This window comes from Erithacus rubecula (assembly GCF_903797595.1).
Source record: "Erithacus rubecula genome assembly, chromosome: 2".
NCBI lineage: Eukaryota > Metazoa > Chordata > Aves > Passeriformes > Muscicapidae > Erithacus > Erithacus rubecula.
Window position 1 is genome coordinate 49,233,819 of NC_136685.1, and position 273,477 is coordinate 49,507,295.

The 273,477-nt window shown below is 36.3% G+C and overlaps 1 protein-coding gene and 1 long non-coding RNA gene across 2 annotated transcripts; one reads left to right on the forward strand and one right to left on the reverse strand.

The window, feature by feature from the left end:
* Nucleotides 1-24,971: 24,971 nt before the first annotated feature.
* Nucleotides 24,972-238,039, reverse strand: TRDN (triadin). Its single transcript, XM_079298923.1, has 38 exons — nt 237,522-238,039; nt 208,629-208,838; nt 202,497-202,544; nt 196,462-196,599; nt 194,533-194,559; nt 181,864-181,914; nt 175,477-175,536; nt 172,718-172,777; nt 171,308-171,367; nt 168,744-168,803; nt 167,269-167,463; nt 163,014-163,073; nt 146,566-146,637; nt 136,653-136,688; nt 135,565-135,627; nt 134,682-134,744; nt 114,576-114,611; nt 111,151-111,204; nt 99,137-99,169; nt 98,999-99,031; nt 97,787-97,813; nt 92,556-92,603; nt 89,831-89,854; nt 87,783-87,833; nt 87,192-87,242; nt 82,437-82,487; nt 80,588-80,638; nt 79,932-79,982; nt 68,256-68,285; nt 66,467-66,648; nt 65,773-65,848; nt 55,856-55,882; nt 54,977-55,024; nt 51,211-51,255; nt 50,502-50,519; nt 48,782-48,829; nt 48,196-48,367; nt 24,972-25,911 (listed from the first exon to the last, which is right to left on the reverse strand). The coding sequence occupies exons 1-38, from the start codon at nt 237,541-237,543 to the stop codon at nt 25,725-25,727; spliced, it is 2,568 nt and encodes an 855-aa protein (XP_079155049.1). The 5' UTR covers nt 237,544-238,039; the 3' UTR covers nt 24,972-25,724.
* Nucleotides 158,094-162,566, forward strand: LOC306811790. The gene is made up of 2 exons (XR_013776734.1): nt 158,094-158,209; nt 162,514-162,566. It is a non-coding gene; the product is annotated as an uncharacterized lncRNA (long non-coding RNA).
* Nucleotides 238,040-273,477: the final 35,438 nt, after the last annotated feature.

Consider the following 273,477-nt stretch of genomic DNA (forward strand, 5'->3'; position numbering starts at 1 on the left):
CTGTTTGCACCAAAAAGACCTCCTTCATGGTTTTGTCCAGAGCCCTTTTCACAGCTTTGTTCAAGGCGTGCCGAGTGCATGGGATGATGCATGGCAAAGCAATGAGAATAGTAACAAGCTCCACTAATATATAAAAACCTACTTTCAAAATTTCTTTTTACAAAGGTAAAAGATCAAAAAGGTCAAACAGACCATCCAGGCACAATAATTGTGCTAGAACTCGGAAGGATGGTTTGTTTGAGACTACAATATAATTGCTATATACATTCTAATTTGGAGTAACATCCATTGTTTGGTTCTTTTTCACCCCTAAAACATCACATACAATTCCAAAGTCCATTGTTGAACCAAAAATTTCTAATTCTTTTGGTTTGAAAACAGCCACAGGGACAAATTGAACCCACACATGCCATCTATTCACAGGAGTTGTCACAACTCACATCACCCATGAAGGGATGCCCTCCAGAATGGGCCATTCTTTCACTGCCAATCCCACCAGACATGTTGAAAATGGCTTTTTTTTGCCTGGAATGCCTCAAACAAATTGTTTCCAACCCCACTGTCCATGCTAAATTTTCCCAAACACTCTCCCTTGGCTACATCACTGGTAAATCCTCTTTTTCACCTAATACAGTTGACAAAAAATAAGATACAACAGCATATAAACAATCATTTTTCACTGTCAGTCCTTAAGTCTTTTAAATCTTGTTTGAAGAGAAGTTCACATCCTTTTTCCTTGATGTCTGCCAACACTCCCCTTGGAATCTTGGCGGCTTGTTGTACTGGATCATTGTGAGGAGGGTCTCCTGCTAATTCTGCCATGGTGAGGTTAGCATGAGCACCACCTTGGTATTTCTTTCGCAGCTCCTTCAAAGCTCTTCTCCATCTGCGCTCCCATATAAGTCCTTGTGTGTCAGTAAGTATCAATGACACAAGAGATTTCATGTCACATGAAGTCAAGTCATATTCATTGAGAATACCTTTTAAAAACGGTTTAAAATATGAAGATCCCAGTCCATAATCTCTAATTGCCTTAATAAAATTTTTAACTAAATCATGATTTAATTTTTGCCATCTTTGGTTTTGTCCTTGTGGGTCATAATTCACTGGCATGGCTATTTCACCAGTCCCAATTGCAGGACATTTTCTGCTTCTTGTCAAGTCCATTCGAATATTTGTCCAATCAACTAAAGTATCTTGAGCTGCTGTTGCAGGTCTGTGTGTCTGTAGGAATTTGTCTGTTCAAAGGTATTACTTGTTGAGATTGAGGCCAAGCTGCTGCCTCATCCATTTTTTGATTCATTGGTATTGTAGAAATCTGTGGTCCTTGCCGCATTGTTCATTGAAAAGTCCTTGCCCATTATTGTCATCAACCTTGTTCTTCCCTTTATTATCACTTGTACTGTCATTTCTGAATCTGTAAGAATTGTCCTTGGAGATCTATAAGATAGGAAAACCCATTCTATAATTAAAAGAGTGTCTTTTTTGTGTTCGTCCCAATGAAAAATCAAACCATATAGCTGTGTTTCTTCTCCCAACACTACTAAATGGAATGGTAAAGAGTCCACGTATCTGTGTGGAGTGGCGAGTGCCACAGTAAGTCCTACTAAAAATCCATTGTCAGGTACATGTTCCACTGTGAAAGGAGATCTCTTCCCCATACAGTGAATGGCTTTTACACGAGTAATAGCTGTCTTCTGTCCGGGTCCTGTGAATGTTATTGAATTTTCACTTTGGAGGCATACAAAACTTCCTCCAATGCCTGTGATTTGATCTAAAGGTACAATCAAGTTCCATTCTCGAGGTCAGAAAATATATGAAATCACTGTCATGTCCGGTGTTCACCATCCCTGTGATGGTTGTTTTCCTGTTATGGTCTATCAAGTCCCAAGTAATAGTTGGCTGTTCACGGGTTATGTACTTCAACCATAACGCGTGTACTTCGACACGGTCATTATAGTGTGGATGCCCTTCGCCCATCACCAGCATTGCTTGATGCTCCAATGGATGCGATGGCAGAGCTATCGCTTTTGCCAGTTGAGTATTTTGTGGAATTGTCAATGGGGGTCGAAGAGCCCTTGCTAAAATTGTCATCTCTTTGAAGCAGTCTACTGAAACAACAGTAGGATACATTGTCAGTCCAAAATTGCTGCACCGGTCTCTGCCTATTATCAAAAAATCTTGTCTCTTTCGGCACGGTGCTTTCAGTCCTGTACGTATAGATGCAGATTCTTCATTCAAAAAAACAAGTCACTTTTGAAGCTGACAGGATGTACTGCGTTCCTGGGCAGCAAATCCCTGTCACAGGGGATGTCCCCTAACGCCCTGCTGAGGGAGTCAGATTGACGCTCCCCGACAACTGTATTGTCTGTGCTGGTGTTGTTGCTGTTCCTTGTTGCACTGCCATCATTTCTGTCGTAGCACAAGATGGTCCTGCACTTTTCTTCGTGTTTTTGGCAGTGGCAATGGTTTTCTGTCCACATCCGTCAGAGAATAACATTCACTTGCCAGATGTCTTCCTCTGCGACATCTAGGGTAAAGTTCTGGTAGCTTGGAAGTCTTTGTGGATTGAGGACAATTTTTCCTAAAATGTCCAAAAACCCCACAGTCGTAGCATTGTCCTTTAGATGGATTTTTTTTTCTTCTTGAAATTTGCAAAAACCTTTTCATGTTGTTCTTGAAGAACTTCCATCATTTGCTCCTTGACAACTGAAGCTATATGTTGTGGTGTTCCAATCTTGCTGCAGGCTTCAACCATCTCCGTCCTCTCTCTGTGGAGACACAAACAGAACCCTTCCCCCAAATGCTTACTTTGTAAGCTTTTCAACTTTCTCTGTCTCTATATTTTTGATCAAAACTTGAAAATTTTCCCTTGTGCTATTATTTCAAGTATTATCTAACAAAGAAAACAAACCCAAAGTTTACAATCTTCTACAAGTAAACATAATACAATAATTAACAATACTTTAAATAACAGGCATACATTTACAAGATTAGATAATTATCAATTTAAAAAAAAACTGTGTCATCACCTCAGGGTCTGCAGACAGCTGACAAACCTTGATTCAGTGAGGAATTAGATGGTCATCTCCGGAAAATGAACACCAAATTCACTTCAAAGTCAGCTTCAGCTGTTATATTGATAAGTCAAATTGTCAATCCAAACGATTGGAATATTATTTTGATGCAGAAAACACCTGGGTTTACACAATTTCTCTTTCAGTCAGAATTAAGGCTTGGCCAGAGCCTAAACTCTAATTGGAAGAGAACTCCCTGACATCTTCTTATTAAAGAAATAAACCACAACTCTTAACAACAAAGTTACAATTAAACATTTCAAAAAGAAATCAAACTCCTCTAGCAACTCATTTTCTCTAAAATTCATCTTTAGAGTAAGATACTTTGAACATGGCAAGACACTGCAGTGCTTCTATAATAACAACTCAGGAAAACCATAACATTAAATTTTTTTTTCTGAGAATGAAGCTCAAATAATTTTCTGGAATTCTGCAAAATATTCAAAACCATAAGATATCAAAGTGTCAGGTCACAAAAGACCTGCCAAAATAAAAGAGAGAATTAATAAAAGGAAAATAAAGAAACATTAAGTTCACAATTTAGCTGATTATCTTCATACATTTGATTCAAGGACATATCTGGAGGCTTTCCAAAACTTACTTAAAGTATTGAAAGATTTCAAATTAAACAATGAAACAGAAAACAAAATCATTCTGTAATATAGAATTCATACAATCTTATTACAGTGTTTTTAAAATTAAATACAGAAACTAAATTTAAATTTTAAAATCCAACTCAAAATCTATTGATTTATATTGACAATATTGCAAATACTTATAAACTGGCTTCTCTAAAACCATTAACTATAGGAAAATTAAAACTCAATGTTGACATTTAAATAAATGTCCACTCATATCTGACCAATAACAAATCACTAAATATAGATGATATATATTCAAATAAAATACAAAATACCTTATTATACCTTCAATTATTAAAATACCTAATACTATTAAAATACCTTTACCATTCTTAAAGTTTCAGCTATTTTTTTAACAAAAATGCAAAAACAAACACCTTTAGTTTAACATACAAGAACTGAAAATAAAACTGACTCTCTTGTCCTGTTCCCTTGTTCTGTTTGTTCTCCACAGTATAGATAAAAAGCAGCTCTTGGCCTCTCTCCACCCCCCATTCCCCTCCCGTCTGCAGCACTGGGTCTGTGCAGGCACAGGGGGAGCAGTGGGGGTGCTGCTGGAGCCTCTGGAGCAGGGTGGCTGTGCCCCCTCCCTCTCTCGGTGAGCCTGGGCTGTGACCTCACGCTGCTGTGCCCGGGTTTGCTCTGTCCGGCTGTGTCTGGGCAGCTGCCTGCAATTGCTTCAAAGTTGTTAATTTTTTCACCTTTGACTTAAAAAGCATAAATTTCTCTCCCCATTAGAATCTGCCAGTTCTAATGTGGACAACTCAGGTTTCCCTGAAACAGGGCATTCATCTCCTCCCCCAGCATTTCTAACAGCTGGAGACAGGTCTCTCTGTGTCTTTTCACAATTCTCGCTTTCCTGCATCCCGGCCATTGCCGCAGGTTGTCCCTCCCTGGACATCCCTTGCAGCTAAATGCACCGAATCCGCGCTTTTTTCCTGTTTTTGTCCCGGTCAGTGTGAAGGCTGCCGCTCCCTTCCCCCTTTGGGCTGAGAGCCGCCCGCATGGTCCTGTCCTTCTGCGTCCCAGTCCCCGCAGGTTGCCTCTCCCTGGACATCCCTGCGGCACCGAGCCCGCATTTTTTCGTGGTCCCGTCCCCCTCCCCTCTGTCCCCCATGCCCGGGGAGTCGCCTGTAGCGCCCTCCCGCCTTCTGGGGTCAGGGTTTCTGAAGGGGTGAAATAGCAAAAATGTATGTCCTGCAACTCACTTGGAAATATTTCTAACTTAATTTTTTCCCTGGCCTTGCTGATGGCAAGGCCCTTGCTGAACCACCTGCTGCTGGCAAGGCAGTCATAAACTTCCCTCCCCCAGCTCGTCGCTAGGTGAGAATCCTTCCCCAGTCTCTGAGGAACTTTAATTGCTTTCTCCGCCTGCTAATAGCAAGGCAGCCGTAAACCTCCCACCCCCTGCTCATGGCTAGGTGGGAATCCTATGATGTGTCTGATTCTGAACCATCTTACCCAAAAGCAATCCGTCCAAAATCGATTCGGAGGTTCCTGAAACCGACCAGCAGTGCACAGGAGCGAGGCTTCCCGGGACACCTCCTCTCTGACTCGCGTCTGGAACTCGGCTTTTCTTGGCAGAGGGCCATAAATCTCCTCCAAAGTCCTTTTCAACAGCGTGCCTCTTCTGAAGTTCTGTCTTTTGGGGGTCTGTACCTGCCTTTGCAGGCTACAAGGATCCACCAGGGTCCGTGCCAAATGTCTCTGCCTGGGAGGGTCTCCTCCGTCTCTGTGTGTCTTCTTGAGCTTGCCCTTCTGGGGGTCCGCACCCACCTTTGTGGACTGTGGTGCATCCAGAGACGTCAGATGTCACTGCCCAGCCAGGGGGATGCCAGATGTCAATGCCCACCCAGGGACGCCAGGTGTCCCAGTCTGGGGTTCCTCCTCTGCCCCGAGACCACCCCAGAGGGACACGAAGGTGGTTCAAAACCTGGTTTTCCCCGAAGCTGCCGAAGAGAGACTGCCAGAGACAGTTTTCTCTTTTTCCAAGGACAGTTTATTGTTTCTCATCTCTGGGACACTTTGCCTGGCCAGCAGCGGTCTGCTCAGCCTGGCATCCATGGTGGAATCTGCCTGGTCCAGGCAGGGCTTATCTTATATAGTTAGTACTACGTATTACATGTTTACAAAATTTTACCAATACAATACAATTTTATTAAATGGTCCAGCCCTGACCCCAACCAATCCAAGAGTGCCAACGTGTCACCCAACATGGATGACATGGAGAAGAAGGAGGAAAAGGTGTCCACCCCCCAAATTCTCCATCTTGGCCACATGTCCCTTATCATAAACATTCAAGAAAACCTATTTATCTACGTTCTAACATTCTAATTTACACTCTACTCATCATTATTTTCTGTGTCTCTTCTCTCAATGTGGGCAGGTTCTCCCAAGGAGCCAAATCCAGCCCCTGCAGCTCCTGGGCAGCACTCAGGGGTCTCTGAGAGGTCTGCCAGGGGGGTTTTTGCACCCCCAAAGGAGCCAGGAAAAAACCCTGGACTCCCACAGATCACAGCTGAGCATTGAGAGGCTGTTAAACATTTGGGATCTTTGTGACAGGTTTTCCCAACAGAAGGGTCAAATGCAGGTGGACTTAGCTCTGCCTTCACAGGGCTAAACCTGAAGACATTTCACTCTATCTGGGAGCATTAAGATGAATCAGAATCCAAATCATTTCACCTTGGAGCCTTCTAAAAAGGTGCTTTCCTGATGCAGATGAACATACTTTTCCTGGTAGCATATCAATGTTATCTGTCTTACAGAGGATACTGGATTTTGGCTTAGTTTCTTTCTGACATGTTGTACGAGGAATTAAAATATTACTGTTAGCTTTTCTTTGGTATTAGTGTGGTCATTGGATTTATCACTTGCAAAAACCTAATTCAGACAAATAAACCCTGCCAAGGATCACCAAACTTGCTTTGTTCATGATTGCTTGCAATATAATGGAGAAGAGACCACAAAACTTCAGCAAAGGTCAGTGCACAGAATGGCCAATGGGGAATACAACTGTATTAATCCAAATTTCCCCCCTAGCTGGAAGTATTTTGCTGATAAATAACCCTGGGAGAAATTAGTCAGAAATTGTCCTTGCCAAGTTCAAAGATCCAATTGACTTTAAACATTAGAGAGAGGTGAACAGAGTCAGCATGCACAGGAGAACCTTTTCTTAATAGTACACGATAAATTAATCACTTAACATTAGCAGATGTCTGCTAGTGCAAATGAGTGGCTTTTGGCTTAAATCAGCCTCTACTGTGACACTTTCCATGCCAAACCGAGAGGTCTGCCCCATAAAACATGGATGAAGAAATGCGAACCCCTTGTGTTCAACAGTGGAGCAGTTATAAATATTCGTAGGTTTTCCACTAGAAGCTGACAATTTGGCTATGCATAAAAGATCTGTTCATCACAGAAGTGCCCGTGAAGGTCTTACTCAGCTATCCCATCTCTGGAATGTGCTAGTTATGTGAGGATTCAGACAGTCCTCCTGCAATCCCCACCTGGAGTTCTAAGGACAGACCGCACTGCCCATCAGAGTTGATGCAAAGGGAGATGGTGTGTATATGGATGTGTGTGTGTGTCTGTGTAGGATGCATATGGAGACCTGAATATCTGTCACTGCCATACTCAGCAAGGCAAGTGTGACAAGCCAATCCTTATTTATTCACTGAAAGAACAGAGATGGACTTCATGCACAAAAAACCCTTGAAACTAAAACGTGCTGATGATCAAATCAGGAATGGCCAGCAGTGATACTGGCTTATGTAATTTGGGCTTCTTTTCTTCTGGACGTGAATTGAGAAAACAATTCCTTTCTCAGCTGGCTGAGCTGTCATGTGGAAGTAATGCTCAGTCTGGCTTGAAATCAACTTTTAGTACTGAGTTCTGCTATCCCATTGCTATTCCCTTAACCTCTACAGTTGCTTTTATTATAAAAGTTAGTCATGTGCCGATAACAAGTTCTCTAAACACCACGCTGTAGAAAATGGGTAGTTCAGTTTACAGCAGAGGTCGGATGATGGATTATTTTTGTCAGGAGATTAATTGTTTTATTGGGTTCTGCTGTTCTGCTGTGCCCTTAGGCCATGTCTCATCACTTCATCCTATACTGTTTATTTTCACAGCCATAAATTTGGTGAGTTGAAATACAAGGCATCAACCACAGTATGGCATTTTACACATAAATAATTTTTGTGACTGATTTTACCTAATCTGCTACATAGATACAAGTATCTATCTAGATCTACTGTGGTTCTCTATTTTGGTAGAGGGTTGTGCTTCTCCATCCAGCAGAATAGCTGGATGTTGGCTACCTGTATATTGGCAATCTGTGTGTTGGAAGTACTCAGGAATTTACTGAGGCTTCCAGGCCTGACATATGCAAAAGACTGCTATATTTCAGTTTAATGGGCATATTAAAATTAAGCCACTTGGGCACAGCCAGATTTTTGCAAGGAAGCTGTCTCTATGGAAAGAACTTCTAAAAGGGAGGCAGATGTTTAATTCTGAGTTATTTCAGCACAGAACTTATTCTTAGTGTATATTAATAAACACTGGTAACAAAGTACATGCTTTTTAAGAGTCAAGCAGCATTGCACCTGTTCACTGTAAAGAAGTCAACAGTCTGCAGCACATTAACCTTGCATTCTAAACCTCTAATATAAAGTGCCCCAGAGGTTTACTGAAAAGCCACTACAAAAGAGATCTTCCTGTTTCTTCAGAACTGCAGACCTTCAGAGCTGACACTTTTTCTCAAATAAACACCTAAGCAAGAGCACCCTCAAAGGAAATCTGTGTTTTAGATAGTTTGTGCGAGTACTAGTGGAAATTAATACGTGTTTCTTGACAAATTTTGAAGGTAAAAAAAATATACCAGCAAAAGATGTGAATGTTTAGCTCACTTTTGCTTTATTTCATTGCTCTGTAAAGCAGCACAAATAAAGACATCCCAGCTTCAAATTTTCTTCTCTGATGAATGACAGTATAGATTTGGGCTCTTCAGGTTGAAAAAATGGGTATGATTTGGAAATCAAGAGAATACCATGAAATCAGGACTATCATAAAGAACAAAAGTAGGAAATGTCTGTAGCAAGTGGCAGGTGAAGACAAAATAATGGCTATGTCTCCTCACACATCCTGCTACTAAACAGTGGAGCCCATTCACCCCTAAATGTTTTGGATGCTAGTATTTCACAGAGTTTAAAAACTGGTTAAACTCATGAAAGAAGGATTTATTTAAGATTACTAATTGGAAAGAGAGACTCAGCTCAGGAATCTTATTTCTGACATTTTTGGTTTTCCAGGGAAAATACCCTTATACATCTACTCTATTCTTATTATTTCCAAGGCATCTTCTGCCATTAATCTAAGGAGAGCAAAAATATTTTTCTGTTCTGGTGGAAAAAGATTTCTAGTCTGGTTAAGTGGTGTGCTGTTTTTTTGCCCAAGGAGAGACTCTGCTTACTTTACCCAATTATTGGTGTATGCTGATTGACTTTTTAATTTAAGTTGTTAATTGTTCGTGGAGTAGACAAGGAGAATTTAAATCCTTCTGACTTCCCATTCCAGGTTGTTTCTCTCAATCCAGTTGAGCAGGACCTTTCTGGTGTAGCTAATGCAATGCAGTGCACTGCAGACTTACCCAAGCTATTCCTAAGTATACTTCCAGGATCCTAATCCACTCACTCACCTAGTTTGCTCATAGACTCCAAAACAGCTATAACCTAACAAGTATGCAAAAGGAGCTCTGCCAAGCACCTCCTTTGCTTTCAGTAGTTCCATGACATTAGGTGATGCTCCTTTCCCCTTTTTCATGTTTCATCTTTTGTGTGGGTTCATCCTAGCTTCATATTTGGAGAACACTTGCAATTGTCAGGAAAGTAACCACACTTAAAGCATTACAATACTTGATTCTAATTGCAAACATCAATAATTGTAATGGATAAGTGCTCTAATCTGAGAGTAATTTACTGTTTATACCATTTGCATGTATGTGGCATTCAGGACTATCAGAAATTACACAATAGGTGTTAATTAACTACTGAGAACAACTTTTATAAACTAATGCTCCTTATTCATGTATTTGTACAAAAGAAAGAGACATGAGAGGGTTATGTACAGGAAATAAATTATTCAGAACTTGGCATGAAATATGATCAATTTAGTGCAGACAATTTGCTAGAGACATCTAAAGAGCATTCAGTGTGATCATGGTGGCATGGAAAGTGAATGATGTTTACCTCAATCTGTTGAATAGCAAAGATGCTGAAGAAGAAGTTGTAATGTAGGAGTTAGTCCAGTTGGTATGGGCTGGAGAACCCACAATTTCAAATAATGTAGAAATAAAGACACATCACATCCTAAGTGTCATATTGGAAGGAGAATGTATTCTGGCTAAAATGCTACTGTTGGCTAGATAGGACTTTATTTCCCCATCACAGAAAAAGGAAAAAAGTGTCTTCAACGTAATTATTTATATTGCTCCTTCTTTCTCTGTTGCACTGTAATTATGAATTTGGACATGCTCTTTGGCTCACTGACTAGCTTTCTTAAAACATACATAAGGAGAAGAAACAAGAGAAAGCCTAGTTTTAGGGACAAAATGATGATAAATTTAAGCCCTGAACTTCACCCAGTGATAGAAGCACTTGGGTGTGATGTCACCCATTTCAGTGGTGCTGTAATTCAGTAAATTGCAACACAGTTCACTAATAACCCCTCATGTACATGGTCCTCTCAATGCACTCCATATATGAAGTACTTATGAAGAACCTTAGCATGGATATGTGCTACCACAAAAATGAATATTAGTGCCTGCATGCTAAAATTTTGCAGAATAAACTCTTCTATCATATGGTAAATTAAACAGAGCAATCAGAAATTATATGTCACTTGTCTGCTTTTTATTAAAAAATCACTGTTTCATCAGAACTCTTCCTTATCTAGAGCACAAAAAATGCCAAATGAAGTTTATTTTGATTTATTAAAGAAGTCTTATTAATTTGAGTTATAATTTTTCATTTAAGTGAACTTTTAATTGCTTTTATTAACAAATTCAGCCAGTAAAAATAATTAGTAATAGAAATCCTTTAACAGTATTGCACTATATCTTTATTATACCTTAATCACTTGAAACAGGTACCTGCAAAAAATATTAAAATCACAAATGCATTTATGATGTTAACTAAATCACATTGTTTGGACTGAGTTTTTATTATAATTTTTTTGTAAGGCAAAAATTGCCAACACATGGGATCTTAGTACAAATCCAAGTTTATCTACAAAGTGTGAAAAATGTTGAAAAGGATGAGGAAGAACCTGTAAATTAAGACAAACATAAAACTTTTCAATTTTATTTTTCTGTTTTTTCTTCATTGATGAATATAAAACTTTTTTTTTTTTTTTTTTTTAAATTTTTTTAGGTCTTTCTTTTGAAATGCTTAGAAGACTGTCTTAGAAGATGTTCTATCTTTTATAATGGAAAGGTCATTTTATCTGATAAAATAGCATATTTGAATAACTTGCTAAAAAAGAATTCAAGAATGTATTTAGTTACAGGCAAAACTGAATGGATATGAATTCATGCTGTCACACTGCAATATCTTGGGTTGGGGTGATTATTCAATTCCTAGACCCATTTAGAGTTTGTGTATAAATATTATGTGACCTGACATCCAAATCTGTTTCTTTGAGGAAGCTGATTCCTTCAGATGTATTCCAAGCATGCTTAAGAATCATTGTCAACAGTTCAACAGTATAGTGAAACTGAGATGTGTAATGGCCTATTCAGTACAATAATAGAAAATCCAGGGGGTATTTTTGTGTTATTTATTACAAGTTAAGCATGCTGTGAGTGTATGTGCTGGTTTTGCCTAGGGTAGAATTAATTTTTTTTCACAGTGGCTGGTATGGGGCTGTGTTTTGTATTTATGCTGGACACAGGGCTGATAATGTAGAAATGTTTTTGATTTTGTTGACCAGGGCTAATGCAGGGCCAAGGCTTTTTCTGCTATTCATACTGACACACTGAAGAGGGAAGTTAGGGCTGTATGGAAGGCTGGGAGGAAACACAGCCAGGATAAATGTCTCCAACTGATCAAAGGAATATTTCAGACTGTATGACATCTGGTATTTGGGGATGTGTGAGAGACTGGAAAGTCCTTACACAGGTGACTCAGCTCCGAACACTCCCCTCCAGGGAAGTACCAGGACATGTGCAGACCTGAAGCCATTCTCTTTTTTGATGGGCCATAATTGACCCAGTCATGCTGATGTAAGAGGCAGCTGGAATGTACTAGAGGGTGTCATAAAATATCAAAGACTCTTCACTTGGTGACAAGTAAAAATACAATTAGAAACTCTAGTGGAATCTCAGTTCACTAGGGTACATGGAATTAAAAGGATAAAGGGAGTGAGAAGACAAATTACACTAATGAACCAAATCTGATATTAATACTTTTGTTTTGGCATCTAAAGCCTGACATAAATACACTGCATTGCACCTTTTTCGTACGTCAATGTTATTGCCATATACTGAAACCAAGTCCATTTCTAGCTTTACTTCCAGTCACACAGCATCACACAATCATAGGTGAGTCTCACATGGCTTTAGTTTTGTGAAAGCTACTGAGATATACTCTTAACAGCAAGTGAAGGAAGACTTGTTCCTCTCATAGGTAATTCATCCCAACCCTCAGATTTTTATTTTAGATTAGGTGAACTCATCAGCAGTTACCAGTCTCTTTCATTGACTACAGACTTATCATTAAATGCCTTAGACTGGACACCTGATAAAACAGAGATAAAGTGAGACAAATCACATTCAGTGCCTTTTGACTAATACAGTTCCATATTCACTCAGGGCTTTACCTTTTCTTCTATATAGTCACATCTTCACTGTGACGCATTGGGAAATCAGAAATTCAGCCTCAGAGCCTGCTCACAGTTTGTTTTATAGATAGTCATATAGACTAAGGTAACAGAAATATATAATTCAGATGGATTTTTTTTTTTCCATTCCTCTACATATTAAGGCAGCTCCAGATGCAGAGGTTAGTCCAGCTGCAGGAAAAAAACCAGAGTTTGATTTCTTTATGTTGGTGCTACTCAACATTTGTGAAAGAGCAATTGTGGGATTCACAAAGCTTTCACTACTGAGGTGAGGTCTGACATCAGACAGAAGCTTAATGAATCTCGTTTCCAAAAATATCTAAAAATATGCTATAGTATTGACTGTCAGAATGCAATAGTTTCAATGGAACACCTCAAATGCTGTTTTAGAAGCTGGTTGAATTTAAAGGTGCATATAATCTCTTGACACTTCAGAAATCCTTGCTACAGCAAAGAAAAGAGTAAGAATATATACTAATTCAACCATAACATCTAGAGCTAGAATGGGGGCTGTGAAGTGATTACCCTTGCTCCTAGGCAAGACTAGATATTACAGTGTCTCTCTTGACACATTTATCAAACCTTTCCTTTAAAAGTTATGAAAATTCTGTGGAGTCTTAAAGTTGCCCACTTATTAACTATTTTTACAACTAGACACTGGTATGTAGCATTTAACCAAAACCCTGAAGTATTTCTATTTTTTTCTTTGATAGTTGGAGCTAGGCAGAGAATCTAATGCTATTTTTATTTCTGCAGTGAGAGGAGTGTATGCATTTTCTTCTTTTTGTTCTCACACATCAGGATTTTAGTCAGCAACCAGAATCACATTTCTGGAAGATCACGCAGATTAAAAGAGCTGGAGCCTACTCTGCAGGAAAAAAAAAAATAGATCTGAATATTTGTTACATACAGAGAATTCCTAGTATTGTTACATGAGGTTATATTTTTTTTGCAACACAAAGGCAGAATTATTAAGCCCAGGGCTGCTGTTTGCAAGAGCATATAGTGATTAAAAAGAATGAGTTGGTTTCTGTTCTGTCATGAGTGACTGGGAGATGCAGGCAATGGAACAAATATTTCATAGAAACTTGTGGAGGGCTGAGCCAGGACCTGTGGGAAGGGAAAAGGTTTTACTGGTGTAATATCAGGCTCTGCACTTCTCTTCCTGAGCTTACACAGAAGACAGTCATCTCATGAAATAGTAGTGATTATTTTTTTCTTTGACAAAGAAAGAACAGTTGCATTATCTAATATTTGTTCCAATATAAAAGAACTTAAGCATATGAAGAAACCTTTGGCCACATTAAAAGCACAGAAAAGAGCAAAATTAATTAATTTTGGTGGTAAGGGTTCGTTTTCTGTCAGACACAATGATGAGTTCTGGGCCTTTTGCTTTCCTTTCTTGTACCAGTGAGAATATAACAGAAATTATTTCCCATCGAAATTCAGATAGAGAATAGAATTCATTGCAATTTTGTGTAATCCCACATTTTTCTAAATGTTTAAATGAGAGGAGTTCAGGTTTTACGGTTTTGTTTCTGTCAGTTTGTAGATTAAAACAAATATTAACACACAACATTATACACTGGACTCCTGATAGTTAGAAAAAAGATGATTTTTTAGCTTAATTATCATTATCATAGTATATAATTACTAATATATATTAATATTTGTATTGTTACTATATGTTATTGAGATGTATGCCAAACCCCATGTAAATATGTTACAAATGGTGGCTGGTGATAACAATTAACAGAGGAGCCTGACCAGAGGACTTCAGGAGCACCTTGTTTGGGTGCCTTGTTTGGCATGAGCTGGGCTCTGACAGATTCATAAAGCAAATAATTCCCAGTCCTCCCACACATGATGAAGCTCATCTCCATAAGTACTTTTGAGACCATATCTGGTGGGTGAGCTGATTACTTGCCTGTGAGGTGACAGCAGTTCAGTCCCTAGGAAGAGCCAAACTTTCCAGCACATCACAGTTGCAAGCTCCAGTGCCTGGTCATCAGTTTTCCAAAGTGCACTGGGATCACACTACACAGAGACTTCTTTTTTCCCCCCAGAGGGCCTAACAGTCAAAATTTAGGGTGATGTTTGTCCATCAGTACGGTATGGTACAGACATCTCAGTGAATTTGAGTGCTTGCCAGAAAACTGAGAAGGAAGGAAGATAATGCCAATTTTTTAGAGGGTCGGCAAATTCAACTGCAGAGCTTGCAGATTTATGCTGGCTAGGCCAGTTGATTTGATCAGGGATTGATATCCATCAAAGCTATTGCAAAAAAAAAAAATTAACAAAACCAGACAAAGCCTGCTTGTGATTTTGCAAGGGAAATGGCTTGCATTCCTGTTTTGAACATTAGCACTGTACATCCAAAGACAGCCCCTCAGAAATACTTACAAAATTGAACACTACTGCCCCAGAGAAGAACAGAAAATGCTTGAGAGTAGTAAAATCTAACTTTGCAGCAGTGACTTTATGGTGTCTTGGTTTCCATTACCTCGGAATCACCAGAGCCTCGTGTCCCTTGTGCCTTGACTTTGCTCTCATCTGCTTTTGCTGTTCTCCTGCTTCTCATTTCTTCCTGGGATGAGCAGCTACTTGCAGATCTGATCTCTCCTCTCAGACAGAGGGAGAGGGAAGGAGTGGAAGAAGGTTTTTCTCAGGGAGGAGAGATTCCACTAGCATGGTTGCACTCGTATTTGTGTCCTTAATCTCTCACTATTATATATGTGATTTTTCCACTCAATAGTTTTTCTCTGGGCATTTTTTTCGTAGGTTTAAAATTGGTCTCATAAACCAGTGCCTAGTTTAGCTATTTTGGAAGGCTTTCCATTAAGCCAAAGTCAGTTTTCAAACTCTTAAATAATTTAAGTTAGTTAATTTTAATATGCAAACCTTAATTTTTAATGTACAAATATGTGCACATTTAATATGATCTAAGATGCTGTCCTAGCTAAACATCTCAGTACTCAAAGATTAAAAATATTTATAGCCTTTCCACTTTTTCATCTCCTGGAGAATAACAGTGATGGGGTTTATTTGAATCTGCATCTCTTGAAGGTTTTCACAGTAGGAAAAATCTGATTTTCAAAATCAAATTCAATAGTGATTAGCACAGATTCATCAATGCACTACACTGAAGTGATTTATTCAGATCTCTGCCTCATATGAGCCTTCGCAGTTGGCCAAATCCAATTTCAAGAGCCACAAATTGTCATAGATTCATCAAGGTTGATGGGAGAACAGTAACAAACCATTACTAATGTGGCTGTAGTTGTGTTTGTGGATAGAGGAAACAGGTCTTCATCACTGGAGACTGAAACCTCATAGTTACAGACAGCGTAGGAAAAAGAGGGTGCTTAATGTACAAAATTTTTTAGTTTGGATGAAATAGATTTCAAAGAATTTCACTATATTCCATCATGAGTTATCATGCTCCATATAAAAGACCACGGGTTAAAATATAAGGGCCTATTTCAGCTTTAGATTCCAGGAATTTGCAATTGTGTGCTAAGCACTTGGTTAGGTCTCTGCAAGTGCATGTCCATAAGAGTCCAGGTCCTTGTTGCATCCAAACACAGACATTTCTCCTCATCAGTCTCTGTATGTTTTTTTTTACAATGACTGTCAAAGTGCTGGTAGCTAGCTAGGGTGTAGCCCCACTAAATGTATTTTTCAAGTGATACCTCTGAGCCATCAACATGTGACAGTGTGAAAAGTATTTATTGCTGGCATCTTGGAAGGTAACACCTCTGTTGTGTATTTTGGGATTTAATTATTGTTTGCTATTTTTAAAATCAACCTTTAAGGTGTGGGAAATTATTGGAAAAGGCCTTCGTTTGGTCTTTTTAAAAGTATTGAACAATTTAATTTGAATAATTTTCTGTCACTTAAAAGTTTTGATTATGACATTTATATGACCAAAATAAAAGAAGGCTCTGATCTAAAAATGGATACCAGAATTTTATTGTACTAATACTTCCATTATAATTCTAAAGTCCTCAGCTCCATCCTACAACTGAGTTCTCTGCATCTTTGCTGGTGATATTATTTATATTAATCAGTATTAGAGAAAGTGTTAGAGAATTATTTTAACACTCTAACATATGCATTTATCCAAATAAAAGTAGATAATTATATATATTTTGGAAGAAAAAGAATGACAATGATTGCATGTGATAAAAGACCCCTTCATAGCAGAGGTCTCAATATGAAGGGTGATAGCTGTCAAATGGGATCATACCCAAACTTGTTAACTGTTCTATTTCTGCAATTTTTTAAGGGGATTTGTCAATTAAATTGCAGAAATCCTTTTCACTGTAGTTTGCCAGTCACTCCTGTCCATTACACAGCTGCCCACAAACAGATACATCTGTAAAATATCCCCATGAATCAGTGAATTGGTGTCCCATATCTGGATTAATTTTGAAGTATTCTTGCCCTTGATTATGTTGATTTGTAATTTTCGTTAATTGTAATGCACTGAAACTAAGACATCAGCAACATTCCTATCAGCTGAAAATGCTAAATTATTTTTTCCTTTAAATCATTAACTTTTGGGCAAATTAGAGTCATGCTGCTAGCTATATTTTCTGTAAGCTGAAGCACCCAGATGTTTCATTTTCATGACATTTAGCATTTAATAACCTCACTGTTGCTGGTACTAATTTTCTAAATGCCTTTTCTGCTTTTGTTTGGAAAATAAATACATGACAAAATGCTTTGGTGCTTCAATTTTCTCTTGTAGTCTTTGGGGAAGGTTCCAAAATAATTAGCTAAAAGATCAATCAGTTTAAAAAAAAAGCTAATTCGGAGCTGATTCACAATGTCCCTATAAGCTATAGGATTCTATTATCTTCTATTACATCTGCCCAGAGATAATAAAACAGTTGGCAAGGCATTAATGGGAAAAACACTCTTGACAATAAACTAAAAAGGAGGATGATTTGTATGATTTAAACAGCAAGAGTCTTAAAATCTTAGAAAATGGGTATTTTTGTTTTTATCTTTAGACTTATTTTTGTGAATTTAAAAGAACTCTTAACATTATTTGACTCATCACTCCAGGTCTTTGCTCTAGCTACTAATTTGATTTATCAGAGAACATGTTGTCATTCCAGTTGAAATGTAGGTATGTTGGTATACCTATGTAATCACTTATATGTGCAAGACAGTAGAATGCTGTATTGACTTCCACACTCAAAAAAACCCATCAAGCAGCAGTGATTTATTCAGATTTTCTCAAGGCAGACTCATACACACTCATATCAAAGCAAAGGAGACTCAGCTGTTTTGGGAAAGTCTGGCTGTGTGACTTTGGCAGGAAGATGCAGTTTGGAGAGGCACGTGGAAGGTTCTCATCAAGTTGTCTTCATGTTGCCTTTTCTTCACTGAAATGCTACTTTTAAGCCCAAATTTAACATGGTATTCAAGACATCCCCTTTGCATCTTTTCTGAAGGAAAAGAAACCCCACAGGAGCTGGGTTGCATGATAAATGTGTGTTTATATCTTTGTCATTCAGTTGGAAATTATGCCTGGAGTATTAATATTAGCAGCTTTATTTTAACATTTCTTTGATATTTTCTGTTTGGTGATTCACTTTCAAAAAAAGATTGCTTTTTTCTTCTAGCTGGAGCTTAGCATGGGATTAATGGGGGAACAAATTAATTCCCGAGAAACATTTAGCACAAAAAATGAACTTTAGAATTATGAAAGCAAATAGCACACTTAACAGAAAGAAACTTCTTATTGCCTCTGTTACTACCCAAATTCAGTGGTTTGCTGTTTCAGCCACCAGCCATACTATCTAATGCAATTTTATTGGTGACTGAGACAAACCCTGAAGGTTTAAGACATGGTCATGCTTATTACCATTAGGTATTCTGAAAGAAAATTAATAGAACATTTTAGATAAAATCAAATCTGGGAAGAAGTTTGCCTGTTGGCAGAGTATCCTTCAGAATTACAGAATGATAGAGTGGTAGGATTGGAAGGGACCTTAAAGATAATCTAGTTCCAACCCTCCTGCCATGGGCAGGGACATCTTCCACTAGAGCAGGTACCTCAAAACCCTGTCCAACCTGGCCTTGAACACCTCCAGTGATGGAGAGTCCACAACCTCTCTGGGCAACCTGTTCCAGAGCCTCACCACCCTCACAGTAAAAACCTTCTCTCTAATGTCTAAACTAAACCCAACCTCCTTCAGCTTGAAGCCATTCTCTCTTGTCCTGTCGCCACATGCTGTTGTGAGAAGTCCTTCTTTATCTCTCTTGCAGGCCCCCTTTACGTACTGGAAGGCTGTTATTAAGTACCCCCGAAGCCTTCTGTTCTCCAGGCTGAACTGCCCCATCTCTCTCAACCTATTTTCATAGGAGATGTGCTCTAGCCCTGGGGTCAACTTAATAACTCCCTTCTGGACTTGCTCCAACATTTCAACATCTTTCTTGTGCTGGGGTTCCCAGTCCTGAACACAGTAGTCCAGGTGGGGTCTCACCAGGGCAGAGTAGAGGGAGACAATCATTTCCTTTGATGTGCTGACGACACTGCTTTTGACACAGCCCAGGATACAGATGTCTTTCTTCACTGCCAGCACACACTGCTGAGTCATGTCCAGCTTTTCATCTACCAGCAGCCCTAAGGCCCTCTCCCCAGGGCTAGTCTCTTTCCATTCTCTGCCCAGCCTAAAATTGGTTTTGGCACTGCGCCAAACCAGGTGCAGGACCTCGCACTTGGCATTGTTGAACTTCATCAGGATGACCTGGGCCCACCTCTCAAACCTGACAAGGTCCCTCTGGGTGTTATTCCCTCCCTCCAGCGTGTTGACTGCATCACACATCTGGGTGTCGTCACTGAACTCACTGAGGGTGCACTGAAACCCACTGTCCATGTCACCAATGAAGATGTTGAAAAGCACCAATCCCAACACCGTTCCCTGGGGAACACCACTTGGCACTGCCTTCCATTTGGACATTGCACCACTGACTCCAGCACTTTGAGCATGATCATCCAGCCAATTCTTTATCCAGCCAGTGGCCCACCCGTCAGATCCACGTCTCTCCATTTTAGAGACATAGATGTCATGTGGGACAGTGTCTTTGTTCAAGTCCAGGGAGATGATCCCTGTTGCTCTTCCCTCATCCACCACTTCCGTAACACTTTGGTAGACAGCCAAGAAATTTGTCAGGCATGATTTGGCTTTAGTGATACCATGTTGGCTGCTACCAATCATCTCATTGTTTTCTGTGTGCCTTAGTAGAGTTTCCAGGAGGAGCTGCTCCATGATCTTCCCAGACACTGAGGGGAGACTGACTGACCTGTCATTCCCTAGTTCTTCCTTATCTGCCTTTTTAAAAATGGGTGCTATGTTTCCCCTTTTCCAGTCAGTGGGAACTTGACCAGATTGCCATGACTTCCCAAATATATTGGGTAGTGGCATAGCCACTTCCTCAGCCAGTTCTTTCAGTACCCATGGTTGTATCTTGTCAGGTCTCATGGACTTGTGCACCTCCAGGCTCTTTAAACGGTTTTGAACTCGGTCTTTTCCTGCAATGAGTGGAGAAGAAAAATAGAACTTAGGGTTTTCTTAATACAGAACAAGAATCAAGCCAAAGGGGACACAGGGGTCAATATTTGAGCAAGAACATATTTTTCCCTTTGAGAATAAGCAACTCATCCAAAGAAAAAGGCTCAAAATTGTAAACAAATTTTATCTATTGAGTATTGGTAAAAGAGCTATGTAATAAAAGTGGTATCTGGAAAGTGCGATTTTTATTATACTTTCCCCAAAGGAAGCTGTACTGAATGAATTGTTAGACTATAGGACCAGGCAAAATAAAACGTATTCTAGAAATTTTACTAATCTCTATCATAATAAATGACAAAACTTAAAACTGAAGAAAACTCTTCTTCAGTATGTACAACAAAACCAAACCAGTCCTTGAGATGTGAGGACTTCAGAAAAAATGATTGTGTGGAATATGTATCACAAACAACCTGCATACACAAAAATCCATAAACCAAGAGAAAACCCAAAAATTGTTGTGCTATTTCATTGTTTAATCAAATGACTAAGAATTCAGCATTGGGAGGTGAACTTGTTTTGACCGCAGGTGAATAATATGACTCCTTAAGCATTTGCTAGTTGGGAATTTCTGGAGAACTTAATTCAGGATAAATGAATGCTGTGCAAGCTAGAGCTCTAGTGACCTTTTTGGGTGTATAAATAATACATGTTTCATATTTTCAATTGCTTTTGTATATCTTCCTTCTGAAGACCTAAAAGGTGGCAGAAATATCACCTCCTTTAAGATGATTCAATAGCAAATTCTATTTTTATGAATGGTTCCTCCCCAGGAACCTTCATAAAACATTTTGTATTTCCTTTTATTTTGTCAATTACCAGCCTCTCACATCTTCACTTTCATCACTACTACTCATGTAACACTTTTAGTTTTTTTCTTGGCTTCCAAAATCTTCAATCCCTGGAAAGAAGTGATGCCAGTGGCATGTAACTGAGGGCAGTCAGATGCTGACTATCTTAAATTCAAAGCAGCTTAAATGGTCAGAGCTCTCCCTAAGGGGATAAGTCTCTCATTTCTTACTATACTAAGTGGTGGAAGAAAAATTTTAAGATAGGAAAGGAAAAACTATTTCAGCTGATCTCCTGAGTGCCTGTACCCTACCAGATAAAGACATCTCTCTGAAACTGTGCTTACTGCACTTCTATCATGTTGTCTTAGAGATTTTAACATGGAGAATTTGGCATCTAAACATGCCAAAGAGTACATGAAGTAGTTAATTGCTGTGTATAAAAAAATCTAGCTGTGAAGTTCTAGAGCTGGGAATTGGTGGGATAAATTTTTGTGGCAATGCACAATTTACATATGTTCTGTCTTGTGTTCTAAGTGGTGACCCCAGGAGTGGGACAAATGGCATTTTGTTGATTTTTAGTACGACATGTACAGGATCTGTGTAACAACCAGCTGTGAAGGGTCAGCCTTGGTTAACAGCTGAACCTCCACCCAGCTGCTCACTCCTGCCTTCAGGGACAGAAAATGGGAAGAACAAGAATGAGAAAGCTCATGGGTCAAGCCAAAGACTGGCAGATTATTTACTAATTACTGTTATGAGCAAAGAAGACTCGGGGAAAATAAGCTCACAAAAAATTATGAATTCATTATCTGGATTGTGGGAAACAGAAAGGCAAATATTAAATTAACATCTTTCCTCTCCCTTTCTCAAGTTTAAAGTCACTCCTTCATACCAGTCTCTGTCAGTAATGGTTGGCCCACGGTGGGTGCTCTTCAATTCTTTGTCTTTGTCCTTCACTGTTTTGTCCTTCTCAGACTTTTAGCCTGTTCTGGCATAGGTGTCTCACAGCCTGTAGAGAAATCTCTGCCCTAGTGCCCAGAAGCTCCTCTTCCTCATCATCATCTGACCTTGGTGCTCCATCTTCTGCTTCTCACTCTTTTTGTTCTCTGTCCCTGTGGCATTTTCAAACCTTCCTTACAAATGCTTTCCCTGAGACGCTGCCACCATGGCAGCAGGGCTCAGCTGTGCCCTGTGCCTTGGAGCTGCCTGGAACTGGCCGTGTGCAGCCCAGGGCTGCTCCTCACAGAGATCACTCTGCAGTCCACACCAGCACCTGGGCACCTGCAGTGCTGGGCACCAGCACAGTTAATCACTAAAGACTGAATCTTCTAACCCAGATTATCTGTGCACCCCCTCACCAACTGTGCAATAGAAATGAGCCATTGGGAAAAGCTCTGTTTTGGTGGATGTTTTAAAATGGATGAAACTGGACTCCATGGGTAGAAGTGTGATACTGAACAGGGACTGAGGGCTGGGGATGGGGTCTGAGGACTGCACCAGCAAGAGCAAACAGCTCTGGGTCAGGCAGCAGTGTAAAACTTATCTCACTGGTCTTGCTGGAAATTAATTGCTCCTGTTGACTTCATCAGGATTTTAGCACCTTAGAGAAAATTGTGTAGAAAAACTTCGGAGTGACACACCTCACCTGTGGGATGGCTCACCAAGCTCTGCAGGGCAAAAAACTCTTGGACACCAGTGCAGAGCTGAGCAGCTGCAGTTGTATCACCTCCAGGCTATAGGCTGCTTCCCACACCTGCTCATCTGCCTCAACCATTGCTGATACAGGCAAGCATAGCTCCTGTGGGGTGTGGGAGTCAGGAATATCACAAATTTTGCACTCTCAGTTTCTTGGTGTCTATTTTCCTTATTGTCTGAACTACAAACTTGTCATTGGAGATCACAGCTTTGTCTGTGCTGGTTGTGCAGTTGTATTATAAATTAGCACTTTGATGAACATAAATGGTTTGGTGTAGATGAAGTCGTACCTTGAATGATTGCAGCAACAATTTAGCTTTCCATATGTCAGAGTGTGATCAATAAAATGTGTAAAAAAGCTGGCTAAGTATTGCTGAAAGCCCATTAGGAGTAAATACAATGCTGGATGGGTAATTTTTCCAGCCTAATTGCATCTTTATAATCAGAAGATTTCTAAAGCTTGCATACATAAACCCTTGTCCTGCACTTTTGTTTTCACAGAACAACATATCACAGCCACTGAAACACGGTTTGTATTTTTTATTTTCCAAAATATATAACAATCAGCATAAGTTTTTGCAATATTTCAGGCTAATTTGAATAAAACCATGCAAACCAGGAACTTTTTTAAAGTTTCCAGATGAATTTAAAGAGAAAAACGCTTGCCTCTCTAAGTGAACCAGGTTTTTTCTGTTTTTCCAGGCAGTAACTAAGATTAGGGAACAAAACTAAATGCTTGATTTTATATCAGTTATGAAATTATTTTGTTTATATTTCCAAAGTTTTCAGACATCTAACATTGAAACATATGTAATTGAGCACTATGGAAATGAGATCCAGAACAAATTCTTGTCATCTCCCATCTGAGACAGGAAGGAAGAATTAAGGGTAATTATAATGAAAAAAAAAAAAAAAATCCAAAAAGAAGACAAAAAAAAAAAAAGCTTAGAGTATATTATTTTTTTGTCCTGATTATTTGCATTAGATAAAATCTTGAATTAACTGATTTTGCAGGAAGTTAAAATCTCATTTTTAAGACAGCTTTCACAGTAAAACCTAGTGCAATAGCATCCATCATAATATATACAAAACCACAATTTGGAAAGGAAAAAGTTGCTGAAAAAATAAAAAGAGACACCAAAATAAAATTGAAGATCACCATTCTACCATTAAAAATTCTCTGTTGGCAGTGCTATCTCCAGAGAAGATTTCACAGGGGTCTGTGGGGGCATTCACCATGAACACTCATATCTACACTGTGATTCTAAATGGGAATAGCTACTTCTAGAGCAGGACCTGTTCCTACCTCTTTCTGGTCACCACTGCCTAAACTGCTTGTTGCAATGACAGCTTTTGCAGAGCACATTAAGACCAAGGATCCAGCTCATGTGAGGCCATGACCACTGACAGAGAATACCAACTGGACCCAGCAGTGTGTCAGCAAAGCTTTCTGAAATGCACTAAGCTGTCAAAGAATCAGCTGTCCAAAACTCATGTGTCAATTATTTTATTAAAGTAAAATGATGGGCAGGGAGAGTGTAAGGGGGAGGAGACCAATGCTATCTTGATCTATACTAAAAATAAAAAAGTGATATATAGTTTTTGGCTTGTTCAGACTCTACAAGTAGTGGCTTTACACAAAGAGGGTCATGCTGCTTCAGCAGGCAACTACATAAATAAGGTCACTGCTGTATATTACCCAGATTAAATGCAAAAATATAGTAAGGAAATGCAAACAAATAGCAGCTGGCAAAAATGCATTATTTACATTGCCAGACAGACTGGTAAGATGCCAGTTTTCATTCATGTATCTTTCAATTGATCAAAAGTCATCTTGTTTCTTTTTTTAGGGCAACAAATCCTTTATTTCTACATAAATGCACAAAAGAAGGTTGAGGACAAGCACATCTACTTTCAGTTCTACTGCAAGCCATTTGCAGTAGTGTGCTGTGAGAAGTCCTTTCATTTCATCTAGTAAAATGAGATACTTGGATTATTTAATGCATCTATGTTTTTTTTTTTCTGATTTTTTTTGGCGGGAGGGCTTTGATTTTTGTTGTTGTTCAGTGATCTGAGATAGCATCAAATTCACATAATTACTGGAAATTTGTGTTGCTTTACTTTTGTGAATGGCATCTCACATCCTAGCTTTTCATCTGGCTTAAGCTAATAGCAAATATTTGGCTGGTATATTGTCCATTGACATGGTTTTCGCTGCAAAACAATCTGATTTAGTTGCAGAAGAAAAGTGGAAGCACTATAATTATTTAATTGGTTTCCTCAGACCTTCATGTCACTAAAACAGTGGTTTTCCTAAATTTTGCCACGTGGTTTCACTTTCTCTTCTCACTTTTGGCCTTAAGAAGAGAAGAGCTTGTATTTTATCAACAGGCAGGTCAAACAGTCCATGCTTTTACAGTTTCAGATTAAATAGAAATATTCATCATTAGCATGACTGGTGGAGTCAACTTGCTGATAGTGTGTTGGGCTGCTCTGTGTAAGTGTGAGCTTCAGGCTACACTGGTCAATGAGACATAAAAATAGCACCAGTCACAGAGCACATTTTCATGACTTAGTGAGGCCTTTTCCTGTCAGCAATTTGATTGAACGTTAAGAAGAAATGGTTTAGGATTGCAGCTAGTCTTGCAATCTTGCTGATATAAGAGCTACATCCAACTTCTCACTCCTTAGATAAGATTAAATGGAAAACAGACTCACTTCAATGCTGAGCATGTAGGTAAAGAAAAACAAGAGCAAAAGAGGCATGAAAACACACACACATGCTCACACACACAGTCACATCAATGCTTTGTTAGCATTGCAGCCTTTCCATAAGAAACTGGGCACTTGTACATTTCTATCTTTGTTAAACACGGTTCATTGTTCTGCTTGTTCTGCCGCTGCCCCATGGAAACATTTTCCAGGTACATGAGTGCAAGTGGATCACATTCTTGCAATGACAAGTACCACTGTAGCTACTGTGGACCTCAGCAGGAAAGATAAAGTGCAAATTGTCAGTGATCACAGGACTCAGTCTCTCTACTGCCCCGGTTTCCTTGTCTTTCTCTTGGAAGTCTTTGAGTGAGTCTTTTCTTCCTTGTTTGAAGGGGGATTAATAGGAAATTGCAGCCCAAATCCATTAGGTCCATTTAGGAAGACACATTGAAAGTAGCGGACAGGAGCTAGGAAAACAAGGAAGAGATGATTAATGTTTATGGTTTCCAAACTGGGGCCATGTGCCTATTCCTGTTCCTTCAGAAAATATCTGCATGAATTTATTCCCATTAAGTCAGCTATAACATCACAAATTTCTAGTGTGATCACAAGCCAGGTCTCACATCTCAGCAAGATTTTAGCTAAAAAGCTCAATGAGAGATCTTGTAGCACAATATGAGAAATTATTGACAATTTCACATTTAAATACATAATTTTTCTCAGTGTTATAGTCCACTACTCCCAGAATACTTGCATTTTGGGATAACTGAATATAAGCCCCCAAAATTCACACATATTTTCTTTGGTTTTTATATTTCACAGTGACTTTCAGATATATTGAAGACCTCCAGAAAAACTCATACTTAATTCATATCTAACTCATATATATTTTATTAGGCTTCAGGTGAATTATCTTTTATTGTAAATAAAAGGATCATAAAAGAGTGTTCCTATTTTCTGTCCTTTCACAGTCATGGATATTTTCTTCCTTTTAATTTTTGACCACTATATATGCAGTCATATTTTCCATCATGTTTTAAAAGCCTTCAAGAACGCATACTTCAGCACAAATGAAATTGATCTAATTGGCTTCAAAAGCTGAGTTTTGCACTGTGAGATTAACATTGACAAGATTTTAACAGGCAACTATTAATCAGTTATGTATTTGGGAAAATGACTGGAGGAGTGTTGGCATCTGAAACAAGTCAGTTTTCAAGCAATTGATTTTCTGATGACTTTTTTTCGTCCTGCTGTTCACATCATATTAAAAAAAGAAAATTTAAAACTAATTAGCTGTTCCCTATGACAATTCTAAACTGAGATGGACTTGAGGGCTCCCTACATTATAAACTAGGGTGCAGGCTTTATTTATTGACTTCCAGGTCCCACTAAATGGTGGAAAACAGAGCAGGATGTCAGAAGTGTTGGTGTATTCAATCCAGTTGTATTATCCTCTGTGGTTTTCTTGCCTGACTTGTGCAAAGGTTAAGTCCTTTTTGGCTAAAAGCACACTTTAAAATAAAATTGAAAATTAGATACTTCTGGATTTAATGAGTTACTGCTTTTTCACTAAATCTACGAATGGAAATTAGTTTTTTTCTCTCAAATGCTCAGTGTTTCTGTTTCTCTGTGAGATGAATCTCAGATTTTGTTTGAAAACAGATAAAGCAACTTCCCTTTTATGAGTTTACAACCCAAATGTGCCTGACTAAGGTTTTCCTGTGAGGCTTGAAAAGCCATGGAATGCATGAATGTGCTGAGTCCTTCACCACTGACCTTTTTATGTCCACACATGGGCAGAAACAGAAAGTTTCTGAGAAATAATTTCAGCAAAAAGACTTATTCTTGAACTAAGATAACTTTTATGAGTAAAAGTAACTGGAAACAATGTATTGCCATGTGATCCACTGTGATTAAAACCAGTATTATCTTACCAAAATACTTAGTCAGAGATTTTTCAATCAGATCTTTTAAAAAAATCCCACAAACACAAAATCCCCTAAAATTTAATCACAGTGGATGCGAGATTGACAAAGAGAAATTCCTTAAGGGAAGAAAAATGCCAATTACAAATTAATCTTTTACAGTTAAAAGAAAACAATTTATGTGTGTTTCTTTCATGTATGCAAAAATGAAAAGAAAAAAAGTCAATTACACTCTTCATGAAGAAGGCAATTAGGGCACCACACACTTTCTAGCCTCAATAAATCCAAATACATATTTTACTTATGGATAAAAAAATATTACCACCCTGTGTTTTACATGCTATTGGAATATGAAAATATACCTCTTTTTTCTTCACATGTATTTGCAAAGTTCTGTAATAGACTGACTTATACACTACTTGCAAGTATTTTAAACATGGTGATGTTATTTATGTATTGCAATTATAGCATGCCTGACACCACAGTGTTTTTCAGGGGTGTTACCTGATTATTATTCTAAAACCATTTGTAGAATTAGCTGCTGCAATCATTTCATTTGAAAATCTCATGTATAATCTACTGTTAAAAGCCATTAAATTAATGAAGGGGAAACTTCAAGATTTTTGCAACTCAACCAGCAGCTACAAATTAATTATGTGGGCCATAATTCTAAATTGGAAAAAAAGAGATAGAAATTAATTATTTTGAAAAAAAATTATGTAGGGATCATGTTTGCTTGGAATGTGTAATGCTAAATATCGCTTTATAATTATTTACTTGGAATGTTAATGCTTTTTTGTGTTATTTCTATCTGCAGTGTTTGTGAAGTAAGCCCTGTTTTTTGGCTAGTATGTACTCATGTTGACTGCAATATGTTGAAGTGATATTCAAATGTTTATACAGCCTATTACTTATCATCTATCTCTAGAAAACATCAGAAAAATGTTGCATTAAGAGGAACCTCAGGAGAAATAGGGATGGTGCAAATCAATTTTGTTAAATTTTCCTGCTAATTGTTTTCATAAAACTAATGTAATTTGTTCCCAATCTGCGAAACTTTCAGTGCTGAAATTAGCTGCAGGCTATATATATATATATATATCTATATATATCTGTATATATGTATGGGTTTTTTGTTGTTGTTTTTGGTTTTTTAGGTTTTTTTTTTTTTTTTTTTTTTTTTTGTTTTTTTTGTTTTTTGGTTTTTTTTTTTTTTTGTTTTTTTTTTTTTTTTGCATAGATCACCAAATACACACAAAGGTATATTAAAAAAATACAAAATAAAAACTCCCCAAAACCCTCACCCAACAACAGGGTGTTTTGTTTATTTGTCTGCCTGAAGAGTAGCAGGATAGGATAAACATATGTGCAAATGGGGCAGGAATAAGAACAGGGAACTACAAAAGGCAGGATATGTAAAACAGGTTTTAAGGTAAGGAGGAAAAACCAATCATGCTTCTTCCAGGATGTGCTGGAAGATACAGTTTTGGCTGAGGTAGGTTTTGTTTTCTCTGTAGTAGGTGATATAGGACATTGTTTTAGATTTCTTCTGGAATCAGTATTGATAATTCAGGAATGGTTTAGTTCCTGCTGAGCAGGACTAACACAATCAAGGCCTTTCTGCCTTTCACTCTACCTCACCAGCGAGGTAAAGTTCAGGGAAGAAGGAAGGGAGGGCATTTGGGGTGATGGCATTTGTTTTCCCAAGCAATGGTTATGTGTGATGGAGCCCTGTTCTTTTGCAGATGGTTGAATGCCTCCTGCCTGTCCATGGAAAGGAGTGAATTAATTCTTTGCTTTGCTTTGCTTGAGCATATGGTTGTTTGTTTTATCTATTAAATTATCTTTTTTTTCAACCCACAAGCTTTGAAAAATCTTTTACGCCATTTTTCATATTTGGATATTTTTCAACAGTCTACAAATATAAAAAAGGTTTGTATTCATAATTTTAAATTGGATTTTCCTTGAAATGAATCTGAAATGTTTTGTTTTGAAAAGTCCCCATTTTCTTCAAGTGTTCTTTTGAGAGTTACACAAACTAAGGCACAATGCTTAATGAGTTATCCTAATATCCTAAACTAAGGCTATGCTTATACCTAATTTAAAACTTAAGCAGATTCACTTGTAAAAGGTTGAACAATTTTGATATGTTGCAGAGTATGTGTGATCTAGTGGTTATCATTATAAGAATACAAGATTTGATAAGCAAAGTGTTATGTTTCCAAATGTAGGTAGAGAAAGATGCAATTTTCAGGTTTTGGAAATAGTCAAACTATTAAAAAAGTCTTTTTCCCATACTATCTTTGTAGATGGTGTTTTAATAATTCTCCCAGTGCAAAACTACTAACTCATAAAGGCAAATTTCATCCTCATTCCATGGTGGAATAGATTTTTTGTATTTTATCTAATTAAAAAATTACCACTTTGAAATTGACATACTGCACATCTCTATATTTTCTGGTAAGGATCTCGTATTTCTTTTTTTCAAGGCAGATGAATTTCATACTTTTTGTAAATTGAATTGTCTGTCTCTAGCATATTCTAACTTGTTAGGTAAAACAAAGTCAGCTGTCCATATAGTAAGTCTATGCAAGATGAAATTGTTTCAGTATTACACTTTTTATTATGGCTTCTTTACAATTTCTGTTTCACATTACCCATATTAGGCTGCTTTATCTAGGAAACCTCAGCTGCAAAACATGCAGATAAGAAATTCATTCAGAAAATACTGACATCTGTGGAACTGTGTCTGCAACAGTGTTATGATACAAACAATAGTCAAGAGAACAATTTGAATTTTGGCATGCAAATAAGAATACAAATACATCCCACACTGCCTTTACAATTCTTACATTCAATATGAATGCAGAATGTGTCTTTTAAAATGAAGAGGGTTCTCACTTTGAGAGTATTGTCTCATATCTTCAGAGCAAATATTAACAAAAGAAAAAGGAAGGAACAGTAGGAGAAAAATGTGGTTTTACAGTAGACATATTGAATAGACATTGTTATCAGCTTAAGCAGAAAAAAAAGCCTTATAATTGGGCTATACTTTTGATTAGGATTTAGTTTATGAGAATTCATGTAATTACTTAAATGCCCTTATGATACTGAGGAAACAAAAAGTCAATGCTGGAAAAGTGTCATAACACTTTTAAAAAATATTAGAACTGGTATTCTTATATGAGAACATTTGGTACCTAGGTTGAATTAATTTCTAAAAGGCTGAAGGAAGAGATATTTGCTTCTTTCTTTTTTGTTTTGGGAAAGGAACAGGAACTTCTTTAAGTAATCATTGCCAGGACAGAAATCAGTCAGAGAGGGAGCAGCCAAGATGAGTTCCAGAAAGAAAAGAAACAAACAAAACCCCCCCAGATTCAGAGATGAGATTGTGTGAGGTAGTTTAGGGCTTATACAGTGGAAATGCTAAGTATCTTCCACAGTTACTCAATAAAGCATACAAATATTCCATGGAGCTTATTTGTGCTCTTGATTTCTAATTGATATGCATGTCACACAGAGCTGGTTTCAAGAAATAACACGAATATTTCAAGATCATTGTCCTGGTGTTTTCAATTTTTTAGCAGAAAGGAGAAAAGCATCCTATAATAAAATTTAATAATCCTAAAGAGCATAAAGTTGTTCCTGTTTATGTATTAAAACGATTAAAGTCTCATTTTTTTAAGGTTCAGATAGCTGTTTTTAATGCAATTCGCCAAATTAAATATTCATTAAAAAGAAAACTCTTTTAGCAGTTCTGTTACTATAAAAACAGTTCGGTTATTAAGGGAAAATTACAGAGAATGTGTGACAATTATTTTCTAGTTTGAATCGAATTTCTTCACTTAAAGACTGTCCTAATAGAAATAAGCAATTTAAAAACCACAAAAATTCAGACAATCATAGCACTAGCAACTACTATTTGGTAAGCAATTACAAATAAAAGAAAAACTTTAACAACTGCATTAATTTCCTTGTGACTGCTTCTCAGGAATGCACATGAAGTGCCAACAAAGTTCAGGAATCAAAACTGAACCACACAACAGCAAAAAAAATTTGTTCCAACTACTTGGTAGCCAAAGATTCTTTTCACTTATTGAAGGGTCAGGAATAGAAACAAGTACTTCCCCAGTACATTCCCAGTATGACAAAGTGACCAGACAAAGCACAGGGCAGATGGGGAAGGGAAAGCACGTTGAATCTTCCATAAGGATCACAAATGTTTGCCTTCACACTTGCTAAAAAGCAGAATGTAAGTCTTTGTGCTTAGTGGCTCTGTGCAACTGATATTTAATTATATCTTATTTCTTCAAAAGAAAAGTTGAATGCTAAGGGCCTCTGCAGGAGATCAGATACTGTTTTCTTAATATGCCCTATAGATACCTGCTATTCAAAACAACATTTGGGTCAAAAATTAAATTATTTATTTTTCAATAAATTATTTTCAACTCCTTCCTTATTCATCATACTATACAGTCATTCTACTGCCACTCTCAGAAATTACAATGCTTAATGAGAAGAAAAAAAAAAAGAGAGGAGAAAACATTTATATGTCCATTACAAGTAAAAAAGAAATACCTCTACCACTTTAAGTCAATTTTGTACATCTAAAAAATGCTCTTCAAATGACATTTTTCTAGCATTGTATAGACAATGGATAAACAGGGAAAATAAAGCAATTAAGCCATGAGGATACTTCTTTTGCATCTTATTTTGTGTCTTGAATAACAAAAAAAAAAAAAAAAAAAAAAAAAAAATTGGAAAGTAGCTTTTAAAACTACTTTCAAAGTGTCTGTGGTGCAATGCAATTAATTGCATATCTTTGGAAAGACCATCCAAATTTTCATATCTGTTTTATCAAGGGGTCTGTCAAATAATAAGTTATTTAATGAAAAAGGGCTAAAGATGTTTGAGGAACTGAATTAAATACGAACAATAACATTGTTATTACAGACATGAGAATTCAGATTCTTCTGAACAGCTTTTTTTCAGGCATTGTGGGACTTCTCCAGTAAGGTCTGGAAAAGGTAAAATAGATTTATTTTATAAGAGTTAATATACCTTTTCTCACAAATAATGCTCAACAGAGAAAAAAAACCACCCAGCAGATTGCTCCATATGAGTGTCTGTGTTCCCAATCTGACCCCAAATTTTGCTAAATATGCAAAAGAAATGAGCCTTTGTCAGTGTTTCAATGTGGAAAAAAGTAGAATCAGTACAGTCAGTAGAACATGTCTCTAATAATACTTTCTTAGTATAAAATATGATGGAATTGTACCAAATCAATAGCACTAGAAGGGCACTCTCATTATAGTTAATGTCATTAGAGGGGAAAATATCACCATAGTAAAAAAAAAATATATAAGACTAAAGGAACAAAACTGGTTAGGAGTTATGATCTATCACTTGTCAAAGTCAATGCTCTTTTTGAAACATAACACAAAGCTCAATGAATGTGATATTTATTCTAAGAAAACCAATTCTGCCATAGAGGGAGAAATTTATTATTTCTTTCTTTTAGCTTGAGTGTGGTATATTACACCTAGCAACCATTTAGGGAAAAAAATCTGTATTTTGTTAGCTGTCTCTTGCTTTGTCTAGTGAGGAGCCTAAATGGATAAATAAGCTGTGTATTTATGGAATATTGTTACATTCCATGTTATGGTCACTGCACACAAACCACGTAATTCTCCCATAAATGTGTGAATATCCCCAAAGTGACATTCCCCCGAAAGTCATTAAAAATATTATTTTTGTTAGACAGTAAAACCATGCAAGATGTCACAGTGCAACACATAGTGGTAATGCAGACATTTTCAACAAAGCATAGCAATAATCAGAGAACACAGGCTTTACAATTTTGCTAGCATTGAGTTTTCAAAGGAGTCCAGTACTGTCATAATTTGTTTTATTACTGAAACATAGGAGCAAATGGATGAATCATTCAAAAAATTGTATGTATATAAGAGGGACCAGAAGTTACTGAATTTTTTCACAGTGCAATAGTAATTATAGGAGACTACAGTGATTTTGATGGGCACCAAAATCGAATTGGATTCTCTTGCTATTACTCAATAAACATTGATGGTGTCATGGTAGGACACAACATGTGCTGGTCATGAAATTTAGGCATATTGAATGACATTCTCTATGTCAACTTATTCCTATGTCCAGTACATTCAACTAATGCAATCTCAACATATCACAACAAAATAATTGTTTCTATATAACTATCATTCACTTAAAGATTGGTTTAAATTTTGCATAAAAGCACATTTATGTACACAAAAAAGGATAAAACCAAAGAAGAAGAAATAAACAATCAGGGGCCTTTTTATGTTAATAAGAATGGGTACCAAGTAACTGGAAGTTAATATTTATTTTATATTTATTTTGCTGTAAGGCATGGGATAGAGAAAGGAGGGGAGGAGAGGAGAAGGGAGAGGAAAGAAACAGTGTATGATAAGACAGTTAGGCAGCAAATGAAAAGGAAGCTGGTGTTTGGTGGTGTAAGTGATTTCTTCATTTCAGTTATGATTCTAACTGAAATCTGTATTAAGTAAAGGTTTGGGGGATTTTTGGATTTTGTGTAGCATGATGTCCACACGCTTGTCTTCCTCAGTGAGAACTCTTCTGCTGGTAACAGACTGTTATGACAATAAAAACTCCGTAAAGAGACAGTGTTGAAACTGTCAGTGTTGTCAAATAAAGTTGAACTACTGGGAAAGCCTGATAGAACCAAATTCACCCTACTTAGCAGGCACTGGAGGCACTACCTTCTGGATTTAGCTCTAGCCATGTCACATAAAGCTGGGAGGCAATTCAGATTCTGAAGGGATGAGTAACCCATTGGAGAAGTTCCTCTCTGATTTACCATGGAGCAAATATGCTCTTTTCTAAGTGCTTAAGATTGGAAAATATCAGATTTATGCCTGTTTGCTACTTACAATGACAAATGGAGCTAAATTACAATGTCTTCTTCACCCTGAATTTGCACAGTTCTGGGAATAAGGGAAGACAGAAAGAAGCTGTAGGAACTCAATAGGCTGTCTTAAAATATTTACAACATCTGCTGCCACTGATTAAAAAATTGCATCACATAATTAGGATTTTTTCACTGGACTTCACTATACTGATGATAGTCTGGAAACATGAATTTACTCCAATATCAGGATGCCTGCTTTTAGCTGATAATTTTTTAAAACAAAACCTATGCTGATGAAAAAACATGACAGCAATTACTTTCCTAAAGCTGAAGAGGGATTTGAAGAAATGGCCATTTATCTGAAAGATAAATAATGTCTGACTCAGAAAACTGCTGAAGAATTACATTTTGTATATAACTTTACTCCCACAAAGTATGTCATGGGAATACATAATATGTATTTTTTTTCTCTTCTCTTGCAATGTGATTTAAGAAGATATGCCAGTCAAACTAAAGGGCAAAATTAACATAAAAATATTCACTAAGACACTAGACATGTATATTTTATTTGTGGCGAAGTTGGTCAGAGACTTATACAGGTATATTTTTGCTTCATTTATCTTGAAATAAATTTCATATAAATTTACAAGTGTTTGGAGCCATTTAGTTTAGTTTTAGAAAAATGTTTTGACACAGTTAAGGGGAAAAGAATGAACTCGTTGTTCAACAGCATAAATAACATTATTAATTGGATTAATTTTTCAAATTTAGGCAAAACAGATTCTTTCTACTGGACATAAACCAGTGTACTAAATAATACACTTTTTATAGTCTTTTTTTCTTTTCCCATAAACTATAACCCTATATTTAGTTACACCACTCTGTCCAGCATTTATAGAAAACGTAGATGTTTCTTTTAATAATTTTCTAGTAAAATAAATTTTGAGACTAACATAAGAAGGAATCAATTAATGAGTTAACTGTAAAAAATCTCAGCTTTTGATCACCTTTTGCATTTTTAACTTTTGCTTATCCTCCAATTAATTTTTTTCCCAAATGTCCTTTATTTCTGGGATCACTCTCTCCGAGTTTTCCCTTAGTGTATTCTCTGGTAGAACTTTTTTTCATCCTCTTTTGGTATAGAAAGCAACTCCAAGGTCATGTGGCACATTATTAAGTGTAGTTGGAGAGGTCGAATAATCAAGATTTAGGGTGGACTTCAGACACTTTGAGCAAGATTTAGGTTGAGTACCACTTGAAATCATGTTCACAAAGCAGATCTTCAATGACAATGGGAAACATCTCTGTGCTGCAAGCTGCAGAACTCTCCAGATACTAAACTTGTGCTGTGCATGAGCCACATGAGCTATCTTCATGCATTACTAGGTGTGACTGGGAGCGTAAAAATGAATCAGCAATTATTTTACCCAGTAACCATTTTGAAGTATTTTACATAAAGAGGTTTCTGAAAAAGAAACAGACCTACCAAAGAGATGTCTTTTCTATTAACCTCTGGTACCAATGACTCTTGTACTGATGAATTTGGAATTGTGCAAAGTTGAGAGGGACAAGCAGCTTGAACTCCACCTACATTATTTTGTAACTCAGAAGCCCTGGTGTCCTTCTGGAAAATAGAGGCTATAAAGCTTAGGCTTTCCAATTGAAAAGGGCTTCAAAAGACTACCCTCTTAACTCTTTGGAGACTACACAATGACTACAAAGGTGTAAAGGATCTGTCATTGTCTCTCTCATTTTAAAAACAAAGTACCTACAGCTGCATTTTGTCAAGGGCCTGATGAAGGTGGTTTGGTTGTAACCAAAACCCATCTGGCAGACAGGAATTGTTAATCATGTTTCTGGAACCTAATGAATGTTTTGTGGGAGAAGAACACTACTCCAGAACTTTTCCCTGTTTCAAAAGCAGGGATGTAGGATACGGAAAACTCTCTGCTTGCACAGTAATGGATGTATAAACCTTAGGCTTTATGGAATCTCTTTAACACACTCTTTTGGACATCAGAATCTTCTAAAACAATGTTTTGTCTCTGACCTTGTATTTTAGACAGGGATTTGTTTGGCAAGGACTCATTCTGCCCATTGATCTTCAGGATTTATGTCTTATAGATTTTAAATAAGAGTCTATTGATGAAATCTGTAAAGCATGGTTGTGGAGCAGCTCAATAATTATTTGCTTAAAAATCAAAGGTTCTCAAGAGCTAATAATGTTCAAGTGTTATTAACATGTAGCTAATATTTAGTTGTTACAATTAACTGAATTTATTTTTTAAACTAAATGGAATCATCCCTTCTTTTTTCACTGTGTTGATAGCTGTGAAAACTTATGATTGCTTTCTGGGTAGGTTGTCTCTAAACAGATTCCAAATAACTCTTGTCATAAGGCAAACATGATTGAGATTCAACCTCAGTAATTTCCAATTGAAAACAAATCTAGACAATAAATAAACTCAAGGTAAGGTAATTACCAAATATAGCAAAAAATAAAAAATTAGATCTAGGATAGATGTTAAGAATCTCCTGTAGAAGAAATTACATCAACCCAAAGTGCTTGTAGATTCTCACAATGAAGTCTTTTTTGTTTTGAAAGATAGGACTTAAACCTTTGGGCATTTAAATAAAATCTCTGGAATTCATAATTTAAAGTATAATGTCACTATGATGAGAGGCTATTTATGAACTCACCATTAACATAAAACCTGATATTTTGTTTTCCTTTCGGTGTGTCTACACATTTTGAATTTCAAAACTTATCACAATCTATTAGAAATTTTCCAGTGACATTTAGTCAGTTTCAGGACAGAACCTAAAGTTTTCATTTTACCTAGATACCAAAATATGGCTGAAATTTCCCCCTATGTCTTTTCTACATAGAAACAACCAGCAAGATTAATTCAAGGTAAATTAAAAAGAGGTTAATTAGTCCACGTAAAATGTTGTGTAGATGCTCATTTGGAATTAAAGCAGCCTCAGTGAAAATTTCACAGTAGGTTAAACTGACTGAAATCGAGGTCACCTTAATTCTTAACAAATGCCCACTCCAGCATTAAGCATAGTTTGACTGTGCTCTTTAAACATATGTATCTTCTGAAGAGGCAGTATTCTTCCATGTCTTCATTTAGACAAGCCTGATGCGATTTAGTCTCCAAGTATTTGCTTAAGAGTCAACTTCAGAATAATGCAATGACAAACAGCAACTTGTTGGAAGACCTGCATAATGCAGGCTTGGTGCTCACAATTCTGACCAACATGAAATGTTGGGACATTCCTGTATATCCACAGAATGGAGGATGTTCTACATGGACTCTCCTGCAAGCAGCCTTAGTGCACAGTTCATCCTTCTCTAATGCCGAGTTCTTGTACTGGAGTGTGATGAACACCCCAGAAAATCTTAATGAGAATAATCTACAGAAACAAGTCTTGTAAATAAATGAAAATAGATCTTTTACAAGAAATTTTGAAACTTCTCAGAGTGTCAGTTTCTTCTAATTATATTCTAGCAACAACAGACTTTTTTATGTCCAGAAAACAACAACATAAATGTTAGTGATTTATTGCTGAATTCTGGTAAGAAAATTCTAGACAGTATAAACTTATGCAACTGAATTTCTGGAAGAAAGTGCTGAGAGTATGTCAGAACCATCATACATTTGAGACACAGAACTGGTTGGCAAGGAGAGTAGAGAATATAGTATCTGCAGTTCATCACCTGTCTGTAAGTGAGAGCTACCTTCACTGCAGAGATGAAGTTCTTGCCTTCTCTTTTGACTATTGCACAATATTTTAAAAAGTTGTTCAATGCATCTATATAATAGAATATTAACAATGTTTCTGTTTAATGAAATTGAAAAACTTGCTACTTCAGAACAATGAAAAAGATAATATTTTACTCCAAAGATTTCAGATGCTCTAGAACCAAGGAAAAAATGAAGTGGTCTTATTCTCTTTCAAAATAGTTATATATGGGAAAAATCTCACATAGTGCACTGCTGGCAAGTCTACATTCCCTTAGCACTGATGAAATCCCCTTCGTCGTCTCCCAGATGGCTGTGATATCAAACCTCACATCAAATAAAACTTTCTTTGCTTTTGAAACTGTATTATTGACAGAAAGTGCAATTTACTAAAACAACCTCTATAATAAACAAATCCCCACACACTTACAATACACATGCAGTTGTTGAGGTTTCCATGTGGTGATGAATATGTGGCATTGAATATGTATTGATAGTATGATGAAATGATTGCCCTTTATGCTAGAAAATGTTTGAGAATTGCTATTGCATATGAGAATCTCTATCACTGCAGTAGATGAAAAATCTAACTTTTCATTCCATAAGTGTTCTTGCATAGTATGTTCATATAAGCAGTGTTCCAACTCTGCTTAATGTTAATTTCAGTTTTCACAGAAGTACAAGTTCTTTGACTAAACATTAAGTATAACAGTTTCCACATCAAAGAAAGTTTCACTCATGTCAAAGAAAGCTTCAAATGTCTAATAATATATGAGTATTACATAATAATATATGTAAGTCTATTTATGACACATCTATTTACAAGGAAGTTGTAATGAGTGGTTTGGTTTCACTCAACCTTTAGAATAATATACACTTTTCTCTAATTAAAAGAAAATACATATGAGAACAGTATCAGTTTCATTAATTCTCGCTTTTCATACTCTTGCAATACAGCCTCTCTTTATTTCTGTCACTTTTGCACATCTGTGGGCAGTAAAAATGCCAACCCCTTCAGCTAACTGTATTATAAATGCAATATGCATTGGTTCCAGAGTTTTCATCCAAGAGGGCTGTTGGAAAGCAATTAGAATAAATATAATAAACTTTTGATCCATTTAGATTTTCTTTGATATTAGCCTTGAAACAAACTAGAATGTGTATAAGGGTACAGATGTTCATATAAAGAATATAGTAGATAATCCTCACTAGAGAATTGAATTTCTACACTCTGAATTTCATTCCAAGAGTCAAAAAACCTGATTCTGTGTGCTTCCAAATACATTTGTTATAAGATAGAGACAAAAATTAATTTCCCAGAATTCCTGTGGGGTTTTTTTTTTGGTTTTTTTTTTTGCAGCTGGTAAATTTTAGTCTGAGTACAAGTGTCAACTTTGACATTTAGGAGAGGAAAAAGGAGAGAAAAGCATTCTAATTAATTGCCTGCAGATCTACAGGAGGGTGAAATTTAATGTCTACTGCACATAGCACCATTATTTATGAAAGGTAAAGTAGTGCTTAAAATTCTGTTCAAATGTGGAACATTCTAAAATTGCAGCTATGTACAGCTTTTAAAATTGCTTATTCTTCTCTATATGATTGCTTTTTAATATCAGGGAAAGGTTGAAGGGTTCTGAGAAAAATCCAAGAACACAGGAATCTACTTTATTCAGCTTTTGAAGGCTGAATGAAGATTTAGTATTTAAAGTTTTAGATTAGTTCAGAATGTGTAAATCATTTTCTACTTCCATTTATCAGAAAAAGAAATAGTATTCAGTGCACTGGGAAAAAAACCCACTGGCTTAATCTACATACAGAACAGAAAAATGTTATCAAGTTGCAATTCAAGTACACATGGCCTGAGACTTGGTCTAAACTTTTCAATTCCCAATTTGAGCAAATACCTAAAAACAGCATCCATAAAAGAGTAACTCATACTTAAAAACAACATCCATAAAGAGTAACTTTGATGTTTTTCTGGAAACCTTTCCTCCATTTTCTGAAAGCTAATTATTCTTTTCAGCGGACAAAGAATATTTTGAAAACACTTAATATGTAAAGCCAGTTATGAAGAACTGATTTTCCACAGAGCTACGTATGATCTGAGAAACATCCAGTTGAGAAAAATTGCCCAGTGATAATGTACAACTAAATTAAACAATCATAACAATTAATGTAAATTACAGTCACAGAAACACAGTTTTTGAATTACGTAAACTTTGTAGGAGGGTGATGGACAGGAGAAAGTCCAGTGAGAAAATTTCTAGTTTTACACTACATTTGGGATTTTGATGCCTAGGATAATTATTTTCTCTCATGACAAAATCTTTGGTTTAAAGTACTGGTTATGTATATTATGACTAGCACTTCCTGACCTATAAAAGTTCTGTGTTAATTAAATAGCATTAAATTTTTGATAGCATGGATTCTGCTTTCTGTATCTGTCAGTGGATAACATAATAATCAGAAGGAATTAAAGTCTACATCTGACTCCATACCTCTGTGTTCCTGATTAAAGAAAATAAAATGAAGAATAAGAAAAGTTGTTCTTTTACGTAAATGTAGTTGCCCTTATAAAACAAAGTGAGCCATGTGTGCAAATATTTTCATATAGTACACATGGTGACAAATCCAAGTTTTATTTTAGCACTTAACTTCCATTTTCTCTTCCTTGAAAACAGATTGTCCTACACTTCTTTTATACTTCGGTATCTTTTTTATTATTCTGTGATTTAATGTTTCTAAATATGGATAAATAGATAGTTCTAAATAAACAGATGCATATAATTGCACATATATTGCAAATTTATACCATGGTTGTAGGAATCTAAATAATTCTATTTACAGTAAAGAGGTCAAAAAAGCATGTACAGCAAAGCAGTCTGGATGATTAAAAGTGAAATATTTTCCTCAGTAGTTTAAGACTACAAAGTTGCATTAGGAGGAATCATTTTTACATGTAGCAGAAATTTTCTGTGTAAACCTGATACTTTTCAGTTAAACCTCAGGTGAGATTAAAGACTTTGACTCTTGTCTGTCATGAAATAATGCAGTTGTCCTGAAGTCATAGCTATTAATATAATTTATAGTAGTCAAGAATCTGGAACATATATTTCATTTTGCTGTAAACCAATAAAGACATGATTACACAATGGAAGGAGATTTTCTCCTGAGATGCCCATCTTTATTCACCCTTTTTGCTGGAGTGGAATTGGGGCAGACTGTGATGGGACATAATTAATGTGAGAGAAAACAAACTGAACATGTTTCTCCCTATGTGACTTTGTTACAGAGAAGATTTTCTGTGAGGAGAATATATTTGTTTTAAATACTGCACTGCCAGATTAATTACTGACCTTTTGTTTTATAAGGTAATCAGATTAATATATGTTTAAAAATTAGGAAGGTGATAAAGCAATACCATTTCAGCAATTCATTCTTCACAGGAGCAAGATTTATGGATTTGATTTCCCTGGCTTGTCTCACATCTTTTCTCATAGACTTGAATTAGAAATATGAAAATGCTGTAAGTGTGATCTCCCCTAAAAAAGCAAAAGTAAAACCAAAACCAAACAAAAAAACCCCACCCAAAACAAACAAAACAAACCCAAACAACAAATCATAACTTTCCTGAATCCTTTACAATAAAGGAAAATAATGTACCTGATGTCACATTTTGATGTCTTGGATCTTCTTTTGCTGGTGGGACACAAAAAAATCCCACAGATAATTAATTAATCTACAGTTTCAGGTCAAAATATGGAAATAAATTTCAGTAAGGAACATGTTTGCTTCTTGGAATCAGGTCCCAAATAGGAATTTCTGTAAACCAGATTTTTTTTAAAGCCTGACTCTCCTAGTCCATAATTTAAATAATTTTCTGTCCAGTATAACCATAAAAGCAAATTGCTTCTAGGCAGTAATTTAGTGAACTTGCTCTGGTTCCACTGCTATCCTTTGAGGTTCAGGATTTCAATATGCAAAGTTTATATGCAAGTCATTGCATTTAACCAATGTAGAGGAGATGTTTATGTCTTCAATCACTTAACTAATAAAATACTGTAATTTATTGCTATTGATTATCTTTAGAAGCATAACAAAAACCATGTCTCCGTTTGCATATTACTGTGAGAAAACAATCAAGGCAGTGCTGTGTCCAAGAGGTTAGCCAGAATATGGGTGATCATAAATTCTGTCTCATGTATAAAAAAGGGCTCCTTGTTATCAGTGTAGTTATTTTCCAGCATGAAGCTGGTGACCTGAGCCATCAGACAAGCTATGGAGATGGACTTTGCCCTGCCCCAGTAGGGAGCATGGAAGCAGACTGGGTGGGGACTGCTAATCCTCAACCCCAGTGCTGGGGCTGGAGAGGTCACAGCTGTGCCAGCCTGGGAGGGTCACAGGCAGGGCACTGCTGCAGCCAGATTGGGTGTGCTGATGTAATCCTTGATGCTTATATGCAAGGGAGGCACCAGACATTCAATTACTGGGGATTTATGTACAATTTCATCATTTTGGCTTACTTGCATGTGTGTAGCAAGACTAAAAAGGCGCCTCTTTCCAATCCCATAAAAGCACCCACACCTGAATGTTTGCATTTTTATTGATGTTTGCAGAGATTTTAATCCCTTTATTACCTTTAGTTTTTTCATCTTTCAGCTGTTTCTTCTCAGTTGTTTTTTCTACAAAGAAAAAGTAGCACAGTTAAAGTTTGGCAAACTGATTTTTGAATAGAATTTATCTAGTGTTTTCAAATAAAATTCTTTGAGAGTTCATGCAGATATTTTAGGGGTTGCCTTAAACAACAATACATGCAAATTTGCAATCTCATACTATTTTTATTGTGATCTTCTACATCTGTATGAACACATGGAGTAAATTCCTACCTTCTTTTTTCTTAGTTGTCTTTGGTTTTTTGGTGGCTAGAAAGATTTGCAAAGAAATAACATTAAGTGACAGACATCAGAAATGCAGGGCTTTTACAATAAGTACATTGCACAAAGATTCTCTCCCCAGTAATATCCCTGGAAGAATTACTGTGGCAAATGTGTCTCATGGCATGTTTACAATGACTGTACTATTGCAACAGTGCCTGCTACACTTAGTGGCACTTCCAGTTCTGGGCTTTGTGGAGAGTTGTTAGAAATTGTTTGAATATTGTTGGTTGCAGAGTAGTTTAGAAAATTGTGATAAAAGCTTTAGCATTTGAATTCTGTAATTTCCTAACTACTGCCAGATTTGCTTATTTGCTTGTGGCCAAAATACACTAGGGAAGGCCTCTGCCTATTGCTTGCTTCTTAATCTCTTTCCCAGAGTGATCTCAAACATCTGAAGGAAATAAACAAAAATTCCCAGGATATGGAGCTAGATCGAAATTTAGAACTATCATATGAGACCATTCAGAAGTCCTGCAGCAATAGATTGTGGTTTATTTTATTGAGGGGTGTTTTTCCTAGTCTATATTCATTTAGAGCACATGCTGTTTCCTTTTCCACATACTTTTTCCCCAGCTGCAAATGCATTTGGTCTGTGACTCCATTTAACAGGGCAGGTTAAAATTAAGCAATGGATATCACCTTATGGCACCTGAGCCCATTTCAGTATTCCCTGCTGACTACAGCAGAAAAATAGCTGTCTGCCTTCAAAAGGTTCATTTGCACTTTGCATCGTCCAACCAGCTGTAGTAACACTTCCTTCAGTGTCCTCTGGTGCACGTCACCTGATGCACACCAGCTCTTCCAAAACCTGCTGCAGGTGAACAGTGAAAATCACATAATCAGATGAAAAGAAGAGCCCATGGCAGAGACCTGTGTGGCTGCAATGCTGTCCCTTCACCCATTCTGCTTTATGTTATCCCTGCTCCTTGCTGATGAGCAGCATGCATTCATCAACACTGCAATGTTCATTAGTTCTTTCCATGAGGAATACTGGAAAAATGTAATATTTACCTGATGCTGGGATTTCAGCTGTTGGCTCTGGAAAATAACCAGTAATGAAGAGAAAGTGGGCAGGGAAGGAAAGGAAAAGAACAAGAATTTGAGTACTATGTTTTTTTAGGGTATTTAAATAGATCTTCTCTTTCATCTGCAACTTTTCTGCAGGGTATTAATTTACAAACAAATGTGCTTTAACAATGGGCATGTATGTAGAATTTCACACTGAAAGCTAAGAGTCTCACTCTTTGAAGTACTATAATCCAGCATGCAATAAGTCCTGCAAATGCAAACACTGTGCCAATCCAAGATTTCTAGCAAGGAAATATTTAAACATACTTATTTTTTAGTGTGCCTTCAAGGTTATAGCTGACTATGCTTTTTTTCAAAAAATGTATTCAGTTAGTTACCTCTCTTTTCTTACTGTCTACATTTCCCAACCAAAGACTGACACTGACCTTGAATAGCTGACCCCTATCTAAATTTCTTCCATACTAGGAGTTTGCCTTGCCTTTTAAGATTAAAATTTCTTGAAAGATTTTCCACACCAACAAGCACAAGAGAAGCATATATTCTGGTGCTATTATAATATCCAAAATAATTGATAAAAATTGGTCAGTCCAAAGGATAGAAATTCTCTGGTGTAAATCATCATCACTCTTCTAAAATCAAAGAAATTAGCATTGTCATTTTGAATCCAAGAATTTTTTACCCACCACTACTTCATTAGTTTCAGTTTTATGTAAGAACAAAATTTGAAAGAAAAAGAATGACCTTGCTACCCAAGCAAAGCTCCTTTTCCTAGAACTTAGAGCAGGACAAAAAAGGAATAAGATCACAAAACATTTCGGGGTATTCCTTTGATTGAGTTACCTCTGTACTTTCCTCCTGCTGAGTTTTGGCTTCAGATTAACATGAGCTCACACCAAGGTGAAAATGTCTCAGTCAATGTTTTTTCAACAGGAAGACTGAGAAATTAAGCATCATTTTCACTAAGTCATCTCAGGAAACTTTCACTGGAGTCTTGGCCCATAAGGAGACCTGTAAATGTCAGTGCTCAATGCTTAGGCACCATGGGCATTCTGCAAAGGCCACTTTTGCTGCTATTAAATGCTAACTTGCCAAAGTCCTTTAATATTTACCTCTTTGCTTTTGATCTTGCTCATAGCTTCTGGAAGCTGACACATTACTGCACTGTGTGTGACCCATGGAATAGTTAATATGTTTTTTTCATTTTCAGAAGAAGGAACTAAGATCTTTTGTGTGGTATTAAATCTAGGAAAGAGGTTCATGCTATCACTTCTTAATTGAGGAAATGTCTCTCTGAGGGATCTGGATGGACCCAGTTATGTGCATGTACCCTAATTTAGGATTAATGGATTTCCTTAGACAGTCAGGTATGGGGAGACTGTTAACCAGAAGGGCAGCTGGTTTGACCCTCTGTTGTATGAAATGTAAGGGCCATTCCCTCTTCTCTATGCAGCAACAAAGTTTCACTTACTCTGAGGATGCTGAAAAACATATTACCCCTTTCATTATAGACTTAAGTGGGAATATAATTTGCCAATTCTTAGGGTCTTTTTTAAATATCAGCCTACATGTTCTTCCTCTTGACTACAAACTACAGTTTGGTATTCCTGCATGTGTAAGATCTACCACCAGCTTTGTTTTCTGTTCAAGATAATGTCTCACAATTTGTGAGTCTTTAGTCAGTGACGCTGGGAGTAAATTCTGTTTCATTACACATTCAATGGTCAATGGCTGTCAAAGACCCCCTGTACTAAAACAGAAATAGAGAAAAATAAGATTTACTAATTGCTTTTAAAATTGAGTGAGTGACTGTGTCGTCTATACCTGCCTGCCAGGTTAGATCATGGCAACAAGTTACTACTATGAAATTGTATGTGTAATTAATTTGGGCGGTTTTCAAAGTTAGCCTTCTCTTTCTGTTTGTACCTGCATTGCTAATGATCCAATTTCTTTACTAAAACCACATGTGCTTTTACAGTAAGACTGAACACGGTAAAATGTGTGAATAGATTCAGCTCAGGATAAATATATTAATTTATTTTACATACCTACTGGACCTGAACTCCAAAATCAGTGGGTATTTTGTGTCCATTACCACATCTCGTACTGAATTACATGATAGCTACATTCTTGTTATGGTAAGTACACTATACATCTGGCTAAGAAATACATTAAGCAAAGCCGTATAGACCTCCATAAATAAAGAGGGCAGTGATCCAACTAAGTGTTGGCCTATAGGTGGAGAAAGCTAATTTAAAATAGATAGCTCTGGTGTTTAAAATCTTAAGCTAGATCTATTCTAGGATGGTTTGTTCAAAAAGAGACAGTGTATAGAGAATCACTTTTGTAAATGACCATAGGTCTGCTTGTTACTAGTTTTTCTTCCTTTTTCTTTTTCTTTTTTCTTTTTCTTTTTTTCTAAAGGCACTGTTAACCTTTATAATCATTTCAAGCAGCAGAATATAAGCTCAAGAATGTAGTACAAACATCCCTCTGCAAAGGTCAAGGGAAAATATCGTGCTATTCCTTATATTCACAATATACCAGGACAATATAGCTCTTGATAAAAAAAAAACATTGTAGACAGTGATTTTTGTGATGAAAGCATAAGGAATTAGTAATTTAAATCTGTGATGAGCCTCCAACAATAGTGAGGGACATCACTGGGTCTCAGATAAATCACTGCAGAAGACATTACATGCCAGTATACAGATGCAGTGAAAACAAGACTGAACAAAAATGAATAATAGAATTAAATAGAGCAAAACTTCCTTAAAATACTGTCAAAAATGGAAATAAGTCCATGGATAGCTTCACAGGAAGCAATAACTTTGCAATAATAACTCAAAATGGAACATTGCAGCTCATGGACGATGGAGATCCTTCAGCACAGTCACATTTCAGATGCCTTGTGTTCACACTTCCACTTTACATCTGAGGTTCAGAGTGACATTGTTTTCCTGTAGGTTTTTAAGAGCAGGTATTCATCCTCTCTAACTTTAAGCACCTAGCACAGGTGACTGGTCTGGGAAGTTTAAGCAAATCCTTTTGCTTTTCCTTGTCACCAGCTTACTTTCCATCAGAATAACACATGGTTTGGTCTTGATGTGCCAGGCACAGCACCAAAAAAACAACCAGATTCTGTGCTAAAGAGGCACAAACTAATTCATCTGTGAAAGTCCATACTTCAGCATTTTCACCATTCAAACACACAGTACAAACACAGTCCTTCTGATCCTTGTCTGACCGTGCTGTGCGGAATGTAATGTGCAATGACTTGCCACAATAAACACAGATTCTAGTACTCATCTGTTCAGAAGCCTGCCTTAAAAATGACATTATCCCATGACTTCAGTGGAAGTTTTTTTGCAATGTGACAAATTCCCTTTGAATTCTCCTTAAAACTAATCTAAATTGGAAATATTCATTTCTCTTCTTTAATTTAATTTAGTTTTTTTATTTAAAAAAGCTTTTATTGGAACAAGGCCAACAATATGCTTATTGAATTAATGATGTAAGTAATTTCCAAATGGTAAAAGAAGTAAGGAAAAGGTTGTCTGATTCAGTCATACTAAATGCTATTTTCTTATTTTCAATAAACAATATATTTACATAAATAGAAATTATACATCTACACTCATCTGAAACCACCAGAATATCAGTTTTGTTACCAATGTAATTCACATAATTTTCTAGGGAGTAAAAATTGGAAACAGTGTTTGAACCTTGCAGCTTCACAGTATTGCATTATAAATGTGCTTGATTTTGTTGTATTTGGCTGTTAGTAAGCAGACAGAATACAAAAGTATCTGTAATATAAGCAAGAAAATAGCATTATCTAACATGGAAAATCACAAAAATGCAAATTAATAGAACATGCATCTAAAAAGAAGGTTTCTATTCAATAAGAAATAAATCATTACACGTACTTGCAGTGTTTTTTGGTTTGACTGAAAAGTAAAAAGAGGGAAGAAAAATTATCAAAACAGTCAGGTTGAGCATAATATTGTTATGGCAGAGAATGGCTTTATTTGTCCTATATGTTTCCACATATAAAAACATATTTTTACTAATTTTACACTAATTAATAATAAATAATGAATGATAGTAGTAGGAGTGTTCTGATTTACAGACTGTAATTGTTTAGCTAGAGTTAAGAATGACTAATATTAAGGAAAAAATCTAACTCTTCACTTATTTCCTTTCATGAAGAAGCATGGAGCAGACATTTTTTAAACCCATGATGATAGTCCACAGTGAAACTGAACAATGATCCTTCCAATACCAGCATCAATTTTACTCTGTCTTGTACAAGTGAGGCTGTGAGTGAGTATGATATCAGAGACACTGACCACAGATAATGGATAGTGCCAGAGGAAGATCTGAATACAATATGATATAATACCTGCAAAGGATGAAAATTAAAGTATTGCTCATCCTGGGGGGTGAACTCTGTTGTGAAGTCCAAATAAAAGGCAGATCCCCACAAATAATTAGCAAAATGGAGCCATTTAAAGTAAGCATTTTCAGAAAGCAGTTCAAGTTCTTTGCTGGCATATGCCTTTGACATCAGTGGAATTACAGAAGCAGAAATCTGACCTTTGATATATACCTATATCTAAATCTTAAAATGACAACCAGCATTACAAGTATGTACAGTGCTATTTAGTTTGTGGTGAGTCATGTCAGGGCCATTCTATACATCAAAATAGGTCACAGGGCCATGGTCTTGACATTTGTCACATGCAATTGTATTTCATTATTTCTTTAAATAACATTTTCAAAATAAATATGCAAAATAAAAGGCAGGATTGCTTACCTGGTTTTGTAAGGGGAACATCTTTTTCATGTCTGACTGCTTCATGCTCTAGGCAAAAAACAAGAGCATAACAAAATTGCCGTAATGTTTCTAAGTTACATTTTGGACTGGTGGTTTCTGTTTTGTTTTGTTCTGGGGGTTTTTTTGGGGGGTATTTTTTGGGTTTGTTTTTTTTTTTTTTTTGTAAGAAGGATTGCATGCATGCATTTTGGGATTAAACATTTCCTTTCTCTTGTTTCATGCTGTTATTTTGAAAAAGAAACCCACAAATGTATGGTTATTAAAAAATTATCCACTGAGGGATCTGCCACAAAATAGCAAAGTTCATTAGTACTGCACATAGCTTCAAAAATAAAACTACTATTAATGCTACTAAGAGTCATGCATGTGTCTTAAGGAAGAAATAAGTTGGTAGGGCTCTTATAATTTCTTAAATTTTTATCTATTTTCAATTTTTATTATTGGAGAGTGCAGAGTAAACTCAGCAACCATTCACTCATCCTTTGTTCTTGATTCAGATATAATTGAGCTGAATTCCTAAAATCTTGGACACATATACTGTTGCATATGAATAAATTATATTTAGGTTTGCAAAATGCATCTCATCTCCACATGCCTGCTTCCCTAGCGCTCCCCACATCCTTCTACTTCATAATTATTGGTGAAAAAATTATAATATATGTTATGCTGCTGGAAACAGAAAAGTTGAAGAAGCTTTTTTTTTTTTTTTTCAAATAGGTCTAGCAAACAAAAGTCAGAAAAAACCCACCCCACAGACTTTATCGCACAGTAGCAGCTATGCAGTGGAAAGTGGGGCCAAAATACATTTTAGGGCTGTGGAATCAATGGACAGCTGTGCTGGCCTTGTTTCCAGGTGAGGTTTCCCACAGCTCAAGGACTGTGCATGACTTTCCTTTTGAGAAATGAGGACCCCAAAGTATGATGGAAAGTGGAAAGTGCTGAAAATGTGAATGGCATCTGGAAAAAGGACAATATGCCTCAGCCTTTCTGCTACTCAGGTGTATAATTGAGCTACTAGTAACTGTGATTTCATGTGGGGAGACAAGTTGAGAAATGCTGAGATGAAGACATCATATGGAATTTCAAATGGGAAACATTTTAATGAAGCATGAATAAAAAATTGGTTCAATGAAGAGTAATTAATTTCCCATATCTGGACTGTTTGTGATCATTAAATTATTTGGGGAATTAATTAACAGTTAAAATTATTATTATTGTAGTTTAATTTGCATTTGGAAGGTGTGAAAGATATAGAAAATCAACAAGTAGGTGTGAGGTAAGTTAGGGTATAGACCTTTCCTTGAGTTCTTTTTGACTGAGAAGAATTCAGGATGCAGTTATATTAAATTATTATTATTTTTTTTTTAACTTAGAAGAAGTCTTTATTCAACCCAGATAATTTTTAATAGTGATTTTTAAAAGATTTGTAACTCCTATAAGAATATTTTTTGTTGTGACTTTTGATATGGGAAGTGTAGAATGAATTCAGTCCTGCACTGAAGCAATTGGTTATGCCAAATAGCAATGACAAGACAGTATGAATGAAAGGAATGGAAGACATAAAGAAGACTATAGAAGACTACAAATTTAAGCAAAACTAGAAATTGCCTAGGGCAAGTTTCTTTATGTAAAAGTAAGAAAAAAACACATATACAACAATTTTACAGGAGTTTTTCTGATTAAGGTAAGAATCACATACTTGCTGTCTTTGCCTGGGCTACAAAAGACAAAAGAAGTTAAATTGTAATAGTTAGATACAGAAAATATACTCCTTTTTTCCCTTTTCTTTTTAGCATTGATGCATTTTATTGGAGTCAGTTCTCACTTGTTCTTAGCTTCCTCTACTTGTACAAGCATGCATAGCATTCAAATCCCTAAAGTTTAGACAGCTTTATGATGACTGCCAGTGATGATGAGGGTGCTCTGATTCCTTGACTGACTCTTCACAGCTTCTAGAACACTTATTAGTACTTGGTTTTTGATTTTTTTTGTTTTTTTCCTTTCAACATCACATTAAAAAACTATCACAGATAAGACCCAAAGATTTAGAGTTTAGTCCCAAAAAAATTTTCTACATAAAACTGATCCAAAGTGCTAATCCACCTGATAAGTTATCCTCATATTTAGGATCTTTTCACTAGCCCACCTCTGGCTAATGGGAGGCTGGAACAAGCAGCTAAAGAGCTGAAAGGCCTTGACCTCCCTTCATCATTGGAAAGACAATCCTTTCAAGACAATAGAACAGAAGCTGCAATTGCCACTCCACCAGTTTTGCTTTATCAGTTACATATTTCAAAATACTATAAAAAATATTGCAATGCAAATATACTACACTAGATGAAGTCCTGAATAGTGTTTAATATCCCACATGCCCCTCCATAAATCAGGAGAGAATCACTTATTCTTACCTGACTTCTCAGTGGGAGTTGCCTTTTGTTGTTTCATTTTCTCCTCTGTATTGTGAAAGCAGCATTAAAATCACAATGTGTTAGCATATAATGGGAAAAACATTTCTATAGGTGATATTATGCATATGGTTCACAATGACAAAATAAGTGCATGTCTTCAGCATCACTATCCCATTACAGCACTGTAAAACAGCATGCAGGCATTATGAGTCCTGACTGCATGGTGAGATCATACTCATGGAAGAAGTAAATTACTGGGCCTAATGTCTCAGCTGGTGGAAAACAGCCACATATCCTTCAGCATCTTTCAGGCAGGCACTCAGGAGGAAACCACCCTATTCCTGCATCCATCACACCTTTGCCATGTTCATCAGTGTCTAAGTCCAACAGTTTGGCATCAAATAACACTAAAAACTGTTTAGATACTGCCTAACCACAAACATGGGTAGAGGCATCCATACACTCTGAAGATGAAGAAGATATGGAGACACCCAAACATGTGTTAGATCACAGAGGGACACAGGAGAGTCTGAATGCCAGTCCATACCACCTGCTACTGGACAAGCCTACCTAGACCTATCTGGACATGTCACAAGACCTTGGAGCAGCCTTCAACTTCTCTGATCTCATGGACAAAGCTGCCCAAGCCACATGCTCTTGAGCTGCCTGTGGATTGGCTAAGCACAATTCTCAGAAAATGTGGATTAATGTCAACATCAGCCACCAGAGCTGAACTTCCTCTTCTCCAAGTAAATAGGTGGGACTGCACTTTCTAACAAAGTAGGCTTGCTTTACCTTCCCAATGTCCCAGTCAGATGGAAATTGGGATGTTTATGTTCAGATTTCACAGAATGACTACATTGGAAGGGACCTTAAAGACCATCTAGTTCAACCCATGCCCTAACAACTCAACTAAACTAGGGCACTCAGTGCCCTATCCAGTCTTTTTTTAAAACAAATTTCTACTCAGCCCAGTTTGGTTAATTTTAAATTCACTCTACATCATCCTTTTATAGCTCTACTCCCTTTTATGTCATTTTCCATAATCGAATTCAAGCCCCTCTCCTAACCTCTACCTTTCAATAATCACATAGGTTGCTAAGCTCTCCTTAAATATGCTTAAGGCACATTCAGACTGTGTTTGCCATTCCTCTGGCTGAAATCAGTTTGCAGCCACCTGCCTCTGGCCCCTTCTTTCCACTGTGGAAGGCATCAGATTGAAGATTGCAATGACTGGGTGGAGATCAGGTTGGGCAGATATCTCTTGTTCCCCTTCTCTTGCTTGTTTGGTTTGTTTCTGGAAGAAAATCATTACACCCTGATGCATTCCCTGACAGAATGGCTGCTTGGCTTTTTCCCTGAATTTCTAGCCACTGGTTGTAGCCAGAGGGGAAACTGAAGGAGTAGAATACCCAGATTTAAGAGGAACAGTCTCTATAAGGGAATACACTTCAAGGCATCAGGAAGCTTCATAAAATTGTTCTGCTTAACACATTCAATATGAATAAAAGCAGAGAAAAACATATGATAATGATAATACGTATTTTGCCAAGAACAGAAGTAATATTTCTAATTTTTCATGTATTTTTTTGTTTTCCATATCATGAGGAGTCTTGCAAATAAAAAAATAAACCATTTTGAAGACTTCATACAGCTACAAAGAGTAAAAAACAAATTTTATGAATATTTAAAAGAAAATCCTGATCTTAAGTAAGCCCAAAGTTTAAAGTTCTGAAATCTTTCATTGAAGAGAATTTATTTGCTCTGCAGGGCTCCAGTTATGCAGCACTACAAGCATTAATATTAATTTTTTTTTCCCTGATGTACCTAATTTAAATGGAAAAAGTAAGGCTGTAAACATTTCTCTGTGTATTGCAGGCAGTTTCAGCAGAATTACATCAGGAATGAATTCCCTTGCTTTACTTGCTTTCAGTGACACACAGAAAATTCTCTTTAATTTAAGCTTTTCCCTACGGGATCAATATATTTTCTGAAGTTCCATAGTATTTCAGTCATGTGATACTTCTGAGTCTGATGACAGGAAGCACAGGAAAAATGGCTTGAAGCTGCACTGGATCAAGGTGAAAAGGAGGCCACTGTTTTGTACAGAAAGAAGCTTTTATAATTCAAGCTGCTAACTCAAGAGCACTCATTGGCACACAGCAGGCAGAAGCACTATTACCACCAGTGCCTGCAGATTAATACTGCTAGTCATCAAGTGAAACTCAAAACAGCCTCTGTTCTCCAATGCAACCATTAATCACCTGAGAATTGAGATTTTATGCTAAAGGAAATTTAGTAAGCGTTTTCCTATTTTTTTCCCCTTCAAGCACTTATATTCCAAGGGCTTGTGGTCTGGAATGTACTGTATTATGCTTAAGTAAAATCCTTATCAGTCCAATATACTGATTTGGGACACAGTGCTCTGATGTTTGAGAATGCCTTAGCAAGGAAATTTATTTTCCTGCTGCTATGTGGATGAGATTTGGCTGACTGTGCAGGGCTGGTGTGATTTAGCAGGAAAGGTGAGTGGTCATATCACCCATCCAGGCAGCCCAATTTCTGCCCACCACTGTGGCCACCAAGCTCAGCTTCCTTCCTTTCTGCCTTGGCTGAACCCATCTAATGCCTGAAGCATTCTGCTCACTGTTAGTACACAAAAAGTGATCACTGAGTTAATAAAAAACTTGGCCTATGTGTCTTAGAAAGAAGAAGAGAGAAATATTTTTTTCCCTATTGACTCCAAACCAATATATCTTCACTAAATCAGATCATCAAGGCTTTCAGGAAACCTCAAAATGAAAATGCATGCAAATACTTAACTTACAAGGTAGAATATTGTAGATTATAGAAATGAATGAGAAAAATACTGAATACATAGGAGAAATTGATTTCTTAACAAAATAGGGAAAAAAGTAAGTAAATAAAGCCTGCTTGCTTACCATTGAACACACAAGGCTTAAATGGTTTATTTAATCACTTATTCATAAGCACTTCATTTTGATGTGAAGTTCAAGCAGCAGCACTGCCAGCAAAGGTCAATGGAATGTGGATACTTTCTTCCTAAGAGGATACTGCCTCTTGAGAGGGGACTGGAAAACCACTCAGGAGTGATGCAAGCTGAGCATAAATAGCTGAGTTCTCTGTGAGGTTACCCTCTTAGTCCCACAGCTGTGGATCCTTGAGTTCCTTCCTCCTCAAAAAACATGATTAGGCCAGATCCCTGGTTTGAAAGGGGGGCCCAATGTCCTGTTCACTGCAGCCAGTTATTATTTACAGTTTACTCAAGTGCACAATCAGTCCAGGAATAGTATTGCTATTCTTAGTTCAGCTCCTGCAGCTTTTGAGTTTCAGGAACTGGAGGCTGACTCTACTGCCGAGTGTGCACTCCATGAGATTGTAGCTGCTCCTTTTTTGGGGACCACACTCACTGAAAAGGTTGAGAAGGGTTAATTCCCAGCACACCTATTTGATGTAGTGCAGGACATTAAAGCACTCCTTCCTCAGACACTGGAAAATGGGTTTTGTTAATGTTTTTTTACTACACTGGTGAGAAAAGTCACAAGAACAGTCAAAAACTATGACAACTGAATCCTTTTACTTAAATTTCACTCTCATTTTTGTTCCTCTCCAAGACACTGAAAACAACTAATGGCACAAAACAAAACACCTGTGCCTATCTCAAAGAAGTCTCCAAGATTTGCAGACCACACATATCCTTATTGAGTGGAGCTGGTGTAAGTGGAGGTTACTTTGCCAAACCTACCTGGCTTAGTCTGAGACACAGCTTTTTCACGTTTAACACGTTCATGCTCTGAAAATGAGAACCCCTATATTAGAAGGCTTTTTAAATTTTGGAAGATTTAAGAAAATAAAAGATTCTTATTATATTTTTAAAAGATGACTTTGCATTACATATTCCCTCTAGATCAGAGAAGAATTTCTCAATTTCTCTATATTTTTCAATAAATTATGTTTAACTATTTTTTCCTATAAAATTAAAATAATGAAAAGTCTTTTTAAACTTTTAAATGTGGCTCAATTATTTTCTCTGTATTTTTAGAAATATCATAGAATTTCTAAAATTGTTAATTGTTTCTAATATTAATTGTGATTGTTATCACTGATCTGTACAGAAAATTTTGTGCTATTTAAAAGCAGCCTGCTATTCAAACTCCAACATTGTGAGGCAAAAAATAACTCAGGGGAATTTTAGATATATATTTAATTTGGATTTGTAGCTCTGTCTAATCTAAGCTTAGTCTAAGCTGTGCAGCAGGTCAGCATTGCAGCATACCAAGAAATAAATCTCTAAAACTCGAACCAGAGGACTGGCCAAAGAAGTGCACAGACTCTCTCCTCTCTGTGGCCCCCTCAATTGTTTCCCAGTTCAAAGCTGCCATGGAGACAAAAGACATAGGTGGGTCTCAGCTGAACTGGCAAATGGTCTCCATGTAAATTGGAACCTGTGAAACACACTGGTCCTGCATTACAGAGTCATTGAAAAACAGTTGCATAAGTCAAAATGTTGTGTGAGTTTGTGTTGATGAATTCCACTTTAAGCCGCTAAAGCTTTGTAAAAATAAGAAAATACCTTCCTTCTGAAAGTCAAAATAACAATATTCTATATTGCCTTGGTACTTACTGTGTTCATGAGGGTTTTCTGAGGTAGCTAGAAGCAAACAAAAAAAAGTCATATTTCAATATTTTTGTAGCTGTGATTCAGAATTTAGTTCATTCCTTAATGACATTTTGGACACATAAAATTCCAGTGAAATCTGTGCTGTAGTGTGCAACAGTTACATTTTCTTACTTACACTGTCCACCCCAGATGCATAAATGGAACATTTAGCTGAGGAACACAGGCAACCCTGAATTTCTCATTTAGCCAAAATTTTGGTACAAACACCCTTGGAACGTTCTGCAGCTCTTTTGAGAGCTGAGTCACCCTCACTAAATGCTGACTATAGGAACCTATGGAAACTGCCTGGCTAAGTAAGGTGCTTACCTTACTTAGTGCCCACTAAGAGACAGGGAAAATTCACACCATAAGGTCTCTACTACATAAAACCAGAAAATTAATTTTAGCTTGAGTGAGGAAACAACACATAGGGCAATCTGAAGATGAGAGTCCCTGATAGTTACACCTGCTCTAGGAGGCCAGTGAATTTCAGATGGATTCAGTGATACTCCAAGAAGCAGAAAGACATTTGAAAATGTTCATTAACTTCAGTAGGCCACTTCTAAACAAAAGGATTTCAGCGCTGCAACTTCTAATCTTTGTGCCATTTCATTTTCTGCATTTTTCCAGGAAAAAAAAAAATCCCAGATGAGATAAAACTGAAAACCTAGTGAATACTTTCCATGGATGTTAAGACACCATTCCTGAGGCAAAGAGAGCTTGGCAGCTGTAGCCAATATCATTATTGGTTCTACAGAAGGAAGCAAAATGTCAAGACCTAGCCCTCCAGCTGGATTTTTCTTCTTGACTTTTGCTATGCAGCTGTTGTTTTCAAGAGAAAAAAGTCTCTACCACCTGCATGTCTTCTGTGCTGTAAGAGAGTAATCCCACAGAGAGATGTGGCAGGGCAGGGGATGAGCTGCCTTTGCAGCCCCAGCAGCACAAGCAATAAAACTGCTGCGGTGAGTTCCCAGGCTGTGACTCACTGAGCTCCTGAGCTCCCCAGCTCCCACTTGGCACAAAAACTCCTGTGCATGTGGGTTTCTGTTTCACTTGTTTTCCTTGCAGTATAAAATCCACTTCCATTTAGTATCCAGTCTCTAATCCAAGCTGTTGCTGTGCATTTAAGGAGGCAGCAACTGGATATGGTATGCAGAACAAAGTAAAAAAAACAAAACAAAACAACAAAACAGAAAAACCAGAACATTTTTGTGGGCAATAAAGAGTAAAGGTACAAAGTAAGTGTATATGCTTGCTCTAAACTGAGGAATTAGAAATAAGAAATCAAAGGAAGAAAGTGCCCTATGACAAAATCACATTTGTTATTTTTATGTGTGTAAGTAAAGCTTTTTGTAAATTTAGGCTCATTAAATGCCCCAAAATCAACAAAAAAGTAGTTCCCTAACCACTATAAACTGAAGCAAATTCTGTTGCAACTGAGTTTCCATGAAATATGTCAGAAATTTATAGAGGAAATAAATATGTCATTGTGTCAAAATACATAGTGATATATGCTCAGGTAATATGAATTTCAATTGACATAAAGGAATTTCAAAACAAAGATTAAAATCAAATCTGAACATTACACCAGGACGTAGTATAATGACTTACATAACTAATACAGGATATTGTGTCATGTAACTCTTTCAGTAATCACCCAAAATAATCAGAGCTAGCTACATATGAACAGTGTTAATTTAAAGACTCTCTACTGACACTGTTTAACACATCTTACAAGCAAGCTTTTGTAATAACAGCCTTATCTAAAAATCAAAACAAAACCATTACTTCTTAATTTTCCAGTGAAGCCAGTACAGTAATTTCCCTTTTCATGCTGGTAAATATCAGTCACAGAGAATGTTTAAAGCAACAGGAACTCAGCTAAAGTCTGATCCCTGAAATTTGTGAAAGTATCTCTGTTGTCCTTTTCCATCTTTTCTGTGGAGGCATTAATTAGACAAAGTTATATAATGTCAGCATCCAGACAGATTGAACACTGAGATTACTGCTATCTGTGCTTTGCCTAAAAGGCCAACTTTCTTGTTTCTGGCATAACACTTACAGATATTTTGATGAAATAATGAAGATATTCTAAAGTTAAAAGTCTCTAGAGTGCTGGCTATTCTTAAACATATCTATATTTTTTCTATTAAAAAAGCCAAAACAAAACTCCAAGGTGAAATTCTGCAATGATATTTAGTAAAAATAAACCTTTATGTTTTGCAAACTGTGATTTCAGTCCATTCAATATTAATGTATCCTTCTTGTGTGTCATTATCACATGAAAAAATGCAACTCAAATGACTTACAGACTAAGCAGAAAATTAAAAAATGAAATCCCAAGACCATTAGATTCATTTTTACAATATCACAATTATCCATGACATGAGTACCTTGATATTTATTCTATTTAGTGAAAACAGCAAGATCATAGTCCAGGTCAGACTTTCCTAAATATTTAATGATATATGCCATTTAGCCTAAAGGTTGAGAAATTAAAGGCTGTGTTTTGCAGCTCTGGCAATCTCACATAGTTCATGCTGTATCTTGCACTGACAGTACAAACAAGCATTTTATGTTTTGGCCAATGATGGTGAGAGGGTGTTGGGGTAAATCAACTCTTGGTCCCATTTCAAGAAGTTCTGATGTCATTAGCTAACAGGACTACCTACTGGGTAAAAAAGTATTTATTGTTCAGTGTTTATTTTCTAACCTAATGTTAGAAAATTCAGTCCTAAGTAAGTATTTTATCTTCATGGTTTAACACTTAAACTACTAGAGAAGAAACAAGGCCTGATTTGAATTGAATATAGCTAGATTTTTGATGAAGTATTTGAAGCTATATAAGAACTGGACCAATGAAATGATCTGGTTCTACTCTCAGCAAAAATTTGAAATGTCTTTTCTGCCATTCTAAATTAAACTTGGAAAACAGGCTTCATAGATATCTTGCTAGTTTTCACTTTTTTCTTTTTTTTTTATTTGTCTACTATTCTGCAGGCTGCAAGGGTATTAATTATATATGGCATATTTTTGCAAATTAGATTCTGATATGGGTTCAGAAATTAAATCATACATTTTATTGAACCATAAATTGGTAAGGCTAAAAGCAGAATGTGCTTTTTGATTATAACATGTCTATTTTCCATCTGGGTAACAGTTATTTGCTATTCAGACAGCAAATACATTTGTGAGTGTGTACATTCTGTAAGAAAAGAAAATGTTGTGCAGGAAATAAAAGCAATGCATTCTGTTTTAGTTAAGAAAAACAGAATAATAACACATGTTGTAGCTGGGAAAAATTATTTCAAATTAGATAGTTACAGGTGTATTATAAATAAGAAATCTACTTTCCATTAGCCATAGTAAGAGCCTGGTTTATTTCCCATTAAACAGAGCACAAACATTCTTTATCGTGTTTTGGAAATTGCATGAAAACAAAACACACACATAATGTTAATCTGTAACAACACTGAAGGCTGAGAGAGATCAAGATCAACAGGAATCTTCTAATGGAATTATCAAAATTTGAAATGTATGCATTCCAGTTTATGCATCATGACAAAGGTACAATTTGATTTCCCTATATAATATGAGTTCCATCTCCCTGAACTACAGACAAACTATTTGTCCTTTAGAAAAATTAGTGGACATTACTCCTCCCAAATTTAAGTTTCAAGAATTTAAGAGATCGCATAATTTGCATAATTAAAAAAAAAACCAAAACAGTTTTTGTTCTAGTTAGGTCAAGGTTTTTCAAACTTTAGAGCAACTGTATTATAAATTCAAACATAATAAAATATATTCCTTATATGTCTCAGATAGTAAATTCAGAAAAAAGGGGATTATGAGGATTTACCACTCTGTCAAGGGTCAGTTCCCTTACATTTGTGAAGTTACTGTCTTTACTCTTCGTCATTCAAAGGAGAATTCAAATGTACTCATATGTTTTTTAGATTGGCAGACCTGATCTTTCATATCTGCCTGTGTCTTACTGAAGTTCTTCTGGCTAGATGAGCAGCTGGCAGACTGTGTTGCAAAGCCAGTCTACTGAGCATATGTCTAAAAAATTGACTCAAAAACCAGATTAGCTGCAGCAGGATTCCTAAAAAGAGAATGGCTTGTGCTCATCCTGACCTCAGCTCTACATTAAAAAATTACCTTGACAGTGTATGACCAAGAGTTATCCCGTGGCTGAGGCAAAGTAAAGGAAGCAAGAAGTGTGTGGCGGTGGCATAATTGGGGAAGTTGGTATACAATTAAAATACAGTGCACTCACAGCATCTCTTAACTCCTTACAACATCAGTTTTAAATTTCTGGCTTGTTTTAGACCTAGTATTTTCCAGGATATTTGTCCAGGTTTCTAAACCTTAAGGAAGTATTACACCATATTAACATGGTAAGTATGAAATTAAGAATACTTAGAAATATTAAGAAAACTAAGAATAAGGGATTAAGGTTGTCTGGAATATTTGTAGGAAGACAGACAGCTTGATCTTCTTACTCCTACTCTTGGTCTAGGAATGCTCCTCTGAGTCTGTGCATCTCCACAGACTTTCTTGGATCTATCAGCAGCGGCTAAAGGATGATAATAGGATAAATGGTTAAGGCAAACCCTCCTAAAATGCCATGGTTTTCCATTGTCATTAATAATTAACCACTGATATTAGAGCCTGTAGGGTATTCACTTGCAACAGACTGGTTTTCCTATTGCCACTTTCCACCAAAAAAAGCTGTCAGGCACAGTCCTTTCTGCCTTATTTTTATTACCAGAGCAGCCTGGTCCAAGATATCTGTCTGCTTTCCTAGAGTAGTTGTGTTTGTGCCCTTGCTGTTTGGTTTGTTTTATACCTCGGGGCTGCTATTGAAAAATGAGCTGACTCTTGGTTTTGGAGGATTTTGTTGATGTTGTCTAGAACAACTTATTTTAACTGTCAGTTCAGGAGTACTTTATATATCAGAGAAAACCAAAAAGTAATAGAAAGAGAGGAGGGAAGGGAGAAACTTTATAATGGTGTAAATATAATAGAAGTAGCAAAGAAGTACAGACATTTCCAATATTTTAAAATTACTTTTAATAAGAGGAATTGCTTCAACTTCAATCTGAGATGCATGCCTTTAGGAATCATCAGTAATGATCCCAATTTTTCTCTGTTTCCCAGTTTGTCACTTAAGCTCTGGGAAATTTAAGTTGTTGAAACAGCAATCTTGCATGAGGCACTAAAAACTAATATCTTTAAAGTACTATGAGTCCTAAAATCCCAGGAGAACAAATCTTCCATCGACAGAGTTGGAAAGAATAAAATTTCAGTCAAATGTAGATGAGGTACATCTGCTGCATTAATGCATTTCATCTTTAGGCACGTGTAGTGAAAGACCTGAAGAGCTTCCTCTCAAAATCATCCTCAGCTTCTGACGTTTTCATGTGCTGTTCCCTGAAATTGTGGGATGGGAACATACAGATGAGGGAGAGTATGCTAACAAGCTTTCACTTTTAGAAATATCAGCTTTACATTTACATATAGCTAAGGCAAAACACAGTGGAGCTTGGGCTGTCTTTATTGCAACATAAATTATTGACTCACAAAGAGCAATTGAGTGAAATCAGGCAGACTGAAGTTTATAGGATGTTAGAATGATTTTTCAGAATATAGATATTAGTTTATGCAAAAAATGTTCACCACTATATAAAAAATAGGAGCCAAAAGAAGCACCTCTTGCTGATGTTAATATTTGTTATAATTGAATCTTCAGTCATAATGCCTGTTATTGGTGAGAGCTGGCAAACTAACCCCCTGGGTCCAGATTCCATGCAAATACTTTGAAAAGGAACTTCTTAGTTGAGGTCCTTCTTATCTATGACTAGATTTGTAAAAGTAGAATAATACTGGCTGAAAATATATTTACATATGTTATTAAATAAATGTGAAATAATAAATCAGAAAAGAATAAGATGACTATGAAAATCTAGGGAAGAAGAATTTTGGAGGAGATATTAGCTGATTTAAGGGGTGGAGAACAATAAAAATTAATTGGCTTTTGAAAGAATGGACTTTTCACAGCGTGCTACTCATTAACATGTTGATTAAAGCAAAGGGCTAATGACTAACTTCTAGAGACATAACAGTACTGAACCATCTTTGTTCCTCATGAAATGCTGCTGATCACTGCTTTTACTTTAATTGCAACTTTGTAAAAGCACATTTCTGCAAATGATGTCTGCATAGATAAGGAAAAGAAAGGTAGATTGACACTAGAAGAACTATTCATTCTGGAATTGCATAGAATAGAACTGAATAGAACACCTCTGAGCATTCATTTGCACACATCTTTGTGCAGCACAATAAAGTAATAGTTTATCCCATGGGGAAATTTTCAGCCAATTAAACATGTGTTATGTGGATATGCAGGTGTTCAAGTACATTATGCTGATTGACAGGTGTGAGTGTTTCTGACATGATGCCAATATATATGTGTTACACCTAACTTACACTAACAACACAGGCCACCAATTACACAGAGCACTCTTTATTCAGAAATCACAGCTGTTTCATAATCATTAAAACAGTAGTTTGACTGACTCCAGTTTTTGGTAGCAGGGCCTGAATAAATTACTGTTGTACTGTAACGCAAATAAGAACGATTAACACAAGTTGTAATCATAACTGCAATTAAAATGCTATGCCAGATCTATCTATATGAATAATTTTGCAGGTTTGTTGTAATATAAGACTTAAAATAGTGTTATCTCAATTTCACCTTGAATAGATTACAAAATTGTAACCAATGCCAAGGTTTTGGTTAAATCCTAAGAATAAAAGTGTCAGCATTTGTTGAAAAATCATAGATGCAAGGTATCATCATTAGTTCTATGTACTTTAACTATGAGTACATCAAGGTGTTAGGTAGATAAACATGGAGATTTCACCTTACTGGTAGAATGTCTACATTAAATATTTGCATTAGATCCTCCATCCAAGTACAGTGAGTGTGGATATTCAATCAGTTCTAAGGACCTACAAATGACTTACTCCTTCTCACTTCTCTTTCAATGTCAGATTCTTAAAAGAGAGGGAAAGTTGTTCATTAGCAGCAAGCAATCCCAATATTCATTGACCTTTGTTTTCTGTTCCTGTTACTAAACCTAAACTATGCCCCCTGTTATAATTGAGAAAAAAAAGTATTTCCAGAGTAATTGCACTCTGACATGAATACAAGACAGATGAAACACTGTGCAGATCTATCCATCAGCACTAAACTGAGCTTAGGGTGAACACTTTCTTTGTAGGTGCCTAACTTTAGACTTCTAAATTTGCGTGAGGAAAAGTTTCTTAATGTTTACATTAATCTGAGTATCTAAGAAAAATTCTTAAAATTTATGAATTCAGTGAAAAGTCATGGGCTTGAGATATTCATTCCTCTACCTACTGATATTGAATGGGTCATGTCTTATCCCACTGAAATACCTGCAATGTGGAAAGGGCACTAAACAGGGGTTGTACAGATCATTAAGTGTCACATAAACCTATAAAATGGATGTAAATTATTTATACCCTCAGGATAGTTCAAGTGGTCACACAAATTTCAGTCAACTGATGTAGCCTTTTCAGATATTTTTCTTTATTTAATATAAATTAACTGTTCATCAATATTCCTTGAAAATGCTGGGGATTTGTTATTTTAGCATGGGAAATCAAAGCTCACCAGTGCATGGGTAACCATCTATTAAATTGAAGACATCTTTAGTCAGGAGTGGATTTACATTGAAAAACATCTTATTGGTAATTCAAGATTCCTGTAAAGTGCTCTTCAGTAAAAACACTTTATTTAATTCTTAATCCAATACAGCATGACAATATTAACTACAGTTTGGAAGATCCTTTGGGCTCCATCTTGTGGCTATTTCAGTGATTTTACCTTGGAGAGAGCTGTCTGCCTTCAGCTGGTCAAAATATCACTTCTAGTTCAGCAGCATACTAGCATATGGCTATATTTACTGTTTTCTTGTATATAATAGAGGTATTTTGACTCTATATTAAAAAAATGGTTTTAAAAGTGCTTGTAATGATTTGAGTTTTTTTAATCCCTTTGTTTAGGACTAAAAGTTCTATTAAGAGGCTATGTACTACAATTTGCAGTTATAGAATTAGATAATCTACTTTCTTATCCTTTGATGCTTGTAAGAAAATGGCATAATGGAGCTGTGGTTCATCTTGAACCAGTGGCATCTGCAGTTAAGCAGAAATCCCATGCTACCATTTTCTTTATGAATAAGATGGCTGACTTCTAATTTTTCTGGTCAATTACAAAACTAAACAGTTCTGAAAGTTCCCCCTCCTCCATTTTTTTGTCTGTTTTTCTTTTTCTTTCTCTTTTTTTTTTTTTTTTTTTTCTTTTCTTTTCAGTTTGGAAACCATCTTGATTATTATATGTATTGAAAAGGGATGTTTCTGTGCCGTGGGCAGTTTATTCCACACTCTGTATGCAGAACAGCAGTTTCCAAGCCATACAATACCATTACAAGGAGTACTAGAGGAATTAATCTTTACTAAATTGACAAAAAATATGTAGTTTGGAGCTTGAATATACGTGTCTTGCCCACTTTTTCCTTTTGTTTGATTTTAACTGCACTCAGAATATATACATTTTTTTCATCATTATGCATTTATTGAGAAAAAGTCTAAATGTGATTCTACTTGTTCTCCTGTCAATCTATTTTGATGAAACTTGTCACATGCATGTGATTTTCATTTTGCTTTCTAAAAACTAGTAAATGAATTTAAGAGCAAGGTGTCAGAGTGCTAATGCATGCTGAGTCAGAATGGGAGTATTGCTATTGACAAGCAACCAGCACCTGCATCTCACTGACTTACAAATCCCCAGAATATCTGTCTGTAGGCTGTCTACAGAGCAGATGAGAGTCACAGAGGTCTTGGATTAGATGTGTTCTCGGAAACAAGGCAGAGTTTGCTCTCTGTCTCTTTGTCATTAGCTCCAAGGAGCCTGGAGAAACCAACTCTGGCAGCTCAGGTTCCTGAATCACTTTCAACAAGGAGAGTGTTCTTACACATACTTGTGAGAAGGAGCAACCACAGGGCTCATGACATGGCTGAATCCTGTTTGGTCCACTAGAAACACAGATGTAAAGAATCTTTACAAAACAAGATTTCCTGACACTGACTGGAGAGAGAACTCAGCTTACTTGCTTTAGATCTCCAACTCAATCCATGTCCTCTATAGTCAGAAATAAACAGGGCATGTGAGATATCAACTGAAATAAGAAATTCCACTTTATGCAGAACTAGGAAAATGGGAAGTTTTCTTTGATGCTAAAATATTTCAGCATGTTGCATGTCTGCTTACTGTTTTCTGGACATGTCCTGGAAATTATGGGATTTATATCACTTCACCAACACCTGGGTCTATTTTGATTCATTTGATTCCTTGCTCACAGTGCTCTGAATTATTAGCTAGAGTTAAAAATTTTTGTGTATTGGAAGCCAGATTTGCTATTGGGAAATTTAAGAAGTGCCTTTCTCATGAAATGTTTGCTGCCTCTTGCTCTTTTGAAATTGACATTTACACATTTCTGTGACAGCTTCTCTATCCCACACATGTTGAAAGAAGGCATAACATGATGCTGGAAGGTAAAGCTGACCATTTTCTGGGACTTTGGTCACAAATTCCTGGAGACCTAACCTTTTAAAGAGAAATAGTGAATGCCTAAATTTCATGCATTAATTGTGCCTCAAGGTTCCTTTTATTATCATCCATATTTGGAGAAATCAGCACAATATGTAATTTTCTCCATCTCAGTTTTGTTCTTTTCTGTCTCTTGCCAGCTCCTTCAAATCTGATTTATGCCATGCACAGAATGTACCATCGACTGAACACGTCATTCCATCTTCTCTTTTATGATGGCTTGTCACTCTGTACGGCTCATTATTCTTGTTTCTCTAGATGAGGGATGTGTATTTGAATAAGACAAAATAATTGGAGAAAGCTTCATGTAGAGTACAGTGTCTGTGTGCTGCATGACTCACATGAGAAGTGGTAAAGTGCTGTTTGAACTGTGTATGCTACTACCACAATATATTTTGGATAATGAGCCAGTCAATTTAGAGCACTGCCTGGCTACTTCTATTATTTTTGCAGCTGTGCAAAAATACTGTATCCTTAAGCAAAACCAGTGAACATTACCCTTTTTTATTGCCATTCAGAGGAATGCACATGCACTCTAGAGCAATTTCGTGTGACAACAGAATAAGCAGAAATAAATAAAACCTTATCATAGGAGTTAGATAGTAACATGCAATATTTTCCATGTGGGGCCTGCAGAGAGGGGGAAGCTAGATGACAAAGCATGATAACTAAAGCATAGCATGTTCATTTGTTGGAAGAGGCCTTATTACTTCTCTCCAATTTTTCAGATTAGTGCATATCTACTAAAGGCAGGAACATCACTGAACCAGTTTTCCTTAGTCACTGGAAGATTCAATTTTTCTGGCTTTTTTTTTCCCCCTCTAGAATCACTACCTTCCTCGCTGACAATGTTGGTTATGATCTCAGAAAACCAGGGGAGGTTTAATCCAAAAAGTAAATAAAGGGGTAATATCATAAGAATGACTAAAGATGAATTTCAGTTCATACTTCCATGTTTCTGTGAAATAGGTTGGTGGCAACCAGCAGGGTGAGATACAGCCTGAGCCAGGTGCTTGAAGGTAGCCTACATGTACTTGCTGCAAAATCCTTTCAACTAAGAAATCAAAGAAAACTTTTTAAGCAGAGGAAATATAGAAAAGAAAATGCAATGAAAAAAAAAAATCTATCTAACTTCAAAGAATTTTCATGAAAAATGCATTTTTCAATCAGTTTTGTTGGGGAAGATTATGGTTGAGGGAGAAGAAAATCCTAACTGGTGAAAAATGAGCACCAGGTATTTAAAACAAATACCCTTGGTGTACTTCTGTAAATGAATGGGCCCATAATTTGTGAGAAGGTTGAGAGAAGTAGCACCTTTAACAATTACCTCATTCTTTTCTTTCCATTAAGAATGTAGCAGTTCATGTTTTTGAACACAGCAGACATTTTGATATCTGAAAAACATTGGCTGTAAGTGTAGCTGCCAGTTTTCTGATTCTCCCTGCTTTATGTGCTACCTTTCACGCCTCAGTTGTTGCAAATTAATTTTTGGACGAAATATCCTGCTTGATACCTATTAGGCATGGTTGTTTTTGATAACTGAAATGAATTTTATTGTTCTGTTAAAGACATGAAAGGAAATTTTGGCTTCAGTGGAGTGAGTGGGAATTTTGCCACTAACATCAACACAGCCAAGATTTCTCTCATGATCTGATAAAACAGTTGAGACTGTAATTTTTTCTTTTCCAGTTCAGTTAACAGCTCTGTACAGGGATAACAGAAAAAAATAATAAATTAGTAGGATTGAAAATGTATTCATGTATAGAGAGCAAAGGCTGGCTCCATTGTTCAATTATGTGAATCACAGAATTTCCAAATGACAGAAGACATACCCTAGGCCCCCTCCCCCCCAAAATCTCCCATCAATGATAGAGGGTTTTTTTCTCATTGAATAAAATAAGAATCTCAAATAATCCTAAGAAATATATGGATATGTTCTCAAAATGTTCCCATTGCTCTGTTTAGTGAGAAAGATAAGATTTATAAACTTTTTATAAAATAAAGTTGAATAGGTTAAAAAAATACCATCTCAGTGCGGATTTTTTTTTTTTTTTTAAATAAAATCAGAAAATTGGGGAAAAATTTTAACTCAGCAAATCTTATTCCAAAAGACAATACTACAAATAGATATTTGGGGTCTGATAAATATATTATATTTATCTCTAAATAAAAGGAATATTTTAGGTTGTGATTTAGGGCAAGTTTTTCTACTAATCTGTTAAAATATCAGAGAATGAGTTCAGCAAAGGTTATGTGCAAGCTCCATATATATCTGAAAAGAGGAAATTAAACGTGCCTAGAAAAGCAGCTTCTGCAAAGAGCAAGCACACAGGTCAGCATGCATGGTGCACTGCAAGTTTTGTTCTCTTTGGCAAATCCTAACGTGGTAACAAAGGCCTTTCATTTTCCTCCCAGCCAGAATGATGAAGTGTCTGATACTGGTCTGTACTGGCCTGTTCTAAAAAGGAGCTACCAATAGTGGAAATGACAACAGTGTTATCACAGTAGGAGCAGATAAAGTTGCCTGATGGTAGCACACGAGGTGCTGTGTGTCATCACAATGCTGTATATCATCCCAGCTGTATCACTGAATGAAAGAAACATTTCTCACAGCAGTCACAGCCTCAAAGATGTTTCAGTCAAGGGAAAAGATTTATTTACCTTTCTTCTCCCCCTCCTTTTTCACTGCAGCTGAAATAGAAACAAAAATACTGTGTTATCAAAATTGAAGTTAATAGCAGCATCAGTAAAAATAATTCAAACACCTATATGAGCCTTTGTGTGCATATCTCTAACCACACATTTATTATGTCATAAAGGAATAAATTTCTTTGCCAGATGAAGACACTGAAGCATTTCCTCACAGACACCCAGCTCTGCTAGTGATGAGAGCAAATTCCAGCTTTCTACACCCTCACATGTAACTCGAGTCAGGGTCATCCTTCCTCCCAGATATTGATAACAGGAGAGAGCCATAAGTGAATATTTCAAAATCAACAATGAAGGAGAAGGATAGACTGCAATGACAAGGCATAAAGGGCAAGAGGAGTACAGAGAAAGGTTATGAGACATCATCAGTTTAAGAGAAATGTGTGCTTTTTTACTATTAGAAATAGTAGTATTAAAAATATGCATAAAATAAGAAGTAAAAAACTGCCTGAAGTTATATTTCTACACCTCTGCTGAATATCAAGATTTTCAAGATTTGATTATCCAGCAAACCCACCTCTAAATCCCATAGCATGAATTTTATGGGAAGGAAAATGGGAAAGAGACTGGAAGAAAACTGATACTTTAAAATTTAAACCAAATATAAAATACCTGGAATTTAGTTCCTCAATGTAAGCTGGGATGTGTGACCAATATTCAAACTCGGGACATGGGATAAAAGTCCTCTAAAACTCAGCCCAATATTCCAATAAAACCTTATGTCATCTACACGAGTGCTGTGAAATCAACAAAATTTTACTAAAAGGGATGAGGTGGCTAAAATGAGAGTTACCTGCATTTACAGATGACTGCTGCAACTCTGATGGAGATGAGCCAAGCTTATTCTTAAATCTGTTCAAAATCCATGCACTATCTGTTGCCCAACCTACACTTACAGGACTGAAACTTCTAAAAATGTTGTTACAGATGTCACTTTATTTTTAAATGCCTGTTAGAATTGGTCTTAGTAAATCTATGCCTTAGGCTTGCATTTGCAGGCAAAAGAAGAGAGAGGAATTGAGACTCAGAGCCCATGCTTCCCAAAAAAGGGTGTTCAGCACCCAGCTGCCAGCATGAATGGATCTGATGTGGCACTGGAAATGGAAATGGAACAAGCAGAAGTATAACTCTGCCCTTCACTCGATAATGTGCCCTGGTACAGGACAGAAATCAAGGATCATGAGGTCAGAAGTGGATAGACCCTCCCTAGTAGTTTCAAATGTTTGCATTTTGCCTGCTGATCTCTGTCTCCTCAGTGTTTTTGAAATGAGAAATCATTTTACTTCAAACTGATTGTACATTTGGATACAACAGATCGAGAAGGAATCAGTTAAACCTTGAATTACTAAAATGCTTTTTATCAATGGCCTCTGGCAAAAATATACTGATTTCAAAGATTTTTCATGTTTTCTAACACTTACTCTCCTTTGAGAATTAGATAAATTTTAAGCATCTCAAGAATGTGCTCAAATGAAATGGTTTCATGTCTAGAATTGATGAAAAACTGGCACAAGGTTACCAAGATCTGGTACTCTTTGCAAACACTTCGCTTTTTTAGGTAATGTGTGTAAAGCTGTGCTGTGCACCTCTCACAAGCAGTTGTTACAGCAGATTGAGCAGTTTTTATCCCCACAGACTGCTATAGGAGCCTCAATGACTTTTTGAAAGATGTACTTACACAGCCATTTGTGGTGTGTTGGAGTGACTCCCAAATCAACAGAAATCCCAAATATCGAGGCTCTGGGAAGGGCTTATAGGTGAAGGTGCAGTACACTTCTGGGCTCCTCCTGACTCCTGTTTATGGGATGTGGCTGCTCCTGGCCCCTGTGCTGCCAGTTTATGGGATGTGGCTCACTGTGCTTCTGCTCCTGAGGCAGAGCCGAGCCCATCCATGCCTGCTGCTGCACCTAAGGCTGGCTAGTTTCTGTTATTATGCTATTATATCCTGTTGTGACATCTGTTGGAATTTTCACCTTGACAGTATTTCTGATGGAATGTACTGTAAATGCTCAGCAAATCTCATGAGACAGAAGAGGCCTTATTCTGACCATTGTAGCTGGTAGCATTGCTCTGGTCAAATCCTGCTACTCAAACGTAAAATGACAAGGAATAAATAAAAAGGAGCAGAACACTGTCCTTTACATTGCTCTTTCAGAAGCTGAGCAATGTGTCTGAATCTGAAAAGCAGCAAAAAGATGGATGGTTTACCCAAGGAACTTGGTTTGCTGGTCATAAAATGCCAGATTACCTGCTGAATAATGTATGGTAGCTAGGGAGGGAAGGACATGAAATAGAGTGATGAACTAGAAAATGTGATGCTCCAATATAAGAGATGCTCCTGCCATACACTTTTTACTCTGATTATTTGGAGAAAGAACAAATTTTTGAGCCAACTGTTTTGCTCTGTATTGATGATACTTGTCTTGTAGTTCTGGAATTAGGAATTTGTACACACAAAGGTATTCTATTAGCAGCTGTAGATCACAATCTATCTTTTCTAGGCTTATCCAAATCCAATCATATTTTTCATTTAATATAAATAGTATACAAAGCAAAACACATTTATCAAGAATATACATACCATATTCTGGATTTATAAATCTAGATTGACAACTTTTCCAGAAACCAGAAAGGAACATTGTCATATTTTAGGTTTGTGAATAGGTTAAAAATGTTATTACAAGCCATGGAGAATTCTATTCAATTTTACTTTTTTCTAATGCAGGGTGGGAAAATGAAGGTAAATTCCAGCGGTGAAAAGGTCAGAAAACTGTGATAATGTAGTAAGCATTTTCAAGAAAGAGAAAAAAAAAATCAAGTTTAAGATTGTTCTATTGTTTTAGACTTTTGTCAGAGATTTGAACCTTGATCACAAGCAGTCCTTCAATCTGATGCATAGTGGTGTTTTCAAAGGACTTTTTTTTGAGGTGTTAGCAAACTCAAACCTTTCCAAAATTGTGAAGATACCTTGAAAGCAGTAAAAATTTGGAAACACTGGCTCCTACTCAAAAACAGTCCTTTCTATGTAGCTTTATGACCCAGCAACAGCCAGAAACACGTATTTAGTCTAAATACTGTCATAGAAGTGACTTCTATGAATTCTCCCTTTATTTCCTTATAAGAAACAATTGTTTTTCATCCTGAAACAGGAAGTTTTACTTTATTTCTAAATTTGCAAAACTTAATTATAAAAACTACATTTCCATAAAGATTTCCAGCTCCTCTTTGTAATTTCTAAAGAGCCCTTGACTTAGATTTTGATTTTCAGTCTCATGATCATGCTAATTATCTCAAAGGGAATCTTGAATCTTTCCTATTTTATTTTGTATGTTATTTTTGTTGGTTTTGGTAGCCCACTCCAGTGTCACATTATCATGTAAGGGTTTTGTACACGATGCTCTAGACAAGATGCAATTTTGATTTATGCAATTTGGAACAGTATATGCAGTTTTCCTAATGCATTTGCCTATGGAAGAAAATTTTTCACAGACTTGTCTGCAGCAATACTTAGGTACTTTCCTGAAATTACATAGTGAATTTAGAGACAAATATTTCTTTAATATTCTCCCTCCATTACATATTTCATTCTATTTATTGACACTAAATTTTCTTTGACATTGTGCTGTCCATCTTGTAAATTCAATGTATCACAGCCCTTTCTGATCCTGAATTCTTTAACTGATTTTGTCATCTGAAAATTTCATTACATTGCTATTTCTAATTTATCCTGTTGATTAGGGACTATAACATGAGCCCAGACATGGAATCATAAGCAATTATTCTGTAAACAAGCTACAAGATGAAAATAATCAATTGATCTCTGTTTCTTAACCAGCTATTCATTTGCTTTAATACTGTAGATCTGAGGCAGCTCTTTGGCTTCTGCAGTAATTCTTATACTGAAACTTTATAAAGGCCTATTTAAACTATTAAATACATGCTGTGCTTAGTACTTTATTAATATATTGAAAACAATTATTACTATGACATAATTTCCATTTCTAGATAAAACTCAGGGTGGAACTCAGTGTTTTTCCAGATATTTGGTTTTATTCCGAATTTAACTATAAATTCACCAAATATCTGTCAGATTTTTAATTTCTGAATAACCCTGGAGTAATTTAAGAATATTTGCCATGACGCAGTAACTGTTTTTTCTGGAAGTGATTGACTAGGTCTGAAAGCTTTAAGTTCTTATATTTATTTTGCTTTTAAACATGAAAACTATGGTGAAAAGATCAAATTCAAACTTATCCCATGTGTCAGGTACTCTGTGATAACTGCTCATATACATGCTGTTATGCTGAAGTGAACACCACCTCATGTAGACAGCTATAGCAAAGCATCTGGCATTCTCTGATTCTTGATACTGTCTTTGCCCATCTCACCATAAATTGTCCATCTGTTCATAGCTTGAGAAGAAGATACTCTTAAAATATTTAAGAATGCTATGAAGTGGTATTTCTCTCTCAGACCTTCCTAGAAGATATTTTTTCTCTCTTTTAAAGTTTTTTTTGAGTTCAAAATTTCTCTTATCCATGTCAAGTGAAATCTTACTCATGCTAAGAAACCCCATTTAAAAGAACCAGTATAGTGAGCATCATAGATTAGAATTTAGCCTTTAAATTGGTTGGAACATCTGTTATTTAGAATTATTCTCATTCAGTAGCAAGAAAAACCTTTTGTGCCCTTTTCCTCCTCTGGTCCAGCTTTTAATGAACAGATTTGGAGAAATAACCTCTTATTCAATTATATTCATGCATTTTATCACTAATGGGCAAGAATGATGTTACAGCTGAACTCCCTCAGAACCTGCCTATCCCTTTTGCCTTAATTTGTAAGACATAGCTGCTGACCTACTAAGAAAAAATGCATTCACTAGATAACCCCCAAAAAGTTTACAGTGTTTTTCTCTTTATTGCCAGCAGTGCCTTAATAAGAATATACAAGGATATTGTCTAGAAGGAAAGTGTGCAAAGTCTGAGTTGAATTATGAGTATTCACACTGTATGGATCATTAGCCCCATGTGCTGGATCCAGCTACTAAAGGGTTAATTTTTATAGTAGTCAAAAGGGTGCACAGCCAGGGCCCAGAGGTAATTCTCCACCACCTCACATCATTTTCTGGGGACGGAGGCAGAGATGGATTGCAGATTGGGTAGGTGGCAGACAGAGAGGTCAGTTGTTGCCTGGGGTTTCCACAGGGATTGTTCAAATGTGAATCACTTGCTTTTCTGCTTGTACACTCTGCCATTAATATAATTGCTGCTATTGTTCATTGTCTTATTTCATTGCTGTTTCCAGCAAATTGTTCTTATTTCAACCCAGAGGCTGTACCTTTTCGGCCTCCAATTCTCCTCTCCAGCCTGCCACGATGGGGGAGTGAGGGGAAAGTGAGTGAGCAGTGCATGGTTTGGAGTGCTCCAGTGAGAACACTAAACTGGGGAATACCATTCCTAAACCACAATAGTCCTCTCTCTGTAAAGTCACTCAGCAGTGGTGGCAAGAGTGCAGTAATGCTCCTGAGCAAATTCCCTTTGACTGTGTGTGCCTGGAGCCTGTTCCAGTGCAACCAGGACATAAATCCAGAGGGACTGTGATACACTTGAGAGGTGAGCTTGTGTGAAGCTCAAGAAGTTCAACAAGGCCAAGAGCAAGATCCTGCACACAGACTGGGACAATCCCAAGCACAAATACAGACCGAGAATGGATTGAGAAAGCTCAAAGGCAAAATATTTGGAGATGTTGGTGGACAAGAAGTTCAACATGACCCAGCAATGTGCATTTGCAGCCCAGAAAGCTGACCATGCTCTGGGCTGCATCAAAAGCAGCTGGGCTAGCAGGGAGAGGGAGGATATTCTGTACTCTACTCTGGTGAGATCCCAGCTGCAGTACTACGTTCAGTTAGGGGCCACAACTTGAGAAGGACATCTAAACCTAAAGGAGGCCATGAATATGATCAGAGGGCTAGGGCACCTGCACTATGTAGACAAGCTGAGAGAGTTGGGTTTGTTCAGCCTGGAGAAGTTTTTGGGAACATCTTACAGCAGCCTCCAACAGCTGAAAGGAGCCTATGAGAAAGACATAATAATTCTTTACAAGAACATGTAGTGACTGCACAAGGGAAAAGGGCTTCAAACTGAAAGGGAGTGGGTTTGGATTAGATACTAGGAAGAATTTTTTTACTGTGGGGGGCAGATGAGGTTCTGGAATAAACTGACCTGAAAAATTGTGGATGACCCATCCCTGAAAGTGTTCAAAATCAGTTTGGATAGGGTTTTAAGAATTTTTGTCTTGTTTGATATGTCCCTGCCCATACCAGGGGTAGGGGTAGAACTAGATGATCCCTTCTAATTTAAGATATTCTACACATCTATGAGAAAATGGCAATAAAACAGAATAAACCTGATTCTGTCAGCTCTTGAGAAACACATTGTCCCAGTCAGGACTTTCTGATCTAAAATAACATGCGAAACAATAATATTATGCATTGAGAGTTTTGATTTACTGCATAAACATGCAGAAAAAAAATAATTTATTTCTGGGCCCTTCACTGTAAGGAGGACACTGAAGTGCTGGAGCGTGTCCAGAGTGGAGCAATGAAGCTGCTGAAGGGTCTGGAGAACAGGTGAGGAGCAGGTGAGGAGCAGGTGAGGAGGCTGGGGGTGTTTAGCCTGGATAAAAGTAGGCTAAGAAGAGATTTTACTGCTTTCTACAACTGCCAGAAAGGAAGATGTAGCCAGTTAAGGGTCAGTCACTTCTCCCAGGCAAGCAGTGACAGGACAAGAGGACATAGTCTCAAACTGCACCAGGGGAGGTTCAGGTTGGGCATCAGGAGGAATTCTTCACAGGAGGGGTAACTAAACACTGGAATGGGCTTCCCAGGGTGTTGGAGTCACCACTCCTGGAGGTGTTAAAAAACAACTGTAAATGGCACTTAGTGCCATGATCTAGTTGAAGTATTCTGTCTAACGTTGCATTCAACAATATTGGGTGTCTTTTCCAGCATAAATGAGTCTGTGATTTTGTGATTCAGAGGACTCTTCAGGACTATTATGGAGTTCTGCTTGTACCAGCATGTAGCAGTCTGCAACTCCAGGAAATACATAAAGTATCTGTAGACATACTTTCATTTGCAAACCTGTTTTTACTACCGAGAGTATATTTCTACATAAATATGTAGGTGCTTATTCAGCTTGAATATTTTCCTTAAGGAACAGTAATAAAAACATCAAGTATCAAGCCACGGGGACAATTCCACACTTTGTAGTTTGCCATGAAACATACCTCATCTTTATATAACCTACTTTTTGGAATTAGAATTTTAACTCCTTCCTTTTCTAAATTGGTGCTTATTCACATTATGTATGTTACTTCTGTTCTTTTTTTCTTATTTTCTAATGTCTGTTGAAGAATATTTACAGAGTAATGCTGACTTAAAATGGGAATTTTATACCTGCCATTATGACTCAGTCTTGGTTATATATGTGTCATTATCTTAGTCTGACTTTTAAAGCTCTGGTATTTTTTTGAAGCATTTCTTACTGACAGTGTGAAGCAATGGTGTTCTGTAATGAATGGGTCATTTGAACAGGCTGATATTGAGATATTTTTGTATACCAACTACATCTACCTTACATTTTTTTTTCTCTATTAGTCAGGATTTTGTGTTATAATTCTGCATTGAATGTGTGTGAATTTGATTTTCAAATTTCAGAAATATATTTATTGTAACAAAGGGGTTACACTGAGGCCACTTCTGTTACTGCAATTTACTCTGGATTTGACAGGTTTCTGTATAGTAGCAAGTGCTAAAGCAAACATTGCTATTTCTTAAGGCATTTTTGGTTTGCTAGTTTAACCTGAGATGTCCTCTGAGGAAGCAGCCCATGTACTCTCAGTTGGCTAAAAAAGAAAAGTGCTCATAAAGGTGACCTCTTGCTCACACTTGGTTACAGGGCAATGGCCACAAAATCTCTGCAATACTATTCCCCAGAGAGGCTTTTCTCAAACTGTCTGCCTGATGTATGTGACATGTCACTTATCATTGCTAAGAAAGAGAGGGTTAGTGATGCTCAGCATCCCACGAGTGCTTAAAGCCACTTTACACATTGGGGTTACACTCTTCTGACAAAATGTCAATGTCTTGTCACCCATACTCATGTCACTGAGTTAGTTGTATTTGCTTTTGGAAATGTTGTATTTGTTTGAATCCTAGAAGCTAAGAAACAGAGTTATCTGTCACATGAAACAGAAAAGACAGAAACAACTTCTAAAAACTTGTAGCTACTGAGCTGAAGTGCCTCTAAAGGAAGATTGTATAAGATTTGCTGTATCACGAACTTTGATGACTAGCAAATAACTGAATCCTATTGTTGACACAAAACTGGTGTCCCTATGGATGAGTGTGCAACCTGAGATATTCCCAGTCAAGCTCAACTTTCCTAATCATCTTTTCTGTTGCAGTCCTGCTTCAGGGGCCTTGAAGGATCTGTAGTCCTGCTCACTGGGCAGGCCTAAGTTACACAAGACTTATGAGGCAGTTGGCTTAATTGTGTGTCTGACAGAACCTAATTCAAATATTTTAAGTTATTTTAGAGTCAGCTAGAGTAAAATAGAAATGCTACCTCAGGTGTGAGATATCATTTGTTCTCAGTGAGCTATGCAAGGCATCAAGTACATCCACAGATGACATACAAGGTTGTATGCAATAACTAAAGTGGATAGTGCTCATCTTGCTTGGGAAGCTGGTAAAGGCTGTGCAAACCCAGTGCTACCAAACTCCACTAGATTATGGCATTGCTAAACCAAATATCCTGCTGTAAGTATAAAACCAATCAACTCTACTTCAGACTTCACTCACACTTCTTTAACAGAACAACCATAAGTGTCTCTAATGTGACCTCAAAGTACAGTAGAGTTAAACCCAGCATACTTCACACTAAACAGTCAAATCTTCATTCTTGTGTTTTGACAAGCAGGAAACTACAAGACTGTAAGACAACACAACAACAGAGATTTTTTTTTTTCTTACAGCGTTTTAATATGTAGGTTAAAAAGTTAGGCCATGTAGAAAAAATCTGCATGAAATTAAAGTTCATATCTGAACATACCTTGTACTTTCTACTGCTGTACCATAAGAAAAATCTTGCATATGTTCTATCACCTACTACAGGAAGAAGACTTAATTTTACCATAAAGAAAAGAGAGATAGTATAGTCAATCAGCTCTGGGTAGTAACTTTCCTTTTCAAACATACCAAGCATAAACCACTTCATGTGCAGCTAGTGGAATTCTACAGTGTTTAATTAAACACATCCTTTCTTGAAATAATTCAGTTTTGAAATTTGACAGGAGTTGTTATTTACCAGCTGTTTCACAGTCTGATCAAACTGAGTCAATGAAGTCCTTTTTAAATACTTGTTCTTTGTATAGTTGGGTGGGTATTTGACACTTCACTGAAGCTAATTCATTGTCACTGCAATTAAAATACTTTTTCAGACATGTATTTCTTCTTTAAAATTCTTGATTTTTTGAAGTAAATAGGATTTTATTTTCATTATTATTTACATTAAGCAATCTTCCAACTGGAAATATTTATGAGAAGAATTAGAGAAGAAACTCACTGATAAGGTCAAGAGCCAAATACTTAAGGGTCTAATTAATGTTTATTAACATTATTTTCACAGACATTTTTGCAAGAACCTAACAGGAATATCAAGGCCTTGCTTGCCTCAAGCTTAAAATACAAAACCAAGTTCTATTAAACCAATAATCAAGTACAAAAAGCTGTCCACACTTAGAATCATAAAGTTGAAAAAGACTTTTAAGATCAAGTCCAAGTGTCAGCCTAGTACTGCCACCATTTTTTGCAGCTTAACCTTGTCCTCATATGCCATATCTATAATGTTTTTCAATACATCCAGGAAAGATTCCTCCACCACTTCTCTGGATGGCCTCTTTCAACACTTGACAACTCTTTCTATGAACAGTTGACTCTCTGTTGACTAAAGTAAACTAAATGGAATGGTACAATAATGTGTCCCCACTTTTCTAATGCCCTGGACCTTGAACTGACAACTCAGGTTCATCTACTTTGACTGCTACAAGGAGTTTCAGACTATTTAAGACCTTGTCCATTTTGATAGAAATATAAAATGGTTTGGGTTGGAAGGAATCTCAAAGCTAATCTAGTTCCAATCCCCCTCCCATGGCAGGAGGGATGCCTTTACCTAGGCCACATTACACAGGTCAGAGCCCCATCTGACCTGGCCTTGAACACTTTCAGGGGTATATCCACAACTTCTATGGGCAACTTATTTACCACCTTCAGAGTAAAAAAAATTTCTCCCCACATCTAAACCTGGAAGGCTTCAATCAGGTCACACCAAAGTCTTCTCCAGGCTGAACATTACTTTCCTCACAGGAGAGGTGCTCCATCCCTCTAATTATCTTGGTGGCTTTCTCTGGGTTTATTCCAGCAGGTCCATGTCCTTTTTTTGCTGGGGACCCCAGCGCTGGATGCAGCACTTCAGGTGGGATCTCACCAGAGCAGAGCAGAGCAGAGCAGAGGGAAAGAATTACCTCCTGTGACCTTCTGGGCACACTGCCTTTAGATGCAGCCCAGGATACAACTGGCTCGCTTGTCTGCAAGAGCATATTGATACCCAGACTCTCATTCACTGGCACCTCCAAGTCCTTCTTGACAGGGCTACTCTCAATATTGCTTTTTTCTGGTAGCACTTAAGCCTTTGATTCAGAATGATATGCAAAGTAGTATCTGATTTTTGCTATTCTGCTATATACTAGGTGAAATAGCTGCACTTGAAAACTTGTAAATGTTGTCTTTCATAACTTTGTCAGAGAAAATATTGCATCAATATTTCTACTATTCCTTTGGGAAACTTTAAAGATGGGAAGCAGCATTATTCAATTATCTGAAACAGTTTCCAAAACCAACTGGAAGATTTTAAGATTTACTACTACATTCCCATAATTTAAAGAACTGCCATTAGCTAACAAGTTATTACATGTTTTTATCCATGTTAAATTATTTACACATTTAACCTGAGTGTTTTATAACAAAAAAGTGATTTTTTGTCCATATGCAAATAGGATAAAAGTAACATAAAGTTTTGTTTGAATTTATTTGATATAAATAAGAAAACCTGAACATAGTTGGTTAATTATAATTACAGTGCCTAAAAATGCTAATATTTTGAGGCATACTATGAATTGTAATTGATTTTTATTTGATGGTTAGTGCTGATATTTCAATATGAGAAGAGAGAGAAAAGTGTAATCAAATAATATGTAGAAGTAAAATGCAGTCTGAAATTACTAATTTAAATAGAATGAATGAGACAAAATAAAGAAATAAGAAAATAAGTCATTTTGCCTTTAGAGACTATAACATACCACACCTACAACTTGCTGGTATAGCCTCATATGCACCTGTCACTTATTCAGACAGGTAAAAAGAATGTTTAGCAGTAAAAGATGCTATTCAAGGATATTTAGGAATAGCTAACCAAGGAAACTAGGATTTAATTTGTGATTCCTTGCACAACAGATTTATTTTTTCAACTGAAACTTATGTCAAGGCTCTGTTCAACTTGGGATTGTTACCTTTTTCCTTAGGATTAGTTGAAGCCTTAATTTCTTTTCGTTTTGAAGAGTCTGAAAAATAAATCAAACACAAAAATGAAAGGAGAAAACTAGCAATGTTTATATTATGTGCTTATATTATGTTTATATATATGTGCTCATTAGTACTGTAAAAAATTTGCAGAACACCAGATCAACCCAAAGCATAAAAGAGTTAGAATTAAGAATTAAGAATTAGAACTTCCATTTAATTCAATACAAGGCACAAACTAAAGTTGAAAGCAAACCAAAATAATTCCCACTAAATTTGCTGGCAAAGTTTCTGCAGGTCAAACCATGCACTCATTCCTGTGCAGCCTATTATTTCAACCTGTCATGTGCATTCAGTAGCAGCTCTGTTACTAATTCACTCAGAACAGACTATAGCACTCCCGGCGCAATATTGGCTGTGCAGTCAGACAGCAGTTAAGGAACAGCACAATAAGAAGGGTTACGACTTTATTATTTCTGAATCATGTCAGGCACTGCTCCTTTCAATATATCAGATCTATTAAATGAGAAGAATCTAGGTTTAATCCCTTTTTGCCAACAGCCTGTAATTCAAAATATATCAAACATGCATTGAGATACCAGAAGAAGACTTGTTATTTGCCAGCCACATAATGATAAGACATTACCTTTCTCCTTTAAGGCTGCTGGAGGCTTCACATCTTTTCTTTTACCAGTCTCTAGAAAGAAACATTTAACATTTATCACAAGTCAGGTTAGGGAAATAAAATGACACTTGAATAGAAAGCAAGTCAAACAATTTGATATGTGGAGAGCAAAAGACATGTGATAATTAAATGGATTTAACAGCATGGAAATAAAGAACAGGACAAAAAAAACAAGGTCATCCATTCATCTTTCTAGTATTGGATATACAAAATAATAAGCCTTCAATATGTCATTAGTTTCTTCACATTTTGAGGGAACTGTGGAGCCCTCTTTCAAGCAGACAATGAAGAATTACTTACAAAGAAGAAAGAAATTCTACAGAGCATTTGACATCAATGACTTTTTCTTTTGCTGAACCCAAATAAAAAATTAATCCACATCGATACAATTGAAATTTTAGGAATACTGGTCTTGAAAGCCAGAGGCTGCAGATAAAGGAAAGTGGGAGGTGTTTTTTTTATTCAGGACTGACAAAAGGACTAGCTACTCATTCAGGACTCCAATATTCTTCTAATATTGAAGAGGCCATATAGGTATTGCCTGTGAACAGGATTTCTCTTCCTGCATATATATGGCCTTTTATAATGACAGGCACACTGGCTATAAAAGAAGAGCAGTGCTCATCCTTCAAATGTACATTCACATATTTTATGTGAAAATGAATAGTCTAGAGATTTAATCGTATCTTTAGTTGTTTTTCTTCAGTATATGACAAATATTAAAGGCGATGAGGAAAAAAAACCCCTGATATTCTAGTTTTCTCTTTCTAGTAACTGACAAGGCAGAGCCCATGGACAAAAAAACCAACCCAACCAACCAAACAAATCCCCCAAAAGCCCCCCAAAAATTCAGGAGTTAGCTCCTGTTAACTAGTAAGCACAAATAAAGGAAACCTATGATTTTCTTTTGATGCCCAGGTGAGACACAGGGACAGACAGCAGTGGCATAGATGAGGATTCTCAGCCACAAGGGATGTCCTGGCTTCATTTCCTGAGGGTTTTAAAAGGAATAATACATTCCTTGCAAAAGTGTGTCATTTTGTTCTATATCTATTCAGCAGACATCGAATGTCTCCAGCTTCTAAAAAAATGGGACTTTGTTACAATTTGGATTTCAGGTGTGCTGTTCCAGCTCAGGAGCCAGGCACATTTCTGATAGCCTTTGCTGTTCAGTTTAATTTTTTCAGCTGATCCAGTACTCTGAGAGTGTTTGATACACATTGCATTGCAACAAATAGGGTTTTCTCCAAATTGATGCTATCAAGCAAACCCTGGCCCCTGTGTGAACAGTTAGCAGTGGTCTTGCAGCTGAAAGGCTTAGAGACAGATATGTATGTGCCCATGTTGCCAACAAATTAATAAAATATCTTGACACATCAGTCACGCTCAAACACCTGGATCTGTCAGTAGCCTCTACCAATTTCATTCTCAGACACCCACATTCCTGAGCTGCAGCCACATGGACCAGATTTAGTCTAGTTCTCTTCAGTAATGTTCCCACTATGGGATTTAGACAACTTATTTTTGACAAATTAACATCAAAAAGTGGTATAAAAATAAATTTTACTATTTCCCCCAAGATACAAATTCAAATACTCATATTTAAAAGAAACACAGATGATTTCTAGAGATCCTACTGGGATCTGTACAGCACAAATATTATTAAAAACAACATAGTGACTAAAACAATCTAAACAGGAACCAGGATTGGTTTGGTTTTCCACACTTCTATATTCCCACCCAAGAGCTCTTTCTAGACTAAATAACTTTTCTGATATTCAGGTTTGGATTTCTTAACTTCTTCACTTACCTTTTTCTCTTAAGATTTCTGGATTCCTCGGATTTTTTCCTTTCAGGGAATCTGTAGGGAAATAATTATGTTTCTGAGACTTAGAAGACAGGAGTACCTTCCTACATTTGAAAGAAAACTCCATAAATATTTAAAACCAAGACAAAAATGGTGAACATAAACAGATGCAAGCTTGACCTCTCTTTACATCCTTCCCAGAGACCATCTCGTATTTTTAAAGTAATAATGTTTGTAGCAAAAGTAAGAAGAAATTGCTTTAGGTGACTGTCTGTAGAGACCACATAGAAGAGAGAAATTCAAAAGGAAAAGAGGAAAATGCAAGCAATGACATTTTTAAGAATCCTTTGGATCTTATCCAAAACTTCATGAAGACAGTTTCTGCTTTCTCTGTCTGAAGGATGTATCTTTTGCTTCAGTCCTTCAGGGAATATGAATTCAGGGTCAGCAAGCACAGGAAAAGCATACACTATGTTGTGTAAACAACTAATGCTTAAATCTTTTTCAACCAACAGTCTCTTGACATCTTAAATGTATTTATCAGGGAAATTGGGAGAAAATAGTTTTATTCAAAGTGAAGAAATAATTTGATAGGCTTATGAATGCATGTGATTTCAGTGAGAGAATGTCACAGCCTGCAGAATGCTAAATAGACCCAGCATCCATCTGACAGGATATAGCACCTAAGCTTCTAGAAAAAAAAGTAAACCAAATCTTCAGTAAAATAGGAAAAGCTAAAAGAGGATTCTTTACAAAATTTTAACTTCTGGCTGCCATGGTACCAGGAAGTGATCCCACTTGTCCATCTGGATTTAAGTGTGAGTTGAAACAGAAAAAATTCCCTTCCAGGGACACTGAAGCTGTTGGAGAAACCACACTTCACAGGTATAGGTTATGAAATTAGGAGCCTGATCTTCACAGCAGCAGTGGACTGAGAGAAAATTCCAGTGTGGAGCCTGACACCCTCTGAAGTAGCCTCTATGTTGACTATAGATAGAGGCAACAGCTGCCCCATTTGGCCACTTCACTCTGGGCACACTGGTGATCTCAGTGACCAGCAGCCACCCGGCAGCCACAGCCACAATCCTTTGGCCTTGCAGGTTTTGTGCCATATGCCCATGCTGGCTTTTTGTCATCTATGTAACAGATCTCCTTCAGATTTCCTGCAATCTAAAGAAGGTTCAATACTTTTGACTCTTACAACTTTTGGATGCAACTCTTGGTGAAGGACACTTTACTTGGTGCACCACATTTCCCACCCTCTGAGCCAAGGATACTGAGATCACCAGTTCTGCTTTTCTTCCAGAGAGCAGGTTTTCATTTTCAGAAGTTGAAACAGGTGCTCACTGAGGATTTTTCAAACTTTTGCTCTTGACTGACCACTTTATTGCTGGTCCCAGAAGGGGACAACATAAACATAAGGGGAAAAACATTTCATCATAGTGCTTTTCTCCCACGTTCTACTCCAGGGAGGAAGCTTGGTCAGGTTAGGAAGATGGTATAGAATGATGAAGCAGCAGCAGTGTGTGATATACTCAGGATAAAGGCATGCAAATGACAATGACAAATAAATAAATGGACATAGAAATGTGAACTGCTACTGCTCGTAATATAACTCCATTTTTAAGAGGGGAAAAATGCATGTTACAAGATAAAAAATGCCATAGGAAAGATATTATTTCATGTTACTTTTGCTTTAAAGTAAATGCAAGTATTGCATAGCAAATCAGCTCATTTATTTCTTTAATGACAGTATACTATAAAGTATGTGGCAAGAAAGAAATATACACTACTGACTTATTTCCCCTATCAATCTGTGCATAAAAATAAATAGGTTTATTATCCACACATATCTGACACATGAAAATATTCAAAAGAAATCCCAAAACATGTCAAAAGCAAAGAAGAAAAAAAAAGGAGCATTTGTTTGGAAAATAAATCATGGAACACAGAGTGAGAATGAGTTTATGTTATCTATATGGAAAATGTTGTCCATTTAATAACTCAGCATAATGAAAATATCTTAGGAAAAAAAATCAATAAGGAGGCATATATGAAATATTACAAACTTTTAATACCACTGTTACACCCTCTGGATGAATGAACTTCTACTCTTGTTAGCTGAGTAAGATACCTAACCAAAAACCATATGGCAAACTATACCTTAGAGTTTCACTGGCCTCAAGTTATTTGAATATACTTATGTCAACAGAAAAATCAGTTTTTATATTTGTGGGTATAAATGGGCTTCTTTACTCTTCTTTACTGCAGGGAAGAGCTGAAAAGCCAGTCATAAATTCAGACAGAGTCTTGAGATGTCCTGTATCACTAAAAAATGGAAAAGTTATTATTCCAGTGTTCTCTTTAACTACTCGCAATAAAATTAGGCTTCAAGACTGAAGACATTTTATTAACCTCATAAAATAGATAAAGTAACTCTGTAGGGTTATGATCTATAGAATGTCCCAGCAACAACTCCAGATTCAGGGATTTATTTTTCCTCTTTCTGCTTTAAATAAAACCACCGTGCTTCAGTTTATGAAAAACAGCTTGCTTTGAGATAAGGTTTTTGGTCTGGACATCCTCCTTATTCATTCAAACTTAGCCCATCCTTCAAAGGGAATGAGGTGTCAAGGTGTGATGATATTTCTTTTATTGCATAAGGTACCAGACACACATTAATCACCACAGGTATTAAAACTTCACCTAGAAGAGTTCCTTTATTTAGTTTGCATGAATAGTAACAAACTCCCAAGATACATAATTAGGAAGCATATGCAGTCATAAAAATCCTTACTTTCCTGTGTCCTTTGATATAATTGCATTTTCCAGAAAGATCCACTTTCACAAAAAAATTGCAAAACACCTATTTGCAAAGAGTAAAAAGAAGTCCCAGTGACCTGGTCAATAACCTTCACAGAGGCTCACTCATGAGACTTGGAGAGGTGATGGAGAGGGGAAGGAATGGCATGTAAATAGGCTTTGATTAATTTATGAACTACAATTTGGGCAGATGTGATGTCTGAAACAGGGGACAAACAATATTAAATACATATTTATGCACAGAGTAATCCATAATGAAATAAGAAAATACACAGCTAAGAAAGGCATCAAGATTTCTAAAAGTTTCTCTCCACAGCTTTTAAATTGTTCCTATAGTCTTTGATGCTGATGTATTTTCAACTGAGCTCACTAATCAGCACCCTCATTTTTAGGCACAGGCTCAGAGCTATGCCAGTTTGATGCCTATTATGGGAAACAGTGGTGGCTGCATCAGCAAGAGCACTCAGGATCTGAGGGACAGGCTCAACTGGGCTGGACACCAGGGCTGCTGCAGGGGCTCAGGAGCCCGTGATGTCTTTACAGATACATTCAGCAGCAACTTTTCAGCTGTATTGACATTTAAAAGAAATTCCTGCCTGCTCTTTTTTGAAGGTTAGGTGGAGAAAGTTTAACCTCCTTAATATTAGAAGGACCTGTAATTACTAATAACTTGGTAGTTGTAGTTGTTGATATGTTAAACGTGAGCACAGGAGACAAAAAATAGTGGGTTTTTTTGTTTTTTTTTTTTCAGGACATCACTATCAGGCACACACAGATTATAGGCACTATGTGTAGAGGGCCACAGGACTCCGTAGGGCTTGGGATGCAGTTTTGGTCCAGATAACCAAGCCTGTGTAAATGGGACATGTGTGCATTAGGAGTAGAACACACACAGAACAATATATGCAGCATAGAATTTGCAGATTGCCATCATGTAATTTAAATTTTTGAATAAAAAATTGAGTGAATGAACATAATTTCTAGGACTTTGAAAATATGTCTAGCAATAAATTATTCCTCCTTTGCTTTTTATGTTTTTGTCATCTCTCAATATTGCTTGAATTGACCTCTTTCTTCAGTATTTTTTTTTAAATTGCATAGAATGACTATAACTTGAAATAGTTATAGACTAAAATCTATATATTGCAGACCATATCTATCTATATATAGCTATAAATTTATAATAGTTATAGACTATAACTTAGAATTAATATTAATTTGACTATATATATGGTAGATCTTTTTATTCTGAAGATGTCAAATAAGACTTATCCATAAGTAACTTCTCCCAAATAAAGTTATTTCCAGGAAGGAGGGAAGAAATAGGTTGTGCAAAAAGTACCCAATAAAACAATTGATGAAAAGAAATTTATCTGAGTTAACCATCTACTCTGATCAAATTGATGAAAGAGAAAAGGATAAGGAATACAGGAAAGATTCAGATTACCTCTCATGTTGCAGATGGTTGACTGGATAGCTAAAAGCCCAGACTGAAGATCTGGAGTTTTAGACATAACTTCTATGGAGTGTAGAAAGCATTTTTCCCACTCGTGCTCATTAAACTCTATTTTCTTCCTGTTATGTTCACACATTAATGAAATGATTCCATTCAGAATTTCTTAACTGGGCCCTATTAAAGACTTGGCATTGTTCAGACCTTCTTTGCAAGGTTCTTGACTATTGCACAGAGTGGTTTATGATATTGATTTAGTTAATTTTGAAAACTTTATTTAATTGTCTTGATGTATTCTATTTATATTCCCCCCCTCTCCACCTTTTTAAAGCTATAGATCCTGTATAATATTTTGACTAATTAAATTTTGATTGGTTAAAATTTATAATGGGAAATATGGATAATGATTGCTTAAAAAATCAGCATCTTCATTCTATTTTGTGTGGTTTCAGCAAGTCCTATATTTTATTATGTATTCTTACCTTTTTCTTTTAAAGATGTAGGATTCTTTCCTTCCTTTTCTTTATCATGTTCTGTAAGAAATATTTATTAATCTTCAGCTACTGTGTTAAATGGTTAACATCTAATGCCTCTAGCATAATGATTGAATAATTGCTGGTTTCTAACTGACACAAGATACCAATTAAATGTGTAGCACAAAATTAATTTTCATCAGCTTTAGCGTGCTCATAAAGTGAAATCACAAGTTTCCTTAAATTTGATGAAAGAACAAAGATCACTCAAAACTTATTTCATTTTTAAGCTTGTAATAAATGTTAACAAGTGTTCCTAAATTCTGAGTTTAGCCTTCTAAATTGTTATAACTAGTGCAACCAGTGTTCTCTTTCAACTTCTTATTCAGGTAGTGCCAATTAAGTTTCATAGTAAATTTACTGAAATAGTATTATGGTTACAAATTCCAACTAAATTATACTTTAAAAACTGAAATGGCAATGTATTCCAAGTTTGCTTTTTTTTAAATGTACAGTTAGATACAAATTACATATATATATATATATACACACTTACATATGTATATAAGAGTAATATACAAATTTGTCTTGCCATGTTACCTTTATCTTTTGTGGCAGCTGGAGATTTTGATTCTTTCTCTTTTCCAGGATCTGTAAAAGAATGAGTCACACCAATTAAGTGACAGTCAGAAATCACAACTGAGCGGAACAATGAGATTTAACCAGAGGAGAGAATGATGCATATAGGTTTTGCAAGATATGTACTGGAAGACATGGTTAAAAATGCAGTTATTGGAAGATTCACAGGTATCATTCAGAACGTTCAGTCCACAAAATGTGTTTTGTATCTTAACTTTTGTAGATTTAATTATAATCAACTTAGTATGAGATAAGGAGAGTTTTTCAGTGTTCTCAACCAGAAAGGTCAAACCTGATGCTTTGTCAAAGCAAAAGTGAGTTTTTGATTTATTGGAGCTGTCTGTGGCCTATTCCCCTCATCTGGGATTGCCCATTTTTGCTGAGCAATGGCAAGAATCTTCTTATTGGATCTATTATTTTCTAAAAAACAGATGCTGATCAAAGTGAGTGAGCAACACAGCAGTGACAAATAGGTGGATGCAGAGTTGCTTTCATTCTGCCTACAGACAGGCAAAGATGGCTAGGCCACACCAGCATTCTCAAGGCAGGGAAGTTCCTGGAAAAAGTAAGAAATTTGCAGCAGATGGAAAAGAAGAATTCAGTTTCAGACAAAATATGAGACCATTATTCTGGACTGATAAACTGTCTCCAAAGCTTTCCACAACAAAATTAAAAAGGCAGATAAGGCTGTCCCAAAGCAGTCTATTCAAAAAGATCAGAGACTTAGATTTTGACATCCTACATTTTGAGTAATTTAACAATCAGACTGTTGATTAAACTGTTTTGTACATGTCATATGAGAAATGCTAACAGGTGTTTTCTGGAAAAAAAAAAAATATTAGATTCTCCATCACATATAAAGCAAAAATTCCTTCTATTGAAAAACAGCAGCAATTCACTGCTGGAAGATATTAAACAAACTTGTTAGAAGACCCTCATGGTTTCTACACATAGGATAAGAAGTCAAGACTCCTGGTGAGGAGTTTGTGTCAAGGAGACAGAGGTTGTGTTTAGTAGATAGATATGAAATTTGTATAATCTACAGTAGGTAGTTTTAGTAGTAGTTGTTTGCTGCCTTAATGACACACAGTTCACAAATTGTCTCTTTTATTATATCTGCATAGATTGTGTCCAATGGTAATCTATCATGATATCAATAAAGCTTCTTGGTCATGGTTTAGTATATGTGTCTGACTAAGACAAACTGAGGTCCAGGAGAATCTGAATTGAAGGAATCCATAAATAATAACTTTTTATTTATGGTAGAAATAGCCATCAAGTGGAAAAATCTAATTTGCTGTTGACATTGAAAGTCCTCTTCTGTTGCAACTGATGTCAAGAGAAATTTTTCATTATTTTCTCCTTCTACATTGTGTTTCTAAAAAGGCAATTCTAGATACTTCCATACAATGTAATTTTTAAAGAAGAAGACTTGGGAAAGAAATCTGTTGAGCAAGGTCAGAAATGCAATTTTATTGAAATAAAGCTGTTTCTTCTTCACACACCTCAGATATTTGCTTCAGAAACTATTCCTGCTCTCTTGCTTTGACCTTCATTTTTTGTACTCACCAATTTATTATTCAGTCCCTTCTTTTGAAAATGAGAAAATACGCAATTTACTGGAGATATCTGTAGGTATTTGGTGGACATATTCAGACATAGTCCTTACAAAAAAAATTTCTAATTTTAAATATTAAATTAGTCACAGAAAACTGCAAAGAGAAATAAAATCCAGTGGGAAGACTGAAAAACTTTTTTCTTCTGTGCTCATACATAATGAAAAATTCCCAAGAGGATTCATGTTCAGTGCAATAGTGTCTACAAAAAAAGGAAGACAGCTGAAGACAGAGCTCCAGCCAAAATAAGTAATTCAAAGCATGACATAAAGCATTTACTTTCAGAAGCCTGCCTGTAAGAAATTAAAGCTGTTGTACACCTCCATTATTAAGAGTATAGTTATCCAAACTCTTGTGGAACATGTTATTTTAATGAGTAAAACTATAACTTACTTCCTTGCTTCATCTTTGGTTTATCTGGAGAAAGAGAAGGGAAGGGAAACAAAAGTGAAAGGAGAAAAGAAAATGGAAATGTTAGAATACATATTTATTCATATAGGAAATTTAAAAAAATATAATCAACTAATGAAAATATATTTAAATGTCAGTTGATTTTAAATTATTATTTTATATATACAGTAATATCAATTATAATTATATATAATAATTATAATATATATTAATATATATTATTGAATATATTTTGAATCTTCATTGTTTCTTGACAGTGTGTGAATAAAGTTCATGGCTCCCACCTATTGCCTTTCATATACACACAAAGAACAAACACAAACCCCATAGCCTGATATGATCATCTTTAACTGATGGCAAGTATCTTTTCTTTGTATTATTGGATACCAAGAGGAAAAAGAAATCTTTTTATCATCTCTTTTAAATATTATTTCTCAGTAACAGGCATTAACTTTCATCTGAAGAAACCGTCTCATATTTGCTCATGACATTTTTCTAACAAATAGGCCAAATAGTTAAAGTCAAGTTCCTTCTTAATCATCTTTCAACAGTTAAAAATATTACCTGTAGTTTGGCTTTAAAACTAATAAAAGACCATTGAACTGAGATGTTGCTCTGATCTTTCAGCCCATTTCCAGATGGAGGGATTTGAATTCAAAGCTGCAACAATCACTAAAATCTCTGTTTGAAACAATGGAGTTATGTCTTGATTGCTAAGCAAATGCAGCCTCCAACATCCAGATTTTCCTGCAAGTCTCCTTATACAGTTTTTCTTAGATAGCAAGTCTCAGTTTTGACCTGGACTGAATCCCTCTACTTCTTGCAATGCATCCTGATGCAAAATGCTCTTCTTCACTCTTCAAAGTGAGTAATATAAGTATATGGCAATATTAAAAAGTATCCTGAAAGGTTTTTTGGCTTGTTTGTCTTTGGGTGATCAATGTGTTGGCACCAACCAGCTGCATACATACAGGGTGCAGGAATGAGAAGCAGAAGGAATTGATGTGTGAAAGCGTTTGTGCTCACTTCTGTGCATCAGAGGAACTGAGCTGCTGCCAGCACTGAGAAGTAGCTGCAGAAATAGTTGTGACAGACATTACATGTTGCTCTTATTCCTTTGACTTGGAGAGAGTAGATCGTGCTGGCATGGGGAGACAGTGCTGCTGCTGCAGCCGACTGCTGTCACGGGAAACAGTTTGTCCTCCTTTTGAGTTCCTTGGATATCACAACTTGTGGTTTAGAAAACACTGCTCCATGCCAGCCATGTGAAACTATAGTTTGTACTGCTCAGTCTGTGCTCTTAATGACACAGTTAGAATGTCTGGCAGATGAAATCCCAACCAACTGGAATGGTGGTACTTTGTAGAAAGGACAAATCTTACACAACCACACACCTCACTGCTGCATGAGACAGACAAAAAGAAGGGAAACAGTGCAGATGTCTGGAGAAGCACTTGTGTGGCAATGGAAAATGATGTGGAGATACCCAGCCTAACAATGACTGCAATCTAGGCCAAGGCCCACCTAATTATAACATTTTCCATGACAACTACCAAGCAGCTGACACCTGCTGCAGGGTGTCTGTACTGGCTTGAGTAAAGCTGAAGCAGAGAAACTGGAGAAAAGAAAGGGATAATAGCTTGATTGACCAAAGCTACACCAGTAAACATATTCTACACCTTATACTAAAGGTTCCTGGCAAGTTCATTATCAGGGCTCTAGCTGCCAATTGGAGAATGAGTAAATACAAAAATCACCTCAGTAGGCAGGTAGGAAGTGCATCACATAAAGGAAGCCTGAGCTAATAAGCTTTGGGGATTTAGATCCCTTTTTTATTACTTTGCTTCTTACTAACCTAAGAAAACAGATTGTTTTTAACAAGAGTACAAGAAGCAAGTATGCAGTATATAATGTTGAAGGTAATAATAAAAATTAAAAAAATATAAATGTATATAATAGGAAAAGACACATCTTTAGATGGTTTAAGGCATCAATCCTTCTCTTTTTGTGTTCACCCAGTGGCTTGAGTTTTGTTTTGGCCTTGGCATAGACCATTGCTTGGTATTCCTGCTGTTGTTGGCTTGGGACACTGGATACAGCCTTTGTGTCCCTCTGAGCTATGTGCCATCAACGCATGGTTTTTGCAGTCTTTCTTCTGGTGGTCCCACTCAGACATTCCCACTCATGCCTTATCCATACCAATCCTAAGATTTTTGCAAAAAAATCCTACAAGGTCTGGTCTCAAAAATTTTGGAGATTCTCTTATGTGACTCTTCATGGGACTGATGTTTCATCTGGGACAGAAAGGGCAGCTCAACTGACTTCAGAGACTCTGCCCCTGTACTTCATTGGAAGTTACTCCATCAGACTGAGAAGCAGAAGCTGATCCCTGTCCAGGCTACAGGGGCAGGAGCCTCTTGCAAAATCAGTGGGGCACTAAGTCCCAGCACAGAATTTTTTAACTGAAGCGGGCAGCTGTCTACCTGAAGCTTTTTGTTGGGGTAGCAGTTTTGTGGAAGTGGGACAAAGCCAGTTTTATAATGTAAATTGCCTATTGCTCTGACAAACACAGCAGAACTCTGAAAAATACTGGTGAACCAGTGGATTTAAAGGTTGCTGTCATCCAGCTCTCTGAATCTGAAGTTATTGTTTCTGTGCCATTGTGTTTTAAGAGAGATAACACCAGTATGTTTTGTTTCCTTTTTACCTTGCACTGCAGCCTTTGTTGCTTTTCCTTCGTTTTTTTCAAGTTCTGCTGCAAATAAAAGATACAGTTTAAGTAAGATTTCTAGTCAGAAGTGTTTCTACATCAGACAAAGCTCTTCTTAAAGACATTATTTGGAGTCAAAAGATTTCAAAGATTTGCAACCATGAGATTCCCTACCAAGATACGAATACATAATAGATATTTTTTGTCTGAATGAAAGAAGGGTGATTTACTTCCTTATTTTCTTTCAGAAAATAAACACTAGGTATGATCAAGCAGAAGGTGGGGCTGCCCAGTGCAGGGGGCTTGAAACTACATGATCTTTAAGGTCCTTTCCAGCCCAAACCATTCAATGATTCTGTAATGTCAGGTGAAAGAGGAGATTAACTGCAGCACATATTTTGTAAAGGAGAAAAGAACAGAGCAAGCAGGTCTTTACCTTGCACAGCCATTCCAGTGCTCCCCAAGGAAGCACAGTTTTCTGCTTGCCCCAGCAGAAACCTCCACTCTACACCCCTGACACAGCAAAACATTGCCCCATATTCTCAGTTTGAAGCAGGTGGTTAGTCTCAGTGAAGGTAGCTGTATGTTATAACATCTAACTTGATCCTTCTGAGTGCTGAGACTTCTGTGAGCAAGCAAGAGGTGTGAACCAGACCACCTGTGCAGCAGGTCTGCTTAACCTTGTCTGAGACAAGGGGAAGCACCTGTAACAGCCCAGGTCAGGATGGTTATATGGCCATGGTCAGGCGTGGATGTCTCCAATTGCTGAGTCACAAGCTTTGAAGCACAGTTTGTAAATTCATTTACACATCTTGGGAGACAAGGGATATTAAGGATGAAGCTATCTAATAAGTGGTGCAGGAAGGGGCATCATTAGGTTTGCTCACATTAATATGACTATCTTTTATAACTTCTGAAAATTTACATTGCAGGTTTGGTGATGTACAAGATTATATATTTAGGATAACTTATATATTTCTTATCTCATTGAATTATTTGGAGAAAATATAATAAATCTATAATTTTATATATTTAGCTGTAAATGGCACTTCCAACACTTCCATAAAATTCCATAAAACCAAGCTTTTATAGCCATTATTTATAACTCTTATGCTAAATAAAAGCCTTGCTTTAATTTAAAAGGCTATCCTCTTACAATGTTTGAAACAAAAAATGTGGCATTAAGAAAATAAGCTTCACTGTCATTGTTTGAAAGTAGTGTAAAGAACAAACAATCAGCATAAGTGGCAGGATGTAAAGTGGACAGTGAAAATTAATTAACATTTGATGGTATAAAAAATGTCTTTACAGCTTTGGGGTCATTAGCACATAAAACCACTTCTCAGCTTGTTATTTCATCCTGTCATTTTATTAGAAAAAAATCACAGTTGAAAATTAGGAGTTTATCTTTTAGAGACAAAGTAAATTCTGAGGGTCATATTCTGTTATCATTATTCATTCTGAGAAAGTCAGGGAATTCAAAAGATCTTTGAAGTGCCTCCTTGTGTGCTCACTGCTTCCCTGCTGCCTTGGCTGCAAGTCTGGCCCCAGGGGCACCACCAGGACACCCTTTCAAGAGCATTTTCAAACTGCTGGGCATGATGGCTCAAGCAGATCAGCTCAGTTAATAAGCTATGGCCTATCTGCAATGTCTACTGGTGGGCTGGGGGTCAAAGGAATGTTCTTCAGGGAACTTGGGATTCAGTGAAAGGTCAGGTACCGATGGATGAATTGTGTCATGTTGAGTGGGATGAACCCATTCACAGGCATTGATTACTCCCCTGTGATGTGAGCAAGAGTTTGTGGGCAAGCTCCATGTAAATAGAGAAACGTTGCACTTATGCACCTTGGTTACCTCAGGGAGCAATTTTCCTGAAAATAAAATCTAGGTTGAAAATATGTCTGACTTTATCCTCAAAGAAAGAAAGGGATTCCATTCCATTTCTATCCAAGTTCCTTATTTTTTATTGGTGTTCATGGACACAGAGAAAGATGAAGAGAACCAAAGACTCTTAATATTTATTGTAGACCTCTGCTATTATCATCCATGCTACCTGGGCACAGATCAGCAGTACTACTTACACTGACCATGAACTGGACACTGACAAGCCAAGATGAATCTGAGCACTGAGCCCTGTCATAAGCAAAACAACACCACAGTGCTTCTAAAATGCTTACTGAAGTGGTCAATATCTTGAAGAATAACCCTACTTGAGTATGGAAAAAAACATATGAAAAGGCACACCAGTAACCTGTCCCATTCGCATTCAAAATATATTTTGAATATAGAAGAGCTATAAAGCTTTCTGAGAAGATCAGGTGTTTAGACATCAAATGTATGTGGAGGTGGTGGTAGACCATGAGTGTGGTTATCATGAAGGAACCATCCATCCTTGAGAAACATTGAGGCTGCCATAATAAGCATTTCTATTAACAATATTCTGGCTATCAGTGCATTCAGTAATGCAACACCACTCCCATGAGTGAGTGAGTGCTTGTAAAGAAGAACTTGCTGACACAACACAGCTTCAGCAACTTTTGGGAACTGCCAAGTAACATCATCTAGACATGGCAGAGTAGTATCTGGAAGGGCAAACAGGACATTCTGTTATTCCCTTTGCTTTTTCAGAAGAGAGGCATGAGCTGCTTTGGTGAGAGGTCTTTTATCATCAAGGTAATAGTTGTCATTTTGAAAGTCTGTATAAATAGGAAGCCTGGCCATGTTGAGTCAGTGTTTGAAATAAGATTCAGGAGGCTTGGTTGTCTCTGTTTCTATCAGAACAGAGACAAATTTTCTCAGTAGGTCAAGATGTCATCCCTTTCACTGGGCATTTTCAAAGTTCCTGCCACTTCTGAATGGCAGCCTGAAAGATGATCTCTTTGTGAAAAATGCTCCTGTTCCAGATATTCCCTATTTAAAAAGCTGCTCTTTTAGTCATATGACTTAAGTAACATGAATGTCCCAATGTATTATAATTTTTTCCTCTGCAGAATGTTAGGCATTAAAAAAAAAAAAAAGAAGAAATACAACCTTCTGTCCAAAACCAAACTCATGAAAATCTCTACATGAAACAATACAAAATAAAATAAATGCACATGAAGGTAAAATTAGAAATTTGTCAGGAGTCCATATTTTCAGTAAAATATAATTTTAAAAAATAGATTAAATAAATGAAGCAACACTCCCACATATATTTTGTCATTTCTCAGCAGAATTCTTGACAACTTGTCATAATGTAGATCAAATGGGCAATTTAATTTATAATTGTTTCTCTGATTCCATCATAAGCTCTTAGGAAAGAAATAAGAGACAATTCAGCAGATATTGTTTAATGCTGAAAGCGGTCAGGAGAGCAATTCATCAGTCAAATATTTCTGCAGTCTCAATAGTTTTAGGCTACAATCAAATTTGTCAGAATATTTTTATCCTAAAAGAGTCAGGTTGCATAACTAGCATGTACATCAAAAATATTCATTCCAAAATGTCACTGATTTTAAAGCTATTTTGAGATATTTGCTCAGTGTGATGGAAGACTGAAAGAAATCATTCTCACTGGAAACAGAAAACATTTCACTCACTGAACCCTGAGGTCAGAGGTTCCTCATTGTGACATCACAAACATCAATTAATCATTAACTTATGAGGTGTATGTTGTGCTTTAAAAACTGTTCAGTTATGTGAAAAAATGTAATTCTGTAGTGGCTTGTGAGAAAATGCAAGAAAGCTCTATATGACTTTGATAGTTCATAAGAGGTACAGGCTATTGGGAATGGCCCAGACCTCCTTCTATGCCAGCTGAATATTTTTTTTTAATTACTAAAGAAGGGAATTTCATCGAAAGCCTTTCTTTTTTATTCAGAACAGAATTGTTTGCCTTCCATATATATGCTTTAAAAATTTTACATTTTCCAACATCTACTGAATATTGAAAATCAAATCGTGCTCACAGAGCTGCTAAGTCTCTAAGGATGAACAGTAGCAAAATGAGAAACAAACAAATAAATAGAAACAATGTAGAACAAAGAAATATGGATTGAAAAAGCAATGATTTTCTTCAGACTTGGAGAAAGGTTAAGCACTACTACACAACTACTATTAAACACTTCTAGAATTTGTCTGCATCCCCAAAAAACATAGAAGAAAATAACAGAATTCCTTTGTGATTCTAACTAAAAGGCAAAAGTAACAGCTGTAACATTTTAGCAAAAGTATGATTTTCCCCCTGGAGTACAGGCTATGTTTGAGTTTCAAATTTAGCAAATGAAGTTAAATTTAGATGACTTGCAAACAAGAAATTTTTGGGAAATCAACAATTACCCTAGAGCTAAAATCAGCTCATTTTTATTTAATGAAGAATAAAACAAAGTTGTCATTACTTACACACTGGAAAACAATTTCAGGTTCAATATTAGGTTTATCCTATGGTAAAACTAAAATGGCTGAGGCCAACACTTTCAATTGTGAGACTACTCTTTTGACAACAGAAATAACAGAATTATTCCTATACTATATAATGGAAACACACTTTTTCTACTTATCCTTAGTTAAGTGAACTTCCTGAAACTTTTTTTTCCCCCATTTGTATGAAAGAGAATGCTTATAAAAAGTATGATTCAATGTACGTGTGTAAAAACCAGACACTGATGTGAAACAAGTAAATATTTACTATATTTGTTTAGCTAGAATTTATGCCCTTGTTTCTTACCAGTCCCAGCTCCCTGTGCATTGTGGAAAGGAGCAAACTTTGGAGCAAGCATTGATGTTCTCACACCTCCTACCTTTGGCCATCAACAGTTCATGTAAGAAAGGTGGGAAAAAACTGCTACACCAAACCTTCCTGAAAAGCTCCATAGACTCCATAGAGAAAACAGCTGTTCAGTCACTGGGTTTGTCTTGTTAGACTGGTAAAAAGTGAAATATTGCTTTGTGTCATGTCTCTGTAGAATGTTGGTTACTTCTCCTTTCTTCCAGTCACAAAGGCCTTATGGCTTGAGTTAGGATTAGAAACTGAATTTCATATTGTTGGCAAATTAATTAGTCTATGAAAAATTTGAGGAAATTATGCCTGCTTTGAGATGCTGCAAGAAAGACACCATTCTAATTTAAAAGGCTGTTTTAAATAAGTCATACTGTTAAAAGTTTTTTGCACAAGAAGCTTTTTTTCATTACAGTAAAAACACAGTGGCATTCTTCCATTTCAATTTTCAAAACAAATCAAATTGCTCACCTTTTGACTTTGGAGTTTCCACAGATGCTGTAAAATAAGACAAAATATTCACAGAAACAAACTGCATAAATGAATTAAAAAATTAAAATTGATCCTAAAACCTCTTCCCTTTATCAATATGCTACCTATCTATGCAGAGCAGGAGTTCATTTATGTAAAGAAAATCTGACACACACATATGTTGCTTGTTTAGATAGTCTCATGCAGATGACTAATTAACCTGCAGAATAAAAGAAGTGGGAAACAAGGCCAATAGATAAGTTATACATGGAACTTCAATAGCTCTGCTATTTTCAAGTATAAGGATGAGACAAGGAGGAAATTAGGCTCCAGAATGGACATATATTAAACATAGGTGGAAAGTATGCAATAGAAATATTCTTTTAACAATTTCAGTGACTTGCAGAAACTAGGAATTTTTTATCTTTTTTAATTTTTTTATAGTTTATTGAAACTTCTAAAATTGATGCAGAGGAGGATACAGCTTCGAAAGTCTTCCTTTATATAAATTTCTCAGTTTATTTTCTTTACTATTCTTCATAGCTGTATTAAATAAATGCAAATTAATTGAATTACCACATTTCCCTTTTTTATCATTATTCACACCTTCATTCTGAAGCACTGTGACAGGTTTTTATGTTATAGAAAAGGACGGATTCATTTTTCTACAAATTGACTGTGTACTCTAGATATTTCTTGCTCTGAATTTCTGTCTGAGAAAATAGAGTCATCTGATGAATGAGTCATCAAGTTTGGCTGCAAAAAGAGAAAATCCTTATGCTCTCCCAAATTTGGATAAACTGGAGAATTCTGCTTGGGAATAAGAGCACCTTGCTGCAGCAATAAAATGCATGGGCACTTGGCATTAAAAAAATTAAACAGCCTACTTTTTTCCTATCCTCCACATTCTGAATTTTGTATTTGCTGCTTGTTTCTCTATCCATTTACTGTAACTTTCTTTGAAAAGACAAACCTTTTAAAAGCTGAAATAAAGAATTCTTGCCCTCTTGTTACTGTCAACATTTAATTAGATCTCAGTTCCAGAATACCGAATGGTTGTTCCATATCCATTCAATTGCTTAAGTTAATTAACTTTAATTAAACCCACAAAATTATATTCATTATTTTTTTATTCCTCTACCTAATCCTTTCTCAATTTAAAATTAAACCAGATAAATGAGACTCTAAAACTTAGTCTTTTACAAGACTTACCATGTACTTTTGCTTCTTTCTTTGTTGTTTTGCCTGTAAAAACAAATTTTTAAAAGTATCAAGTATTGACTTCTGACAAAAATTAATTTAAAATATTAGGATAGTTTAAATATAAAATAAAGATGAGAAAATATTCACCAGATTCCATTACTTTTTCTTTTTTATGTGGTTCTGAAAAAGAAAAAGAAAAGTAAAATGTGCATTTCTCTAATTGCAATACTTTGTTTTATTGCCTTGGACAATCACTTTTCATGTCACTATTGGCCATTGGATGTGACACATTCCTATGGACTTTCAGATCAATGAGTCCTTCCCTGCTTTCCAGTATGCCAAAATAAAGCCTTTGTGTTTGTAATCATTGTCTGCAGTGGTTTTCACACTGGATAAACAGGGTCAGATTAGCTGTTAATTAGGGAGAGCAAAGGATTAATCTTTTATAATAAGGTGTTAAAAGGAAACCATAGAAACGGTGGAGGTTGAAACATCCACGGTTTTGCTTTAGGGTGGTTTAATGGAGGTCTGCAACCCAACTATCAGGACACAACTGTCAGGTAATTCAGGACACCTACTTTTTATGGTAGCTTTTGCAATACCTCTTCCCATGCTGCAAGAATGTGCTTTAACACCCCCTCACAGAAGGAGCAGGGCAGCCTGCCACAGATATAGACTGAACAACATCTACCAGCCAGTGCTGACATTCACAGTAGCAAAAAAAAAGTTAAACTTCTTCTGTCTGCAAATGCTTTTAAACAGCATATGGGAAGGCTGAGCAGTGCAAGTTTGAGTCCACACAGGAGCATTTCCTAAATTCAAGGATATCTGAGCTGACTAATCACAAGATACATCAAAGAATCATCAAATAATAGAATATCCTGAGTTGGAAGGGATTTATTGAGTTCTGACTCAGGATAGTCTATGATTTTATGATTCACAAGGATCACTGGGTCCTGCTCTTGGCTCTCTCTGTGTCTGAGAGCATTGTCCAAACACTTCTCGAACTCTGACACTCCTGGTGCTGTGACCACTTCCCTGGGGAGCCTGTTCCAGTGCCCAAACACCCTCTGGGAGAAGAAACTTTTCCTGATATCCAACCTGAACCTCCCCTGACACAGCCTCAGGCCATTCCTGGTCCTGCCACTGGTCAGCACAGAGATCAGTCTCCCCTCAGTGTCCTCCAGGCTGAACAAACCAAGTAATTTCATCCAGTCCTTAAATGACTTCTCTACTAGACAGTTCAGTATCCTCACATTCCTCCTCTGGATGCTCCCAATAACTATATCCTCATACTATGGTGCTCAAAACTGCCCACAGGGCTCAAGGTGAATGCTTTTAAATACAAGCTCATCGCTTACCAGTACCTGATGACCATATTTTCTCCAGGTTTATTACAGGTTAAATTTGCATTAAAGTTGAGATATAGAGTTGAGCAACATTAATGTTTAAATAAATGGTTTCCACTCTAGAATCAAGATATAAAGTTTCATATTCAAAGTGATTCTGAATGTGGTACCTTCACCAAAAGCAATCTTATTCATAAATATGACCTATCATTCAATTGAATAAGAAAAAAGAAAACAAGAACTGCCAACATAAAATTAAATATGTTTATCAACATTAATATGAATAATATTTACATTAAATATTAATTAGTAATCATTGTTGATACTGACTGCACAGTGGGCAAATAAAAGACATATAATTCATGCAGAGCTATGAAAATAATTAATATTTGAAAGGACAGACTGATTTTAATTTTTTTTTTTAAATTGTTAAGTTTTAAACAAAATATGTCATTACTTCATATTCCCACCCCAAAAAAGCTTATATTGAACAACACAATTCCATTCTATCTGAAATAAAATACTATTTTGTCTGAGTTTTTAAATCTCTCTGAAGAGTCATCTTATATATAATTGAAAGAAAAATGTAGTTTCTAAAATGAAGGTTTGAGCCAAGTTGTTAAAAAAAGTTATTTTTCTTTTTTCCCCCAAACCACTTATGGAATTACATTACAACTTCAAAAACAATATCTTTGAGCCAAAATGTACATTTCAAAGCATCAAAATTAATTGACTTGAAATAATGGAGTATTAATATACTTATATTAAGCACGTTTTGGTATATTACACAACAAATATTAAAAACATTTTATATGAGAAATGAAATTTTAGTGGAAATTATCATGGAGCAGGTTGGTGTCATCAAAAAACCAAGAGTCGTGGTTGTGATTTTCTCAGTAATATGAAAAAGGGATGGAAATAGAGAGCAAGTTGACATTTATTGCCTGAATATATGTACTTTCTTAATGGCATCCTACCTACCCTGGATTGCAATTCTAGCACAGGCCAAGGAGGGAAAATATAGCAAAAACTGAGAGGACAAAAGTTTGTGACTCAGTGGTTTGGCCTCCTCAATGTTCTTATTCATCAACATCTGCAGCTTTGATTTTGTGTAGCCTGGGTGCTCTTCAGACTCTCCACTTTCATGCAGGTATTTTAGGACTCATTCTGGAAATCACAATTTTCACTGGTATTGTGGAGGTTTCTACTTTGCTATTGCTCAGGACAGATTCCTGGAAACTAAAGGAAAGGCAATTCTGTCATTAGTGGTTCTGAGGCAATTTTTTTTTTCTTTCATTCTCTCAGCTCTCAGGAGATCTGGGAACAGAATGATCCTAGCAATGCTCAGCAAGTGTTTGGGCAAAGTATAAAATAATCAATTTATTTAGCTTTATTTCACAATTTTTTTTTTCCCCTAAACTGCAAACTTTAGGGAAGGTCTATAGAACTTCTTTGATAATAATTTTATTTCCAAAAGCATATGAAATAAAATCCTTTTCCATGAAAAAATGAATAAAATAGAATTTTACAGCAATCATTTCTGGGAAATTTTACATGATATGAGAGTTCAGGTGATTCATGTCTTGATATTTGAATGGAATGAACTGAAAACTTTGATTGCATGACCCATAAACTGCAGGAAATTTCAGACCTAGCTATTTCGTGTTTGCTACAAGCTGTATTTGCTTGGTTACAATGTCTCATTCTTTACTGGTTTTGTACTTTCAAGTAGCTAGTATGACACATGAAAGGATATTTCCAGCTGTAAACATATTAGACATTTGCCACGGCATTAGTCATTATTTTTATATTTAACAATTTTTGCATGTATATGATACTGTACAACATATTTTCATTCAGGGAAGTTTTGCTGGTAATGTAGCATTTTTCTACCATGCATGGAATTGAGATTTGATTTAGTTGGACATTTTACCATCTTTATTTGCTCTGATGCTTTAATCAAATGGCTTTTTTCTTTTTATGAAAAATGGCAAAGTTATGTATAACATGCCCACAAAACCATACAAATGTGTTTTTTGCTTCATTACTACTGACATACTCCTAGGCAATCCAGAGTAGGTGGGAGACAGAAGAGAACCTGAACCTGCCTCTATAGCTCCTCCCAAGCCACATTTTCCCTAAAGCAAAAACAGTACTGAAAAGCATCTAGGCTTGCAAATTGGCTAAGTTGTATTTTAATGTTTAGTACCAGAACAGACAGTCACAAAGTGTGATCCTCTGCAACCCAACAGGAAAAAACAATTGATTTCCTGTCATAATTGATATAGGTATGTGCACACATGCATGAATGTGTCTCTGTACACCTGTTATTTTCTAATTCAGATAAAGCATTCATATCCAAGAATGGTTCAGGAAAATAAAAAATTGTATTGGGAATGAAACAGATTGGAAAAGTTGAAATAAATGGCTTTCAAATGAATATGCTGTTGTGTGGGATGCACCACATGTTAATTAACTAACACCATTTTGTTTGCACTCACTAGCTGCATAAAAATGGTGCTTTCTGTACTGTTGTTTATCTTTTACCACAAATACTTCAGTGAAGCCTACTGTTGTTATATTTTATGCAGTGTCTTACTTAAATCCTTAGCAGAAAGTTAGCTTGATCTTATAGTTTTGTAATCTTGGTTTTATAAGCTATATATAAAACTTCTCAGACTTTCATATCATGTTGGTTAATTAAAACCAAATGAGACAGAAAAGTAAAGCTCTTCAAGATATCCTTTAATTAAGAATATTGTGAATATAAGCATTTAGATAAAGAGGAGATCCCTTTAGTCCCTTCTGCTGAAGGGAAATGTTGCAATATGAATTCAGTCACATTGTTAGACTGAGATAATCCACATGACAGTCTTGCATCAAACTAGATTTTTCCTGTTCTTCCACTCCCAAGGAGTATGTGTTCTGCTATATTTCACTGCTATTCTTACTTTCTTGATCATTGTAGAAAACTTCACCATTGTTTTACACTTTGATTTATAAAGATCATGAACTGTATGAATACATTCTTCCTGGAATAAGAATACACCAAAGAAACCTCTTACATTCTGAAATCATGTACATATACTCACTCCTCTCTATATTATCATCTTTTGAGGAGAGCAACAAACAGTTTTCCTAGTGGGTTTTTGTGAAGAAAAGGAAAGCAGGTGACAGTTCTCTGTATCAGTGTCTTAGAAATCTGCTACCTTGTTGGGAAATATCTGAGAAATCTTTATGCAAAGAAAAGAAAGAAAAGCCTGGATGAAATGCAACTGTATTCAGTTCTTTCTATTTAGTCTGAGGCTTTTCTTTACAGGTAGAAATCAATGGTATAAAAATTGTCCATTATAAATTGTAGATGTAATATAAGCATACATGTTATGGAAAAGTCTAATCCACACTACTGCTCCCCTGCAAATAAAGTGGCATTTTCATAATGATTGAAATGAACTGGATTTATTTCCATCCTTGCAAAGTGAAGTGGTACCACCTCCAAAACTTTAATGCTTGGGAAGATAATTGTATCTGTAGTGTAGTCAGGACTCAACAAAGCTGAAGCATGCCCTTGAATGCTTTGCTAGAAGGCTGTGGGTGTTGTGTACCTGGACTTCAGCAAGGTCTTTGACACTGTCTCCCGCAGCACACTCCTGGAAAAGCTGGCAGCCCATGGCTTGGACAGGAGCACTCTGTGCTGGGTTAGGAACTGGCTGGATGGCTGAGCCCAGAGTGTGGTGGTGAGTGGGACTGCATCCAGCTGGGGATCTGTCACCAGTGGTGACCCTCAGGGCTCTGTGCTGGGGGCAGCTCTGTTCAATATTTTCATTGATGACATGGATGAGAGTATTGAGTCTTTCATCAGTAAATTTGCAGGTGACACTAAGTGGGAGTGTGTGTCCATCTGTTGAGAGGCAGGAGGGCTCTTCAGAGAGACCTGGAATGGTTGGATGGATGGGCAGAGTCCAATAAGACGAACTTTAACAAGTCCAAGTTCTGAGTCCTGCATTTTGGCCGCAATAACCCCCTGCAATGGGGCTGGGGATGGTGTGACTGGACAGTGCCCAGGCAGAAAGGGACCTGGGGGTGCTGGTACAGCTGACTGAACATGAGCCAGCAGTGTGCCCAGGTGGCCAAGAAGGCCAATGGTTCCTGGTCTGGATCAGGAATGGTGTGGCCAGAAGGAGCAGGGAGCTCATTCTTCCCCTCTACTCAGCACTGGTGAGGCCACACCTTGAGTACTGTGCCCAGTTCTGGGCCCCTCAGTTTAGGAAGGACATTGAGGCACTTGAGCACATCCAGAGGAGGCAACAAGGCTGGTGAGGGGCTGGAACACAAACCCTGTGAGGAACAGCTGAGAGAACTGGGGGTGTTCAGCCTGGAGAAAAGGAGACTCAGAGGTGACCTCATCACTCTCTACAACTCCCTGAAAGGTGACTGTGGTCAGGTCGGTCTCTTTCACCAGGCAGCAAATGACAGATCAAGAGGACACAGTCTCAAGTTGTGCCAAGGGAAATATAGGCTGGATCTTAGGAAAAAGTTTTTTACAGAAAGAGTGATCAAGTACTGGAATCATCTGCCTGGGCTGGTGGTGGAGTCACCATCCGCGGATGTGTTTAAAGAAAGACTGGCTGTGGCACTTGGTGCCATGTTTTAGCTGAGGTGTTAGGGCATGGGTTGGACTCCAGGATCTTGGAGCTCTCTTCTAACCTAGTGATTCTGTGAACTAAAGATGGAGTTAAAGATATGTTAAATCCTTGTTGAAATTGGTCCCAATTCTAGCCAAAAGTGCACTTAAATCTTTAAACAAGTTCAGGGTGATGAAAGTTTCCCAGCCTCAGAACGAAGCACCTAAAAATGCCTTTTCTGTAAAGAGTGGACACTTCTATAATCCTTTTAGCTCTGATTTTTTAAATTGCACTTAATTTGATCCTCTTTTATTGACATTATTGTTACTTTCATGTATGAATAAAAATCATTTTTGTAGTTAACTTGCTCCCCCTGCCTTGCTTTTAAAGTAGTGCTGGTTTTGTGTTAGCAATACAAAAGTACTTTGATGCACAGCAAATATCTGATGACAAAAAAAAGAAACAAAGCTTCATTTACAGTACAAGTGTCTTCACACACACTGTGATCTGAAAGGAAGTATTGGAAATTATTTTAACCCTATATTATCCAGAAACAGAGAAAATTCTAAGTATAAATGCAAAATAATGTGCCAAGCTATGAGACAGCTAATTTCAACATCCTAGCAAAAATAGTAAAATATAATGGATTTTAGACCATTTACTCAAAGACATCTTAAAAAAATTGGTGAATAAAAACTGGATTTCAGATTAGAAAGCTTAATGTAAAATAAGCTATTTCATGCTCTATTTAAATAAATCCTATATGTACAGAATTAATGGCTGTAAAGTAAAATCTAAAATCAGAAAATTCTTTCCCTTTCAGGGCATCATCTATTGTGACATAACTAAAGAATTCATCTTTGCTTTCCCATTCTGAGTCAGATAATGGCTCAGCTTACATAATCCTGTGGACATTTAAGACATCATGTTCTGTAATATTTTCTCAGACTTCAACTGGGATGAAAATGTCAGTGGCTTGAGATGATTTGTGGAATACATATCCATCCACACAATAGATTCCTGCAGATATTAAGTGGCTGAGTGATGGACTGCTGCACCAGCACAACAAGATTTTAGCTGCTGAGGGTACAGTGCCTTCCTGGCAGACCAGGAGCAGAACCAGCTCTGAGGCTTCAATAAAGCCTAGTGGAAGCACCCTGGGACAAACAATTGAGGACCAAGACCCAGTTTCTCCTGTCCTTCAGCATACTGCTGGAGATTGAGATCAGATAATTTCCAGCTACTCTGCAAAAAGAGGCAAGCCTGGAACCATCCCAGTGAAAACAGAAAAAATTACTAACTCAGAGAAGATATTATATTTAACTTCCCAAAGAACTAAGGTGGGACAGAAGAAGAATTGTGCTAAAATGGACTGAAAAGAAAGCTTTGGTGATTCAGAAGGACTACAGAATGATCCTGGATCTAAATGCAAAGACCTTGAGCAGCAACAGTTTTAATACAGGTAGGGCCTATTTTGTTTAGTGCTGCACAAACACCTGCTGTGTGAAGCTTTATTTATTTATTTTGCACAGAAATAAATTGCAAAGCTTGTCCTTCTGCATTCAGTAAATTACCTCTAACATTTGTTCCCAAAGACTGTAAACCTGGAATATAAACCCTGAGAATGGCTGAGCTTATGTTCTTCAAAAGTCTGAAAGGGTTAACTTCAGGGAACAGAAAATTGAACTGTCTACGCCAGCTACCAGAATAATTTTCGTGGCAACATCAGTATGACAGAAATACATGCAGAGATACTTTCACCAGGTGCTTATAAAGAGAAATTTCAGGGCACACAGAGGCACTCAGATATAAGATCTTGAGGAGAATGCAGGATGGAAGACTTTACTATGTCCCTATAGAGTGAGAGAGACAGGTTCTTTTTCCTTTCTCTAAAAGTACTTACAGGAGGTGTGTAATATAAACTTGACCCTGATTTTTGAAGTCTCTCCTCTTGGACTGACTACACATATCTACATAAGATGAGAATACATAGTTTGGTAGATGGATGATGCAGAGGGTGTGGTACTGTGAGTAAAATATATCCCTGGTGTGTGACTTAAGACCTGAGTCTGAGAAACCTGACAAATAATTCATGTAAGTTTGCCTGTTCCAATGTGTTGCTAAATTATTCAATAGAAATACTGAATTTTATTAATCTTCTGTAACATATGATTTTAACTTTCTATATACTTGTGTCCTACAGATGATAACTAAAAGAATCAATAATCCAACTCCTTGATAAATCTTTTCTGCATTTCAAACATATCTTCTGTGCCATAAACTTCTGGGTTTTTTTCCTTTTCATGTAGACTAAAAATGGTTATACTTTATGGCAATAGCTTTCTTGTTGATATTTTTCTTGTTGATATTTTAATTACAATAATTTATCTGGAACCAAGAATTAAAATAACTTCCCTAAGTAAATAGTGCCCGTTACCAGTAAAACCAGTAGTTCTTCCTGTTGTAGGCAGAGTGTCCTGCACCTGCACAACCCATCTTCTAATGAAGTTTTTCAGCATAACCTGTATTCTAATATTCTGTACTTACCCCAAGGACCCATTTCCTATACAATTTCATACAAAATATCCTCTTTCTGCTTCTTACAAAGAATGGAACGATTGTTGGCATAATAAAGTAATAATAGTTCTAGTACAATTGGCAGTCAGTTTGGGACATTGCATACAGCTGACATGTGAACACTTAAAATTAGCTATTGTTTGTCACACTTATTTTATTCTTTCTGGATCTAAATTTTATTGATTTTTCAAGGGGGAAATTGTGCTCAAAAAGAGTTTCTGTTATGAACCCAAAGCAAGTGATAAATAAGATTTGTTTTTGCATATGTGTGGAGAGGAAGATGGGGAAAATTAGGCATTAAAACCCAGTAATTAGGCAGTTAAGTGACAGTACAAAATCTGTTAAACATACTGTAAAATTAAATTAAAAATTTCAAGGCCATTCCATGGAAATTCTAAGCAGCAATTAGGATTTAATTTTTGCAATGTTGAAAAGAGTTAGAACTGTTTTTTAAATCAGGCAATTTATTTTGGGAAAGGGCTGTCACTGGTGCTTAGAAAAGGTGCAGGAGCCTTGCCTATGAAATGGGGGCATCTCCTGAGAAGGCTCACAGGTGAGCTGTTCCCATCCCTGTCCCTAACTATGGGAGTGCATGAGGATCATGGCACTGAGGTTCTTGCTGCCTGCCAGAGAATAAAGCCACCCTCCTGCTAGTTTAGCTGGAAATGCTCTCTGCATGGTTTGAGCCTGTGCTCCCTGCCCTGTCCTGCACCTCCATAAACTGCTTTTCCCACACTAAACAGACCCAGCAAACTTATTACACCAGAGTGTGATGACTCTGCCCACCAACATCTGCAACATTCACCCAGCAGAATTAGCTACAGCTGTAGGGCATGATAAGGATTGAGGTGTGAGGCTGCAGAGGGATGGGAAAGAGGGAGATTCCCCTCCTAGCCTCCTCTCCTGACAAAGGATGAGGCAGCTACTCACCTCCTACACCCCTGGCTCTGTGAAACCTTTCAGAGAGAGCCTGCTGGGCCCAGCACACAAGGGGTGTCTGAGAAAATCCTATGAAAGAAACCTGTGCCACTCCTCAGGGCAAAAGGACAGACTGATATTTTGTGAGGGTAGGTCACTCTCAGACCTGTTCTGCTAGCACAGCTGGGGAGACAATGCACCATGCAGAAAAAAAAAAAAAAATAGAGGGAATAGCTGCAAGACTTAGAATGGGAATGACATAAAACAGGGTAATTGAGGAACATGTGCAACAAAACATCTTCAATTCTGATTTCTCCTTTTAGAACAGCATCACTTGTATATATCTAAGAAACTATTCTGCTTTACAGTCAAATGCTGTGATCTCAAGCCCAGTTTCTGATGATTGTCAGAGATGTGATTTTTTCCAGTAAGAGACATCTGGAAATATTTGAAAATATCCACTTTCAAAGTTAAGTGATGGAAATTTATTGAGGCTATTATTCCTAGAGCAGCTGTCAGCTTGAAAATCCAGAAGTCCTCATAGACTTTCAAACTCTATATTCACTTTCTTTGCTTTCTGTGTAGACATATACATATAGGGAGATAAAAATAGTGCATGTTGAATTAGGCAGGGATTTCTCAACCAATGACATTAAGATCAGGAGCATATGTGATGTAGATGCACTGTGAGATGACCAGCTGTGCTCTCAGTCTGTTCAGCCTGTTAAGAGGAGTAAACCTTGAGCTTTAGGCATTCTTGGTACAGGTTTTGATGCAATAAGATATGTGGAAAAAAATGAAATATGAAATTGGATAATGTATTTAATTTAGTGTGCTAATAGGCAACAGTCTACTTACAATGTTGCCAAACAAGCATATTTAATATTTTGCTATGGTGAATTATTCTGGCGGTAAATTAGTTTCCAGAGAACTGAAGGGGAAGCTAAAATGTAGATCTCAAAGCCTACTGCTCTTTATCATTTTTAAGGCAAACTAGATATTTAGAAATGTGTGAGAACAGACAAACTTATTTTATTTTTCCATAAGAAGCCATGCCAATTTTCCCCCTTTCTTTATCTTAAGCAGATTACAGTCATCACCATTCTTGCCAACAAGCAGACTCATTGGAATATTTTTCAAATATGAACACAAATATTGGATGCAAGCAGGTGGAGTGAATTAATTATAAGCATATGGTTCTAACATAACGATTTCTACAGAGTACTGTTGAGACTTCTAGGGGTCTAGCTATACAACAAACTTTGGCAACAAAGCTGCTTTAAGAAATTATCAGTGACATGAATATAAATATTTGTGGAGCCAGTCTTACTGAAACGATCCAGGCTGAAAGCCCTGCCACACACACATTCCTAGGACAGCTTTCAGCTGTGAGCCATGGCAATGGTGTGGTTTGCACTGTTCCCCCTATTGTGTTGGCAGAGGTGAGCATGGTGTCAAAAAAACACAGCAGGCAGGGATGGGGAGCACTGGTGGGAAATGATTCCCAGGCCAGCTTCACACACTGCATTGTGCAGCCCCACAACATGTGCTGCAGTAGCCCAGGCACTCTGTGATTCCAGCCTGTGAGTCCTTCCTTGGTAGAGAACTACAGGTGTTCCTGGCTTGCCCTGATCCTTGACCAATTCCCAACCATCCTTATTGATGCAATTATTCCTTTTTCCAGTGGAGGAGAGCTCTGAGCTAGACTACTGAATTAGAGAGAAATAGCCAGAAAACAATCTTAAAGGAAAAAAAAAATCAAAACAGAACCAAAAAGAAATCAAAATATCTCAGAGCCATAGAGGGGGGATCATCTGGATGCAATAAACAGGAGAGGAAGTGTGGGGCTGGCTGCTGCTGGGATGCCAGCACCTGGCACAGCTCAATAACACAGAGTCTGGTGCAGCACCAGCTATCCTGCTTTAGACTAGAATAATATTATCGTTTTATACCCTCCACAATTTTATATGGGAATTCCTGAGGGGTTTTTTGATAGTTAATATAAAATGTAGTCAAATACTAATATGATCACTATTCAGGTTGTTATTCATTATATTGGGTTTTACTTAATTAAGCAGAAATGAGATGTCACATTTTTGAAGATGGCTGTGAAGGAGATGAGATAATAAATAAAAGTTATTAGATTTTTACAATCCAATCTAAATTCAGATAGGAATTTATGCCATTATTTGTTTTAAAAAAGTTTGCTTGTCTTTTCAGTGCATATTTATAATTATCTAAGAACTCAATTTTGACAACCTACTCTGAGATCAGCATTTTGAAATCAGATACTCTTCTCAAAGGGCTCAAACACAGCTTTGCAGGGAAATTGGTTTCTGTAAATATTGCTTTTAAAATTGGACTTCACATTCAGATTTTTTTTTGGGGTTGTTTTTTTTTTTTTGTTTGTTTTTTTTTTTTATCTCAAGCCCTGCAGAATGGCCCAGTATGGCACCCTCATAGCTGCCATGGGAGGAAAAGAAGCAAAAATAATTTTAGAAATCAGTGTTAAATACTTCTTTTCTTAACAAGCATTTCACATATGATTATGATGATTTAGAACAAAACAAGCACAAAACCACCCCGACAACGAACAAAAACTTATGTACAATCCAGCAGATGGTGCTATGATGCAATAAACTGGTTCAAGACTACAAGAAAAACATTGCATGCAAACATTTTTCTCCTTTACCTGGCGTTGCTGCTTTTTTGATGGCAGGGTTGGCTGCAGGAGCTTTTGCTGGCTCTTAAAAAGAAATAAAATTAAACCATTTATTACAAAGCATTATATTTTAAAAACCCCACAGAAATCTGAGAAATGCCTTCCAGCCAGAAGCCTGTACAATCCCTTTAACTGAAGAGTTAAACAAAGAGATTACACAAAGGGAGAAGAGCTGAATTATCTTCAATAAACTCAGAAGCAAGAACAGAATAACCAGCTGAAGGGCTAGTAAGCTCTGGTTTTTATGCACTGAATCCCTTCTTTCAGCTTTTTACCAGTTCAATATCTATTGGCAAAGCAGAGGAAGGAAGGCATGTAGGGGTTTCAGCATGGCCTTGTCCCTCAGGCAGCAGCTGTGTGCTGGGAGCCTCTGCATCTTGAGCTGTGAGAGCACAAAGTCCTGAATCAGCCTCTGGCAGCTGCTGAAGATTCACTCTTGTGGATTCTGCAGTGGTACCTCAGGGGAACCCATGGGTCTTCACAGTGGCATCCTTTCCCCTAGTCTAAAACTGGCTCTGGTTAGAAGAGGTAAAATGGGGCTGCTTTTGCAAAGTGAATCCAGACTTGGCTATACCAGAAATATCCCTTCATCCTGAAGAATGTAGGAGCATTAGGAGAACATCTTCACATTTGATCCTGCTATTGAAAGAGCAATTGCTGTATTCTCCTAGCAGAGAAATGTGCTCTCTTTGGCCATTTAACTGTTCTTGGTCCTTTTATGAAGCACTTGCATTTTACTGTCTTTGTTTGTAGAGCATGTCCTTGCAGAATGAAGGTCCTAGTGATGAATGGTATGTGCATCCCCAAGTGGATTTGGGAATCTCAGCCCCATATAGAAGAACCTAAGTACCTTACTAGATTTATTCACTCTTTATTAGTATTTAGTTAATTGCTTTTATCCTCAGGAACTACCAAAACAAACTGTACTTAAATCCAAATAGTTTAACACATATCCATAAGCTAAACTCCACCAATGGTCATAAAGGATTTTTTGTATCAACTAGAAGGTTCTTTAAATTAAAATTCACTATTTCATATCTTGAGAGGAAATAACTAATCATTTTAATCACGAGTTGAATTAAAGAATTCCAAAAAATGTTAGTTAATCCTTGACATCTGTCACTGTACTATTACATTGAAAAAGAACATGGCTAAATCAGAATGTAATTTTGAGTCCTTCCCCTCCATTATTTTGAGAAGTTCATAAAAGACGCATCAGATTGTCTTGTGAAAGAGAATGAAAACAAAATATAGTTTGCATGTGTGGGTTTGTTCTATTTCCATCCATTTAAAAACATACAGCTGATAATTACATCCTAACTTAGTTATTATCACAGAATTGTAACTATTTGGGGTGCTCACCCCTCCTTCAGGGAAATTTGTGGAAGACCTTGAAGAATAATTTACTTTGTATCGCTTTTCTGAGTGCCTCTTTTTGCAGAATTAAAAGGTCCAACACACATGTTCTACAAGTTTCAGATGGACCTAATACAAAATAGCAGGACCCTCTCATTTATCCCCTTCTGAGCTCTCAGCTAGAACATGCTTAACAGTGAATTTTTAAAAACTTTTTTTCATGTCACCTGTGAAAACAAAATAGCCATGGTACGCTGCTCTCCAGCAGAGTACTGGCTGTAGTGTCCTGTTCCTGCACCTGATTGTTGGAGCAACGATGTCTGCACAAAATAGTCCAAAAAATTTCCCACCTTTTGGCCAGAGGCCACTTGGTATGGAAAAGGACTCTAAAAAGTGGCTTTCTCAAAGAGACTCTGAGATCTCTTTCTCCCCAATGGATTGAGGACCTGTCTATCATCAGACGACCATGAAGATGTGTCCCATCTGTTGGTAGCTATATCCCATCCTCTCTCTTTCTCTCCCCTTTTACTTTGTTTCCTTTACCTCTTTCTCTCTCTCTCTCTCTCTTCTATCACAAAACTGCATTGTTGGCACACAATAAAGTGCATTGCTGCTTGCTGCTGAATAAAACCTGAGTCTCTTGCTTTTTGTACTTTGCACCCTGGGGTCGAACGACTCCTGCTCAGGTTGAGCAGATCGTGACACAGCTGCTGTGGAACTCTCCCATTAAAGGAGTGGCAGAAAGGTTTAGGTTGGAAGGGAGCTTGAAGATCTTGTTCCAGCAACACCACCCCCCCAACCATGGGCAGGGACACCTTCCACTAGACCAGGTTGCTTAAAGCTCCACTGGCCTGGCCTTGAGCCCTTCCAGGGAAGGGACATCCACAATGTCTCTGAGCATCCTGTTCCTTCTCCTCACCACCATCATAGTGAAGAATTTCTTCCTACTATCCAATTTAAATCTGCTCTCAGTTTAAAGCCATTACCTGTAGTCCTGCCATCACATACCCTTGTGAGAAGACCCTCTCCAGACCCCCTGTAGGCTCCTTTTAGGCACTCAAAGGCTGCTCTGAGGAATTATGTGTCCAAATTAATAGTTCCTTTAAGACCTGCTTGAAAACAGTACTTGTTTCACTAACAGAACATTATTTGTAGAGTAAATCTATGAAATGTTTTGTTAGATATTTCTGCAATATTTGCATTAGAACCCAGTGTATAAGCTTTTTTTTTCACTGCCAAAAGAAATCTTTCGGCAAATTGCTGCAAAACTAAGGATGGCAGGAGATTGTTCTGCCATAGAAGTCACAAAAGTTCATACATGGAAATGAGAGTCAGTGCACCCTTTAACTGTGAATTTGAATCAGATTTTGAAACCCCATATTTTTCCTAATTTTTCTTTTATACTGTACTTTCAGAACAGAATGGTGAGTAGATGAAGTCTTACCAAAGAGACTGTCTTACTGTCCCTGCTATGTTGAGGCATTAATGCCTGCAAATTTGCAGTAAAGAAAGATGTAGCTTTTCCCTTTTAAACAATATTGTGTTCTCAGAGTTTTGGCTATTTTTTCAGAAGAGCACAATTCCCTTCTCTCTTCAGCCACAGAAGTTTCTCTGTTGGAACCAGAGATACCTAGACAGAGCCCTTGTTTTGCATTTGTGAAGATAAATTTGGTGTTCCTCAGCATGTTGAACTCTGAGACTTCCCAGCCTATTTATGAAAATTGCTGCCACTGAGATCACATTCAGCTGAGACCTCAATTTGACATTTCCTCCCCTAGCAAACCTTTGTTTTTGAAGACAGTGATAGGAAAGAGAGGAAGGCAAAACTGTCAGTCACAAAGAAGAGTGTGCAGTTAGAAGTAGGAAAAGAATGGATTAAGAAAGTAGGAGGCAACTGAAGTCTACGCATGTCATTTTTCAATTATAAATGGCGTAGCTATCTCTTTGTTTTTTCAACAACTGAATAACTATTATTTTTGGATTAATGAAATGCACTTTTTGAAACTGCATGACATAGAAAAGAGATAGTAGTTTCTTACTTTTGAGTTCTTTGGATACAGCAGCTTCTTTTTTATCTGCAAGAGAAAAAAAAATCCAAACATATAAATAAAAACATAGTAAGGACGAAGGTGGACAAAAAACTGCAGTGTGTGCTTTAGAGGTAAGTCATTCAATTTCTGTTTGTTTCATAGTACAGTGGCACTAATTTAACCTTAAGGGTAAATATGGGAAAGCCTGTGTGACTCTGAAAACTCTTGTTTAATTTTGTTATGGTAATACGTGGGGTTTGACACATGATGGAGTTACCATGGCTCACGTGAGCTATGGTGGCTCACCATGTGCACATTGTCAGGCTGCAGAAACACAAGGGAGGATGTGTCAGCAGCCTAAGAACAGAGGCACAATGAATGGCACTCTCTTCATGCAGTTGTTGGCAATCACACATCTGAGGCCCAGTTTAGATGTTCCCAACACCTTTTGAACCTGGAGAAACTCTGTCCTACATATGGTCCATGTAAGAGCAGGCAAAGCTCATTCTTGGTTGACTTGAATAAAATCGAAATTACTTAGCCGAATCAAAATGCAGTGTGGACAGAAAACCTACCAGAAAGAGTTAAGTAGGCTGCTCAGTCTCACTTTCACTTAAGATAGGATTTTTATTCAACTTTTTTGCAGAACTCTTCCTTCTGATGGCTGACGGGTTTGGAATCTTACTGAGGTGATATAAGTGTGCAGAAATACACAGAGATAGCTCCTCTTTCCATTATCATTCTCAGTGCTATTCTACCCCAGGGCTTTTAACAAAATCACCCATTTCTAGAAGCATTCTTGATGCTTCACATACCTTTTTCACTATCTCACCCATACAACCAAGAAATTACTCGTGGGGATCCTGTGGGACAGGAGCAAAGGCATGCATAGAGCAGTGGTGAAGGTACTCCCCTGAACTGTAACAAGGAAATTAACATCCTCTCTAATAAGCTCTAACGTGCCTGGAATACAGGCAGGATAATGCTTATGTCCACCACATATATGAATGATAAATGAATTGTACTTTTAAACACTAAAGTAAGAAATACTTCAGGGCAGAAACTGTCAAATTAAATTGCTTGAGAGGCTATCCCATTACTGCTAATAATACAAAGTTGCTTCCTTTTCTGTTGCTTTTTAAATTGCTGGGGAGAAGTTGATATGAGATAAGGTAATGCAAATGACTGTCAAGTAGTCTAATAATCTTGAAAAATTTGGAGGAAAAATATATTTCTATTCGGATGATATGCTGCTCTGAACTGAAATATTTCTGGGTTAATCCTCTGCTTCCACTAACTCTCTGTGAAAGCATGTTCTGCAGGCATTACTTCAAAGTATGATAATTACCACATTTAGATGAAATTAATCATGAAGCAGCTTCCAGCCATGTTATCTGGCTAAGGAGCCTATTGAAGCCTTCAAGAAATGCCTATTAGTTGCCAGATATGGATATTTTGAAAAGTATATATTGCAATGATATGAATCATTTATCACAATAAACTTCCATTGCCAGAGGTTATAAAAAATAAATAAATTGACAGCATCATTTACAATAACAGACTGGATATAAATAAAGCCCTCTTTATTTCCTATTATCATATAAGTTGCCATTTATTAAGGTAACATACTTTCATATATTTGCAACCCATATTTTTTTTTAAAAGAATCAATGTGTTTTCCCAACATCTGAAATATATAACATATAATAAATATATTAAATAGCAGGACAATTTCTTCAGCAAGAAATCTTATAATTCCAGGGGGGTTGTGTTTTTTTTTTTTTAATTTATTTTTAAAGTGCAGAAAAATTGCCAATAATTGATTTTGATAACATATATTAATATGAAAATGTAAATAGTGTTAGGATATTCTTCTCAAACCAAGGTATCTCACATTTGCTTTGTAAAACCATTTTATCTAACTAAGCTGGAGTGATTTACAGAAAATTGTCCAGAGGAGGTTGTGTAGGACCTAGAACAATGGAAGTGGCTTTGAAGCTATATAGCATTTACATCTACAGACTTCAATGAAATAAATGACCTAGTTGCAGAGAAATGAAGAACTGTTAGATCTTACAGGGGGGAAAACTGATCAGGACTTCTGAAGTCCCTAAATATGGTTACCTGCTATAAGGCACAATTAACAAATAATTTATCAACTCAATGGAAAACAACACCAAAAATGAATTGATCAATGAGATATACTGGTGCAATTTGAGACAATGAGAAATTTGCCCCATTCATTTTTACTTTGCACAGGTCTAGGGTTTAACTTTTAAACTATGGGAGTGTGGTTGGGAACATAGCTTTTATTAAATCAGGTTTTATTCATTAAGTCTTTTTCTTAAAAACAACAGCAATATGTTCTCTTGCTTCTTGAGGGGTATTTTTTTCATGTTAGTTAAGAAAAGAAATCTCCATAAAACCAATTTCTTTATAAAATTTTGAAGACACATTTGATATTTAGGTCTTCTTAAAGGGCTCCTATAAACCACCCAAACACTTTCTCATTCAAAGATTTGGGTACCTCTGACAACCCTATCCATTTCCTTCTCTTGAAGAAACCTGCATCAGACTTTAAAAGGCAAAGCTGATGAAATAATTCTTCATCTGTGGAACACTGTGAAGCACCCTTTTTTTACAGTTGTTTTCTGGAGGTATTTGAAGACAATTGTATTCTGGTGTCTATTCTCAAAAACTAAGCATACTTTTACAAGCTCTCCTCAGGTAACTGAACAGGTTTTTCTTTTATTGACTCTGGTGAAAGACTGAACTACAGTAAAACTTAAAAATTATTTTCTTTTAAAAAATATTTAAACAAATATGATCTTTCTTTGTTCTTATCTCTACAGGCTAAAACAATCAATTTTGAAATCAAGCTAGGAATAAGCATTTGGCAGCCAGCACAGATGTATCTCAGTAGAAAAGCAAAGCAGCATCTTATTTTTTTGCCTCCTTTTAGCATATAGCTCAGTCTTTTCCTCAGGCCTCGATCAGCATTCTTTTGAAGTGAACTACCAGCACACAGTAACTACAAATGACATCTAAACTACATATGGGGCAAGAAAAATAATAATTAAAAAATCCCTGTTAGCTTATATAGTGCCTTTCATGGCAGTGAGGCCCTAGGAGGTTGGTAATAAGCTATTAGACAAGGATGCCCCAGTGCTCTCATACAGAGTTTGGTTTTTTGAGTTTAAATAAACTTTCAAAACAGAATGTTTCAAACAGTTCTCTGAAGTGAATTCCAGATCCAGGGTTCACAAAACTTTTACACTTTTTGACAAATGGACTCTTAATACAGTGTACATTGTACATTTCAGAACAGGAGATCTTCAGCATCTCCATGCAACCTATAATTTTGATAACTAAAAGAAAGTTCTGGGAAATAAATGGATCTTGAATTGTACTCTCTTGAAAGGCTTCTCTATGCCGTTTTTCCAAGAAATCTTGTACTCAAACATATCTAAGGCTATTAAAAAAATCTTAGAGTATTATTCAGGTAAATGAGTATTTTAGAGACAGTGTATTGATAGCTCAGATGCATCATGTTAAAGTAGCAGCTGAAACCCTTCTTATTTTTAGAAACATTACTGTGTATGTTGTATATAAAAAAACCTTTTTATTTGGAAGCATACAAAAGAATATGTTGGTAATATCAAATTTGCAAACAGAAACTAATTTCAACATCAGCAGGCAGCCATAGTGTCCAAGTTGAATGGTACTTAAAGTCCTAATCAAACATGGTTTAACCTAATAGATTCCCCTGCTGCTGATCTGGACTAAGTAGTAAGACCCTGGGGAATTACTAGATGCCTCTGGAAGATATGATTCACTAAATCAAAAACTACACAAGAAAATTAAAATATTAAACAGGTACTGAAGGAGGAATTCTCACCCAAAACCTCAGCTAAAACTTTCAACAACTTCTGTTTTTTACCTGATACTCACACACTAGAATGGACTTAATCAAACCCCACTGACTGGTCTACACATATCCACAGAAAATAGGTTCTGAGATGACAATGCCTCTCACAATATAACCATAGTTCTCCAAGCAGAATATTCCTAATGAGACTCACACAAATCTTCCCTCATTTCTCAGTTCTGTTGTTTATTTTGACATATTTAATTAATCTTGTGATTAAAAGTGGGATAATAAAATGGCAGAAAATTAAAGTGGCAGAGAAATGAACAGAAACTTCAAGATTCAGAAAGAATTGTGTTGAAAATAAAAATAGTATTTTCCCAGTGCTTTGAAGTCAAAACTGTGTTGTTTTTTCAGAAATAAGAATAAAACCTCCTGGCTGTTATTACTGACCAAGGCACTGTCAATTGAGTGCATGCTTTGGGAGCTTGGTTCTGGCTTTGCAACAGCAGGGTCTTCCTGACACTGCACCTTACAAGTATGACAGCTAAGGTTCCCTTTGCTGCTCTGAGCAAACATTCACATGACTGGAAATAAAAATGATAACAGGTGGCATCGGATGGCTGAGAACTTCCATCATGTGGATGGAAAACATAATTAAAGTCACCTAGACACCAGTCTCTCTACTGTCTGCTCCCAAGCTAGCAGATGTCCCAGAATTTAGAACCAATTTATTAAGTGGCACAATTTGCAGTTGTTAATGTGATTTACAGTGGTGAAAGAGGAACACACCCCAGATAGCTGAGCATTTTTCAAAATGAACTGCTGTTGAGCATATATTAATTAAACAAGGACTGTCAAAACCTCTATTAAAATATACTGTGATTTGACTTTTTTTTTTCCATTTACTTGGAGTCTTGGAGTTCTTAGAATTATTTTTGAAACTTTTTTCCACAATACAGTATTGATTTCAACTAACACTCCAACAATTCTGGGAAGTGTTAATTCCTGAAGTGTTATTAAGGCTTTCTTACTAAGTTGCTTTTTATTCTATATTATTTTTGATAATTTTTCACTAATTACATGGCATTACTGAAGCAATTTTTACCTTATCACATCTAAAAGCTTTTTGGATATTTTAAATTTTTATTGCAGTCACTTCTGAAACCACAGATGCCCACATATTGGGTTGTTACATCAGAGTATCTACCCTTTCCAGTGTAATGTCTCCATTTTATGATAAAGATAAAAAATTTCCATACAACATAGAAATAAATAGTATTTCTTCTTAGTAGACCTAAAATCCATGAAGGCTCTATCAAAACTGCTCATATTAATTTACAATTAAAATTTTAACATGCCCGAACCCCTAAAATTTGACAGCATAAAACAGCTATTTAGAAATATCAACATTTCTCCCACATTCAGAGTTCTGTGTTTGGACCAACATTTGATTTTGTTCCCTTTCTTAATCACTGAGCATGGTATTGCCATATGCTCTGTGACAATTTCTGGCAAAAAACTCTTCTTGCCTTTCCAAAATAACATTTCTTGGTGGGCATGAGAAAGGCATCTCATTTTACCAAGGAGGCTGAAGTTGTGCACAAGGGAAAGCAAGGTACAGTGCCACTACTGCTTCAGAGCTGTTCCTGACACATTACATGACAACAATAAACTCTCTGATCAGAGTTTAGCTATCTTGCTTTGAGAATAACAGGGAAATTCTTTGGCAGAGACCAGTAAGCCTTGAATCCCAGACTGCAGGTTTTGCATTTCTATCTTTTGCCTGCAGAGATTTCCCCATTAAAAAAAAAAAAAAAAAAAAAAAAAAAAAAAAAAAAAAAAAAAAAAAAAGAGAAAAAAAAACCTGACGATAATGTTATTAGAGCTGGGTAAAATGAGCAGATGCAGAGCTTCTAGGTGTTAAAATCAAATCAAATTTCCTCAAGGAACATGAGACTGGACTATAAGAAAGAAATTTTAAAATTAACTGATAACCAATGTGGCATGTAAAGGTGCTTGAATAGAGTAGAAAAATGAAAAAGGAGTTAGCTAACAAAAATTTCTCTCTTGTTGATTAAAATAGAATATTGGTGATCTGTCTTAAATGTAGACAGATCATTTTCCACTGGAGCAGGAAAAACATGCAAAACTTTCCATCCACTCTTTGAGAAGGGTACCTTCTCGCCTCAGTGTTGTCTCTAATTCCTCTCCACTCAGTAGCAGGCTCTTTGACGGTTTCTAAATTTCTTTGATGTCTCCAAGTCCCCTCTGATCACCAGCCCTTAGAGGTGTTGTTTCCTCCCTGCAGTGTCTCCTCACACCATCCTGTCTATTACCATTTGCAAAGCATCTCTGTATTCTGTGCAACCAGTGACTGCCTGCAAGCCCTGGGCACCAGAGCATCAGAAGCAGATAGCAGCCTAAAGCCCCAGAGCTTTTCAGAAAATGTTTTGGCAATGTACATGGATGAAATACAAAATGTTATCTCAAACAGATTTCCCAAGATCATTAAAAGGGTTTGCTCAATAGAGCAAAAAATAAAGCAAGTAGAGGAGGGATGTGAGCAGACAAGTGATTCAGTTACAGTAAGAAAAAGCTTGCACTTGGGGAATGGCCAATTTCAAGTATAACAGCGGTTCATGATTCCACTAATTGGTGATTTCTCCTTTCTACTTTGTAATTGCTGGAATGGATTCAGTTTCTCCAACTGCAGAGCAGGTAGAAACTTCTTCATGTTAAATACATGCTTTGTGCATGAACAGTATCCTAATTTATATCAGAAGTCCTGTGGCCAGACAGCCTAGGGCAGGGATCAACCTGTACTTGATACAAGTGAGGCTGCACCTCGAATTCTCTCTCCAGTTTTGGGCCCCTCACTTCTTAAGAATCACTGAGTGACTGGGATGAGTTCAAAGAAGGGCAATGGAGCTGGTGGAAGGTCTGAACCACAAGCTCTGGGAGGAACAATTGAGGGAGTTGGGGTTGTTTCCTTCAGAAAAGAAGGCTCTGTGGGGACCTTATCACTCTCTCTACAACTGCCTGAAGGAGGTGGTAGCAAGATGCAGATTGGCCTCTTCTCCCAGGTAACAAGCAGTAGGACAAGAGGAAATGGCTTCAAGTTGTGCCAGAGGATGTTTAGATTGGATATCAGGGAAAACTTCTTTGCAAAAAGGATGCCATTGGAAGAGGCTGCCCAGAGAAATGGTTGAATCATTATCCCTGGGGGTAAAGTGTATGTGTGGTCACTTGGAGAAATGTTTTACTGGTGAACTTGCTAGTGATGGGTTTAAGATTGGACTCAATAAGCTTAAAGGTCTTTTACAGACCAAAAATCTCTATGCTTCCACACTATCTTCTGTGTTCTTCAGGTATGGTTTAACAAAGCAAAACTCGGGAGTGTGGTATGGGGTTCCAGTCATCCAACACAGGAAGCTGTTAAGTGTTGAAACTGCAGTCCTTTTGAGAAAAAGGTAATGGTAATTTTATGTAGCAAATGTGAGTAATAACATTACTTCCTAGAACTTAGGGATCAGATATTCCACTGGAATAACCTGTCATTTGAACTAGTGTAAATATTAAAAGAGATGAGAATTTTCTTCAGCATTTTTTATCTTTGAAAGAGCTGGGGGATGCACTCAAAAATTTTCTTAATAAAGCTCAGCACCAATACTGTTTGAATGATTCAGAAGAGAATTTTGGGTTAGAATCGGCATTGTTAAGTGCATGTATGTTATGCATCCTTGTGATTTTTCTTTCTGTACTTCTCAACATATTTGCATTTCTTTCTGTCTGTTGGATAGATAGATGTACAGATGGCATCCATAGACAGTATCACTAGGAAGAAGATATTTTCTTATCTCTGAACACAGATGCTGTCAACATTCTCACTCTGTGAGAAGGGAAATCTTAAAGAAATGTCCATCCATTCATCTTTATAGATGACACACCACTCTAATTACACTCTCATAAATGAAGCAGAATCTATGAGAAATCAACTTCATAAAGAACATACTGCAGTCAAACTAAAAATCAATGCTTTTATAACCACAGTTATGTATGGCTCTTCCATTAAGGAACATTTGCCTATTGTATTTTCCTAATCATTCAATAATACTTTATCTGACTTAGTCTCTCAGAGTAACATATAGCAAACCACAAAATTGGCTCTGCTTCTTGAAAAACAGATCAGGTGAACAAGCACAGCCATTGGAAACATTTATTGAAAGGTTAAACAATCATAACTAAAGTGAAGTGTAAAGGCTTATATTTTAAGTCAGAAATACCTCTGATCTATGAACCTTTACAGGGGAAAGGCACACAAGAGACTGAAGTATACTTTCAATTCAGTGACATTAATGTCTTTATCTAATATGTACTAATCAAAACTTAGTAAAAGCTTTTAAAGCTTTATTTCAAGGTTGAGAAAAAAAATCTTTTTAAATGTTAAGGAAAAGAAAAGAAGGAAAATCATCCTGATCTCAGACTCTGAAGATTCCTCCTGATTGACTTTAACTGTGAGTCAAGTCATGAACTTGTCTATTTAGTAACAGCAGAAAATAACACTGAGTAGTTATGTCATTTCTACCTGGTGGAAGTATCTGTGCACGGACACTTAACATAGAATAATTATCCCAAATATCAGGCCTGCTGACTCAGATGTGCATCTTATTTTGTAGGCATAGAACAGTTTTCCTTCATTAAAGAGATTAACTTTGCATTGTTTGAGGCATAGGCATATTCTAATCCTGTTATTTCTGGATGTGACTGGAAAAATAAACATTACATTAATCCCCAGACCAGTGTAAAGAGGGCTGAGGAAATAAATTAGATGCTTTAATTAAAGCTATGCCACCCAGCTGCTTGCACAGCACAGGTAGTTCTTTTTACATATCTGTAAGTCCAAAGGCAAACTGTTTCTTAGGCTGCCTGTGTGGACTTTAGATTATTTATCAGCTTCAAGCTTGATTATTTCTAGTATCTTATCTTCCCTAAAAGTTCTTTATGAGATTGACAATACAGTGTAAGAAGAGGTTGCCTGTCAGATACTAAATACTCCTCTGCCCTGCTCATGGAAGGTTCTCTTGACAGCTCAGCAAAAAGTGAGTGGTGGTGCAGACCCAAGCCTCTTCCCTTTTATCTGCATTTATTCAAGGGTTGATATTTATAATTTTTTGTCAACCAGATCTTACCAACATCATTCACCATTTGCCTCTCTCACATCTCTCCCTGCTTTGTGTAGTCGAAGATGGAAAAGGACAAACACAAAACATCAGATCTGGATGGAGCAATACTTAGCATTGACTTGAAATCATTCAATTCCTGATAGTTGGAAAAGGGACTGCTGAAAAGTGGGTTGGATTTTATTTTTCTGCTACTACCATTTCATGGACAGGGCATCTGCCACAGACAGTGAATACTCAGCTTATTTCTGTGCTGGAGATTTCTTTGTAGCACATATTGGGGGGCAGGGGGGAGGAACAATGTTGCTACTCACTGTATGGAAAGTGGTCAATATACCCAAACTCCCCCACACGATACAATCTGAGGGGGACTGAACAGTGGGTGGAGTGGAGTGGAGTGGAGACTGTAGCCAGATTCTGTCAAAACCCTTGAACTGGAGGGAACTCGGTGGTACTTTCTAGTTGATAAGCCACCTGAAGGCTGAAAACCAAGTGAGATAAAGGAAGAAGACTTGCTGTTGAGTCAACAGCTCTGGTAAAACTGCTTTCCTTGGACGGATGCATGTCCCAGTCCCAAGATTATCTCAGATACTATACTGAGATACCCACCACCAAGGCGCCACCACCCCTCACTGAGTAAAGGTATCAATATATGATTAAACTCACTCATACATAAATAATACAAAATAAATTAAGAATCAGCAGAAGTTAGGGAATAGTCCATCATAACTTCTGGGCTCAGTTGATGGCCTGAACCTCTCTTCTCCCCCACAGGGATGCATATTTGGTAACAGGCATTAAATGCTTGCTGAATGATCTTGAAGTCAGACTCTATCACTGGCAATCCTCCAACCTAAACCTGTCACAATTTTATTAATACAGTGCTATTCTGTGGACAGTTAATGTGAGTCCCTAATGGGTGCTAGCAGTCACTGGCAGAAGCAATAATTTGAATGATCCAGGAGGGGGTCTCTGTTTGGCAGGTGAACAAGTCAGTCCAAGCATCCTCTGATCCGGTGAAATGCTCAGTGTAGAGTCCCTAATGGGACACTGACAGGCTGGTTGGGCACAAAAGTCTCAGTTTTCCTGGGACACGGACAGACTAATCAAGCATTAAGGATTTAAGAAAATCTCTCTTTTTCACATGATGGTGCGCAAGGATGGGAAAGAATCGGTTTCTGCTAAAGCAGATTCCCAGTAAGGGAAAGAGGAGATGAGTCTTCCACCTGAGAGTCTCCACATCAGCTGGAATGGAGAGTCAGTTCTTATTGTGATGTGAAGAAGAGACAAGGAGAAGGCACGAAAACCTTTTTTTTGACACTTTTTGTCTTTGCATTTCATCTAATTTCTATCTCTTGAACAATGAAAGCTAACCACGTCCTGGAATGAAACAAGTGTTTGGTTTTGTTCTGGAACAGATAATGTTACTATACTCAATTGAAAAACTCTTTTAATAGGTAATATGGCACAGAAACACCATGGTGACTTTGCAGCCTCTGTACATTTTTACAAAGGCAGAGGAGGTGTTTAGGAGCTCAGTTCTCTCAGAAAATCAATGGAAGTTATGTGTCTGGCCTTCAGGTGACAAGCTGCATCTTTAGACATGCTTTTAAATCATGTTGTCAATCACTGATGATGATGGACCACGGAATTCAAAGTCCACTGAGTGCTTTGAAGTTTCAGTGTATGATATGTTTGAACTGCCTTTTGTCTTCTTTCAGGAGCAGACTCCCTTAATAAAAAGTCACATGGAGACCATGGGAATTGCCTTTCTGCTGTGTTTGCATTTCTATTCTGCAAGATTTTTTCCCTTCTCTCTCACTGTGAACTTTTTATCTGTTTGGGGAGATACAATTTGATTTTTATACTAAATAGCTGCATCTGTCTTGAGGATTTCTGGAAATGTCAATTAGGAAAGCAAGCTTTTCTATTTTCCATGGTAGACTAAATACTTAGAAGATGACTACCAGTCATGTGTTCAGCTTGAAAGGGCTTATAAAAATAATGCAGAAAGGAATTTCTGTTTTTCCAATGAACCTACAGGCAGTTGTCTCCAGCTGCATTCCTGCAGACTCCTCACTACAATCTCTTTTAGCTGATTATGTATATCTCTGAGCGTGTACCTCTGCAATGCTCAAGGCTAGAACACACCATCAGGCTATCTAGTCTGACATTTTGTTGTCAGAGACTCACATATTTCAGCTAGGCACCTTTTCAGCTGCTGTGTATTTTTCATTAGGTAAACAATCATCTTCTGCAGACACCAGGGAAAGCAATATCCACCCTGTGCTGTGGTAGTTTATCACTCTTAGTGTTAAGAACATGTACCTCATTTTCAGTTTGGATTCAGTTAGCTTCAGATCCTAGTCATTCATTCTTTTTAAGCTGTCCCTACTATGTTAAAGGGAGCTGTTGTAGCCAGAATCTTTTTTTTTCCTACTTTCCACAATAATCAAGTAATCTCTTTCTGAAGAGATGAATTGAATACTTTATTCTTCTATGTGAAAAAAAAAAAATCCTTACATTGAAATAACTCAAATGACTTTGTTTTGTAGTTCTTTCTCTCCTTTGGGCATGCAACTTCCATTCTCTTCAGTTTCTTATAGACAGGGGATGTGTTACCATGGTCAGTGTCCCCTGTTACAAGGTTTATGATTTCATGTCTGTATGAAAAAGTATCAACCTCAATTTTCCATTCACCTTGTCAGCTTTAAAGCCACCGTCCAGATGTAAATGTAAGTGCCAATACAACATGAGACAGTAGGGAATTGGGCCCTGAGGTTAGAAAGACTATATTTGGGTGTCACAAGAGAACATAACTCTGAGTAATGGGATAAAATTAAGCAAGGGAAAATTTAGGCAGACTGAAATGAAATACTTCTTAACTGTGAGATCTATGAGGTTGTAGAATAATCTTCTGTGGGAATTGATAGAGGCCTAGTTACTTCAGACATTTAGAACTAAACTGGTTAAAGCACTTGAAGATATTCTGTAAGGAATTACCCTGCATTGCCAGAAGGGAGGATTAGATGACCTAGTAGGTCATTTCCATCTCCTCTTTCTGTGATTTTGTTGTACAAAGCCCCACAAACAGAAAATTGTTATCAAAGTCAAGAGATGCCCCTAAACTCTGCTTGTGTAAGAGAAAAAAAAAAATAAATTACATCACTTGCTGGTAACTGTGCAGGAATCCTAATCCAGTTTTTCTGTGGGTTAGTAAATGCTACCAGTGCTAATGGTTGCATGCATAATTAGTGAAAGCAGAAGCATGTACTAATGAAAAAATGCCAGGAAACTGCAAGTGAATGGGATCCAGAAGAAGAGCAGTAGGAAAGAAAAAATCAGAATGGGCTTGACATGCATAATAGGGTCATGAGCAAGTTATTAGTCAGGAATGGATTGGCCTGTAGTAGAGGAGATGAAACCTGAAGCTGCAGTCATCCATCTGGAAATACTAGGTGGTTATAGGTTTTGGTGTATGGGCATTGATTCATATAATGATATAACCAATTGGAATAACAATTAGGATTAAATCAGAGCCAGAGTCTTTGCTAAGGGTTGTATAAACCCACAAGCCAAACTGCAGAACACTCTGCAGAAATGTATAAGTGGATGAACAGTCTAGCAGAGAAAACTATCAAAAGAATATTTATAGGAAGCACCCTAGAGAAGGATCACACAGTTTTAAGGTCTTTAAGTTCCTCCTTTTGTGTGTGCTTTAATGTGGTTTGTTCCTAAAACTATTCTCAATTTGTAACACACCATATTTCCTTAATTATTGCTCTTATATATTCATCTGCATGAGGAATCACAAAGTAACTCATTGCTTATTATTTCTGTTGCTTAATTTTTACATTTTTGTCTTCTAATCTTTCTAAATCTAGCTACAAATAAATGCAAACTGTAGGTTCCTGTTCTGGTTTCAGCTGGGAGGGAGAAGTTAATTTTCCTCACAGCAGCGTGTATGATGCTGTGGTTTGGATTTGTTACTCAGACATTTTTATCAAACCTGAGTTTTGGCTATTGTCAAGCAGTGCTTGCACAGCATCAGAGTTTATTTTTCCCACTCTGTCTGCACCTACTGGGAGCTGGGAAAAGGTTAGGACAGGACACATCTGATACATCTGAACCAAATTAGCCAGAGGTGTATTCACTACCATATAATGCCACGCTCAGCAATAAAAATTGAGATTAGAGGAAGAATAGGGGAAGAGTGTCCTCTGCTCCAACTGGCTGGGCATTGGTCTGCTTGGCAATGATGAGCGATTACACAATTTGTTTTTCTCCTCTTTGTTTTATTTATTAATCTGTCTTTGTCTCAACCAATGAGTTTTCTTACTTTTGCTCTTCCTGTTCTCCTCCCTGTCATGTTGATAAGGGGGGAGTGAATGAGTGGCAGTGTGGGTGTTTAGCAGCTGGCCAGGGTCAACTCAATACAGTGTCTTTTCATCATGAAAAAAAAAGGTAAAAAACCAGTCAGACAGGGTTCTACCACTCAAAATTTCTACCTCTTGCTTATTGTAGCAGCCATTCTGAAAACAGATCTGGTGAATAAAAAATGCATCATAGAGCTTAAACGTGCACTTCAGTTCCTAAGAGACCCAGTTTTTACCTTTTTCTCATACTTTGTTTAATAAGCTACAAGAAAATTTGTGAATAAACATGTTTAGTTTTCTGAATGTGACCAACCACTTTCAAAATATCATAGGCTCTTTGGTTCTGATTTCACAATTCCATGTTTTCCTTGTAAGCAGCCTAAATTGTGACAGCCTCTACATCTTACTGGCTGTTACATATCTTACACTGTGGCCTCCTCCAAAAACACACATCATCCTCCCATCTGCTGACATCTGTCGTGTGTCACCTCACACAGGGGAACATGAGACACATCACAGTGTCCAAGCTGGGCTGCTTAAAGTTGTCAGACACTCAGCTGGAAATGCACTCCTGTCAGGGGACAGGGTAGAGGGAGGAGTTTCAAGCCCTGCTCTTGAGAAGCAACAGAGGTGTCTTCCTACAAGTGTGTGCAAGTACAGCCCATTTGCTCATCAGGAAAAAACTGGGATCAACATTTGTATCCCCCATAAAACATTCAATCTCTTGCAGTTAGATCAGCCCAAAGCTTTTCAGGACATGTGGTGTGCATCTACTTCTCTAGATCAGTGGATTAGTCAAGCATTATTTTTCCCTAATTATAACTTTTGTCATAACGTATATTTTAATTAATTTTTCCTTCACTGTCAGTACTGAAAGTATTTACATTCCAAAATTATTCTTCTGAGAATAGTGTCACATTTAGATGACATTCTAAATATATAGTGGCATATTTCCAGCCATGAAAGCAGTAGGATAAGCAGCATGGGGATCTAAGTAGTAGGTTCATCATTACTTCAGCAAACTCTTAAAATAGCCAGATTTGAAAGCAAACAACAAAAAACCCTCAGGCATATGGATTGAAAGAAAAAGATAATTTGCCACCAGGTGTCAGTAGTGGTTCTTTTATTGTCATGGAAGGCTTAATATCAAGGCTGAAAAGGTAGAAGCTGAGCCAAGGTGGTACAAAATTTAATGCATTTTTAAATTGTCGTTCAGACCAGGAATTTAAAAATATTGAAGGAATTTCTCTTCCTGCCTGTATAGAGGACAATAACAAAGAAGATACTATTGGTGTATTAAATGGTCTTTTCCCTCCATTTCCTGCTAAGCCATTGTGGTTTTGTTTTCAAATTATAAAGACTGTCCTTTAAAGAAAATGCGTCTGTGGTCAACCTGTGCAAAAAGTTGCTGGGACCTGGTCAGTTGTGTTTGCACTTGTCTGGTTACCTCCACTCTGCTTTACCTACTATTAAATCTTCCTCTAAGAATACTTAAAGACAGACATTCTTGCTGTCTCGATCTCACTGGGTAACAGAGTAGCAAGAAAAATCTGGTTATCCCAGTTTTGTAGCAATCACAATGGGTTTTTTTCAACTTTTATGTCCAAGAGTAGCTTTTAGTTTGCTTCTTTCATGACTGCAGAGAGACTTTGCTTGGTTGTTATAGTGACATAATTAAAATGCACCTCAGTGTCTGCAACTTTAAACCCTCAGAGACTTTTCCTATTTAGGAGGCAAAGATTTACTGTGGCATATAAAGAGAGACATCACCCCTCCCCTCCTCTGCTAACACTGCCTGGTGTGAAACATCTGACACGGTATCATGCATCATAGATGTATCTTTACCCTATTAATACCTTTATCAATGACCTGCATGAAAGGATCAAGTACCCCACAGTCAATTTGTGGACAATACCAATTTGTGGGCAGGACTGTTAATTCTTCTGGAGGGCAGGAAAGTTCTGCAGAGGGATTTGGGCAGACTGAATTGATGGGCCAAGGCCAGTGGGATGAGGTTCAACAAGGCCAAGTGGCCTGGGTCACAACAACCCCGTGCAGTGCTACAGGCTGGGGACAGAGTGACTGGGAAATTGACTGGCAGTAAAGTCCACGGGGATGTTGGCTGACAGCCAGCTGAACACAAGCCCAGCTGGCCAAAAAGGCTGATGGCATCCTGACCTGCATCAGCAATAGTGGCCAGCAAGGCTAGAGAAGAGATTGTCCCTCTGTACTTGGCATTTCTGAGCCATACCTTGAAACCTCTGCTCAGTTTTGGGCCCCTCCCTTCAAGAAAGCCATTGAGGTACTGGAATGTGCCCAGAGCAGGGAGACAGAGCTGGTGAGGGGTCTGGTCGACAAACCAAATGAGGAGTAGCTGATGGAGCTGGGGTTGCTTAACTTGTAGAAGAGCAGGCTCAAGGTAGAATCTTACTGCTCTCTACAACTGCATGAAAGGAGGTTGCAGCGAGGCAAGTGTTGGTGTCTTCTCCCAGTTTAGTGTGACTTGGCAGTGCTATATTAACAGTCAAACTCAATAATCTTAAAGGTCTTTCCCAACCTAAATGATTCTGTGATTGTGTAGGAGATGCATCCAAAAAATGGGTGTGCAAGCTAGTTCTTTTATTAATAGAGCAGCTCCAATGCTCCTTTGTAGGGGTTTGTATGCTCTGTTGAGAGCATGCATATACCAACACAACAAAATGGAAGTCAGATTATGCTCTCTGATCTGGGACATGTAGATCTGCACACTGGAACTGCTCAGGGAGGTACTTAAGTGTGGTGGGCTTAAAATATTTGTCACTGAGGTGAGAACTGAGAGATTCTTGCACACTGGTCCTGCTAATAAAGCTTTATGGTTTTAGCAAAACCATTTTCTTCCTAGACATCAGCTGCATTGTCTGATGTCTCTGGTTTATCATGAGGGAAATAGTGAAAGTGTACCAAACTTTGGGATCTTTAATCCAGCTAGTGTTGGTCTAGCTTTCAGAAGACATATATAAACAGAAGATAGATATGAGGACAACTGGCCCGGACTGCATGACTGTACTTAAATTTCCCCATATGGAAAGTGGAGAAAAAGACACTGATTATCTTTCTAAGGAAGTTAGCTAAGATTTGTTATAAAAATAATGCAAGAAGAACAGGAAGATCATTAATGACAGTTGAAACAGAAGTTTAGGTAGGAAATGATGTGATGATCCAGGCTGATATTTTTATTGCTTTATGAACTCATTTTACCTATGTGATTTGTTTTGAGAACCAAAATCAAGTGGGAACGGGGTTTGCAACAATTGAAGACAAAAGCTGGTGTGAGAATCATTTCTAGGAAAGCTGATTCAAGGAAGAGCAGGAAAGCTCCAGACTCTGGGAAAGAGACCATCAGGAAAAAAAATCTACAAGCAAATAATGTGCCTGGAAGCACCAGTCTCTGTATAATCATTTTCATGTAGGGTTGGACACCAAAGCTTTAAGATAAAAGGTCCTTTTCTCAGATTGCAGACTGGAGCCCCCTGGGCTGATATGCCCCAAGCACCAGGACAAACTTTGGGTAGCAAGCCCCTTAAAGGGGATTTGGAGATTCAGCTCCTTCTTTATCCAGAGTAGTACTAGACAGAATTCTGTAAAAGGTTTTGCAGTCTGACTGTACCAGACCCTTGTGTCTGATGATTATGTTTGTTTGTTAGGCCTCTGAGTTTGTAACAATGGAATTATCTGTTTTTCAGGACAATTAACACAATGCTTTTGTATGAGCTGAAGGTCAGAGGATTAATGTAGTTTTATCTACAGTGCATTTTTAAAAGCTAATTAAGAATCATTCACTTTGCTCTGTACTAAAGACTGAGAACATTTCATATTAGATGACTCTTGATCCTCTGCAGCAGCAGAGAGGGGGGAAGAGAGAGAGAGAGAGAAATGGGGGAAGAGAGAACTGGAGGAAGAGTGAGCTGGCATATAAATAAACAAATATATCACAGGGACACTGTTAATGAAGACCAATAAAAAACCCTCCATTCTGGTAGCAGTAGAGAGAAAATTGCCTCTTGGACCAAAGGACCAATCTAAAATATTAATCTGCAAATATATTCAGTATTTGCAATTACAAGTGTTCCTTGTTAGAGCAAGAGAGATGGAGAGGAATATAGAGAAGTGCTTCTTTCAGAACATTATTTTGGGGATGTTTTTATCACTTAGTGCTGTCTCTCTCTCTTGAGCCTGACAGCCTGTACATGCCACCATTCCTCTGTGGGGAATTCCTGGTTAGCAAGCCTCCAGCCAGACACGAGTCTTCTGGGAGAAAGCACACAGGGGTGTGGAGCAGCAGTGGGACTTGGGTGCCAGGAGGACCTTGGAGCAGAAGGAGCTGCCCACTGCCATGGGCATGAGTGTGGGTGGCAGTGACAAGGCAGCCTGGCCTGAAAACACCTCAGCTTCATGGATTGCAAAGGTCAAGGGAAGCAAAATGAGACACAAATCAGAGACACATTCAGAGGAATGCAAGAGTTTGGAATCCAGGGTGAGGAGTCTATTCTCAATGCAACGGCCTCTGCCTAGCCTTTTGAAGGGCAAAGGTAAGAAAACTGGAAGCTGTTCTTTGCTTTTGGATGCTTATCTATTCTGCTGATCCAAGTGCTCAGAGGTTGATTTCTGTGTCTGTCCAAATTATGTAAAGACTATCAGACATCGAGGTGCCTCATTTCAAAACTGGGCTATGCACTACTGTTCTATTGATCAAATATGGCAATAATTTCAGGCTTAACACATTTTAGGAATAAAAATGGTGCTGCCTATCGAAGGCATAAAGTGCACATGCTTTCAAAGAACAAGCTGAAAGAGAAATAACAGCAATATGTGTAGCTAGAATACATTATGGATTACCATCCTCTTACACAATGACTATAAACTCCAAAAATGCAGCAACCTACCGAGCTAATAAAAATCACAGAAATGTGCAGATATCTTGGTTTGTCTAATTTGTGTCTTTCTAGCATTGGTAGGATGACTCACTGGATTTAGCAACTGCTTGTGAAGATGAGCATATTAATAACTTTATGCTGCTGCTCTGCCATAAAATGTAATCTTTACAATTCTGTATTCTCAAGTGAAATACAAGCTTAGAACCAGAATAAAATTACAAAAGATATTTGAATTGTTAGCTTATGTTCTTTTTAAACCTGTGTTTATACATTAAAATATGCAACTTATCTAGGAAAATAATATTCTCTTTCATCTTTATCACTTTCTCAATGCATACAACTCCCTATTATAAAAGACATATTTAAATATGGTGTTACCAGGATAGTTGTCCCAGGTAATCTGTGCATTTTTATATTTTCCCAAACATAAATTGCTATTTTTCTTTCCATCCATAAGTGCTTGAATAGGTAAACTTATGCAGACCATATATGATTAAGTGGCAAAGAAACCAGTTGCTTATGGAAAATTGCATATGTAACCCACAATATTAGTAAACAACAGAATATAGATCCTTTCAGGTTTTGATAACATTAAACAGATTTAAGTAATTAGAAAACAGAGAATAAGGCTTGCCTTGAGGACATAGTCAATATATTCCTGAATATTTACATCCTATTTTGAACTTTTCTATGTGGCTTTAGGTATTACACTAATCTACAGAAAGGTTAATCTGAGTACTTTGAGCCCTTTTAGAATGATATATATATGAAGTCACAGATAAAGCACCAATTGGAATCAGTGTTCCTAGGTATTCAGATGGTGATCAACCACTAGACTGAGCATTTTGTTTCTTCTTGATTTAAATGAGACTGTTTTGCAGGCTGTGTCACTTAGTGGAGATACTTTCGCATTTCTTCATTAAATGTATTTGCAGATTTACTGAAATGGGGGAGAAAATTACAGCATTTTTAGTGTACACAAGATCCAAATTGGCAATTTCTGATCTTGAAATGAAATATTTATATTTTATGCATGAAACAATCAATTAGGTTTAGGATATTCGCTAGCTGTATTTTTTCAAATAATTATTTTCTGGGCATGAGTAAAAATTCAGAAAATAACCATATATTTTCTGCCACATTTAGTGGTTTGATATGGGAATATTTCCATTTATTACTTAAAATTATCTCTATTTGTAAAATAATTCATGGAAAAATATATGCTCTCCATTCAGTCTTTGCCATGTAGCCTTTGAAATTAGTTATGCTCTTGATAGATTTAGTATATGAGTAAAAGTAGTGTTTGTAATTTATTTGTAAATATATTAATATTCACAAATTAATTATATTTGCAAAAGCCCCAAGATCATGGAACAGAAAATTACATGTATTATATATACAGATATAGTATAATATTTAATATAATATATTATATTATACTATACTATACTATACTATACTATACTATACTATACTATACTATATTATACTATAATATAATTAATATAATATAATATAATGTCATATATATAGACACAATGCATATATATATATGTGTGTGTTTATATATACATATATATATTTTTGTATATACATATATATATATATAAAAATATAAATATACTGTGATACATCTGCATCTATCTGTATCTCCACTTGAATTCTTGAGTGATAATGAACTATATACACCCTCATCTCAATTGCTTAAAAATTGAATGTGCTTGCACTAAATCCTCAGATATCACTGCAGAGAAAGTCAGAGTTCAATTTCTTACCTGCTTTTTTAATTTCAGGGACAGCTGTCTTCTCATGAGCTTTCTCCTTTTTTCCTGTTTTTTCTAAGATTTAATTAAAGAGAGTAATTTAATGTGCTGGAACTCTGAATCATACACTCAAATATGCAGTCAACCAAGACCTGGTGAGCACATACTGAAAAAAAATGTGACTTATTTGGGAGTTCAGATTATTCCCTTATAGCACTTGCACCCAACTAGCCACAGAGCAACCAGCTGAAAATGAAAATTAATCAGTATGCATCAACTATGGATGATTTTGACCCTTAATAATTCATCAAAAGTTAGGCAAAAATCATCAGTGCATGAATGTGGCACCTTTTAGCTTAAGTTCCAGCAGCAATGAGATCATTAAAAATTAATGAATGACTTAAATATTTCGCATGAAGCAACACCTTAGTGAATTTTAGATGTTTTCTGACAAAGCATGATTGAAATATTATTTAGATGGATACCATGACTTTGCACCTTGGTCACTTTAAGATTCAATTGTGATTCTAGAAAATAAATAGATTTACCCCACCTTCAGAAACTGATGTACCATGAATTGAGTGATATCTTCCACGAGTTTTGTGTTTTGCAGGATCACTGTATGCTGTTATATATGGACTCCATTAAATTGTTTAAAAAGCCCATAGATGGCCACCAAAGAGGACATTTAATATGTCCAAAAATTAGTTTAGTAAATATTGGATGCTGAACACATTAGACATTAGATACTGATGAAGTGGAAACATGTAAATAGTGACTGAACAACTAAGAGAAGGACAGAAGCATAGGATTAACCTAAGAAAACCATGTGAAATGAGCCAGAAGTGTGAATACAGCTGAATGAGGCCACATAAGAAGTGTTTCCAAACCATACCTTTCATCTTAGTTTCAGTCGTAGTCTTCTTTTCATCACTCTTTTTCTTTTCCTCTTTTCTCTCTAAAAATAGAAATTGAAGTTCAGCTGGCTACTTTTACACAGAAACACACAAACAAACATGTATGTATGTATGTATGTATGTATATATACTTGGGGAATCCACTAACTGCATGCATTATGTTTAAGATTTGATAATCTGGTCACTTATTACCAGCAGCTCAGAGAGGGAATGTAGTGCTAGGGATAAAACTGGAACAAACATGCATACCAGATTATTAATTAAATGCTAATTCAAGAAACTATGCTCATTAACCTGGTGTTACTAAGAGTTTATTGTGGTGATTCAATAGCCATACACCTGTTCTACCTCTTTTCAAAGACCTGACTGAATGATAGCAAAAGTTGCAAGTGAATGCCACAAAAAGCTTGCATATGCAATATACTTTTATAGAACTTTTTATTAATGAATCTTTAAAATTGTCTGTACAGGACTTCAGTTATTCATGGAGAGTTATTAAAGCATTATCGACAAAACATGATATTATTTCAAAAGTATGTGCCTCTATTTTAGCAGTTATTTGGGCAACTGTAGAAATAAGAAGCATATTTTTTCCTTTTTAAAAACACGCTACAAAAATTTAATTACTTATTTTATCAATGTTTTGAATTAGAAAACCGAGAGTTCAGTAAAGGATACAAGAAAGTTATAATTCTTATGTTTCCTTTGGGAAAGGAATCCCCTTTTTGGTGGGAAAGAATGCAAGAGTAAAAGAATAGCAATCTAAGTGCTTTTTTAATTGTTCATCTATGAAAAGCCAAATTTATTACCAGCAGTTTGTGCTGCATGGCTTTGGGTATTGATACAGCCAGTAAAACTATAATTTTCTTTTGGTGAGCTTTTACTGTTACAAATGTGGATAAGAAACCAAGATTTACTGTCTTACAAAAGATATTATGACTTCAGCAAGAGTCTTTTCTTTAATTGAAAAATATTGAAGGTATAGGAATATTTGCAAATCCAAGATACCAATATACTCCTGTCCCTTGCATAAAACTAATATGAAGATAAACAAAAACAAACTTACTTTTCACTTCTCTATGTTCCACAATAGACTTTTCTTCTGCATGGAAGAAAAAAATACAAATGGGGAAAAAAGTAAAATTTATATAACATTTTATCTAAACCAAAAGAAATATGTGTGTTTGATTTTTGAAAAATTGAAAAATTGTTGGGTTTATAAACTACTTGATTTCCATGGTCTGTCCATGTTGATTTAATTAATAAAGTTATTTTGCCTATTGTGGAGTCAATGTATTTATTGATATTCAGGGTCTCCTCTGCTGATTTTATGACAATTGGTTTCAATATTAAGCATAATATAGATGTGTTCCACTTCTTTCTTGTTTTAAACAGATTTGTTCAATGCATTTCCCTTGTTATATACATATATATACAGATTGTTTCACAGTTTTATGTGCTTAATTCTTCCTGCTGAAACTGAGCACACTACACTTCATGCTAGGAATTCCTCTGTTTTGTGAGGTTCCTTAGGTATGTGTAAAGTATCAGTGGAGTGCTTATCCTGCACTAACTTGTTTGGAGCTTCATATTCTTGTATACTTTATTATTCTTGTTATTGTCTCTCTCTCCCTCCCTGAAACACTTCTCCAGAGACTTGCACTAAGGACTGTGCCTGTCTGGTCGAAATGGAAGTCCCTTCAGCTTCAGATTTCACAAAAGCTCTTCCACAGCTCCACTTTCCTATGCCACCTATGACTCTTCAATGAATTATTCCCACAGGTAATGTAGATCTCCTCCAATTTCTAAAATGTGATTTAATTATTTGCTTATTCTGGCTGAATTAACCAAAACTGTTAAACATACTAAGTGTGTCATCTACTGACAGAAAAGAGCTTCCTTCTGTCTTTCTTCCATGAGACAACTCATAGTAACTAGAGGCAGAAGTGCTTCTGGGACTTCCATACTGTCGATTTTTTTCCAAGAGCCTCAGTTCTGCTGAGTTAGATCGATTTTTTTGGTGTCTTAAATTTCTGATGCTAGGTGATGCACAAGAATAATTTGTAAGCCCAGGGTCAGTACAATAAGATTCTCTTTAATCCCAGACCATTTTGTGTCTTTGAACTTGTAGCATTTTGCATGCCTCTGGGGCCCAGAAAAACCCACATTAAATCTGCCTTAAGTTGCATAGCAAAGTCCAGAGCCATATGCATCTTGAAAAACACAAGCTAAGGTATGGAGCTTTGAGAAGTGAAGCTTTTTATGGAAGATGTGGCAGGAGGAAGTGTCAGGAATTTTTGCCAATAACCCAAACAAAGATGGTGACATCCCTGGCTGCAGAATCTTAATTGCAAAGTCATTCCACCAATTAACCCCACTGACAAAATTTTCTTCCATCAAACTCTCAAGTTGCATTATTCAGAGTGTTCAGGCATCTTTGAGATGTCTACATTTGTTATGAAATTTCTGGGGGATGATTACGTAAAAGTAAAGGACTGTGGCCCCTATTTTCCAATTACACTGCCTAAATGTAGGATAAGCAGTCTTGCTCAAGTCTGAGAAAAACAATCACTGAGCTTCCATTCATATCTAGCCCCACTGATGCCCCTCACTGAGAGAAATTTCCATAAACGAGAACGATGGACTTGGTAAATGGGTATTATGGAAAGAGCTATTTCTGGCTTAAGGAAGTAATCCCATTTCTTGAACAAATTTATTTCCTCTCAATTTAAGCAGCTGACATTTAGAATGTTGCACCTTAAGTGTATATTTAACACTAGCAAGGCTTGTAATTTCTGAAGCAGTAAATGTAGTGGCCTCTATGCAGATATGTACACAGCTAAATTAAGAGGCAGAGCCAGTAATTAAATAGGAACTTAGGCAGGTCTTTTGCACTGTATAATATGAACCCCATCTGTTAATCGAAAGCACTTACATTTTTAGGTAGGAACACTTACAGTACTGCAAAGGGCCAGCTGCATAAAATGGGATCACAATATGCACAAGTTGTGGGTTACACAAGCAAACAAAAGGTGCTTTTGAGGATTTGCCATAGACCACAATATGAAATTCAAGTGCAATTAACTATTGAAAAATCTATTGTTATTGCTACTGTTTCTTGATAATCTAATTAACAGGATTTTTTCACCAGTAGCATTAATTCTGAGCCACATTTCATGGACAGTGTAAGACATATGAGTACAAAAAGACTTCACCTTTAAAAGCCTGCAATACATTTACAAGAATGAAATAGAGATATGTGCAGCTGGAAGAGGACATGACAGAATCAGTCAGCAAGGTCAGAAAAGGACTTTTCATTTAGTCAAGTTTTTTATCAGTAGAGTCTATGCAGAAGTAGAGCTTTATGTAGTATAAGAGGGATTCCAGTGAACACGAGTATTGTGAATTAAAGAACTGATGTACTACTGAATGGGATGTTCAGGTAAAAAAATTATTCCTGAGTGAAAGATAAAAAGAAGCAGCATAGAATAATTGTCTTGCAAAGTGGCTGGATTTGGACAAGAACAGACCTTGAAGCAAAGAAACCTCTGAGATGGAACTACTTATTTTTTTTAAGGGATGAAGGGCTGAAGCCAGTAGAAATCCAAGTAAGATTCAATGAAGACCAAGAAGGAGGTGTTTCAATCTGAATTTCATCCACCCATCTTGACAATATCTTTGTGTTATTCTCATTGGAGATCAGCTAATTCTTGGACAATGGTGGGAGGGGAGATAACAGAAGCATGCTAACAATGTGGCACTTGAAATCAGGCCTGGTAAGACCAGTGTGCTACTCTGCCAGTGTTGAGTGGAATCTAAATTTAGGGATGAACATGAGTTACAGGGCATAGTGTCATGGGAATGCTGCACAGGAACTGGAAGAAGAAGGTGCTCTTAGAGCTTCTTTACCATATTGCTCCAGATGGTCCATGCCCTTATGGAAAGTCTGATTCTGGAAGGAATTGTCAGCTCATCCTATTTTGTCTGAGAAACTGAGGTAAGCAGGGAAGCAAAATATAGCCACAGATTCCTTCTGGTGGAGAGGCATGCATATAGCAAACACTGGCTATTGGGACTGAATGCCAGAAGTTTGGAGATGCTTTGGTTCACATTAGCTTTCTAAAGTTCAAATCCTTGTACAGGGCTTATCTGCATTTATCTAAAACTTTGTTGTCAGGAAATCTCAGGAGGAAAGCTCATGTGAGAGACTGGATATTTATTGCCTGACTTTGTGAAATGCTACAACAGCTTTTCTTGCTTACAGATTCTAGTCCTGGCAGAACTCAGGAACAGCAGAGACACATGTATACTCACTGACATACAAAACAGAACAAAACAAACATTAATTCAGCTTTTCCTGAGAAACCATAATTCAGACTGATTATAGTGACTTTGTTCCAGATAAGACTTCATTTCTTTTTCTCCAAACAGCTCTGTACATTTTAAGCTGTCATTGGCACAATTTTAAAAGATCATTTAAACAAAACACAATCTGCATTTGAAAAAAATTATTTCCTTATTAATTTTGAAGGGATTACAGTTGCTCTTTGTTTTACTTGGTGACTGAAATCCTTTCTCTCTTGGACTCAATAAAAGTTTTGCTCTTGATTTCAGTGGGAGTTGGATATCCTTCTAATTATTAAAATAATTCATTGTATCTCCATTTTTGATGATACTTATTTTCTTTCCCCTTGGCCTGTTGCTTAGAGTAGAGACTGACAATGACTGGTCAGTAGCAGTTGTGATTCTAAACTATTTAACAGCCATTCACAAAATAGGATCCTCTAATGGTTACAAAGTTTTTGAGATATGAATAAATAATGCAAGAAGGTATTTCTGATTAGTTTAGAATGTCATGAAAACTCGTACTTTTAGGATTAAAACTAAATTTCAAGTAAAAATTTACCTTAGCTGTCTCTTTGCAAAAAAAAAATCTCTTTCTGGGGTTTGTACTTGTTGATCTGGTTACTATCTCTATGAAAAATAGCTCTGTCTTGATTCAGCCACTGAAAGACCAAGAAAGATCAAAGAAACCTAAATAGCATTTATCTAAAGCTCCTAAATTTCTTAGAATTTCTTCTGTTCCCACACAAACACACACATGCACGCACACATGCACACAGATGCTCTCTCCAGCTTACAGGTGAATGCTTAGGCCAAAATGAAGTGTATTTATTTGCAAAACCACCATTTTGTTCTGCAGAGTAGCGAAATACAATTTCTTTTCATACTGGGCAAGTGAAAGGCTCTTGGGGCACACAGATCACTGGAGATTCAGCACACCCTGAAGGCCTAGACAATCTCTCCAGCTTGACTTTGTTTTCTTGAAACTGCTTCACTGTTTTCAAATCCCAGTCTGAAACACTATTTGGCAGCTGTGAAGATTGCTTAAGGAAATATTTTTGAGGTCTGCAGAATCTATGCAATAGAAATATCATGCTTGAAATTCCTAATGCTTTCATGTGACCTACATAAATGTTTCTTATTTCTTCCTGTAGTGATTATAGACTTCTTTTTCATGGCTCTGTTGCATTAAGCACCAGAACTCTTTGTTAATTGCATGGGCCATATGTTGCCCTCACTAAAGAGCACAGTGTGGAGCTAAGTCATAAAAATACAAGTGAGATGAAGCCAGAGTACACACAGCAAGTCAAAAAAGAGGATGGGCAACTTCCATAGCAGGGCCAGCAACAGAAACTCCACTGGACAGTGCTCAATGGTAAATATGATGCAAATATGATTATGATGAATACTTAAATTCCTGGGGAAACACTGATTTTTTTATGGTACAACTTTTGCTAGTAACAGCCAAAACAATACATCTAAGGTAGCTGGGCCAGCCCTCTCCATCCTTGGGACTGATGTTCCCACTGGACAACAGGAATCAATGTCAAGACCAATTCTGTTGCCAGTGCTGGGAAGCTTTTTATGGGGCATGCTTTTGAGCAACAATGTCTGAGCTTTAGTAATGGGATGAGGAGATTATGAAAGGACCTCTTTTGTAGAGTTTCCTTTTTCTTTCCAAAGAAACATGGAAGTTCTGCCTTTGAAAGCCTGGATTAAATTAATCTCAGTAAGTATTTTCCATATGCAGGTGACGCATATGCAAAAGATTATTGTTTTTCTATAACATTAAAAAAGCACTATGAAAGGCTAAAATAATCTTCAGAATTATTTGTTTGTTTTTTATTGGGTAGACTGGAGAATATTTATTGTCAAAAGAATACTCTAACATTTCAAATTATAAATTATGAGAAAATATAATAATATGCGTAATCAAAATATCCATATCTTTATAAATATATTTTCTTGCTCTAGTAAACTTTTCTCTCATGTCTGTTTCACTTTTTTGTATTTTATGATAGAATAAAAGTAGTACAGAAGAGCCTCATGTCATTAAGGAAAATGTCAAGGGCTTTCTGAAACAGTGAAGATTTAGGGGTTTTTTCATCATTGCTAAATCATTAAAATTTACTGCTTAAATGTCTAATTTAAATAATCAAATAGCTCACTTTGAAACCTTGATCATATTATTTCAAAGGTTTTACTGTCTTCAGACTCATGGAGATATAAGGTCCATCTATCTAAAAAAAACTTGTTATGCTGTATATACAGCAATGCATTACAATCAACTAAACTGTTCATCTATTAACCTAGATTAAACCTAACCCATTGCATTACAATATTTCTAATAAGAATATTTTCCTTTTTTCTTTCTTTATTCTCCCTTAGATTACAATTTATCAGAAAAATGGATTTTCATCCACAGCTCATGTCAGTGTTATTAAGAATATTCTAAATGGAGAGAAAATTTTCAAAATTGTGCCTTTTATAAAGGGCTGTGTCTTGAATCACAATCTCTCACTGAAAGGATTTTTTAAGGGTAATTGATTCTACAGTATAGAAGAAAAACAGAGGTTTTTTATAGAACAATCCATGTACAGAAGAGAAGGCAGACATTGACAGATTGTACAGAAGCAGATTGATTCGTACAAGATTTATACACTGCAATACATCAAGGGAGCTTTGTCAAAATTTGTATTGACTTTAGTAATTTAGATATTCTTGGTTATATCCCCTAATGTTATATTCATGAACAGAGATATAGACTAGAAATTCTTCTTCAGACAGTCAAATAATGTACATTCTATATAACAACATAGGTGTAGTTGCAAATTAAGCCTCCCCAAGAGTTTTGGGAGAAGTTAAACACATTTCACAGCAATTTGCTTTATTGCATTCTGCAAAATTTGTAATTAAAGGATTCAATGACCTAAAGAAAATACTTTTTTCCCCCTCATAGATCCTCTGAACATGTTACAGAGATTTATTTTTTTTTCTCAGATGCCATCAGGATGGCAAGGAATGACCAGTATGCTTCAATCAAGGAAGGGGGATATTTCAGAGCTTGTCATGATTCATTAACATACAAGAATGGTTATGTTGATGGCTCTTCCATGGTAAATGCTCTCCCACTCAAAGATACAGGAACACATTTTTAGGACAATATAACTTGGGAAATCATACTCAGATACAATGCTGTTCAAATGTTTTTTGTGATACACTGCTCTTTGAAGCAGTAAAAGGTCTCCCTGAGATCATATACCACACACATCTTTCCACCAGGAGAAGGATTTTGATACATACTTCTTACAAAGGTGCTGTGATCTTGTGAGAAGGCAAAGACATGCTATTCTGAGCAATCAACATGAAGATTCCCTCATAACTAGCTAAGCCTCTGATCTTAGTTTTTACACTTGTCTAACTGCAGTGTCTTCCTGAGTGATTACCCTGCCATGTTAGAGAGGGAAACATGGGAGGACTACCAGAAAGGAAAATCCTTTTCATGTGAATGTGAAAATGGAGGAAGGTAAAATTGTGTGAGCTGAGCAAAAATTCAAGACCTAGGAGAGAGAATTGCAGAGAATCAGAGTACACTGCAGAGAAGTTTTAGCACGTCAGTGAATAACAAAACAAAAGAAATCTAGAGTTAGAAGACGTGTGGAAGACTACAGCCAAGGAATAAGCAGCATATTAATTTAAAGTTCAGATAGCCATAGAGAACTGATCTGTTCAAATTACTGGTGACACCAGTGTCCTGACATGGCAGCATCAGTGTCAGCCAAGCTGAGAACACTGCTTCCAAATACTTGTGAAAGCTCCAGAAAAAGATAAGATAAAGAATTTAAAATTAGTTATTCACTTTCTAGTTTACCAAACAAGGTTTCCAAGCTTGAAATACAAGTAGATGCTATATATCAATGCCTTTATCTTCACAAATTCCTTTACCTTCTTTCTCTTGTTCACCATTACAGGATCCTATATTTGTTTTATTATTCTCTGCTGTTGGTGATCTGAAAATTCAAACTCTCCATTGAAGTTTTAAAGTAAGATCTTTGAAAAGGCCAACCAACCATGAAATAGGAGAGTAATGATCTGTTCTTTTCTTTCTGACCAGATTAGTACAAAGCAATTTGCTTTTTGACCGGGAGATATCTGAAAGTTTCAACTCATACACACACTTCAATGAAAATTATTGCTTACTACTAGAACCTAGTGTAAAAACTGAGATTGTCTTAAATAATTATCTCCTTTCAAAAAGATTTTCCATGGAACTGAAGGAAGAGAAAAAGGCAATGGCAACTTGAGAAAGTTTGAGATTTTACATATAATAACAATATACTCTTTTTCTAAGGCCTCAAGAATTTGGCATAGAATAATTTCTACAAGACATTGGATGCTATCCAAGAAAAGCATTCTATTTGAAGGTATCAAATAATCTAAAAATTTTATATATATGTGGTACACACACACCACTATTTCCACCTTATCAGAAAACAAGAATGGTTCAAGATTAAGGCAGTAATGGCAAAATAGAATACTGAAAACATGTCAATCTAGAAAAAGAGTAAGATCCTTTCAGCCTTCACCAGCTGCATGATTATGTATATAATCAGAGTTAGTTTCTTCTGTCAAAGGCTAATCCAGTCCTCGATGTCACATAAAGTATATTTTTCAGTTAAAAAATCCTTCTATTTGTTTTTGATTCTGAAAAATTATTATACCATTTTCAACTATATCTAGAAGAAGAATCTTTTCTTTCAATCTGTCCCTTCTCCTGATCAGTGATATTTAGTGATGTACCAGTCATAAAGGTATCTAAGTACTAAGAAGTCACATGCAGATATCTCCAGCTATTTTAAATTTGTCTGCCTACTCCTCTTTTTCCCTTCTGACATTTTGCCAAATATTCCCATAAATTACTTTTTTTTTTCCCCCAGGGTTGAAATAAAGCTTCAGGGTTTATAGTTCCTTAAGGCACTGTGGCATATTTTCTCATATATGGAAAACACAGAACAGCACAACATAGCAGCTTTTCATGGTAATGTTTTACAAGTATTTCTGCCTTCTTCATTTCCTCCAAATCTCTTGCATGAAAAAGTATTGTATCCCAGTGATTGGCCTTGAGCCTTAAAGAGAATTTAGTTATATGGTTCTGAGCAGATAATCTCCCCAAAATTTGTTTGCCAAATGGGTGTCTAATTTGCATTCCCAATTACCTGAGTTGCATGCATAAATGAGCTAATGAAACACACAAATGTGTAACTGGTCATAAATAGTCATTTCTATGTGCAATTGCACTAATTGCATGCTCCTCATGATTTTGAAAATCAAGAATCTAATGTTAATTTGATGCTAGTCATCTTGTGTAATAGTTATATTTAAAGATTAAGTTTATCACTCAGCAAATGTGTCAGCCTTGTCCTATTATGTCTTTTTTCCATTATGGTTAATTGATGTATAACAGAGTTTAACACTGCAGGGACTTCTTTCTGTTGATAAGCAGGGTTCAAACATTTTCCTAAAATAAGCAGGACTGTTAATCTATTTCTATACTGTCTCAAAATAACCACAGTTTTTTACTCCTTTAAACAGCATGTTTAAAAAGAAATAATCATTTGTGGTTACAAGATTTTTGGGGAAAGACATAATAAGTCACATGACTATTTTTATCCAAATGTTCTGATTCATAATTATCACATGACAGAAATATGTAATTAATGCAACACTTTGTTTCAGTCATGGGTCCTGGCAAAACCTAAGTCTTGGTTTTTTTTTTTTTTTTGTATGAAGGAAATCTTGTAGCTGTTGTCACTTATTCTGCTGATACCTCATCTGTTTTTCTCTTAGACTGCAACTGCTTTCTGGGTAGCATAGAATTTAGACCTCTGTGAGAGAAATTAGTGAGTGCTGTGACTGAAGGACTTGACTATCACATGAAAACTGCACATAATTACACAAAAACACTCAAATGTTTTGTACTATTAAATTATATTATGTAAAGGCCAATAACATATATTGCAGTTGTAGTTCTAAGTCATTGGACATAGTTAATTTTAAAATTAAAATGAGTGTTTCAACCACTTTACAGTAATGATCAGACTACAAACAATATAATTCAATTTCAGGGATTATGTTTTAATCTTCTCAATGTAAGACCTGACTTTATATTTCTCTTTTAGTGGTTTTAACAATAGCAATATGATTGATAAACTCAGAGCCAAAAATATTGCATTCATTATTACAAATAATGCACAAAAGAATTACTGAATAACAATAGCTGAAAGAATAATCTATAGTATATTAAGAAGATAATGTTGATTATGTTTATAGTTGGATAGCAAGTTATGGCTGAACGCCATTCAAAGCATTTTACAGATTAGGCCTCAGTCCTGTAATCTGTTTCACTCAGGAAATCCCCCAGCCATCTGTGAGACTACACAGGAATATAAGGAATATTTACATCATGTCATGCATTTGTCAGTGTGTCATTCTTGTCCCAGGCCTAGTAATGTGATCACTTTTGTAATATAGGGTATATTTACAAAAAATTTAACAAAACCCCATTAGAACAAACAGTCAAGTTAATAAGTAGATTATAAGTAGTTAATAATAAAGGTGGGAAAACTCAAACTTACCTTCAATAGCTGCTGGTTTCTTTCTTGGACTGTGTTCTAGAAGCAGACGAGGTGGTACGAATTCCTTATGTCCTGCACCTAAGAATACAGGTTAAGAAGCATAGAAAATGTATTCACCAACATGCTGAGCAGTTTCACTGGGAGGCTGAGCTCCCTTCAAAACAATTCATGTTAAAAATATTACAGTGTGCACAAAAGATAATCTTTTTCAGACACTATAATAAGGAAACGTATTTTTCAACAAATAGATTAATTTATTTTTAAGAGTCACATTTGAAACTAATGAAGTCCAAGTGACTCAAACATATGCTGAAATGCTACAGTTGTTTTTCTTCCTTAACTCAAAAGAGAATAATAATACTATGATAATAAGGTTACATATTCATGATGCCTCTTCTACAACAGTCTTATTTTCATCTGTCAGACAAATGATCTTCAGTTGCTCCCTTATGTCCACTTGTTATGAGCTCCTGGAAATGCCAGTAAAAATTATGATGTTTCTCATCCTTAAGGATTATTCTTAATTAGCCAATACCAACCAGGTCATGCATTGTAAACACTGATGAGGTTCTGATTCCAGCTGCTGGCTGAAACACCTGTACTCTCTCTGAGTGTTCAGCTGAGACTTTCTGCACTGTCTTAGCCTATGTACAGATATAATATTTTGTACAAAATACTTTTCACTTCATTTCTCCACAGATTCATGAGCAAATTTAATGTATTCTTATATTACTTATGCTTATTTTCTAGTTTATGACATATTTTCAGTCTCCTTATTTCCTTTTAAGTTATTTCACTGGTATTTAGTCTGAGTAGCTATCCTATCATTGTCATTTGGCAAGTGCAATTTTTTTGTGACCTGAGAAATAAAATTAAGTAGTTAAATATAATATTGATTCAGTCATATGTGCCAGCATACATTCACTGCACCAGAGTCCACATGCAGACAGACTAAATCTGTTAAATCTCGGCTCCAGCTTCACATCAGAAACTCAAAGCCATGCCTCATGCTTGATGATAGACTCAGAAAATAAATTAAGATTTTAATGGGCCTTGGAAACTGCGGCATCTTACTTCCCCCTCTCATTTTGCAAAGGTGTGTATACTCATGGGGAATGCATGAGAAAAACATCATCTTAAAGACAGCAATGGGATTTGGACTTAATGTTATTGCATCTCATCAACATATGTACAATTGCAGGCACATAATTTGCAAGCATGTGGTTCAGTTCATCCAGCAACTTGTATAAAATATCAAACACAAACTTGACATGTGCCTGAGCCACTGACAAAATGTTACCACCTTGATAAAACCAGTGTATTGAAGGTGCTTTGCAACAAATTGTAATAATCCCACATTTTCCATGTATATTTCCAAGTGGATATTTACCAGTCTCATCTCAGAATAACTATAGTCTTAAAATGAATGTTAGGCAAACTTCAGGAATCCAGATGTTTAGCCATGATTTTCCAACTGCTTTATGTCTGAAAAAAAATAATATTGAAGTTGCAAACTGAACTAATGAGCTTCTGATTACCTTTGTCACCAACCAGAACAGAAAAGTGATATTTATAACCAGGTCAACACACAGAAACTTGAACGATTGAATTTCCAGTTCAGAATGAGAACAGAAAACAACATAGCAATGAATGAAGCATGGGTAATCTTCTTTTTCCTTCTATATTTGATCAGTCAGAGAATAAATATTTATTCTTTTTTTTTCTTTTTGTTTTTTCTATATCCTTTTTTTTCCCCTTTCCAAATCAAGACCACCTATTCCCCCAGTTAGAAAAAATGATAGTTTTTATTATTTGGATGAATATTTTGTGTGAAAAAGGATAAAGGGTGGTGGCTCAGAATGTTGAGTAGATGAGTAATGATGAAGGACAGTCAATAATTTGGACTGCTGTGTGGTATCTACAATGTAGAGCAAGGATCTAACTCCTCTAGGTCAAATTGTAGGCTGGCCCCATTATCTTCCTGTGCTTTGTTGTGGCAGCAGTCTTCTAATGATTGCAGCAGCGTGCACATAATGCCAGTATGATACCACTTATTGCTAATGACTTGTCAAGTTCTATTTTATAGCTTTACAAGTTTTAAGCAAATCATTTATTTCATGCAAATTGACCACACGGTCTAATATGAGAATGTTTTAAGTTTAAGCTTCATAGATCAAAAACTTTCCCTTAGGCCAAAATGTTTGTTCTGAGCAGGTTCCCATCCACTCTGATAAAAGGCTTCTTTAATGTTACCATGTCTTATTAAATGTCTCTCTATTCCCTTTGATGGGAATGTAAAGGACAGTAAATGAATAAATATTTTATCCATTCTTTTGATTAAATATATTAAAGGGGATAACCTAAGTCAAATTTCTTTTCTTTTTCTTCTTCTCTCTTCTTTAACTTTTAAAGCACAAGTGTTTTTCTGTAGTACAGATGACTGATAAATAGAAATTAGGAATTGGCCTCAACAGATCAGACCATTAGTATTACTGATGTCCACTATCTTGACTCTAGCAGTGGGCAGTTGGACACACATCCATGATGTAAATTAGAGAAAGTCAGGATGCTTTTAATGGTCTCAGTGGACAATCAGATTAGTTCATGAATTGCAAGAAGTTGTTATCCAGATTACCACTACTATTACTGGACATACACTTATCTCACAGTTTTAAAAATGGACCCACAAAAAACATTGCATAGTTATTTGCTTCTCATTTCAAACGTAGCCTTCATTTTACTGCTACAAGATAAACCACTAAAGTTCATTTAAACTGCTTTAAGAAAAAATAAAAAAATAGGTTTTGATTCCTCCAAAAAACATAATTGCAAGCACAAAAATTTCTACGCCAATTTGTCCCTACAGTTGATCCACATTTCCATGTATCTGTCCATGCAGTTGTGCTACAAGCATCTCCTTCATATATGATATTGTAAACAACTGATAACAAATTACTTCTGATGAAAACTAAAAGAGGGAAACATTTTGGATTTAGGCACATGGGAATGATCTCACCAAGAGAAAAAGTGTCACATTAAGACATGAGTACCCTCCTCCACAGCCTGAAAGGAAAGAAACAGGCTACAAGGATGAGTAGAAGGTTTAGGACTCTAACTAGGTAACATGAATAATTCATTGAAAATCAGCTAAAGTCCTCAAGCTCTGGGAAACTTCTGCCATCAGTGTTTATCAAATTGCTTGAGATATCTGGAAAAAATTAATCCTGACTTGGTTTATTAATATTTTAGATTTTTTATTGCATGATAAGGAATACAAGACAAACTTTAATTACCTCACTTTTCTCAATCTAGGAAATGGCTTTCTACGTACGTCAAAAATGTCATGTTTGAATATTGTGTATAAATTGATTTCCTATGATAATATCAAATTATGTGAATTTTCTTTCTTTCCTGATCTTCTGAGTTCAACTTTTCTGCAGCAACCTTAATAAAGTGTCTAAATATATCTTTCTAGATAAAAAACTAAAATGCTTGTAAAATTTATTATTATTAATAATAATAATAGCATTATACAGGCATTTCAGACCAGTGAATAATTGGATAGAGAGAAAAATAAAGCCATCACAGAGTGCAATATGTGGAAATACCATTCCTATGACTGTTCTTTTCCTCATATCCATATACCAGTTACTTAAACAGCAGGAATCCTATGGTCCAATAGCACCAGCACTTTGTTACAGTTTCTCAGTGCAGCAAAATGTCTTTAGATAAATGTCATTCTGCTCAGATATGACATCATTCTTTAGTGATCGTAAAAATCATTCAAATCAAGTAATTGTCTTTGCAGAGTCATTTGTTATGAAAAGTAAATTCCTGTCAAATATTTAATGAATGTTGGAACAAGGCATGGATCAGCAGAATGAGGCAAGACTGCCAAATATGATTTTAGAGAACTGAAAATATAATGGAGTCCAACCATTTTGCCCAGGCTTCCAGTTTTGAGCTGTCAGTTGCTGCAAGTTAAAGGTGAGTCTCTTCCCAGCTTTCTGTCATTACTCTCCACATTGCTGTACCAGATTAGGCTGTGACTGTTCTGGGGAAGGATTTCTCTGCTTAGTAAATGTGCATGAATAAACCAGGAGCAAACTGTTTTCATTAGGAAAGAACAGCTGAGGATCAAGAGGTGAGATTGTATAACTGTACTGAACAATGCAAATACTCCTTTTATGGAATGCATTTCTTTAAATAAAAGACTGATGCCCAATATAGGCATTATTTCCCAAGGAACACACTGTGACACAAGGATTTTGTGCACACTGGCAATTAAATGCTGCCTGGGAACATTACTGGGCTCTGGAATTCAGACAGACATATCCTGCAACATATTTTTTTTGGTAGACTGACAACTTTGACTTGTGCCAAGCAGCAGTGTCTCAAAAATTTCATTGGCTCGGTTCAGAAATTGGCAGGGTCCAGGAACCACTCCCAATAGATAGCTGAGATACATCCAGCCCATTTTGACCTTGAGGAAGTGCTCTGGATGTGGATCTCTCTGTGAGGGATAAACTCATCTTCAGAGAGAAAACAGTTGAGCTGAGTTTGATTTAGTAATCTAGATGTGGCCAAATAACAAAATTATGTCAAATGGAAAAAAGCCAGTCTAAACAGGATTTTAATGACCTATTTGGAACTGAATTTTTGTCAGGGGAAGATAGAATTAATGGATAAGAAAGTGAGACTTTTGAGAAAGCATATTTTAGTAGTAAACATATATTTCATTTTTTAAATTGCATTCAGGATGTGGCTCTTTATTAAATGGTTAATTGCCTAACATAAACTCTGATTTTGAATAAGGTTGATGATATTACTTCAGAAAAACCTATGCTAGAGTAAATGCAGTGATTACCAGTAGCAATGCAATCTTTTAAATTTTAGTGTTGTCATGCTGACTATCAACCAGTTTCTTTAATGATGCATGAGAAAAGAAGAAAAGGAGAGATTACACAGGTAATGACAAATATATCTATCTAGCTATGTTCCACTACATCTGTGTATTTAAAATCCACTAACAATATGACAAATAATTTTGGAGCTCTACATAGAGTCCAACCTACCAGTAAAGCACATAATTGTTAGATATTCCCTGAACACACAGACCATGAGACCAGGCCTACACAAATAACCTAACAGCCTTGGGAGTCCATCCATCTATTAAGCTGAAAGCAAGGGCCAGGAGGTTAAAACTGAGGGTGTAGGAAGGAAGGATGTAGACTGATATTCTAAATTCTCTTTTGTAAGGGAGTAAGGGAAAGGATTAAATTTCTCTTCTCAAGGCACCTAACAATAAGTAACAGCAATTTGATAGCCTTCTATTTTTAATACATAAATATTTGAGTTCATCCTTTGCTGTTCATGATGGATTCCTATATATGTTTCTATGTAGTAACAATATATGCTATATGCATGTGCATGCATGAATGTATAAATACATATCAATATTTGTTTAGAATTAATGATAGAAAGCTTAGGGTTGGAAGGGACCTTGAAGATCATCTATTTCCCTATTCCTACCATGATTTAGTGATGTTTCTGAGTAGAAAATACTTGATTTGGTAATTAAACAGGTGTGATAATCATTGTTTCAGACTCCTGGAGATTGTGTGAACATCAGTTGCTGTGTTTTCACTCAGACACCAAATCCAATTAAAGTCACAGCTGGGAATTTGTTTGATATATTTTTTTTTCTTTTCCTGTGTATTTGTATCTCACACAATCTAAGTGTGCATAACAAGTGTACATATGAGGCAGACAAGAGAGGTATGGGTAGAGCTATTGGCATTTTGGGTTTTTTTTCTGTTTTAACTTAAAGTGAATACTGTGGATCTAGAAATGCATGCAACATATTTTAGCTGCATGGCAGAGCTTGCAGTTTAATCTATTTACAAAACCATATCTCTTGACAACTCCCTTTACACAGATTTTTACCAAAAATCTCTCTATAGCTCAGTCCATATTTGTGAAAACTGTTTTAATTATTATGTTCAGAAGACTGAAGTCATGAAGGAGTTAAAAGCAAAGCTTTAGCAGTTTTGTCATTATATGTTTAGTAAGAAGTCACACAGCCTTTCCTGACATTAAAATAAAATTGAATTGAAAAAAATTAAAAATTGAATTTGCTGCTTCCACTTCCTCCCATCATTTATCATGGGCAGTTAGCAGGTAAAAATAAACCTACATATTATGTTTAGAAATATCGAAAGATGGATCTCAAAGAAGTACAAGGACAGTGAAAATTGTGGGTTATTGTGTGGTAATGATGGGTTATTATATGCATAGTGGAGTACAAAAAGACTGTAAAGGCAGATTATAAAATGAAAAGACATATCCAGACTTTCTCTCTCTCCCCAAATAACCTTTAATAAATTGGTATCATATACAGTGACCTCTAGCATAATTAACATGAAATCAGGAGTTGGCATAGAAGCTTTTTTTTTCACAATATGAAGTATCCAATTAAAACAGAAAAGAAACCACTGCAACCAAATACTTGCAGATGACAATTAAACAGAACAGAGGAACCCTATAAGCTGTTATGAAGAAAAGTAATAGACAATGACTGTGCCATGTGATCTCTGCTTAGTAATTTATGTTCTTTGTATTTGGCTTATCTGTACATATCATTGTTTCAACCGTCCTTCGTCCAACTACATCTAAGAACATTCAATGCTCTAGTCAGAAAAGCTAAAAGTGATTGCAGCAAGAATGCTGATACTTTATGTCATCTTCAAGTGATAGTGCATATGCCAGTTTTGCAAAAGAAAAGCCTAACATGGATAGAATCAAATTACAGATGAAACTACAGATTGTGATAATCTCTCACAATATTTGTGGATAATGAATATATTTAATATAGAAATCACTGGAAGTCAAACTAAATCCAAGTACCTCTGTCCCCAAGCCACAAAGTTTTTCATATCTCTGAGTCTTTTTGCTAGAATGAGACAAACAGGAAGTTAATGCTTATGCTACCTGTCTTGTCTATACTTGACAATCAGCTAAGACAATGAATCCATAACCATTTTTCAGAAGTTAGAATTTCAATAATGCAGTCTGAACCTAGAGGGAAAAGAACTGAGAGGTTTTATTAGATCAAATATCAGAGAAGGGCCCAAAGGTGCAGAGGTGTTGGCTCCTAACTCCTGTTTATTCAGTCCCACTGAATTTGCTGGGAGCTAAATGCCGTGGCTGTAGTTATGAGAAATACTGGAAGAAAAACCTGCAATACTGGAGGTATTCATTATTTTAAGCCAATAATGCTTTGGTAATTATTGATTCTTCTTTCCCTTTAGTTTTGCCAGGGAAGATGCTTTGTCCTTTAAAGAAGTTATTTTTAGGACAAAGGATCCTGGAATTCACTGTCATGAGTTTTAACCCTTGTGCTCGAGGCATCCTCCATGATTTTTGGCTAAATGACTTAACTTACCATGTCTTTCCATTGAAATTATAAATGGATCTAACAGAAATAATTTAAAAAAAAACCCAAAAACCAAAAAAACTTGTCAGTTCAAGTCTTCATTTGAACAAAATTCTTGCTTGCACATTTGCAACATATTTCTTGAATGTATGTAGGCTCCTCACTACCAGACATTTAAAAGTTAACTTTCAGACAGTTATATCTAGATAAGTCACCCGAGGGATCCATTTATAGTCAATGGAGAGAAATTGGTATCTTCAAAGGGTGATTCATCTTTTCTATCTTAGGCATCTTTCTTAGGATGAAATTGTCCTCTGGAGGCCTCCATTTCATACCACTGGCTATAAAGACAGCTAAAGGTTAAAGCTGAGCAATTAAGTTTTGGGTATCTAAGTGAGGTGCAATGAATTGCAAACATTTTACTTTGAAGTTGTCCATAAAGATAATGCTTCATGCCACCAAAATATTCCAGGACTAGAAGAGCCATGCATAATTTTTTCACACTGTATATACTGTCTGGTAACACATTGCTCTAAAAAACTCCAACAATTATATGTGTGGGCATTGAACATCTTTTGAAATCTATGTTATTTACTTTGTCAGATAATACTGTGTGTGTTGAAGGACAAAGTGAAACAATAGGAAGGATGAAGGAAGGTGAATTGTCAGAGGGGGGAATAGAAGTTCCTAATGAAGAAAAAAAAAGGTAGTTTTGACTCATTATGGATACATGTCATAAGTTACACATCCTTTTGACAAAGCAGATACATGCAGGAAGAAAACTGAAATCAAAAGAAAGATGCACCTGAAGAGAGAATGGTGAAAGGAATGGATCTGCCACAGATTACAGTCCCAGTGGCTGCAGATGAGATGAATAAGTAGGTGGGCATAAAACAAGGCAGGGAGAGCATGTGTTGTTTAGGCCAAAGCTGAACACTCTTCTGTCTACTGCATTTCATGTTCTCGGAGCAGAGGAGGTGAGGAATTCTTGCTAAGCTGAAATGCTTCATGATGGAATGTATCTTGTCAAAGTACTTGTAGATCTTTTCCATGCTCTTTTTATCTATGTGATCTGGTGAACTGGTGCCATTGCTGTTGTTGAAAGTGAGCCTCCTCATTTTCCAGCAAAGACAGTGTAGAATTCTATATTGGGATGAGAAGAGTAGCTTCTAGTTTCACAATAGAGATAAAGGTTTCTCCTTTTTAACAAAAAAGGCAGGAGAAAACTGGAAGACCTTCTTGATGATGTTTCAGTGTATTCAGCATCAGGAAGTGTTTAAAGGCACATTGGATAGATGCCAACTATTTTCCTTGTCGTTAAAGATCAGAGATTCAATATATGATGATTAACTTCCCTAGGAATTTTCAGAATTCTATTCTACTGTTAGCAGATTCATTAGCTCACTTATAATTTTAGACTTAAATAACCTGGACTTATTAAAGTGACTGAAGCAGAAGATTGTGGGCTGTCATGTCTCATCAGAGGCAAATGTTTGCTTGAAACCCATGTAGGATTGCAAGGATTAGCTTTATTGAAATGGTTGCCATTTAGGATGCTGTTTAATTTAAGCAACTTTATGATGGAGCCTTGACTCCAACTTACTCTAGTAACCTCCCTGTATTCATTCCAAGTGATTCAACCCTGCTTCCATCTCTTGTGTATTTCCTGCTTACACTTGAGTAATGACAGGAGTTCCTTGTAGATCCATGCAAGTCTCTTGCCCTCCTTGGTTTCTTGCTCATTGAGGTGCATCATTCTTGAGCTTGGAGGGAATGATCCTTGAATATAAACCAGATCTCTTGGGCTCCTCTTCCCACAGGATCTGTTCCTGTGGGATTCTTCCAAGAAGATCCCTAAAACGGCTAAAGTCAGCTGTCCTGAAATCCATGGCTTCAATCTTACTCACTGCTCTGCTTCCTCCTTGCCCATGCTGAACTCCAAAATCTCATGGTCCCTGCAGCCAAGGCAGCCCCCAACCCTCACATCTCTGACAAGGCCTTCCCTGTTTGTCACTCTGAGGCAACCAGCACACCATTCCTGGTGGGATCCTCCACCACCCATACCAAGAATTTATCAATTTACAAGAGCTTCCTGGCTTCCTGGACTGTTGGTGATTTGCTGTGTTACATCTCCTGCAGATATCAGGGTAGTTGCATTCCCTCACAAGAACCTGTGACTGGGACTTTGAGGCTGCTTCAAGCTGCCTGAAAAATGCTTCAGTTTTTTAATTTATATGATGTAACATCAGTATCTGTTGTAATAATTTTAACTGGAAATCAATTATGTCAGTGAGTCATTAAATGCAATTACTATTTTACAAAGTTACTTGCTAAACTTATTTTTACTTTTTAAATAGGAAACAATTTGTTTATTATTAGCTGTTTAGGAGAGGTTTTTTTGGCATTTAACTTTTGCCTTTATTTTCTAAATAGCTTACTTTGCAAAACTAAAGTAGTTGAGTATTCTGATGATCCTCCACTGAAATCACCCTTCACTTTGAAACTTGTTTACTGAACTATGTGAAATGTTTATAATACTAAATAGCAGTAATAAAACATAATGCAAATGTGAGAATAATTTCTTTAGTCTAATCTCTCTGCCTTCACAGCTTAAATTGTTTTTTTTCCATTAAAATCAATGATTCAGACTCACTTAAACCAGCAAAGGTTTCTGGCTTTCTCTTGTATCACATAATTTTGACCCTCAGAATGCCTTGCAGTGAACTATCAAGGAAAGACATCCATTTCTTTCTGCAGAAGCAGAATACCACCCATTCCCTTTGTAGCTGTTTCCAAGAGAGGGAGGAGTATGAAATTTTTTGGCCAAGTTACAATGAAGTGCCATATGAGTGTTGACAGATGCAACTTCATGTGCCAGCTTCTGGCTCTGATTCACAGGGGGATGATATAAACTGGGAATAATGGATTGTTGTTTTGTCTCTGTGGGATGGTGTCAGGATTGTAAGTTGATAACATCCCCTTTGAGACATCAATGTCATTTCAGAGTTTGACAAAATGGACAGGTTTTGGGGTGGAGGGGCAGTCATAGACAAGAATCTTGTTAAAATTAGATCAGTGGATATCCTCTCATAGTTTCTCACAGCTGAATAGAACTTTAAAAAAGTAATATTTAACTCCAATTGACAGATAGTGTTTATTGTAAGAATTGCACATTAATAAATAGTTGGATTTTTTTTTTAATAACTCAAACTTAATTTTCAGTTTGTCATAGATGCATTTAAAATTACTGTTCATTAATTCTTTCCTTTCAGACTCCTTGAAAAGTATTCAAAAATCTCCCAAAATATTGATGGACAATTACCTGTCGTCTCTGAAGAAGAATCCAGATGAGTCTTTTCAAATTTTGGGGTACAATATTTCCCTCAGCAGGCAGTAAAAAAGTAAAAAGTTTAAAAAGTAGAACTGGAAAAGTCTCTCTGCCTGCCATGTTTTTCTTTTGTATTCTGCTTAAACAAATATCTGGTTTGTTTGTTTTCTACCACTGGATGCAGGGCTATTGAGTAGTTTGCACCAGAAAGCATCTCTCCATAGGAAAAAAATAATATTCTTTAGCATCTACTCTCAAATGTGAAGACCCATAACTCAGCTGAAAGTTTTTCATGCTGAATTTCTCCCAACAGCAAGCTAATAATATGCTACTTTCTATTTATTATGACTGATTTCTGAATCTTTTTCTAATTGCACTTCATTAAATATATCCCTAGAGAATCAATATCAAAGTTATATATGTAAATGTATATGTAACAAGTTGAAATGTTACTCCTTGTCATTGAGATATCCACAACACATCCTAGTCTAATCAAGTAGGAGTGACACTTAAAAATAGTTCAAGAGCCTAAAGCGTTTTGCTATCTGAACAGTGGAGGGCAAGTATTTAGTTCCAGTGCTACAGCCCACCCACAGCAAATACAGCCATTTTCACTTTCAAAATTAGTCTTTATTTTTCTGAGAAACAGAACTATGATTTTGTTTTGGTTTGGTTTTCTTTTTTTTTCAGTAATATAGTCCATGGTCTTTCAGTACTGATGTACCTTTATACCAGTCTTCAAATTCTCTTGCTGTATTGATAATAACAGTAGTCCCTTCTCTTTGACAGAATATTTTTGACAATAGAGGAGAGGTAAGCCTTGGAAAAAAATTGTAGACCTGGAGGATTTTCAGTCTACGCTTTCCAGGACCAAGCAGTCTGTAAGATTCCCCATGGATACTCATCACAATTTGCCTTAATTTCTTGACTCTTCATGTTTGTTGGGGTGTGTGTGGGGGTGTGTTTCATGAGCATATGTGCAAAAGGTAAGGCTTTTAATGACAAGTTTGGATGACTGTTTTACCCTGTAGGATACTGTCTTGCAACGTACACATGCCATAAATCCTAGTGAATTTCTCCAAGTCATATATGTTTTCAACAGTATAAGACAGGTAAAAATTGTCTACATCACATTGGCTTTCATATTGGCTTTGAGACCCTGGCATGGAAATACATCATAAACATATAAGGGTTCACTGGTGAAAGGAACTGATATGGCCACACTCCTTTGCAGTCTAGCTGTTATTGGAAACAGCTATGTAGTGGTACAAGCTCCACAGGGCAGTGCTTCAGTGGTAAGGTTTTGGAAAGTGTAAATTGTGAATAATACCATATCTGTGCTCCCACTGTCTTTGTTGCCAATCAGGCAACTGTAAAGATCATCCAGCAGTGAGTCGTGTGTACTGTGAAATGCAAGTGGTTCAACCAAAACCAGAGCAGAGTAAAACTATGCATGCAAAATAAACTTCTAAGTGATTAAAAAGAAAACCAATTCACATCATGAATAGACAACATGACTGTGAGACAAAAAAAAAAAAAAAAAAAAAGGTGCATTTTAAGACTAAATACCCAAGAAATGCTTATCACTCTTAATTCATCATGCACAACACCATGCTGAGGCCCCATGCAGAAAGAAAAGCATGCAAGGATCCAATTTCAGTAGCTGCAAAACAAAAAAGGCATTTCATCCGAACAGCTCCTTGATCTGCCAGAGTAGCGGCTGACAAGCATTGCAGGGAAAGCAGAGGAAGAGTGGGAAAACAGGTGTATGGCACAGGGGGAAAAAAATAGGGTAGATCTAGTTAACTAGAGAATCATGGGCTCCATGCTGAAAGAGTGACCAATCAGTGCCCCTGAAATCTCTCCACATGGGTGAGGATTTAAAACTCTTTAATATCAAAAAAGAGTTATGAAAACAAGTTTTAAAATTTCTACTAAAATAGAAGCCTTTCTCTTGCCAACAAAAAATAAACTACGAATAAGAACATTAAAAATATTACTGAGAATAAAATACAGGACTATCAAACAATCAAACACATGGAATAGACTATATCCATGACACTATATAAATCAGTGACCTTCTGCATCAAAAATGCTCTCTTGGACTTGAGAAATGCCAGCAGAAAAATAAAGGTACCAGTCAGAGCTAATGTTGTTAATAAACAAGCTTTCCACCTAATGTTTTAATATTTTTAAAGAAAATTTGGAAAATTAATCCTAAAAAATGCATATTAATTCTTTCTTTACAGGCAGACAAAATGAGTATAAAGTTTGAGCAGAGCAATTTGTTAATGCTGAGACACTACTGCCTCTGCTGAGCAACTGAAGTCCAGGGACAAATAAGATCAGAAAATCTATGAGAGGTGGTTCAGCAGTTCCTCTGAGAAATTGTCACTTAGCACAAGCATGTTAGACCCAAGGTAAAAAATATTTTTAAGGCCCATTTCTCAAGAGATAAAATCAGAAAGCAGTTTTTTGTACTGTATGCAGTAGGCCTCAAGTGGTCGACCTATAAATGTGTCAGTGGAACCCAATTGGTCACTGTTGCAGTAGTGATATTTATGGGAAGGACTTCTGGATTAGAAAAAACGAGTTTATGGCTAAAACTCCACTATTTTCTATAGTAAACGGCTGAGAACCTCAAATACTTCTCTTTCAAAAAATTAAAATGTAAATCTTAGAAGTTATTTTATATTGATACAATTATTGTGGTTTAAAGGAGGGCATCCATTAATTTGCCAGTATCAAGGACAAATACTAACCAGAGCAACAAGAAAACCAGCTAGTGCTGCATGAAGCAGCTTAGCAAACATTCTTCCTTATATGGCTTCCTCAAATTCCCTGTGTACATTTCATTCATTTTTTATAGCTAAGACTGCAGTGTCACGTTGAAACTTTGAGCAAGTGAAGAATATTTCAGCTTCATTTGTTAAAATCAACACAAGAGCATTAAATGACCTCCCATAGATTGATGTGACTGACAAAATGCATTAATTGATATATTTCAAAAAGTGTATCTATTAATGAAACCTAAGGAACTGAGCTTTACTTTTAATGTTAATTGTTTAAGGACTATGAAATGCCATATTAGGCGAACTACTTTTATATAAATTCTTGCTTAAAATTTATATTAAAACAAAAAACCTATTCTTAGAAGTAATGTATATGAATTTTTTATAATAGAAATATTTCAAAAGTACTTCGAAAAAAAATTGCTGAATGATATTGCTATTAATGGTATTATAATTATATATTTTTTTGCCTAAGGAATTAGGAAATGCATGTTTGATGCAATCAATCACAGAAAATCCCAATATGTCTATGCAATGGAATTTTCTACAATATTTTTTTTGTCTTTCACAAATGGTAATATTGAGATTAATAGAAATTATTCCTTGTTTAAAAGAATTGCAGTGTCAAGGTGACTGTAATTTAATTCCTCAGCTGATATGCACTCAGAACTGTGTTTGGACCAAGTTCTTTACCATAAAATATATAGACAGATAGAAAGATAAAATACACCAAATTGTAAAGCTAATTGGATATTAGAGTTATTAAAGGGTGATTCCCCCATGTTTATCTATTCAGTAAAATGAATTACAGCAATGTTTTTGTTCATAAAAGTACAGAGTAAAATGAGCACTTTGCCTGAGAAAGACACTAACAACTAACTGAGTATTGTTTGTTGGCACTCTTCTCAATGATTTCCATAAATCAAGGCTGATCATACCTCTACTGTGTTTATCAGAAACACTGAAAAGAGTTTCTGGAGTCTGGATATTTCAGCATTGCCTTTCACAGTCAGTGGGTTGACTAAAGCTTGTTTTGAAGGCAATGGTTTTTTTCTTCCCTCCCACAAAAGTGTATCTGGCTTCAGCAAAACTATCTGCAGCATTTAACTTCAGGGGTCAACAAGTGACTTGAGAGCTCAAAAAGCAGTCACTTTACAGGTGGAGCCCCAGGTGGACTTTGGGAAGTGTTAAGGGACAGTCCTTTTCCATTTCACCTAAAAAATTGATTTTTTCAGAAACTTTATGACTTATTTCCATTTTTTGTAGCTTAATCCTGTCACCTTAGTTTTTCTTTCACCTGTAAGACCATTTGATCACCCTATGTTCATTTAATGTCTTTCAGCTCTTTACCCTGTGGTTTCTTACCACAAGTCTGTCATAGCACATTGGTATGATACAAGACAAACACTGGAATGGAAGACTCATGTTTCTTATCTTCTGAAATTCGAGTTGCTACAGTTTTCCCTCTATATCACTGCTCCCCTTCATGGTTTTCCCAGTTTCCTCGTAGCAGGAAAGGTCAAAATCGAAAAAACTCACACTCTCCCTTCCTACAGCACATCTGCTCTGCCTCAGGAGAGTGTCAAATGGGCCAGGGAGCCTTCTGGGGAAAAAAGGGATTTTTTCACTGCTGCTTGTAAATGTCATGAGAACTGTAAAAAAGATCCTGAAGATCTCCATGATAGCATTTTTCATAGGATTTGTTAATGGTACAGCTGTGTAAATCCAGAAATTAGGTTATTCACATTGGTACAGGGTGTTATTTTTTAAATCGAGGCATGACTGGCAGGCTCTGGAAGGTTTGGCAAATCGTTCTCCCCCTCTGAGCCTAAAAGCAGTACCTCTGTTTATAGCTGGCTGTCTTTAGAAGTCCTAGAAGAGATGCAGAATTTTGTTCTCTTTCAATGGAACCTGCTACCTCTCCATGCCACTCTTTGAGAACAGGACACACAAACCCTCTCCCTACAGAACCTCAAGCTTGTTCATTTTCTCTCACAAAATCTGTGTCCTCCCTCTCCCTTTGGTGAGTCTTTCTTTCTCAGCTACACTTTTAGGACTTCCCATCTCTGTCTGAACCTGGGCACATCAAGAGAGGATGTAAGCTACAAGGTTGGCATAAGAAAAAAACCAGCCGATTCAGAGGCGTACCAGTGGAGACGTTGTTAAGCAAATAACTGAATAAACAAAGCTGGTCAGGTTTAGTGTGTCCTTAAATATTCTCTCCTTTACTCTTTTAATGGTTATGATTGCTTTTCATTCCAAGGGTTATGTCTCTTTGCAGTATGATTACACTTCAGCAGGAAGAATATTTATTAAATAACTTAAGGCTCAACTGACTTAATGTTATTAGATGGTGCTCAGTCATCATCAGTAGCTCTATCTTCTTTTTTCAGTGAGGAATTAAGTGTCTGTGTTGAGACAGATTAGCATGGAGATGTGGTAAGAGCATAAAGCACAGAAGTGGTAGATCAGCTAAGGTATTTTATACACTAACAACAATAGAAGTTCTATTTTTGAAGCATTTTGGAGTTAAGGTTTGCTATTTGTGGAGAAAAATAAACAATAAAACAAATAATAAGGTATTAACAATAAGCTCTTTCCTCTCGCATCTCAGCCAAAAGAAGCATGGAGAATTTTAGCAATTTCTACAGCTTTCCATTGACTCTACTTTTAACATAACCTTGATTTTAATTCATGCATTGTAGACAGAAAATTAGAAGCTTTAATAAAACAGCCATTAGCTCTTTTGCTTTATTAGAACTATTTGCACACTCTTTGTTGCTCTTGTGAGATCTTTGAATAATAAAAACCACACTTTCAATACATAAAGGAGCAAAAACTCTCAAGGAAACAGAAGACTATTAGAACAGAGTTCAATGATATAGGAAAGTACCTGGATAAAAATCCCCTTGCGCAAACATGTCAATCACATAGCGACAGAATGCATATTGATCTAACAGAGCAAAAAGGAAAAGAAGAGCAATGAAGAAAGTATATTCAGAACATCATTTGTATTTAAGAGTGAAGATAAAATTTGGCAGCACAAAGACATCTCAGTAGCCTTTTCATAGGCAGTCTTGCTTATTATATATTTGTGATTTTTCCTGACTTTCAAGTGGTTTGTATGTTCAAGTGGTTATTGTCCAGATCTGACTCAAAATCTCCAGCCAAGAAATGCAGAGCTTCCACTTCCCTGAGCTACCATCTCGTTTTCTGGACTGGCTTTGCTTGGCATATATCATAACTCCATGCACAAGTACAGTGGGACCTGCTGGCCAGAGATCTCATACACTTTTCATCATCTGTGAAGATTAATTTCACAGAGAGCTGATAGAAAATTAAAAAAAAAAAAAGGTTTTGTACCACAGTACTTTTTAAATATGTTTTAACCTTATATTAAATATATATATTTAGTGAATGAGAATATAAAGAGAACCCTGTGTAATTGCACTCCTATAGCAACAAGATTTTCCACAGAATTCTGATGTTTCACAACAGAATAATTTTTCCAATTTTAATATTTACAAATATATATGCATATATATATGCAAATATATATTATATTTGTATATATATATATATTCTCCTTTTTTAAACTATACAATTCAGAAATTAAGGTTTCTGAATATAAATAGACTACTGATTCTGGAAGTGTTGATTTTCTATTGACTTCTCCTATACATAAGAAGAGCTGGAGAGCTTAATAAAAACTTCTAAAATTAAGAATGGTGGGGAAAAGTTATCAGCTTTAACCAAGCACAAAATAATTTCCATATTGCTGGATTCTTCAGCGAGTCAGAAAAAAGAGCTTGTTGCCCCAGTGCCCATTATTTCCTATGCAGATGTAGAAATTAGGAAAAGCTTTACCAAATCAGGAAATATCCAAACACTTTTTCTAGTTGATAGAAGCCCTAGGCAGCTGTTTTCTGTTAGGAGATGGCAAGGGTAACACTAGTCAGGACTGTAGAGCCTGGGGCAAAACTTTCTGCATTTACACAGGGCTGTGGCTGTAAACATTGCCTTTAAACCCTCTGATGAATATTCATAATAATTTTTACTTTCATATTTGGGAATTCAAATTTATCATTCTGGCTGACTCCAACTTTGCATTCCTTAAGGCTAAAGTATCTGCCCTAAGTCTATATGATAATTCTGAAAAATAAAGAAATAACAGTGTGCGTGTGATAAAACATGTACAGATCTATTTTCTAAGCTCACCTAAAGCTACTGAAGCCAGCAAAGTGTTTGCACTGACTTTCACATAGTTGCAATAGGCCTCAGTGAGTATTTATAAATAAAATGGAACAATGCCAACACTTTACCCAGAAAGCAAATGGCAGGGCACAGTTCTTGCACAAAAAGCTGCTTTTCTTAGTTCTCTTTTGCCAAAACAAGTTGCCTCTATCCTTGCTACCTGTTGGGAAGATTTACTGGACCATTTGGGGCATTGTACAAAAGAGGATTCAGAACAAAACTGTGGCAGGTGACTGCTCACTATATGGACAATTCCAGCCTATGCTGGTTCTGTTTGAGTTGTGATACAGACATAGCCTGAGGCCCTAGAATCACACCATTTCATTGATATTAAAATAATCTATTCTTTAAACATAGCATTGTAGACCAGAAAAAAAAACCCAGACTGTGTTGTTGATTTTAGGTGGTTTTTTTTTGTTGCTGTTGTGTTTGTTGCTTGTTTCTGTGGGTTTATCTTATTTTATTTTGTGGAAATGTAATTTGAATAAACTTATAAAAATGTCTTAAACTTGATTGTACTTCAGAAAAAAGATTTTGTATTCATTTTGTCCTCATATTATTTCTTTAGCAACTCAACCCAAAAAGTGGAATTTATAAAAGAAATAGAAGACAGAATGTGAAACTCTCAATAACAAAAATATAATTTTTATATGGCATAGCAAGATGTACTATAACATCCTGTTTAAGTTCATAGGAATGCTATCAATCAGTAAAGATTAAAATCTAAGGAATTTTAAATTAATTTGATTTTTCAAGTGCCTCTTCATGGCTAAAAATCCATTTTAATCTCAACTCCTTATTAAAAGGAGAATTTCACACTTTAGTTTTCACCTACAAATCTGTAATGTTAGCACAAATATTCATATAAGTATTGAAAAACCATGTCAAAATATTTTACTAGGTTCTTAATGATAAAAATACTCATAGATGTTTCTGTCTTTAGACTTAATGTGATTTACTCAGGAAGATGATCTATCTTTTTTAATTTTAATTTCAGTACTGAATGGTGCAACAACTCTTTTGTGATCACTTCTGTTTCAGATAAGCTGGCAGAGCTACTCCCTTGAGCAAGTAAAAGTAAAGATTGCAGGATCAGGAAATCTCTGCAAAACTGCATCGACTTTAAAATTATGTTCACCTTGGGTCACAGTGGGACTGAAATATAAAAATATATATATTTTTAGAGTGTCCAGCTGTGCAGCACTGGCTTATGGTGGAAAAAGGAAGCACGACAGTAGGAAATGCAGCTTTCACTTGATGTACATAGCCCTGTCTAGAGTAACAAAGGGAGCTGAAGAGGCTCCTTCCTTCCTCCACTCCAGCTGCTTATTCTCATTTTCACCTGCTGATATTCCGTGCACACTCACTGGGGTCACACTCTAAAGCAAACTTGCAAAGTGACCTGTTAATGTTTCGTGTCAAGATGTCATTTTGCTACTATTTATCAGCTAAAGTTGTTGGGAATCCCACAAAAAACCCAACAAACAAAAAACCACCCCTATTCTATTGGTCTCTGTAATTTTTGATCCCTACTTAAAATATTTTACACAGCGTTTCTTTTTGAGAGCTTTATCCTGAACAGTATGAAGTGGATCCCACTGTGTACTGAAACTCTGCCAGAGCAGACAAAAAAATTGGAGAAGATTTTCACCTCCCAAGTGCACTGAACACTTGCTGAACTTTGTCCTTGGTCAAAGCAAACACTGTGATAGATGCTGCTTTGATTCCATGCTTCAGAGGTACCAATATTTTAAGTAAAAGACAAAATTAACTGGAATAAAAATAAATGCTAAAAACTACTAGTTCAGCACACTGTGCATGTCAGAAAGTGGGCTATGTCTCAAACTCTCTCAGTTTTCTAGAAAAGTGTAATTTAGGCAACTCCTAAGGGGTCCAGAGAGTTGGTTAAGAAAGTCTGAGGGAATCTGATCAGCAGACTCAGATATCCAGGCAGGGATGGCTTCTTTGATATTCAGGCACAAGGATTTATCTGTGCTTAGCAGCTGAAAGGATCAGATAGGTGCACTGTGCAACACTGAGCTGCCTCTTTCAATGGCAGAATAATCCCGTGGCTGCAGTGTGAGAGTGCAGACAGAAAGCCAGGTTCTGCTGCCTACATTCATACAAAATTGTACTTAGTGCCATGGAAGTGCCACAGGAAAATCAGGGAACCAGTCTGTGCAACCTGGGAGTACAAGAACCCAGGCTGACTGACAAACTGGAGCATAACATGTTAGTTAACATAGTTAACTACACGTTGTCGATGCAAGTTGATTCTTTGTTTTATCACTTAATTTCTTCCTTTCAAATGAGTAATAGCATTTCTTTCCTTTTGGGAGAAATTTGGAAGCTGTTCACATTAAATTACATCAGGCAGATATGTCACTATGTTGTATAGCACCTGACAACCTGATAGTGCTTCTTACAATATGATGTTAGTTAAATAATTATATTCCCTTTACACTGTTGCTTCTTTCATTATGGTTACAGAAGACATATACAGGTGTAAAAACAAATCAAAATTCCCAATGAGTCATTGGACAGTCTGAATTTTTGAAAATAACTCTGCTTGCACTCTGCTACATTAGATGCTACTGAACAAATCCATGAAGTCTCCGACCTATCTGAAGGGAAATTGGTCCTTGGTAAAGAAGGATTTAAATTAAAATGAAACTTTAGCCATGACAAACTCCTAGAACTTTCTGATTATATACATTAAACTTATTTTATTTTCTATAATCACGTCCTAGCAGTGTGAGGTTCGTGTGGAATTTATTTCTAGTTTTGTTTTTCATGGGTGCACTTTGGTCCTTCACAGATTTAACTCCATTCTTTCTCTTTCTTTCCTACTACCTCTTTAGGATCTTCATCTGTTTCCTCCTCATTTTGTTTACCTTTCTTGTCCGATTTAGTTACAGTCTGAAGAGCTTTCTCCTCCTTAGCTTTCGTTTTGGCCTTTATTAGCCCAGTTTCTGTTGCTTTTGTCTCTGCCTTCTTGACCTTCTCTGCTGTCTTTGCTTCTCCTTTTCCATCCTTCACTTCCTTTTTAACTTTTGCTTCCACTTTAGTGCTCTTTACTTTCTTCTCCTCTGCAGGTAATAAAGAAAAAGCTTTCAGTGTCATTCTCTGCCCCCAAGATAATACTCAGTGCCATTTACTTTATATTGTGCTATTAATAAGGAGCATTTCTTCATTATAAAGAGCTTGGTAAGATCTGATGAAAACTATAATCCCCTCGAACCAGGCAGAATTAAACAGAAATATGAGATCCAAAGAAGTTTCATCTTCAGTGTTATACCATGAACTTGGCTGATGCTAAATATAATAGAATCTGACAAATAATATTCAGTGTTTGTAACATGATAGTTTTCATGGTATAGATGTTGGTTATTAAACAAACAAATATGGTACTATCTGAATAAGTTTAGACTTCACAGAGGTAAATTCTGTTGTAAACTGGAAAAATAGTGCGTGGTTATTTTTAAGGTTTGCTTTCGTGCAACGATTCTAGGTCTCAGTCCAGGAAGTTTTGAGTTCTTGAGTCTGATCTACATCAGGTCTCAGGGCTAAAAGTGTTTGACACCAATTCATGAGATGCCTTTCAGCAGAGTGAGGAGGCTTCCAAGGAGAATTACCAAGTTGTAAGCATGAGTGGCTGAAGATACACAGAGCTTGGTGAGACCCAAAGCAAGGTCTTTTTCTCACTGGAGCCTTGCATGCTCCCAGCACGTGTGTTACTATTTACTCCAGAGGAAAATCCAACAATAGTATAAACTATCACTGGATATGGTTCAAATTAATCTTTTTAGTGCAAATTTCATACTCCTGTTTTCTTCATAGATCTTAATGTCTCCATCTTTAAGGCAAAACTAGTATGCTACCAAATTTATGTTTTCTGTAAGGCTCTAGACTCCTATTTCTGTTAATTCACTGAGAGGAATAAACTGATTTTACCAAGATACAAACTGGAATATATAACTATTGCAAACCAGAATTCAGATATTTATATAAGAGCATTGTTACTTCCAGACAAAGACAGGTATTGCCAACTAGTGGAGAATTAACTTCCTTAACTAGTTATAGTGAAAATGTCAGATCCCTTGCAGGTAGGCTTTTTTTCTTTTTCAGTGAATTGGTGGTACACACTTCTATTCTCAATTTGAAATTTCAACAGATTTTGAAAGGGATCAAGCATAGAATTAAGTCCTGGATTTTCTACAGATATTTAATTCTGATTATATATTAATTTCATTTTAGTTTCATGTAGCTTATTTTTCAAGAACATTTACAATCTCTGCTTAAGCAAAATGAAGTTTATGCATTTCAGTGTCAATTCAGTTTTTAAAACTGTAGTTTTTTCAATAAATACCTTTGGGAGGAGGTTTCTTTTCAGCTTTTTCATGTCTTTCAGGTGCATCTTTTTGAGTTACTAGAAATGAGAACAATTGCATATTAGTGGAAAAAACACAAAGAACAAGACAATATTGCCAAACACAACATTATCAATGGAACTTTCAGACTTCCTTATGATTCCTGTTTCTCAGTTTTCAATACTCTTGTTTTCAGATTCACACACTATGGTAAAAACCTTCAAAATATCTGTTGAGGCTCCCTTACCAGAGGACAAGTGAGTCAGGCAGATCTGAAGCTTCCTTGGGAATGTTTTTACTGCATATTCCAGATGAAACAAACTGGCTCATGTCAAGTACTGAGCTGACATGGAGTTGGCCTTGTGCTCCAGCCTTCAGAAAGCCATGTGGCTTCATTTGTCTTACAGAAAGGTGTTTTTCTTAGCTTGGGCTCAGTGTCTGCAAACACAGCCATAAGTCTGGTGCTCACTTCAGAGCCCAGCTTGAGTGAGTTCATGTCTGCATTAGATACACTGTGTAAACACACACACAACTGTGTTCCAGAAAGGCTGTTAACATTTTATGCAGTTCTCTATCTTTGCACTCCTGGTCACCAACCAGACAGAACAGCAGAACAAACTAGTGTTGAGAGCTAAATACACTTCTTTCAACTGAAAACTATGTAATAGCAACATCCTCTCTAACTGAACTCCATCTTGGAATTCCAGCCTGTACAAAACATGATTGATATGTAGACTTGGGGTTTTTTTTTAATAAATGTTTGTCCATGTCATGTCTAAAAAACACTCATATCACTGAGGCTTTCTAGAGCCTTTATGAGAGTCTGAAGAATTACCCTGAGTCTTTGCAATGAGCATAAAGAAAACCTGCTGACTGTGTAAGTAGCCACACAATTTTCAGTATGTCCATTCCCCAGAGATAGCCAGGACCTGAATATTTTCATTTCCTAGGGACTGCAAGTGGTTGGAACAGCCCCTCAGCACTGCTGGTAGCTGATCCAGTTTAGAGCAGACCCCTGAGAAAAGGGAGGCAGGCCTGGCAATGGAAGGCTCAGCAGCACTCTGCTGGCAGAAATGCACTTTTGGGCATGCTGAGGATGACTGCCCTGATGCCCTGATGCCACAGGGGCTCATAGCAGGGAAGCCACCCAAGAGAGGGCAGCATGGCCATGTCACATTGCAGCCACAAATCTCCACAGCTACAGTGTCCAAATTCTTCATAAAATTTTCCAGCCAGTGACTGGAGTCATGGCTGCTATTAAATGCATTAAGGCTCTAAGTGATTATTTGGTTAGCTAGCAAAAGATAAATGGGTAAAGAGGCTGGCTGCTTATTAGGACTATCTTAGTGATTCTTGGAAGGTATTTGCTTTTCAAATCAACACAGACACTGTGGGCATTTATTTTCCCTGGCTTACTTCAGCATGATTTCATTTTATGGAAAAAGTCCCACACTTTCAAGCTATATGCTGAAAGTAGAAAAAAATGAACTGTAAAAGAGAGACTGGACAGTGGCTGCCCTTCAAAGCTTTTTAAGGCTTAAAGTCTTCATTCTGTTTTCTTTCTTTCTTCACTTTTACTTTCTGTTTTGCATTTCTCCTTAGACTACAGTCAAGTAAAAAATAAAAGATGATTTGCATATTTGTATCTGTATTGCCTGAAAATAGTCAAATTAAGCACAGTTAATTCACACATCTCAACATTATAAGATTAATCTTAATGCCATAGCAAACTGATGCAAATATACATTGCATAATATTTCTTCAAGAGTTAGTTGAGTAAAACAAAAAGAAACAAAGACTGAAACTGAACTTAATTATAGAAATATCTTCCATGGAGAAATATGTAACCTCAGAGAAGAACATTCAAATGCCAGGCAATAATAAATGTTAGTCTTTAAAAAATGGCATAATAGGGCAAGGTGATTGGATTTTTAAATTTCTCTGTCCAAACCATAGCCAAAGATGGAATTATCAGTCATGAGAATAGTGAAAATCACCCCTCACACACCGATGATATTGCTATGTTAATTATTAGATATGTAAATATTGACCAAAGCCACTGCTGCCACAGAAGGCACTGAAAATAATATACTGAAATTAAAATGTTATTGAAAAAAAAAAGGTGAGAAAATGAAATTCTATTTTTGGATATGATGGAAAACCCATACTGAGAGACAGTAAATACTCTTGCATTAGGTCTGCATCAGGTTGAAAACTAATACTCAAGAGAAAACATTTGTAGGCAAATTACTGAAACCCTTTGTGGAAAAAAAAGACATCAGGGAATAAAAATAAAATAGTCATAGGTTTCATCCTTCAGTTATGTAAGAATGGTTTGTAATAAACTCTGCGTCAAAACAGAAGAGTAAAGCAAAAAAAAAAATAGCTAAACAAGAATTCACTCAGGGGCTGATCAAGACCTGCTCAAGCAAAAATTACAACACCCCAAAAATGTACATGAACTAGAAGAGCTTTGTACTTTAAATACTTATCTCCACACTCTCCCAAGATTTCGAGCACTTAAACTGTACAACTTTTAATGATGATGAATAATGATGAATACCTTTAGATGGTGCTTTCTTTTCTTGTTTCTCTGGCTTTTCGGGTTTCTCTTTGTGAACAGCTAGAAATAAAACAAATAATCTTAATGGCCATTAAAAAAAATTGCATTAAAATGAGAAAAAGGATCCAGAAACACAAGTAGGCACCATGGTTATGCATGTAAAGAATGAAAAAATATTGATTCAGCTGCTGCTGTTTGTCGTTGATGTCTGGGATCATGGGATTGGAACTTTCAAAGACACCTCTGCCATCACTGAGGTCTTTGCTGTTGGCTGGAGGAGCAGCAGCTTTTCTAGCTCCACTGTAATCCCATGAAAGAAGATAGCAAAGAAGAGCCATACTTATTTATGCTGTTTACTGTTTTTCTTTCTTTAATACATCTATATAGTGTAATTTATTGGTTTATTTTGGTTTATTGTTATTTTTAACTTCTTGTTTATTACTTTGGCTAATTTCTGAAGGGTTTTATGAACTCCACAGAACAACTAACAGTTTTTCCAGCTATGAATGATTAAGCACTATAATTAATTACAAATCTAATTGCAGTGACATTATAACTAATGTTCTTTGGGGCTTTTTGTTTGCTTTTAATTTCCACCTTGCAAATTGAAATTAACTGCTCTGTAGTTACCAGATTTCCGGCTCGGGTTTCAGAATACACCTGAGTCATGCAGTCATCACTGAGTGGTGGGTAATCTGAAATGTTCTCCTGTGTGGGGTCTGTTTTGGGATTAATGTTTGCAGAGTAACTTGTCCATGGATGTGCAGAGCTGATATTTGCATGGTCTGATGTGCCCTGAGGTGGCCTATGGGGATGGTGTGTGTGAAAATATGCAGTTCCCTATTTGAGTATGGTGTATGAGATTATCCTAGGAACAAAAATGTTTGCATGCATTGAGCTGGCATTTAAAAAGAAAGAATTGGGGAAGATAAAACAGTGCTACACACCTATTTGTTATTGCAAGTAACTACTGGAAGAATTAATCCTGGCCTACTCAGTGGCTATGCAATGAGTATACAGTATTCTATTTAAAATGCTTTTTTTTTATTCCACATGCCCTTCCTGATTACCTCTGTGAATGGGCTGTCAAGTGCCTTTTTCTTGGATGACCATAGTCTCTTAACAACCATTCTTATTGCAATTGTTGGAAATACTCAGTGATCATCATAAGATTACACTAATACAAACTACAAAAATCTCCTTTCCCCAAGAAAAAATAACCAACAAAAAGCATTCAGAAGGAATATAAAATGCTGCTTAATGTGTAAAACTTCAAGGCTTTTTATTATTTCATTGTTCATATTCATAATATTTTATACCTCTTTTCTTCAATCAAAGGGATACATAAATGGAAAAATTAACTTTGGGGTGCCTCCCAAAGTAAAATAAATTCTGGCATTAAATAATTACCTGTAGGCCTTTCCTTTTTTTCAGGTTTTTCTTGTCTTTCCAGTTTGTCTTTACTTGTCACTAGGAAAGAAAGAAAGAAAGTATTATATAGATCCAAAAAATAAAAATAAAATAAAATAAAAAGATTTTAAAAAGTGGAAAAAATGAAGAATCCAAAAGAATTTCACCAAGATAAACCTTAGGATACTGAGTGGCAGTGTGTTTCTGCTGAGCTGCCCTGTGCATGTTTTCACAGTGTGCATCATACTGGAGGGCTGTGAGCAGCCAGCTCTGGCTAACAAGTTACTGCCATGGTAACATGCCTCAGCTGTTTGCTGCATAGCATCATCTGCTGCAACTGTGCCAGTTCCTGGAGAATTTCACAAAACTGTCGATTACTAAGGCACTGCTCACAGTCAATGCTGCTGCCTGTGACAGAAAGAGAGCTTCACCTTGGCCACCCCATACTCTGTCAGACACAGGTTGTAAAAACCCTGGAATCAATCTGGGAGCATCAGAGAATCACATGTGCAAATGATACATCTGTGACTTACCAGCTGGCATGAAATGGATGACCAGTAATGGATATGAATAGCTAGTAATGGACAGAGATAGCTAGTAATGGACACTAGCTGAGATCAGTCCCTGGCAATGATGATCTCAGAACCATAATTAGATACTCAGTATGTGCAAAGTAAAACTAACATTATGAGAGTGGAATCTGCATTATGCTATCCACTTGTTCACAAAACATTTTCCACTTGCTTTTCTTAGGATTTCACACCATGATTTTCCAAAAAATGAAAAAATAAGCATGTGGGCTTTAGAGCACTTCTGAAAGAACAGCTGTGAAAATGCAAGCCTAGCTTAAGTTTAACTCCTGTGGAGCTTTCATCCAATTTTAGTAAAACTGCTTTTGTCTAACATGAGGAAATATGGACCTTCTTTTACAGTGCCATGAATTCCATATGTAACTGGGTGCAAAAGAAGAGTGGTAGGCAGTATTCAGGCTTCTATATTTTTAAGCAGTAGAGAAACAAAATACATGAGGACATGGCTGACATCTCTGACTGAGACACTGCTAAGTGACTGAGACACTTCTAATTACTCTCTGTGTCATTAAATAACTTTCTTAAACTTCATCCCAGAAGTTTATTATAGATTAGATTAGGATGCTATTTATATTCTCCATTATCTTGATCTTGAAAAGGCAATGCATTTAATGTAGAAACTGAGCAGCAAAAATACAGGGATGCAGTCTTTGGAGTCTCCCACTTACACTGCAATGAAATGGACCTTAGAAAGACACACATTCATAGTCTTAGCTTTGAAATTTAATGTACAGTCTGAAAGTAATGCTTATTAGTATTGTGCATACAGAAAATCTCTATACACAGTAGTGTTTCCATAGCAGATTTGGCAATAGTTCACTAAATAAAATTAATAGTTCACTTCAAGAAAAAATATAATTAGAATATTAATACAATTTATTAGGCAAGGGAAGGCAATATAATTGTCTGGGTTTTTTTGGTTTTTTGTTATTTTTTTTTAACTAGCTATCTGAGTTTGGCTGGGATATTTTTTTTATTGTTCTAAGAAACTTAATAAAACATTAAATAATAATAAATTCTCCTGTGAACAAGTTGAAGAGTTCCCCAAGTTTTCAACATTATGACATAATTCTTAAAGAAAAATTCATTATTTAATATGGGATGTTACTGCCTTTGCTTTGTCATTTTTTCCAAATCCCAGAAAAAAATCCGCATGTTATCATCGTTTTATTTTCTACTAATAAATATTTATTCTAACAAGCACCTCAGTTTATATGTCTGCCATTAACTTCTAAAATCAGTCTTGTTAGCTCAAGGCACTTTGAATTACTTATATGAAATGGAAAAGCTCCAATCAGAGACCAATAGAAAGGCCTGGTCAAGCACATTTCAGGAGGTGCATGTTCACTTGTGTTCCTGGCCTTAATAGTTTTGCTGTGGCTGGATATTCAGTCTTCCCTTTTCTGGTTTTTGGTAATTTATTATGACCTGTTTGCTCTTCAAGAATGTGTTTCTTCCTCCAGCCCAAGACTTCATTAGCCATAAGTTAGTGCAAAGGACATGTTCTCAGAAGAATTAAAAGTGTTCTGACAAGTAGGTGCACTTCACCAAAATTCCATTGTGCTAAAATATCCTCACAAACGGCAAACTAGATGGCAGCTCTTGTAACCCAGAGCTAACTCGTGAGTTGTGGGTAGAGAATAAACAGTATCCCGATTCTGACTCCTTCAACAGATCTGCAATTTGTTGCTGGCATACACCACCAGGAAATTTCTCTCTAAAACATCTCCCCAATGTCTCTGAAACTAATCCAAATTTTTTTTTTTTTTAAGCAGTTTTCCAAAGCGGAATGTCTACAGGGACCATTTCTAGTATGTTATAATTTACTCATTATATTTTGGTGCAATGTATTCTCAAGGACAAATAATATACTTGCATTTATTTACGAAGGGTAAAAAGGACACCTATTTGTGCTCTGGACATTTTTTACAGAACTTACTAGTACAGTAAAGACTTATTAATTAATATGTGAATATAATTTCAGCTTTTCTGTACAGTGATAAGTTAATATTGTTTTTAAAAACCTCCTTCTCCTTCCAGCTGGCTTTCACAACACCTCCTCCATCCTTAAACATTATTGGGATCTGCAGGAACAGTCTAAGAGTAATAGATTAGACTATTTTGAGTCATTGATAATAGCACAAAGAATATCAAAAGCTGAATACATACCCTTTGGGGGTTCCTTCTTCTCAATTTTTTCTTGTTTTTCAGGTTTGTCTCGGTGTGTTGCTACAAATAATAAACAAATAAATAAACCCCAACTCACAATAAATCTGTAATATAGATGTATTACACACACTTATGGTCTCATGAAAGTGATCAAGGAAAAGCCTTTGTAAATCCAAATAATGGATTTTAGCTCTGAGTCACAGGTACTTGATGATATATAGACCTTCTTAATGTCAATATTTAATTCCAGACCCAAGAGAAATATTTTCCTTGAATAAGTCTTCTCATATTAGACTATATTTTCTGAAAGAAGTGATTATTCAGCAACCTCAGTCTAATCAGTCCTTTCTCTTTTGGTCCCATTACACAACCACCCTGACTCTAAGATTTCTGACAGAGGAAATTATTTTCAGCCCTTGACAACATTGCTTTCTATTCTTAACAAAAAACCGGCCAGCATATTGCTTTCTATGCTATTTTTTTCTTTATTTTTAGCTGTCACTTCCGTCACAGGATGGATTAACAAGAAAACATCTCTTTTAATCAGAGTGTAACCTCAGGAAGAGCAGCTGTTCAAAACACAACTGACTCCATGTCCTGCAAGGGACAGGCAAATATGAGTCCTCATAGACTCTATTGCCCACCTGGGTCTCAGACCATGTTTTGAAGTGGTTCAATTCCATGTACTAACGATTTTATTCTTAAAAAACACATACCACTAAAAGAACAGCATTTTGTAATTTCAGGGAAAAATTATTTTCTTTTCTGTACCCAGGTTTCTGGGAACAAGTAAAACAAATTCTGATTAGATGATGGTGAGCTTTATAAACAAGCTCATTATGCTTTTGTATCCATTCATTTCATCAGCTTTGCAGAGAATGCCATTCCACAAAAGTGCAAGCACTTTTTTGTTGACTGTGTGTTTCCACATTAAAAAGCAGGTTGTCTTCATTAAGAGAAATCATTCAGAACATTCAGTAAATTCATTATGTCTTATATGTGTTTGGATTATTCAAAATTCATTTTCAGTCATAACAAGTAAATTATTGCTGATAACAAACAGCAGTACAGTTGAAATAGATTGAAGAGAGATATTTCAAAGCCTTTAAAGAATGTGGATAACAAATTTGCAATAAAAAAGCAGGCTGTGAAGAAAGCATCAGCACCAGCAATGTATTATTGGATGAATTACAGACTGCATCTCATTCAAAAGCTTTAGCAAATCTAGGAGCATACCAAGAAAAAAACATTCTCCAAACTGAGTATTTTTTTCAGGAATTGTATCATGCTTTTACATCTTGCATTTGTATTAGCAGATGCTAGCTCTATCTAAGCACTTTTGTCAGTTTTGGCTGGACCAAGAGCACAGTTTTGCAAACAAGGGTTCTGTGATGGTCAGTGTGAGTGAAACATAAGCTTCTGCACATTCAGACAAAAGCTCTTGTAGTCTCTATGCCAAAAAATACAGCTGAACTATGCAGAACAGACTGATAACCAGAAAGCTTGTTTTTGTCCACAGGATGTCTTACTTGTCTAAGAGACCATATTGTGGGTTTTAAAAAAATTATTGTAGTTGTTTTATGTTTTGTATTGTATACAAATTTTATATTGTAGTTATTTTATGATTTGAGACAAAATCCACACAACAACAGGCAAACAAACAAAAAAACCCCAAAAGAAAACAAAAGAAACAAAACCCATACCCACACAGCAAACTCATAAAATGAGCCTTGAACAACACTAACTGAATTGAATGCCAGTAGACCTGGAAGTGGACAAAACAGCTAATTGAAATTTGTTTCACATCCTCAAAATAATGCAAATAGGAAAAATGCAAGGAAATACTAATATTTGTGTGAACTACAGCATTAGACATGAAGAAGGGATTGGTTGGCCCCTTCTTGAGAAAGAAAAGTAACTTGATGTATCTGGGCAGGGAGCCTGGAATGTGGATAAGCAGAGACCAGGCTGGCATAAGCATAAGCTATTTTTCTCTTCCCAATTATAGGCTGAAGGTGATCTCTGGTTAGTTTGAGAGCCTTGTCCTGTGTGTTGATATCCCCATAGCCTCAGAGGTTGCTAATCTCAGATTGTAATGTTTATCATTACCCCTTATGGGCACTGTCAGAGCTATGGCTTCCCTTATTTGGGGAGGGCAGGTGCTGCCAAAAATTAAAGTGTTCATGTTTCAGGGCTGGGATCATTGGACATTTTTGACTCTTCAATCACAAGACCAACAAAATCCATGTGAGCTTTTGATCTGACACATTTAAATCTGATATTTCTTAGCATATTAACTCTCCCCTGCAATGTCTTCATGTTCAATGTCATATGTAGTCATAAAAGCTCTGTCATAGAAAATGCATCACTGTCTACAGATTTTTTCCATATTTTTCACTTGGAGATCTTTTTCTTTGTCAAGGGCTTAATATATTCCCTTTCTCAAGCACACAATTCAAGCATTCAATTTGGGAATTAGCTATATATATATATTTGAAATTAGCCATACTGCCATGTTTCTGTGAAACTAATTGGAATTGATTGGATTTTCTTTTCTACATTGAATTAAAAAAAAAAAAAAAAAAGGAGAAAAGAAAGAAAAAAAAAGTACAAGCATATAAAAATGTTTTTAAGGCTACTTATACACTCAGCAGCTGAAAAATGCTGAAGCTAAAACTGTTAATTCAGCTTGAATTCAACAATTTTATTAGACTTATAACACATTTTGTAATTAAAAGATCACCTATTTTGTTACTTTTGATACTAGGATGCTGGTGACATCCACAAGAAAAAATAGTAACTAGACTTAAAAATCAAGTAGATTTATGGCAATTGTGGAAGCTAAAATTTTTCCATAAATTAAAAGAGATTTTCTTGGACTTTCTTGCAAATACCAAAAAGTCACAAGCTCAAAATGAAGTGTTATAAGCATTGGAAAAAAAATATAACACCCCAACCTAATTTTCACTAACCTAGATTTTGGAAATTGCTGAAACATTTTTGCATGTCTTTGAATGAAAATTCAGCCTGAGGCAAAAAGATGAACATGGGAAATCTCATCCTAAGTGACTGGAGTGTGATAAATTTATAACTAATCTAAAATAGAAGCTTATAAAGAAAAACTTTAAGGTAATTTAACAATGTATTCCAAACCTAATATTGCTATCTACTTCACAGAAAAATAAAAAGAAGAACCATTTCATATATGTGGGAGGATTTTCCTAATTTCAATCATCACCACAGATTTTATTTGAATCAAATTGAAGACATAGTGAAGGAGGATGTGATTTAGTCAATCTTCGATAAAGTTCTCCAACAAAGACATTCCACACTCCAAAACTAAATGTGGAAAAGAAGAGTAGGACACTACTTCTGTACCTAAGAGAAGCAAAAATAGTTTCCAGCAGAGTAAGTCTTAAGTCTGCTGCTTAGTACCAAGCCAGGTGATGAGTGCAGTGAGCATGAAGCAGAGATTGCTCGCCCCAGCTAAGGGACTAAGTGCTTGTCTGCAGAGCAGCACTCCCAGGAAAGTTAAGATAAATGAACTAATACAGTGAAGTTAGAGTGCATTAGTCAGAGAGCATTAAATCTGTGTAGATGCTTTCATTTGGAAGTAAAGCAACTTAAGATGTTTACAACTGAATTCTTCTTGAAGGACCACTGAAAAAGAAAAGGGTTGGTCTGGAGAGGGGCATAGACTCCCAGACCCAAACCAATAATTAAGGAATCTATGGCTGTGTTTCCATCTGTACCATGTTTCCCAGCATAAAGTGAATGCAGGCATAGTTGTAGCTGTTCCTTGAGGAATCAGGCTAGACAGACTTGTGTGGGTATGATATATGCATTTTAATTTATTAACTTGGTGAAATTATGTGGGTTTCTAGCATACTAGGATTTTTATGGTCTACCTCCATTTATCTGTTTAGCTGTCTCAAATACTTTGTATTCCAGCTGCAGCAAATGAACCATCATTATATGTTTTCTTCCATGCCTCACTCCAACAGCAATGTATTAGTGAAGTGACTCTGGGAAAACTCACACAGTAAATCAACCTTTTCCCATTCCTTCTCAATATTTGTTTTAATTAGAGCTATTTCCCAGAAATGCAGGACAATTAATTTCACTGACAAGATCAGTTTTCCATAAAATCAGAAATTGTCATGGACTTCCATTAGACAGAACTTCTGTACTTACTTTTATCTCACTATTTTTTATTATCATTCTTACTTTTTGCCAAAACAAGGTGTAACTAACTCTTATGTTATAGGGATAACAATTATATCACCTATTTCTTAAACAGCTTCAACAGCAACTCAGAGTCCTGCAAAATCTATCTAGAACAAAATAGCTAGGAGAGTGGTGTGCACAAAAATAATCAATCTCTTGTGCTTCTGCTGGCTGATCAAGCCCCTGGTCATGCAGTCCAGGTGTCACTGCACTTCTGAAATTACTAATGCCTCAAATATCAAATTGGAAAGACCTTACTTTGTAGTGAATTTGTGTTTATGTGTACATGTTATCATGAAGTAATTTAATTTAAGGGCTCTTAAGCATGACCAATGGCCTTGTGAAATGATTTCTCAGATTATTTCTTTTTGCAAGGTTTAAATTTGCTATAATAATTGAAATAGACATTATTGCTTATAACAGTACATAATAGTTTATCAAAATATTTAATTAAAAGCAAATTTTAGGGCACCAGTTTACCTGGCTCTCAGTACTGTTTGAATCTTTTAATTTCAGTCACTTCCATCTGGGATTTTTATTCATTATAACTGTTCCTCATATTTCAGTTCAATCTTTCAAAAATGAGGCTTAGAGATTGAACTCCCTTGTAAACTGTGGGACTTGTACTCAGAGGATTTTACTGTACAAAAAAATATCATTAAATTACTTTTAAAACTCCAGTGTTCCCACATGTTGGGCAGAAGACAGAAATGATTTTTCTATCTCCTGCTATTACAAATATTAATTTTACTTCTGGATTTTTCATATTAATAAAAGACTGTTTGTACATATTTCCTGAAGGTACTTTAGAAGGTAGCAGTAAAATTCTCTACGGATTCATGCCTTTACCACACTGTAGACAGAGGCCAGATAGAATGTTTCCTGGTAATTGTTCCTCCTATGTACAAGTCACATTGTTGAGATTAAACTTAAAAAATAGAAGAAGACATTGTTTAGTGTTTTAGTGCTTCAGCTACTAATTGTGTAACTAGAGACTGCATTATCAGGCACATGAATAATGGGGCTTAACTAATAACACCTGAACACCTTTTTTCTAGCATCTTATAATTTCTTTGTAATAATTTCTGCAGTGCTAATATTGTTCTGTGTAAAGAAATGCACTTTTGTATAGATGAAATGGTACACAAGAGGCTGTTTTGGTGAAGATTGCAACATCATTTGTGTTTTTGGATTACTTTGCTTGAAAAGACCTTAGCTGGGATCCTTGCTAATGGATCTGAGTTCATTACTGCCTGGCTTGCCCACTAGTACCCTAAAAAATTCATTTTGATAAAACATGATTTATTAAGTAATTGGGAAACAGTTCTAGGCAGTCCAGATAACCCTGATTAGCACAGAAGTAGAGGTGAAAAATACTATAAAAACATTTTACAGAGGTGTAAAATGCTGTAAAACCACACTAAGAATACATATAGAAATGAATATAATTGCATGAGGAAGGGTGCATGTGTATACACAATATTTTAATAAGCCTCCTTGCTTCCTCCTGCCACTATCAAGCTGAGCACTGGTGTGTTAGAGGGATGCTCATCAAGTTTTATGTGGCCTGGACTTTACAGAGGAGCTCTGTTAGGCAAAAACCCCTTCAGATATCCCAGGAAACATCTTTGTTTATGTGATCTCTGGAAACCAGTCCAAACCAGTTCCTCTGTGGATTTTTGGAAAGTGCCAGTTATAGGAGATTAAACAGTCTGAAAAAGAGCAGGTTCTTTAAATGGAAGTTTTTCTTATCTCTGATGCACACCTGGCTCACTCTTAACCATGACTTCCTAACTTGGATGGCACCCACTGGCCTATAAATTTGCTTTTTTGCTTGCCCAACATACTTCATGCATTTTGAACCAGAGGAAGTTCATCAGCACTCAACTTCCTTGCACCTTTGCTAGAAGAAAAGATTTCTGGAAAAGTTTGGGCAGGAGAATCTTATTATGAATGTGCATTTTCAATCCAGCTAACACAAGCATAAAATTACAATTTTTTTGTTAATGCTAAGGTATACATGAATTTTTGATCATTTGCAGTCTGTGCCAACTGATCTTTGAAAGCTTCTATGATACAACAGCAGCAGTTAACCAAGTTAGCAATGGCACTGTATGTTACACAAATATATGTGGGGAAACAGACAAAAAACCCAATTACCCTTTGCTGGTGTTCGTTTTTCAGGTCTCTCTGTTTTCTCTTTATGAATTTCTGAAAAAAAAAGCAACACATATTTATTAATATTAAAATAATTTTTACACTCAAAAATTAGATGAATTCTCATACTATAAAAAATTTAAATTACAAAGTGCTTAAAACATTATGGCTGCACCATGCTTAGTCACCTACATAGTCAGAATTATATAAAATATAGTTCAATTTTATATATATACACAGACAATGTATATCGAGAAAAATTGCAATATTAACTGTCTTGAATAACTATTCTGTTTTTAATTGTGCCATGCAGCTACTTTTAAAGGCAAGAATAGGTTTTACTTATCTGTAATAGATATACAGTAACATTTGTTGGTCATGATTCAGAAAAACATTATTTACTAAGCATTTTTTGTATTTATCTTGAGTTGTTTACTAAGATTAGTATTTTATGTTTTCCAAATTTTAGAAGGAAAAAAGTTGTTATTTTTGCTATATTTTCTAAAATTGTTAAAACTCACATACTGAATTGGTATCTCCAACACACAATAAAAGGTAGACTCAATGCTCTGTACAAACTACAGAGATAAAAAGTTCCCCAGTTAGGGACTGTTGTCTTGGATAATTACTCATTTTGATCATGCTGTACACCAAAAACTGAGAACTGGTTTCTTAGAGGAGGAAGGGATACAGTATTTATCTGCCCTTGTTATTCCATTCCATTTGAACAAAAATTTTCAGCTGTAATATTCATATTAAATTACTGCTATATACTTCTGTATAAATCTTTTTTTCTACTGTCCTGTCTGCTGTGTTAAAAACAGGATGATATTAAAAAAAAAAAAAAAAAGGTAAAATTTTGAATTTTTGAAAAGGAAAACAGGAATTAAATCGAATGTGCATAGCCTTGTTTGCACACCTGTGGAAATTTAAAGGGCATTTATTATAGCTGTGAAATAAAGTGATTAAGACTATACAGAGTGCCTGGTTTATCATATTGTGCACATATTTCCTGCAGTAGGAAATCACTCTAAAATACTGTATGAAATTATTTTTGACAAAAGCAAATGCAAATCTCACTAGACTCTGTGGGAGATGCCTTCTTGCATTTCAGTGTTACCTGTGGTCTGCAGGATCTAAATAACAAGGACACTGACCTCAAAATTAATCCAACAGAGAAAAAGTTATGCATTTTGCATGTCAAGTCTAAGAAACTGCACTAATGCCTATTGAAGACAACCTTAGTTATTTTCTCAGAATACACATTGCCAAAGAAATCCAGCAGGAAATGGAAATTTCCCTGCCCAGATATTTTACATAGGTCCTTGAAAATAATCCAGAATGGTTTTATTGTACAGTATTTAGTACCTGAAATAATTATTGTGTGTGGTTTGCAAAAATAGCAAGTCTATGGCATCAGGCTATGTTGTCTTCAGATAGAGAGAATATTATTTCACTGAGATGAAGAGTAACAGAGGGTAAAATGCATCACTGTTAGCCCCTAATGTACGGAAACATTACTAAGCTAATTATATGATGTCATTAGACTAAAAAGTGTTTTTATACAGTTTTCATCTTGCTCTTTTCAGCCTGGGTGCACAGTTTATTTATTGTTCTATAAACCTCAAAGGGTGAGAATAGGAAGAAATATACTTCACTAATATATTGTATTTCAGCTGAGTCTGGATTATTTTTCTTTCAAATATATGAGGATATTTTATTTCTGCTGACTGAGAGAATTCTGTTGCTGGATTTTCAAACTTTTCCCACTTGTTTTGTTTAAATGACTACATGGTCTAGTTTAGGTAGCAAAAGTGGTAGGAACGGTGCAAGACAGGAACAGATGGAAGATTGCTCCCTAATTCTGGGCACATTTGAGCAGCTTTCCCTGCCAGTGCTCCAGACTGCCTCCAAACACTGACTCAGGGGACTTAAAGAAAGGTGAGTCACTTCCTCTGCATTGCAACATACAGTGGAGACATATCTCACCCAATTCAAGAGGTCACCCTACATACAGAGATGAATATGAATAAATCATATTCTTCAGGCAGAGTCACACAGACACACATTCCTTGCTTGCTTTAAAATGCCTCAGCTCTGCTGCATTTCTACCATATATTATGTGTCTCACTATAGAAAACAGGCCTATCTCTCTTGAAAAAAAATAAGCATAAAATAAGTATAAATATTTGTTATTAAAAAAAACCCCGAAAAATGTTTTAAAATTACTTTTGATTTAGGGAATTTACTGCTAGTTTGACTGCAAAATATGTATGGAGCAATGACTCTAGAGCTGGTTATTTAAATCAGGCTCACACTGTATCAGCAGTGAAGCTTGCTCCAAACAAATATTTCAGTAAGGTGCACCAAAAGATACCTTTTTAGACAGCCACACTGAGAATCTCATCTAATTTTCTGCTCCAATTTGGATACCACAAATCAGAAAGAAACCTACACAAATTCCTAGAAGTGAAGTACATCTTCTTAACACACAAATGTGCCCATATTTGCTTTTATATACTGTAAATTGTCCTACTTTTAAGGTCTCCACAAAATTCCCATTACATTCTGAACCATCATAAAAAATTTCAGCCTGGATCATATCAATTCTGATGCATTACTCCCCAAATTTTCCCAGTACAAATAAATCTAAGTCTCAACATATGCTAAACTGGATCAATTTACAAAACAGAAAAGAGTAACTATTTGCTAACTTTAAAGTATAAAATCAAGAAGCATATTAGATTATTAAAGATTTCTTGTTGTTGTTTTATAAGCGTTCTGATACTCTCTGCTTCATCTTTTATGACAAATAGCTTTAATTTTCTAGTAATCACATCATATCTTATTGCTGAGTTGACAAAGTGGTTGTAATATCATAGAAGACTTACATGGCCAGTTTAAAGCATGCAATTTATCTCTATCAATGTGACACATTGTTAATAAATCCTAAATATTACGAATGCATGTTTAGAAAAATGACAGAATCAAGCAGCCGCAAGGATAATCTTTGTCACCACAGCAACCATCCAGATTCTTTATGAGAGGACAGAAAAGTTTATTAAATTATTGTAAGGGATATATATTTTAAAAGCTGTATTTCATTGTTTGTTTTCTTAAATTATTAGGCAGACATGAAAAATTATCTTTCCCCTTTTGTTGCTTGGGTTTTGAATAGATAAATATTTCTTTAAATATGGGTACTGCTTGATGCTAATTTCGTTAGACTTCAGGTCTTTGCAGATATATAGAACATGCAGGGTGATTATTTTAAATAACTCCAAGAAGGAAAGCTAGGAGTCTTCTAACTGACCATGTCAAGATGCTGAAAGGAGACAAACTCAACTGTATTGCTGTCAGGCTGATTTATCTGTGTCATGTTGACCCAAAACAGACCTTAACCGTGAGCTGAGGATCAGTATTGCAGGCAGCTTTACTGGAAATCCCTGCTGAACAAGAGAGTCTGGGCAGCAGCTTCCCCACCCCACACCCAGCTAATTTTCATTAACAGCAGTTGAGAGTGTCTAATGAAAGCACAGCACTGGCTCTGCACTCCAGCTCCAGGAAGATCAGGATGGGAGAAAAATAATTTCAGTTCTTTGAATCTGTGTAAATTAATGGGTCAGCACTGTGCAGGTTTACATCTGTGTGAATGAAGAGCACAGCCCTTCATGCTAGGACATGAGGAGATTCTCCTGGTTCCTGATTCCTTTATTTGTCTGCCTTTGTGTTTCTGATTTTGTTATATCCTTTTTTACAACATAGTAAAATGGATAGCATTATTCGCAGCTATTTTAATTTTATTGTGTTAAAATAGCATCAATGTCCCCTAGCCTACATGAATTACTTTAGGTATCACATGGAGCTATAACACAATATAAATATCTCATCTCTGTAACACAGGAGTTCAAATTTTGAGAGACACATTTCTTTTCTTACTGGGAAAGCACAGCCTTGCATCTTGTTTCATTAGAGGATAAAATGGTGAGTAGTGTTCTGACATTTTCAAAACAGCACCTACACCTCACCCTCCACTGAGTTTCCATCTTACAAAAATATACTTTTAAAAAAATCCCAAAAACCATAACAGAAATGGCAATGATACAAGAGACAAAGTGAGAAAAAAATTGAAAAAGGTTCTCCATTACCTAAGATGACCCAGAAAGTCAGCAAAAGAACTGGAGTTTTACCTCTGAACCATGCTTAAAGCCATCCTGTTACCACTTAAATACTGCAACGAATAAAGAATTTATTTCAATATATCTAGTGTTTTAAAGGTATAATTAAGCAGATGGAATTTTCTATGAAATGACAATAGATTTTTTTTCCTAATAAATTTTACCATCTGGTTATCTTTTTCATAATCTGTTACAGGTAATAATACTGTGATATACACCTTCAGTGCTTTGACATTCTCTCTCATGAATATCTAAGTGTGAAAAGGAAAATGAGTCCAACTCAGAGTCTGGTGAGCCAGAGGTTAATAATTTTTGAGCAGTTAAAATCCTTACACCTATTGCCAGCAATTTAGTGGGGCTATGTCCTTGCTAGTTTATCAGGACTAATTGGTAACAGGCAGCTGATTATCCTGAAGAGTTGGTGGAAACATATTGAGGGCAAGGCCAGAATGAGTGGTGTTAAGAGCTTTAGAAGATGAGAGAGATGTCATTTCAAATGTGTTTTTAGATGATGTCTGTGTGAAGAGTTGTAGTCAACTCTCTTGCTGTTGGTATCCTCAGGAGAAATTTGCAATTGTGCAGCTGAGGTCTATTTTTAATCTAGATAGCACCAGCTGGTGAGGTGACAGCTATCCTTGCGGGGCTAGGAGGAGAAGAAAGGAAGCTGTGCATTAGAGCAACTTCTATCTCACTGCTAATACATCAAGTAGCTGTACTTTACAGGCAAAAAAACAACACAGCAAGACCAAAAAAACCACCTTGCAACAGGAAAAAAAGCTCAGGGACAAATAATGAAAGGGAAGAAATTATTTAATTGGGGAATTAAATTAGTGTATTGTGCCCATATCCAGGAACCAAAGACAGTGGAATAGGCAGCCTTAAATACCAGCATTCAGTGTTGGAAAGACTCAGTGACATGTATGACTTATTCAGGTGACTTCCCTATCAGCTTGCCAGCAGCACAGTCTTATCCCCAGTGTTTTCTTAGATCTCACCCTGTTCTGGGGATTCAGAGCAACTTCAGCTTCCTGGAATCTTGTATCGCAAAAGCTTCCTTGAAAATGCAACAGGGAACAAATTGCTCCTATCAATGAAAATGCTGAACAGTTTGTGTGCTCATCCACGACATGAGGAACCAGAAAATAGTTCCTGTTAAATATGATTTCAGAAATTTTTATCTACCTCTTTGGAAATAACAGCCACAAGTTAGAGTGAGAATAAAAGAGAAAGGAAAGGAAAGGAAAGGAAAGGAAAGGAAAGGAAAGGAAAGGAAAGGAAAGGAAAGGAAAGGAAAGGAAAGGAAAGGAAAGGAAAGGAAAGGAAAGGAAAGGAAAGGAAAGGAAAGGAAAGGAAAGGAAAGGAAAGGAAAGGAAAGGAAAGGAAAGGAAAGGAAAGGAAAGGAAAGGAAAGGAAAGGAAAGGAAAGGAAAGGAAAGGAAAGGAAAGGAAAGGAAAGGAAAGGAAAGGAAAGGAAAGGAAAGGAAAGGAAAGGAAAGGAAAGGAAAGGAAAGGTTATGCACCATGTCAAGTTCCATTTGCTATTATTATTATTATTATTATTATTATTATTATTATTATTATTATTATTATTTTGAGTTTTGTTTTTTCCCTGGTAAGGTTTTCATTTGAAACAGAAAAGCAATATCTTATCTAAAAGGGTTTTACAGGGAGGGAGGTACTTGCAATTATCTTTGACTAATTGTCCTGTAAGCAGCACTGGCACCCTTAAGGGAGACCACATGCAGATTTTTATGTTGGAATTTTAATGGCTAGGCTTTTAGAAGAAGTGAAAGGGGAAGATATTAAATTTTTTCAATCCTTAACATTCTACCATAAAGTTTTATTCTTAATATATATAAAGATGCTAACACTGTATTTTTAATTACTAGACAGCAGTTCTGTGCCTTGGTTCTAAAATCTAAAATGAAAGCTACTTGCACTTTGTTTAAAATCAAAAACCAAAAGACAGACAACCTCTTTAATCAAACAAAGCAGAGATAGAGCCACATGATCAAAACCAGATATTTATTTCCTTCAGTGGAACATGAAATTGTCTTGACAATCTTCTCCTTAAGGATGCCAGTCTTCAAGGGTGTTACTGGCGCAGTGTTAAATATTTTTCTTTGCCAATTTTATCAGTCTGCATTAAATTGAGTGTCATTTTTTAAAGAAAAAAATGCAGGCAAGGCTTGTAGACCTCTTAGAACGAAATTACATACACAACTATTCCTAAAATCTCTAATCTTGATTAGCATCAAAGAAATATTTTTCCGTACTTACCTATTTAATTTTTTTTTTTTTGCTTTTGTTGTTTGTTTTTGAGAGATGTTAAAAATACAATAAAAAGAAATCATAGACTCAGTTACCCTACCAAGATTTCAAAAACATGAACTCTGCAGATTCTACCGTACTGTATTAATCCATAAATAATTCTTCCTTCACAAATTTAATGACTTTCGGATCCAATCAATATGATTTTGGGGGTTTGGCCTGCAGAAAATAGAAGCTTCTGTGGGTCAGGAGCGTGGGCTCCATTTGCTACATCCTCTCCTTGGCACAGCAGTAGCTGTGAAGGGATCTGAGTTCACTCAGAAATATGCAAGAACCCCAGTTTTGATGGTGTGGGTGTAATCGAGTTTTGGAAAAGTTGTTCATTTTCCAGATGAGGCAAGGCAGACTCCAGCCTGTGGGGATCTGCTTAATGCTCTCTCCTCTGAGTGAGAACCTCCCCAGAGCTCCATTACAGGGGCACAAATTAAGATTTCTACAAAGAATAGAAATGTTTGAGCTTAAGGTTTTCCCCAGTTTAAGAGGATAACTTCAACAGCTGCAAAGCTCTCTTCTACACTCCTGTCCAGGGTCCCTGCTAGCCTTGTGGCCCAAAGTTCTCACTTTCTCTTTTAAAATATACTTGGTAAAATTGGATTGAAAAGTTACAGCTTAAGTTGAAAACAAATCACTATTCTGCAAAAGGTAAAAGAATTGTAATTGAACATCCATGTGGTATATTGGCATTTTTTATCTGCATAATACGAAAAATATTTTCTTTCTTATATGAAATCCTATTTTATAGTGTATATGCTATTGATGTATCGATCAATGTAAGTAAAACCAGATGAAATTGTTAAAAGAACATTAATAACAGAAATTGATGCCACAAAAATGAAAAATGAAAAAAAATACGTATCTGGAAAAGCAGTTTAAAATCAGAGAATTGAAGCAATCAATGATTTCCATCTTTTAACACAGGGTGTACTTTACACAAAGATATGCAAAATGCTTTAGAGTAAAATGTAGCCTAGGGAGAAAGCAAAAGCCTTTCAGTGAGATCTTTAATAGCAAGTCATATCCAGAGAAGTGAACATTACCATACAGCAACATAAAAGAAACTGAATTCAGGAGGCATTATTGGAACAAATGGGTATATACTTTAGGGATGAATGAAGCTGCATAATTATTTTTTTAAGACACATATATGTCAACTGCACTGTAAGACAGTTTTCAGGTTTCATTTATGGTATTCTGAATTTATTTTCTCTAATTCATTTCCAGACTGTAGCCTTAGGTTCACAAGAAGTTGTAGATGGATTACAGCCGTGCAAACACCATGTCCTTTCACTGGGGAAAATGCTTGGTGTATGGAGAGCTCCCTTGGGAAATTATAACTATAGTTTTAACAATTCTGATATATTTCCTGAGGCATTTGCACTGGTCACTCTAGGGCAGCAACAAGGACTTCTGTCACATCCACTGTGTCAGCTGGACTTCTGGGCTAATCATATACTCTTTGGTATTTTAATAGTTTAAAACAGTCTGGCACACATGATAAATTGTTCGTCTAATAACTTAAATATTTTTCAGTATGTTTACCCTACCCTGCTTGGACACTGAGAATTTAGACTTGTACTGGTTATCATATGAAAGCTACTTTTAAATCCAAATTAGAAAATCCCTGCCTTCTCTAAGCAGATTCTCCCCTGTCCCAGGCAAATTTGTTGTATATGTTCACTTGATCAGTACACCAAAAGACAATGAAGGAAATGGTCTGGTATGAGAATCTTTCTTTTTGGGAGCACTTTTTTTGTTATCACAGATCAATACCCAGGTCTAAACAAGCCAATAGATTGTGCTGAATAAATTGTGACTGGCCTAACCTTGGGGAGGAGAAGGGGTTAATAGGAGTGGGTGCTGGCATCAGGTCAGGGGGAGCTGCACCTTGGCCAGAGCTGCCCAGGGTGAGTCAGTGTAACTGACCATTCCCTCAGAGGCTGACACGTCTTTTAAGAGCATGATGTGTCTTCAGCATATTAATAACCAGCCTAACACTCTGACAATGATACTCTCTCTCATTTGAACTGCAGACAGATGGATAAGGTGCTTTGCCAAAAAAGTTATTTGTCTTTTACAAAATTTCTTGTGACCTTTTAACAGAAATTTCTAGTCTGTGCTGGCTTTTTGTTGTAATCTATGAATTTTTAAGTTATGTTTTCCTATGAAAAAAATCAAAAACCCATTTTTCTATCTCATATATAGACTAACTCAAAGAAAAATTAGAGAACTATCTCTAGCTGAATTAAATGTTTTTTTTGATGTTTGGCAAAAATAATCTGAGGCAATAATAAAATTTTCCAGTAACACAGAAATGGATAACTGTTGTAATTGTGCTTCATTTACTTCTTTGCTTTTAAATTGAATAGTATTTATTGAAATTAAAATTATTTTCATTTTAATAAAGACCTTTTTAGGCATGGTTGTTAATGTTGAAGTGTTTGCACTTCTTTACTATTTACTGATCTTTGTTTCCAATTTTGTGTTTTCTCAGCTCTTTTCAAACTTGCAACTGAGGCCAGTAGTGTCTACAAAAGAAAAACAAAACAAGAAAAAAACAAAAAAAACCCCACCCCACACTTTCTTTTTTATAGCAATAATTTCTAGTAAAAACATACAGGCATACAGCTGTCAAATAATATATTGTGTCTCTAAAGGTGAAACTAACCCTGAAAAAATGAACAAGATTATCATTTGTAACTATTATAGAAAAAAATGAAACTAAAAGCAAATTAAGCCTGAAAGAAAGAACTAAACTTCTCTGTCTTTTGTGAAAATGTCCTATAGTTTTTCTATGTTGAGAATATGCATTGTTAAAGACTGCAAAGCCCCTCCAGAATAATCTTTCACTATGTCCACTGAAGAATATACTGCTTTACCAGACAATATTAAATGTTCATTCTTTTCCAATTATCGAAGATAAATATTAGTGATAAGACTTGGACTGGCAAAAATAATTGCAATAAAAAAAAAAGGTGTGTGAGAGATATTTTCATATCTTCTAAAGGATTCTGAAACTGATATTAATCCCATTTCCCATGGAAGCCCATTGTCATTACCTGTACTTCTATTATCTTTGCTTTTAATTTACATCTCTAGGAAAGTGATCTTTGCTTTCAAAGTCTATGATTAGGCTTTTCTTCTTTCATGGCTAGACAATGTCCTTGCCACTCCCCTTGAATTTTTTTTCCGATATGCTATTGTATTGTGATACCAGCAATCTTATCTTTTTGTACATTCCATTATAGAGTAAGTTTTGTGCAAACATTTTAGCATTCATAAAAGCTACTGGTCAGCAAAGCAAAAGAGTGAAGGCTTGCCGATTCACTAAAAATAGACATGGAGATTTTTCAAATATTATTTTATTTTCAAATATTCATTTTATTCATGAATACTACAGTAATGGTAAGTTGGATCTAATGCAAATACTTAAATATAAGGCACAGCAACCATGGTGCACATTTCCAGAATGAAATTTGAGAGAAGTTTACAGTAAAAATGTGAAAAATGCCAATCTGTTCATATTCTGGAGACAGCAGTAGTGTACTTCACAATCTCACTGGGTTTTTTCTTGTTTGGAATGTTCAAATGCCAGTGTCATCTAAAGAAGGATGCTTCATAAAGCTATAGATAAAATTGCTGCTCAGAGCTGAAGGGATTTTGATAAAGAAATGGTAGGGAAAACTCCATAGCCCAAAAAATTGGTTCTAATATAATGGATCAAATTAACATTTTGACACCCAAAAATCTCTAGATCTATTTGTATAGATGGCCCTCTTTTCGGGTCCAGCCCTAACAGCAGCAACACGGAAAAAATCACCAATTTAGTGTCTTGTCTTCTTTTGTTTTGTTTTAGAAAGCTTTTGTTCTGGAAATCTTATTTATGGACAATGTAAATGACAGCACCAATTAGTTAGGAGACGCTGCTTGGAGAGATCTGCACCTTGTGCTCAGGGGAGGAGATTGTGATGCCTGTGAGTGCTGCCTGCAGGAGCTCACCTGAGCCCGCAGCTCCCCTCCAGGGCTCTGCCTCCTGCTCTCACCAGCTTTAGAGCTGGGAGAGAATTGCTAGTGCTGCTCTCCAGACCACACCACACCACAGAGCTCTCAGAAAACTTCTGCCTGTATCCCCTGTTTATTACATGATGTTTATGAAGTTTTAAGGGGAGTCTGCAGAGAGGCAGGAGCACCTCTGAGGCACACTGCTTCGCACTGGCACTTCCAAGGCACTCGTGGCTTCAGGCCACAGATGTTGTATTTCTGTGGCCCTGTAAAAGAGGTGACAAAATAAAGTATAAACGAGGCCAGATCCTGTCTGCCAGGATGAAATGGAGACCTCCAGTCCCCTGGGGATGGTAAGTTACTTGAGGATGTTGCTATGTGAAAGCTCATGGCATTACTTGTGACAGAAAGGGGTGCTATCTTCAGCAGGCCCAGCCAGGAGAAAGCTTTTTGCAGGGAGACAAGGATAAGAATGCTTATAGTCTAAAAGACAGAGGGAGAATCTTGAGCACACATCCAGCAAATGGCAAAGCCACTCAAAGTTCATTTAACTGTTCAGGCAGGTGAAGTATATTTGAATTTGGGCCTTTTCACATCTATGTGGCTGCATTATCCTCTAAGATACCAGATCTAGAGAAATCACCTGCCCCTTGTCCATTTCCTTTATACCAAAGATAGAAGACCCTCTCAGGATTCATGTCCAGAGCCAGGCAGTGAGCTTTGAATAGTGAGGAAAACATTCCCAGCCAGCAGTTAGATACTCAGCTCCTTGGACGGGGCAGTTTTAGGTTCAAACAACCATATTATCACTTCCAACTGCTTACAATTTAAGCAGCCTTCAGCTTGTTTAGACAACTTCTCCAAATTCTGTTTCTACAGCTTTGCATGCCAATGCAATGGGTAAGGCCTGTGTCACTGATTTGCAGAGAAGAAAGGATTGCAATGCTGATTGCATTGGTGGTGCTGTCCATGGTGTTTTTATGGATTATGCCTCCCTAGCCATGAAGTAGCAGCACTTTCAGCCTGGGCCCTACACTGGCCCATGATTCCACCCATGTACATCCTTGCCAGCAATGTGCTACAGCTTCAGACTCTGTGCACCTTCTGCAAAATTAAAAATGCACCTATCTCTGTGGGAAAAGAGGCAGGGTGATGCTGAAGGTTTTACGGTTCTTACAGATGAAGTAAAGAGATGGAATCTTTTCCTTCACTATCTGCAAGTTTTTCTAACAAATCATCAATAGAAAGATAACTGATTCTGGTCATCAAGCCTATTAATTCCTTGGATTGCAGATTGAGACTGAAAAAATGTTTCATTAAATAGAAGTCTGATCCAGTTCCAATTAACTTCAGAAAAAAACTGGATTGTAATCTCAGAAGCAACTGGGGAGATTGATTCTTCAGTATGGGCATTTTCCTCTTGAGAATTTGATGGATACCAAATTCAGTTCACATGGGGTTGGTTACACATCCTACTGTTCTTGAGCTTTGCTCAATATGGAGAAAAAACACACCCTAGTTTTGAAAAGCTTTACATTCTATCATTAGTAATTCTAGCCTTCTAATATATTTGCATTTTGATTTAGTAGAAGTTGAATATAAGTTTTATGATTTAGCAAAACAATTTCAATATCCATAAAGATTATAATATAAATTCCATTTCCTTCACTTCTCTGCTTTAAAAATTCAATGATAACTAAGTAATTTTTTCAGAAGATTAGGATGGAGTCCTTTCTTTAGGGGTCTGTGTTGGCTTCAGGTAAAATGCTTGACAGTACCTCATCATTATTTCTCACTAAATATACTTTCCATATTATTATTCCTGAACTATATTTCCATCCAGACATACATATAACTTCTTGGCATTAACAGGAGCTTCTCAAGCATGATAAGGATGTAAATAATATTCCTGTAATTCTATTTTTAGATGAAATTTTTTTAGATTTTCTCAGTAACAATGAAATAGTAAAGATTTCTCGCGGAGCAACAAACAGCTCAGTAAATATTATTATTTGTGTTTTGCATTTAATGAGTTTGTTAGATCAAAACTGAAAAAGTTAGTAGACTGCCATGTAACCATTAACAGAATTTACATCACAGATATACAGTTAATTTTTAAAATTATTACAAAATATTTTCCCTCTAATGTTAAGCAATTCACCAACCTTTTTTCAGGGAAGGTTCCACTTCACCTAAACCAAGAGAAAAAAAATAGGTATCAGAGAAAATATTTTTTAAAAAAAACAAAACAAACAAAAAAACTTCTTCATTTTTTTAATGTCAGGTAATTTTTTTCAAAAAACAATTTTCTTCTTTATATGCTAAATGACAAGCATCTATTCTGAGATTTTGGATTTTTCATAAAAAAACTATCTTGCCATAGAGTTTGGGTAGATAAATTCAAGGTGCAGTAGTAACCAAGGAAATATCCAAATCTCTATTAGTGCCTCTGAATATTAACTTGTGGATACAATAAAGAATTTGCTTATCTTTATCCATGTTTCCACATTTTAAGGAAAGGCTCACTGATTATTTTAAAATTCCAAATAAAATATGTATGAAGTTTAGCAAGATTGTAAATCTAGCAATGCTGCCAGTGAAACCCAAGGCAAAAATGGTTTCAGTGTAACTATAAGCACTTGATTGCTGCAATATGTTATTGCACCTTCATGTAGGACACAGAATTTGAAGGAGTGATCCTGAATGACTGACTAGGGTGCAGCCTCAGCTGCACTGACTACAGCACAGGGTGGGCAGGGTGCTCAAAGTACTTAATTTTTATGTTACAGTGCAGTAAGATGCCTCACTGCCTATTCATGCTCCCGGTTGATAATGAAATTCCACTTGTACAAAACACTGCCAGAGTTAAGATTTCCAAATCTAGTGAACATCAGATCTCAAATTTTTGTCTGTCAGGTATTTTATGGCTTTTCCTACTGCCATTAGCACTTAGACTCTTGAGTGTTTGAAAGTTTGTTTGTGCTTTGGGAGCTATGAAAAGAAAAAAATGCACACTTATCACATTTTGTCTAGCTCTCTATTTTTCATTTTTTCTGTTTGTCATCCTTGGAAGAGACTGGCTTTCTGCTAGTTATAAATCATATCTCAGAATAGGATGCCCAATTCACAGACTCACATGAAGCAGCCTGTCTATTAGCATTTGTATGTGGCGCTAATATAAAAAGCTCATGCACATATTTAAAAGGCAAACACTTGGTAAGATCTCAGGTTTCTGAACAAACAGGTAGAAGTCAGTTTCAGGACATGTCGCTTTTTAATTATATTCTGGTGTAGCCAAATGGAATATAAAATAAACTACCATGAAATGAAGATGTCACTCCTACACATATCACTTGTCAGAATGACCAATATGATATGACACAATGATCCACTACTGACTGTGAGCAGTCTCTGCTCATACTGGGAAACTGGGTTTTATTTTTTCATTTTGCTCTGGCTTTTTGTTCTTATTAACAGAAGGAAAATTATTTCCAAAATCAAAATATTAGTAATTTATTTTCATTTATCTGATTATGTCAGATGAATTTGGTGTTGTAATGGTAAAAGTATAATTTCTAGTAAACTGAATTATTTGCAATATGCTGCACAAAATCCTGTCAGTTCAGTTGAAATGTCATATGTTTTTTAGTTTCAATATATTGCCCCGTCATCAACATGTGAAATTTTAAAAAGTTCTAAATTTCTTGAAGTATCTTGTATATTTTCCAGGGTTCTTTAGATTCTTGCTGATTAAAATAAAATTGTTATTTCCATTCTCTGAAGCAATATCCTGATGCATATTTTGGATGTGGCTTTGAAGTCGTATACAAATTAGTGCTCTTTTCTTCAAGATGTACTGATGGTAATATTTAATTCTGACAGCTTTTCTGTAATAGTACATAAAACACGAGATGAAAGCTAACAAAGAGACCAATTTACGGATTGGAATAGCCAGTGGATGCTTTATTAGCAACAATGTTCATTTTTCCTTTTGTTTGACCTTCTTGTCTGAGATGTTAAAAGCTGAGTAAGCCATTTTAATGCATGTAAAACAGCAGTTAGAGCAGTTACAGAAGTCTTTACATTACAAATACCTTCATCACTGTCATCATCATCACTCCATACGATGTCAGACAGTAAAGAAAAAAAGCCATAAATCCAATCAGAAGACTCTTCCAGTGTCTCATGAATGATTCTCAGTGGTTCTGTGCTGAGCTTGTGAACAGATCTTCCTGAGTGCAGAGTTTAAAACAAAAGTGATTTGAAAAAAAGAACCCAAACCAAAATCTCCTTCAGTAATAAAAAGTAATCTTCATTTTATATAGGACTAATTATACTACCTCTTTTAGCAGAAACAATGATTGTGAATGTTAATTTTTATTATTCAATCATTTGAGGACAGCTCTCCTTCCTGTGGAAGACTGGTATAAACTGTATTTTATTGCACCTGCTGTTCACAGAGTAAGTTGTATAATTTAGTCTGATGTACTCCAAGTTCTGGCTCTCCTTCTGAGGCATGGTTGGGCAAAATATAAGTATAGATTTCATTCCAATATTCTTCATTTTAGATAATCTCTTCATTTCAACCTAATTGTTAATCTGACTCAGATCCCCTACCTCTTGATGCCCATCTGGAATTCAGTCCCACTCATCTCATATCTCCCTGCTGAGCTCCTTCCTTCACACAAGTCCTGGCTGAAGAAATTGCTGAGCCTCGGATTAGCTACACACACAGGTCATGTCATTGTCATGGACCACATGTACAGGATGGAAAGAAGAGCACTGTCCATACTCAAGCCAAAATTCTCCTGAGCTCCAAATAAGCAGGGATGCAAATCCAGACAGTGGCACAGAGACACTATGTGCTTTCACACACATACTCCTGTGATTCTGGTCCTTCTCTAACAACTTTCCTATGATTTCTTACATGTACACTTGTGCACATGTGCATATTTAACTTGTTCTGGTCTTACTGCCCCCATAGGCAAGCAAATTGAGAAACAAGGAAGCTCTGGAGTTTCTTGTTCTTCATCTTTCTGGAACCTCTGATGGAAGTGAGACTTCTGCTCCCTGCTATATCCACCCCCAGGCTGCAGAGCCATCAGTGGGTAATACCAGTAATACCTTAAAGGTTTTTCCAATTGGAATTTCACCAGATTTCTCTGTACCTGACACACCACTTCAGAGGGACTTTCCAGCCTCTGACAGACTTTTTCTTCTAACCATTCTGTGCAGCAGTTTTCTATTTTCTTGAACTTTGTACCAAACATTGCTTAGGAAGAGGGACAACTCTCATTCAGTCTATGTTATTGCCCACTGTACTTGAAACTGCAGACTGAGTCCTCGCCTGGTCTGTGCTAAGATTTCCACAAATATAAACAACTAACTGAAGGTAGACTACAAATGTGATTTAAACTCTTGGACTAGTCTTGCTCCTAGGAGTTTTGATAGAAATACATACACTGAATTTAACAGAATCAAGGTGGGAACCATACTCTGTTTCACATTGCCTTTTTGTAGGTAAATATTTTAGTAGGAAGCTAAAGACAAATCAGAATTACTTCTGATTGCAGTGTTCTGACTCACAAGCCAAATATTAGCATTAATCAGAAGCAGTCTCACATGGACTTGCAGGCTAAAAATCATGCATGGTGCAGGCTTAAAAGAACTTTTTCAGTGACAGCAACTGTGTGAACAGTTATTTTCTATTAAGTGTTGTAATGAAACTTAGATGTAGCTTTATTTGAAATATAAATGCATCACTAAATTGTGCATTTTATTTCTAATTAATTATTCTGAAACACAAGAGACCAGGCTGACTTTCTACTGGTTTGCACCTGCTTGTGCAATGCAGACCAAAGAAATATTAATTAGTAATTAGTATTTCGTGAATATTTTATTATATATGTATATGTTGCTGAGCAATCAGACACATCAAATAAATTAAAGGTGTGACATGATGCAATGACATAATTGCAAAAAAATTTAATTTAGAGTACTACTGTGCACACTATTTTATTCAGAAGGATTGAGTACCAAACCAGCTAATATTTACTTTGTTTAGCATGACAATTATTTGTTTGCATTGTCTTCATGCATTGAGATATAGAGATTTAATTTTTTCAAGCGATTTGTCACAAATTTTCTTCTCAAGCATTAATCAAGAAAAGGAGTACCTACATTTGGGCTCTTCAAAATCAAATCTGTGACCTGATCCCTGATGCCATTTGTACTTTATGCTAATCTAGAGGTGCTAAGGAGTCAAAGTGAAATAACAGAATGGACATGGCCAGAGGTGACTTAGCATAATCAAGATTTTGATTCACAAGCAGGGATGGTTTAACTTTGGACAGCTGCCTTGATTTTCAGCGTGGCCATCCACTCTCCTTTTACCCACTGGCTCCTTATGGAGGGCTCAGTTGCTTTTACAGCCACAGGTTTTTCCAGCTGCAGGGACTATAACTGTAAACTAAACAAGAACTGGTATCAATTTACTTTAATAAAGTGGTCTATCAACTAGCAGTTCGAGAACTGCTTCTGTTTCACAGGTAGCAGAGCTGTCCCCCCTGGGCAGGCAAGGGAAATGCTCAGAGAAGTGCAAGATCAAGAGCAGAGGAAATTATTCCAACCACCCCAAGGCAAGCCATCTTTGCTGATGAATCACTCTTCAACATCATATCCTGCTTTTAATTCATAACATCTTCATACCACACTATGTAAAGGGATTAGAAATTGTAAGTGTCCAGAGGCAAAATTGTCCAGTCATGCCTTTGCTAACAGGTCCAAGCTGCAAATCCTGTTTAACATAGAAAGTTTAGAAAAAAGAGTTTGGAGCTGTGTAGAGGAGGACACTTTATACATATTTGCAAATGAAATTTTGTATTTAAACAGATACTGTGAGCTTACTTGATATCTGATGCAAATGGCACATACCCTGAAAATTATTTCCTCATGCAGAGATGTTCTGTTTAACTCGTGTTGTATTTCCACTAGTTTTTAACAGTAGTGTTAATGGTAATGATGTCTTCTAGAATTCTTAAGAACACCACACCAAGTAATGTTGAAGTGAAAATTACAACTGATCAAATCCATGCTTTTAGTTCTCCGAGCAACTTCAACAATACCAGGTACTATGTGGTCCCTAGTAGAATGAAATACACTAAAAAAAAAAGGAAAATTAAATAAAACAATTCTGGTGTTAACAAGTACAGATAAAGATTCAATTTACCTCATACACGTGGAAAAAAAAGGACAACCATTTCCAGAAGATCTACATGCTCTTGCTGCAAAAGTGAAGCTGAAAGCATGCAGATTTTCATTAAAAAGTTTGAGCTTGAATTTTTTTAAATTTAGAGATGTCCAGCAACAGAAAAGCACGATGAGATTTAGACTGATTATCAGTCTTCTATTCAACTTCTCATTCCTTAGCAAATCTTAGCAGACTAGTTATTTTAAATGTTAAGCTCACAATATATTTCTTTTGCTAATACATGGTGTGTAACTAATCTGTAGCTATAATTAGTATTATTATAGATTAATATAATTCATCTAAACTGTAATAAATGCAACATATATCACATACAATCCACTGCTCTGGAAATAGAAGGGGCAGGGTTTTGAATTTACACTGTAAAGAGCCTTTATCAATATAGAATATTTCTCAGATAGATACAGACTTGTGAAGTTTTACCTTTTGCTTAACTTTTATATAGGAATTGAGCCAATTTTTTAATCTTAGATAGAATAGTAAACGATAAATAAGCACCTGTTGAAGGAGGTGAAAAGTAAATTATTATTGAGGAGTTTAAGTTCTGACATGAAACATACAAATAATATTGAAGATTTTAGTGGACTCTATGCCATTACCTTTAATCAAAGTTTAAGTTCAGATTATCATATTTAGTGAAATGTGCCTTCAGAAGGCAAGTGTCTCTCTTTCCTCTGTCTTAGGGTTATATTAATTAATTTCCAAAGATACCCACCCCTTTGCATTGAATAGAAAGTCTGAAAAATTAGCATGGATATGTCACCTTATTTTTGTATTACTGAGGAATATGACATGGATCCTGCTAGTGATGCTGTTTCAGATTTAAATCCTTCTTGTTACTGTACACTTTGGCTAAGCAATTAGATTTGTAACTTTGCATTCATAATTAATCCCAGGTCTACACAACAATCTACCTTGATAGATTACTTACATTCCAGAACAGCACAGATTTCACAAAAAATGCTTTGCTAGAACATTTTGTCAAAGGTATAAGAGATGTTTTTCAAATCAGTAAAAGTTCCTCTTTACTTGTGCTGGCATGTTCACTTCCATGAGAATAGTAACAGTTTTGTTTTCAGAGGAAACATCAGAATTCCAGAATCTTCTGGAAAATGCTGAAATTTGGAAGAATTCAGGCTGACAGAGGAAGAATTCCTATCAAATGGAAGGAATTTGTATACCACCTTTAAAAGAAATCTTATTATAGGACTACTTAATTGAATTTGATTGGAGAATGTTTGTTAGCTGTTGGAGATATCTGGAGGATTGTTTGCATTTTCCAAAGTGATTTTTGGATACAAGCATTGAGTAATCACATGGTATGATTTGCTGTGGCCTCTCAAGCAAATTTGGTTAATAGTCTGTGCCATTTATTCCTGTGAAGCGCACAACAAAAAGTGATTAATTAATTATCTGTGCAAATCACTTCAGTCATCATTTGAGTCTTAGTAATTCTGTCAGAAATGTAGTTTCCCATCAATCTTTATTGCTTGTCAAATGGTTAAATGTATACTCAGAGTTCAACCTATGCTAAGGTGTTTTTTTTTTAATGAATCACAGCAAATTAGTTAATAATTGTTGGATTTTCATCAATTACATATTTTGACTCCAGTGAATTGAATGCAATTAAGTTACAAATGATGGTAATTATCTGGTGCAAAGATTGATCTATGAGATGAAAACTACTTCATTGACACTGACAAGGTACAGCTGATGGAGACAGAGAATTTCTATTGTGTTTGATGTAATACGAAAGTCTAACTCTAGCTTGTGGTAAAAAAACCTATCCTATTTTTCAGTAAGATATTCTATTATAAATATAAAGACCTATATTTTAATTTGAAAGTTTATATATTTATAAGTTTCTTTTTTTCTACTCTGTGATCTTTTGAAAAGTATAGTCTAAGAAACTGAACTCAATATACACATAATCTCTTATTATTAACATTCCTGTTTATCAACAGAACTGTCCTTGGTTCTTACATTTCTGTTTCATAGACTGACATTTTTATCAAGCTTATAGCTCTAAACCATAAACAGGTAAAACATTGGGTGGTACCACTGAATTATTAGTATAAAAACACTAATTTAATTTTTAATTACATATAAAAACTGTCAAAGAAAGCACAGAGTCAGCTTTCTCAGTAATTTTCATTTTATAAGTATGTATATTGTAAATATCAAGGCTACATCCTGTAGCTGTCTCTTTCTAATATGAACCATAGGTATTTATATTGAGGTCAAGTTCATAGAGGAAACTTCACCTGAAACTGAACAAAGAATTTATTTGCCAAACTGTAGAAAGAAATTCACCAACTCTCACAAAGTAATTGAGTAATTTCAGGTTCATTTGATATAGCCCTAGATGTCTATGGGCGTGTATGTTTAGTATGGGCTTTAAGTGTAGTTTATATTATTTGATTTGATATTAGCTGTAATGTTTTGATTTGATAGCTCAGATCTTCATTAGGTGGTTTCTTTGAAACACTTTTTATCTAAAATAATTTGAAGCTCTATTTTTTTCTCATTCTGTAGGTTCAGTTCTCTGAATAAGAACACTGATCTTCAGATTAACTAGCTGCTTATAATTGCACAGCAGCATTTTGAAAGGGCGTTTAAAGAGTAAAATTAGTACCTCTGCTTGACACCATTTCCTGGGACTCTCCTGGCTGGGGGCATCTCTTAGCTGTCAGATCTATTTCAAGCATGATGTGAAAATGAAGAATAGGCTGCTGTAAGCCCCAGCCAGGCGAAGTTGGGGTTAGCTGAGAAGCAGTGCTGCCTGTCCTGGCCTCTGCTCGTGCCCATGCTTTGTTATCATCCACACACATATTCAGAACACTGCAGGCAGGCGGTCTTTACCAGGTGGGGAACAGGGATCATCGCAATGTTGTGAGTAGGTGGCTATACCTGATGACAACAGGAATGAACCCCAGAAAGGTCAATAAAAAAACATAAAGAAACACCATTAGCAATAATGAATGCTCTCAGCTGTCTCTTGGCTAAAGGAAGCACTTAAGGAGCAAAGTGAGGAGTTGTTCAGTCTCTGTGGGGCTGCTGTTATGTGGCAGAAATTTGAGTTCATTAAAAGGAGAAACAATATGCTGTAGGTGTGAGATTATACAGTGTGAATCACAGCAAGGTAAAAATGTGGTCAAATAAAGTACAGTATTTTCACAAGTCACAAACAACTTCTATTGCTGAAAAGAATATATTACATATAGGTGATTCTAGTTGAGTTACTTCCGTTTCTTCAACAGTAAATAACCAAAGAATTGCATCACTGCAGTTGTTATTGAAATGAATTACTGGTTTGATTTGTTTGTTTAAAATTAGAAATTTCACAGATATCATTATGCACTGGAAATTTGCTTTGTGTTTTGTGTCCCATGAAGCATATTTGAGAATGAATTCTCCTCTTAGATCCTTCCCTATACATTAAGACAGTTTCTGGAATTTCATATTTTCAACTACATGACCTCACAAAGTTTGATCTATCAAAATTTATAATCTTTTATACACTGGAACTTTTGGGATGAAAGCAGCACTGCAATAGTTCATAGACTGCCATTCTTTTCAGTATAAACTCATTTTCTGGGGGTTTATAACTCAGCTGTGAAATCTGCTGCAGACTGAAACTTGAGAAGCCAGATGTCATCTGAGCAGCCCTTCTTTAAACTGCAATTGGGCTTAAATCCCTTTAATGGATTTTATCATGGAAGAGAGAAAAAATGTTTTGTAGGTTTTAGGTGCATTAAATGAAGTCTCATATAATTCAATTAAGAACTTCATTAAGAACTTTGAAATAGATAAGCTGCTCACTCATGCTTTGAATTGACATTTATAAATGCAGTATAAAATGAATTTCAGAAGACTATAACACTGTTTTGATAAATTCCAGAATAGGAGATTTGTCTATGGCTTTACATGTTTGAGAAAGGGAAAAAATTATTTATTCCATTAAGTTTGCTGGTGGTTTAAACTAATCCAGAAGTTCATTCTTTTTCCTGATTAAATGCAAATGTATGTTCAGTTTTAACACTGGTGGATATATAGTCATAAAACACAAGAGCAAAATTAGGTATACTCTTGTTTTTTCTAGTTCTTAAAACTTTCCAGGGAACATTCACCCAACAGGGTGACCAGTGATATGATGTTACAAGGGGAAAATGATTGTGTATATTCCTTATAATTATTATACACTCCCCAAGGCCAGACAAAATCTATCTGTACTGAAAGACAGCAATAAAAATGCCCACAAGTTCAGGCACGGAAATGGTGACTTCAGACTGTGTTATTCAGAAGCTACTATGGGAAATCCCACAACATTTGGCCAGATGCATTAACTTAAAAAGATTTTAAAAAAATATAATTAAAGAAAGCATCTGACTGGATGGGAGCTCCATGCACTGTTAACTCCCCATTCCTAAAGGCATTACCTCCACAAAGATCTGCCTTTGCTACAGGTGTCTAAAAAGCCTCTTTATGTGAGCAAAATAAATTAACCCCAAAAAAGACCATACTCAAGGTTGGTTTTCTTATTAAACTCAAGGAAACAACATAGCAAACTAATTCTGCTAAGTATGTCTATGTGTGTTATCTATATTTGCATCTTTATAATTTTTAGGTAATTTTGAGTTTCATATATTTGGTGAGGCTTCATTAGGTTTGGTTTAGTCTGGCCTTTAGGTGACTGGCTAAATCACTGTCAATTTACTCTGAATATTGAACACCCTGGATCTGAAATTAGGGGGATGTTAATTAGCTGTAATTGGTCACAGAGATGGCAGGAAAGTTTGAACGCTCTATTAGCCCATTAGCAAATATGGATTCCTGGGCCATCAATTTTAAGGGCTAAAATAATCTTAAATTACTGAGTTACATTTACCAATTAAAATGTATAATCCAGTTATGTGTACAAGAAATGCATGAAATACATTATGAATTATGAAGCCAGTTAAGAAGGCGTGTTTTCCCACACAAAGGATGGAAGTAATTATCTGTTGCAAAGCACACATAAAAGCAAAATTATTTTTCTTCATTTCTGAAAATATTGAAAATATGTGAGATCCTTCAATGTGTTCTACAACTTATTCTGTATTCATACACACTGTGTAATGCATAAGATTTTTAATTTCTTCTCTCAAGCTTTTGTAATGCATGTCACCTTCATACCATGTTAGAAAAATTTCAGTCATGTTCATAGTTGTACAATACAGCATGATAGGAATGCAAGCTTTCATTTGATTCCTCCAAGGAATGAGCATAATGCACTAAAGCACAACACTGCAAAATTTAATTTCTTTCTTCTGGGTAGATAGAACAGGGGTGAAACTTTCAGTACAGATCTAATTCTTGTCTCATACTTTCTCCAAATCCACTGCTAAAGGTAAAGCTGATTTGCAGATTCTATCCCTGTCCTGAACAAACCTGCACATAACCACCGAGGAAGCAAAGCTTTACACATGCAACCTGTGATACGGGCTCCCCTTTTATAACAGATCATAACCAGCACCTCCTGAATAATATAGAGTGCTATAGAACTTACAGCCATCATGTTTTGGATATGTAAAATTATGCAAAACTGTATCTTAAATCCTTCTGTGTGCTTAGCTTGAATTCATGTAATCTAACTTCACTCGCCTAAACCCTAAATGCTAACCTCCCTCAACCTCCCTTGTTCTATAAGATACTTTACAAATGCTGAATGAAGAGCATTTAAAGAAAAAAGTAATTTAGCACATCTACTTTAGGATGAAACTAAACATCTCTCTTTCATATCATTCTGCGACAAATTTCACCTTATATAAATTGTCAAAATTTCACACACTTCATAGTTTACTTCCAAAACAATATGAAACCATGGCAATCAAGAGACAAAACCTAAGGGCTGGCACTCTAATCACAGAGGGTGGTGTGAAGTTCATACTGATAAATTAAAAGAATATTTAAGAGCATATTTAAATATTTAAAATACATATACTGATGATTTATGTCTTTTGGAATTATTTCCTTTTAGATAATGAGAGTAAAAATGTTCATCATTGATGAAAAAGAATGCTCAGGTTCAAGTTTAAAGTGCTTCCTACTCAGCTCACGTGTAGTGTTTTTACTGAGCTCCATGAATCTCTGTGGACTCTAGGCAACTCATAATCTAGGGCATTGCACTTCCTGTATGTTTAGCAGCTCTGTAGTGTAATCAGGGGGAAAATTCCATGTCTATTCCTCAGCCACACAGTTTCCTGACTGATTTGCCAGGTCAGCCTGCTCCTGCTTTCTGCTGCACTCACCCCCATGCAGCGCAGTCACTGCTGCAGCTCTGCTTGGAGATGGTCATTTCTGGCACAGAAATGTAGCCCCTGTGGGAGCCCATAGATTAGAATCCTCTTCCTCAGCTTTGTAACTGCCCTTCAAACATCTGCAGGCTGCTCCTCGGTCACCCTCCTGTCTCCTCTAGGCTGAGTTCAGCTCTCTCAGCCTGCCTCATTCATATGCTGTGCATACATTCTGAATTTGAACTTCATGGAACTTCAGGTAGAGAAACCGGAAAGAAATTGAATGCACTGGCTTATGAAAGGCAAGTGCTCTTTGAGGAAAAATACACTGAATTTTCTGTGGTTTATGGATTTTAAAAGCACGCAGCTGAATATAATTTCTTTAGCATCTTTCATTTGCATTTGAAAACTAGGAAATTAATTTTAATCATGCTTGCAAAACTAAATTCACAGTCCTGAATATAACTATTTGCTCTTTTTATGTAGGTCTGCTTTTTCAAAGAACAATATCATACTCAAGGCAAAAAAAATACTAGGTTTTAGATTTAAGGAGCCATTTAGAAATATGCTCCAAATTCTACTTTATATGTGAAAAGAAGGCATTACTTCCACTTTAGGCAAACTGTCCAAAAGTGAAAATCACTCTTGTGTCAATTATGCCAGCTACATGATTCTATGTAAAATCTTTGGCTATTTCCATGGAATTTTGACAAATCACTGGGTTTAACTCATAAAAAAATCAGCAAGAAATCAGGAGTGGAAACCTAAGGGTTATGATAACAGCTATGCAACTATTCTTATATACATGTAAATACAAAAAACAGTGTAATAAATCCTGGTCTAAAGATGTAGAGCAAGTTCCTTCTCTTTATGTTTGACCATCAAGACCTGATTTGAATGCTGGCTTAATTAACCACTTAGGAACATAAATATTTTTGGGAAGGAAAATAAATAAACTCATTAACTCAAAATACTAAAGTATCATCTCTCAGAGACCTTCACAAAATAAAAACTCACCCTGACAATTAAATTTTACATTGTTTCATTTCTACATTCTGGTCTGAAAATGTCAGTTTCTGTCAGGACCTGTGAGATTTAAGCTTATTTAACCAATACAATGTGAACAGAATTCCATCTACTTAGAAATATCCTTTGGACTCTGGTACAAATGCAGATTCCTATTGCTTAGCACTACCCTAACTTTTTTATTGAACGTGTGATCTGACAGCCAGTGCAGAAATTTCAGAGTTTAAAAGTTTAGTCTAAGTTATGCACTGGTTCTTGACTGTTCATTGAAAACATATTAAGAACTTGATTAACTGGTTGACTGATTGATAGATTGATTAATATTTAATATGGAAAACTAAAGCTGAATATGGCAGTTTCTCTTTCTTGGTTTGTATTGTAGCATCAAATGCTTGGTGTTCAAACGAAAATCTGATGCTTATTTTGGAAGGATCTCTCAAAAATAACTTTTTACTTTCCTGGTACTCCAGAGATGTCCTTCTGAAAACAAAGACAGATGAGAAAAAAAGTCCAAGAAAGTTTTGTGGTACATTTTCTCCACATTTCAAGCTCTGTGACATCTATTGATCCAGGATTCGTTGGTTTCTTTCAAGATCTATATGTGTTTCAAAAGCTTCCTAAGTAAATCTTGAAGTCAATATTGATATATAGCAGGACAAAAAAAATCTATGAATTTATCAGTAAACTAATAAAGTCCAGGAAATTTACTCCAAAACATCAACTCAATTTCTTTTGAATTAAAAGGCTGAAGTCCGAATTTCAATTTCTAGTTAATTATTGTGACAGATGTGATAACTTTAGAGCTGGAGTTCTCATTTAAAGAAGATAAGGACCCTAATAATTTGTTTTCTGGTTCATATACATGTTTCCCAATTGCTAATGGCTGTTAGCCCCACAAAGATTTTACTTCTGAAAGCTTTCTGAATACTATATACCCTTTACAAACATAGATATTTAATTTATTTTTCATTATATATCATTGCCAGGTAAGATATATAAATATTCTATTTCTTTCTATTTGCTGCTCTTTTTCTCTGTTCCTCAATTAGAATCAGAGTCCTTGTACCATCCACATAATTTTCATCTTTGTCTGCAGTAATCAATACGTGCCCAAAGCTTGATCTTGTTCATTTATCTAGCCAAATCTTAAAACTAAGCTAGAGTTATTGCTTTATTGGAAACAAGGTTGTGCCTTAGCTTATATCAAGAACATGGTCCTCTGTACTTATGGTTTTTGAAGATCAGTTTTAGGGTTAGCATGTTCTTCTACCATTTTGTGATCATTGAACTGTGTTAGCAGGTATCAGAATACGCAAGGCAGCTATTAAAGTCTTGATATTTCTGAAAATATGAATTAATACTAATTTTCTTTTTCTGGAAAAAAAAAATCATATAGAAATTGGAAAACAGGAATCTGACCTTACATGCTCATGTACTTTTTACATTACTGTCAACATATTCATTTTACAGGATAAGAATGAGCAACAAAATACCTTAAATTATAAAGGTATATGATGTGTAAACTAATGTGTTCTGACATTTCTCACAGTATCTTCTCTTTTGTTAAACACAGCAGATACACTGTGCTGTCCCCAAGGAGGTGAGACACAGGCATATTTGTGTAATAGACACTGCTTAATAAATTTTTAAATTTGAATATACAAGGTGCCATACAGAATATGTTGAGTTTTACCTGCTAAGGTTTTGTAATCCACCAAGTCAAACATTACAATAGCTACTGCTGACCAGGTAACAATCAGAGCAACAACAAGAAGCCATGCTGCTGGGGAGCTGAAGGTTGTCACGAGGTCTTCTGTCACTGACTTCTTGCCCACTCTCATGGGTGACGAAGGAACGGATCCGTTCTTGCCATCGATTATCGTCGTGGTTGTAGACATGTGTCCTGTACAGACAGACAGTGCAGAGGAAAACAGTGTAACAGCTTGCAGCCTTAAAGCCCAGAATATGAATTCTGTTTTGAAATTGTTTTGTAATCAGAATGTTCAAAATAAGTATAAATGTTGTATTACTTAAAAAAAAAAAAAAAAAAGTTTCTAGCACTTTCTGGAAGAAATAGTCACAACCAGGCTTTTTTTATTATACTGTGACATTTTTTAGTCTGCTACAAATAGCTACAGGCCTAAGAGAGTGATTGATGAAAGCATAAAATATTATTACCCTCCAAAGGATTGTCTTGTTACAGGCTGTAGGCCAGATTCTCAGGTGATGTGATTAAGTGAACTTCCTTTGACTTTAATGGAGCTAATGCATCTATGCCATGTGAGGTTTGGCTGGAATTCTGCTGTGAAGGACATGTATCAGTAGCAATAGAAATGCATATACTTTATTTCATCTAACAGAAACACAAATGATTTCCATGTCCAGGATCCTTAAAAGTTGTGAATAATATTGCAGCTGTTTTTAAAATTCCTTTGTTTGTGGAATTTTTCACTTAATGAAATAATCTCCTAAGAAACAAGAGTTAGAATGCCAAAGTAGACTTGATTCCAGAAAACACAGGTTTGGTAATAAAAATTTTGTAGGAAGTTGAATGCTACTTAACTCAGTGACCAGTTGACACACATTAACTATGTAATGAACAGTAACAGTAGTGACTTAACATACTTCTTCCTGAGGTATTAAATACACTAACTCTGGACATAAATGCTAATTCTGGACACAAACCAAAACTATGGTCACAGCAACCTAACCGTATGTGAAAATTTCCTGCTTTTTAAAATACATGTTGATAACCTAAACAAACTAGGGAGGTATTTTTTTCCATTATATACAACAATAATAGTTAAAATGTTCCTTACACCAAAGTTCAAACTAGTAGAAGACCACAGTATCCCCACTTAGTTTGCAGTATCTTCTTGTATGCTACAGTTAAAATCTTCAAGGATATATTGCACTTATTCTTGGTCTGGTTGTTGACACCAACTTTCATAATCTAATTTCAGTGATTTAAGGGACCCTTTCCCACACAGATATCTCTAATTTCACAGAATCAAGTGATACTTGGTTTGTGCAGATCTTTGCTTTTCACTTGTCTTCTGTCACAGTTGATACAGCCTATAAAAGTTATATTTTCTGTGTGGCAGAATTGCTCTATATGAAGGTAAGCAGAAACAATTTCATTTTTGAACATAGAAAATGACAATAGGCACTGAGAAACTTTTCTGAAGCTAAGATACAGACTGTTGAAGACTTTCCAACATTTACCACCACAACCTGTATTTAGACTCTCTCTCTGAGAATCACAACATTTATATTGAAGAAATAAATGAAGAAAGCATAAAATCATTAATATTACTCATACATACATACATTTTTCCTTCCTATTTTACCCAAACTAATCTTCAAATCTTTATGCTGATGAATACTGGTTTTGTTCCTTTCCTGTGATACTGAAATACTTTTTTATGTATCTGACAAAAACATATAAAATTGGGAAGGACAATTTTGGTGGAAGAGGTTCCTTAATTCTTAATCTCTCATACCTGTTGAGTTTGTAAATTCATACCACAATCTGTTCTAGAATTATATTTTATTTTATTTTATATTGTATTAATTATTAATACATTGTATTAATGAGTAGTTCCTTTAGCTCTGCCTTTTAATTTTGCTTCTTCATAAGCAAAATCTTGGTGCTGATCAGTGCTTTGCCCTAAAAAAACTGCTCTGCTATATAGCAGAGTTGTAAAAGCAGAACAAGGTTGGCATATTACATGCTTTTTGTTACTTATTTGAAATTTATTCTTATTATGGAATATTTATTCTGTGTATAAATAATATATATCTCCTAGGATAGAATGTATACAATTTTTAAAACATATTGTGAAACCATCACTGCTTCCATTTCTCCAAACAAAACTTCTAGATCAAACAATTCACAGCAGGAGGAAAAATCTGCCAAGTGACAACTAACAATAAAGATCAGCTTCCTAAGTCAAATTCAAAATCAATAGCATTTTGTCATCCTACTGCATACAAGATGCAAGTAACTTGTGCATGTAACAGGTCATAAATGACACATTATGCATTTTTTCCCCTTGGGGATATCAGTCAGAGTTTATGATGTGTAAGAGAGAATAGAAAGGTACTGTCTCATCTTGACAAATCTGATTAGCATCACAGCATGTCTTCAAGGACATCCTAGTGGCAGATATTTGCAGTTATAATATGAACAATTAAAACTGTATGTGTTCATCCACATACAGACTTATAATTACCAGCCAAAGGATCATTCCTCTAGGTCTGCTGCTAAGTAAAAATAATTCCTTACTATTTAGTATACCTAACTTTTCAAACTCAGACCACTATGTGTCTGGTAAAGAAAATATTAACTGATGATTTATCAATCAGAGCAATGCTGTAGAGACAGAGCTCAAGTATGCTAGAAGGTTATCTGTGGCAAACTTTTGGCTGTTAATGTGGGCAAGTCAGATTTCCTCTTAAAAACTCAGGATGTTATACAATAAAATCGCTGTCCTTGCATTCATTAAAATGCATGTAAACAGCTATTGATTCAAATTTGACTGAAAGTCAAGCTAGGAAAATACTGATATAGTGCTGGAAGTTCCTGATACAGGCACTTACAGTGTCATTCAGGGGCTAAGAAAGATCTCCAATGTTTTAAATGCTTTACATTATCAAAGATATCCTCACAGGACTGGCAAGCAAAATCTACAGGAAGAAACTTCGAAACTCCCTAAAAAAACCAGGATGTCCTAAAAAACCAGAAATTAGATTTTTATATCCCTAGACACCTATATCAACAAAATTGGCTGGAGGATTTTATCTGATGACTCCTGAGAAAGACATTGTTTGCAGCTATGTAATCTCATGTGGGTGGATTGTATATTGATACCATCATAATTTCATGACTCTGAAATGAAGAGGCAATACTACTGAGATGATTTTTCTCTCTCTCTAGAAGCATTCTGTTGTTGTATTATCCAAGGTATTACCCTCATGCTTCTCTGTGCCTGTTTCTTGCTTTTGGGTGTCTAGCTGCTGTGATCATTTTTGTCCATCTCCTACCAGTGCTGACTTTCTCTACAGACCTGCAGTGATGATGTTTACAGAGCTAGACAACAGAGAAAAAGGGTATGTATTTACAATGTTTCCATCAGTTCAGCCAGCAGTGATTTTCCTTTTTCTCAGTGTCAAAGTTAGCCAGAACTAGTGCCCAAGAGGCCAGTGGGGTTTCAGGTGCCCGGTGGGGAAGGAGAAAGACAGGCACTTTTGTTGCTTTGGAATCACCTGATTGAGGTCTACGTTTACAATTAGCAGAGGTGATTCACCAAAAGGTTAAAATAAGTTGCTGAACTTTTATAGGTATCCCTGCCATCCGTATAATAAACATTTTCTCTCGCAAGGCAAATTTCTGTGACTGTCTTGCAGCCAGCCTGAATACAAGTCAGTTTACTTTCAGTGAGCACTGCAGTGGATCAGGAGATTCATGAGCAGATCAGTTGTCCCTGCTTTGGGAGAGGCAACATCCATCACAGGAGTGGAGGGTGCAGCTGAAGGCTGCTACAATTTCAGCCATCCAATTTTAATCCACTTCCACATGTCTGCTAGAGCCTCTTGGCACTTTGGGTTGTGATTGCTATTGATTTTCAATGAGGATGGGAACTTAAAAAAGTTATATATACATTTCTATAAAAAGATTACTCCAGGGATATACCTTTGACTGCACATCACAATTGCTCATGCACACAGGACTATCCCATCAGGTCACAAATGTCACCTTTACATCAACAGATTGATTTGCTAAATTCCAAACAGCTTCCAAGATTCTTACTATTCCTCTGGTTTCCGAGTTGTCACTTAGAATACAATCTGAAGACCCATAAGGTCTTGTAAATATAAATAAACCTTGACAATTGGTGACAACTCTGAGGAGAGCACTGTGTGACTTTCAGAGTCCAGAGTGATCTTGTAGTCCTGGCACCTTAGGTAAAATATCCTTTGTATTTGTGAGCTGAGGCATTTTCTTCTTAAAACTTAATATACATAGGAGTCCATGGTTAAGGATGGATGCTTGATTTTACTGTTCCACTGCTACACCTTCTACTACTCTAGAAAAAAAACGAAACAAAACAAAACTAAAAAACAAATAAACCCATTCCACTCAGACCCATTCAGGTGTAAAAGAGTAATTTTCTGGTGTTTTGTCACTTCATAACTATTTTATGTGTAACAATCTTATTCTGCCAATAGGACAAATAAAACCTAAGTAAAATATTTAATGTGGAATGCCTTTTGAAGACCAGGCATATTAAAAGCAGAAGGTTAGTCACAATACTAAAAAAAGAGGTTGTTCACTTTTAAATAATAATATTGTTGCTAGGGCAGTGCAGTTGGGATGTGAGAAACCTCAGTGCAGTCTGCTCTAAACGAGAGAGCTGGTAGATTTTGATTTGTCTGTTGTACTCCCCAGATGAACACTCCAGTAAATAGGCTATAGAGTATTCTGGATTCAGGTCATTAATGGCTTCTGTTTGACCTATTCCACTTCACTCAGAATATTTAAATACTAATTAAGGAAGCAGGAAAGAGAAAAAATGGCTGTATAAATTGACACTGTATGTTAAGCACCAGCTCAAGCCTTGGGCTTTAACCTGGTGACCTTTTCAATCCACCACTGTTGTGATCAGGCAGGCAGGAGTCTCAGCCTGCAGTAAGCAGGGGACCACAGGGAGAAGAGGACAAGGAATTAGAACCCTTCAGTGAAGAGCTGGGCATATAAAATAATCTGCTGCATTTTTTTGAAGCTCAGAACATCACCCTTAGTGAGTCCACAGACCTGCAGGCATCACAATAATAACTCTCCTCATGCAGAGAAAATGATTTCTACCACAAGGAAGGATTACACCTACACCTGTTGTTCAGGTGATTCTTATGCCTGACTGTGACATCCTCCTGTTTCAGCATCTCTGCTAGGGTTTCTTCTTCCTTGGCTTATATGAACACAAAGGAAAAGACAGAATTAATTCTGTGGTCATAACTAGTACCTTACTATAAATATTAGTAATATTTTTTCTCTGAGCAACCTAACGATTTTTTTTTCATTCTTTTTGACTTGTTTATATATTTATGTGAAAACAAAATGCTGAGCAGAGAGAGGAGATGCCCTTAGGACCCACTCTATGCTCTGAACAGAGAGCCTCTATCATTTTATCTGGCCAGCACCAGGGGCCAAAAATGCAGATACTGGACAACTACCAACAGAGTGCAGAATATTTCAGAGGAGAAGGAAGAAGAGCACTGCAGCTGGTCAAAACCTTTTGATCTCCTCTGAACACTGCTAAAGGATGCAATTAAAGTGGATTTAAAACCACTTTCTGGGGAAGATCTGTAGCCCTGGCAAACTTCAGTGGGTTAAAAATTCAGTTAGATCCACTAACATGGATCATGATTTCTATAGGACATACATGGAAATATATAGGTGAGACTTTTTCTAATGCTGAGAAGGAGATAGAAACAGAGAAAGAACTTCAATAGGCAAATTCAATTTATCTTTGGAAGCTCCTTTGTCTCATTGTTTTCTGCAACAGATTGTGAGCAGGACAAGGATCCACAGTGCAGCCCAAAAACGGGTGATGAGCAGCTAGTACAGGTGTTCTGACTATGGACAAGCTTCTACAAGCCTTTGAATAGAAATGTGAAATTTTTAAGAAAAGCTACTTTATTTAGAGATGCAGCAAAAATCATCTCTTTGCTTGATTGACATTCAGCAATCTCTTCTATTTTGTATCAATTATATCCCCATATAAATGAATGAATGAATGAATGCCACTAGAATACCTAAATGGAAAAAGAAATAAATGGAGTTTCACAACTAATGTCAGAATTTACACACTTTTAAATTCATCACACAATTACTGAAGTGTTGCTTTTCTGTTTATATAATTAAAGTGCAAAGATGAAAACCCCTCAACACATATCATGTGTATATTCACAACTTCTCAGATTTTAAGGTAGTGTTTCTGCAGACTACAGGTTTAGAAAGCTGTCTGGAAATCTATATGAGAGAACATATGCAGATTTATCGGTGACTGAGAGTTATAAAAATGTAATAATCTTTATGAAATGTGGAAAATAGGGCAGAAGATTATGCAGCCACCAATTCTACATGACAAAAGAAATAGAATAGAGATTATAGAATATGGAGAAGATGGTGTATGAAAATTAGCTGAATGATTTGATTCAGAAAAGGCACTTATAATTATTATGGTGGTTGGTGCTGTGTACGTTTTTAATTTCCTTTTCTGTTATTATATCTGTATTGCTTTTATTTTTGATCAATACAGAACATCTGATAATTTAAATAAGGAGATAGAATTAATCTTTCTATTCATTGTCCAAGAAATTATGTATACCAATCTTTTCATTTCATCGATTTCAATAAGCAGCTTTTAGAAGAAAAGATACATTCTATCAAGCCATTTCATTAACAAGTCCATAAAAATTCTATTCTTCATACAGTATTAGTAAATAACACTAATAACACTGCTATGGGGTGAAACCCAGAAACTATTAATGCTGTATACTAACATCTGACTTTTATTTTGGGATTGTAATAATTGCACTTGCTTAGGGTACTTTGGTGGGTTGACACTAGCTGGATGCCAGGTGCTCACCAAAGCTGTAATACTCCTCTACTTCCCTGGACAGGGCACAGAAAAAGGAAAAGCTCATGGCTGAGACAGGAACAGGAAGAAATCAGACTCCTGTTATCACCACAGACAAAGCAGATTGGACTTAGGCAAATTAATTGAATCAATTGGAATAGGTAATTCGAAATATAATCTAAATGTTTCAAACAGTCTCTTAATTTCATTTCAAATTTTTTCTACCTCCTCCCTGCAGAGTTGCCAGGGAAGAGGGAATGTGGGTTGTGGTCAGTCACTTTATTACATGCTGCATCTGTCACTTTTTTTCCTTAGAGGGAGGACTCACACTCTTCCCCTTCTCCATCATGGAGCCTGTCCCATAGGAGACAATCCTCCATGAATTTCTCCAACTTGAGGCCTTCCCGTGGGCTGTGGTTCTTCACAAACTGCTCCAGGGCGGGTCCCTTCCCTGGGGTGCAGTCCTCCCAATAAAGGCTGCTCCCACATGGATTCCCCAGAGGGTTGCACATCTGCCAGGAGCCTGCTCCAGCATGGGTTTCCACGGGCTCACAGCCCCTGTGGGCACACACCTGCCCTGCTGTGGAGTCCTCCAGGGGCTGCAGGTGAGTATCTGCTCCCCTGTAGGACTGCAGGGAGCCAGCCTGCCTTACCATGGGCTGCACCTTGGGCTGCAGGTGCCTGGAGCGCCTGCTTCATTGATCTCAGGATCTGCAGTGCTGTTCCTCTCATTTATTCTCTCTCCTCTCTCGGGTTGAATTTTTTTTTTCCTCCCCTTCCTAAGTCTTTTATCTCAGTGGTCTGCTCTTATCATGATGCAATCAGTCTTTGCCAGTGGTGGGTCCATCTTGGGGACATAAGAAACTGGGTCTGTCAAACACAGAGAAAGCTACTGGTAACTCCATCCAGGAACCACCTCTGTAAACTCCTCCACTACCAAAATCTTTCCATGAAAACCCAGTACAGATACAGTACACAACCATGAGCTAAGTAGAAAAAAAGTAAGGGATCTCAGAAGAAAATAACTAGTACTAACTGGAAAACCTACATAGCTGTATGATCACAAAATTACTTTCCAGTGATGTAAAAACAGGTTGCAGTAGGGACTAGACAACTACATGTAATGAAAAAGAACTTTTGAATATGAAGATATAATCTCTGACTCAGGAATTTTCTTTATTTCATATCCCTGAATGCTGAGCAAGTATATTGGCAGGGCAGAGTCTAAACATTTAATGCCTTAACTTAAAACTTTTTGCCCAACCAGTGGCTGCTGAAAAAGACAAGATACTTTGAAACCTTCATTTTTCATTAAAATTATTTCAATGCATGTGTCTGATTTTTTTTTCCCCCTGAGGACAGCTGCAAAGATTGTCTTAAAAATACTTTTGTGTATATAAAAGATAGATTGTACCTCGTGTAAGAAGTTGACATATGTGGTTAACTCCTTGCCATGCAGATTCAAATTATGGATTTGGACCTTTACTGTACAAAAGGAGTCAGAATTCCCTGAAGGCAACCTGGACTTCACCTCCCTACTGATCAAGGAGAGAAATTCAAGCAGTAGCAGTAGAGGATGGTTTGTCTAGAAAATCCCAGAGAATGGAATGGGGTAGTAGGGAAGAAAAGGAAGCACAACTTGGAAAGCACACCTGGGAAAATCAATTTTCTCTAACAACCACTGCAGCTGATAAAAAAGATCATCAGAACATTTTGGAAAATAGTAAGTATACCTAACTGCAAGTTTCTCCAGTGAGATTTCCCTTGCAGAAGAGAAAACATCTTTTTCAGGAATGCATCACAGGTTCCTGTTGAAGAAATATTAATACTAGCTATTGCTTATTCTGGAATAGGCCAAGGCATAAAATGTATAATTAGATAAATTACATATGAAGCATCTACCTATTTGTACAGGTATCTTGAAGAAATCTGAGAACTTCAAGGAGAGGAAATGAAAACCGGTTTCAACCAGACCTAAATTACACTGTGCTTTAAAATACAATCAGCAGTAAAATACATTCACTCTCTCTCAGCTGATATACTTCTAACCTTTGGCTTCAGAGTGCCTGGTTAGGTCAGCAGGTATCTGAAGGAATTAGGTGCCCATATCCCATTGAAAGTTTATAAAAGATGAGTCTTAAATCACATTAAAAGTTGAACTTCTGAGATTTGGAGTTGAATTTTAATCATTCCCTATATGTTTGAATTTCATACTCTAGTAGAGGATTGGTTGAACTTCAAATTAAGCAGAAGAAATCTTGTCTCACACCTTAGCAAAGAAGTATAAAAATGTCTTCTCTCCAAACTTGCTTATAAAGAACATTAGGCTGACATAAACTTTAACCTTCTGCTCTGTGGGATTGTTTCCTGTGTGCATATGTATTTCAGCAAGCTTTTACATTATTCTGATTATTCAAGTACCTCAGACATGAAGACATTAGCAGCAGTTAAAAGATCTTCTGTGCTCTTAGTCTTATATTATTGGTTGTATTGTGAATACAGTCTATCTGCAATAATTCATACCTGAAATTGTTTTAGAAATAAGAGTAAGGAAAGACCTAAGGACCAGCTTTAAAAGATTGTTTTATTGGGAAATTTTACTGATTTTAATTACAACTGTATCAATTTTTTGCAATAGTTTCTTGAGAACTTAGCAGACCACAGGAGTGAATAATATTGATAATAAAAATAGGAAAAGTTATTTTATAAAATCAAAGTTGGAGAATGTGCAGTAGAAAAGAACAAGAGAAATGTCATTTACTGCAGTTTAAACTAGATACTAAGATATGGAAAAGGGACACTGAGCTGTTTCCTTTACAAAAGGCACCAGATTTCACCTGTTCACAATCTGAAAGTTAGAAATTTACATTTTTCTCTTTTAAGTATCTCTTCAGTTTGATATGTTTCTTACATTGTCTTAGAAATTTGATTTTTTAAAAAATCAAATGTTTCATTTCCAGCTTCTCAGTATGCAGATGAGATAAGAATGCAACTGAACATTCAATCCTAAAATAGCAGCAGCCTGAAAAATCCATTATTTTTTGGTTCCACCTCTGAATTTTTTTATTGATCAGTGGTAATACCTTCCTTTCTTTGGAAATAAATTGGTGCTCTGAAACAGTAAAAAGTTTTTCCTTCCCGTTCATCTTAGCAATCTGACATTTCAAAAAGAGATGCCAAAGGGATATTTAGACACACTTCTCAGTTGATATAAGCTGAGAGGTACATCTTATCTTTTAAAATGTCAAAATGAAAGTTGGAGAAAAATGATTGCCATTTATCTCTAAATAGCAGTAGACCTTCTGAAGCAAGAGCACTGTGTGCAGTCCCCTTGTTATTAGATTTTGGAAACTCAACTCTACACATCCTTGAAACATTCAGAAAGGATTAGAAAAAAAAATATTAACTTATTTTTTATTGTTGAAAAACAATTAATCTGTTCTTATCTGTAAAATTATGATAGTCCTGATAAATAATTAAAGTTTCTGGAAAAAATACCAGGTTCCACACACCTGGACAAGTCTACCAATACAAAGAAACTGTGCAAAGGCAATTCCAGATCTGTGTTTCCTCTGAAGGAACTATTTTCTCTCAAATAAGTGTACTGATGAATGGCTGATTATTTCTATTCCAAGCTAACATGACCATGAAGTTTGTACCAATTTTATATGTCTTAATGGACTGGCATTTACAGATTCTGAAAACAAAAGTAGTTCTAACAATAATTTACTATACTCTCTGCAAGTTATGGTGCAAGTCTGACAAGTGTTCCATATGGAGCTACCCACTCACTACAGCACTAAAATATGGAGTTCACCACATGCATAACTTGAATGCATATACTCATAAGTCATATTGAAGAAACTTGGCTGTAGGTCATTGACCAGAGATAGAAGATAAAAGTATTTTTGTCAAACAACAGAAATTGCAATACTAAGTTATGCAGTACATATATATATATGGGGGGGGGGGAAGAGAGAGAGAGAGAACTTTGTTAAAATTTGGAGCAAAAAATTCTCATCTGACAGAAGGGGAAAACTAAAATAAGTGCTTGTGGCAAGTTAACCATCTATGTCACTGTTAGATCTCACCTGTAAATGGCAATTTGCAGCTAACTACATTATAGATCATCCTGTCCATGAGAGAGAAAACTGAAAGTGAGCTGCTGAAGAAAACTTATGTGGCTTACAAAATAGTGTACCAAATTTCCCAAGAGACAGTAGTTAGCTATAGGAAATAGATGAACCAAGGTCTATCTTCTGTCAGGAAGTTATTTTAGAATAAATATGGGAGTACTCCATCTGTAAACTTACAGAATAGCTAAAAGCAAGCCCACTACAAAGGCACCTAAAATACTAGGGAAATAGATTTTCTGAAACTTGCTTTTAAAGTGTTTTTCCTGTCAAAATAGAAACCCAAAATTATTTCTGATATAGTCTTTTTATTCAGTGCAAGAAAAAAATTCTAGGAAGCAGTGGCAATAATTATAGAAACAGTTCATCTGCAGGCTGTGGGTTTTTCTTCTGTTTTTGGTCTAAAAGAATGCTTTGGAAAATATCCTTTCAATTTTAGGGCACAAGAGTGATCTCAAACTGACACAGATGAATAGAATTCAATGTTTAGGTAAAAATGAATGGTATGTTTCATAATTTTGTTTTTGCAATAACAATTCCTAAAATTGTAATTTGAAGTGGAAGTTTAACCTTGATAGACTAAATAATATCATTCATTTCTAATCTTTACTTGGAAAAAGGCATGATCTCTAAGGGCAGCTGAGACATGTAGGACATGCAGTCACAGTGAGAACAGTTGATCTTTGTTGAGGGTTCATATTCACAACACACCTGTCATTAACATATATTCTGAATTCTCAAGACCTGAGAAATCCTTACACTATTTTACAAAGATTTCTTTAATACAGTCTTGTGCCAGATGATCACATCTTAGAAGAAAACTTTATTTCCAATCAATATTAAATAATCTGGGAAAATGGGATATTTTTGAGGCTGTTGAGACGAATTCCTGACTCAGCTACCATAATTTAGCCATATCTTAATCAATATTATTCAGGATTATACTCTGACCAAATTTTGGAACTTGGTGAGAAAAACATTTCAATTTAAGTTTGATGAGAAAAATCTGTACATAATGTCCACACACAGATACAGAGCCCTGGATACCTTTTCTCTTTTTCTCCCTGGGCAGGTGTTTTTGTAGAACCTCATGTACTCACTGAAAAAACAAAGAAGATTTGGGATTCTTTGAAGGCTACCTGAGGAAAAACCAAAGTTCCTTCAGCAACTGTATTCATTCTCTGTATCCTTCCTCCTGACAGCCCAAATCAATCAACACCTGTCTGCAGAACGAGATGATGACTAGGTTTTAGAAGTTGTTAGCAACACCTGAGTTTTAGCCACAAATAAATTAACAAGTGAGTCTGTTAATGTATGTCTTGTACCCATACCTAAGTCCAGAGAACATAAGATATCGCTAATTTTCACAGTGTTTTAAAATTATTTTATTTTAAAAATCCATCTATGTAGACTATATCTACAACATTTCTTCACCCTTCCTATATTAAGCTTCCAAACACATAATCCAAACCCAGAAGAATACATTATTATAGGCTTATGTGTTTGTTAAATATGTGAAGTAAAATTATTGTCAGCTGAGGGACATTTTTGTAAAATTATCTTTGTACAAGGTTCCAAATTCTAGAAAAGAAATTCGAACTGCACACCCTTGAGCAGAGCATAGAATCAGAGAATCCTTTAGGTTGGAAAAGACCTTTAAGGTTATCCAGAGCCCAGTTGTTAACTCCAAGCACTGCCAGGGCCATCACCAGACTATGTTCCACAGTGCCACATCTTTTAAAGACCTCCACCATTCCTCTGGGCAGCCTGTTCCAATACGTAAAACCTCTTTCCATGAAGAAATTTTTTCCTAATCCCCAAACTAGACCTCATCTGGCAACACTTAAGACATTTCCCCTCATCCCATTACTTGTTACCTGGGAGAAGAGGCCAAACCCCACCTGGATACAGCCTCTTTTCAGGTGGTTGTAAACAGCAAAAAGGTCTAGCCTGAGCCTGTTTTACTCCAGGCTAAACAACCCACAGTTGCCTCAGATGCTTCTCATAAGGCCTGTGCTCCAGACTCTTCAGCAGCATAGAATGTTGCAAATTTACCATTAATTTTAACTGAATCTCATTGCACATTTCTAGTCAACGTTGGCATAAAATTGAAACAAAGTGTTGAAATGTCTGAGTTCCTCTTTCTGGGCAAGTCTCTGCCCTATGTATGGATGGGGATTCCATTTCCTTATATTATTGGAATGTGAATTTTTCTGAAGTTCATAGCGTCTCACAGTTCCTGTGTCTACTTTATAATGTTAGACATAGCATTCAACCTAATTTGGCAGTGGGAAACTAATTAACATGTAAGGAGACTTCAGCAGAGCAATCCTCAAAACTCAGTGATATATTTTAGAAGAGAAGAAAACCTTTCCACTTATTTTAATGACATGACCAGCCCTGAGAGCTTTCAAAATGCTAAAGCTTTGCTTCAGTACAGTTCAAAATATTTTATTTCAAGTTAAAAAAAAAGCCACCTTCTTGAGGTGGCCCCTCGATGTTATTATTGCTAACTGGAACTGAAAGTGAGCTACATTAAGGAAAATTTTGACCTGGTTGGAATGATAGCTTCCTTATTACCTCCCATGGATTCTAAATCAACTAATCTTTAGCATCTGCTGTAAACACGCACAAAGTCATCACAAAGACATTCAGCCATGCTTCACGAGCTGTAACACCTCCCCACATTCTCTGCAGAGCAGATCCATACAGCTCCAGTATTCCTAGCCCACAGTAACAGCAGGTGCTGCAAAGTTTCCACCCAGCCTGAGTGCCTTGTGAGAACCCTGGGCACTTGCAGGACCTCTATAATGTTCCTGGCATCTTGCCTTGACCTTCGATATTTTGAGTTGGTGGGATAGGAGACAAGCACAAAGTTGCATACCTATGCCTGAAGCTCAATCATTAAAAGCATATTTATCCATGTTTGTCCTAAATTTGTCCCAATGTTTTCCACCTGACAGAAAATCCCTTTATTTTATATCAATAATAGAGATGGGAGCTGATATTGTTTCCCAAACAGCCTGTCCTGTGCTCACAAGTTTTCTAATTACTCTCAAACATGTCCATATAAACTCAATGTTCTCTTATTTACTAAATCTTCGCATAGTCTCAAGTCATATTAAAATTGTGGAATTGTATTTTGTGTATTTTTATAGCTCTTCGAATCTGGATTTATTTGTCCCTTCTGTCCAGTTCATCTGATGCAAGGCCATATTGCTTTCATTCTGAAGAAAAGAAGCAATGGGACTCCCCTAACTTCTGGCTTGTTGTTCCTCTACACTAAACATAACACAGGCTTCCCATGAGTGTAGTTGTTTGTCTTCTTCAGTCATTTTTGTAAGCTTTTTATATACATTCAGCATATGTATAAAATTCTTTGAGTATTTCCTTCTTGGATTTTAAGAATACTTAAACTACTGTTACCTTCTCATTCCAGGAAACTTTTGAGCAATTGTGTAGTATTTCTTTAGTATTAATACAGCAGTTTCAACTCATAACTTTGCCAGTATAATGAAAAGACATAGACACGTCCTCTGCAGTAGAAGTGGATGGTCCTTTTTAAATTTTTAATAAAGCTTTCAAGAGTTCCTTAGTTATCCTGCCTACATGTTTGCAAGATCCTGCTGGCTGTTATATTCTAGTCTATTCGTCATCTAACCTTTTTTTCTTAATTTCCTTTTCTATTATACTAATAGAGTGCAGCTTCAGCTGTAATTATGTAAATGCTAATAAATAAAAAATGCATACTTTCACATCTATTGAAAATGAACACTTACTTTACAGTCAATATTTCAGCCTTACAGCTTACATTTACTATATTTTTATGGTCATGTAACTGATAATCTTTCATTCACTAACACAGTCCATGTTCCCAGAACTACAATACATTCACAATGCTATTAAACTCTCATGGTGGAAGACAAGAATAGACACAAGATTTATCTAATAAATTTGAATGAGTAATAATGAATAGCATTCACAATATGAAATAAAGGAAGGCCTCAAGGCATTGTACTATACTTCCTTTTTATCCTGATTAAATTTGTGGTTTTTTGGTTTGATGGGTTTGTTTGTTGGTTGGTTGGTTGGTTGATTTGTTTCTTTGGGGTTTTGTCTGTTTAAGACAGTGTTTTATTTAGACCTTAGACCAAGTGTGACATAGGAAGTGTGAAATAAACTGTATAGGATGATCCTAAAGAACTTACATACTTCACAGCCTCCTGTGCACTCCTCAGGACCTGAACAGGCAGAGTATTTCTCACAGGTAAGTAGAGAAAAGCTAAAGTGTCTTTAGGGCTTTTACATCACTGGAAACTGTGGCAGTAAGATATCAGTCTCATATACATCTGAGCCTGACCAACAGTCCAGATCTACAATTTATTTTATTCTTCTTGTTGAGAAGGGCAGGAGCAGTACTATTTTCTATGGGACATCTGTAAGATACGTGATGAAAGAGGGAACCATAAAATTTTCCTTGACCCCAAACAGGCAGGCATAGGTTAGGTGGTCTTCATTTCCAAATGTTCACAACATGAGAATCACTTTGGTATTTATTCTTCAGAGGGTGCTATTCCTAGTAAACCACTGCACAAACGGACATAGAAGACCATTAGACATCAAGGGCTTGCTAAAATCACCATTCCCATGATCAAGTATTGAAAATGTTGGTAACAAGTCTGCATGTATGAAAAAGTGTAAGATCTATTCTTCATGGAAGAATATTGTCGATTTGTATCACGCTCAGGGTATTTCTGTCCAGACATACTTCAATTCACATCACCTTTAGTCAGGAACTACTTTTTTCAGAAAGGAGTATAGATTAAAAAGAGTTAGAGTGCTGAAACATTTGCAGATTCATGCAGTGGAAATTTTGGCAGGGAACTTTTTCAGAATAAATTCTGATGATACCTTCAGAAACATGCAAGCCATGAAAATGGTATTTGTACAAGAGATCCACAGAAATTAATAGTCTATTTGTTTGGAAGTTCACATTATTCATATCTATGTTCAAAAAAAGTATTAATTAAATTCTGGTTATAAAATCACTGAAGAATGAAATAATTTACTTATTTCCTAATCTCCCCTCTTCATTGCCCTGACATTTAAACAAGTTGTAAAGGTAAAACAAAAGTTGTGTTTCTTCAACCAAAAGTAAATCAGAAAGGTACAAAATGTTAATAAGAGACGTAAAATATGTGCTTTTTCACATAAAATACATCCTCTTCTTTTTCAGCTGATGAGACACCACTACAGTTCTAGTTCTATTCAAAGCTATTGAAAATGCGCTCTTCAATCACTGTGGGAATAAAAGGTAATATTTCTATATTTAATGTGGCAGGAAACCTTGATTCTTTTAATTAAAATAATGAAAGGCATGAAAGAAGTGGAAAGATTGAAAGCTGAAACAGATAGTCCTGACTGTGGCTGAAAACAGGTGGATCTTTTCCAAAAGCAAATTCAGAGTTTTAGCAAATTTCATGCAGACAACATTCATTAAAGGCCTATGTAAATGCATCTGCTTTTTGAAGACTTATACAATTAGGAAAAGTGAAATTATTCTCTGCAAAAACCTTAAAAACAAAAAGGATTTTGATATTAGTAATAACAACAAAGGTTATTTCAAAGGAATTGACTGGAAATATTCAATGAGTTGGCAAATGTAAAAGAGTTTACAGTAAACACCAGAAGTGCAATAAAAATAAGACTAAGATAGGGAAAACTATGAATGTTATCTTCAAGAATTGGAGTGTAGAGAATGCATTCTGTGAAAGCTGAAAATATTAACTGAATTTTCATTCCCACTAACTTGAACCAGTTTTGTCTATGGGAGGGTGTGTTTCACTTGTCTATTCCTTAGAGACAATTGAAAAAAATGAAAGTTGTTTTTGTGAGAAAACAACTGAGGCAACTATAATATTGAAACATACCTTCAAAAATACACTGAAGTTTCTGAAGTTTGCAACGTGCTTCTACAACCTAAACTTTAAGACCAGGTGCTGTTTTCAGTGAAGTGCATGAAATGTGAAGATTTTAATACCTTCATTCCTCTGTCTGCAGAATACACAGCATATATCTGATTTAAAGTGTGTTAATGAGCTCATGATTAACTTATATTTACTTAAGCAAAGCACACCCCAAAAGAGAAAGGGCTTTGGTATTGTTTGCATTCAAAGAGGAGAGAGGAGAGGAGAGGAGAGGAGAGGAGAGGAGAGGAGAGGAGAGGAGAGGAGAGGAGAGGAGAGGAGGAGGAGAGGAGAGGAGAGGAGAGGAGAGGAGAGGAGAGGAGAGGAGAGGAGAGGAGAGGAGAGGGAGAGGAGAGGAGGAGGAGAGGAGAGGAGAGGAGAGGAGAGGAGAGGAGAGGAGAGGAGAGGAGAGGGAGGAGAGGAGAGGAGAGGAGAGGAGAGGAGAGGAGAGGAGGAGGAGAGGAGAGGAGAGGAGAGGAGAGGAGAGGAGAGGAGAGGAGAGGAGAGGAGAGGAGAGGAGAGGAGAGGAGAGGAGAGGAGAGGAGAGGAGAGGAGAGGAGAGGAGAGGAGAGGAGAGGAGAGGAGAGGAGAGGAGAGGAGCTCAATTTTTTAGCATACTTTATATATTTTCTTTGTTTTGATACCTAGTCTTGTGCAAAAGAAGAAACCTATTAGTGTTTTTTGAGTTGGTTGGTTGGTTGGTTGGTTGGTTGGTTGGTTGTGTTTTTTGGCAGATTGGAGATTGATTTCCATATTGCATAGCAAACTACAAGATGTTCACAAAGTAACTAGGAAAATTAGTAGACAGGGTGGGAAGAAAATCCAGAGAATTTTTTAAGGACTTATAAGCTATTACTCCACCATTTCTTTCTAATCTTTAACACAAGGACCTAATATTAATCATGACTCTTTTTTGTGTCTTGTGTGCCCAAAAGACCAGGATTTCAGGCTTCTGCAGAATATTTTGCAGACAGCATACAGGACAAGAGGAAAGGTCTCCCTTCCTAATTTTTGCTTAAACGTAGAAAAACAGGGAGATGTGGAATTAGCTAAACATCAGATTTCTGGGATAGAAAATAGACACATATTATAAGGTGTTTTTTGTTCTTAGTTAAATAGCTTCACCTGAGGAGCAGCTGCTTCCTCCAGTGGGACAAGACCGACACTGGAATTGCTCCAATGCAACCAATGTACATCTGCCTTCAAAAGAAGATGTAATTCATATCTGCCTACCTGGGCTTTTTCAGGGGAAGATGGAACATCTGGAAGTTAAAATCGCATTCACATTTGAGAAATGCCAAGAATATATAAACAACTTGATGAAAGAACAGAGGGGAAAGTGGCAGTCTGCAGATACAAGGAACCAATGATTACAACTTCATGATATTTGCAAATAAATATTCTGCATTCACAGCTCTGAGTGTCTCAGTACCATGGAAAGAACAATGGAGAGGTATAGTCGAAATTTTATATAAAGTTTACAGTATCTAAGACAAATTTCTGCTGTGCTGAAAAACTATTTCATAATATGAAGGTTTCTGATATTTGAAAATAAACTCAAAAGCACTTTAACTACAAGGACTAAGAAGTACTGTCCTTCTTGTTCTGGTTGAAGTATCACTTCCTTAATAGACAGGATGATTAATGGCAGTACAAAAGGGGGGAAAAGTGAGGCATGAAGGTGGGTTGGAGTGGTGTGTGCCTGTGGGGAGCACTGGCTCAGCTGCCCACTTTCCAGAACCTGGGAACATGGGACCACTGCAGCCATTGAGCACTGAAGGAGAGGCATCCCTGCAAATGGCTCTGGCAGGGAGTAGTGAGGAATCTCAAAGGTCCTGAAGCCTACCAGATGTGGCCATCTCCAGGAGAATGGAGAGTACAGTAATCACTTTTCTCCTTCTTTGTGTTTTTCATGTAACCCAGTCATCCAGTGGAAAATGTAAAGCATAATTTATATATTAGAACAACACACGGAAACACTTAAAATTTAATCAAAGAATCACAAGATCACTTAGGGTTAAGATCTCTGAGACCATCGAGTTCAAACTTTGACTGCTCCCCACCTTGCCAACTAGATCATGGCACTGGTTGCCAAGTCCAGTTGCTTCTTCAGCACCTCCAGGGATAGACTCCTCCCTGGGCAGTCCATTCCAATCTTTTCCAGGGAGAAATTCTCTTGAAGTCCAGCCTGTACCTCCCCTGGTGCAGCTAGGGGCTTTGTCCTCTTATCCTTTCACTTGTTGCCTCGGAGAAGAGGCTGAACCCCATCTCACTGCAATCTCCTTTCAGGAAGAGAGAGGAAAGGTCTCCCCAAAGCTTCCTTTTCCTGAGGCAAGGGAGCGTGCTTTTGGAGAGTTGTGTCACTTTGCTAGCACATTGAAGCTTAAAATTATTACCAAAAATATTTTATTGTGCAAAATATTAAAGAAATAAAAAAACTTTAAATTATTTTAGTATTCTAGTAAAGAGACTGTTTCCAGCTGCAGGAAGTAAAGTCATCAGAGCAAAGTAGCTGTGACCTAAGCACTACTACAGGGAAAAAAAATTAAATCTAGTACCACTTTATACTCCTGACAGCCTCACAGATATTTCTGATCTGCACTTAGAATGGCACACTGAAGAGTGGTTAGCAACAAAAAAAGCAAAAGTTTTACTACTGACTAACTTTCCCTTTTATGAAACAGCCCTTAACATTCAGAGTGTGAAATACATTTGCCTATCCTGATTGATGGCAAATATACACTTAAAAGGAATTTTCTAATAAATAGTTTTTAAGACAAAATCCTAGTTCTTATCCCTGTTTTCTCTATATTTAAAATTATCTTAATTCATTAACTCTGGCAAAATTGCTGATTCCCCTTCCCAATGCACTAATATCTGCATATGCACACTTTAACTCACATTTAATTGTAATTTTAAGTGTATGCTGAAACCTCATCAATATTTGTAGCTAACCTTGCCAAGATTTCCCAAAATTGCATTCTCATATAACTGTAGCTATTTTCTACATAATTTCCAAAGTTCCTTTCTTTCCAGAGTATCAGTGACCTAGCAAAGTTTCCCTTGTGAATATTCTTACATGAGTTCTATATAAAGTAAACAACAAATCACTGGACATTTCTGGTTCAGTAGGAACTTGCAGGCCAAGTACAATCAAATTGTATTGCAAAATCTATGGATATCTCCCTAGTGATAAGTGAAAGGAATAGGCATGGAGCTGTGTCTCTGAGCAGAGGGACACACTGCACTAATTTCTGGAAGGGGAAGAAAGAGAAAGTTGGGACAATTTTCACTTCTACTCATCTGGAAATTCATCACTTCATCTGGTTTGCTAACAGCAGAGGAACATTACATTCTCCAGAGTATTTCACACAGCTTCTATGTAATCAACACAAAATCACAATGTTAGAACAAGAGATGCATTTTAGGATAAATGTATCTCATATCAATTAATTCTGCTTGGGCATCTGATAATGGGGCATTTTTTTTTCTTGCCAGTATTTAGTTTTAAGTTGACATGACTTTCACTAAAGTAAAAACTTTAACAAACATTTACAGATTAAAAAAATGTTTTTGTGCCCTTTCATTTTTGAATCAGCAAAAACTTCTGTTCTCAGAATTCATTTTCTACTACAAAATACCATCTTCATCAACTTGATCAGTTAAGAGATAAATTTAGTGCAAACTAGTAGTGGTTCTGCTCCAACTCATAGGATGCAATCAGCCATCTAATCATGAAGATGTCCCAGATAGGTAGGGTTCACATTCAACCTCTACCACAGTTTTTTTGCTATGATACTGTTATTCTAACACTCCTAGTAAAGAATAAAAAAGCAAACAACCAAAAAAACCCCAACAAACCACATCAACAGTAAATATATAAAAGGGTGAGTCTAACTTTGGACTCCCTCCTGTAAAATGCTCACGTTTTCTACTCCTGTTCTGAATGGCGATACAAAAACTTCTAGGAAAGAGAGAATTTTAATCTTTTCCTTAGAAAAAGCCATTGAAATTATACTAAATTTATGTTGCAGTTACAGTTTACATATTGAGATTACAAGCTATTCCATATATCTAACCTGAACTGTACCATATACATGGGTTATCACCTCTTCGGGGTGTTAAGGTGTATCCTACACCAGATGTGTCCATGTACAAATACAGATGACTTCAAAAAGTGTTGCATGGATAGACCTGAAGTCAGAATTAAGATCCTACCTCTATAGGATAAAAAGGTCAATGCAAAATAAGGACCTTAACATTTGAATACATGTATTGTTATACCTCTAAAACAGTAAAATAGTTAGCAGAAAACTATATTTATGGTAATTGTGTCAATTGTGAATAGCCTCTCAGAAAAGATTAAAACAAGATTTAGCCCTTCCTGATATGCATAGAGAACCACAACTTAAACCTACATAATGGAATATAGGAAAAAATTGAGTTCATTTACATACCAAAGGAGGCTACAAAGGCTTAGATTCATTGTACCTCTGACAATTCGACTCCAGGCAAAGGTACAGAGATACTTTTGAAGTTGTGAGAACATAAGCACGTACGGGGAGTAGCAGGTCTTTACTCATTACATATTTGTAAAGGATTTTTTAAAAGTATCTTTGAAGATAGAAAGAGGAGACTTCTCCAGAGAGAGTTTTTCTGTGCCTGGCATTTAATATTTTCCTTTCTTATGGTAAATGCCTTTGCATGGCACCAAGCAGAACTTCTAGACCAGATGCAAGATCATACTGTGCTCTCATACTTAATCTGAAAGAAGGTCAAATCTGCCCCTGGACTCAAGTGAGGTTTATTCAAGACTTAAAGCCACAGATTTTTCATTCTGATTTGTAAGGAAAAAGCATTGGCTATGATTTTGAGCAATTGAATTGATTTGAGTGAAAGTATAACATAGGTAAGTTTTAGCATATGGACAATTTGGGAATAAAAAAAAATTTAAAAATTAAAAATCAGTTCCTCCTATGGATTTTTTCTATTTAGCCTCCTCTACATTGCATGACCTGTTTTGTTAGCTCATCTCTTTTTCTCAAAGTGTAATGAGTCTAAAGAATAATGTAGCTGCTAACAGTGTGCTTTATGATGTTCTTCCTCTTATGTTTTGCATTCAGAGGAGAGGAACAAAAAAAAGCATTGGAGGCTATGAGGAAAAGGACAGAAGATGGGACAGAACAAGATCTGTCACCTGGTATTTCTGCTACCTATTGGTGTCACTATCTCTTCCATTAGTCAAAGATTTGCTAGCCATGTACTTGCTTCACAATTCCCAAAATAGACTTTCTTACATAAATCAACTGTGCTGTAGGCACATATTAGTTAAAAAAACAGAAGCTAGATCTTGCTGGTCCCTTTTGACCACATGCAACTTAAACATCCTCCTACCCAGGAATCTAAAGTCTGAATGGTCTGTTCCAATGCACTAAAGGAAGACATACTATATGAAGGTACAGGGATAAATAATATCTAAAGTTGACAAGAGAACATGACAGTGGGATCATATGGATTATAAGCACAATTGGTTGTCCACAGCTTTAAGTTAAGTGTTTAGATGCACTGACTTTATATCTTACTTATTTTGCCTACCTGCTTCATGTACTATATGACTAGTTGATCTGTCAATGTAAAGCAGCAAGGATAGGAAGTCTGCCTGTCTGCAAGTTCGCTTTGCCAAATCTTTGGTTTGGTTTTAAATCAGTAAAAAACTGTGTTCCTCTTTTAAACCTCTCTGAATATATTTCAATATTACTGTTCAACAATCCTCCTTTATAAGACCCACTAAAAAAGAGGTTGCAGTGGGGGAATATAGGGAGGGAGTATAATTGTTGATGCTTTTTGAATCATAAACTAAAGTTTTCTATAAACCTCATTTTTAAAAAGGTCCTTTCAAGTTAAAAATGAATTTAAGAAAACCCTGTGCTAAGGACCACACTTTCACAACACTACAATTTTTTATTACTATTTATAGGAATCACATTTATTTGCAAGAAAAAAAAAAAGCTATGATAAAGCCATTACAGTTTTGAAGAGTTAAAGAAATCACTGGATTGTTGGAAACCACTGGCTGAGCAGATACAGTCAAATTAAGGCAGCCTTTTTTTGAGAGTATAGCTAGTCTGCAAATTCAAAGAATGTATTCCTAATTTCAATTTATTTTACTATTTGAAATAAATTTTTATCTTATTTCTATCAAGGACTAATAAGGATTTTTTTTTTTTTTTTTAAGTAGGAAATATTTTTTTCTTTCCCTAACATTTGAAATAACATTACATGAAAAAAATTAGCTCTATCAGTTATATATTCTTGTAGGATGCAGTGGCAAGGACCTAAATTAGAAATAGCACTATATTTGTTTAATAAATCATTTAACTTATCAAAACAAGTTATATTTAAAATAGACTTTTTCTATTTAACCTGTGTGTAAATGTACACATATAAACAATTCTTAAATGCTGGGTTTGAACCATTTTAATTGAATTACAATTCCCATCCTAATGAAGCTTGACAGAAACCACAAGTAAAAACTAAACCATTATCTAGCAAAAGAGAAATGCACCATTTACCATCCTCCAGCTTTAAACCCCCACCCCAAAAAAACAAAATGTAAAAACTAAGAATATGGACCAATTACTCACAAAATATAGAATTTTTTACTAGGCAGATATTTAGGTTATCTTTCTATCGAAAAGGCACAAATTTAGTGAGAAGGGCTGAATTCAGTTGCCATATTAGTCTCTTTTGGGAAAAAGAATGATAGATGACATATGTAAAACACTTGAAAATTGCTAATTTGAAATCCAGGTTTCTTGTTTGTTGATTTAAATCATAATTAAAATTGATGATCTAAAAGTCTCTTCAATCGTTTGGATTTAAAGTAATTCGCCCTCTACTACTGTAATATGGTTTAGCTGGTAAAATGAATAGTTTGCTCTACTTCAATCTTTTTTAAACAGAGAGAAAGCAGTTAACTGTTGACATCAGAAAGGAAAAAGTTTTTCATTTCTGTAAATAGATGACCTGCTTCAAATAGGGTAACTCTGGTGTGTTTCTCTTTTTTCAGTACACCCTGAACTGAAGCCAGACCTGTATTATGAAATGCTTTAAAGTAAAACAGTTTCTGCTTTCCAGAACTGAGCAGTGAGAACAGACTGAATCTACCTCTTACTCAGTATTTATATTGTAGGCAATGGGTGAAAGTACTCAAAATATTTCTAGACTAGATTTCTTTTCAAGGTTTAGGTCTCTAAAACTGTAGATTAGGACTTCTGAGAATGCAAGTAGTTGCACAGACTTCAGTTTTAAGCTGATGGTAACTGATCTTCCCAATAACTTGAAAACACTAGTAGGATTTTAAAAACATTTCTGGTCATATAAGAAACATTAAAATATGATCCAAACACTTAAGATCACAAGGTTCTTTTGAAAAAAAAAACTGAATAAATATTCAGACCTACAGTCCAACTGTTTGCCCACAAGTAAACAGGAGCTAAGTGTGCACACACACTTTTAGCCTGACGTGTACTAACACCCTCTGGTTTGTAAGTTTCCAGTCTTTCTGCTGTCCAGAGCTAAGCTCCTGACTCCCTAAGGGGCTATCTAAGGTAATGGATTATATGTAAATATTGCCTTGTAGCAACTGAAGGCACATAAATATGGTATTGGCTTTGAGTAGCATTATCCACAAATTCTAAATCCTGAAAGTCAAGCTGACCAATTTGGCTTCAATAGGCTGTGAGAAAACACCAAGTCTGAAGCCAAACTAGCCAGCATGGTTGTACAGGCCCACAGTCAAGGGGGAATATAATTTTAAAGGAATTTCAGAAAGACTTTGGAGCTTCTTTTCCTCAGAAAGTCTTTTTTACAGGCAGACCTGGGGTCTCTGACTTTTTTTTTCACTTTGTGTAATTAGGCTGTTGATTTTCCTGGTGGTTCTGAACAAGAACAGACAGATTCCTTCAAAAAATGATAACTAAAATTGTTGTATTTTCCTTACCCTGCTGTAATAGGTATACTATCTTATTCCTCATCAACATTGAAAGGCAGAAAAAGATGTCTTTTCATTTTGAAAATTTTCTAGATGCAATTAGATTCCACAGAAACATCCTAGCTCCGAGCGTAAACAGCAGTCTAACTGAAGGGTAGGAAACACCTCTAATGCCTATAGCCATCAAAATGAATAATCTAATCCAATTTATTCATCTAGGCCCTGTTGCAGTCAGCACAAGTGGCACCTCTAGCAGCAACTCATGAATTACCATGAGAAGTAGCTATCTGCCTCTTGCATCTAGTGTGCCTTCATTAAACATTTTGCCAATTGAATACCTGTTAGCTTCTGACCATCACACTTGTGAAATAATTGGGTTTTTCCTTCTAGCTCTTGTGTGTAATTTCTCATACATTAGTCGTTTCATGTCTGTTAATCTTCAAGCATACACATCTTTTTGCCTTTTGAAATGGTTTAAATCTCATAGTTATCCCATAGCCTGAGAAAAGGGCTGAAAAGCAGAAGCTAATTTTGATTTTGTCAGTGACAAGCTGTGTGTAGCCTTGGGGCTAGCCTGTCTCCTTGCAGCCTGCTCCCAGACAGGGGAAATGTGTAGCTGCATAGCTCTCAGCAGCAAAATAAGGACCAAACTGTGACTCATTGTCACATATCTATTTGACTCCTGCTTCTCTCTTGCTCCACTGGGGAAATAAGTTGTGGCAGACAAACAGCTGGCACAGAAACCTTGTCTTTCTCCTCTCCTCACCTCCCTGGATTAGATCAATGCACTGTCTCCAGAGCATTGCAGCAAGCAGAGCTGGGTCTCTGTTCATTCTTTGTGTGGGAGGATAAAGTGTCAGGGGATGGCCACCAACCTTGCACCGTGACCTGCAGGAGACTGGCTAGAAAGGACAGCTATAGGGCTGGTGCTGGAGCTGCTGTGCACATACAGATTAAGCTGTACATTGGCAGGAGCCTTTTCTCAGAGGTGTCAACCTTTTTCTGCTCAGTGGTGGCAGCTCCATCCACATCTGCCACGGAGGCCAGTCCAATCCCTGTGTTCGTAGCCACAGTGGAGTAGCAGAGTTAGAGACCCATGGCTGTTCAAAGTCTTAAGTGGACCACAGTAAAGATCCTGACTGCTGCAAGAATATTCAGTAACTGTTTAAATGTAATAATAACAAGAGCAATAATTAGTATTCATTATAATAATATGACTAATACTAATATTAATATTAGATCCTGAGAGTATAGCAAAAATAGACTACTTAGTCTCTGTACTCAGTCTTTGTACTTTTTTTAATACAATTTTAAGGACTTCCATTTTTTAACAGTACATTTCTGTGATCGCTATGACATGTAATATGAGAATGCTGAAGATAATCCTTTGGAATCTTCTAAATACTTGACAGCTAGAGACATAGGTCCTGCCAACTTTCTAAGGACATTTATGAATTGCTGTCTTCAGGGATCTCATTTTGTCTTTCACAGTGTACATTTCACCAGTATTTCCACAACTAACAATTTGTAGCTGTGTGAAAGAATAAGTAGGACGTGAGTCTTGGGGCAAGTAGACAGTGCAGGGTAATTTCTTATTGGCTACATATTTAAGTAACCTAATCTCACAGTCATTATCATGATGTTGACCTGAAAGAGCTCCCCATTGTCCCTGTGCATCTCTGAATGGATCATAGTCCTGATACAGACAGTCAGAAGGAGAAGCTGAGATGTGCACCAGCACACCCTGCCATGCCAGGACCATCTCTCTGATCCTGCAACCACCCTGGTTGTGGCAGTGCATCCCTGCTGTGCCCTGCTCCCTGGTGTGTCAGCATGGCACCCCAAAAGGCAAGGAGAGCCTGGCTCTGTGACTGACAGTGATAAAAAAAGAGTTATAAATACCTATTGCAAGGTGCAAGACATTTAGGCCTAGCAAAGTAATGAGGACCCCAGAAAATCATGGGCTGGGAGGCATTATGGAAAACAAAATTAATTGTGTGAAGTAGTTGAATATATTTTTGTTTATCCAAAATATATGTTGCTGAAGTTTAAATAGAAACTTTCGGACTGTGAGTGCCGTACAAGCCCCAGAGGAAAAGAAACTGCAGTGAAACATTAGCTCCAGGCTGAATTCTTACTTTTTGCCATAAATAAAATTTCCATCTTGTGGATACAGTGTTTAAAAAACAGTCAGTCACTACAAGTGCATTCCAAGTACATGAAAACAAAATAAAACTAAGAAAAACCTAACTAAACTAAACTAATTGTACAGTTTATTTCCCTGTCATGTGGAAGGTCAGTGTACTGGGGAGCTGATGCTCCTTATCATCTAAGTTTATGTTTTGTACACAAAGCCCCACAAAAGACACACACACAGTTACAGCTGTGAAAACACTCCTGTAAAAACACCATAAAAAAGAAAATAAAAATGTTTTCAGACTCTCTTTTCTTTCATTCTATGATCTTTTGTTTCATACTAGAGTAGAATTTTCTTCCTTTAATAGGCTAAATGACTGAAAAATCAGACTGGTTGGAAAGTCTTATATTTTTTGCCATTAATTTTGGACCAAAAATCTCACTAATTTGGTTATTTCATAGATTTGCCTTATAACAGCAGAAAATAATCAATGTTTCCAACAAACCTAGTTAAGAATATTTGAATAAACCAGTGTTAGTATTTGGGTTAGGGCTGTCAGTCTGAGCCACCTGTTTTGGCAGTATTTGCAGCCAGAAGTAAATTATAGATCAGTCCAACTGCTGATTAAAAAATCACATTGCCTCCCTGCTGTGGCTAACCAGACATCAAGCAAGCATTGTGCTACTTGACACAGTCCTAACATCAGCCCTTAAGGAGGAAGGGGATCACTTTCTAATAGCACTTAATGTTACAGGTATGAACAATAAAAAATGGAAAATTAGAGCTATATCTTTCAAGCACTGAAACATAAAATTTGAGGAAAAAAACCAAAAATCACTCTCAAAAGACTCTTTAAAAGCTTTTTTTTTTTTTTCTTTTGTCATTATTAAATGTTTGTCACTATTAAATTCGAATAAACAGTGGAAAAAAAATGGAGTGAAATTCAACCAAAATATTCAGTATTAAAGAGATCTGTATTTTAAATCTATCCCCCCTCTGACTTCAATTGATAAAATATTGTTGTGCATCTAAAATGTTATTTAAATATGAATAGTCAGGAAATATTAAAGTACATGAAACATTATTGGTTAATACAATTGCCTTTAATTTTTACAGGCTGACATCTCATATTTATTTCAGCACAATTTTCACTGACTCTCTTAGAAGTCTACCTAAATAAGGATACAGAGGGATTTTTACCTCTTACCCTTCAGTAACTTCAAGTAGAGTTCACAAATACTTTGTGCTCCCTATGGAAAAATCAGGGCCAAAATAATAAGTTATTCTGACTCTGGCAAATCTCTAATTATAAGGGGCTACCAAAACTTTTTCTGAGCAAAGACTTGAGAATAGAACACCCTGAACTTCATATATTCGCTGTTTGTATCTCTCTAATGGACTTGCCTAAATAATGGTGTTCTGTAAATGAAATCAGGGTTGTTTTTAGATGTGTACAGAAAACTAACTTTACTAACTGGTAAAAACTTGAGCTATAGAAGTGAAAAAATAAAATAAAACAAAAAAACAAAAACCAAATCAAACTAAAATAATAGCAAAGAAAAGTAAAAAGGTATCCAGAAAACAAAATTAAATGATCCTGGAGTAAAAATATTATTTGCTAAGAACAACAAATAGTTTTGACATGCCATTCAATTATACTATTAAAGCACATATCATTTTTTGTTAATTATATTTGAAAATAGTTACTGTACCTTCTGCTGTTATCTCGGCCATGATGGTAAGAGATACTCTGTTTAAAAGGTCAAGATTTACTGTGGCAGCTGAGATAATACTTCTGGGTTGCTGAGTCTCGCAGGAGCTGCAGAATGAGGAGGAGGGAGGTCCTCTGCTTTTTCTAATTGTGTTCCTTCTTCTTTTATGCTCCCTGAAATGTCTGTTTCCTCTGCAGAATCCTGGCCTCCCAGAACAACCCAAGGCCTTCCAGAGGCAACACTTAAAGCTCAGTCTAAAGTATCAGCTTCTAACAAAAATAGCCATGCCTCAGAGTGAGCCTCAGCACGTTTTTCTAATATCCTCAGAACTATTCACACCACAAATAAAATGTCTAAAAACACAGCTCTGAACAGGACAGGAATGCATGGAGAGGCAACAAAAAATCAAAAGAACTGGGAAAGAACTGCTCAATGCTCCTACAGCCTTGCTAGCATAATTGCAGTTCTTTGGGGGTATGTCAGGAAACATGAAATATAGAGTTCAAAGTAACCTTATCCATCCCAGTACAACTTTATTCTTAGCACACTCAGTGCTTAGCACATTCTTCCTGGCCTTATAAGGCTTGGGGAGGGTCCTATGAAGCTCACCGCTGACTAAGGGGGAGGGTAAATTTAGGTGATTTTCTCCACTTTGACTCTTAGTTGCAGATCAGGAGACAATTAAGACACTAATTTAAACCAATGAAGTTGGATATTTTTGGTCCTTTTGTGATTTGCTGCAATTATTACATATACCTGTGAAGTTCATCTAAGTAACACAGAATACTGTAAAAAAAATTTAAATAACTATGTTTTGTATAGTCTAGGTAGATCAGATTTGTTTTTCTGGGTCTGATTCATGGAAATATTCAAGTAGCTCAAAAAATCTGTGATTTTTGAAAAGATTTTATAAAACTGAAAGCAAGTAGATACTTAAAAGCATTTTAAGAGAGTAAAATATTAGCAATTCAAATAAGAATAATTATTTTAAAACTGGAGCAATCTTTTCCTTGCACTGCTTTCAATTTCAGAGCTGTAAAATTATGTATGTGGTCAACAGCTTGAAAATGAAATTAGCAGAAAAGTGCCCTCAAGCCAGCATACCTTTATGTAAATGTCATCATCACATGAAACAAGAAACCATCTCAAACAGCTCTTGCTAGTGAACCTATAGTCACCTTGTCTCTGCTACATGAGTTGGCATTTACACTTCTCATCTTCCCCCAGGAGATATGAGCACCTGGCTCTGTGGCAGAGTGTGGGGAAAGGAATCTATTTATCCAATGAACAAGAGGCAGAAGCAAAGATTCACTGAACAGCAAAATTACCACCAGGTTTTTTCTCTTCCCTCTACTCTTAACACACTTCGAATGTACCACGTCTGAAAATGTTAGCTTTTGAAATGTTAGCTTTTTCTGGCCAAAGCTTGCTGATCTCCATTCTTCTTTAGCTCTTCTGACCAAGTGTTTTGCACTGACAAGTTTTGATTACTTGGTGCAAAGTACTTAATGCTTTTCTGATCGTCCCTCTAGCCTTCTGTTGGCTCCTTTAGCCTGTTCTTCAGTAGATCCTCCTCACTAAGGCTGACAAAGAGATTTTATGTAAAACCTTATTTCTTCAAAAATGCTTTCCCATGAATACCAGAATGGTCCAAGGAGTCACATTCACATATCAACAAAACAGCTGCCCACAAAAGGTCAGTGGTTAGTAAAGGATGATAGAAGGTGTGATATTAAGGCAAATCCCTTGTTCTTCTTAATTATCTCTCTTCTGCTGAAGCAGTTCCATTTTACATTAACAGTTAAATATTTGGGGTCACCTATGTTTTGACAGCTTTACTACTTCCTTGAGATGTGAGACAGATCATGTGAATACCCAAAGCACAGATCTAATCAATCCTGAGAAGTCAGGATTTTCACTTGTATTACTATTCAAGTTGAATAAAATAGTAAAGTCTTAGTTTGAGAGTGTGGGGAGAGAGATAAATGGAGGGAAAGTCATGTCTGAATCTTTTCCTTGTTTATGTAGCAAGATCCTGAGACTCAGACATAGGTGTTTGTATGACTAACTGGATGTGCATGATTGTCTGTCCCTCACTAGTTTTTACATTTCAGCTCCTACCCCCTGCTCTCCTTCCTCCATGCCTTACTTCCTTGTTACTGTTTATGCTTACCCTCAACCATGGGCTGATTCATGGTTATTCTGAAACCAAAATATAAGAGCAGAAGAAGTGAGAGAATCAAATGCAAAACCAGTTTTCCACAACATCTTCCCAGTGGCCAGAAAGACAAGTGGTTGGTACCCTCTGCATCCCTTTTATGCACAAAAAATTCATTCTGGGAAGCAGGCTAAAGATGCCATATGCACCAATATCTTACATTTATAAGTGTGGCTTTATGCAACTGTATTGCTAGTTACACAGTTGCTCCCTTCAAGGAGGAAAAAGCCAAGGGATCTGGGTATCATATTTACTAGAGATAATCACAGTCTTGTTGAAAATACACAGAAATAAAATAAAACAAGTTATGTGTATGTGCCTATATGTTCAATCTGAAAAACAAACATTGTCATCTGGAAATTATAAAGAATGTCATATTTACTCTTTAGAAATCTAAGCAAGGGAAAATCTGATTTTTTTCTTTATTTTTTTTAGATCAAGTTAGAAGTTTTTTCAAAATATGAAGTTTAGTTTTAGTTCACAGGAGTTTATGTGAACTGTAAACTAATCTGTGAAACTCACAGTACGCAGAAAGTGAAAAATTTATACTTTAATCCGCATGCAACAAAATAAACATATTTTCCTGGCCTAGCTTATATGTAGAAGATTGCATTTTAGTGGAAACCTTTTCTATCTAACCTGAAAATATTCTTTTGTAAGATGTCCTTTCTCTCTCCTTATTCCCCAAACAACAAAAAAACCTGAACAATATAAAACTAGTTTATTTATTGCAAATGATATCTAAACCTAGACATACACAAGTTTTCCATAATTTTTTTCTGTCTGTGCCTTGGAAACAATGAGAAAATGTTCTTTCCTCAAGTTAGTAATAGATATTCCCCTCCTGCTCACAGGGGTTACAAGGTAAATGAACTGTCCTGGGATCAGTTCTCACATTCAGTGGTGAGAAGGCATGGAGGGAAGCATAGATTCAACTCCACCCTCACACCAGATTCCTCAGATACACAAGTCTGTGTTAGACAAAATAAAATGACAATTCTCTGTGCTCTATAGTTGTCTGGGTAGGGAAAAAAGTAAAAATATTAGGAAGAGGGGAGAAGGCAGTACTATGTGATGCTGCTAATGTCTGCATGTAACCACATGCCTTGATCTCAGATAATGCATATTTCACTTAGAACCCTAACTGATGACACAAAGTATAGCAATTATTTGAGAAAATTTTTTTAGGGAAATGACAGAGGTTTATTACATGTTAGATTCTAATGCCAACTTGTGCTTAAGTGCAAAGTTTGGTTGTTAATATAACCAAAGTAGGAATATACAAATACTCTATGAGATCATTTCTGGGTAGTCTTGATGATATTATTAAAAAGGAAATTGGGATAGACCAGAGTTCACATGAAATTATGAGGTAATGGGAGGAGAGACTTTGATACTGATATGAGGATGTACTGGAGGAATTGAGTATAACTGTCATTCAACAAGAAAATGCAGGACAATATTTGAGTAGTCTGCCAGCATGTTACTGCTGAATTCCCAGAGCTCAGTCCTACTGAGACTCAAACTATCCATAATAAAAGAGTTTTGTATCTCACTGCATGCTCAGCAGCACAGCTGGGTCAAGGGAAGGAAACTTAACTCTGATATACCCAATGATATCACCAGATCAGATGGGAGTATGCTGTTGTCAGAAACACCCAGTAATCAACTGATAAGAACTAAATATAGGGTGAAAATATAATGCCAAGGAGAGGGTGAATGGTACTGAATCTACTAACAAAGACATATGCAGAAGCACATATAGGATTAGAGAGATATCTGCCAACTGAGCTTTGATGTACATATGAAGCTGGTTTCCTCTGAATCAGATTTTTACTTTTTATGCTTTATTTTGTTTAGGAATACTGTTCCTTCTAGATGAGATTTCCATTCAGCCGCACTAGTCATTCTGTGTTTTCCAGTATGAATAGGAACACACATTCTGGTGCCTTTGAAGTCCTGATCAGTCAAGGATGTAGCTGAGGCTTTCTATGGACCATAAGACAACTCTTGTTTTTTTCCCCATTTGTGATTGATGTTTTACAATTAACAATTGCAATCAACATGACCAAAATGCATACACATTGTGGATATTCTGAAGCACACCCAAAATTCAAAACAAAGCAAGACCTTGATATCACATCTGATCTAGATTAAATCTTGGCATGTATATGTTTGTCTCATTAATTAATTTGCACCTTTTTTCAGAAAATTGCATAGAAAATACCTTTTAAAAATTTTTTATTTAACATACAGGAGACAGTAGGTTGAACCCTCTAGTGGATCTGTCCCACATTTAATGTGAACTGCTGTCAGACAGATAAGGAGCTCTCTCACAGTAGGCTGACTGGTCTGAATGCAAACCAGCCTCTGCCTGGGGACAGCTGACAAGCACTGGGGTGACATCACCTTGGCACTCTGAGCTCATTAGAGGGCACTTCCAAAGCTACATGATAGAAACACAGCAGGCACAAAAGAACTTATCTATGATACTGACTATTCTGCATTACTATGGACATTATCCCTATTAGTCATTGTACTGCAAAACTGCTGAAGTAACCTCAGCAAGGTGTGTGAATAATGAACATTTTCTAACATCCAAGAAGGCCAGCTGATTATAAATCTACTTACAGGAAATAAGAACATCCTACTTAGTCTTCTTGCAAACTGGCCAAGCAGGCAGTCCATGGAAGGAAGTCAGACTAAAACATCCCCCTAGCCTAGGAAAATTGGGTGTTTTCAGTGCTTTAACTATAAAAATTACTACTATAAGCTATGTTCAGGGAAGGCATTTATTGCAGCAAGTCAAGGTAGACTGCATTTGTATGACCTTTAGCAGTTACATATAACACACTCTCCATTTTCCTTTGATTGCTCTATTCTTGCTATTCTTGATGAGTTTATCAGCTATGTGGCTTTACTTTCTCATCTAGAAAATTACTCAGAAGCCATTTCACAGACAAGTTCGGTGACACTGAAAAAGGAAAGGAAATCTGGAGCTGACCCTTTCTAACAAACAATGACAAAGAGTACGCTATAATTATCTTTTTCTTCAGGACAATCTCTATCCAAGCTTGACCATGGACAGAACATAGAAAGTTGCCAAACAATTATTAGAGATGGGGATTGGCTCTGACACAACATGAATTACCCCTGTCAAATACTGATTGAGAGCTGTTCAAGTATACCAAAGTATTTAGTGTCGGGTCAAAAATGTCCTTGCAAAGCCTGGTGACTTCAGTTCCCATGACTTTCCTTGAGAACAGGAAATTATCTGAAAAAATTCACTGACTTTTAAAAAAAAAATGAAGCCAAGTTTTTATGCTGAAAGAACAAGACTGAGAAATATATCACACAGAAATAACTAGAAAAAGAGCAAAATTGTTTTTGAGCTTCAGATTTCAAATCCAGCTCCAAATTTCCCATAATAAATTTAAAATTTGTCTCTATATTTTATCCTTATGAAAAGTTTCAATAGAAATCTGCATTTAGTGGGGTTTTTTCCCCAGATATGACTATAGTTAAGCAAATATCCCAAAAAAAAGATGGAACAACAATTTTGAACAAAAGTCTGATGTCAAAAGACAAAGACAAATAAATGTTTCCATGCCAAGTACTTGGGGAAAAACATAAGGAGTAAAACTAAGGATCAAGTATCTTCAGTAATGTGAATGCTTCTTGGGAATGCTTTAAACTATCTGCTCAGGCTGACCTTCACAACCAAGGGGAAATCTCTTCTTCTTTTCCATTTAATAGCTATGTTCTCTGCTTGATATGGTACATTATGTCCCACATGTTCTTAGATACCTGCTAAATGTATCAAAGCTAAACATCCCTAGTCACATTGCCAAAGTATTTGCCTTGCAAATAGTCCCACTCCAAGTGTCAGGAGGTCCATCTGGATTTTGGCACTTTCATACTTTTCTGAGAGCAGACACTCAGTATCTAGGCACAGTGAATTAAAACCCATTTTCAAGCAGATTTTGTCCTGGACATCTCTGCATGAAATACAGCTGCAGGTCTAAGAGTAGTTTTGCTGAGGGTTTGTCTCCTGTGTTTTGTGTCTGGGTGCTTTTGGATGTCAGGTTTTTCTGCTATTCCCACGTCCCTATTTTCCCTGGGACATCAGAACCTGCTTGAGTTATGCATTTCCACAGATACAATAGATACCAGCTCCTGGAAGTGGATAAATCATTTTCTAATGAAATCAAAAAGCCTGCGTATGAATTAACTCTCTATGTGCCACAGTGACCCATCCAGAAGTACACAAATGTATGACTCAAAATGCTGAAGAAAACACTGAATCTGTTATTTGTCACAAATATACAGAGAGACAGAGAACAAAGAGAAAAAGCCGACAAAGTATTTCAGCAATTATCATCTCTAAGAAAGAAATTACATGAAAGAAACCAGTTTTATAAAAAAGTTTCTTTCTACAACAGCTATAATTTTTCTTTGTGTTTCCTCTTTCTTTCTCCTGCATTATAGTCACAGTCTTGGAGAGATCAAAGCTGGAATTGCAGATGAAGAACCCACTTTATTATTATTATTATTATTATTATTATTATTATTATTATTATCACTATTTAAAAAGAAAATCTAATCTGGGAGCCTTTTCATTAGGCAATTTAGCTTCTTTGCAGAGTAGAAGTGGAAGCCAGGAATTAGTAAATTCAATCTTGTCAGTGCTGACAGCTCTGACTGCACTGAAAAAAGTATGTCTAAAAATTAAAGAATCTTTTACAAGGAAAAATAATTTTGAGCATTGATGTCTTTACAACTCATCATAGCACATATATATTAATTTTCCTGCAATAATACATCACCATTTGAGATTGTCAGTCAATTTAGATTCCTGTCCAAGCTGCAACCTATGTCCATAGTAAACTTCCTAATGCAAACCACAAAGAAGATTTGTCTGCAAATCATTTACTGAAAAGAATTGCTAGGTCTTTCTTTCTCCCCTGCAGTCACCCTGAAAGAGCAGAACACAAACAGACCAAATGTTGGGGACTACAATGATCCTTAAGGGACCATTGTGACATTGTTGTACATTTTGTTGTACAGTTGTACAATTTCTTGTTCTAAACTCCCAGTTTAGTGAAAATAAGTTTAAGTGAAAATAAAAGTGTTACCCCAGAGGCAGGAGGTGGAAGATCCTCAGCTGTGTTGCAGGGCTGGGAGGCAAGGCAAGGGCACTGGGGACTTTTGGGAGCTCCCGGAGCATTCCGGGGCTGAGGAAAGCGTGCGGCGCTGGCGTGAAGCGCGGCTGCCAAGGAGCTGCTGGCAGGTGTCCTGTGGGGACAAGGGACGAGCAGCCAGACCTGCCAGGGCAGCACTCGAGCTGCTGTGCAACCCAGAAACAGCCCAGGGACACAAACATCCACTGGGGATCTGGCCTCAGCACAAGGGCTCGTGCTTGAGATCCTTTTGTGGGCCTTGGAAATGATAACAGCTATACTTGTGGTTTTTAAACTCATAAGCAGTCTGTGAAGTGGACATTTGACTATAAAATCCTATTTTATATGCTTTGCACCTTAAAGATTTTTCTCTCTGGTCACTCCTGCTTCTTGTGCTTTCCTCAGCTACCTGGAAAGTTCAGGGTTTTGTTCAAATTCATAGCAGGAGAAAGGTTTTGTGAAGAAAATGTAGCCTGAATATTTAGATTCTACTTCACCTAACAATGTTGCCTTATGATGAACAAGAAAAAAACATGTTTCTTGTTACAGAGATACAGATAATTGTGACAGGGGTTTTGGTTTCTGCTTGTATCCTGGTTTTGTGCATTCTTGTCCTTAAGAGAGGGAAAGTAGCTAGGGTTATAGTCAGGTCTCTGAGGAAGGCAGATATATCAGTACTTCTATTTTCCACATTTTCCGAGTAACAGCAAGAAAATGTTATTCATTCTACAAACAAGAACCAGAGCATGACAGCTGAGTGGGGCAAACCTTTGGTTTAACTGCAGAAATAACAAGGGCCACACAACAACAGATACACAAATACTGGACTGAAAGTGCAATCCACCAGAACATGCATTTTGCACAATCAACCAGAACATAAACTTTTCACACATCACCAAACTTGAGCTAATCTTCAGAATCAGTTTGTAAGGCATATACTGCAAGGAGATGCCTGACAGAAATGTGGGTGTTGCACAGCCCTGGGAAGGTTATGCAGAGGCAGAAGGCTGCAAGTAGGGAGTGGTTCATTCCACAAGCAGAGTTTGGTCCTAGTTCCTCTATGTTACCTGTACTACAAACCTGCTCTGTAAATGGTGCCATCCCACTTTCTTTACAGCATTTGCCAAGTGAGTTGTTCTTACCCCCATTCTCCCCACCAGTAAATTTTGTTTTTAGTTAAAAATCCCCTAACTTTTCATTTGTCACAGTAGTGCCCTGACAGCAACAGGAACTACACTTCTGGCAGACTAAATCCTAATGGTCTTTCTAAACCACTGAGAGTAACACTTCCAGTTTTCTACTCCATACTAACACCAGTGGACTGGAACAGAAACTTACTCCTGCTCTTTTCCTCCTAAAAGACTGACATCTGTGCATATCAGAAAGACCAAAAAAACTCTTTTATATTGTCTAGTATACAATGTCTATCAACATTTCTATTTGAGTAAAAAATTGTGGAGAATCAGGCACTTATGCCTGGTGATCCTGAAGCAAATTCATGTCTTGGATGCTCTGGATTTTTTAAGGGGTTAATTTAAGCACACCTGTCATTCTAAAGTACAAGGCAGTTAGAGTATATATATTAATATTCTGCTGAATTATTTAAAAGATATGACTAATGATTTGTGTACCATAAGACTGTTATCTGCAAAAATAGCATCTGTGTCAATCATTGCCGAGTGGCTAGGATTTCATCACTAGCATTTGTCAGTGTTTCTAAGTCCTTAGTGTGAAGGATTCTGCCAGGTTACCAGCTCTCCTGCACTATTAGGTGTAAAACCCAACCTACAGACTCTTTCACACTGCATGTTTTAATCAAGGATGAATAAGAGCAAAATTTGGAGTCTCCTTCCTGAGCAAAATCTCATAAACTTTCTGGTAAACTAGACTGTGGAGTAGATATCTTAGACAGTCTGGTGTAATATAAGCATTCTTTCAAGAAAGTAGAAATTGATCCCACACTTTTTTTTTCCCTGAGTCCAGAGAGAGCAATATTATCTAATGCAATAGCTCAGGGACTGAACTGAATACAATCTACTTACTTAAAAAGAGTTCTCACAGTCCTGTGGCAGTGCTATTGTGTCCTCATATGTCCAAAACATTCTTCAGTTGCCCTCCAGAAATGAACCATCACCAAGAAAAAAAAAGAGCAAGAATTAAAAATCATGAAGAGCAAATTTTGGTACTTTAAATTATGGCACAACATACCTTTCCCCCATGGTATGTGTCTTACATCAGATGAAGAATCTCTGCTTATGCAAGTTATTTATGATAATTATCTAGTTGTTAGTTGTTGATCATATATTGCAGTAGAGATTCTGGCACCAAAGAACCTCTTTCTCACCCAACTTGAACAAATAAAGGCCAATTTTAAGAATTTTCAAAGATCTCAGCTAAGGAAAGTGAGAACTGCAGGAAATTTCAAAATCAAAGTGTTGATTATGTACTTTATTGCTTGTATATTTCCATTCAATAATTGTACATATGCAATGCTGTATGCTTGTACATATGCAATCAATAATTGTAAACATAAGTATTTGAAAACACATATATGCCATGATTATGCTGAGATACAATTTTATTGAGTTATTGAAAGTTTTGCAGTCACTTGATGAGCTGTCCTTCATCAAATGCACAACATAGCTGGAAATTTTATTCAAGTTATAGAAAAAATGTATGAATGGGTGAATGAATGAATGAATGAATGAATGGCTGAATGAATGGATGAATGAATGATAGCCACACATTTTATGGGTCTAGTCATTTATTTCCATAACTGAGAGTATGAAGATATTATCTCTCAGATTTTAGTTTAATTTTGCAAACTTTTTTGTTTCCTTTATTTTTCTTTGGAGTACTACAGATACACCGTAAAAAATCCAGTAGTTCATGATTTGAGTGTTATCTAGTACTTTCACACAGTGATAGAACTTACCTCATCACAGTCACAGGTTATGTGAATCCCAGAACAAAATACTGGAAAATTTTGGGACTCAAAGGGTTCCATCAGTGATCCAGATGTAAAGCTAGAGAGAGACCCAGCTTGAACAGCAGCAGTGTTGTGGTGCCTGTGTCTAACCATGCTTGACAGCAAAGGTCTACTGCTATAGCACGAGCTGCAGCAGGCACAGGGAAGTTGTTATCTTGCTTTTTAGACTTGTACTAGCCTTCACCAGAGAAGGTATTAGGCAAAAGTATGCCTTTGAGACACTAAAAAGTTATGGGTGCATCAAATAATTTATGAACTAAATGTTCTGATCTGGGTACACACTGATGTCCTGATCATGAGAGCTATTTTCTCCCAAATTTTCAGATTGGGCAGCAATTTATGTCCACAACTGTAAAGAAGAGGTCAAGTGCTTCACTTGAATGTGTTTATCTTAGTTGCTGCAATTTTTGTATTTCCATTAGGATTATTTCAGTTGTTCCACAGGCAAACAAGTGGAAACATCATGATATAAAATCTAAATTATTATTTAACAAACTTGTATAAGACTCTGGAACCCTGTGTAACAAGCTTACACCTGTGATTGACTACTGTGTCTGTTGCTCAACATCAAAATAATACAGGGAGTATTCATCTGTTGCTATTAAAAAAGAAATAAGTTAGAACTATTAAAATGTACAGTCAGCATGAGAATTTTAAATACTTTGACACATTTTTGTAAAAAAAATCCCACACTTAAATGTTATTTTTCAAATAATTAACATTATTAATTCATTGCTAAAAAGATTATTTGCATAATTTTTAGGATATATAATTAACACAGTGATTTGTATGAACACTTTAGTCTTGAAAGAGTTTTAAAAGGTTCTCCTTTCAAATCAAGCTTCTATTTTTACAGTCACAAGCAATAGGGCAAAATTAAATACATATGCCTTGCTCTTTATACTTTTCATACTTATGTTACATAGAGAATAACTATATTTTGAGGCTGTTTAAAAGGAACCACTGGTGAGAGAAATACTGTGCCTCAGCCTTCTGGCAGCCACACAATGCAGTGTCATTGAGGTGGAGGAATTCCAGTGGCAATTGAAATTTTATTCACTGTTACAGCAGTTAATGGCTTCTCACACCTTACAAGTTCAGAGACAATTCTCAGCATTTTGTATCTGCTAGATTCAGGAAAAAAGAACCAAATTTGGCTGCATGAAAAAGTATATTTAGAAAGCTCAAATGTCAAAATTCAAAATCAAAAGGACATTTTATACCAGTACACGTAAGATAAGGGTGGCAAAAGTAGCATTGTCTTATCCTTCCTGACTTGGAAAGAGAAAAAAAATCAGAATTTGAAGTTTTCTATGTTATGCACACATCCCCTTTAAGATAATACAGGTTAGAGACCTGCTGATCTCAATGAGTCAAAGCAAGCTTGTAAAAAAAAAAATCACCTCGTTTTATTTGATTGCTGTGTCTTTGGTTTCTGCACAATTAATACACTAATTTTGCAGAGAGAAAATTCTGAAGAATCTCCTAATAAAAAAGGGAGAAAATCTAACCCATGAATCAGCACAGTATAAAAACATGCTTGGCCATACTTGCCAATTAAATACCACGAAAACAAACAAAAAGAACAAGAAATAAAAAATTATACTTGATGTGTTTTTCTTCTGCTGTTAGGAAATGCATTCTTCAGCCAAAATGTCAGCTTATTGGTCAGATTGTATCAATATACTGCAGCTATTTTACAGACCAATACCTACTTTAGTCCTGATAGGCAGATTTTAAAATTTTCACCTTGTTTTGGGGAGTCAGAAACTCTACTGTCATTGCTCTGGATGACTTGTCAGCTGAAGGCTTGGCTTTTTCTTGCAAAACTAGATACACATACTTGATTGTAAAGAATTCCTTTAAAAGTTATTTATAAAATGACAGCCTCTTTTCTCTCTCATTTCCCTCTGGAAAAATTTGAATTCACAAATTTGATCTTTTGTCTTCCAAATTTTCAATCATCTCCTGAATCTTTGCAATGTCAGATTGATTCTGTCTCTGAGTTTGAGATGAAGTTGGGTGCATCTTGATAGCCTTGTTTCACTATTTCATCTCAAAGTCCTCATTAAAAATACATTAGAAATATCATTTGTTCCTTTAGCTTTAGAGCATTTAGAGCCCCATTGCTACAGTGAAATCTCTCTACCACCCCAAAAATTCTATTCCTTAACTCTATGGAACTGAGGTGGATACATGGACTGATGAATAGCAATAGATCACTTTGTGTTGCAAAGATCATCAGAAATAAGCTGGAAAATTTCCATGTTGTAGTTGTTTAGACTTCAGATGATTAGAACAACAAAAAATATCTCAAAGTCTATCAGTAGTTAGACTAAGCTGACTTTTCCTTGGAGCAGAAGACATTAATTATCCTAATGGAGTTCATTCTGATTCTATCACCAAAAATCATGCTACAGACAAAGGCAGAACTAGCCACAGGCCTTTTGTCCCCTTGTGAGTCTCCAGGTACTGTTTCTAACCACATGGAGCCTCCACCTGCCTCTTGAGGCAGGGCTTTTTGTTACTTTAATACACCACATCAGGGAGATTAGAAGCAACTCCTGGCAAACAGCTTCCCTCTGGATGTGCCCAGCTCCAGGCAGGGAGCTGGCAGCTCCCCCTTTATGTTTGTAGTGGTGCCACATAATGCAAATAACTTCTTTGGTGACTGCAAAGTCTCCAGTAACTGTTGCAGATGTAAGGTTGAATATAAACACCAGTCAAAATCAAAACCCTCCAAGTACCTGCTGCCTTGATTTCAAGGTTTGTCGCATTTTGCAAAACAAAATTAGGGAGCTGATAATCACATCTATCCTTTGAGACCTTCACTGTCTTTGCACACCTACCTGCTCCAGCTGACTTGACAGCTTGCCTAATTTATGAGACAGTTGCATCAGTGTTTCTACTCTTTCCATTTTAGGGATTCAGCTCACTCATCTCAGCTCTCCTGCCAAATCTCCTTAAAGATCAGAATTCAGGGGCAAAATATGGACATTTTTGTATTTCAAATTTGAGCCTAAAGTGGAGACTAAAAACTAAATAATGGACAAAGTCAACATCTAAATCAAAATTTACTGAAGAAGGAAAGATTTATTATTCTGAACAAAGTATTGGAGCACTGATAGTCAGTGGTGGGTAGCAAAAAATTCTGTGGAAAAGCTTTATTATAACACCTCTAAATGCATGTACAAAGTTATGCTGGTTTTCTATTGCAAAGACTTAAATATGGTCTAGTTAAAAAAAAAAATATAACAGTGCATATCAGGACCAAAGGGAGCTGTGAAACTGCTTCTGCTCTCACTCTAAGAAGCTGAAACATATCAAGTTTTATTTAACTTTATTGTGAATGAACAGTGCTGTTAATTTACCCATGCCATACTTATTTGCAGCCTAACAGGGGTTTGGAAAGAGAGAAAAAATTTTTCATGAGAATTGTGATAAACAGAAATATTCCCTTCAAAAACAGTCCTGTGATTTTGCCCTTTATTTAAACCTCTTAGGATTCCAGATTCTTACATGTCGTTTACAGTTTATCACTGACTCAAATTATCTTTGTCACTTAGAGCATATTCAAGGTGCCTCAAATATTGACAAGGTTCCTTTAAAAATTTATTAATTATTTTGGTGATTTGCTTATTACTGAAATCACTGAAGATTTCAACTTGACATGCATTTTTTTGCAACAACATATAATGAACTCATGAAACAATTTACTTCTGCTGCATTTCTTCCTAAAATAAAATTATCTAATCTCTGTCTCTCTCTTTCCTTTAAATATGGATGGGCCACTTGTCTGAAACGTGTCTTGGGGTATCTGAGAACTGAAGAAAAATAATTCCATTATTTTTCACTGACTAAAAACTAAATCATAAGATTCTCCTACTACTACTATCCACATTTGTATTATGTATATAATGATGTATATTATTTTATTGTAACTATTACTGCAACTAAAACAGAATCTAAAAGTTACATGGAATGAAAAGGAAAGTTTGAAAGCAGAGGATTAGGTTTTAGCAGTTTCTTATCAGGTCTCTATTGAACAGTTCAAACCTAAACACAGTACAGGAATTTAGAGTTTAGCAACCTTTGTATTGCTCCTAACCCAAAAGAAAAAAATTAACATTTTTTAATAATTATTAAAGTCAGATGGACATAAAATGCAGTTTTAGAATGCACTGGGAGGTACCAACAGGGAATTTAATAAAAGGGAGCAAAGAGAATTAATTTTGGAGTTGCTATTTCCTCCATCTGCATTGCCATTAGAGAAAATTATTTTGAAGGTTTTTCCTATAGACACCTCATTCCCAGAGGTTCAGTGAACACTTTCTAGAAAAGAGAACTTGATAGGGTCGGTAAAAGGTGAAGGGTTTACAGTGCCTGAAACACAGTATGAGTGTCTGAATGTCACTTCTAAAGTCAACCCTCTTACATCCTGAATTACTCTTAATTTTTATTCCACTGGTGATTTCTTCTTATTTTTTTCTTTAGTAACATAAGATAACAGCTTGAGTAATAAGAAATTAATTTCTCATATGTGAGTGACAACCAGATGTTCAGTACTAGACTGGCAGAAGAAAAAAAGGAAATGGCAGATATGAAAAAAACATCTTAGAACTTCAAGCACCTGATCCTTTTGGTTCTGCATAAGTATGCCTATTCTGTGTAGAAGCTTTTATTATGTATAAGGCAAAAAGAATAGGAAATACCTTAGTTCACATCACTAAAATATGTTAGAAAAATATTTGAGCCTGGAAACTTTAAAAGAGTGATTGCTTTTTGAGTAGGCAAGCACAAGAGGTATAAAATACTAATTTTTTCTTATCTGTTTCCTACAACTAACTATTATCAGAACTGCCTTTTTTGCACAGGTAATAGTTGATCTATACATTTTATTATACTATAGTTTCAAGCTGAAAGAATTTTGACCTTAAACTCAAAGGAACAGTCTAAAGAAAAGGTAAAACATGAAATCAAGGATTAATATTTTGCCATGAATAAGCCAAATATCTCTACTAGGTCTTTTCAGTGCTCCAAACTGAGAATATTCCAGTACTGAACATGATCAAAATTTTCCACATTTTTCTTTTGCTGCTCAAGATTAGAATATTGTAGATATGTTGGTATCTTAAGTGTCTGCATTCACTCACACGGGAAAAGGGATTGTATTGCTCACTGTTTTTTCTCCCTGCCAACTCATTCCAAAGTGCACTGGTACAAACTGTTTGTTTGTGGATATGGAGTTTTGCCAAAGGGGTCATTAATGGCCATCATCCTGTACTCACTGTCCTATACACAGCCTAGAGGAAAAGAGGGGAGTATTTCCAACCCCCTCTCACAGACATGCAGTACAGCCATGACCAAGCCCTTTTTAAAAAATCAGCCTATATTAGACATGTTAAAGATCCTCAGTGAATGGGAAATCTGGGGGAAAAAAGCATTAGTCACTTTATTTCTCATTTTTCAGCCATAGTTGGACAAATTGTAACTTAAGTGGTAATTCCCAAGTAGGAAGGTCAGTACTGTGGAACAGTGGGAGATACCTTGATATTGGGGAATCCTTGTCAACCCCATAATAGAAGGGAACAAGTCAATTTTGAAAAAGATTGATGTTGCCTGACCTACCATTTGGAATCAGGATCAGGATCCAGGGAATGCTACAGAAGCCCTGGAATGGAAGATTTCTCTGCTCAGCAGTCTTACTTTGCATTATGAAAGCAGTAGTATATGTGAAATCTTTCCAAGTATGGAATTAATGATTGAATGTCCAGCTCTGAGGATGACTAAAAATCCTTATTGAGATGCCTAGCACCTCTATTTTCAGTTGCATACTAATTTAGAGATTTGTAATAGCTAATAATAACATCCAAAATACCTTCAACACTCTTTTACCCCAAAATGGTGTTTTTCTCACTTCCAGTGAACCCTACCATGGGCACTGGAATAGCCAAGATCAATCACATGCCAGCCATTCTCCATCTGTCTCTGTCCCCAAAATACCTCAGGAGTGCTGTAAAGTTTGCAAAGAGCCTTCCTGTTTCTGTTTTCCTCAGTTTCTGAGTCACAGGACCTGGAGTTTTTATAGCCCTTATACACCACTAACCTCAGTCTTCATCTCAGGACTGGGCAATCAGAGGGGAGGTTAGCTCATATAGCCAAGATTTAATATTCTTCTCCTTAGGTTTTATTTTTTTACCTTTTTTTTTTTTCTTTTAATAGATAAATCAAATAATATTAATTGAGTGGAACGTCCCATTTTTGTAAATATTTCTTATGTTTGATTAGCAGAGTGTTATCTTCTATATATTCAATGATCAATTAACATTATAGAAAACCAAATAAAATACCAGATAAAATAGATGTAAATCTTGAAAAGGTACAAAAATATCTAAATAATAATACATAAAAGAAATTGAAAAATAACTTCTAGAAAACTTTCTTAAATATAAAAGTGGGGAAAAAAAGCAAAAATTATTAATCAATGGCACGAAACAGGGAATCTGATTATCACATGATGATAATTCATCCAGGCCTTCCCAGCAGTATTCCATCCAAGTTATAAATAACATCACAGTAAATGCAAACAGCTGAGTTACACATTCATTTTCCCTTTTATCACTGTGAAGATCTTAAGGGATGAATTCTGGATTATGTCCATTGTGTCTGTCTTGCAAAATGAGCCGAATTCCAGATAAGAATCTAAACAATATATTTTAGAGGGGAAGAAGAGTTCTAATTTTTTTATTTTTTTTTTTAATCATGAAATAGAAGAAATCATTATGGAAAATCTCACACCTTCTTTCTTATTCAAGTATAAAAATGTATTTTCACCTCTGAATCATTTCTATGAGAATACCAGAACTCTAATAATAGTCATCATATTTCCATTAGTGCCTTATGTTTTGTACCTAAATTACAGAACATTGTGTGGCAGATGGTAAGAATACAGATTAAAAATGTGTTAACAGCAACCCACTATGGTGTCTGTAAGTTTTGGGATTTTTTGAATTAAGAAAAAATCACAAGCTTTTAATCAACTTACAAAAACTGATAGGAATAGGCAAAGGTTATTAATAGCTGAAGGAAATAGGAAACACTCTCAAGCAGATTTCAGAGAGGGTTTTGTATGCAAACTATATCTTAGTAATTTTAACCATTGTATATTTTCACCCTCAAATTCAAATTAATTTAAATAACACGGGAAGGCAGACATTAATACATTCTGGGAAGGCTTCATTACAAATTAAAACTCCTTAGAGTACCAGCACATCATGTGTGATTAAACTTGATGTATTCTGGTCAATATACAGATTAGTAGATTTCAGAGGCAATGTTTGACAGGGTCCAGTGGTCCTGTTATAATCTTTCAACTGGTGCCTTAGGCATGGAGATGTAAAAGGTAGCCCCATTTACTTTCTGGAAGTTTCTCCTTTCAGCAAAGATGCCAGAAGAGACTACTTCTTCCTGTTATAAAATTATAATTTAGGTCCACAATAAAAGTCCACTCAGAACAAAATTCCAGCCAGAAACTATGCTTCTGCATAGCTGTATGCAACTGATGAAAACACTTTTCAGGAGGTGAGCTTTGATGATCTTCTCAGGATATTCTGTGATTTATGATTTTTCACATTCCCTGTGATTATATAACACTCAATATCAAGATTGACAAAAAGGAAAGTGTAGAAAGTACCAAATCTTGGCCATGATTTATATATCTCTTATAGTTTGCTCTCAGGTTTCTTGGTTCTCAAGCCTCCATGCTTTTTGTAATTATTTCTTTGATCACCTTTATACTCTTCAAGAAACACACTATACAAATACTTTATCATCTATGGCTCAAATTATCCAATAAAAAATTTGTACATTTGCTGTTTTGTTATAGTACAAAGTTTGTAATAGGAGCAAATCCACTTATAAATAATTTCTATTTCCGATTGTTATCCAAATACATGCTTATTTTCTGTGGTAAGTCTTCAGGGAAAGCAATTCAAAAATATCCAGAAAATAAATTAAAATAATCACAGGGAAAACATAATTTCCTGTTGCAAAGACATCCACTTATCTTCAGATATTCTCTTTCTATTCTTATGCCAGATGTGAATTTGGCTCGCATTCCCTTGCATACAAGCCTACTGCAAGTTTAATGAAGTGATTAAGAGAGCTTTTATTTCATTAGTACATCCTTTTACTGATCATTGTGACACATTAGTCACAGATAAAATGAGTATCAGAATCTTGCTTCAAAACCTGTGTATTGTCATTTCCACTTCAATAACAACTTTTGACTTTCAGTCTGCAAGAATGTAACTGCACTAAATAATCTGGCCTAATAACACTTCCATCTCTGCCTAAAGGGTGTTTTACTCCAGAGCAATGAAGTTTATTTTTGGAAAGAGGGAAGGAAGGAAGGAAGGAAGGAAGGAAGGAAGGAAGGAAGGAAGGAAGGAAGGAAGGAAGGAAGTAAGGAAGGAAGGAAGGAAGGAAGGAAGGAAGGAAGGAAGGAAGGAAGGGAAGGAGGAAGGAAGGAAGGAAGGAAGGAAGGAAGGAAGGAAAGGAAGGAAGGAAGGAAGGAAGGAAGGGAAGGAAGGAAGGAAGGGAAGGAAGGAAGGAAGGAAGGAAGGAAGGGAAGGAGGGAAGGAAGGAAGGAAGGAAGGAAGGAAGGAAGGAAGGAAGGAAGGAAGGAAGGAAGGAAGGAGGAAGGAAGGAAGGAAGGAAGGAAGGAAGGAAGGAAGGAAGGGAAGGAAGGAAGGAAGGAAGGAAGGAAGGAAGGAAGGAAGGAAGGAAGGAAGGAAGGAAGGAAGGAAGGAAGGAAGGAAGGAAGGAAGGAAGGAAGGAAGGAAGGAAGGAAGGAAGGAAGGAAGGAAGGAAGGAAGGAAGGAAGGAAGGAAGGAAGGAAGGAAGGAAGGAAGGAAAGGAAGGAAGGAAGGAAGGAAGGAAGGAAGGAAGGAAGGAAGGAAGGAAGGAAGGAAGGAAGAAGGAAGGAAGGGAAGGAAGGAAGGAAGGAAGGAAGGAAGGAAGGAAGGAAGGAAGGAAGGAAGGAAGGAAGGAAGGAAGGAAAGGAAAGGAAGGAAGGAAGGAAGGAAAGGAAGGAAGGAAGGAAGGAAGGAAGGAAGGAAGGAAGGAAGGAAGGAAGGAAGGAAGGAAGGAGAAGGAAGGAAGGAAGGAAGAAGGAAGGGAAAGGAAGGAAGGAAAGGAAGGAAGGAAGGAAGGAAGGGAAGGAAGGAAGGAAGGAAGGAAGGAAGGAAGGAAAGGAAGAAGGAAGGAAGGAAGGAAGGAAAGGAAGGAAGGAAAGGAAGGAAAGGAAGGAAGGAAGGAAGGAAAGGAAGAAGGAAGGAAGGAAGGAAGGAAGGAAGGAAGGAAGGAAGGAAGGAAGGAAGGAAGGAAGGAAGGAAAGGAAGGAAGGAAGGAAGGAAGGGAAGAAGAAGGAAGAAGGAAGGAAGGAAGGAAGGAAGGAAGGAAGGAAGGAAGGAAGGAAGGAAGGAAGGAAGGAAGGAAGGAAGGAAGGAAGGAAGGAAGGAAGGAAGGAAGGAAGGAAGGAAGGAAGGAAGGAAGGAAGGGAAGGAAGGAAGGAAGGAAGGAAGGGAAGGAAGGAAGGAAGGAAGGAGGAAAAGGAAGGAAGGAAGAAGGAAGGAAGGAAGGAAAGGAAGAAGGAAAGGAAGGAAGGAAGGAAGGAAGGAAAGGAAGGAAGGAAGGAAGGAAGGAAGGAAGGAAGGAAGGAAGGAAGGAAGGAAGGAAGGAAGGAAGAAGGAAGGAAGGAAGGAAGGAAGGAAGAGGAAGGAAGGAAGGAAGGAAGGAAGGAAGGAAGGAAGGGAAGGAAGGAAGGAAGGAAGGAAGGAAGGAAGGAAAGGAAGGAAGGAAGGAAGGAAGGAAGGAAGGAAGGAAGGAAGGAAGGAAGGAAGGAAGGAAGGAAAGGAAGGAAGGAAGGAAGGAAGGAAGGAAGGAAGGAAGGAAAGGAGGAAGGAAGGAAGGAAGGAAGGAAGGAAGGAAAGGAAGGAAGGAAGGAAGGAAGGAAGGAAAGGAAGGAAGGAAGGGAAGGAAGGAAGGAAGGAAAGGAAGGAAGGAAGGAAAGGAAGGAAGGAAGGAAGGAAAAGGAAGGAAGGAAAGGAAGGAAGAAGGAAGGAAGGAAGGAAGGAAAGGAAGGAAGAGGAAGGAGAAGGAAAGGAAGGAAGGAAGAAGGAAGGAAGGAAGGAGAGAAGAGAAAGAGAGGAAAGGAAAGGAAGAGAAGAAAGCAAGAGAAAGAAAGGAAAAGAGAGAGAAAGAGAGAAAGAAAAGAGAGAGAGAGAAAGAAAGAGAGAGAAAGAAAGAAAGAGAGAGAGAGAGAGAAAGAAAGAAAGAAGGAAAGAAGGAAAGAAGGAAAGAAAGAAAGAAAAGAAAGAAAGAAAGAAAGAAAGAAAGAAAGAAAGAAAGAAAGAAAGAAGAAAGAAAGAAAGAAAGAAAGAAAGAAAGAAAGAAAGAAAGAAAGAAAGAAAGAAAGAAAGAAAGAAAGAAAGAAAGAAAGAAAAAGAAAGAAAGAAGGAAAAAGAAAAAGAAATGGGTATTTTTTATTATTATTTTTAAGTGCCCCTTGACACAAGGGAAACATTTGTTATAACTAATCAGCCAAGTACCTCCTCCATAACTTGTGGCAAAATCGATCTAAGTACTTCAAAAGCCTTATGCTACAGTATTCATTTTCCTGCATTTGCTCACTCATTTATGCAAATCACTGAGGACAATGGATATGAGGAACTGAGTATTAATTTGTAGTGGATTCCAGTGAGAAAATGACTTCATAGTGAGATTGGTGATATTAATAGTCAGAATTAAAGTATTTGTATTACCTAACACCCATGTATGAGATATAAGTGAAAAATACTAGCAGTTTCCAGTAACACAAAGACAAAATATACAAAACATAATCATTTGGTGAATGACATATACCTCAGATTTTAAAAATTTAGAAGTCTGTAAAATCCATCCCCTCTTACCAGACATCTTCAGTTTTATACTATGCCAACATGGTTCATCACATAATGATGGATAATACCATATAGGTATTCACATACAGTCATGATTTTGCCATTTTGGAGCATATTGACCAAGAGTTTGGGGCTCAACAGCCCCACAGGTGATTTTGTGTCCTTCCTAAGGGTCACCTCACAGCCAGTGACTCAGTTTCCTGGAATGGATCTGTGACTATTCCACGACTGCCATCTGCAGAAATCAGATTCAGCATGACAACGAAAGGGTGGCCAATATTAATCCTTAAAAGGTGAGTTAAAGGAAGAAATTTTAGCAGCTGAAAGCAAAAGCTTTTTTTTTCTCCTTCTTGTACAATCAGCTACACTGCTCAGAGACTAGAAAAAAAAAAAAAAAAAAAAAAAAAAAAGATTTCCAAAGATATCCATAACTGGATATGATCTAATCTAAGGAGTATGCCATCTTCCTTCAAGAGAGAAATAGACCTTTTAGTTCTCAATCAGCCTGGGGGTCTTATTGAACAGACCAATCTTTCCCCACATTCTTTCCCCAACTCAAATTTGTAAGATAAACAGATTTGTAAATAGTTGTTTATCCCAAGAAAAGATAGTTTTCAGGTTAGCTATTAAAGAAGCATTTGACATCTATTATTTTATTACAGTCTAATGGCAGCACATTCACAATGCCACAAGGTGTGAAAGGATATGCTGTTACTTTTTACTGGCAAGTGTTCTGTGATGCAAAATATGTGGAAGTATAGGAGATGAAATAGTTAGACTGAAATTCAATAACTGTAGCATTGCATGTAAGCTTTGAGAAAAACAGAAACATGCAACTCTGTTGCTGACAGGCAATCAAAGTACTGGCTACATTTCACAATTGTTAAAAGGGATTATTTTTTTATAGAAGTGTTGGTGTTGTTTTAAAGTTTAATTAGTACCGCTTCTTTAAAAATGACACTAACTACCAAAGAGAAGTCAGAAGAATGAAAAACATTTACAAAAATCATATTTAATCTCTTGCAAATCCTCCAGCGTCCAAGAAAATTAAGGATAGCCCAGCATTTTATTATAGGTTTCATCAGTAGATTCAGATCCAGAGCTACGATTAAGACCTGAAAATCTTCGGCTGAAACTGAAAGATGCACTTCAGTAGCAAATATGTAGCAATTACCATGAAATTAAGTTCATTCCACATTTTAGTTAATCACCATGGAAACCTATATTCATTGGCGCCTAATTGGAAATGTTCCCGACCTGGAAAACACTGTAGGCTTAAGACTGCATAATTTCTTATTTAAGCAATTGTACTCTTTTGTGTTTGTGACAGTACACCCTGACAATTTTGGCAATAATCCGAGAGAAAAATATTTTTCTGAGAAGTCTGCTTCTTGCAAGTATTTTTCATGACCTAGTGGGACTTCTGCTTCATCAAGCCACTTCTACTGTTCATGTCATTAGTACCCAAATACCCAGTCACAGGTGTTCAGAAGGCTGCTGTCCTTGTAACTCCAAACTGAAAAATAAACAAAAATAATAACGAAGGTTAAGTCTCTCTGTCTGAAAGAAAACTGTGGTGCCGTGAAAGCATTAGGAAATCTCCTACAAAAAATGCTCTTCAGGGATTATTTAGCTTGCCATAACACAGCACAGAGGAAAGAGTAACTACAGACTGGAAAAAACATCCTATATAAAGGAAATTTTAGCTAAGAGTCATGCCACTAGAATGAACTCCAGAGTATTGCTACATTACAGAGGTACTGGTGTCAGAACTAGCTGTTTATAAATCAGTTCTGGTTCATCTGCTACCACACTGTTTGATTACCATGCAAATGCTTCCCAAACTGCTAACAAAAGCATTTTTAAATGCATTTCTTTCATCTATTACTGTTTTCAAGAAGTAAAAATTAATCCTCATTAAGCAGTTAAAAAAAGGGCACAAAATACTTCAAACTATTGGAAATAGTTTGGGGTTTTTTTCTTTCAGTGAATAGAAAGATTTAGCAAACTAAACTCTGTTTTCTGCTAGAAAATTAATTAAATGATGAGTCGAAAGAAAATATTCCTCAAAACTACAAAGCAAAATAACAAAACCGAAATGAAATGTGATTGTGTATGAAAGCCATGATCTTCAGATGGAACATAATATATTTATCTGTTTTTCAAACATGCCTTCAAGTAAAAAAACTAAGAAATATACAATACTTTTCCATTTGCATGGGGCTGAGACTTGGTCTTGCAGGCTGGCAGGATTTAGTGCAATAAAGACATTGGTTCAGATTTTCTCTGTGTACAATCAACTTTCTGGATTTAGTGGGGATCGCAGAGAAGTAATGCAACAGTTTCAGCATTTATTGAAGTCTTTTTTGGATAAACTACAACAAAGGTGTGGAAGCACAGAAAACACCTTTACTCTTTCTATTCTTGAGCTGCTGTTTGGACTTTGCTCCTGGCTCCCATCACATACATCCTACTCACAGCCTTCTGTATTTCATGGTTATGAGCTGCTGAGTAGGTACTCTTACTTTTGCTATGAGCACTGCTTGCTGCAAAGAGTCCCAGTTAGGGGCTTATGTTATTTACAGTGCACATTTAATTCTCTCTTTTTCTTACACTGAAAGTTGCCTCAAGCTCATGCTCAGTCTTTGGTGGTTTTTCCTACTGGTGGTGCTGCTGCCTCAGGTTAGATAGGGCCAAGTATCCAAGCTCCTGAAATGCAGTGCAGCCTCTTCAGTGCTAAATGATGCTGCAAAAAGTTGCTCCCATCTTTTATCCCTTCCACTAATGGCCTGTTTTTTCCCCTATCCCTTTCTTTCTCCAGGAATAACCAAAATATAATCCCATCTTAATTCTCTCCTGTGACTGTGAGCATATGTGACCAGGGTTTAGCATTGTCATATGAGAGGCTAATGTTCTTTTTCCAAGATGTGTTCATTGTAACACTCATTGCACTACACTCTATCTAAATTTGAGTTTTCATCAGGGTTTTGCTGCCTCTTTAGCTAAAAGACCAAATATTTCTTATTAGTACTTTCAGAGAAGCAGCTTCCTGTTGGCTGTTAAAATCTTACATTTGAGTTGTGTTTAATAGATTTAAATGCTTTATGTATCTATTACATTGATTTTAAGACCTTCCAAGCCTTTGGAACCATTCCTATGAGACAGCATGGCCTAGATTATTAACTTATCTGGTATAAAGAAAACCCTTAAATTTTATTTTAACAATTTTGATACATCTGATAACTGAAGTTTGGGAACATAAATCTTCTCTTGCTCTTCTCCTGAGAGCTTTACAAATAATCAGTCTTCAGAGAACTAGATTTATTTATTCTTTTTTTAAATATATTTTTTTCCTGAAAATGTTTGTCAAACTTTGAAGTTTTCTGTTATCCTAACACTGAAGAGTGTTCAGAGTATTGTTAGCTTTTGCCAAAGTATTCTCCCCAAGTCTTCTTATTGCCCTCAAATCAGCCATTCCACTCCTGTAAATACTTACATGATGAATAAACACACACTTAATGCAGTTGCACTACAAAATGAGCATTTTTTGAGTTTATGGCTTTAATTCTTGTCCTCTATAATCTATTCCCATAAATGGAACTCCGGAATGCAAATTAGAACATGTATATTTTAATTCTGATTGCTCTCAATATTTACATGACTGTCAGTATCTTCCTTTGTATATGCTTACCGTGTTGCTCTGCTAGGATGGCAAAGAGATGGCAAAGTGATAGGTGGGAAATAAGGGGTTTTTTGCACTTCAGCTGTGCAGAAAATGAATGCAAGAAATTAAAATAAGAATTCATCAATCAAAAAGAAAAAAAAATCAGAGCACAAAAATAATACTAAATATTTATTATCAATTATGTTCATTGTAAACAGCAGAGTAATGGACTTTGCTTTGTTAATTTGTATAGAAGACAAGTAAATAAAGGGCTGGTTTGTAAAAAAGTATTTGTGGTTGTCAATTCTTCCCCAGAAAAGCAATTATTGAGAGACTCTCCCATGATGTATGAGATAAAGGTTTTTAGTGATTTAAACAGTAAAGGGGAGACTCGGATAACCAGGAATAATACAGAAAGTTTTCAGCTTAGTACTTGTAATATGACCAAGTACTTTTAATTCTCATCTAGCTGTGGACAAAATGACCAGATCTTGTCTTTCTTATTTTATAAGTCATCAGAAATATTCAGGTTACATTATTCACCATATTGGAATATTCTTCCCCTTGGAATAAGTTGAACAAAAACTTATTTTGGAGACCCTGCTCTTCTGCTGGGAGCAGATTCTAGAGGTTATCTGCAGATGGGAAGGCTTCTCATTGAAATTTAGCTTTTTGGGATTAAATACACCATTCAAAAAAAAACACTTAAAAGTTAATTGAGTCAAAAATAATGCTTATGAAAGGAAACACCTCCATGTGCTCCTGAGTATATCCTTCTTTATGCATTCTTCTGGTGTTTAATCTTTCTGAGTGTTTTGGTTTGGGAATGGTGTTTCCAGTTTAGTGTTCCCACTGAAACATTCCAAGCCATGTGCCATTAGCTCCTTACTCCCTCACTCAACCCCTGCAGCTGCTGGAGAGAAGAATTGAAGACATAAAAGGCAGAGATTATGGGTTGAGATAAGAACAATTTACTGGAAACAGTAGTGAAATAAAAACCTAACAGTAACAGCAACAATATTAATAAAAGAGTGTAGAAGAAAAGTACAGCATTCTCCTTTCAAGTACTCTGTTACTTAGTCAGAGTTCTGCAGTTGTTCAAACCATTGGAGAGAATAGCCCTTCAAAATCTGGCCTGTTTTCTCCCAACTTTTGTGCCACTCATGACTAGCCTACTTCAGGGCAGATCTCTGAATTACCTTTCGGCAAGTCTCTGTCCTGAATCTAAACATGGAGTTGACTGTACTGACTCTGAACCTGGTCCAGGCCATATAGAAAATACGTAGCACGCAAAGCATCAACAGAGTGTTTTCCTTAACATCCAAAGGAAATTCTCAAGCTGCTGTAACAGATCTGAAGGAGAAAAATGGTGGGAAAAGCTGGGGAAAATCACTCTCCCCTGTTCTCTCCATAGACAGGGTATGGTTATTAATAGATGTCAGAAGGTAGCACCCAAAGTAAGGGTAGGAAGGCGATGCTGAATACACATCCCTAATGACCCTCATTGGCTGTAATGTTCTCATATCATAACCTGATATGACAGAGTATAGCAACAAACCAATCCTGACCCCTTCCCTTTTGTTCTGCAAAAGAGCACAGCTTTGGTCCTATGCTTCATATATGGAAACATATACAAGTTATGTAGCACAACCATGTGAACAGTCCAAGAAAAATTGTGACCAGTGTCTCCGGTCATAACATAACAAATGCTTACATTAAATATTTTCCAGCCCTCTCACTGGGCAAACCTGTTGCTACCTCAACACTGCATGCCCCACATTGGGTGCCAAGTAAGGCTGTTGTGGATTAGGAATGGTGTTCCCAATTTTATGATCTCACTAAAATTCTACAAACCATGTGCTGTTTGGTCACTCGCCCCTCTCCCTCCTTGTGCCCCTGTGGCACGATGGAAAGGGAAATTGAAGGCACAAAAGGTAAAGGCCATGGGTTGAGACAAGAACAACTTACTGAAAACAGCAATGAAATAAGAAACAAATGGTAACAGCAACAATATTAATGAAAGTGTGTACAAGAAAGGAGAACAATTCACTGGAGATAAAAGCTCACTAGGTGAGAACCTGCAATACCAAACCGCTTCCACACTACCCCTGACCTGAGGGGGATAGTGACATGAGGTGACACAGAATAACTTCTGTGTCCTTGCCATGCCTGCTGCTGGTCACTGCAAAAGTTAACCCTGTCTTGTCTGGAACACTGAGTATAACTGAGCTCGAATTATGTTAGAAATGTGACTTCAAATAATGAAACTCTCTTAAAATCACAATTTTAATTCCAGAAACCAGCTCTGGGGAGAAAAAGTTGATACATGAACAAAATACATGTGCATCCAGTTAAGGTAAACTATGTCTTCTATGGCAGACAAAAAATGCTCACAGAGGGATTGAGATCCCTGTATTTTTTTTAGAGAGGAATTAATTTTAAATTTTACAAGGAAGAGACAAGAGAAGAGACATATTAATAGGATTCTGAAAGCAGAGAATTTGAAAATCTTGAAATACCTATTTTATAAGGTGAATTCATATCCATCCTGTTATTAAAGCAATTTATGGCAGTTTTTTTTCTAAAAATGTATTTAGGAGCTTGGACAGTACAATGAAAGGTGTTAATAGAACATCTAAATAATATAGTAGTGCTGCATTAATTCAGATAGAATAGGTTGGAATAGGCTGGACTTCACAAAGTTGTTCTCATAACACTTGCTTTATAATACTGTGAACAACCAAGTAAAGTTCAGAATTTGAGTGTCATGATAATACACACTATCCAAAATCTTTTAAACTTTTATTAAACATAGAGAAATAACCAAAGAAATCAGTTAAGCTTTATGCCATATAAAGAACTAAACAAGGCTCATTTAAAATAACATTTTTACTGTTATTTCTTTTGCTCTAAAGCTTCTAGAAATAGATTTATACCATTGCTTCTGAATGGTAGTAGCTGTTCATTTGGGATGAGGAAAAAAAATGGAAGAGCTGTTTAAAATAAGATTGTTGTTGCTGTCTGCATCCTTCAGAAGAAAAAAGGATAAACAGAAGCAAAAAACAAACAAAAAAAAAAAAAAAAAACAAAAAAAAACAAAAAAAAAAAAAAAGGAAAATTCAGATTCTGTTTCTGAGCTTCACTTTTAAATTATAATCTAGACTATAGACTAGAAAAGGACACATACTTGCTTTGGACTTGCATATAATCCAGGGCAAGACTTAAATCCTGCACTGGGGCTTCTTTCCACTATTTGTTTTTGGCAAGGTGTCTGAGGATATGTAGATTCATTTGCCCATAATGAGAAGAGGTGGCCCAGTGGCCTGGCTGTCCATGGTCATGGGGTTCTAATCCACCCTTCTGAAATTTGGTGTGAATTTTCTGTAATAGGAAGGCTTCTCAAAATCATTAACACATCTTGGCTATACAAAGAGCTGGGAGGTTGCTTTAGCTAATCCAGTAATGTTCATCCCCCACCACACAGATGGTTCACAGCTGTGCTGCCTGAAGAAGTTTCTTTTGTCAGCCAGAAAAAGATGAGGCATTTGCTCACTAGACAGACTCTGTGTGGGGCTGATAAAACCACCATCACCAGCAGGATATGTCTTCAGCAGCGTCTATGAGATGAAGCTGTAGCTGGCAAAAAAAAAATACTCTTTTTAATACAGAAGACCAAAAGAGAAAGGAAGAAAAGATAAAGCAGAAAAAGAAAATGGAGATACACATGTGAGGGAAAAGGTGGTATTAACCCTTTGGCTCATACTGTGAAGATGGCATTTGAACTTAGTTGTCTTCATCTGACATGGTATGTTCAGGGCATTTTTCGCAACTCATTCTGAAAGTTTTGGCTGTTCCAATGGAACCCCAAAAAATTTGGGTGTGGGACCCTGGTGAGTGGATCTCACTTCTTTCAGTAAAAAGTTTGATGTGTTGGTGGGATGATCCTATCCACTTACTTTTTTTTTTTTTATCCACCAAATGCAGGAATATTTTGTCCTACACTTGTCAGACTCGTGTCTGTCAGACACGAATTTAACACAGTCCTTTGCAGATAGTTTTGTGTGTATTTTTGTTTGTTTCTGGGTTTTGGTTGGGTTTTGTTTATTTGTTTATTTTGAGGAAAAGAACAGCTTGACACAGTCAGTATAATACTGGTTTAAAAATCTCTGTATGAGGTGAATACAGAAAGCCACAGATTTTGCTCAGTAAACCAATTGCAATAATTGCACTGACAAACCAAACCCATTAATTGAAGAGCATGTGTCAGAAGATAATTGTAAAGAGGTTAAATACTCCTGATAGAAGTGAATCCTTTTGTCATATGACATGACTTGGGAAGAAAACGTCAATCTACATTATGTTCTGTGGCTGTAACATTATTCTTCATAGACTCAAACATGTCCAAGTGAGCTATATCAGAAGTTGCATAATACTGATCTTTTTACCCCTGAGACTATTGCAAATGTCTATCATTAAGGCAGCTATAGCTAGCCAGTCAATGTCAATCAAAGCCTGTGAGGCATTTTACAAATTAGTCCCTACTGATATATAATGATATATGAATTAAAAACAGGAGATGGAGCCATTTTTCACAGTAACAGCTAAGTTTCCAATTAGCCTATTTAGCTACTTTTATTGTATGTGCCATGTGTGTGCCATGCATATATTACTCAATGCATTTCAATTAAATAACACAAAGGCTGGAAGGAGCTAACATTAAATTGGAAGTTTTTCAGTTGTTTAAATCTGCTATATGTATGGAAGTAGGAGGAAAATAACATTTCCTACTTTATTCTTAACTTCATTTTACCTTTATCATTTGCTTCACATTTTTTCATACACACGCACAGAGACATAAGTTATAACCAAAATTTTCTGACAACACTTTAGGGTTAAATTTGGAGATTAAAAAAAACCCAAAAAACCTTGGGTAGAGAATACCCAGAACAGAAATATTTATCTCATTCCTGTAGCATAGCTTAAATCTCATTATGATAATTGATTTGTTCCCACATTTTACCAGAGGAGCTGAAATGAGAAACTAATCCACACACTTCAAAGAATTCCTTGGGGTTACTGTTGCACTCCTGTAGTAAACCTAGCTGAAAGTATACTCCTTTCAGGTGTGTTTGTGTACCCCAAAACAAAAACACATGGTCAATTTCCTCTTCAGGACATTTGACAGGGGACCATGGAGCAGAAGAGAAGGTGGAATGACATTCTCACAACTGTGCTGCAGCTTCTCTATTCCCTGTCCAGGCATCCCCCAAAGCATACAACATAACTCAGCAGCTGGCTGATAAGCTGCAAGATACAGAAAATTGATGCTGTGTCAGAAGCTGCTTTGCTCTAGTTAGATTAGAATATTTTAATTATTTTAATTATTCTTTATTGCTGTAGATTTTAAGTAGGGAAGTATCTTAATTTATCTCAATTTCTAAAATGTATCTCATTCATGTGTAATATTCTCTATCAGAACAGTAATCCTACCAAGATTATTTTAGAGTTATTTTCATGCTACATGATGATTTTTGCATATCAGATGTTAAGTATTTTAGACATTGGTTTATCACTTGTCATTTGTTTGACCTCTTGTACTCAGAGAATATTATATTTCCAATAACTAACTTTGATGTTGATTCATTTTGAAATTATATAACATCACGAAGAACAAGATTATTTTCAAGGAACAAAAACAAATAAACTTCAAAATATAGGAGGAAATTGCATATTTCAGATAACTATGTCAAGTAGTTACACAAATCTGCTAGAGTACAGAAGAATAATCACAAGTAAAATGAGGAATTGGTAGAAATACTCTTTATTTTAGAAGACTTCCACTCCAAAGCTTCTTGTCACATATTGTGTTTTGAATCTTCAAAAACAGTCAAGGGATTTATACATTAAAGTCCCTCTGGAAGTGTCTTTTAAAGCTCTCCCTAGGAAAACAGCCTGCAAGAAATTTTGTGCAAGGAGTAATTAGGAGTTAAGGTGTACCTGCAAGCTGAGCAAATGCAGAATAACACCATCTGTGTACCAACTCTCATTTTGCATAGGAGTTAGTCCCATAATGTCACCTTTCTCCACTTATTAATCTGATTGTCCTTATTCCACACTTTACTTACACCTGTGTATTCTCCATCTAGAGAGAAAACTTGAACTCAACTGATTGCATTTTTTAAACAAATTATTATTCTTAAAGAAACCCCATTTAATGAGAATTAGGCTATTTACTAACTCTTCATGAAGTGACATTGCTTGTTGCATAGTAATATCCTGCTACCAGTTCTTCACATAGAGCTGAATGCTGTATGAATGTGGTGGAGCACAGGTGCTGCAGCATACAAACTGATCAGAAAAGGTAAAGGCAAGTAAGAGAATTCACTGGGATTTCTAAAGCCATGGGGCATTGCAGTGTAATAAGTAGAACAAAAGGAGACAAAAGAATCAATATGAGTCAAACTCTTTTGGGGAAGGTGCTTTAAAATGTTTTACAGATGTGATCTGCAATCACTCTAGAGAGCTCTGTACTATTACTAAAATAAGGGCAAAGTTCCTGAAAAACTTTACAAGAGATCTTTATTTTCCAGATATAAATTAAGATTAATTGCCATTAAAATCAAGAGTCTGAGAAAATAGTTAATTGTTCTCTCACAGGGTAAATACAAGAAAGAAGTGAAAGTGATTTACAATGAAGGGCTGAAGTGACATTAAACAAATTAGTGTACATTAGTGAGGAATTAATTCAGGCTATAAATTAGAAGCTACCTAACAATCCTGAGACCTGTGTTCCAAAAGACTCAACATGTGACCCAGAAAAAGAATACATTTTATGCTGGAATATGAGAAATTTATGATGGCAGTTGCATGATAATTACATGTCCTGGGCAGTGATTTGAAAGTGGGGAAAAAACAAACCCAACCAAGACCAAATGCCTCCTGTCAACTTTCCATTGACCTGCTACTTATCATTACTTAAATTTTAAGCATCAATTATCTGCTCAACATACATTTGGACACTGCATAGGAGAATCCAAATCACATGCAGCTCCCATGATAGAAATAATATCAGAATAACACTGAGGTTTAAAGAGAGACATTTAGTAAGAAAATGAAATCATGATAGAATATGCCATAGAAAATTTCAGTAAATATGTCAGAGCCAGGTGATTTCAGAATCAGTGAGATGAGGTTCAGTTATGACCAACTCATTAGGTAGAAATGACCCAAGTGTATAATTTCTGAAACAGGGAAAATTAGGAAAAAAATGGGAAATAGCTATTTGAGAAAAAATGAGAACTTAGATTTCACTCAAGCCAAACATTTTCTCTCTCTCCTGTTTTTTTTTTTCCTCCTAAGCAAAATAGTGTAGTTTAACTCCTTAATTTTCAAGCATCAAATTATCCTAGATGTTGCTTAAGATCAAATTTATACAGAAACATGGGTGCAGTAGAATTTATTAGAGCCAAATAACAAGAACCACATAATGAGAAATATCTCTTTAAAATTAATGTTTTAGTGTTCCTTTACTATTTATTTTATTAATCTAATGCCTTAGATTCATGTAGAAGGTAGTGATTATTATCCTGTGATTATGTCCTGTTTGATTCATATTATCTCATAATTAGATTAACATATGCTGTAACACAGACACTTGTAAAAATAATTGATGGTAAAACAGGGCTATCATGGATATAAACATTCCAGTCATCTTGATGCAATTCAGAGATCTTTTCTAATGAATGACTTGAACAAAAGTTTGGATTTGGCTCATACTCTGTGATAACAACTTAGAAATTGGGCTATATTGTTATGTAACTTATTTAGTCGGCTTACAAATCTAGCTAAAACTATAAAACAAAGATTAAAAGGAATACCTTGCAAATGTAGGGGTTTTTTTTAGTCCTGTTTCCAGTCTCAAATATCTAGACAAAGTTTCCATTTTTACAAAGCAAATATAAGTCAATAAGAACTGCCTCAGAACATGATCCACAGATGGTTGGGGACAATTTCTTCTTTAGAGTAATGAACCTGAATCTTCATGGTAGGCATTTGACTTAAATCCATCAACACCTTTGAAATATTCAGCACCACTGTCTGTGAGACAAATGTACTTGATTAAGACAACAATAAGTACATTAACAGGACATCTTCCAAAACAATGACATTGAGAGTCACTTCTTTGAAAATTTTTATTCCTCTCTTCCTAAGGCATATTTGATCTGTCTGAAAATTAGTAAGAAAACTGCTCAATTACACCAAGAATCTGAGAGAAAAAAAAGTGTTTTTCTCTGTATATAGAGCTTTCCTTCAACAACTGGTAATGTAAGGTTAAATGAAGAACTGTCATTACATGTTCTTTGTCTGGTATTTAAAATTATACTATTGTCTTCAGCATCAACTCAGACTTTTATTATAAGCAGTGCTTAGGAATCAGTTAGCCTTTGACAGAACACCTATCATTTTTACTGAAGTGGACATTAACCATATGGATTCCTGAGCCATAGTTGTCATTTATAGGCTTTTCTGAAGTCTTCTATGCAGCCTTGATAATAATCTTAACCAGACCCTATCTTCAGACTCTTGCAAGACTGGATCTAGAAACACACCAGAAGACTGTTACTGCTAAATTATACTATCAGGTGATAGCTCTCTTGTAATGAGAATAAAACTCCAGTTTCTCCATAGAGAGGTATTGTGACTTCAGTCATGTTGAAGATACAGAATTTCCTATTCATAACAACTGTCTTAACACAGCCAAATGCATATTTCTGAAGTTTAAGATTTTACTGGATGGCTCAACTGGCTTTGTAATACTGGAAAAAAAAAATCAATGGAATTACTTGCATACTGTGGAATTGTCTCCCAACCCAGGAAGAGATTGGTCGATATGGCTGCTGCCTGTGAATGCAGCTGGCTTTTTCAGCATCTGATTATTGTAGTACATTAAGTGGCATTACCCAATCAACAGAATTAAAAAAAAAAAAAAAAAAAAAAAAAAAAAAGAAAACTAAAAACACATAAGCAGCATTAAGGAAAGCATTATTTGTTTGAATATTCCCCGTTTATATTCCTCTTTTTGTAATGTTTCAGCTACTGGGCTCAGCCAGACATACTTTATAGGAATTGATGGACAAATTGCACCAGTATTTTAAATTCTATATTCCTACTTCTGATAAGCTCAGGTTGACGCCATGACATTTACTTTCACTTGTAAGCAGACACAGCATGATTCATTTATATCTATTCCTCTCAGCAGTTACTTGTTTTATTTTTAACCATGAAACTGAAAGAAAAAAAGGAAAATTAGGGATTATCTGGATCCAGGATTACTATATTCTTAATATTGAAACAAATTATTCACTGCTAGGATCAACCCATCTCTTAAGTAACTTTTGCATACTGTCCTAAGAGTATGGTCAATTTTTCTTCAGATAATTTTATGGATCACAGAAGCAATTTCAAATAAAAAATACTTTAATTCATAATGCACTTAGACGAAGACAATTGTCCCTTTCTCCCCCCACCCCGTTCCAGAACTAAAACAAACAGTAGATGCTGTAATTCTTTGATGTACAAGTCATTATTCATCCTTGTATGATGTCAGCTTGCTCCACTTTTACAAGAATTTTAATGTTCAGATACAAAGACTTTCAGAAGGAATTGGTTGTTTTCAAGACTAAAGTTGCAGCTGAAAAAGTTCCAATTCATTATCTATATTTACATTCTATTCTGACTGGAAATGTATTTTTATAAATTTCCAGTTTTGCTATGTTTCTTTTGAAGTCAAAAAGTTTTTTCAAGTGACTTTATTGTGAAAAAATCATCCTTGCAGTTTTTAAGGGATAACTCAAAGTCACAGGATCATAGAATCACAGAAGAACCCAGTCTAGAAGGGACTTCAAAGACCATAAGGTCCAGCCTTCCATGGGAAGGGGAGAGGAAGTCTAGATGAGAACAATTCCTTTCTCCTGTTAGACTCATTGCCTACATTCTATATTTTATTTTATTTTATTTCTTAAAGTTTCACATCTAGAAAAGACCTGCAGCATTGCAGTAGATGGATGGTTATGGATATAAGAATTATGTTCTCTCAGAGAAATATCTTTTATGCATATATTCTTCTGAGACTTACTTCTCATGTTTGAAATGTAAACCAGCAGCCAGTAAATGTATGTAGGAGCTCTTTTGTAAGACACAGGGTGAAATCCTGCTTCTCTTACCCATCAGGTAGAACCTTCCGAACTAAAGGGCCTGACTATTAACTCTGCTTTGAAATGGAAAACTTGGCAGGCAGAAGATTTCACCACTGAAAAGAACAAGGTACACTGATATCAGTTATCTTAGAATTCAGATGGCTCTCTTGCTGCAAAGGTTGCACTAAATATAGAAACGGTTTTGAGCTGAGGACGAAAACCTAAAAAAATCTGCAGTAAACTGTGGTCTAGAAAAGGCTTTTTGCTTGTGAAACTTCTCACATATTAGAAATGAAACAGATGCTTAATTAAGGCCAAATTCCACTAATTTAAAGGAATCCTTGTTAGACCAAAATCTCATGATTTAGGAGAACAATGGTTGCCAGATTTGGCTGATTTGTACTGTGAGTCAGAAAGAACAAAAAAAGAAACATTATTCCTTTTTGTCTGCAGTCACTCTCACACAATCTTTCCCTCCCAGCTTAAGAGCATTAGCTCAAGAAGCAGAGAAAGAAAAGGAAAAGCAAGCATTCATCTAAAATAAATTTCATTATATTTTTTGGCCTAAAAGACAGGTTAATATTTTTGGCAACTTGCATTTTTCCCTCTGCAGCTGGAATTCAGCAGCTCAGAGCTGTCTGCCAAAGCAGATGCATAATCTAGGCCACTGCCTCACAACAGCTTTTGTTCGTGTTGTTAAAAGAAGCACTTTCTAGATAAATGCAGCGATAATCTTAAAATGAGAGAG

Coding starts and splice junctions, on each gene's coding strand:
- TRDN (XM_079298923.1), bottom strand. CDS start 237,543: ATGGCCGAGATAACAGCAGAAG. Junction 196,600..202,496: donor TGATCCCTGTTCCCCACCTG/GTAAAGACCGCC, acceptor CTCTGCACTCAG/GAAGATCTGTTCACAAGCTC. Junction 66,649..68,255: donor AAAGGAGGGGGAGAAGAAAG/GTAAATAAATCT, acceptor TTGATTTCTTAG/TTGAAAGGATTTTGCAGCAA.